General features: G+C 39.0%; 1 protein-coding gene across 1 annotated transcript; it reads right to left on the reverse strand.

Annotated features, from left to right (window-relative positions):
* Positions 1–24,878: 24,878 nt before the first annotated feature.
* MCTP2 (multiple C2 and transmembrane domain containing 2) lies at positions 24,879–214,633 on the reverse strand (the record flags this gene model as incomplete). Its single annotated transcript, XM_082850959.1, is given in 24 exon segments — positions 24,879–25,183; positions 27,360–27,457; positions 33,250–33,359; positions 45,467–45,576; positions 54,648–54,681; positions 54,683–54,726; positions 58,655–58,696; positions 61,650–61,772; positions 104,381–104,500; positions 106,792–106,866; positions 109,018–109,119; positions 124,771–124,873; positions 126,251–126,353; positions 140,074–140,167; positions 142,859–143,045; positions 152,410–152,540; positions 154,816–154,980; positions 165,926–165,961; positions 170,059–170,170; positions 170,661–170,737; positions 171,475–171,617; positions 192,324–192,432; positions 193,605–193,667; positions 214,166–214,633. Coding segments are annotated over 24 exon segments (2,718 nt in total). The 3' UTR covers positions 24,879–25,114.
* Between the last annotated feature and the right edge of the window lie 73,725 nt (positions 214,634–288,358).

Consider the following 288,358-nt stretch of genomic DNA (forward strand, 5'->3'; position numbering starts at 1 on the left):
TTGACAACAGATCTGCCACCTTCAAATGGGAAATGGCACCTGCAGTTCTGCCTGAAGAGATGAGGCTTCTATCAGTTTCAGAAAGTTGCTCTGCCCGTATGGCTGCAGACCTCCTTCTCTGGGTGTGGGGAGATCTGAACTCACAGAAAGAGAGGTGAGAAGCTGGTAAGAGCCTGCTCAGTCATAAAAGGAAAGGGGCCCTTCTCTCCACTGGTTTGCCCTGAACTTGGAGTTCCATGGAGGGTGTCATAATTCCCTTAAAAGAATTTACTAAATGCCAGCTGCAGGTAAGTACTATGAAGTTCTGAATATTATTTTCAGTTTTCCTATTGAAAAGGCGGAACTACATCGTACTTGCTTTTTTGTTCTCATAACACCTAGCTCCAAGACCTGACACGTAGCAGACTCTGCAAAACCTCTGAGTTAGCTGCGAGGAGACATCCAGAAGTGAGTGTAGCCCAATTCAAGAAGAGATGAGACGACCATACGAACTCTTACAATATAACGTGGAGGAACACAACTGCCATCAAGAAGGAACAAAGTGATGTATGAGGTTAAAAGCAGGAAAGCTTATGCATGGTTGTGGGGATGAAAACACTTTTCTTAAAGAAGTGTGATATGGGAAAAATCACGAAAACTGACTTATTGCCCCCTGGGAGAGAGAGAGGAGAAAAGGCTCTTCCAGATCAAGGCAGGTGTATGTATTCAGGTTTAAAAAGTAGTGCAGTTTGAGTGGAATCAACCATATTTCTGGGAGATTGTTATTATGTGGGACTGGAAAGCTAGGTTGAGGCCAGTCACTTCCTATTTACTCCAACATGCTTCAATTACTGGAAAAGAAAGTTGGTCTTGTGTGTTATTATTGCTTGTTTATTCCTCTATTTCCCATACTGGACTGTAAGTTCCTTGAAAGCATGGAGTATATCCGGTTCCTGCCTGGCAGGCATCTCTCTATATGTGTCTCTCCTAGCCCACAGAGTTGCTCGTAATAGGCATGGTCCTTGCCGTGGGCCACTACTCAAGAGACTGCCATGAGGAGAGTGATTTAGAACACGAGTTCTGACCTTCCTCAGTGTCTCTACCAACACCGCCTCCCCAGGGAGCAGGAAGTAGGCCAGCCCGCTCAGACCCATTTCTTCTCTTTTTCTTTGGAATCTCCCTGTCTGCAGTGAATGGGCATTTTGCTCTGCTCCCTCTACACCCTGAGTCTTAGAGGAGCAGGCTATGCCCGTGTCCAGGAGGCCTCTGGTATCCAACATTTTCTGTGTCTGGCTGGATAAGTCTATTTAATTCTGGGGTTCAGTATTAGGAAGCCCACTTGTCCTCATTCTTCAACAGCAGTAATAAGGATCTATTTTTATCTCCATTTGTTTGACTCCTGCATGTATCTCTTGGTGGAATTCAGGTGGAAAAGTAGATATGATAGCCTTTTTTGTTTTTTAAGTCTTTACTGAATTTGTTACAATATTGCTTCTGTTTTATGTTTGGGTTTTTCAGCAGCGAGGCATGTGGGATCTTAGCTCCCCAACCCACATCTCCTGCGTTGGAAGGCGAAGTCTTAACCACTGGACAACCAGGGAAGTCCCTGATAGTCCTCTTAAATGCCGTCAAACCCTAAGTGTGTGTTGATGGAAAGAATGAATTCATGATTTAATTATTGAAGCCTAGTGGATGCAAGAAGCATCAAAGTCCCCATCCCATCGCTCTATTGCTCTGTCAAGGTCCAGCTGTGATCACCACGTGCATTTGATAAGGGAATCTTACCATGAGGTCATTAGGGTCACCATAAATAGATCACTTTCTCTTTGTTGTCTTGGAATATTTGATTATTTCCTTCTTTTCTCCTTTTATGTGAAAGCTGTTTCTCAATTCTTGGAAATATTCCCATCACCTTTTACTCTTTGAATACCATTACCTCCCTTTCCCCACCAACACAACTTCCAACGGCTGTTACCTCATTAATTTCTGGTGTCCATTTCTGAAGCCAGGAATTTTAATAATCCTTGAAGTTAAGAATAAAGGAACTTATTGTTACAGCATCCCCAGCTGCACAGGGACACACCACTTACTTAGAATACTTTTGCGGTTTAGAAACCAAGCCCTTGGGTTCCTAGTTCTTTCACGTATTATTCACCAGGAGGATGTCATACACAGTGGACTGAAGACCAATACGTTTTCTCTTTTAAAAAAATTCACGTTTGATTCGGATTTGTTTATTTTAGAATACACTGATACTTCCCAAAACTGGATATTGCATTTTATCAAGTTCATGCCAACTAAAACAAGAAATTGACCTGCAGTTCAGAGCTTGAGTTGGAGTGTTCAGATAGCCTTCTGAAATTGGATGGTCACCTCTAGTTCCAAAGTTTCTATAAAGATGATGAAACCCTGTGATCACTAAGACCAGACTAAGAATCTGAAAAAGTGGAAGAGATTAATAGCTCAGTTTCTACAGCTGTCTGGACAGAAGTGTCTGAGCATCAGCACAGAATTTTTTTTAAAAAGAGACAGGTAGAGCCCATTGAAAATGGAAAAACAATTACAAATATATTGAAAGTAGAATAAAAAGAGAAATCATTCTTAATTAATTCTGGTGCCCTGCTCAACCCCAGACTCTTTGTAATCCTACTGGGAACATCTTTATTGATCTGGGGGTCCTGCAGCAGGCTTCTGATGCTTATCTCAGCATAAAAACAGGCTCTTGTGATGAGCAGTGATTTAATTACATGACAATCACCGTTAACAATGCATGGCGAATACCAAAAAAGATATGCAGAGCAAAACTGGCAGTGATAAATGCAAAAAGGTGGCACTGACTTTCAGTGAAGTTTCTGGCTAAAATTCCCCTGATACTTCTCTCATAGGAAAGAAAGATATTCAGTGACTTGAAATGTCTAAGAACCGACTTCATTGGTTCTTTTTTAGGTAACAATGAGGAATTTTAAATTTTAAAATATTAATTTGTATTATATTAGTAAAACCTGTTTCTAAAACCTAAGAAATAGACATAGAATTAAAATTTTCCACAAAAATAAGAGGCTTTAAAAGGCAGAGAATTTCTCTTGTCTTAGATCCTCAAGACTTACTCAATGCTTAAGTCCCTAGTCAATATTCAAAAGTTATGGAAGTATCTAGTGGAAATTGAATATATTTTCACAATAACCTCCCATTCAGAATAAAATTTCAAGTGTCTTCAGATGTGTTACCATACCTAGGCTTTTAGGTATGTCAAGGCATGAATTTAAGTCTAGACATATTGAAAACAATAAAATACATTCCCCTCTTTATCACTATACTAAGTTGGATTAATTAAAGCTAATTAGTAGTTTAGAAAGATTATATCATAATGTCAATTGACACAGGTTGCTTTAAGACACTTGAGTAGATAAGTATGAAAGTAAGGGCTGAAACTTGTGTTTAATCTGGTTTCATAAAATCTGGTTAACTGTTTTATGTATAGTACATATAGTGTATGTGTTAATCCCAGACTCCTGATTTATCCCTCCTCCCTCCACCTTTCCCCTTTGGTAACCACAATTTTGTTTTTGAAGTCTGTGAGTCTGTTTCTGTTTTGTAAGTAAGTTCATTTGTATAATATATTTTTTTAGATTCCACATATAAGTGATATCATATGATATTTGTCTTTCTCTGTCAGGAAGGCCCTGCTATATAGCATGGGGAAATCTACTCAATATTTTGTAATAACCTATATGGGAAAAGAATCTGCAAAAGAATGGATATATGTATATGTATAGCTGACTCACTTTGCTATATACCTGTAACTAACACAACACTGTAAATCAACTATACTCCAATATAAAATAAAGATTAAATTTAAAAAGATCTGGTTAACTGAACATGGTAGAATGGCTCATCTGGTGTCATGAGAGGCTAATAAAATGAGAACATAGTACAAATGAGAATAAATCAACAAGAATTAATAGCGTGGAGGAAGAGTCATCTCAGACAAGAGCTATGGAGAAGTTTCTCAATGAATGGAACACAGTAATAACAAGGGGGGACAGGAGTGCCGAACAGGATATGACACCAGTGGGGTCATCCACACCTGTGGAGTGGAGAAGGGAGCTCGGCTGTCTTTGGCAGCCTTCAAATAGCTCAGCTTGGAGTTGACAGGGACTAAAGGTGCATAAATGGGAAAGGGTCTGGGAAGAAGGAGATTCACAGGAAGTTTATACAGAGGCATACACCAGCATGAGCTCAGTTTATAAAACTGGGGGTCCCTTCTTTTGAGAATACATGAGCTTTCTGAAGAGAGTTAAGGTAGAATATGTAACAGTCAAGGTAGAATATGTAACTCTGGAGCCAGACTGGCCAGATATAAAGTTCAGCTCTGTTTCTTACAAGCTGTGTGACCTTGAACAATTTCCTTAACCCTCTGAGCTTTGGTTTCCTAATCTGTACCATGCGGGATAATAATAGTACTACCTCACAGTTGTTTTGAAGAATAAATAATTATTATGTTTAAAATACTTAGAAGAGTGCCTGTTGAGTGTTAGCTATTAGTGATATTAATGTTCATAGTGTCGCGTTGGCAAGCCCAGAAAAAAGTTTTCCTGATCCTGGGATTTGGGAGACTCACAATCTGGAACTGACTCTGCCTACTTGAACTAAAGCACATACTGCCACCGGGCACACTCTTCTGAGATTCACAGCGATCTCCTTCCTAAAACAGGCTAATCAGGAAAGAGACCTACTGACACGTTAGCAAAGGAAACCCACAGCTCTTGCTTAGCACAGTCAATCCAATTCTTCATTCCAAAATAAGAAGAATCAACAATGAATCCACAGACCTGTAAGTAAAGCAAGCAATGGGAAAGAAAAACTGACATGGAAGAAATAGATAACTCAGGAAGACAGACAAAAACTTAAACTTAAAAAAAAGAAAAAGGAAGAAAATATTCTATTATCTTCAGATTTGACAAGATGATAAAAAAAAAGATGGCTAGGGAAAAAATTAACTTAAAAATATGATTGGTCAAATTAAACAGTTAATCAAAAGATTGTAAGAAAAAAGCAAAGAAGTTTCCCAGAGTGTAGAGCAAAAGCAAAATATGAGAGAAAAATAAAAAGAGACAAAAGATTATTCAAAGACATCTTACTTCTGCCTACAGTGGTCTCAGTGAGGAAGAAGAGAAAATGGAAGAACAGAAACTATTGCATACATAATAGATAACAATTTCCCAGGTTTGAGCTGGATAATAAGTTTTAGCTTGAAAGGGTTCACTTCAGCTTGAGTGCTAACTGGAATGAATTGAAAAATGACACAGATCTAGATGAACCTCGTGAAATCTCTAAGCAGAGATAGAGTAAAAATTCTTAAAAAAAAAAAAAAGCTAATGAGAAAGGGAAAAAGGTTGCCAACAAAGCTTGAGTTAGCTTGGCAGCCAACCTCTTATCAGCTACCGGACCCAATACCTTCAGAATTCCAAGGGAGAATTATTGTGAAACCAGCACTGACCTATAACCTTTGAACTCTGGACAGTGTGAATACTAAATAAATACATTTTCCGACAGTAAAGGGCTCAAATACTGCATATTCTTTCTTAGAAAGGCATTTCTCTATGTACTGCAGCATAAGAAAGAGAAAGACATGTAGCCCAGGAACCCGTAGATATGACCCAAGAGAGTAAGGAAGGGATATCTCGGGTATGAGGGAGTGGTGGGTGCAAGGGAGATGCACGGTGCGGGGGGTGGGACAGTGGTGTTCTGATCGTAAATCCAGAGGAGCTGAAACACTGCCTGAAGTTAACAGAACAAGAAATACAGGCATGTGGTCAAAAGGATTAAAGAAAAATGAAAATTCATATATAACCTGGAATTACTTCACAATGTAGAAATCTACATATTAAACATAGATTATCCTAAATTAGCAAAAAAAAAAAAAAGTATCGCTTCCAATAATGATAAAAATACCTTGCACTTTTCCAAATTGTTTAAACAGCTGGCATCTCTCTCTCTCCCCCTCTCCCCACCTCCCACCCCCGTGCTTTATCTGCATGAAATTGCTAGTTTTTATCCGCAAAAAATCCCCACTTGACAAATCAGAAATTCAAGGCACAGTGAGATTACACAGCTAGGAAGTTAACTTTTCTCTTGGTCCAGCATTAAAAAAAATTCTCTACAAAACTAATCCAGGCTAAATTTACATCCTAAAGGATTGTAGGTGGCAAGGTAGATGCCAACAGTGGAACTTCCATTCATCAAGTCCTAAAATGCAAAACTGCCATCCACTGCAGAGACTCACCTTTGTGGCAAATGATGACTCACGAAGTCCTTCGTGTCAACGCGACAAACCTATTAAAACATGATGAATTCCTCAGGTGAATGCTTCTCATTAGCCTGACCTGTTGTCTATTTTCTGAAAAGCATATGTGTATTCCCAAGTGTGCACGCCTAATATCTCTTCAGCAGACTGAGTTCTCTGCAGCTCACTGATATTAATAGAAAACGACTCAGAAAGAAAAGAAATTCTGCGAGTTGCTGTTGCTGTATTTAGGTTTGAGCAAAGATTCAAATCTGCCTCTGCAACTCACAGCTTAATTGGTATTTCTATTAATATACAATTTCTGGCTTTAGTCTCTAGTTCTGACATAATCATTTCCTAGTGTGAGTTAGAAGGAATGCAACTTTACAGTTAAAATTTAAATATACTATTAATAAGATGATCAATTACTTCAATCCAATCATGGCCCAAATCCAGAGAGAAAATTCCCCAAACCAATCAATTTAAAGGACTGGAAATTTTAGTTTTAAGCCTCTATTTTTGACAGCTTGTTCCAAAAGAATTATGTAATTACAATTGCAACTTGTGATTTTCTGAAATGATAGGAGACAAGTATAACATGGATAATTGAAACTGAGAATTGGGGAACTATAAACCCAAACTATATCTAATGATCAGTTTCAACGTTCACTTTATTGAACATTGAGGCAGTATATTGTTACAGAACCAAATGGACTAATCCCATGCCAAGATCTTAAAACAATGCAAACATTTGATGCCCTATGCCAGTGTTTATGTTCTATTCTTAAATATTTCATCCTGTTACTTTAGTGGAGAAACTGAGTTAGGGTGTATTGCAATTTTGCATTCAATATTTCAACAATTAGCATTGGTGACGACGTCAAGAATTCGAGTTCTGGAGTTTGGCCCTTACTCAGCTGAGATGAGTCTCCTATTCAGACTCTACCATATAAAAGCATCTCTTTTCTGCTAAATTGTTAAATCTAGTGTAGGTTTATCCTCCTTCCATCCTTTACCTCTGGAGCTGAGCATTAGTTGGTCCTGAGGTTCCTTAATGGAATTTTAATGATGGAGAATACATTTGAGATATTTAAATAAATGCCCATGACTCTCTATACAGCTTAATTACTACTAATAATAATGTTTTACATTAAAGTTTATTAAAGGGCAGATTCAGGTCAAAAACATGGATTTTCTGATTCCTAGTTTGATGTTCCTTATATCGCTCATGCTGCATTTGAGCCGTTATTAAGGATGTTGTCTCATTATAAATAGGATGTGTTTTTTCACCCAGTATTGTTTCTCAGTGATGCTCTGAATAAATTAGGAATGTGTTTACGTGTGTATGTGTGCATGCACGTGTAAATGTATGAGTATAACCCATACAAGTATAGGAAATCTGCTTTGAAAATAAATATGGATGACAAAATCTCTAAGAAAAAAAAAGAAATGTACTCCTACCCAAACTGGTTAAATTAGATTAGAAAACCTTAGTGGATGTGATAGGCAGATTAATGGCCCACCATGGATGTCCACATCCTCATCTCCAGAGCCTGCAAATATGTTAGGCTACATGGCAAAAGGCATTTAAGATTGCAGATGTCATTAAGTCACTAATCAACTGGCCTGAAATATGGAGATTATCCTGGATTATCCAGTTGGGGCCAAAAAATTCACAAGAGTGAGTCCTTAAGAGTAGAAAAAAGACTTGGAAAAGACAACAAGAAAGATGGCAGAGTGGAAGAAACTCTGCCCAACATTGCTGGCTTCAAAGATGGAGGAAGGGGGGCAGGTGCCAAGGTACATTGGCCTTCAGTAGCTGGAAAAGGCAAGGAAACCATCCTCCCCTAGACGCTCCAGAGGGAATGCAGCCCCGTTGACCTCTTGATTTTCACCCAAGTGAGATCATTTCAAACTACTGACCTCCAGAACTGTAAGATAAATTTGTGTTGTTTTAAGCCACTAAATTTATGGTTATTGGTTACAGCAGCCACAGAAACCAATACAATAGGACTCTCTTTAATGCAATGTATCATTTTTAACCTAAAGAGGAGACACTGCATCAAAATTAAACATCACTGAATATTTCTGCTTATCAATCAGACTTTGATTTTTTAAAAATTCTAGGAGACTTTATACTTTCAGGCATTCTCACTGTACTTTATTATACTTTTAACAAATGGTAAAGGAAAGGAGAAAAATAGTCTGGTGTGTACTGTTTAGTCAATTTTCATCAAAATGTTTATCTGTCTAAATCGTTGTTTTTCTAATTCAGCTAATGTGATAAGAAACTTCAGTAATGTGTATTTTCTGTTACATATGAGATTTAGATATCTACAACATCAGAATACATGATATGAAAGCTGTTGTTTATCATTTCTTGGATATTTTCATCATCTTCCCTCATATTATAACAACTGGCTATTATAAAGAAGATGAAAATGATTCTTTATTTTCTAAGATTCTTATTTTCTTTCATTATAACAAGTATTCAAACTTCCTGCTGTTACATAATTTAACACACAGTGATTAAGTTACTAGATCTTTACATTTTTTTTAAACTGTGAAAACTGGGTAAAGTATTTTGAACAGCCCTCCAATAATTGTAGCCTCATTTATTTATAAATAATATACATATACAAGACTATTAGGGTGTTATGTACTTTATGAAACATGCCAGGAGGGGAATTTTTTAATGAGAAGAAGAAATATAAATAGACTATAGAATAGCAGAAGTAAAACAGTATTAACCTTGTTGGACTTTATAGATGTAGGTTCGAGTCCTGTTCCACTTATTACCACTATCTGGCTTTGACGATGATTCTCTAACGGCTTTGTTCCTGCTCTGTAAGATGAAAATTATAATTATACTGAGAGAAATTCAGGGAATATGATGAAGGCAGATATATAGATGTGTACATGTATCTATATGTATGGAAGATTATATATATTATTTTTATCTATAGATAGATAGATATAAATAATCTTCTCAAAACATTTCATAAAGACACACAGAGAAACTATAATAGAATAACCAAAACTCACATAAAACATAAGTCATCCAAACTAGATTACATGACATCCTCATGAACCCCAAAATATAAATGGGTGAAGACAAACTACTGATAGTTTTAAAACCTACATGGTATCAACAGAGGAAGCATGGGGTATCTGATGGACCTGACATCAAAAGAACACTCAAATTTCCAATTGATACACTGAGACATAGGGCAAGCAATGTGAGAACAGTAGCTGATACTAAGAAGGACTTTTGCACACTCCAGTTTTTAGGTGAGTGCATGATAAGCTCTGAGGGCAGTGGAGCTGTCTGGGTACTATGAACTCTCCAATCTCAAAACCAATAGAAGAGCTCCTTCCAGAATAAAATCTGCTAGTGAGTCAGAAATTTCCATGAATAAAAAACAAAATTGAGTGGGACAGGGACCAATAGGGGGAAAGAAAGAGAAGGTTTAGATACTAGTTGTTGAGAGGAGAAGAGAGGAGGAAGAACTCAAATTGCAAAGCCATGTTTTTTTCAATTACTTTGCAAGGACAATAGCTGTGAAGCTATCCTGACCCATATGCCCACAGAAAAAGTTCAGGGAAAATAATTCTAAGTAAAAATGAATAAAGAGATGTCAATTCATATCAACTTAGAAAAAAATAAGCATGACGAGCCTTATTTCACACAGTACACCAAACTCAATTCTGGATTGAGTGAAGGTAATTCAGTAAAGCTTTTCAGAGGCAACCACGGGAGAAAATCTTCATGACTTTGGAGTAGAAAAGAATTTCTTAAGCAAGATACTAAAAGCACAGATAATTTAAAAAGTAATAAATTATACTGCATTAAAATTTAGAACTTCTTTCCGTTAAAAGATACCATTGACAAGTCATAAACACTGAAAAGGCAAGTCATAAAATGGGGAAGAAATGCTCACAATACATATCTCTGACAAATGATTCATATGCAGATTATGTGTAAAGAAATTTTACAAAATAGTCAAAGAATATCAGGATGATTCATTTTGAAAAAATGGCAAAAGAGTTGAATAGACTCTTGACAGAAAAGAATATCTAAATTATCAGGAAATATATGAAAAATGTGCCTAACTTCTTTAGCTATCACAGAAATGCAGATTAAAACTGCAATGAGATACAACTGCATACATGCTTGAGGTTTAAAATGAAATGGGTGGAAATATCAAGCGTTGAAGAGAATATGGAGCTACCAGAACTCTCTTACAGTGCTGTTTGAAATGCAAATAGGTACAACCACTTTGGGAAACTGGATGTATCTTCTAGAGCTTGATTTGCATACCCTATGACTCAGCAATTTTACTAGGATATCCCCAGCAGAACCTATACATTGACTTGATATTACATTTTGAAATATACTTGGGATAACTGAACTAGAAAAATCAACACGTAGACATTTTTTCTAGTAAATCTACTGGACTTCCAAGGAAAAATAGTAAGTCATTTACACGTAGTAGAGCATCAGACTGATCAGACTTTTAACAGCAGTCACCTTGCCAGTAGAAAACAGATATTTAAAATATAATAGTAAAAATCAATCAAGTATTAAAAAACAAGACAAAAAGCAAATAACAAAAAACATGGGTGAGTTCTTCTATGACATGTGAATGAGGAACACTTCCTTAAAAGTCTGGGAACAATATGGAAAAATATAGATAAAATGATTTTATTAAAAAAATACAAACACTAAAACAATTTTGTTTTGGTGAAAGACATTATAATTAGAGTTTAAAAAATGACAAACTTGGAAAAATATTTGCACCTTGTATCACAGATGAAGGGTTAATATTCCTATATAATTAATTTCTAAAAATATAAAAAACACCAAAATCTCTGTACAAAAATGGGCTAGAGAAATGATCAGAAAATTCATAGAAAAAGAAATGCAAATAGATATTCAACATATGAAAAGCATTTCTCACAATAAGAGAAATGCAAATTAAAACTACATTAAAATATCATTTTTCACTTATCAGATTGGAAAAATTCAAAAGTTTGTCAATCTATTGGGCTGGTGAGCCTGGGGGAAACAAGCATTCTCAAATCTTATTTGGGAGAATGTAAAATTGAAAAGCTCTACAGAAGAGGATTTAGCAGTTACTAGCAAAATTACCTATATATTTACCTTTTGACCAATTCAACATCTAGGAGGAAACACTAGTAAAATTATAAAGAAAGACGTGCAAAACAATTCATTGCAACGTCAATGGTAAAAGCAATAAATGGAAAGAACTAAATAAGTATTACTTGCTACATCCACAGGTGCAAAACAGAATGAGGATCATATTTATATACTGTGATGGAGTGCTTTCCAGAACATGTTGTTAAGTGTATAAAGTAAGTTGGATAAAAGTGTTTTAGTAGGATACTAATTCTCTAAGTAACACATATGCTAACATATGTGTGTGTCTGTGTGTGCTTATGTTAAAAAAAATTTAATACAACTAATGTGATGGAAGGAGAAAAAAAGTTACTTTGGGGGGAAGGTGATAATACTTCATAGATTTGACTTTGGAGGAGAGTAACTATTTTACCAATTATAAAACCAAATTAAATTTTGAAAGCAATCCCTAAAAACAAATAAAACAAATTAACTTACATATGTATGCAATCGGTGGCATAATTCCAGAGAAGAACCATTCTATGTGACTTAAAGACAATCATTTGGAGAACTACAAAAAAACTACATAAATAAATAATTACCTGTAATAATATTATTAGTGGTAGTTCTGGTATTGTTATTCTGAGACTGCTGTGATTGTGTTCTGGGATAAAGAGCATGCTTAATTCTGTAATATTCTAATTTACATTAGGTTTAATTGAAAACTGGAATTCTCCATATAGGCAAATAAGACATAGAAGTAAGATTAAAGAATTTAAGTAAAAACCCTGTAGCTGGAAGTATCAGCATGAATTTATCATGTATTGAAAAGAACTAGAAACAATGAGAAACTCAGTTGTACTCAGCACTTTTAGCACCCTGTGTGATGCTTAATTTTATATGTCATCTGACTGGGCCACAGGGCACCGAGATATTTGATCAAACATTATTTTGGGTGTTTCTGTGAGGATGTTTTGTGATAAGATTAACCTTTAAACTGGTAGACTGTGTAAAGCAGATTGCTCTCCCTAATGTGGGTGGGCCTCATTTAATCTGTTGAAGGCCTGAATGGAAAAAAAAAAAAAAAGCCTCTCCTTCCCTGAGTAAGAAAGGCTTTTCTACTTCAGTGCCTTTGAACTGGGACATGGGTTTTTTTCCTGTCTTCAGACTGGAACTGAAACATAATTCTTTCTGGGATTTAAGCCTGCCAGCCTCTGAACTAGAACTCCATTATTGGTCCTCCAGGTCACCAGCTTGCTGGCTCACCCTGCGGATTTGAGACTTACCAGCCTCCATAATTGTGTGGGCCAATTTGTTATCTTTACACACACACACACACACACACACACACACACACACACACACACACATATCCTATTGGTTCTTTTTCTCTAGAGAATGCTGGTAAGGCACCCAGACTGTGGTCTTGAAATACCATTTCCCACTAAAAAACCCAGTGCTCTTGGGAGAAATGGCTGATTCTAAATCCTCAGTAAGGTAGGTGCACAATGAGTTTCATGCATCTCATCATATCAGATACCAAGAAAACTATCAAAAAGTACTAAGATCATGTCAAAAGGAATCAGAAGCCAACTTAAAGAGACCTCATTGACACTTTGTCTATAAGGATAATAATGGCAATAATTTGAAACATTTAAAAACGTTTAAATCCATTGGTTCATAGAGACAAAAAATCTAATTGATCAACATTAGATGTGAATGGATAATGTGAATAAATCTTTATTTTAAAATCTGGTAAATAAAGGGGAAAAAACTTGAATTTCCTTCTTTGAAGTATAAGCTGATGAATAAGGAGAAACATTAAATGTAAAATATTCCTATATTGCAGTCCTAATGAAGTAATGGATCTAGACTTCATTCATTGTTAACATTATATGCCTCTTGATGGCAGAGTACAGCAGCACTATGAAATAGCATCAAAAATTATCAAACCTTATTTTGTTTCTGTCTCAGCCTATCAATAGTAATGCTATCAGCTAGGAATATCTGGGAGCATTCAACTTGGCCCATCGTGAGTCCCCATAGACATTTTGAATGCAGTGGCTGGACCAGCCCTTGTGATTCTTATTCTGATTGCAAGATCCTGCAGACACCTCAGCAGCAGCCATCAGGGAACTTTGAAATGAACAAGATTTATTACTCACAGGTCCTGGAGGGTACACAGCATTCCTGGGGCCATACAACAAGGTCATGGGGGGAGAGAGAGAGAGAGAGAGAGAGCATGGACCTTGAAGTTGTGCCTTTACTGGGGTCAAGGGTGGGGTGCCTAGGGTTTTGTGGGTTCATTATTTATTGGTTAATTTAAACCATAAGAGTGGGAATTACAGTAGAAGAAAGGAAAAGCAGGGTCACCAAAAAGGTCAGTTATCTAGGACAGCCAGGACTTTCTGGAAGGAGAACTTCATGGGTGGGGTGGCCTGGCTCCTTACATAATGGCTGGTTGACAATGTGTTCATTCAAGATGAATGTCTTTGAAATGGATGCCTTTAATGTCAGGCACTTACATTACAATCCAAAAAGCTAATTGTCAGGGCCTTATACTTCAAATTGTAACTGAGAACGCCTCTTTCCAATTACTATTTACAGAGAACAGGAGGACAGAGAACATATTAAATGACACCATGGGGATGCAATCATTTAAATTCAGATGATCAGAAGATTTACAGGACAAAAAAATCAGTTTCTTTAACTAATAAATTGAGACAAAAAATACAGATTAGAAACATATAAGCTTAAAAGTGATTTCAGAGATATATTAACAATGAAATATGTGAACTTATTTGGAATCTGATTCAAATTATAAACAAGAATGTTTATTACAAAACAATTAATACTAATATTAATCTTCATCTTGAACTCCCCAGCTTTCTTGTAGTACAAATCAAGGAAATAACTTTTCTTATTTTCAGCTGTACTACTCCACTAAAATATACAGGTTAATTAATATGTTAATGTTGTCTGTTGCAAATTACTTCAGATCTCTTTTTGGGAAAGGCCAGATGTAAATGATTAAGTAAATACTCAAACTGGGGTAGTCATAGGGTACACATATGTACAGCTTAATAAATCCCTATAAATACTGCCAACAGTTTCCCAGAGTGGATGAACTAATTTACACTTCTACTAGCAAAAATTGGTAGGAGCTAGGGAGAAATGGGAAAAGAAGACATTTGGAGCCCCAGGCCCCAGGAGGATGTGGATTTCAGAACTCCTAGGCAGCGTACATACTTGGTAGTAGTTGGTACTCAGAAGTTTCTCTCAACTGCATGAGTCCCCACAGAGGAGGGAAGACAGAGGAGAACAAGTGACAGCTCACACAGGAGGCGCACCTCAGGACTTAGTTCCTAGTGGTATAAAGAATAGTATATAGCAGAGGTTCTCACCTGGGGGACATTTTGCCTCACCCCAACCCACCCCCCCAAAATTTGACAATATCTAGAGACACTTTTCTTTTTTTTTTTTTGCGGTACGCGGGCCTCTCACTGTTGTGGCCTCTCCCGTTGTGGAGCACAGGCTCTGGACGCACAGGCTCAGCGGCCATGGCTCACGGGCCCAGCCGCTCCGCAGCATGTGGGATCTTCCCGAACCGGGGCACGAACCCGTGTCCCCTGCATCGGAAGGCGGACTCTCAACCACTGCGCCACCAGGGAAGCCCTAGAGACACTTTTGATTGTCATATTTTGGCAAGATTGGGAGGTACCACAGGCATCTAATTGTCAGAAGCCAGGGACGCTGCTAAACATCACGCTGCCACTGCTCTGCATCAAAGAAGTATCCGGCTCCAAATACCAATAGTGCCAAGTTTGAGAAAACGTGCATGTACCCTTGAGGGGTAGAATGAAAAGAGGCACAGGAGAGGCTTCTGGGGCGCTGGTAATGTCAAGTTCCTTGACCTGGGTGCTGGTTTCATAATGATATTCAATTAGTAAAGATTCATCAGACTGCACACTTGATATATGCACTTTTCTGCATATATATATATATATACACACACACACACATATATATATATATCTTAATTTAATAAAAGCAGAGAGTGTGTGCCTGACACTGTCGAGTATTTATATTCTTTATTCAAAATCTGATAATTTGGGTGCTATTATTTCTAATCTAGAAATGAAGAAATTGGGGCTCCAGGAAGATTAGTGTGTTGCCCAGACATACAGTAAATTACCACCATAGTACCCAATCTTGGACTTGAACCTCTCTCTTTCTAGCTCCAGGTCATTGAGGTCACCCAAGCCAATAACAATCAAATGTTAATGAAAGGCAGTTGGAGGAAGGGAACTGGTTTTCATTTCGATATAGTCCAAATCTGGGCTCAACCAGCACTCTGAGTTTTTAAATCCTCCCTTTTAAATTGCCTGTTTCAGGACGTGTAAAATGTTTGCCATCTTTGAGTTAGAGAATTGACAGCTATAAAAGAGAGAAAGTGAGTGAAACACGGATTAAATAAGGTAACAATTGTATAGTTTATCAGTTTACGCTTCACAAATTTGCATGCCATCCTTTCACAGGGGCTGTGCTAATCTCTGTATCATTCCAATTTTAGTACATCAGTCTTTTAGTTTTTTAATGTTTTATTTTTTTAACATCTTTGTTGGAGTATAATTGCTTTACAATGTTGTGTTAGTTTTTGCTGTTTAACAAAGTGAATAAGCTATACGTACACATATATTCTCATATCTCCTCCCTCTTGCATCTCCCTCCCACCTTCCCTAGCCCAACCGTCTAGGTGGTCACAAAGCACTGAGCTGATCTCCCTGTGTTATGAGGCTGCTTCCCACTAGCTATCTATTTTACATTTAGTAGTGTATATATATCCATGCCACTCTCTCACTTCAACCCAGCTTATCTTTCCCCCTCCCCGTGTCCTGAAGTCCATTCTCTACGTCTGTGTCTTTATTCCTGTCTTGCCCCTTGGTTCTTCAGAACCATTTTTTTTTTTTTAGATTCCATATATATGTGCTAGCATATGGTATTTGTTTTTCTCTTTCTGACTTACTTCACTCTGTATGACAGACCCCAGGTCCATCCACCTCACTACAAATAACTCAATTTTGTTGCTTTTTATGGCTGAGTAATATTCCATTGTATATATGTGTCACATCTTCTTTATCCATTCAACTGTCGATGGACACTTAGGTTGTTTCCATGTCCTGGCTATTGTAAATAGTGCTGCAATGAACATTGTGGTACATGTCTCTTTTTGAATTATGGTTTTCTCAGGGTATATGCCCAGTAGTGCGATTGCTGGGTCATATGGTAGTTCCAGTTTTTGTTTTTTAAGAAACCTCCATACTGTTCTCCATAGTGGCTGTATCAATTTACATTCCCACCAACAGGACAAGAGGGTTCCCTTTCTCCACACCCTCTCCAGCATTTATTGTTTGTAGATTATTTTTTAATTTTTTAATTTATTTTTTTATTTTTGGCTGCGTTGGGTCTTCCTTGCTGTGCAAGGGTTTTCTCTAGTTGCGGCGAGTGGGGGCTACTCTTCATTGCGATGAGCTGGCTTCTCATTGTGGTGGCTTATCTTGTTGTGGACCATGGGCTCTAGGCGTGCAGGCTTCAGTAGCTATGGTGCACAGGCTTAGTTGCTCCGCAGCATGTGGGATCTTCCCGGACCAGAGCTCGAACCCGTGTCCCCTGCATCGGCAGGTGGATTCCTAAACACTGCACCACCATGGAAGTCCCTGTTTGTAGATTTTTTGATGATGGCCATTCTGACCGGTGCAAGAATATACAATGGAGAAAAGACAACCTCTTCAATAAGTGGTGCTGGGAAAACTGGACAGCTACATGTAAAAGAATGAAATTAGAACACTCCCTAACACCACAGACAAAAATAAACTCAAAATGGATTAAAGACCTAAATGTAAGGCCAGACACTATAAAACTCTTAGAGGAAAACATAGGTGGAACACTCTATGACATAAATCACAGCAAGATCCCTTTTGACCCACCTCCCAGAGAAATGGAAATAAAAATAAAAATAAACAAATGGGATCTAATGAAACTTAAAAGCTTTTGCACAGCAAAGGAAACCATAAACAAGATGAAAAGACAACCCTCAGAACGGGAGAAAATATTTGCAAACCAAGCAACTGACAAAGGATTCATCTCCAAAACACACAAGTAGCTCATGCAGTTCAATATCAAAAAAACAAACAACCCACTCCAAAAATGGGCAGAAGACCTAAATAGACATTTCTCCAAAGAAGATATACAGATTGCCAACAAACACATGAAAGGATGTTCAACATCACTAATCATTAGAAAAATGCAAATCAAAGCCTCCCACTTCTTATACCAGATTCGCGTCCAGCAACCTCCAGTTTCTGCCTGGGTGCAGCCCAACATAGAGTCTACGTAACATACAGGTGATTCATGCCTCGACTAAATAAAACCAATCTGCAGTCTCTCTTCACTGTGCCAGGAATGTTCCACTTGTCCCTGTTAACTTTGCTTGGCTGGACCACTGCTCTGGGTTGTGCAGACCTTTTGGGGATAAAAATGCCCAAACAAAAACAAACTCACAGCAAGCATTTATTGGGTAGATGCATACTGAGTCAGTTAGGGCAGCTATTTATTATGCAGTTAAACAAATGATTTCATGTGTTTTCACTTTTCCAACCAGTTGTTTTGATCTGATAATGAAAATACATGGAGGGTAGAAGCTTGTATGTATTATTGTAATGAATTAAGGAAATGGAAAACCAACTGAAATTTTAGGATTTTTCAGCCTATAAAGACTAGCTTAATAAAACATTTCCCAGAGAAAAGCTGGATCAGAAATAAATGAGTCGGATTCTAGCAATGAGCATGCTACTGACATTGGACTCCTAGAAAAACACACCCTGCACCCTGATGTTTCAAATGCAGCAAGAGACAAACTTCTAATAGTTTACCTGAAAACACAGTTCTTGGGTTCTTAATTGGAGTCTTTGGATCAATTTTTGGAGATATGTGAAATTTCACAAAAACGTATGACTATACATGTGTATGTATATACATATTGAAGGAGTACAGAATATACCATTGTGACATAAAAATTATTTGGAGCTGAAGACATTTGAGAATCAACAGATGATTTCTTTTTTTTTTACGAACTCCTTTATCTGACTGAAAGCAGAGCTTCCTAAAAGAACTCAGTTGTTTTAAATCCCCTGCCAAAGAGCAAACTAGGAAGGTTGACTCTTATCACCAGGGACAATGAAAAGACACCACACCTAGACAGACATTGCCACAAAACTATTCTATCTCCCATCCGTCTATTCTCCTAAGGGCCCATCTAATTTTCCTAAAAGTCATCTGTTTTCCCATGTGCTATTCCTCCCTTCTCCCCTCTAACAAGTCATTTGTCTTCCCATTTTACGTGCACTTCTCCTCCTTCCCTTCGCCTCTTAAGATGGTGTTTAAGTCCCAAATTCAACCGCCCTCTTTGAGTCACATTTCTTTGTGAACTCCCTTACATGGTTAAAATCTGTTCTTTCTCTTGTTTATCTGTTAGTTGAGTTTAATTTGTAGGCCTCCAACTACTGAGCCTAAGAAGGTAAAGTTTTCACTTCAGCAATATATATATATAGAGTCACAATTTACTGATCAACCAGTGATTGATGGGTATCTATCTATATCTATCTATCTATCTATCTATCTATATCTATATCTATCTATCATTCTATATACTGTTTCCAGTTTGGAATTATACAAGTAGCGCTGCTACAAATATTCTCGGGCATGCCTTTTATTGACTTGCACATATCTATTGGTTATAAACCTAAGAGTAGATCTGGGGGAAGGGTCATAGGGTATTCATATAGCCAGCTTTAATAGATACTGCCAACCAGTTTTCCAAAGTGGTTGTACCAATTCATGTTCCCACCCACCAGCAAGTATGAGAATTTTTTCCCCATATTCTTGAGAATGTTTAATATTGACTTTCCTACTTTAGTTATTCTGGCTTTGTGCAATTGTATCATTTTGTGATTTCAGTTTCCATTTGCCTGATGACTAATGCTGTTAAGCACCTTTTTATATATTTTCTGGCCATTTGGATAGGCTCATTTGTACAGTGCCTGTTCAAGTCTTTTGCCCATTTTTCTACTGGGTTATCGGCCTTTTCATTGTAGAAATTCTTTACGTATTCCGGATAAGAATCCTTTGTCAGTTTACATATAGAGATTGCATATCTTCTCCCACTTTGTGGCTTATTTTTACACTCAGTCATATTTTTTGAGGAAAAGATTAATTGTAATGATCAACAACTTACCAATATTTTCCCTTTATGATTAGCATCTTGTCTCCAGTTTAAGAAATCTTTTTATCATATAGATGTGAAAATATTTTCCTATGTCTTTTTCTGAAATCTTTATTTTGCCATCCACTTTTGGACCTGCGAACTCATATGGAATTGATTCTTGTAAATTATATATGGAAGAGGTCGATTCATTTTATCCACATGGATACTAAAATAACCCAGCATCATTTTCCAAAAAGGTCTTTTCCCTACGCATTGCAAATATGTTACCTTTGACATAAATTAGGTCACAGGTTACCAAATATGTGTGGGTCTGCTTCTGGTCTTTTCTACTTCTTTGATCTATTTGTCCACGCTTGTGCCAATACCACATTGTCTTAGTTACAATAGCTTTGTAATACATCTGGACATCTGCTAGTTACTACCTGTAAGATTGCTTTGACTATTCTTGAACTCTTGTATTTCCATATACATTTTAGAGTCAGCTGATTAATTTCTGCAAAAAAAAAAAAAAACACCTCTAATTTTTACCAGGCTTACATTCAATCTACTGACATCTTAATATATTGAACTTCTAATCCATGAACCCCATCATTTGTATATCTTCTTCCTTTCATTAATATTCTTCAGTTAGAGGCTTATATATCTTTCATAATTTTACATTTATATTCATAAGGGATTTTGGTAAGTAATTTTCCATTCTTGTATCATCTTGTTGGGTTTGGGGATGAAGATTATCCTGGCCTCACAAAATGTGTAGAAGAGTGTAATCTTTTTTGCTGTTTTCTAGGAGAGTTTGTATAAGATCGGTGTTTTTTGTTTTTTTTTAAATAAGTATTTAGAGGGACTATCATAGTTGCTTTTCAAAAAATTATTAAATGTGTTATTACATATAAAGCACCTAGAAAGTATCTGGCATTTGATAAGTGCTATAAAATGTTAACCGTTCTGATGTGCTTGACTATCGATTTTCCTGTGTAAATTATTACATTAAAATGCCGGAACAGAATGGCAGGTTTTATACAAAGAGACCTATATAAAGAGGTAATGTGCTTTAAGCCATTCTTGAGAAGTCACCCTTCAACTTTTATTCAATTTTCAATTGACTACTCATTATATTTTCAGAGAATATTCTATTTTGATTTTTCAACCATTCTGTTGCCATAAAAGTTAGATTAAGACTACATAAATGAGAGATGGGTTTTGACAGAACATAATTTTAAATAATGAATATAGTTAACTCCATCTCATACTCATGAAGAATTTTTTGTAGCTGATGGGTATACACTGAGTTCATGACACATCTAATTTTTTCTCTTACTACAATCATCCTGTAGCCCTTCTTTCATTCCCAATCTCTGCCCTCTCTCCCCAGTCTCCCTCCAGTGGAAATTTGCAAAGTTACCTCCATTCAGTCTCCACATTCTGACATCCACTCACGTCTCAACCCCGATCTTTTCTACTCCTACTGCTCCCCTGAAATGACTCGTTGCCAAGGTCCTCCCAAACTGCCATGTCATTACGGTCATCATTCTGTCCTCAATCTATGTGATCACAGTGGCATTTAGCACTACCGACCACATCTTTCTGGAAACATGCTCTATCCTTGAATTCTATGACAGCACATGCTTACTGCTTTCCTATTTAATTCAATTTCTATTTACAGTCTTAGCTGACTAATCTTTATATATATATATATATATATGTATATATACATATATGTGTGTGTGTTTGTGTGTGTGTGTGTGTGTGTTGAGTTCAATCTCTTAAAGCATGTAGCTTCATTCATCTTCTATGACTGTTGGCCCTTAAATGTATCTCTCTCAAGTACAGTGTATTTCTTTTAGCTCCATTTCAGTCACCTCATAGACATCCCCGTTTGGAGGTTTCTCAAGCATCCCAAATTCAACGCCATCTAAAATTGGGCCCCTGCTTACAATCCTCTCTCTTGGTAAAAGGCAAGATGATCTTTCCAGACCCAGAGACAAGAGGACTGAGTGCCATCCTTGATCTACTCTCTCCCTCACCCCATAGTCAAGCAACTGTGAAGTCCTGCTCACTTTAATCTCTTAACCATTCTCTGATTTCACTTACATGTGTTTCTTTTTCCAGTGCCCTTATTTGAAAGTCCAGGCAAACATTAACTTATCAGGAGCTCTACAACAGGCTCTTCTCTGGTCATTCGTAATTGCTTGTGTACCCACTGCAGTCAGAATGATCTCTTTAAAAGCTGAATCTGAGAATGTCATGCCATTGCTTGAAAATATCTGTTTAATGTCTGGCTCTACCAAGGGAATGTACTCTGTTTTGTTCAAGTATATCATCAACATTCAATATATGTTTGTTCAGTGATAAATAATAAGAAAAAGAATCAAAAATTGTTTTACAACCTACAAATAAACGTTATATTTTCCTTTGACATGTAGGTAAGGACTTCTCCAAATATGACACTGTTTAGTTTAAAAGTTTATAATCAACATGGCCAGAGCTTATAAGTAATATCACATAGTATGAGGTGTGCACTTAATGCAAGAAATTATTTCCTGGGATTGAGCACACTAATTTATCCAGCTCAGGCCTCTGTTCTGAGAATCACACATGAAAGGGCAGAGAAAGAAATGTTTTCTATGACCTGGTCAGTTAATCATATATTTTCTGAGTGACTATTAGATGCCAGATAGGATGGGCTATCCAGTGGAGGGAAGTGGGAGTCAAGGCCTCTGGTAATTATGAGCGATGGCAGAATACGGAAGATGCCAGAAAGATATGTAAGATGTCGGGGTGCAAAAGAGAAAGGTGGACTCTAATCCAGTCAAGGTACTAAGAAAACCAGTGTGGGTAGGAGACTTCTGAAAGCTCTGAAGGAGGTTAGAATTAATTTGGATAGAAACTGGGGAGAAAGTATTTACAGGGAAAAGAATAATCCGAATGAATATTGACCTGGCATAATGTAATTGGCACCATTACCTTGACTTGTGAGAGGTTACAGAGGCCTCAGCTTGGGCGGTGGCTTGGGTGGTCGCGAATGGAAATGTACAAAACATAAACGGACAAGATAATGTGTCAACACTGATCTACCAGATTTTATGGGTTGGGAGATGATGATAAAAGCACGAGGAATGAAAAAAGGGATGCCAAGGGCCTCCCAGCACATAAGATGCCTGTGCCAATAAGGAATAACAAAGCTAGAAGGAGACTGTGGGGTTAGGGGTCCTGCACGCATGGAGGGAAAGATAATGCTGAATTTCCGAACTGCTGAGGAAGAGATGCCTGTAAGACACCAAGCAGGACTGGAAGAACCAGGAGAGCTTGGCGAGACTTCAACATTCCTACTAAATTATCTTTAATCATCACACTGTGAAACCATAATCCATAAATTTTATCTAAAGCATCCCCAAATCTTTCATACGAGTTTGACTACTTGTATGAATCTTAACATTTCACTTGCAGATAGCATTCATTTTTAACATCCCATGCCTACTTAATTAACAACTGTTTTCCATACAGTTTGTTAAAGGTTCATTCTGTCCTTGCTCTTGCATCCCAGCTACTGTTTGTGTCCTAAACTTAACGCTGAAAATTCCAGTCGGACTACAGAAGAGATAAGTCTAACTAATGATGCCTTCTTTTCAGGCGAATTATTTCATTTTGAAATTCTATTGCAAGAGAATAATAATAAAGTATTGGTTCCACTTTTAAATAAATAAGGGGTTATTTTGCTGCTGAAAGTTTTCATTCAAATGACTGATCAGATCTCACGTGTCTGTTTAAAACTGTCTGACTTAGGTCCTTACAAAAAGACAGACTATGATAAACTAGATGGTAGTTGGGAGTGAGACAATGAGGCATTGTTTACACAGAAGATTAACTGGTTTAACAAAAGAGGTTCTTGGGTATCTATTGTATGTACAACTCAGAGATTTACTGGAGCTTTTATAATTTCTGTAAGGTTCTTTTTCAGCCAGCTTCATTAACTTGAAGTAAATCAAATCATGCAGAAATCTGGCTCAGCCAGAAAGCAACCCAGGAAGATAGAATATGAAGAAAAACAGACACAGGATGATAAGGTTTAGAATCTTTGGCATTTTTCATAAACATTTTGTTTGAAGATTATTAAATTACAACCCAGAGAGAGAGAGAGGAAAAAAAAAAACAGTAAAACTCACTATTAGATCTTTTTACCTCAACTTTTCTTTACAATACATATATATATATTATATATATATAAATCTGCACACACAAAGTACGTGTCAACAAAATACAGTCTTTACAACTTAAACATTATTTGAACAGAAAGGTATTTGTATACATTTTATATATGCATAAAAATTGGGATTTTTACTTGGAGGGGGTTACAGTGAAACGATGAAGGCTGATATACTCAAAAAGACTTTGGGGTGGTACTTTTCTGGGAATGGGGTTCTGAGATATATTTTTATTATGTGTAGCCTATTTTGCTCAGGAACAAAAGATCCATTTGGATTGCTACAGCATTTTCACTTTCTTAAAAACGCAGGCAAATGAAGGGAGTATGACAATCAGATAAGCAGCCTCGTACATTGGTCCCTTGCTGCTCAGCCTTTATCTTTCAAAACACTTCTCAGAATTCATTCATTCATTCCCCTCCCCCTCTTTCTCAAGCTATAATATTGAGATTTTACTTGGGAGATAAGCAAAAAGTCAAGTCAGAAGAAATGGCTATTTGAGGCAACCACATACTTTCAGGAAACCTTCAGGTTTGGGGTGAATGATCCCTTGGGGCCTTCCTGGGACATCCATTGCCAGCAACGGACCATGATGCAGGCTGGCATCCAGCACCAAGCAGCTTACTGAAATTTTACATATAGGTCTTTGGTAATTAAAGCTGAAAGATCCCTAAAGAATTGGGCTAATCCTGGTAATTATTTAAAAAAATCTATTTATAATATATATTATTTGGGTGGACGGTGACTATCTATCAAGGGCTTGTTAACTCAGAGAAGAAAACGGACTCATGAACAATCATCTGAAAGGAGTGTAGGGGTGGGGAGTGAAAATAACTGGATCTTAATGAGAATCTGTTGGATGTGTGAAAACGAGTTCAAAGTCATGCTCGAATCCAAGTGGCCTCCTGGCTGTTCTCAAGGAGGGTGCTCAGACCCATGGAAGCCTTGCTTTATCTCCTACTTGAGAAGGGATGTTAGTCTTTTACTATCTCTGGGTTGTTCCCTTTTGCTGGGCTGACTCAAGACGCAACCAGGACACCCCTGCACATGGATGCACACACGTGTGCGTGCATCTGTGCCACAAAGAAGGGGGAGGATACAGACAGGGCTCCACACAGCACGCATTTCAGACTGACACCACGGATACCACTGAACGAGAGAGGATATTGGTCTAGTCAGCCCAACACGGAATCGGGTGCTGGCGTCCAAGGTCGGTGTGTGTCCTAGAGTGCGCTGCGCTTCTTCCGAAGGGGGCTCTGGCTGCTGCCGGGCTTCAACTCTGCATACTGCACCTGTGAAAACAGACAGACGTGACACTGGCAGTTAGGTAACCCTAGCTCACCACAGTGTGCTAATGGCTCCCCGAGGACACACCAAGGCAAAGGAAGGAAGGTTCAAAGGTAATGAATCATTTTCTAAACACAGGAACATGGAGGGATTAATTGCAGGAAGGATTTGAAGAGTCATGCATCATTTCTTGAAACCAAAATATTAAAAGCAGATTTTTCTAATGAGATGCATGGGTTTCTGGGTTTCTACCTGCTCTCGGCACTGCTAGATGGTTTTAGTTCTGTGTATGCCCGTGTTCAACCAGAAAAGAGCTTAATAACAGCCTCTTGGGAATGTTTATCTTAGTATATGATACAGCAACTTACTAAGAATTATTCATTTAGAAATATCTAAAATCTTGGGGAAAAAAATCTCTGCCAATTACATACAATTCTTTTGCCAGAGCGGGGAGAGATGTTGAAATTAACGCTGGCCCCAGACTAATAAAGATTTCTCTTATAAATGAATTTCATTTACAGTGTAATGGCTAAAACATCTGTGACAAATATAAGCACGTGGGGAGTCCCCAGTGGCAAACTGTCTACTGTGTTATTAGCAAGTGCTCTTGGAGATACACGGAGATCTTGCTAGCTTACTGTACATCTTCCTCAAATGCTGTTGTGTTGTATCCCTCTGTATTCACGCCAACTCCAACTGGATGACCTCGCTCAGGGCTGGTGCCCAAACTGTGCACAGATAATCCTTAGTGGGGGCTTGATGGGAATTTCCATTCTTCAAGGATGCAGGCACAAACTCACATTGTGACTCAAGTGATGGTATGTTGCAGTCGTATTGCTTTGGTGTGTGGGCTTTGATAGGCTGATGGTGGAATGGCTTTATTTAAAGTATTGTATTACAGACCACATGTGCTCACTATTTTGAGTATTTGTGCCAAACTCCCCAAGGACATCCTACCCCATCACATAAACTGAGCTACACTTGGTGGAAAGCAGATACGTGAAAAAAGCATGCTTTCTTTAGAGTGTCTTGTGAAGGTCCCCTAGGGGATGACACGCCTGCCAATCTTCAAGGCCAAACAAACAGGGGCCAAGTTACTATTTTACAATCATGCAATGCAATGTTAACAAGGAAATTCATATTTATAGAATGCATTTTAATAGATAATTATATCATTAAATGAAAGTTAAAAGATAAAGCATCACAAGGTCTATTTTAATCTCTAGAAGTTGGAATGAAGAGGAAAGAAACTCTCCGGGGCCTTTCAGCCTTACGTCTCTGCAATCCACCCGGAGCTGCTGGGAAATGAATTATGGTACAGTGGCCTAGAAATTGATACTTGATTTGGGATTCTCTCAGACAATAAAAGATTGTGTCGTTGATCGTCATGATGGCATTTCATGCCACGGTCTCCCCATCTACCTATTCTATGATTTCTCTTCTCCATTAGAGAGGTCTTTGCCTGCCCTCCCGCCTCTGGATTTATAGCAGCCTGATCTGCAGGGGCCTGAATTAGGCTGGTCTATGGACTTTCCGGTATTGTTGCCTTGGTTAACCTCTGTGTATCCAAAGAAAAGGGACACTGCTGGACTAAGTGACCATTACCTGTGAATAGTATTTCTGACTGATCTCAAATTATTGCATGCTGTCTCTGCCTCTATGTGTATTAGAGTAAGTGGGGGCTTTGCCCTCAGCATCTTTAAGTCTTCAAAGGGAAAGGGATAGGAGGGTGGCCTAGGAGATAATCGGGGCAAAGAAGAATCAAAAGAGTAATCCTCTTGCCCCCTACTTCCCGTAGAATGCCTGCCATCCGGAAGAGGAGGAAAATAAGCAGGCCTCCCCCAGCTCTGGATCTCACGCTCTCCTACTCACTGAGCCCATCTTATCCTCTTTGGGAAGGCAAACGATCAGAAAAGGGACAAACCTCACTGCACTACAGCCTCACAGTGTGAGTTCCAGATCATTCTTAAGTAGCTCTTTTTCAGGATAATTTTCCCCAATCATCTCATGCTTCTGGACAAAGGTTTTCTTGCCACCTCTTTGCAAGGCAGGCCTCTTTAAGGATTTTCTGATTCGTTATCTCAATGACTCACACGAGCACAGCCCTGTGCTCCTCTGGCTCTGAGGCAGGCCAGACTTCGGGGTCGGGGCCCCTGTTGGGGGTGAGCGTTCATTACATACCTTTTGAACATCAGACGGTACTCTGGAGAGGAAGTCTAGTAGCTCATTATTGTCGATGGCGTAGGGATTTCGAAACTTCTTAGTAAATTTATTTATGCCTGAAATACAGAAATATCGGGAGATCTCTGTCTGTCTGCTGATGTCTCTCTATCCATCTATCTATCTTTAAAAACTCACCTGACTGGGAGAGGGGAAGCAATCACAAGTAAAAATTAGTGTGAAAACAATTACTGGACCTCAAGTCATGCACACGTTGCTGTCATGTGGAATCATTCACAAATGTCTTTTCTTGGAGGAAGGAAAGGGGGATCATTGGAGAGGGGCTTTGCCTTCTTCAGTTGTGAAAATCCCATTACAATTCCATCAGCAGGGTGGCAGAAACACACACTAAAACTGTGGAGCTCACTGGTTTTTTGGACGACACTGATTAACAGCCTCCTTTGCTAGGAAAATGAATGTCCCAGATGGGAAAAGGCCTTCACTAGCCCAAACAAGTCTCTGCTTGGGAGCTCTGGACCAAACCTAGCAGCGGGAGGTGGAGGGTGGGAGTTGTTTTTCTGTTGTTAAAAAGAACCCACAAGAAATCTATCTCCCGCCCCCCGTCCAACTCATTTTCACAGGTTTCTCTTCTCTCACTGCAGAACAGAACTTGACATGTTGATTTTACTTTGATGCTGCAGGAAACTGTGAAAAGTTATTATTGGAAAATTATCTTACTGTGGTTGCTAGCTTAATTTATGGACCGTGGCACTGGTGCGAGGGTTTGGCTAGGCCATGAAGTTGGTGCTGATTTAGGACAACGGTAATTAGAAGGGGGTGTGACGTTTAACTTGTCCTTGGTGGCAGCACCTTGGGCACGTGGGCACGTCCAGGACAAGCTCTGCCCACAGTTCCCTCTTCAGAGGGAGGCGCCCCTCCACCAGCTTTTGTCTCCTACTCTGCTCCTAGGAGCTTCTTAGAGGTGTGTGTGCCTTTAGCCAGAGTTTATAAACGTGGTCTTTTCACTAAATGTCAACCCTTTGTGCCGAGTCTTAGAAGCAGAAGGTGGCCTTCTGAAGTTTGCCCACAGAGTGCTTGCTTATTAAGGACCATATCTGAAGTCCTTGTCAATCTCCGTGATGCTGAATGTTCACGTTGGTGGTACCCTGACTGGCTCTTACTCTGAAGGCAAGGTAACATTTACCTGTTCAATAGTCTACAACACAGTAGAGGTTTGATGTTTTTCTTCTCTCATTAAATATTATTTTGCCTTCATCTAAGAACTGGACTTTCAGCATGCCATTACACCTGACACAATGCCAAACTCCTGGTAGTTTCTTTAGAGAGGGTTGGGTTCACATCTGCTTGGCAAATGGGACCTGGCCATGTTCATAAGTCAAGGGTGCTTGTTGACTGGGCTGGGGAAGACTTCCTGCAAATAGCCCACATTTTCTCAAGTCAAAGCCACTCTATGCCTTTCTTCCCTCTACCTCCACAGGCAGCTTCATGTTTCTAGCTAAAATTTCCCCCAGTGTTCCTTTAAAATACTCTCCACTGTGTTATTCTAAAGACATTTAATTGTAGCATGGGCTTTCTGGCAAAAGAAAACAGACAAGGCAAAATGATGAAGGGAGACAAAGACGTATTGAGGAAAGATATATCTTCTATTGTTAATTATATATAGTGTGCGCATCTGGAGTCTTTACAATGAACAGCCAGGCAGGGATAATATCACAGCCGATCAAAACACTGCATTCTTAGTCACTGAGTAGATTATAAACCTGCCCAGTAGCTCAAATGCACCAATAAGGGCAGAAGAAGTCCACAAAGCACTCCGACAGTCTATGTTTGAAAAACTTTGTTAGAATAAAAATTATAAGGAACTCAGATTGTGTGCTTCAAAAGCACATCTTGTTTTTTTTAAGATGTCACAGGCTCAAATGTCAGTAATTCCACCATATTATCTACAGTGTAAAACCAAGTGTCAAGAGGGGATCATAGAGCCTGTGGTCATCTTTAAAGGGAAACTGGGCAAGGAACAAGGGTTTGGGAACAAGAATAGCTGGGTTCCAGTTCTGGCCTCACCATGTACTATTAGCTGTAGTCTCAGACAAATTACTTAACCTCCCTGAACCTTAGATTTCTTATATTAAAATTTGAATAATAAAGACCTATATTATATAGTTCCTTGGGTTGAAGGGAGAATCACATTGGACAACAAAGGCAAGAGGATTCTACAATCTGAAATTCCACCACAATGAAGGGGGCTACCATCATTACTGTAGATGTCAATAACCCAAGAAAACAAAGCAGGCGGTGATGGAAGAGTCTTTATACTGGCAGGTATGTGACTACATACCAAATTTGGAAGTTGTGGGTTTCTCCAGTAGCATGCTAGATGTACCTTTAGATTTTTTCACCTAAACGATACAGATAGAGCATATCTGCCGTAAATTTTTATGTTTTTTTTTTTAGCCAAAGAAAGAAAGTGGGATTTCAATACCAAGGGATTAACATTTGGGAAAGACACTATAATTTAATGATGATAGATTGAATAGATCAGTGGATTGGAATGAGCCCTCTGGTTAAAAAAAATAAATCACTCGGAGAAAGAGAGAGGAAAAATCGCATGGCTGCTTTGCACATATGGTCACTAGGGAATAGACACTTGAAACTGAATTAGAACACTTTATGAGTGACTGGCATGTAGCCCTAACTGCAAAATACTGGTGGGTCTGGGCGAGATGGGGCAGAGGGTCCCTGCTTGCTCCTGTATCAAACACTAAGTGTCTTCCATGTGATATATATTACACTATCAAATGGAGGTACAAAGTTAAATAGTCACAGTTTCTTTCAAGCAGCTCAAAATCTGGCTTGGAGAGTTTGTAATCTACCTGGGAAATCAGAAGTGGCTAAGATCAGAACTGAAGAAGTATAATTAGAGCATCTATGATGAAGAACAGAATGGAAGGAATATGGAAACCTCTCAAAAGGTACAGAAAACCTCCATGGGATCTAATCCTCAAAGGTGCCTTGCCTTCTAGAAACACATACAACAAACAAATGACCAAAATTCAGTAGATACAGTTTTCTAGAGAAAATTCCAGACATCCCTCCTAAACCACTTCTAACTTAATTTTCATAATTACACTCCCAAATAAAGAGGGGTGGTGAGCTCAAAAAATGCCATCTATGTAGATCACAGGTATTAAACTTGCAGACTCATCCACTCATAAAATATTTGCCAAGTACCCACTAAAGATCTATTACCTATATGTAGCTGCACTAGGAATTATCTGGTTAAAGAGGAAAGAAAGTATCTCACCATTTAAAACCTTACAATAAAGTTGGTGAGTCAAGGAATATTCCCCACAGCCATCATGAAATTAGGCTGCTTTCATAGACTTATGTTAAATAATTATGCTACTTAATAAATACTTATACAAAAATGTTATTTGGATGTAAAGAATAGGGAAATACAGAACACAGAGTTAAAAAATTTTGCTCCAAAAGGTTAAAAAACGTCACACACAAAAATTTAAGGATCTTATCCACCACTTCAGGACTCAATGAAAATGAGTAACTTAGGATAAGAAATAGTCTTTTGATGCTTAATATGGTTAAAAGGAAAATTAGAAATTTAAGACGTATAAAGTTGTCTTCTTCTACATGATAAATTCTCTTCCAAGAATACGATCATGTAAGAGATGTGCAAAGGAAAGTCCTGGATCTGTGCTAGCTAATAACTAACTTGTCTTGGAAAAGAATAAATCCTAACAGAATGGCAGAATATATTCCATGATGGTACGGCAGGTTTTACATGATGAGAAGAGGCAACAGATCATGTGATAAGTCAAGGCTTATCTATGGTAAGCTCATCAATAAACTATAAACCTCTGTCTAAAACTAAAGAATGAGACACAGAACATAAAGATCAAAGGGTTATTTTCATCCAGGAGAGCATCTTAAACTCCATGCTATTTCATAATTTCATCCATAAGTTGAACAATAAATAGAACAATGTCTCATTAAGTAGATGCAAAAAGTTGGTGTTGAAAAGCTGTCAAGAACTTGGAGGATAAGATGAGAAGTCAAAGGGATGTGGGGTAAATTGAAAGATGGAATGGAATCCCAATACTGACAATCTAAGGAAGAAACACAGTATAGTCTTCTTTCTGGAGGGAGAGATGCAGAAAAGCAAATCAAGTATATAGCAGAAGGATGAAGAAATCATGTGCAACAGTGTTTAACAAGCTGACCGTCAACTCACACCAACTTTTTAAAAAGAGCAAAATACTGGCCAAATGCTTATAATTCTGGATCAAGTTCTTGTTAGGGTACGACAACAGTTTTAAGACCTGTGTTTTAAATGTGATCAGCAAATGGATTGAGAAACTAACACTTAACGAAAAACAAGAAAGAATGAGATGATTCAATCTATACAGATAACATTCAGTATATGAGTATTCAGGGAAATGCTTTTATAAAATACGTATTCCTTCTTAATCAATGGGCCCCTGAAAAGCTCCATGCTCTCCTTCCTAAAGGTCAAATATGGGCCAATGTGCTGAAACTGAAAAACACAACAGAAAAACAAACAAAAACTAAGCATGGATATGAGACGACTTTCTCCAAGAGTAAGAGTCATGAAGTATTCAAATGGACCCCTGAAGAGGGAGTTAGAATATCTTTTCCTTTTCTAGGGCTTGTTACAAAGGAGACAGACTTTATGTAATAGGATTTTCACCTCCTGGATAAAATACAGAATGGATTATGAATGGACTATGCTCTCTCAAAATCGTTCTATTTCTGAAATGTTATGAGTTATTCCATTTTTCCCATGACTTTTCCCATTTCTGAATGTCTAGGTTTGGCCTTTCTCATCAGCAGGATTCTGCCTGGGTTCTCTTTGGAAATGGTCTACATTTAATGGTTTTAGAAATATTATAGCTCCCCCTCACCCCGGCATTTGCAGGCTTTCAGCTTTTGCTTACAGATGAATGCATCTCAACACAGTCACCTACATTTGGAACTTCTCTGAACCTCTCTTAACATCTGAAGATCCCTAGAAGTAACTATGGTTAAGAACTGAGCAGTGGTCACAGGAGCTGAGCAATGGAAAACGAGAACTGATAGATTCTTCCAGAAAAGTGTTGATTGCTTCTCCAATTAACTAACTGCAATGCACTCTCCTTATATCAACCCAACGCCCACCCAGCAACAGACACAAATATTCACAAAGTTGCTTGTAATTCTTCCAATTGCTATCTTGAGTAGGAAATCAAGTCCTGAAATTTATTTCCAGTTTGCTGTTTTTGTTTCTACTTTTTTTAAAAGCAGCTAAACTTTATATAGGCTCACCATTTCCCCTGGTAAATAATAGCTTTTTCTTTCCTTTCAGGCACTGGTTAGGTAGTCACTGAGGGTCCCTCCCTTTCACCTCACTGCTTCTGGATTTAAGTATTGGGTTAGGTTATTTTTTTTCCTTCCAGGGGAGATAAAGTGTCAGGAGCAGGCTAGCAGTGGCTAGATCTACTTTTATATAATATAAAGGGCAAGATGCAGGTGTTTGCTCACTCTGAATAACAGTGTTTCCTGAAAGTTACTGGGGCACAGCAGTATATTATTCAAGAGTATTTATGACTCTGAAAGCCCAAAGGGAAATAGCATGCACAATCACATTTTTATTTGATTGCAATTATGCAAGAGGTCTATAAATATCTATGCTAATCGTTCATGTAACTGGCCTTTTCAGGGAGGTCCTGGAAGTTTTTGTTCCCCCAATACTTTTCTTAATCTCATGTTTAATTGCCAACAAGAGCACATTTAAAGTTTATAGCCACACTTTAAAAATGAGTTATTGGTTCTTACCTGGAATTGATTGCTAGCAAAAGGACCGTGCCAAACTTACCCCAGATTAAAATGATGTACCGCAGTGGAATGAAATACAAAGTGATGGTGGCGACTGCCAGTATCAAACAGGCCAGGAAGGAAAGGAATGGGACCGTCCAGTTAAACGTGCTGTAGACAAACCACATACATGTCATTTTCTCTGATGCTCAAGAACAGCTGTAGATTCATTTTGCCATGTTTACTTCTTAGTTTATACACATGAGAAAGGTCTATTGGAAAGGTTTCTTCTCAAAACTTGGAGATAAAAGTCTGCCAAACTGATTGGGTAGTAGAAAAACATTCTTGAGGAGAAAGTCACAAGACCAACTGCCATTCGGCTTGTCAGAATCTTGGTGACTTTGCCTTCCTGGAACCGACAGTACTGAAGAGACTTTGGCTCTCCAAAGTAATTAAACACTGCAATACTGTTATGTGGCTCTGTGCATGCAGAGCTTCAAAACGAAAGGTGAGTTAGGTCACTTCAAAGTCAATATTTCTCTCTCAATTAACACACGGTTGCCAGTAAATATTGAGAAAAGGGAGGATATTAGTACAGTGCTTTTGCATTTTTCTAATAACTTATATTTAGAATTTCCAGACTCACTGACTCCAGAAGGTTCATAATGCCCTGAAATGGGCTGGGGAGCATCTGGCTATAAACCATTACACCACCAACCCATAGACAATGTAGGGAATGTTGCCATACATTATTTTCACAAGGCCCTTGGCTCCTTTTGTTCTATCTATTGCCTGCTTTGACTTGAGATCTAGAATATGGGATGTAGAACTGAATGTACTATGGAAATCCTTGCACAATCCTAGAAAGTGATCATTAAATCCAGTGCCCTGATGAGAGCTCATGAGTGTCTGGGGCATTTCTTCTTCTGGGCCTTCATCTTTACTGAGATGAAAGACTTATTTCTGTTGTCTGTTTTTTTGGTGGGGTGGGTGTTAGGGGATTTGGGAAGAGCAGCTTATAATAGTTATTGGGCATTTAATATGTGCCACTGTCCTAAATTTTTTTTATATATTTAGATTGTAATGCTCACAAGTAAGGATTATCCCCCTTTTACAGATGAGCAAATCAAGCCTGAAATTAGGAGTTTGGTGTTAACATATACACACTACTATATATAAAATAGTTCAACAACAAGGACCTACTCTATAACACAGGGAACTACACTCAGTATCTTATAATAACCTATAATGGAAAAGAATCTGAAAAAGAATATATATATATATATATATATATGTATATATATACACACACATATACATACACAACACTGTAAATTAACTATACTTCAATAACAAATTTAAAAATATAAGAGCAATCCAGTTATACCTCACTCTCTTGTTAAAAATTGTTATTAATATTTTAAATCTTTGCCTATGGAGAGATACAATATTATGTACACGTGTGTGTATTTAACGTCTCACTTCTTTAAATTATAAGCAAAGGTGAATGCATTTTAATATGACTGTTGGTCATTTTAATGTGTTACTTAGTGATATCCAGCTTATTTCCTTGCCAGAGGCAACTATTTAGGGAAGTGCTTAAGAAAATTGATTTTATAAGCAAACTGACATGGGTTTGAGTTCAAGCTCTACCTCTAAAAGTTGAGTGACTAGAGGAAAGTGTTTCCATCAGTCTGAACAATAATTTATTCTCTAAAGAATGGGAATAATAATAATACCTATAGCATAGAGTTTTGCTAGAATTTAACAGGTACTTGCATTTACAATAGCTCTGGTAACACGTGAAAGATGGTTAGCTTAGTTTTTATATTAAATTTTTATCTTAAGTTTTGTTTCCAAACAAAAAAAAGTTAGCTCTGCTTCTAGCACACTTGTAAAAACTCAAAAAAAAAAAAAAAAGGAAAGAAGTTACTATTTGCCTATCCCCACCCCCCTTGATGTTTTCTTCAAATAAAATCTCTTTGGATACTAAAGAAATCAGTCCTTTGTCATATTTGTTGCAAACATTTTCCCAGTTTGTTGCTTTCTTGTCTTTAAAAAAATCTTGTTTATAATTTTTTAAAGATAAAAATTATGTATTTTACATGACTAAATTCATCAATTTTTTTCCCTGTTGATTTTTAGATTTGGTATTTCTTGTAAAAGACTTCCCCTAGTCAAGTGACTTGACATCAAGAATTTGAATAATCAATATTTCCCCCATTTCTTTATTATATTGCTTTCTATGTTATTTTAAATGTCTACATATTTGTAGGTCCATTCCTGACTATTCTCTTCCATAGAAGAATTTGTAGTAGAACTTTTTAGTAGGCAACCTCACAATATTTGAGAAAATGTTATGGATGCCACAATTGCTCCTGTTATGCCAGGGCAAGAAATTTAACCTGCAAATATCTTTGCACAAGGACACAGGGATAGTACATGAATGTGTGATGCAGTATGGTTTGCAGTAGTTAAAAAAGAAAATAGCTTCAGTATCATCAATAAGATAATATCTAAATAAAATAAATATCTAAACTTATCTAAATAAAGAGGAAAAACTAAATAGATTTACAATCTGCAATACAATACAGCTTCAAAAAACAATGAGAATATGAAAAGAACACCCACACAAACACCTTTGCCCTCAACACAGAGGCAAAGCTAGATACAGTGAAAAACTAAGTTTCAGAAATATGTAAGTATGTATATATATTCACACACACACACACACATACTGAGAAAACCTCTGGAGGATATACTCCAAACTGTGAATGATAGCTCAATATGATGGGGGGAGAGGGAAAGAAAGAGGGAAGATGGAGCTACAGAGAATAATGGGAAGCTTTCTGTTTGATTACTTTTATAATGGATGTATATCACATAATCAAAATAAATAAAAATATAAAATCAATAAATTAAAACTGAAATAAACAAGTAAAAACAAATACCAATCTGTGTGCCCTATTTCTGTTTTCGTTGTTGTTGTTGTTGCTTTTTAAAGCAGCGACATAGTAAGTGTCAGATCCTGGATGCCAATCCACAGGTAGGTAGCAATGAACCCATCTCTTTTCCATTAGGTGAGCCTAAGCAATGTACTCTACTTCTCTGTGCTTTAATTTTCCCATCTGTAAAGTGGGAATAATGACTTTCTACTTTATAGAGATGCTGAGGGGATTCAATGAATTAATAAATGTAAACCCCTTAAAAACAATATCTGGCACATAGTAATTATTCAGTAAGTGTTACTTAGCCTCATTTTTCTTGTTGTTATTGCACAAAAGTGACATAAATATGAAAAAAGCTAATTATATCAGGTAGCATTTTGAAGATAATAAAAACTATGGAAAATGCATGGAACTACATTTTATAAAGAAATATACATTATGGCTCCTTTTCTAAAAATAGCAAACCTGCCTTTAAAAAAAGTTAAATAATAGCTAAATAATTTTTAATACCTTGAAAAAAAAGAGAAGGCCACCATTAGGCTGACATAAAAATAAGAAAACATCAGAGTATAAAATATATTGGAAGAATTCTGGAGATTACCAACCTCCAAAGTCAATTTCACTCTAATAATTTCTGCCAAATATTGAAATTTTGAACTCCTGCATCTGTTACCTGCATGGGGGGCAGAAGATAAAGCCTAGGGCCTCCACAAAGGAAGATTCAAGTAGAAGAACACTGCATAAAATTTACATTTTCAGGGTAAGGATGAATTGAGAGAGACAGACAGAAAGACAGAGACAAAAAAGGAAGAAAGGAAGGGAGGGACAAATCTACCATATATAAGTGGATGCAAAGAACTCTCTTGTGTGTCACGATGCTAGTGCCAGGATTTATCATCTGAGTTTATGCTACCAGTATACTCTGAGAAGCCTCAGCAAAAAATTTAATTAAAAAAAGAGATCCCAGACTGAGTCACCCCAAAGTGACTCGAGCAATAATCCTCTCTAAGGAAATGCACTATCAACTCAGATATCTGAGTATGCCTCACACACACACAAACCCAAGGAATATGAGTTCATAATTAAAACTGCAAAATATAAAAGGACACACAGCATCATGAGTAAGAGCCAGCAGAAGTAACAGCAAAATCCCAAACAAAAGTCTTCAAATACGGAAAGCAAACACAATGTGTTAAATAATAATGTTTAATAATTTAAAAGTCAAAAAACAGAGGCTTAAAAATATAGTCAAGGAAGAGATGATGAAAATGACCAAGAAGATTTGAAAACAAAGCAAGGAGAACTTTAAAAAGATATGCAGTGATTAAAGTTAAGACTCCCAGGGTTTCCCTGGTGGCACAGTGGTTGAGAGTCCACCTGCCAATGCAGCAGACACCGGTTCGTGCCCTGGTCCGGGAAGATCCCACATGCCACGGAGCGGCTGGGCCTGTGAGCCATGGCCACTGAGCCTGCGCGTCCGGAGCCTGTGCTCTGCAGCGGGAGAGGCCACAGCAGTGAGAGGCCCGCGAACCGCAAACAAACAAACAAACAAATAAACAAAAAGTTAAGACCCCCATGCATGGATTAAACTGGATTTTAAATATCAGAGAAAATAAGGTTATGCAAGATAGTCCAAAGAAAGTACTTAGAAGGCATCACAAAGAGCAAAAAGATAGAAGATGTCAAAGAGGAGAGACATGGAACATAGATTAATTGACTGAATTGACTGGGAAGATGATAATAGTAACAATTAATATTAGACTGTGGTAATAAGCCATGCTGTAAACTCTAGGGTAACAACAACAACAGCAACAAAATGGCAAAAGGGTGCTTATATATAGAGGAAAATAGAAGAAAATTACAGAAAATAATGAAAAAAACCCAAATAACAGAGCAAGGGTAAAAAAGACACAATAAAAACCACAGATTTAAATCTAAGTATATCAGTAACCACATTAAATTTGCATGCACTACATGCTGCAAGTAAAAAACAGTGACTCTCAGAAACAAGAGAGATATCTAAAACATAAACAGGTTGAAAGAAAGTGATAGAAAACTTGTATTATGAAGAAAGCACCAAAAGGAAGATGGTATAGCCACATCATTAGTTAAACAAGACATTAAGGCCAATTTTTAAAATCGGTCACTTTCTATTGATTAATGATCCAATTAAACAGGAAAATACAACAATTTTAACATGTACAAACCAAATAACATAACTTCAGAATATAGAAAGCAAAACCTGATCAAACTACAAAGAGTAGACAAATCCATGACCCCAATGGAAGGTTTTAACACACATCTTTAATTAATACAAGAAGAACCAAAAATAAAGACCAGTATGAGTATAAAAGATTTGAACACCATCAACAAATTAATCAATAAATGTATATAAAATAATACACTCAATAACCTTCTTTTCAAAAATTTATAAAAGTTGGCCATTTGTTAGAAATTAAGCAATATACTTCTTGGCAAGGAAGAAATAAAAACAGAAATTAGAAAAAAGTTTTTACTAAATGTGAATTGATAATGAGTATCAGTGCCTAAATGTCTGGCATGGAGTTAAGCATTTAGGAAACTGTAGTGCTTTAAATGCTTACGTTAGGAAAACAGAAAGATTGAAAATAAATGATCTAGTTATCCATCTTAAAGAGTTAGAATAAGAATAATAAATTAATCTGAAAGAAAGTAGAAGGAAGAAAGTAATAAAAATAAACGTAGTAATTAATGGAAAAGAAAACAGGCAACAGGGAAGATTAACAAAGGCAAATGATGGTTCTTGCTAAAGACTAACGATTGATAAGTGACTGTCAAGAAGAAAGAAGGGAAAACACAATTTTGAGCATAAAAAAGTGAACAATGCTACAGATTCTACTGTCATCAAAGATAGTAAGAGGATTTTATAAACAACTTCATGTCAAAAAGTAGAAAATTTAAATGAAATGGAAAAACTCTTAGAAAATGACAACTTACAGAAACAGATATGAGAAGAAATAGAATAGCTGAACAGATCTCTATATATACTACAGAAACTGAATATTTAATTAAAATCTTCCCTGAAAGAAAACTCCAGGCCCAGATACTTCACTAGAAAATTATATAAAATCTTAAAGGAAGTAATTACAACAGGCTTACACAGACTCTTCCAGATAATGGTAAAGAGAGAACACTGCCCACCTATTGTATGAGTCTAGAATAACCTTCACACCATAAAGAATTTTCAAGAACAGAAAACTATATATCAAATCTCACTGATGGTCACAGCTGCAAAAATCCTAGGCAAAAAAATTGTAAATAAAATCCCAGCATATATAAAGAGATTGGATAGCATGATGAAGCTGAGTTTATTCCAGAAATGTAAGATTGGTTTAATATTTGAAAATCAATCATAATAATATACCACATTAACAAAAATAGGAGAAAACAAAAACAACCATAAGGTTATCTCAATGAATGCAGAAAAATGTTTGACAAAACTCAACCTACATTCACGATAAAAACTCTCAGCAAACTAGGAATAAAAGGGAAATTCCTTAAGCTAATAAAGCACCTTTACAAAAACCTACAGAAAACAACATTCTTAAGGGTAAAATGTTGAAAGCTTTCTCTCTGAGATCGTGTATGAGAAAGGAATGTTCACCAACACCAATTCTGTTCAACACTGTACTGGAGCTACTAGCCAGTACAATAAAGCAAGAAAACAAAGTAAAATGTATAAGGACTGAAAAATAAGAAAGAAAAAAAAATATTCCTAGATGATATGTTTATGTAATACAACAACCAGAATAATAATTTTCATATAAAAATTAAGATAATTAAGTTTATCAAGGTTGATAGATTCAAAGTCAATGTAGGAATATTAATTTCACTTTTATATCCCAGTAACAAACAGGTAGAGATGAAATCTGAAAAAAAAGATACCCTTTAAAATAGCATGAAACCGGGCTTCCCTGGTGGCGCAGTGGTTGAGAGTTCGCCTGCCGATGCAGGGGACACGGGTTCGTGCCCCGGTCCAGGAAGATCCCACATGCCGCAGAGCGGCTGGGCCCGTAAGCCATGGCCGCTGAGCCTGTACGTCCGGAGCCTGCGCTCCGCAACGGGAGAGGCCACAACAGTGAGAGGCCCGCGGAACGCAAAAACAAACAAACAAACAAACAAAAATAGCATGAAACCAATCAAATACTTCAGACTATATCTCACAAAAATGTGTCAAATTTTTATACATAAAACTCTCAAATACTGAGGTAAATTAACGATGATCTAAGTAGATGAAGGAATATATTACATTCATATGTTAGAAAACATAAATTTTAACAAGATGTCATTTTTTTCCCAATTAATGCAATCCTTATAAAGATCTCAATGATCGTCTGCTTGTGTGCATGGTGTGTCACATGTGTTTATGTGTTGGATGCTAAAAGTGGAGATATGTACCAGACACATTCGTACACACACTGTCAGATTAGCCCTCCCAACAGCCAAGTCAGTTAAGTCATGTAGTTTTCTCTTGGTAACCCACAGTTTTAGTGGTAAAATGTTTAAATGTTTCACAGTTTTTTAAAAATTTAAGACACAGAGGAAGAAGGTCAAAGCAATTTACCCAAAATAATACTCATAATAGTTAATATTTTTATGTGATTACTAAAGGCCATCCACTGGTTTAAACTCTTTATAGGCACTAATTGATCCAGGAATGTTATGAAGTAGGAATTATTATTATGCCCATTCTACAGATGAGAACTTGAGTCAGAAAAGGTAATAATTGGCCCCAATCACTAACTCCAGTATAAGTGGCAGAACTGGGATCTGAATCCAGAGAGTTGGCTCAAGAGCCTACACTCACTGTCTGTATAGTAGACATTTCAGAAAATGTACGATGGCACATTTTACTCATTTAATCCACTGAATATTCCTGCTTGTAAGACTGAGGACTTAGTTCAAAGATACTGGCACTAACACTCAAAAACTTACTAGACCATCACTCCAGTTACCATGGAGTATCTTGTCTTTCATAGAATGCCCAAGATTGAAGAACTCTGATAAATCAAAGCTTTCCATCTCAAAATTAAACAATTTGTTAAATATTTTCATAGAAATCCCCAGACTTCCTGACTTGGCAGCTCCCTGAATTCTAAATAGGGAATCCCCCTAAATTCTAAATAGGGAATCCCTGACTCAAACCATTCAATGAATGAAAAAATCCAAGGAATCCCCATTCATTCTTTCAACTCTTCAGGTTTACTAACACATCCTAAGAATGTCTTTGACAAAATTTCAAAACAAAACCCAGAAATTACTGTGATCACATCCAGTAAGGTGGGTAAAACTCCATCCTAGAGTTTCTCTCCCAACTGGGTGCCCCACTAGTTGACCTTTGTGTCAATGAAGTCATTATTTTCCTCATTTCCTAGGCATGGAAAAATGAAGTCCTCTGACTCTTCTACCCATGGAAACAGAAACGAGGGTCATACAATCCTGTAGACCATTCTTTCGTGATTTACCCACATGATGCTTTCCTTCATACATGCATGTTATTCACCACAGTTTGTGAACTCTCTCCTCACAACTGGCCTCCTGTCCTCACCTTGGTCTTTCTGCCTTCATTCTCTGTCCCTTAAACATGTAACTTTAGATAAAATATAAGATCCATCAATCTATCATTCCCCACGTGCTCACCATCATTCAAACTTCACTTATCCTGCTTTCTCATCTTCGTTGCTTAATATTTCATAATATTACTTCAAAGAAGTTCTTCTTCCTAGGAGTGTGCCTTCTAAGCCTTACTCTGGAACATTTGCAGGGATGACTCCCCTGTCCTAGGTCTACCTTAATTTCATTACCTCCTCTGTGGAGATTTCCCTCACCACTCAAGGACACAAGTGTTGGAGCCACCACTCTATCATAACAGGACATACAAGATACCTCAGTATTCTGACCGACCCTGTCTGCTGCCTGGGATAATATAAACGTCACATGTTAAGCAAATGTTAGCCTGATGCATGCATACATTTGAAACCTGTATACAATGAAAGAAGGTAATTAGAGAATGTAGAGAAAAGAAAATACCGTTCACTCCATGTAAATGCAAAATCATCAGGGTCTTTGCTGTCAGGAGCAGGGAAGCCTTGCTCTGAGAGATTTATGTAAGTCTATCTATTTGTTAGCTGCCAAAAGTTGGGGTAAAAGTTTTTCCTGGTCCTTATGCGCTGAATTACAATGGAATTCCAACAGAGTTACATATGACGTTGTACTTGAATGCCCACTGGGAACTTTAAGGTCACTGTAGTAATGAATGGCCAAAGAATTAATAGGAGTTGAGCCTCATGTGCCTTCCTGTGTTGCAGCTGGGTAGAATAGTGCTCTGTTCATGGCTGAAAATACGTCTCAGACGTGGCCACCACAGCTGTGTTGGGCACAGCCGCCGTCAAAAGCACTGTAGAGCTGGGGGCCTGTTTAAATCGCTCTGACCTCTTCTCATCAGACACAGTTCCTTGACCATTATCAACTGCACAACAGCTACATTTGTCTATTAACAGACATTCAAACATGGAGATACTTTTACCAAAGGACATGGCCTTCTTGCCTCAGTCTTGCTCCCACTCCACATCCTCTTATCTTCTTTGCTGCTAGTACCTCCCTCACTCAATTTTTTTCATTTGCATTTCCATCCACTCAAGGCCCTGCATGACCAGCCGCATCTCCAGGCTCTGCCACGTCCATCCCCAGTGGCGCAGACCTACTGACACCCCTCCATCTCCCTGTATCTAGCACAGTCTTGGGCTTTGAGCCTCTGCACAAAGGTGCCCACCTACTGAAGCCCCCATTCATCAACTCTGTGCCCAGCTAGCTCTTCTCATTCTCAGAGATGCTGATAAGTTGTTGCTTCTTCAGAACTTTCCTTTGTTTCTCTCTCTCTCCTACAACCTTCCTGGGATGTAGGACCTCCCCCCGCATCCTACCTAACCTCTACCTAGTATCAATGCTATTCTAATTGTCTTATTAGTGTTCTTCTCCCTCGTTGGAAAATAGATTCCTAGAGAGAGGGAAGTGGGGAGTGGCAAGATGGGGGTGGGGGTTTAAAAGGTACAAGCTACTCTGTATAAAATAAATAAGCTACAGGAATATATTGTACAACACAGGGAGTATACCCAATATTTTATAATAACTTTAAATGGAATATAATCTATAAAAATTTACTATCTTGCACACCTGAAACTAATATACTATTGTAATCAACTATACCACAACAAAAAAATGAATTAAAAATAAAGTAATATTTATTTTAAAAAACAAACAAAGAAAGAGAATAGATCCCCAGAGGATAATGACATTATAGTGTAAAGTGAGGAGGGGAAGTTCAAACCGAAGATCCATGGCTTACTCGTTATGTGATCTGGGCTTCATATTTAATCATTCTGTACTTCAGTTTCTTCATCTGTAAAATGGGGATACTAACAATCCTTACTCTGTAGGGTTGTTGGAATCATTTAATCCAATTCCTTTAAGTAACTCCTTAAAGAAGTTGCTATGTAAAGGGCTTAGAACAGTATCTGGCTGGCACATGACATTAGTTGATGTTTCTATACCGCGGGCCTCTCACTGTTGTGGCCTCTCCCGTTGCGGAGTACAGGCTCCGGATGCGCAGGCTCAGCGGCCATGGCTCACGGGCCCAGCCACTCCACGGCATGTGGGATCTTCCCGGACTGGGGCACGAACCCATGTCCCCTGCATCATCAGGTGGACTCTCAACCACTGCGCCACCAGGGAAGCCCACATTTCTCATTCTTAAACAAAGCCAGTGCCTGAAACTCAAACACTGATAGTTGAATGTGTGAATGAAGAATTATAAATGCTCTCTTCATCATTTCACTATTTTCTACTGTCACTTATGTTTTTGCTAAGCAATTTTGAGGGTACATTCAGGAATCATGTTTCAATTTATATGAAACCTAGAGAAATAAAGCAGATAAATATCAATGTACATGACCAAAGCCCCTACTGCTCTTTAATTTTTCTTGACATTGTTCGTGGAAATAACAATGTGTAAGTTCAGTAAAAACTCACTACATTTGAAGATGACTTTGAACCTGTTTTTTTTAAGCAAAAGAAACATGTTTGCTATGCCAACAATAAATGGACACTCAAGGGCAATTTCATGTAATAAGGGATGGAGGAATAGCATCAGTAACCACAGAAAGTTCCATATTAGCTGTTTATATTTCCTGATGTTAATCACCACTTATTGATTTTCCTGCATCTTGATAGACAAAATTTCACTTGGCTTTTAGCACTAATTTTAGTCTCTTCTTTATCCATGTAATTTCTAAATATTATGTTCTTTACTTAAAGAAACTAGAATGGCCAATAAAATAAGAAACAGTATTAATTAATCTTTAGAAAGAACAACATGGCTGACACAACTCTGGATTTAAAGGGGGAACAACCATCTACAATTCAAAAGAAAGAAAAAAACCTGCTCTGTTCATTGGTATCATATGAAGACCAAGTTACGCAGAGCTCACAATGTATAAAACAAAATAAATAAAAAAATAAAAACATGAATCACAGAGAGTTTTTCTCAATTGAGACTCCATTAGAGAATTTAGCCTTTATGCCCTAATGTAGGTGGATGGCAAGCTATGGGTTGGAGCTGAGTCAAATCTAGCCTGACATCTGTTTTTATAAATAAAGGTTTATTGGAATACATATCACATCCATTCATTTACACATTAACTATCTGCTTTTACACTTAAACAAGGGAGCTGAGTAGCTGTGACACAAACCATATAGTCCAAAGCTGAAAACATTTACTCTTGGTTCCTTTATGGAGAAAGTTTGTTGACCCCTGTCCTAAGCTGTCCATGTATGTGATGAATTAACTTTATATCTTTGCATCTGCAATGTTACTAGTTAGGTACCATTCTTTGGAGAACAGAGAAAAAAATTTCACTCAAGGCACTTACTGTATTCTGTGATTCAGATGAAAAAGCCTCCTTTAAAGCATATTTGCTTCCTTTTTTATTTCTGTATAGGACAATCTATTTTTTAATCTATAGCTTATCACTTAAACCAGAATATTTTTGAGAATGAATAGAGACACTATGAATAATTATGCTGGGACAACTGGTGTAAATTGGGCCATACAGCCACCCTGTGAAATTGACAAGCCCAAAGAACACAACAACCAAAGTTAAAAGGCCCAGACTGTTGCTTTTGTTTTTTCTTTGTTTTTGCATTTTCTGATCCTATCCTTCCTAAGACTCCCCACCCTCGTTTGCCCTAGTGGATGGCAGTTTCACTTCACAACAACACAAATGTAGAACTTACTTTTTAATTCTTTCTCCAAAAGAAGCTATCTCCTCCAAGATGTTCTGAACAGTTGAGACAATATCCTGTACCATATAGATTCTTTCAATTAAGCCCTTTTTCTCAGATTCCTAAGAAACATAAAAGATTTAACTCAGTTACTTCATTTTTATTGGTCTGCTATAGAAATTAGTATGCCATATTATCATAGCATGGTTATTATCAACAGAGTGACTTCAGAAGATAAATTTACGTTTTTCACAACTTATTTATTGACTCCCCCAGATCCCTGCCTACTCGTGAGATGTGACCACTTGTAGTGCGCAAGCATGTCGCTACCTCAATATCATGAGCTGATAAAGGGGAGCCCCGCAGACAAAAGAACTTCATTTCCCTGTGGAGTTGCTGCTTCTCTCAGAGAATTCTGCAATCCTTTCCATTGGCTGACCCTGATTTCTTCTGTCTTCACAAGGTTAGCTTACTTACCCTTCTCTCATTAGTCCTTCAGAAAGGTTTCCAGCAGGTAACAATAAGGCATGTTGGATATCCAGATTTTGGAATATATGGAATTCAGCTTTCTAAGAATATTACCCTTACTTCGCTTATAGAAAACCTAAAATGTGTTTTACCATGTTAGGTAGCTAATGTTTATAAAAATAATTTAGAAATTACTCCCATATTGGAGAAAAGAGGATTCCCTGAAGAGTGGCATTTTCATGCTATTTCTTATATTCTGATACCATATCCTAGCTCCCTCATGAACTCTACTGTAACTGGGATTTAGTTAGTGTCTTCTTAGCTCAGGCCTAGCTGGGTCACTGTAGCTGTCACATCTAACATATAGTACCTAAAACCTCAAATAAATCTAACAAAACTTATTTCTTTTCTACCTAAAATTTTACTTGGGTTAGAATTGTACTAAATTTTTGAGCAAATATCTTCTAAATTTAAGAGACCATTTCTATAATAATCTTCTTTGCAGCAAAAGAAAAAAAAATCATTCTCATCTTGTATTCTCTGTCCCATCAAACTGGACCCATGGATGGAAGAAGGAAAACACACCACCCCATACTGATTGCAGTGACTGGTAAAAGCACCAGTATGGCTGAAATGTCAGAGCACAAATTTCCCTTCTTGCATCTGCCCTTGTTTATGGAGCTACTGGCAGAAACAGAGCAAAGAGAGGGGCTGAGATTAGAATATACCATTGCTACCCCCTTTTGAGTAAGGTTGCTGGGCTGGTTTGAATAACTTCTTACCATCTGTTCTGTACCCATTTATGCCACCATTCTGTACAGAAGGAGAGGTCATACTCATTGCTTCCTCTTGCAAAGTCAAACTCATAAGACATTTTTACTTTTTCACTCTAATTTTAAATTTCTTCATTCCCTTATTCTCTTACTGACTCTAATTCTTCATTTGCATCAAAAATTGGATAGACTGTCAGAGCGACTTAATTCATCTTCAGCAATCCACCAACATCTATTAATGGGCACAATGGTGAAAACCCATCTCTGTCTGCCACAGAAGCATTCATGTTTATAAAGGAGGATTTGAAAGCACCAGGGAATTTGACCCAAAGGGCAAACGTGGCTTCCTCTTCTCAACAGTGTAGAGTTTAGGTCAAAACAATTTCTTGGAAAATGACTCAAATTTCCATGTGGCTCAATTTCATAAAAATTTCCTATTTTAGTTGACTGATTTTTTTTTTTTCCCCTATGGAACAGCCAAATGTGGAGGTTCTGGTTGTGAAGAAAAGCCTGAGTTAGTACACGAAAATAATAAATGATTCTCACAATGTTCTTTTACTTTTTAATGAATTTGATGTTTTAGTTTGAATATTCAACATTTAAAGACTAGGCCAAAGAATTCCACTGTATCTAGGGTACCAACATAATTTATGAATGTATCTGTACACTTTTAAGAGTGAAAGTAATCAGAATTATAAATTTTTGAAATATTTATCAGCTGACAACTTGGTTTATTAGTAGATCTATAAAGTTATTTCATTAAATTTTCATAATATTGTTTCAAAATAAAAAAAATATATTTTACATGCATTAGAACAAAAGAGATGTGCTTATATTATCTGAAGTTTAAAATGATACATGAAGAATGATTATTCATGCTACATATTCATATAATTTGTTTCCTAGTTATATCTGTTCATAGTCCCATGTTAAGATTACTTTTCCAAAAAATGTACTTTTTTAATGTCATCTTTTCACTTATAATATTTCATAAAATTGTTCTTACTTATCTTCAGAATTGCACTTAATGGTCATTAAATTGACACCTTTAATTGACTCTACTGTAGGCCATAATTTTAATTACAAAAATACTCTCTCTCCAGGCACCGAGGTACCTTGAAAACTCACAACAAAAATGTGATACATGAAGAATATTCTCAATTCTATATTTTAAATATTGAAATCTGTATATATTTCTGCCCAAATAATTTCAAAGTCATGATATCTTGTATCCATTCATATGAACTTTCTCTGTCAATCTTTTTTCAAGATAAAACTTTAAATAAGTTGTCTCTATGATTCTCCACAAAATTTATGCTGAAAAATTAATGGCTTCTCAATTTCCTTCCATTCCTGGGTAGAATTTATATTTATCCTATTAAAAATCAAAAGTTTTTTTTATCCCACAAATTGAGATAATCCAAAGTGTAACTTCAGAACTTAAACACTGAATCGTGCACAAATAGGTCAACTATTTGACCTCACAGTTTGCTTTGTGCTGAATATCCCTTTCTTTCGTAAAGAAAAAAAAAAATCAATATCTTTTATGCCAGTTCTCGTAAAATTCACTTCCATTTACTAAAGGCTTCCAAAGATGAAGTTACTTAGCATTTTCAGTCATCAAAATTTTTGATTAGGTCTTCCCTGGTGGCGCAGTGGTTGAGAGTTCGCCTGCCGATGCAGGCGACACGGGTTCGTGCCCCAGTCTGGGAAGATCCCACATGCTGCGGAGCGGCTGGGACCGTGAGCCATGGCTGCTGAGCCTGCGCGTCCGGAGCCTGCGCTCCGCAATGGGAGAGGCCACAACAGCGAGAGGCCCGCGTACCGCAAAAAAAAAAAAAAAATCCAACTGATACGACCAAAATGCAACAAACATTTAAAAGATTTCTTTTTTTCACAAGAGTTCAATAGCTTTGGGGAATGTTTAAGTTGACTGAGAGTTCTTCAAAGGTTTCACAACATTCTTAAAATCAGATTGATGGATGGACTGGCAGCAAAAACAAAGTGCACACTGCCATGCTGAAAGTATATTTTTATATCTGAACATATCTCTGCCATGAAAACTGCTGTTGCTATCCCAACTCTGTATACATAAAATATCTATAAATGTGGACACTACAGCTTCTAATTCAATTGGTGGTGCATTATCACTTGTCTGTATGCGATCATGGATAATCAGGGCACCATGATCTATCAATTGTACATTTCTGCTTCAACGATCCCTTCAATTTATATGAATATATTATTAGCCATGATGCTGTGCTTCATCAAAATCTGCATTCACATTATCACTACAAAATTAAATAACCCTCAATGCTAAATGTTTAAACTAAATTTACAATAGCATTCCTGATGTCAGAGATTTCATTGTTTGTAAAATTAACTTGCAAAAGCTTTATTTTGGTTCCGTATAGTGGATGAAAAAAAATCATAATTTCAAGTCATCATGGCAGCGTATTGGAAAAGTTTTCAATTAGCAATAATCATGCCTCATTGATTGAGGCATTGTATGAGTACAACAATTTCAGAATTAACTTATTTGATATTCTGTTTGAATCATTTGACGGCATGCTAATAAGACTGGTATCATTTGACTCTTCACAAGGTTTTTAATATATTGATGCAATTGAAGTCAACACATTAATACCTTCCTTGCCCTTTTTCATACATGCATAATTAAACCTTGGAATGGAAGATGAGATAAATGTGGAAGAACAGTCATTTGATCTAAAAGAAAAGTCATGCTGCACAGAGAGATTTTTAAACACATCTTTCGGGCTGTGTAAATTAACATCATGTTTCCAGAAATAGTCTCCTAAAAGTAACTATTGACAGCTGAAGGCTCTTCAGCAGGTTTGTAACTTAAGTTTACATGTTTCAGTGATGTGATCATGGTCCCAGTGGTAGACAGTAAATGTGAACAGACATTCATCAGTTAGTCTGTCAACAATTATCTTGAGAAATGGATTGTCAGTACTTGATTATTCATTAAACATGTACTCTTTATTATTATTATTTACTCACTGAAAAAGCATTATCAAACAGTAAGAAGTAAGAAGTAAGATTCCAGGCTCCCAACTCCAGCAGAATGACCTAAAGGTCCAACTTATACTCCTGGCCTTCGTGAAATCTTTCCTAGGGATGTCAGTCCACACCAACTACAGTCTTGTTCTTTCAATTTGCATCACACCTCTACTCTTTTCATCATTCTAGTAGCAAATGTTCTTTTCACTCTCTACACTGCAAACTTTATCTTTTAAAACATGTACTATTGATTTCATGGGTCTTTAATTATATCTGCCAGTATACCAATGGACATGTTATATGTCTTTGATATTAGCATTTCCATTAATAGGAAACCAAGGGACAAAGAGGTTAAGTGATGTGTCTATGTCCACATTTGTCTATGTTCACATATATGTGGCAGAGAATTCCAGTCCAGGACTATTAAGTCCAAAGGAAGAGTGGACATTTTCTAGTGGACATTTCACAAGGTACACATTCAGCTCACACTTGTTCTTTTTGTCATTTGCTTCTTTAGTGTCTATGGATCTCTGTTCTCTAGACTCACTATACAATACATGATTTGTAGACATTTCATTCAGTTACATATTTCTATCTACTGTTCATTTCCAGTATTATTTGCCCAGTTTTCATGAGAATGTATGTTAAATTACACTTTTTGAAAATATTTGGGGGAAAACATTTCTTTCCATTCTTACTTATTTTTTAACTTTTCTTGCTAAACATTTTAGCAAACTTTATGTATAATTTGCATAAAATACATACCATAATTTACATTATAACAAAATGCATTCGTTCTTACCTAGGAGCTGGAGTAGCCAGGGTTTACAACAGATGCAAAGTTAGGGGGAAAAAAACGAAAAAAAACTTAAGATGTACCAACTCCACAGGCCTGCATATTTTATTAATCACAGGCTATGGAGTCAGAGGGAAGTAAGTTCAACATGGGTCTTGTCATCTACGAGCTTTGTGATCATGTCAAGTTCCTACTGGGTTCTGAGTCACAATTCTGCTATCTGGAAAAGGGAGATCATAATCCTGACCCTGACTGGAGTATCTGGAGAATTAAATATTGTATCATATGCAAATCATTTGGTACACTCCAGGTGCTTCATAAACATAAGTCCTTGCCCTTCAAGAATGTGAAGAGACAAAAGAACAAATAACCTTTTGTCTAGTTTAAAGAATCCTGGGGTTCATTTAAGTTTCAAAAGCAACGATCTTCCAGGACAAGTCTACTCATGTTGCCCTGCGTTGTACGGAAGATCATCTGGCAGTTCTATCTGCATCATGCTGGCTTTATTTACACATTTCAGATTGAACCAGGGAATGTGGTGATAACACAGTTTAGCAAACACAGCATTACATCTGCGGCTGCTACCAAATTGCCTAGGAAGAGTAACAGTGATTCATTCAGAAAAAGGAAACTGTTATCACATGTGCTTATATTTTTCCTTAACATATAAGGCTTCTAATTTATAGAGGGAAATGTGTAATAAAAATAGTGATGGCCACTGGTGTGATTAAACCAATGAACAAGATAATTGTGGCTGAACACCTATTTTTAGATTCCTACATTTCAGAAAGAATGGATTTTACTTCTCATTACTTGAAAAAAACACCAAGGCATAAGTAAAATTTGCATGATTTAGGGCCTACTTTATGAGCAAATAGGTAATAACATATAACAGAAGAGATGAAAGCATGGAAATTTTCAGATCCAGAATTCAAATTTCAAAAGGTTCCTTTGCTTTGTTATATACTACAGAGAATGACTGTAAGAATAATAATGTAATTGCAATAATAATTGTAAGAAAAATAATGACCAACTCAAATCTGTAACCTAAAAATGCATATTATTACATAAAATGTATGTAAGATCATCATTTTTTCATTGTCCTTTTGTTTATAAAATGTCAAAAAAAAAAAAAAGAAAAACAACACTGAGTCTTTAGTGGCTAAGTTTTAGAGACAGTTGTCTGAAGAACAAATAATGTGCCTGTGTTGTAACATGGTTGCTCTTTAAGAACAAAGCCAATAAATAAATAAATAAATGAATCAGTCAGGCAGTGGATTTTTTCTTCTTCAAGGCTTTGTTGGCTTCCCCAACGTCTCCAAAGAGCATAGCACTGTAGGTGCAATAAACTAGCTTCGAGCCTCTGGGAGAGAATTAACACCATCAAAATGAATTTACAGCTAAGAATTCATTATATAATCAGTATGCTACTTTAAATCTTTCCCACATGTTCTGGTTCAAGAAAAAAAATTCTCATTTCTCTATTAATTACCTAAGCAAAACCAAAGAGCTAGTTCTGAAAATTGACCACGTCAGGAAAGATCCTTGGGACATGCTTAAAAACTGAGTAGTATTTGTCACAGGATGCCCAGGATTCCCACAAGGGATTGATGCAAAATTTCTATCTCAGGATCGTCCCAGTAATGCCAACCACCCAGGGCAAAGATAACGCAAAAATACGACTTTAGACTTTAAATGGGAATCTGTTTGGTCTGTTTCATCCCACTGAATATTAAAAGCCTGCAATTTGAAAACTTGAAGAATTATAAACATCAGAAATAGACTGAGTGGCATTTAGCAGGGGAAAAAAAAAACCTCTCAGCATCTGTCATAACAAAGAATAAAAAGTAATATTTCTGATACACGAGATTAAAAATTGTTCTTTGGGAATCTGGCTTAATGCACTGGGAACTGTCTTTAAGGTTTCTTCCCATGAGCTATGTCCTGTGTGCATGGACAAACACACACACACACACACACACACACACCCCTTTATGGTATGCTATTAAAATGGGGGGAAAAGTCTGCAGTCTTTCAGGAGAATACTTCCTTCTCAAAGTAGCAAAGCTTTGGGAAATGAATGTGAAACAGACTGGATTTTGAACCAGTATCATTTCTAAGTAGTTATAAACTGCTCTAACTATCTGTTCATTACATAGAGCCCTTCCTTCTACACTGACTGGTATTTACCAACATGTTTCTTTGGCCTGCAACAGGATTCTCATCAGGGATCAAATGAGAGGGCTGAAAAAGTAAAAGGAATAAACATCATCATGAGGAAGATGTTGAAAAAACACTTTTGAAAAATTGGGAACAATTTGGGAAAAAAAAATATTTGGAATTAGACCCTGGGAAGATTGATTTCCTTAAAAGTTTCTCTGAGCCAATTGACAGATGCCACGCCATTACAAGGCAAACAGGGCTAATGGTTTTCTATAACTGTCACTACCATAGGTAAACACACAATTAGCTGCAGTTGCTGATTTAGCTGTGTGCGTCCTTTATCTTTCTTTGAGGTGGGGGAATGAGGAGGGTAGAAGATAAAATATTTATCACCTAAGACTCAGCTCAAACATCACCTTTAGCAGTCCTGACTCACCCAGGCACTGCATCGCTAATACCCAACGTAGTATACAAATTTTGATGAAAGTAGCAATCACAGATACAGAGAAAACACTCCATAAATGTTGTCAATAATAATGCGGAAAAATGGACCGATAAATTAATGACATGTTTCCTTCATAACAATGTAACATAGTCCAAAATAAACAGGATTTAGATCAGAAGGGCTGGATTTGAGTCTCGCTACTATCCTGGCTGGGAAATCTCTGATGCATTATTATATTTCTCTTCACCTGGGTTAGTTCATTCGCATATGGGGAAAATAATATCAAATTTAGTGGTTTACTCTGAGTACTGAATGAGCTAAAGCCTATAAAAACAGCCTGCAAATTGTAAACACTCTACAAATAAGAATAATCTTATAAATCTAATCATTTAAATAATTCTTACTCAAAATGGTCTCATTTTAAATTATTATTTTTGTGTCATTTATTACTTACTTTAAATTACTATATTCCCTTGAGGAAAAAGTGATGTTCCCACCTTTCTATCAATTATTTTGCAAATTATCTATCAATTACCTTGTAAACTCATTGGATAATTGGGACTTAAGGCAAACCACACTGAAACAGAGTGGATTTCAATAGGAAATTCCTCTTGTAGGAATGGCTACTATCCTCAGAAAAATAATGACTTGTGGATAATTGAGATACAATGTCCAATGTATTCTATATTAGCATAATGTAAAAATTTTAGACCACGGCAAGATAAATATCCAGATGTAGTATAGTCTATAACGTCAGAGCACCAGTTAGTGCATATTAGCTAATAAAAGGATGGCTAATCCACCTAATTTATAGGCTGGCACATCATATTTCACAATATTTGGGAGTAACCTTCCAAGTATAATCCTTACAGTAGAAATCACAAAGAAAATCCATAAGCACTGGGGCTATTAGTGAACCTGGTAGCAGAATAATGCTTCAAATGTCAGATCAATAACATTTCTGGATTATTTCTGAAGGTAATGAAGCCAAACGTTTTTAAGAATGGAAGTTTGAGTTTTTAAAAGGGATGTGAGCAAATCAATGGTTCAGAGAAAAGACGGCAGGAAATAGGGAAGCCGATCCCTTTTCATGCAAAACATGCATAAACTGATCATTAAGAATTGGCTGGAATCCATTTTAAGATTAAAGTCTTGGAAGTAAGATGGTACAGTTGAAATGTTAGCAATTAAATCACTTCATCACTGAATATAATATTAATTCAAATTAAAAGGAGTTACATCGGAACAACCATTTACTTTATCCCCCCGAAAATTATCCATAAGTAGGTCCTCTACAACATGCCCTGTATATAGACTGTATAGGCCTTGAAAATATGTGTGTGTATTCAACTATTGTTAACCTTTCAAAGATACTACCTGACTTTTCATTTTCTTAAAAATATTACACCATCTTAAAGTAACATGGCTTAGTCAATAGTTACAAAAAAAAAATCACTGATCAAACTAATTTGCTTTGTTTCTGACATTCTTAAGAAGGTACAAAGGAATCATAAACAAAACTACTCTCACTATTAAATTGTAAGAAGACTTCTTCCAAGAACGAGTCTTCCCTGGTTGAGATACTATAGATCATCTTCTCTTTCTGGAACAAGAAAACACAGGGCATGAGCTATGCTGGCCCTGAACAACTCAACCAAAGGACTATGAGGTTAATTTACAACAAGAACTCCTAAATATTGATACATAATAAATATTGATATATACGCCACATCCTTCTCTCTCTAAGAAGGCTCTGCCTGGGTAATGATGAGTGAACTAATCTATTTGTAGGATGAAAATCATTTTTACAACTAAGATTGATGGTTTAAAATGTACTTAAATTTTAATAATATCATCCTAATTTGTGAAAAGAGAATAGAGATATAATATTCATTTGCATCCTTTCATTATAAAATGTTCCACCACGTTCCACCATCAATCAACAAAAATGTATCAGATATTTCTTATTTTCTTAAAGGAAAACATCCATATCTGTTTTTCACCCATAACTGACATGAAAGGATGATCCCCACCCCCCCAAACACTGTAAAGCAATTGTGAACTCATTGATAATCTTAAAAGAACAGATGATTCAAGTCCTATTTCTGACAGCTGAGTTAAAAACAAACCAACCCACAATGCAGGCATCACAATGCGGTCTCTTTATGATAGCAATAGGCAGGTTTTTTTTTTTTTTTTTTTTATTACATGCCCTTATGATTCTTTCTTCCTGATGTTACTAGTAAATGCTGAAATATTCTACCTAAGTGATTGTTGGGCTGGAAAAAAGAAAAGAAACTCTAATGCAAGTATTTATACCTTCTGCAATGAAAACAAGATATTATTGCCCTGCATGACCTTTCCTAAATATGAGATACAGCATTTTACACAATAGTTTCTTGGTTCACGCTTCAATTACTGACCTTTACTGTGTAGAAAATTAATGCAATTTTCATTGTAAGCCATCTGTACAAATAAGGTCCACATAGAAGAATTCCACATATGGAATCTAATACAAATAGGAAATGTCAGCTGATTGCTGTTGGCTGAACTTAGCCGTTATCTGTTTGTTCTGGGGTCCCCAGCAAACTCTACTTGTAACAAGCAATTTCTTGTGTGGAGCCATCAGGTATAAGAAGGAAAAATCTCCTCTCCTCAAAGTTTAGTTTGTACATTTAGTTTCCTAAAAGCCAAAAAACTAGTGACCTGAAAGTTCTACATTGTAACTGAAAGTCCACAAAAAGAAAGGAAGGCGAAACTGTGGAGCCTAATTTGGTTTCTAAAAATGCAGGTCATTTTCCATGGACTTTCAACAATGAGAAGAAGCAAGAGGCTATAGTGATGTCATTTTACAACCATCCCTGTTCCAGACAATAAAAAGATGACAGACCCCAGACCACGTCCTGGCCTGTGCATCAGAGACAGGCAGAATATGGGAATGCGTCCATCTCCCAAGGAAGCTGTGCCAAGGGGCCCCAGCATGCTTTCATCTTCCGCAGTCGTCCATGATGGTATTTGGTGGGAAGGGGTGCTGGCAATTAAGGAGTGTCACTTTCAAGATGGATTGTTTGGGTAGAAAGGAGTTCCTCTCCTCTTCTGGTTTGGAAGGAGACGGCTGTGTGTTTATAATCTGTAAACAGTTCATCTCTCACTGGGTGTGTTACAGTTCCCAGAAGCCCGTCTGTCATGTCGAACACACAACAGAAGCCAGAAGGGCGCTGTGGGGAAGCCCTTGGAGTCAGCACACTGTGGAGGGCAGTGGCCCAGGGCCTGTGTGCTGGAGGGACCCATCCCAGGCATGGAGGCTGCTCTACATGGAGAAGAAATGATGAAGTGTAATAATATATAGGTGGATGTATGCTCCCGGAGTCTTAAAAGTTGAAAACTGCTCTAGTTTACCCATCTCTTAGAGAAGTGAGAGTGAAGAGATGTGCAAAAAGACTGCAAAGTTTGCCAAAATCCCCTCACAATAGAAGGCTTGTGTTCAGCAGAAGAGGCACAAACAGAAGTCAACATTTCATTTCAGACTTATTCCTCTAGAAGTTTCCACAGAAATATGAAATTGAGGAAGCAAAACAAACATGGCCATGTGGAGCTATTAAAGGCCCTACAAACATACTACAATCAAAGTATCTCAAGAATGGAACGGCCCTGGAGGAGACATGAAGAACCCCAGAGCCAACGTCCTCAGTGTGGGATGGGCTGCCGCATCTGTTGCGTGGAGGGCTGTGCTTGGATGAACGCAAGAGCTCCCAGGCTCATGCATGTAGATGTTGTAGTTCCAACTCAGTTATCCTTGCCCAGAAAAGCTTGATGCACAGCCCAAATGGCTCTACCTCCACACCCCCAGGCCCCCAGACAGCCCTTGTAGGACCACAATGGAAGGTTAGATGGTGAAAAACGCTGGTCTAGACTTTCATGGCTCAATCTGTTGCCTGACAGTTCATCGACACCACTTTTTCATCCATTGCCTTCTTGTTAGATGTCTCCTTTATCAGATGGAACAAAGCCCCATGGTCACAATTATCTCTCAAGGGTGGATGGCATCCTCCTTCCATGGGGTGGCTCGTTTACACAGACTTGGTCCAAGAGAAAGAAATCTTCTTCACTTCCAAACTTTGGTTAATAAAATTGATAATTATGCCTAATGTAGGTTTAAAATAATTTCATTAATACCTGTGTTTCCTTTGGTTAAACACCCCCTCATGCACATTAGCTTAGCTATGACTATTTTAATGTTCAAGGAGTTATATCACTCAGAAGCCACTCACGTCAATTCATCAAGAAGAAAGTTGCAGGCCTTCCCTGGTGGTGTAGTGGTTAAGAATCCGCCTGCCAGTGCAGGGGATACGGGTTCAATCCCTGGTCCAGGAAGATCCCACATGCCATGGAGCAATGAAGCCGGTGCACCACAACTACAGAGCCTGTGCTCTAGAGCCCGCGAGCCACAACTATTGAAGCCCGCGAGCCTAGAGCCCGTGCTCTGCAACAAAGAGTAGCCCCTGCTCGCTGCAACTAGAGAAAGCCCGCGTGCAGCAATGAAGACCAAAAGCAGCCAAAAAATTAATTAATTAATTAATTAAAAAAAAAAAAAGAAGAAGAAAGTTGCATCTTGGGACCTTCATTCTAAAAAGCGTCAATTCCCTTTAAAAAAAATGTACTTTATTACTTTGCTATTAATGATCATTTTAGCACAACAAATAAGATTTACTTTGTAATCCGCCCAGCATCCTTCAAATGGGCAAAACCATCTGGCTCGCTCAATTAATTTTAAGGCTGTCTGTGTCATGGAGCTAGTGTTTTTAAATTCGTTTCTGTTTTCTGGACATTTTATATTGGATACTTAACTCTTAAGTTTCCCCCGTTCACCCCTTTCCTCTCCCGTCAGCCTTCTACACACTATCACCTTAGCCCCGTAGACCCATAGGTTCTAGGGGACTGGATGGCCGTGAAGCTAGTAGCATCTCATTTGGCATTTCACTTTTTTTTTTTTTTTTTTATTCCAGAAGGTTTGTCTGAAAGCGTAATGACAACAAAAAGTAGCAGATTTGAGAGAATCTCCCAGGAGGAGAGAAAGGACAGATGTACACAGACGTGGAGCTGAAAACGTTGCCAGCAACAGCTGGGCAAGTGACAGGTTCTGAAGCGGGTGACCACCCTGCAGAGTGCAGACATGAGCCTAAAGGAATAGCGATTGCACTTGATTTACTTTTGACTTCCTGGGCTACCTTTCATCTACCTTTCATCCACCAAGGGGAAGGCTAATCTTTGCCTCAAATGACAGGCCTCCTAGAGGGATGCTTCTATAACATTTCAGTTATTCCTTATATTTCGTCCCTTTTCATCCTCATTTTAAGAATCTTAAAAAGGATACCCTTTATACATTATGAGAATATCGCTATACTGGTCACCCTATAGTAGTAAAAATATATATATATATATATATATATATATATATAGTTTGACTCAACCGGCTAGAACACTGGAAGCAGTCATGTTCCCCCTTTGTGTCCTTTCTCGAGCACACCCACCTTGTCATCTTCATACTTCTCCTCATCTACGTCCGTGCTCTCCTGTAAGGAAAATCCATAATTTGTAATAAAACGTCAACCGAAATTACCGACTACGAATGAAATGCATACCCATGCTTAAAGTTTTCCTATATCATTGCAACACTAGTCTTTTTAAAAGACACTGTAGGGCTTCCCTGGTGGCGCAGTCGTTGGGGGTCCGCCTGCCGGTGCAGGGGGCATGGGTTTGTGCCCCGGTCCGGGAAGATCCCACATGCTGCGGAGCGGCTGGGCCCGTGAGCCATGGCCGCTGAGCCTGCGCGTCCGGAGCCTGTGCTCCGCAACGGGAGAGGCCACAACAGTGAGAGGCCCGCGTACCACACACACACACACACACACACACAAATACACTGTAACTTCTTTAAAAAAGGACACTTTTAAAATTAAGGGATGCCTTGCCAAGGTTGTAAACAATATGTATAATCTACATAAAACTGTTAAGTATAAATAAAGCTATTAGGGGAGTGCCTTTCGAAGGCAGCCAGCTTTAAAAATGCATTGCGGAGTTGTACTATCTGTAAACAGTTTTGTTCTGAGTCTGACAAATGAAGCAGCTGCTGTGTTAAGGCTGAGAAGACCACACTCCGTCTGTGCTTGGCTCATTGTTAGAATGACTGCACTTTTCCTCTGGGTCCATTACCGAAACATTAGACAGTATTAAATGCATTAGTCTGAATGTAATCAATCTCAAGAATAAGCTACAGGTTTCTATACGGCATTCTTGTTTTCCTTGGGCTTCAGGGTTGGTGGGGCGCAGGTGACGGAAGGAAACTCAAGGCTCAGATATGGACTAAAGGGGGGACTGCCTTTAGTTCAGGGGCCCCAGCACCAGCTGTGCTGCACAGAGGCTTGTTCAGATTCATTTAGAGATCTTGGCTAGTTAACAGGTACACTTGAATCATATCACTGCTACATTTAAAAGCTAACACATGTTGGTACACAATCCAACGATTTGGTAGCTTCAAAAGAATGCTGGGTGTCAGAAAACCAAGGACTATTTTCAATTTGAACACTTACCTTTCTGCTTAACCTTCCAAAGGTCAGCCATGCTAATTAGATGCCATTGTTCCAATAGAAAAAAGAATGGTCAATATAATGCTTGTATAAGGGAGTAACTCTGAAGTATCCAGACAGTACTCTGCTATCCTCCATAAACCACTGAGCAATTTCTTCAGGGCTGGTACTGTATTACCTCCCAGAATTCCTAGGAGCTCCACCTAGCAGTCTGTGGGATACTTAACTGATGCTGGAGAACTAACCTATTCAATGATGACAACAAGCATGTTTCATAAAAGCACATGGATAAAAATGAATACAATGAAACATGGTATGGGAGGAAAAAACTCTGTAATGTAATTAGGAGTCAGAAGTCTTCATCTTGAGACAAAGTCTTCAGCTGGAGACATTGTTCCAGCACTGTTTTGCTGTGTGACTTTGAGCAAAATCACTTTGCCACTCTGAACGTTAGCTTTATGAAGCATGAAATGAAAACAGTAGTTCTTGACTCTTCATGGTTATGTTACCAAGATTAAATTGGGTAATAAATTAGAAAATGTTTAGTAAATTTAAAAGGTTTCATATACGCACATACACATTTATATGCATACATACACAAGTACACTTATGTACCCATATTTACATACACACACATATACATATATATACCTGCCTACAAATACACATGTACACATACACATATATATACACACGCTATAAACATATACATATATATACCTGGGAAAATAAAATCTGATTAAAACTGTAAAAATGTTAGTTGACAGCACTTTTACAACAGATGCTTCTCTGTAAAAATTTCCCTCATCTGTACCTCTGTGAAACTTAGTCCTTACATAAACCTGTACTTTAAAGCTATTTATTTGTTACTTGGTTCTAGCATCTTCAGGCCCCTCATTTATTGATATATGCACATGCTTACTGTACTACACAATCAAAAACCAAACAGAACAGAATTTGGAATTTGTCTGAGGTTTTACTCCCGGCCATAACACTCATTTCCCCCATCCCAAATGAAACCAGAAACATTCCTTAAATATCCATTCTTTCAGAGATGATTTTTTAAAATAATCAGAACATTTATAAGGAAAAATAGGTGAAGATGGTCAGCTTTTGAGTCTTAGAAAACCTAATGTGCAGGTGATTTTTCTAAAGGATGTTACCAAGTCTCAAGACCTTTGATTTTTGTTTTAAAAACTTGGTTCTTGAATCTGGAATGCCAAGATTATATCATAAAGCAAGTCTATAAATACAAGTTCCTTCTAACCCAGAGCAGAAAAAGATTCTATGGGCTGGGATAAGAGGGGTAGGGGAGGGAGAGTTGGAGAAAAATTAAGAAAAGTAAATGCTGGGCGATGTCTTTGAGAAGAGGCCTTGCCTGTGCTTCCTTTAACACCACGGCGAGTTTGAGAATTGCAAGAAAAACTTGGGCACTCAAGAACAGAGGGGCCCATGCCCACACACTCTCTGATTTCCCTGGGAGTTGGCAAGCCTCAGAGCATCCCCTGAGGCTTCAGCCTAGAGGAGAATATTGCACAGGATAATTACATGGAGAGGCCTGAGGCAGCCTCCCAGTTGTGTGTGCCCTGAAGGGGCTCAAGGAGCCACCAAAGGCTTTTCTCTAGTGATTGAGAATCTCATTCCCAGGAACCTTATGGAGAAACAGATGGGCACGCAGACATGTGCTGCCCGCATGGAAATGCTGACCAAGAACCAGATGGCTCACTCAGGCTAAGAAGGCAGGCCAAGACTCAGGAACACGAGATGCTCTAGGAAGAAGACTCCAGATTACGCATGATAAATATCTTCCCTGTAACATGAATACATGTGCAGTGTTGCTCCTCAAATGCAGGGGACTCAGGTCGTGATTTGGTGGTGGTGGTTTACTGCTAACACATTTTTTCTTTAGTCAAATGTCAGAATTATTGGAATGTTTGCTCACCTGGCTGTCCTGGATGCTGCCAACCTTCCCCATTGTAGGTCCGATGAAATTGTAGACACAGAGGAGCGATAATGCCAGCGGGATCATGTACAGTTCAAAATTCCAGACAGTGACTAAAAACACCTGATTGGAAGACACAGACAAAATGACTGCTTGAAAAAACAGTATGGGAGCAATCTTCAATTCCTACTCATTGACTTAAGGAGATTAAACCCAGGACTCTCTATATAGTTCCAAATAGGTTAAAACACACACACACACACATACACACACACACACACACACACACACACAAAGATACACACATGATGACTAACACAGTTTTAGAACTGGTAGCAGAATAAGGAAGACAGAGAAATGAGTTGGCCTGTCACGCTCTGGAATAGAGTTCCCATATTACCCTATCAACCTTATTCAGAGTTTTTTGCTGCTGGATTCAATGTACCAGAATTTAGGAAAAGTAGTGTGGAAAATCCAAAAGTCACGAAGAGGTTGGCCACAGGCCAAATTTTGACAACAGTGAAGTGTATATGAACTAGAAAGAATGATTACTTTTCAAAGAGGCTGCCAATGCTGAAAAATTCAAATATCTTGGATAAAATCTTCAGTTTTCTGAAGTCTCTTTAAAATAATTTCTTTTAATTTTATTGAAGTGTAGTTGATTTACAATGTTGTATTAAGTTCTGCTGTACAGCAAAGTGACTCAGTTTTATATATATATATATGTATATATTCTTTTTCATATTCTTTTCCATTATGGTTTGTCACAGAATGCTGAATATAGTTCCCTGTGCTATACAGTAGGACCTTGTTGTTTATCCATAAAAATCTTAAAATCTCCCCATTTTGAGGCTACATGGCCACAAGAAGATGATGATCAGTGTGAATCTTTGACACTTGAGGAGACATAAGGTTTATATTAGAAATAACATAAACAGTATCAAAATGTTGAGATCATTCTGGAATGTTTTTGTTCAATACTATGTTTTATAGATCTATTGGTGGTGTTATGTATAAATCAAGTATATTCATTTTACCTGATCTATGGTACCCCATTCCAATGAATGTTCTGCAATTTTTCCATTATACTCTCTTATCAATGAAAACTTAGGTTGGAACAGTGTCTTGTTTTTTAATATAGTCAAACATATTAATCTTTGACTTTAGCATTTCTGCCATTTAATATTCAATGTTCTACTTAAGAAATCATATGCTACCCTGAGGTGATAAAGCAATTTCCTTGTGTTTTCTTCCAAAAGATAATTGTGTGTGGGGGGGTGTATGTGTGCGTGTGTGTGTTCCTTGTTTTGTCGCAAATGCTTTTTGGTTTATCGTTGGAAACAAGCATCCGATTTGAACTCCATCCTCACATATAGCCAACTTTTATTTTTATTTCATTTTTTTAAATTGAACTATAGTTGATTTACAACGTTGTATTAGTTTCAGGTGTACAGCAAAGTGATTCAGTTATACACACATATATATCTTTTTTTTTCAGATTCTTTTCCCTTATTGGTTATTACAAAATATTGAGTACAGTCAACTTTCAGAATTAGATTACTGAAGGGATCCATACTTTGCTCACTGATCTACATGCCCACCTCTGTCACACATCAGCTTCCCACATGACTGTGTTGGTTGTTTACGGACCCTCTCATCCCTTCCACTGAATTATATTATTGTTCTTTCACCAAGACCATGTTGTTAAACAGCAGTTTAGTAACCAGATGATATCTGAATGGGTAAGTCCCAATTACTTCACTATCAAAATTATCTCGGATCGTTCTTTGCCCTTTATCCTTCCACATGTATTTAAAAATCAATTTGCAACATTCTATAAAATTACTGGTGAAATTTTTATTCAGATAGCCTTTAATGTATATGTCAATTCAGAGAGAACTGAAATCCTGACACTGACCTTCTAAATTATAAGGACTGTTTATTTCTCCATATACTCAGGACTTCTTTTATGTTATCTCAAAATATCTTTTTTACTTTCACCATAATGATTTTGCATATGTTTTGTTATTTTTTGTAAGTAACTTAACACTTTTGATACTATTACAAATGGGGTCATTTTCAAATATGTATACTTTAGTTGGTTACTTCTAGGTACAGGAACATTGATTTATATGTTGTTCCCATTATTTCTGAGCCCTCTTATTGCTTGTTATGAGATTGCAAATGTATCATTTTGGAGATGTGGTGTGGAAAATCATATAAACTGCAAATCATGACATTTTTCTTTAGCCTCCCAGTCTATACATTATATTTTGTTTTAGTGCTAAACCTCTATGTATTTTTTAATAAGTACAGAATTTTTGAAATACTTTTTGATTCAATGCAAATTATTACACTGTTGATGTCTTCCAGTCTATTAATTTGGTGTGCTTTACCAACTTTCTTTTATTTATTATTTCATAATATATATATTTTCCTATAATTTCCTAGCTTTATAAAGCTTTCTTTTTCTTTTACTTTTTTGTCTTGTTTTGTTTTATTATGAACAACATAGAGAAAAGTAGAGAAAACAGTACAGCAACTTCTCTACTATGTAAAACTAGTGATTTTCCTTATTGTTACCTATTTCCCTTTCCCTGTTCTTAAAGTTCTTTTAGGATTAGAGGTTTTAACTGTGTTCTAAAGGATTACTATTTCTTAATGTGTATCTACTGGATAAGTGGGGTTTTACTGTTCTTTTAAATTTCTAAATATAATTTCAAGTAAAAAGAGGCTGACCTAAAACTATTGAGAAAAAATAGGAAACAACATATTTTTGATTTATTTTCATCATCAACTATTTATAAAATGTCTTCAAAAAAATTACTTGTGCATCAACCAATACTAGAGGGACAGCTGTGTTAGACAAACATCTCATTTGCCATAATATTTGCCTCCACCAGGTATAGGTAAGTAAGCCCAGAGTGTTTTACAAAAAAAAAAAAAAAGAGCCACATTTAAATATCACATTCAAAGGGCTTGAAACTCTTTTAGAGTGAGAGACAAGTACCTTCAGAAACATTTTAAAAATCAATGCCTAATTCTTACTTCTGTAATAAAGGATTAATTTCCTAGCAATAGCTTCTAGCAAAAACAAATAGAAACCCTTTGCAGGGAGGGGAGACCAATTATCTGAGAGTCTGAAACAAAGTTATTTAATTTTGCAGCGGAGTTGAAACCTTGGGAAAAGAACTCAGATCTGAATGGAGTCACTTTAACGTTTCTTGCACCTTTTGACTCAAGAGTAGCTGCAGACACAGAGATGATACCAGTTGGTACTCAACAGAAAAATTTGCCATCTTTCTGAATGAAGGATATAGGCAAAGGAGTCAGTGACAATTAGGGCCACCAGAGAGTGTACAAACACACTGGAAGGAGAGAGTAAGCAAAAGAAAATCCCAAATTCTGTATGTGAACTCTGCTATGGTCTGTACCACACACATGGGGCAGACTCAAAGCAGTGTCTGAATTGGGATCAAAGCTGCCACCCACAGCAGGTGCGACCAAATGTGCAATTTGAGTCTAACAGGATTAATCCCTAGAGCAATCACTAAAGAACAAGCAGAGAAGAATAGATAAAAAGTCAACAGATGAATTAAAATGGAATTCTAAAAGGTAAGAAAAGGGAAATAGGAATAAGAAACATAGTAGACAAATACAAAACTAATAAAATGGTAACCTAAATTCAACATATCAATAATTACATTGAACGTTAACAGAATAAACATTGCAAGCATAAAAGGTAGAGATGAGAATAAAACGAATAACTCTGTGGCAAAAACTTTGACCACTTAAACAAAGGAAAAATTTATTGAAAAATGCAACTTAACAAAATTGAACAAATGTCCCCACCAAGATAAATTCAGGTTCAAATGCTTTTACTGTTGAATTCTCTCAAACATTCAAAGAAGAAAGAACATTATGTTGGAGGGAACACTTCACAACCGATTTTATGAAGCCAGTGTTACCCTGATACCAAAACCTGACAAAGCCATTACAACAAAATAAACTACAGGCAAATATTCAACAGGAACAAAGATGCAAAAATCCTTAAGAAAATAATAGTGAACCAAATCAAGAAATATATGAAAAATATATACTACAGTGTGACTAAGTAGAATATGTTCCAAGAATGTAAGATTAGTTTCACATTAAAAAACAATGTAATTCACCACATTGACAGAAAGGAGGAAAAAACACGTGATTATTTCAATAGATGTGGAAAAAAATATTGACAAAAAATTCAACACTATTAATAAACAATGAATAGAAGGAATTTCCTCAGTCTGATAAAGGACACTTACAAAAATCTTACAGTTATCGTATTTGATCATATTTGGCTATAGTTTGTAATATGTAAATTATGCTTTGAGAAGTTGCTTTTAAAAAAATCAACACTTGCTAGGAAGGAAATTTCTTAGGCATGCAACCACATGAATAAATCTCTAAAACACACTGAGAGAAAGAAGCCTTATACAAAAAAGAGCAATACTGTATGCCATTTAGATGAAGTTCTAGAACAGACAAAATGATTCTATGATGGAGAAAACTGCATGATTTCCTTCTAAAATTAGAAACAAGGTAGGGATGTCTGCTCTCACTACTCCTATTCAGTATTGGACTGAATGTCCTAGTCATTGCAATGAAGGAAAATAAATGAAATAAAAGGCATAAGTATCAGAAAGGAGGAAAGCAATACTGTCTCTTTTCATTGATGACCTGACTTTTTACATAGAAAATCCTAAGGAATCTACAAAGCAAATCCTAGAAATAACAAATCCAGCAGTGACAGGGTATAAAATTACTTTTTAAAACTCAATTATATTTTTAAAACTAGCAGCAAAAATCTGGAAAATAAAATTTAAGATTTTCCATTTACAGTAGAACCAAAGCCCATAAAATACATGGGAATAAAATTCACAAAACGTGAGCAAGATCTCTTCCCTGGAAATTATAAAATATTACTGAGGAACGTTACAGAATACAGAAAGAAGTGGACAGAAATGCCACTAGTTCATGGATTATAAGACTCAATATTGTTAAGATGGCAGTTCTTCACAAATTGATCCCCAGATGCAAGCAATCCCAATTTTGTAGAAATTGACAAGCTGATTCTGAATATTATACTGAAATGTAAATAACAGAATAATCAAAGCAATTTTAAAAAATAAAGCTTATACTACGTAATTTAGTTTACTATAAAGCTATAGTAATGGAACAGAAAATAGAATCCACATATATGTAATTCACTGATCTCTAAGAAAGTTGCCAAGGTAATTCAATGGGAGAAAAGAGTGTCTTTTCAACAAATGGCCCTGGAACAACTGGATATATGTGTGGGGAAAAAAAAATCACTAACCCTTACCACTTACCATATTTAGAAATTAAATAAATCATAATATCTAAAAGTAAATGCTAAAATTTCAAAACTTCTAGAATACACATATGAGAAAACCTCTGGCATAGAGGAGGGTAGGCCAAAGATTTCTTAGGACAAAAAAGCACAATAAAATAATGTAAATAAAATAAAAAGGAAACTTCATTGAAATTATTCTTCATTTGCTCTTTGGAAGACACAATTAAGAAATGAAAAAAAAAGTCACAAAATGGGAGAAAGTATTTTCTACACGTATACTGAAAGAGAACATGTATCCGGAATATATAAAGAATTCTTACAACTTAGTAAGAAGACAACTCAATAAAGATTGGTGAAATATTTGATCAGACTCTTCACATACACACAAATCTATATGAATGTCTAAAAGCACATGGAAAGACATCCAACTTGATTAACCATCAGGAAAATGCAAATAACTCCTATGAAATAGCACATATTAGAAAGGCTAAAATTAAAAAAGAAAACTGACAAGATATAAAGTGTTGACAATGTGTAACAACTGGAGGTCTTATACACTCCTGGTAGGAATACAAAATGATACCTGATTTGGGAAACCACATGGCAGTTTTTCAAAAAGTTGTGCATACACCTCTGTAATTCAAGCTCTCCTACTCCTAGATATTTAACATATGACCCAGAGACTTGCGCACAAATGTTCAGAACATGGCAGCTTCATTCCAAATAACAACAACAACAAGACTGTCAACAGCCCAAATGTCCACCAACAAGTGAATATAATATATCCATTCAAGGGAACAACTACTCGGAATTAAAACAGAACCACCCATAAAATGTCAGAATCAGTGAAGCCTGATTTCTCTGACACCAAGGAAGCTTCTCACCCCACCACGCAGGTTTCCCTATGTTCCATGATGCAGATGCTATGGTGATCCCATCTGAACCTTCCCCAAAAACGTAACTTTAAGAAATTACCTCAAATCTTCAGCTTACAAATATTTCTTCACTTTCTACCCCAAAATGTGTTTACCATAATTTTTATGAAATTAGATATGAAGAATATAAGCATATCTATAGGTATGAAGAATATAAGCATGCCAAATCATGAGGAAAAATGATTCATAAAGACACTTGCATTTTCCTGGGGGAAAACCTAAAAACAGAAATACTATCTTAGGGAGTCAGTGGTTCCAAGGTAGCTGTGATTGAGGAACTTAGCAATGCCATAGATGAACATATCTCTTGAACAAATCCTCTAGGTATTGTTTCTTTAGGTAGGGCTGAGAAATATATTATCTTATGTCACAAAGAGTTTTAAAGAACAAATCAGGCTACATTTTTCTCAGGTTTCATTATGAAGTGGTCAATAAAATTGACCAACCAACCAATTATTAAATATCTTCTATACATCCAAGAGGATGCCTCACTATAAGGTAGTTAACTTGGAATACCAAATACAATAGCATGGCTATTTTCCCAAATACTTCAGGATTTACTCATTTAAGATTATCTTAAAATTTTGTCCTTCTGTCCCTTGAGAGTAGATTTAAGACTAGGAAATAGCTCAATTAAATGAAATCAAGTTTCTCAATAACCAGAAACATTGCATTTGTTAAAACAAATGAAACAAACATACAAAGTGTGATTATATAAATTAGCATTTTCCATTTGTGACCTACACATTGTTCATAATGTTTAAAAGAAATTGAACAATGGAATCAAGATCCTCATTTAAATATATATATATATATATATACATATATTTGTTTATTTATATACACACACACACATATATATATTATGGTAGGGGTGCTCATACAAAATCATGGATTATTTTATGTTTGTTCTCATAAATAGCTAAGGATGCCACAGAAATTTGGGGAGCTGCTCAATACGATCATTATTCAGAGTATAACTTTGACCCAACATTGGTCAGATTAACTAGGTGATCTCAAATTGCTACTCTACTTTGTAGTAGAATGACATAACTTAAGATAGCATATAAACACTAAGCATGTAATAACAAAATTAAATGTTCACTTGTGGTAGAAAATCTTTGAGAAACTTCTATATCAAGTTTCAGCTAATGGAAAATCTACTCTCTGTTTTAAGTTACCCATTCCTATATCCCTAAGTAAACACTGAATTTTAAGGAATAGAATAAAGAAGTCAAGATTCACCTCATAAAGTCAATTAAGGCTTCAGAGAAAACTATTATAAAAGTGGAACTGATTATTTTAGAAGAAAAACAGACAAAAATTAACCAAACATCTACCTTCCTGACTAGACTCCTGGGTTAAAAATTGTATGGAGAAACAGCATCTCAAGAAGCACAAAGGAAGGGCTAGTTGATTTAGTTTGGTTAAGGCGCTGCTGCTTTAAAGCCCAATGACTTTGAATGAATATTCAAGGGGTTGGAAGATGTTTTGTTTGAAAAGTACTGAAGAGGGGTCTAACTTTCTGTGAAAACCACTGGTGTGGCCCCTATGACAAAGAAAATGAGAAAGAGAAGCACACACACACCTTTCAGAATATTGTGAAAATCAGTTCTTCTGTTACACTAAAGATTAAATCTAGATATTTGAAAACAGTGTCTCTTGAAATAATCAGTCTTTATGAACATCCATCCTGTATGTGTCTGGCCCAGATTGGGGGGGAGATTCACACACAGATGATTATTTTAGAATAAAGGTATTGAGTACTGTGAAACAAACTATGCTAGTTCTGATCCAAGAAACTCAAGGGTTAAAACAAAGAGAAAACAACGCAACAATTTGTTCTTAATTTGACCACATGCAAGTTCATTTCTATGACAACAAATCAGTGAGTGGCCCCCTCTCAATAAAGTATACCTGGATTTATTGTCATTAAAAGAGAAAAACAGGAGCTTCCCTGGTGGCGCAGTTGTTGAGAGTCTGCCTGCCGATGCAGGGGACACGGGTTCGTGCCCTGGTCCGGGAAGATCCCACATGCCGCAGAGCGGCTGGGACCGTGAGCCATGGCTGCTGAGCCTGCGCATCCGGAGCCTGTGCTCCACAACAGGAGAGGCCACGGCAGTGAGAGGCCCGCGTACCGCAAAAAAAAAAAAAAAGAGAAAAACAAAATGCCTTATGTACCACCATAATAAAGCAAAACAATAGAAAACCAAAAAAAAAAAACACCTACAGGTCATGTCATGCCCTTTCATCTGAATATTTTCTATTGCTTCCTGGCCTACCTTATGACATTTAGACCTCATAGTTTAACATCTAAGACCTTCCTCAAACTGACCGATACTTGACTATTTCATAAGCCAACACCCACCACACATCCTAGATTCCTAGTCATGTTGCACTATTTACAGACCCCAAGAGATGAAATGGTGTCCAGGATTCTGCTTCTGAACACATCCTTCTCTCATTTAGGAAGCTACTGCTTGAACATTTCCTCACTCTTAAGTGTGATCCCCTCACCCCAACCCTGAGCACTAACGCACTAACCCCATCTTTTTGTCACTGCTTTACTTCATGCGTAAAATGATTGTCCCAGCATTTATTGAACACCTACCATGAACCACACTGATTTAGACACAACAGTGAACAAAACCAAGCAACCAACCAACAAACAAAACAGACTTCATAGAGCTTACATTGTATTTGGGGATTAGGGATGAGATTGATACATAAGTAAACTATTCTACATCATCAGATGGTAGGAACGGCTATGAGGAGGGTGACAAAAAACAAAACAGGAATGTAAGAAAGGGAATACCAGGCGATGGAGCTGGGACTGCAATTATAAGTAGAGTGGTTAGAGACAGCCTTGCTGAGAAGGGCAATATGTGGGCAAAGCCCTTGGAGAAGTGTGCAAATCTAGGTGAATAGTGTTTCTGGTCAGAAGAACAGCAAATCCAAAGGTCCGGAAATGGGAGTATGCCTAGTACGTTCAAGGAGTAGTAAGAACCCCCTTGGCTGATACAGAGTGAGCAAGAGGATTAGAAAGGCAAGAAGTGAGAAAGGAACAGGAGCCAGTTGTGGGGCTTGAAAAACTGGAAGACTGGATTGGTTCATTAATGGAGACAATAGTCTGTAGAAAGAACAGGTTTGGAGAAGGAGAGTCTGAGGCACCTATTAGACATCCCTGCAGAGACACAGAGTAGGCAATGGATAGAAGGTTTGGAGTTCAGAAAAGAGGCTAGGGCTAGAGGCACAGATTTGCATATTATCAGCATCCAGATGGTATTTAAAGGTATCAGACTGGATAATTTTAACAAGGAAATAACAGTAGAGAAATGGCCTACAAGTGTAGTGATCCCTAGAAAAGTGCAAATTTATGGGTTGGAGAAGATTAAAAGGAACCAGAAAAGGAGACTGAGGAGCAGTCAGAGCAAAAGAGATACACTGGGAGATTGTGCTGTCCTAGAAAACAAGATAAACAAAGAGGAGGGCAACAATACATTTCTAAATAAGATGGTCACTGAAAATTGGTCATTGGTGATTTGAAATGAGCAGCTGACTGGAGTGATAAGACAAAAATCAGATAACAGTGAGTTTAAGAGAGAACAGCAAAACTACAGACAGTGAGTAGAGATAACTCTATGAAACAGTTTGATATAAAAAAGAGCAGAGAAACAGGGTGGAAGCTGGAAGGGGATGTAGCAACAATACAGGAGAGAGAGGGAGAAAAAAATGATGATGTAGGAGACAGAAGAAAGAAGAGTTGGAACAATATTTTTGAAACAGTGGGTAGGAGTAGGAGCCAGTGCACAGATGGAGGGTTGGTCTTCAGAAGCAACAATTCAGTGATTCACAGTTAGAGGAGGAAAAGCAGAGGATACGGACATAGATGTTGGTAGGGGGATAGGTAGGTATGGTGAGGGCAAGATAGCAGTAGATGGGTACTTGTGTCAACCATGGTCATGATCTGAGTGAGGACAGGGAGAAGGTATTAGAGTTTGAGGACAGAAGAGAAGTTATAAAATAGTCTAGAAGAGAGGAAAAGAGAATGGCTCATAGAAATGTAATATAACTGTCAGGAGGCACTGTATGTTTTTCTCTAGCCATGCTTACTTGAGGTTGCTAATCAAGTATAATGAAGGTAGAAAAGGAAAGAAAATTATTTTTAAAATGGACCATGGAATCTGAGCTGGATTACTGGTGAGGAACAATATAAAGTAGAGAGGATAAAATTTAAATGCAATGGCTATGTTGATTAACAGATTATAAACAGCTGATAAGAAAATTAGTGAACTGAGAAATAATTCCAAAGAAGTTCTTCAGAATGGAGATGAGAGAAACAAAGATACAGATATGTAAGAGGTTAAAAGACATGGAAGATAGAAACAAGAAGGTCTGACATACGTCTGATGGGTGTTGAGGGGGCAAAGGGTTAATGAGAGAATGGGGAAGCAATATATGAAGATACAATGCTTGAGGATTTTCCAGAACTGTTGAAACATACCATATAGGAAGATCCAAAAAACCCATATTAGGATAAATAAAGAAGAATTTAGGCCTAAAAATGTCATGGTAGAACAGAAGAATACTTGGGGAAAAAGTAGAAACATTCACAAGCAGCTAGAGAGAAAAGACAATTCAACTTCAAAGAAAAAGCAATTTGAGTGACTTTATATCTCAATGCAACAAGGGAAGCAAGGACAGAGTAGAATAACTTAAATACATATGCTTTCAGTCTTTCAATTTGGAAACTTGTACCTAGCAAATTGTCTTACAAGTAAAACTGAGACTTTTCCAGAAAAGCATGAGCCAGCAGTGCTTATCAACCAAAGACCCTCATGAAAGTACATATAATAGATTTATTTCAAAGAGAAGGAAAATCGTCCCTGGTATAAAAAGGCTGAACATGAGAATGTATGTGTTCAAAAGCAATGGTAAATGTGTATACCAGTCTAAATAAACATGGACGTATTAAAAAAAAAAGGTTTAATTTGTGTGTAATGAGACAATCTAGTAGTAAAACAGGGGACAGAAAAAGCCCATAAACTGGGAGAGGTATGGGTTGATTTGAAAAATTCTTAGACACCCTTGTTGTTAAGCCTGTATGTTAAGTAGACGTGTAAATTTCAGCTTTTCAGTATGAAGCTGAAGCTTTCTCTCATTCTTTCTGCATAAAACAAAATAACCCACAAAAAACAAACAGAAACCCCCCAAACAGCTGTGAAAACTGAATAATCTATACAAACTCTGTATGAAGACATTTAGAGAGAATCAAGGCATCCAGGACCTGAGGGGACAAGATCAAGGATAAGAGACAAATGCAGCGAGGTACATCTTAGTTTGCTATTGCTTTAACTCCTTCAGAGTTTTTTGTTATATTTTGTTTTATTTTTGCCAATTCACTGTGTAAGACAAGTGGCTGAGCACACAGGAGCAGTTTAGAGCTTGCTTCAATCTTAATTATCTAGGGAGGTAAAAATTGGAGTGCAGGGGAACTATGGCAGCCAGGACTTGAAGGACGAAAGGAATCGCAGAGATGCAAGCCTGACATTCTGCATGCATGTTCCCTTGAGAAATTTACTGTTTCCTAAAGCATGTGAGGCTAGGATGAAAAGTTGAGGCCAAGCAGAAAGTGGGAACTAAAAGTTTTTGGCAATCACACTGAGTTGGGAAATAAAAACTGGAGGTTAAGGACTCTTAGAAGATAAGGGCTCTAGTAAACACTACAGAATTTTATTAAGACTCCTGAAGCACTAAGCATAGGGGTAAAACCAGAAATAGATCAATCCTCAAAATGCTTGAAATCCTTCCTACCTTGGATCATTTCAATCCCTAACTGGATCATTCTGACTTGCTAGACCCTCACTGCCTCCTCTACATCCTCTCTTGTGGAAAATAACATATTCCATATCCTCTAAAACATTTTAATAAATCTTATCCAGTATTTGATAAAAAAATAACCAGGTATGGTCAGGATTAAAAAACAATGACCAAAAATCAAGAGAAAAACAGACAATGAGAACAAAAAGTTTATTTAGATGTAAGAGTTACCAGTTATAAATTTTAAAATATCCATGATTAGGGCTTCTCTGGTGGCGCAGTGGTTGAGAGTCTGCCTGCCGATGCAGGGGACATGGGTTCGTGCCCCTGTCTGGGAAGATCCCACATGCCGCGGAGCGGCTAGGCCCATGAGCCATGGCCACTGAGCCTGCGCGTCCGGAGCCCGTGCACCGCAACGGGAGAGGCCAAAACAGTGAGAGGCCCGCATACCGCAAAAAGTAAAATAAAATAAAATAAAATAAAATTTAAAAAAATATATATCCATGATTAATATATAATATATATGTGTATATTAATATATACATGAAAATGGATTAAAATAACATGGAGAATATCAGCAGAGAACTGGGGTCTATGAAGTAGAATCCAATGGAAATGGAAAATTTTTTTTAAAAAGATAAGTGAAATGAAGAGCTCACTAAATGAATTTAATAGCAGAGCAGAAAAGAGAGCATTTGTGATTTGGAGTATTAGTAGAAAATATCTATACTTAGAGCAGATATAAACATGATGACAAAATACACCAAAAAAAAAAAAGCAGCTACATGGCACATTTAGAAAGTTTTAATTTAGATGTAAAAACTTGGAGTCCAGAAAAAGAGAGTAAGAGAGAAATGGGGAAAAGCTATAAATGATATTGAATGAGAATTTCCAAAAACCTAATATAAAAGCTGTGAAGTTACAGATTTAAAGAACCTCAAATAGGATGAAGGGGAAAAAAATCACAGGCAGGCATCTCATAGTAAAACTGCATATAATTCATGACGAAAAGAAAGGGGAAAAGTAGATATAGTGAAGTTTAAAGAAAAATCACATTTCCTCCACAATGAATAACAATCAAACTGACAACTGACTTTTTTTTTTTTTTTTTTTTTTTTTTTGCTGTACGTGGGCCTCTCACTGCTGTGGCCTCTCCCGTGGCAGAGCACAGGCTCCGGACGCACAGCCTCAGCAGTCATGGCTCACGGGCCCAGCCACTCCGTGGCATGTGGGATCTTCCCGGCTTGGGGCATGAACCCATGTCCTCTGCATCGGCAGGCAGACTCTCAACCACTGTGCCACCAGGGAAGCCCGACAACTGACTTTTCAATGGAAAAGATAACAGCCAGAAGGCAATTAAAAAGAATCTGTATAATATAGGATTTATCTGCTCCTTGAATGTTTGGTAAAAACGTGTCTCTAAAGTTGCCTGGGCCTATGATTTGTTTTCTGGTAAGACATTAAACCACTGATCCAATTATTTAGTAGGTGTAGGACCATTCAAGTTCTCATTCTTTTTCAGTCATTTGGATACACTGTGGTACAAGTTTCATCTCTTTCATATATCTTTCAACATTTTAAGCATAAAACTTCATAATATCCTCATATGTTTAATCTCTGCCCATCTGAATTATCTCCCCATTCAATGCCTGCTGTTATTTATTTGTGTCTTTACTCTCTGTACATTGAAAACTCTCAGGAAAGAATAAACCATTTTGTTAGTTTTTCAAAGAGACAGCTTTTAACTGTTATTCCTTTTTATTTTACACACATATTCTACTTCACCAATTTTTCTCTTATTTTTATTTCTAATTTGGCTTCATTCTGCTGTTCTTTATCAATGGCATGATTCTGACAGTTAACTCAATAATTTTGATTCTGACTTATTTTCCATATTGGCTTTGTCTTGTTCTGTATTTTGTGAAACACATGTCAGTTCTAACTATTACGTGGAAGAGCAAAATGCCAAGAAGAGCCCAGGCATTCTTGAAGATGAAAAACAAATTGGGAAGGACAATGCTAAATTCTAATGATGTTTGTGTAACATTGGTACTGGTGTAGACAAGAGACCAATGAATGGACAAGCCCACCTATATAAGGAAACCTGATTTACAATATGACCTGGTGGAAACTGCAGATCTCTGAGGAAAAGTAGAATATTCAAGAAATGGTACTGGATCAGTTGGTATCCAAAATACAAAAATGAAATCAATTCACAAGCAGATTTTAAAATTTAATATAAAAAGTAAAACCATAAAAAAATTAAAGAGCATCTTTATGACTTTGAGACTGGGAACGATCCCTCCACAGTGACACAAAATGCACAAACCACAGCAAAAATAAGTAATAAATTTGACATTAAGTATCAGAATTTTGTTCATCAAAATATATAATGAAAAAAAAATAAGCCACAAACTTGGAGAAGATATTTCTATTACAAAGAAGTTCTATCTAGATTACATAAAACACCTCTACAAATCAATAAAAAGGTAGAGGGGGAAAGAAAATTAGGCAAAAGGAGAAAAAAGGAGTGGAAAGGTCCCCAAACCTATATATATTATTAGTAGTGAGGAAAATGGAAATTAAAACCACAACAAAGTATGACAACTCAAGAGATTGGCACAACTTAGAAGTCATATAATGAGAAGAGTTTTCTAAGATGTAGAACACTGATAACTTTTATTTGATGCTGACGGTTCAGTAACTTGGGAAATGGTTACATTAACTATTAAGCAGAATGTGTATATCAGATAATCATTTTTACTCCTAGGTATAAACTTGGGAGCAGTGGGTTTCAAACTTTAGCATGCATGGGAAATGCCAGAGGACTGGTGTAGACAAGATCTCTGGGCCCCACCTACAGTTCCTGGTTCAGCAGGATTGGGGAGGGGCCCGAGAAATTCATTTCAGCAAAGTTTCTAGGTGATGCTGATGCTACTCTCCAGGCACTACATATTGAGAGCCATTGCTCTAAAGTCTTGCACATGTCCGCCAGATGAAATGTACAACGTTGACAAGACCACTTTTCATAATAGCTGAAAAACAAGCAAACCAACCAACAAACAAAAAACTCCAATCAAGCCTGCAATCAATTCAAATACCTTTCTAGAGTAGAATGGATAAATAACTTATACATAAAGTTATATATCATACAGAATGAAGATATCTGACGGTCACATTTTGACCACATGGACGAAGGTCAAAAACAATACTGAGTGAATTAATTTGTAAGTCACAGAGTAAGACCTAAAAATATTACACAATTCCTTTATAAAATCTTAAAAAAGCAGACAAAATTGAATTACACTGTTCAAGATAGATACAAAGGTGGTAAAACCACAATGAGTAAATGACAGACATTCAGTGTTACCACTGCTTCTGGGGATGAGGGAAGAAGGATTCAGTAATAAAGAGGCAGAGGAAGAACTCTAAAATAACGGGAGGGTGGGACCTGCAAGATGATGGAGAAGTAAGACATGGCGATCACCTTCCTCCCCACAGATACATCAAAAATGCATCTACATGTGGAACAACTCCTACAGAACACATACTGAATGCTGGCAGAAGGCCTCAGACTTCCCAAAAGGCAAAAAAGTCCCCACATACCTGGGTAGGGCAAAAGAAAGAAAGAAAAAAAAAAAGAGACAAAAGAATAGGGACAGGACCTGCACCTCTGGGAGGGAGCTGTGAAGAAGGAAAGGTTTCCACACACTAGGAAGCCCCTTCGCGGGTGAAGATTGCAGGTGGCGGAGGTGGGGAGCTTCGGGGTCGCGGAGGAGAGTGCAGCCACAGGGGTGAGGAGGGCAAAGTGGACAGATTCCCACACAGAGGATCGGTGCCGACTGGCACTCACCAGCCCGAGAGGCTTGTCTGCTCACCCGCCGGGGCGGAAGGGGCGGGGAGCTGAGGATTAGGCTTCGGTCGGAGCGCAGGGAGAGGACTGGGGTTGGCGGCGTGAACACAGCCGGCAGGGGGTTAGTGCGCCACAGATGGCCGGGAGGGAGTCCGGGGAAAAGTGTGGAGCTGCAGAAGAGGCAAGAGACTTTTTCTTGCCTTTGTTTCCTGGTGTGCGAGGAGAGGGGATTAAAAACGCCGCTTAAAGGAGCTCCAGAGACGGGCGCGAGCCGCGGCTATCAGCACGGACCCCAGAGACGGGCATGAGACGCTAAGGCTGCTGCTGCCGCCACCAAGAAGCCTGTGTGCAAGCACAGGTCACTCTCCACACCGCCCCTTCTGGGGAGCCTGTGCAGCCCGCCACTGCCAGGGTCCTGTGATCCAGGGACAAATTCCCCGGGAGAATGCATGGCGCACCGCAGGCTAGTGCAACGTCACGCTGGCCTCTGCCGCCGCAGGCTCGCCTCGCACTCCGTGCCCCTCACTCCGTGCCCCGCACTCCGCCCCTCCCTCCCCCCCGGCCTAAGTGAGCCAGAGCCCGGAGTCAGCTGCTCCTTTAACCCCGTCCTGCCTGAGCAAAGAACAGACGCCCTCAGGCGACCTACACGCAGAGGCGGGGCCAAATCCAAAGCTGAGCGCCTAGGAGCTGTGAGAACAAAGAAGAGGAAGGGAAATTTCTCCCAGCAGCCTCAGGAGCAGCGGATTAAATCTCCACAATCAACTTGATGTACCCTGCATCTGTGGAATACCTGAATAGACAACGAATCATCCCAAATTGAGAAGGTGAACTTTGGGAGCAAGATAGACTATTTTTTTCCCCTTTTCCTCTTTTTGTGAGTGTGTATGTGTATGCTTCTGTGTGAGATTTTGTCTCTATAGCTTTGCTTTCACCATTTGTCCTAGGGTTCTGTCCGTCGTTTTTTTTTTTTTAACTGTAAAACTTTTTAAAAATAATTTTGATTTTTTATTTTAATAAATTTATTTTACTTTATCTTACTTTATTTTATCCTCTCTTCCTTCCTTCCTTCCTTCCTCCCTCCCTCCCTCCCTCTCTCTCTCTCTCTCCCTCCCTCCCTCTCTCTCTCTCTCTCTCTTTCTTTCTTTCTTTCTCCCTTTTATTCTGAGCCGTGTAGAGGACAGTCTATTGGTGCTCCAGCCAGGCGTCAGGGCTGTGCCTCTGAGGTGGGAGAGCCAAGTTCAGGACATTGGTCCACAAGAGACCTTCCAGCTCCACGTAATATAAAATGGCGAAAACCTTCCAGAGATCTCCACCTCAACAACAACACCCAGCTTCACGCAATGACCAGCAAGCTACAGTGCTGGACAACCTATGCCAAACAATTAGTAAGACAGGAACACAGCCACATCCATTAGCAGAGAGGCTGCCTAAAATCATAATAAGGCCACAGACACCCCAAAACACACCACCACACGTGGACCTGCCCACCAGAAAGACAAGATCCAGCCTCATCCACCAGAACACAGGAACTAGTCCCCTCCACCAGGAAACCTACACAACCCACTGAACCAACCTTAGCCACTGGGGACAGACACCAAAAACAACGGGAACTATGAACCTGCAGCCTGTGAAAAGGAGACCCCAAACACAGTAAATTAAGCAAAATGAGAAGACAGAAAAACACACAGCAGATGAAGGAGCAAGGTAAAAACCCACCAGACCTAACAAATGAAGAGGAAATAGGCAGACTACCTGAAAAAGAATTCAGAATAATGATAGTAAAGATGATCCAAAATCTTGGAAATAGAATAGAGAAGATGCAAGAAACATTTAACAAGGACTTAAAAGAACTAAAGAGGAAACAAGCAATGATGCACAACACAATAAATGAAATTAAAAATACTCTAGATGGGATCAATAGCAGAATAACTGAGGCAGAAGAACGGATAAGTGACCTGGAAGATAAAATGGTGGAAATAATTACTGCAGAGTAAAATAAAGAAAAAATAATGAAAAGAACTGAGGACAGTCTCAGAGACCTCTGGGACAACATTAAACACACCAACATTTGAATTATAGGGGTCCCAGAAGAAGAAGAGAAAAAGAAAGGGACTGAGAAAATAATTCAAGAGATTATAGCTGAAAACTTCCCTAATAGGGGAAAGGAAATAGTTAATCAAGTCTAGGAAGCACAGAGAGTCCCACACAGGATAAATCCAAGGAGAAACATGCCAAGACACATATTAATCAAACTATCAAAAATTAAATACAAAGAAAACATATCAAAAGCAGCAAGGGAAAAACAACAAATAACACACAAGGGAATCTCCATAAGGTTAACAGCTGATCTTTCAGCAGAAACTCTGAAAGCCAGAAGGGAGTGGCAGGACATATTTAAAGTGATGAAGGAGAAAAACCTACAACCAAGATTACTCTACCCAGCAGGATCTCATTCAGATTTGATGGAGAAATTAAAACCTTTAGAGACAAGCAAAAGCTGAGAGAGTTCACCACCAAACCAGCTTTACAACAAATGCCAATGAAACTTCTCTAGGCAAGAAACACAAGAGAAGGAAAAGACCTACAATAACAAACCCAAAACAATTAAGAAATTGGGAATAGGAACATACATATCGATAATTACCTTAAATGTAAATGGATTATATGCTCCCAACAAAAGACACAGACTGGCAGAATGGATACAAAAACAAGACCCGTATATATGCTATCTACAAGAGACCCACTTCAGACCTAGGGACACATACAGACTGAAAGTGAGGGGATAGAAAAAGATATTCCATGCAAATGGAAATCAGAAGAAACCTGGAATAACAATTCTCATAACAGACAAAATAGACTTTAAGAAAAAGACTATTACAAGAGACAAAGAAGGACACTACATAATGATCAAGGGATCAATCCAAGAAGAAGATATAACAATTGTAAATATTTATGTACCCAACATAGGAGCACCTCAATACATAAGGCAAATACTAAGAGCCATAAAAGGGGAAATCGACAGTAACACAATCATAATAGGGGACTTTAACATCCCACTTTCACCAATGAACAGATCATCCAAAATGAAAATAAATAAGGAAGCACAAGCTTTAAATGATACATTAAACAAGATGGACTTAATTAATATGTATAGGACATTCCATCCAAAAACAACAGAATACACTTTCATTTCAAGTGTGCATGGAACATTCTCCAAGATAGATCATATCTTGGGTCACAAATCTAGCCGTGGTAAATTTAAGAAAATTGAAATTGTATCAAGTATCTTTTCCGACCAGAACTCTATGAGGCTAGATATCAATTACAGGAAAAGATCTGTAAAAAATACAAACACGTGGAGGCTAAACAATACACTACTTAATAACCAAGTGATCACTGAAGAATTCAAAGAGGAAATCAAAAAATACCTAGAAACAAATGACAATGGAGACATGATGACCCAAAACCTATGGGATGCAGCAAAAGCAGTTGTAAGAGGGAAGTTTATAGCAATACAATCCTAAAGAAACAGGAAACATCTCAAATAAACAACCTAACCTTGCACCTAAAGCAATTAGAGAAAGAAAGAACAAAAAAAACCCAAAGTTAGCAGAAGGAAATAAATCATAAAGATCAGATCAGAAATAAATGAAAAAGAAATGAAGGAAACAACAGCAAAGATCAATAAAACTAAAAGCTGGTTCTTTGAGAAGATAAACAAAATTGATAAACCATTAGCCAGACTTATCAAGAAAGATAGGGATAAGACCCAAATCAGTAGAATTAGAAATGAAAAAGGAGAAGTAACAACTGACACTGCAGAAATACAAATGAACATGAGAGATTACTATAAGCAACTCTATCCAATAAAATGGACAATCTGGAAGAAATAGACAAATTCTTAGAAATGCACAACCTGCCGAGACTGAACCAGGAAATAATAGAAAATATGAACAGACCCATCACAAGCACTGAAATTGAAACTGTGATTAAAAATCTTCCAACAAACAAAAGCCCAGGACCAGATGGCTTCACAGGCGAATTCTATCAAACATTTAGAGAAGAGCTAACACCTATCCTTCTCAAACTCTTCCAAAATATAGCAGAGGGAGGAACACTCCCAAACTCATTCTACGAGGCCACCATCACCCTGATACCAAAACCAGACAAAGATGTCACAAAGAAAGAAAACTACAGGCCAATAGCACTGATGAACATAGATGCAAAAATCCTTAACAAAATACTAGCAAACAGAATCCAACAGCACATTAAAAGGATCATACACCATGATCAAGTGGGGTTTATTCCAGGAATGCAAGGATTCTTCAATATCAATCAACGTGATACACCATATTAACAAATTGAAGGAGAAAAACCATATGATCATCTCAATAGATGCAGAGAAAGCTTTCAACAAAATTCAACACCCATTTATGATAAAAACTCTGCAGAAAGTAGGCCTAGAGGGAACTTTCTTCAACATAATAAAGGCCATATATGACAAACCCACAGCCAACATCGTCCTCAATGGTGAAAAACTGAAAACATTCCCACTAAGATCAGGAACAAGACAAGGTTGCCCACTCTCACCACTCTTATTCAACATAGTTTTGGAAGTTTTAGCCACAGCAATCAGAGAAGAAAAAGAAATAAAAGGAATCCAAATCGGAAAAGAAGAAGTAAAGCTGTCAGTGTTTGCAGATGACATGATACTATACATAGAGAATCCTAAAGATGCTACCAGAAAACTACTAGAGCTAATCAATGAATTTGGTAAAGTAGCAGGATACAAAATTAATGCTCTTAAATCTCTTGCATTCCTATGCACTATCAACAAAAAATCTCAAAGAGAAATTAATGTAACACTCCCATTTACCACTGCAACAAAAAGAATAAAGTACCTAGGGAGAAACCTACATAAGGAGACAAAAGACCTGTATGCAGAAAACTATAAGACAGTGATGATAGAAATTAAAGACGATACAGACAGATGGAGAGATATACCATGTTCTTGGATTAGAAGAATCAACACTGTAAAAATGACTCTACTACCCAAAGCAATCTACAGATTCAATGCAATCCCTATCAAACTACCACTGGCATTTTCCACAGAACTGGAACAAAAAATTTCACAATTTGTATGGAAACACAATAGACCTTGAATAGCCAAAGCAATCTTGACAATGAAAAATGGAGCTGGAGGAATCAGGTTCCTGGACTTCAGACTATACTACAAAGCTACAGTAATCAAGACAGTATGGTACTGGCACAAAAACAGAAATATAGATCAATGGAACAGGATAGAAAGCCCAGAGATAAACCCACGCACATATGGTTATCTTATCTTTGATAAAGAAGGCAAAAATATACAATGGAGAAAAGACAACCTCTTCAATAGGTGGTGCTGGGAAAACTGGACAGCTACATGTAAAGGAATGAAACTAGAACACTTCCTAACACCACACACAGAAATAAACTCAATGCATTAAAGACCTAAATGTAAGGCAAGACATTATAAAATTCTTAGAGGAAAACAGAGGAAGAACACTCTATGACATAAATGACAGCAGGATCCTTTTTGACCCACGATATACAGAAATGGAAATAAAAGCAAAAATAAACAAATGGGACATAATGAAACTTAAAAGCTTTTGCACAGCAAAGGAAACCATAGACAAGACAAAAAGAGAACCCTCAGAATGGGAGAAAATATTTGCAAACGAAGCAAATGACAGAGGATTAATCTCCAAAATATACAAGCAGCTCATGCAGCTCAATATCAAAAAAACAAACAACCCAATCCAAAAATGGGCAGAAGACCTAAATAGACATTTCTCCAAAGAAGATACACAGATTGCCAACAAACACATGAAAGAATGCTCAATATCACTAATCATTACAGAAATACACATCAAAACTACAATGAGGTATCACCTCACACCAGTCAGAATGGCCATCATAAAAAATCTACAAACAATAAATGCTGGGGAGGGTGTTGACAAAAGGGAACCCTCTTGCACTGTTGGTGGGAATATAAATTGATACTCTCACTATGGAGAACAGTATGGAGGTTCCTTTAAAAACTAAAAATAGAACCACCATATCACGCAGCAATCTCACTACGGGGCATATACCCTGAGAAAACCACAGTTCAAAAAGAGACATGGACCACAATGTTCTTTGCAGCACTATTTACAACAGTCAGGACATGAAACCAACCTAAATGTCCATTGACAGATGAATGGATAAAGAAGATGCAGCACATATATGCAATGGAATATTTTTCAGCCGTAAAAAGAAATGAAATGAGCTATTTGTAGTGAGGTGGATGGACCTAGAATCTGTCATACAGAGTGAAGTAAGTCAGAAAGAGGAAAACAAATACCATATGCTAACACATATTTATGGAATATAAACAAAACAAGTGGTTCTGAGGAACCCACGGGCAAGACAGGAATAAAGACTCAGACATAGAGAATGGACTTGAGGACATGGGGAGGGGGAAGGGTAAGCTGGGACAAAGTGAGAGAGTGGCATGGACATATATACACTACCAAATGTAAAACAGATAGCTAGTCAGAAGCAGCTGCACAGCACAGGGAGGTCAGCTCAGTGCTTTATGACCACCTAGAGGGGTGGGATAGGGAGGGTGGGAGGGAGGGAGACGCAAGAGGGAGGGGATATGGGGATATATGTATACATATAGATGATTCACTTTGTTATACAGCAGAAACCAAAACAATATTGTAAAGCAACTACACTCCAATAAATATGTTTAAAAATAAACAAATAAAAATAAAATAGTGGGAATTTTCATTGTTTAAGCTGAGTGGAAGTAAACAAGTGATTCTTATTCTTTAAAATGTACACGTATGTGCATGGTTTTATCAACTCCCTTGCATATACAATATATTTTATAATAAAATTTTTATGGCAGGTAACACACCAGAGGAAATAATGGCTATGATTTTGCACTGACCTAGGAATGCCTTCCAAAGGCTTGGAATTAAGCGCTCCCAAACAGCCACTTCTACTGTTTTACAGCCGCTATGAAGGACAAAGAGCTGATTTTGAAAGTGAGGAAGGCCAGGATGGGTGATAAAGAAGAAAAGGAGGAAAGACACCAACCGAACAACACACACACACTCACACATCAAAACTATGATGGGTACAAAAATGGGGGGTGATGCCAAGGTCCTGAGCAGCAGCTGCCAGTGTGCTTTTCTCACTTTCTCTATTATCGGCCTTGGGAATAAACGAGTAGCAGCATTCTTCCTAAAAGTCCCACCCCCATGACCCCTGACACCTCTCCCCCACACCTGTACAAATTCCTTTGTAGTCAACAGTGTTTAAAAAAAAAAAAATCTGTGGTCTAATACATTTGTAGACACTGCATAAACATAATAGGACATGCAGATTTTTTTTTAACTCTGTCAAAACTTACTACTTGATACTTTTGTTTCCCCATCTTATCTGAGAAGGGGGATACAATTTGTTTTCCCATATCAGATATATTAATGTGTGAAACACTGCTTATTTTACATCAGTTTCAGAAATGGTAGCTACTGTCAGGGGTTACAGATCCAGATGCCCACAGGGGTCAGGGTAAAATATAAAGTACAGGAAGCCCGGGTGTAAGACCTTAGGGAGCGTTGGGGACCAGGGTGTGCTCAGATTGTAAACCTTCTCCAAGGGGTCCACCCCCTACTCAACTTTAGCTGACCATCATCATGTGAGATTAGGTCTGATGTTACCCAGTATTCTGATTTTTCAAAAATTCATGACAGCAGTGAACTATTGATGCACGCAACTCGGATGGACCTGAAAGCCAGTACGCTGAGTGAAAAAAAAAAAGTGCATTTCAAAAGGTTACATAATATAAGATTCCTTCTATATGACATTCGTGAAGTGACAAAATGATGGTGATGAAGACAGATAAGTGGTTGCTAGGACTAGAGTTGGGGGTGTGTGAACATTAAGGGGCAATAAGAATGAGCTTGTTTGTGATGATAGAACTTTCCTAGAGACACAAGGAATAAGGCGTTGAGAAGGAAAACAATAGACCAGTTCGTGGAAAGACCTGTAGGTCATGGTAGTAAGTTGAAGATGTGATCGTAAACTAAATGAGAGGTCTTTAATGGAATTTTTAAGAGAATAAAAATAACAGGATCAGATATTTAACTAGATAATTCTAATAGCAAATTACCCTTAATTATGGGAATGGGGTAAGGAAATGAGAAACTGAGAAAAATTTTAGAAAGAAACAGCAATAGCCCAGGAAAAAGGGCAAAATCACTTTTCTCTGGGATGCTGAGGGGGGTTTTACAGAGAATATAGGCTTTTGTTGGTTCTTTAAACATGGCTTGTATTTTGGTTAACCACAGGGAATCAAGTGGGGAAATGCCATGGATCTTATGCCCAGTAACATTCAGCCACTTACCAGGAACTACATCTGAGTCCTGGACAAACTTTCAAGTCACTCCTCGTCCCTTTACCCCTTTTGGTTGCCCTCTAGAACTAGCCCATCCATTCCTCTCCCCGTTGGGGTTCTGATACTCAAGATCTGCTGTGTGGAGAGGAACATAGCTTCCTCCTAGATGTCTGACCTTCCAGCCATACACTATGAGCACAGGGAAGCAGATAGAGCAAGCCAAATACCAACAGTCTCTCAAGTTACTACTAACATGTGACTTCTGTATATTTGTAATTACAGCCCTCTCAGCCATTCTCAGGTTTAAATGTCCATAATATATAAACTCTTCCCCCCTCCCCCCAAATGTATGCTAAATTAATTTCTATGCAAGGAACCAGCTCTTGCTTCAGAAATCCTTATCCATCAGAAAGCAACATAAATAGAAGATAGGCATGGTTGTGGTAGGCAGAATAATAGTACCCCAAAGATATCCACGTCCTATTCCCCGGACCTTGTGAATATGTTACACTGCCTAGAGAAATTAAGACTACTGATGGAGTTAAGGTTGCTGATCATCTAACTTTAACAAAGGAAGATCATCATGGATTATCTGGTTGAGTCTAATGTAATCAAAGGGTCTTTAAAAGTGGAAGATGGGGGCAGAAAAAGAAATTCTGGAAAAGATGTGAGGGCAGAGCAAGGTCAGAGTGATGCCATGTGAGGATTGAACCTTGTGCCCTTGCAGGAAGGGGCCATGAGCCAAGGAATGTGGGCAGCCTCTAGAAGCTGGAAAAGGAAAGGGAACATATTCTCCCCAGAATGGAACACAGCCTTTCCAACACCTTGATTTTAGTGCAGTGAGACCTGTGGTAGACTCCTGACCTCCAGAACAGGAAGATAATACATTTGTGTTGTCTTAAGCCACTCACGTGTATGGTAACTTGTTACAATAGCAATAGAAAACTAATAAAGTAGTATAATGTAAAAAAGGTGAACACATCTAGGGAAATTATGAAAGGTTATCTAGACTGACCAGAAAACCAATTTTACACCTTTGGAAGGAACCACTGAGTCTAGGCAAGAAATTGTTTTTCCCAGTCCTTCCCAGTCCAGCCTCCACCTAGAAGGAGGTAAGCAGAAAACAGCACCAATCAAGGAAGAATGACTTTGGCAAACCTCAACTCAGATTGGGTCCAGAACTGTAAAGTCCTTTCCTGCTCTGACCCTCACTTTTCTCCCATCCTCTAACAAAACCTTTGTGCCTCGACATCATGCTCGAGTAACGTACATAGAAAGTTTACCAAATCAACATTGATTAACCGCCTATTTCCTTGGGTGTCAGAATATACCACTTTTGGTGTTTATTTGGCATTGTCTTTGACTATTTCTACAAGACATGGAATGATCTGGTCACTTCATTGCGAGTTAAATCAAACTAGGTGTCTTGCCTTCCCTTAGAGTTAGTTCATCAATTAGTTCTAGTTTTGTGTGAGAATGATCACAACTGGTAGTTTATTCCCAATACTTTTGCAGAAAGATACCTGGATTACGTGTTCCCTACTTTTATTATCCTCTGTAACTGTTTGTAATTTTCAAACTGCCAATGTCACAATAACACTAAACTGAACACTTCTAGAAGAATGTAGCTTATTCCATTCTGATTTTAGAGGAAGTCTATACATAAAAAGTCCATAAAATACTAATATTAAATATAAATTGGAGACTTTTAGACTGTATTTTTCTAGACAGAGAGTTTTTGTTGACATTTATTTTCCCCTTTTGACTGTATAATGGGATTTTTTTAAAAACAGGAAAAAAATGATTCTAACTTGTATTTATGCATGCATTCCTTTCTAAATACATCATCATCTTTTCCCTCTTTTAAATATAAAGTATTTATTAAAATCCCATCATGTTAAGGTTTGTATCATGCTACCGGCCACTCTGCACTTTACATTTCTTGATGATTCTAAATAAATGGGAACAAGTCAATCACCTGTAGCCCAATAAAAATCCTCATACCACTCATAAAGGCAGAACAGCTACTTTAAAAAGTAGAAAAGCACTAAACTAAATGAGACAAAGAAAACATGTAATGTGCTGCAACTATTGGCTTTTTCACCCAGAATGATCATCATTCCAGGTCTAGAACCAGACAGTAAATTTCTCATTATGCGTTTTTGCCGAAGCTAGCAATTGAGCAGTGGAAAGTCTGATTTTGGTAAATACACCTTTCAAAGCCATCAGCAAATTATCTGCTCTGATTAAAGGATGTTCATGTGACTTTGGTCACATGAACATCAGGCTGCAATTCTGACTAAAAACTTCAACTGAACACTTAAGACTTATTCCTTCATATTCACAGAAAGATTGGATCAGAATGAATACAGGAAAAACGCTCTGGGTAATAAAGCAAGTGTATCTAATTAGCATTAGCACAGTGATGGAATAAAGCAGTTCACTGTATTAAGTTCCTCCACTTACTGCTTTATTTCTGGCACTCAAAGAAGCAGGGTTGCAATATGTTCACATTAAGCCTGCAGTAGCTCTTTACATGTTCAGTGTGCTTAAAATAGACTAAGGTGCCTTAATTCGAGAACTCTCCCACAGGGGTTAGTGAGCAATGCTCTTTATAGCAAAGAACAATTCCCTTAGGAATTGGATCAAGAATGTCTTGGATGGTCTCCCATTACTCGGATAGACTACCTATTTGCTTAATCAAAAAGAAAATTGTGCTTGTATCAGAGCCACACATCCTTGCCACTAAAAACAAAACTGATGCCAAGTTTGGATCTTCCTTTCCTTTAAAAATGCTCTTAGGAGTCCTGAGTTTATTTTGATGAGGAATCCAAGCAGCTTTCCGACAAAGCTGAGACATCACTATAAACCGGGAAGGAACACAAAATATGGTCTTTAAGCACGTATGTGCACACATACATACACACATACACTCACACACACACACACACACACACACACACACACACACACCACTGACATTCAAACAATCTTCTGCTCACCAAAATAATAGTTCAAATCAAAACCCAGCGAGTACGAATTCAATTTTTGGCCTGTTATGTTTAAAATCTGTTGCATCATGTAAGTAAATGTTCCCAAAACAACCACCAAAATTCCTGAAACAACAATGATCCTATTTAAAGATGCTGTGTGAATTTTAATGTTTTTCCTTTCAAACAAAAAATAATAAGTTTGATGACACGAATAGAAAATAAAGTCTTCCTCAGCTTTTTTAGGATCAGATTCATTTAAGCACAGAATGAAAATATTTTAAAAGGCCCTTTAAAATCCAAGAGGCAGATGTTCAGGTAAAAGCAAAGCCAGGGGGCTGTTTATTTTAATAAAGCTATTATATGTGCTGCTCCGAATTAGGAGTGGCACTGAGACTAGGGCATGTCTAAACCATCACCACCTGTTTGCCCTGAAAAATCAATTAAAGTCACACTTTCATAGCACGGCCTTTCTAACCAATAAAACTTAGACAGCTTCATCGTGAGACTTGAGTTGCTCGGAGGGAATGTACTTGAAACCCAAACCCTTAGTCTCACATTCCTGCCCTGCTTGCATTCATATAAACGAACCACAGTAAAACTAGCCTTCAGGGGCAGTGGTAGAAATCAGAGGGAGAAAGAGACGAAAACAGGAGAGAAAAAGAGAGAGATTCTGACTTCTATTGGTTTCATACTGAGAATCATACCTCCTTTTGGTGAATTCCTTCTTCAAAGGCTCTTTTTTCCCCCCTTTTCTTTTTTTATCCTTCAGAACAGAATCCTGTGCTACATTTTCTGTGCAGTAGAAGAGATCCAACTTTGCCAGTTGAAAGCAAGGGCAGGAAAGCCATCCCAAGTGTTTTAGTAATTAAACGAATATGCATAATGAACCATATGCCCAAAGGGCCTGTTCTTCATGTGGGCCAGATTTTTGTTTGAATTTTTAATTTTTATATACAGATGAAACATTCAGTGTAATCTACCAACAGTGCAAGGGAACATACAATAAGACGAAGTGCGAGGGACAGTCTACATAGGAGCAGGAACGAGAGACACTGGAGAAATTCTCTCCTGAAGATGTTGATTCCAATGTGTTTTTCCCCCTCTAGCAATAGTTCTCGTCGTCTGCTCAGTCTTCAGGAGACACACATAACGCATACACTGACAGCTTTACACAATATGAGTAAAATACAGTGCCGTCAGCTGAAAAGTGTGAAAATCCCGTGGGACAAACAAGGATTTCTTAAAAAAAAAAAAAAAAAATCCATCTACACCCATCATTCAGACTACCATCTTGAATTACAGGGAATCCTCCCAAGTCTCTTTTGGAAGCTACATAAATATATTGCAGGCTCTAGGCCACATATATTAGCAATTTGAACCGATCTAAGAGGAATTCTTACCTCTCAATGATGCAACTGCACATGGTGGGCGGAATACGCTCAGGGTGAAATGCAAGCTTGCCCTCCCCACTCCTACAGAAAGGCAGACTATGAATTTAAGGAATGCAATATCGTATCTGCAACATACAGATTCCCGGGATTTCCTAAACTCCCATCATGGAAGAATTGGTAAAAGCTTCCTTCAAGCTTTTCGGTGTCATTTAGAAAATACTAAGTTAAAATCAAAGCAATGTAAGAGATACAGAGTCTGATAAAATTATATCTCAGCTTCCAGACACCACAGAGGAATGAGTAAGCATTCTTTAACGCAGAGAGGAGAGGTTTTTAAAAATGTGTTTGCACAACGTATGAAATTTATAATGATGGTCTGGACAAAGTTATCAGGTCCTACGTGTGGGTCAGTCTTGTACGTGCCTACTTTAGGATAAACATTTCAGAATGGAGTGTGTGTGTGTGTGTGTGTGTGTGTGTGTGTGTGTGTGTGTGTGTATTGGTGGGGGAAGCAGCACAGAGGAAATGCTGAAGTCCACTATTCTTTACTTCTTTAACAGAAATAACTTCAATGCAAAATGCCACACTGGCCCTTATGTCATTGAGAAAAGATTATGAAAACAAACCTAATCAAAAGTCAAAGTGAAGCCTTGGATTTCTTTCAGCCCCCCTTTTTGAACGTGGATACGCTGTTGTTTTCACAATGTAAACACCAGAGATGGAATGCAAAGCATTTAAAGAGCAAGTCATAATGGAGCTGTAAATAACATCTCTCCTTGCTTTCACTATTAATTCAGAGTTTATGCCTTTGACACTGGCGAGGCTACTTGATCTAGTGGTCTCAGTGGAAAGACAGATAAACTTCAACTGCTGGCAGAAGACAAAAATTGACAAGGAGCATCACCTTTCCTGACTGTTTAAATCCTTTAAGGAAGTGTCGGAGCAATTAGAGAGGGAGTGTAATCTTTGCAGAGTGCATTAACACTCATCTGACCTCCCAGACAATAGATCAGACCTCAGACACATAATGCTTCCCTAAGGCTTTTTAGCCAGTGTATTTGATCTCTTAGTCACTGCGTGTGTGTGACTATAGGTATCGTCCATGTAGAAGGCGTTATTCATTAGCACTACTGTCCACTGGCTCCAACACTGGACGGCAATCAAGCAAAAAGCAGGAAAATCACCATAATCCACGGTATTCGGTATTTCCTGTATCCAGTATTTCATGTATCTTTAAGATGGGGGGTGAGGGTGAATCCAGACTTCTGGAAAATCATCTTTCACCATTCTCTTATTATTTTTTAAAGCTACAGACTTCGCTCTGTAAACGTGAATTAGTTACATTCATCTGAATAGGTCACTGATGAGCATCCAGTGTGTGTGGCAGGGGTGGGGCGTGGAGGGGGGAGGTGACCTCCAAAACACTGGATGCTTTTTGTCTATAAAATGAACTTTGGAATAAATTTGTTGAGAAAAAGCACCATGGGTGATAAACAACACTGTGATATGCAAAAGAAGGCAAAGGGGGGAAATCAAATAAACTCCTTGCACTGCAAGCTTTTAAATCTTCATCTATCCTGCAGGTTACGCAGCAGGACACACTGGTAAGGCAATAACCTATTTCCTGATGAACACATCCTGTTCCAACTGCTAATCTCACAGTGGAAGCTTGGCTTTTACCATTCATTATAAACATTTTCAAGAACTGCTTACCACGATATATTTTTTAATGGATTAGATTTTGGTCAGTTGCTAACAGAGCACAGAATTGAATATCCTTTATGTGAAGGCAGCAAAACAGGTTTTCCGAGGGTCTGACTTGCTTTCCACTCTTCCCCCTCATGAGTAATTGGAATAGCAATTGAAACAGAATATTAGAAGGCTAGAAGGTTTCTTTTCTTTTCTCTTTTTCCCCCTCTTCTAAGAAATTCTGTATTCGACGGTACAGTATACAAGAACTTATTGGTTTTGAACTTCACCATAAGACTTAGTGAAATGTTCAGGAGACAAAGACTGAATTTCACGTAATTTGCTCAAGACCATCACAGTTGTCTGTTGATGACACTCAACATCTAAAGCCTAAAGCATTTAAACCAAAATAATTACATTTTCTAGAATCAAGGCAGTTCCCCTTGAAAATGTGCACTGCAAAGGTTTTTTAAAAGAGGCTACATGAAAAGACGAGAGCTGAAAATTAGCTTTATGTTTAAGCAAATCACTTTAGAGTTTGCATCTTTGAACACAAACTTAAGAAAAAATGGCAAGTGAAAACATACATTCACAATAAGCAATTTAAGAACTTTTGAACCTCAACTAGCAGGAAAGAAAGATCTACTGAATGTTTTAACTTTGCTTGAAGAAAGCCTAATATCTAAAATAAAATAATTGAAAAAGTGTTATCATATCCACTATGTAATTTCTAGTGTTTTCAAACAAACTGTTTATGTCGCCTTTTTATTGTTGGGTAAAATAAATAGCTTTCAAATAATTTGTGATTCCTCTCAGATTAAAACTAACCTTCAACAATTAGCTAAGGAAGGAAATGTCCTCTGGAAGCAACTGATGTGATACTCTGATACGCAAGCAAACACTGACACACATACACCCACACAGCACTACCCTTATACAACTTAATACTCAATAGCAAAAGATTTTATGAACCTAACTAATGGCACAGGCATCAAATTTTAGCTATATGTTAAAAAAAGTAAATAAAAATTAAAAAAACAGGCTTAAAATGGTTATTTGTCATATCAAATCTGGACCAGCTCGGCAATAACCTAGATCTCATCTCTTGTGCATAAAGATGAAAACACCATAAAATATCTGAGAAAATTTTTATAAAAACAGAGATTACACAACATGGAAATCTGAATTTTTTCTAATGTAATGATTTCGGCTTGTAGATGACTGTATCAAATTAAAAATAAATTACTGAAATTAAAATCCCCAAGAAACAGTGCACAGAAATTTACTTTGGGATTTTTATCATTTATGAGATTCTATCGCCACCTGCAGGACTGTCTTTAAGTAAACTCCAGCAATGGAAAGGCTATTTGCTATCCCTTCTCTTTTTTTTTTTGCGGTACGCGGGCCTCTCACTGCTGGGGCCTCTGCCGTTGCGGAGCACAGGCTCCGGATGCGCAGGCTCAGCAGCCATGGCTCACGGGCCCAGCCGCTCCGCGGCACGAACCTGTGTCCCCTGCATCGGCAGGCGGACTCTCAACCACTGCGCCACCAGGGAAGCCCTATCCCTTCTCTTTTCCCTTTTCCTTTCTCTCCTCTTCCTCCTCCTCTGCCCCCCTCCCCCTTGTATATGTTCGTGCGTGTGTGTATGCACATGCACAGAATTTCCTGGAAATCAATTATTTTTCTCTTGGAATGTGTACATTACTAAAAGTCTAAAAATCATGAAATGCAAAATAAAATGTATGGAAAGAGGTATAGGCGACTGAGGCCACAGGTGGCTAATTTTTTAACAGCTAAACACACATCACATTTTCCTATTTTGCAAAGTAGAATCTGGAGCACAAATTAGCCTATAGAAATTTCCTTACCAGAAATGTGAGGACTTCAACGGTTTCCAAGGAAAGTCACTTTTGCTATAGAATAATTGACAATAAAGTTTATAATTGCATGTACCTGGCTTATACCAGAGCAGAAGAAATGTTGCTATTGGCAAATTCATGCTTAGTATTCTGTTGCTCTTTAAACAAAAGATAAAATTTGAGACAGTATTTCACTAAAAGTGTTATTGTAGCCCAATAAAGTAAGAACAAGTTGAACAGCAGAAGTCAAAACTTAAACACCCAGAACATGCAAGCAGATTATCATCATCATCCTCACGTCATCATCTTTAGCGGCAGCAGCACTACCCCTCAAGTCTTCATGAGGAAGATTCATCTGCTGTAAGAAAAGCCCACATGAAGTAACAGATATTACAGATATTTGTTCCTCCAGGGCATATTACCCCTCTGAGTAGCAGCTCTCCAGACTTATAAAATATTTTCCAAATGTAAGACTTGCAGAAAAGTATGTTTTAAAAAATTTTTTTAATAACCCAATCTGTGGACACTGTTTAGATACAGCTCATACTCATGAACGAAAACCATAATTGCAAAATTTATGACCACAAAAGCCACACACTGTAAAAATGGTATAAGGACTGAAAATCCTCTGTTCTAACCGGCCAGGAGAAAAATCACTTTCCCGAAGCCTTCAGTTTCTTCCCCCATGAATGAACGTAAAGACCCTCTGACTTAACATTCTATAGCTCCATGCTTTTCCAGACTTAAAATCGTAGCCATGGAGGTCTCAACACCAATTGAGCTAATAAGTATATTTCTTTCTTTTTATTTTTCCCTGACAAAGTGAAGTATCCCTGGCAACGAGTGGAAACAAAAAAAAATTTAAAGCTAGGCCAGATATAGAAAAGTCATTTTAAAGGGCTAAAAAACATGGATTTGGGTTATAAGAAAATCCCGGGGAGACTAAAACAGTCTGTAAACACTGTACAGGAACATCGTTTAAATGACGACATAATGAACTGGCTGTTTGATTTAATTGTCTTCCTATCTTTTTTAATAAAATTGGGAGCTACAGTATCAGTCCAATGAAAACTACCCCCTCCAAATTAGCGCTGTTATTTCAAAAACCAATGATACAACTCCAAGCTCGGCGGAGAGGTAGCAAAACACAACTTCCTGAATTATAAATCAAATGGCAAAAGTAAGACACAGTATAGTAAACCCTAACCAGACCACAAAGAAGGTTTCTCTCCATAAACATCAGATCAGGCAGCTAGAATGATTACCAGGCTCTCTTGTAACTGTCATCTGTGGTGGGTCTAATTACAGGCTGTCCGGCAAGCATGCCCACATCACACAGCAATAAAAGGGCCAGCGGCTTGCCAAGCCCAGTCAGACAACGGAGAGCACGCGCCACCTGATGGGGAGCCCCAAAGATCAGCCAGAGAGACTAATAAAGATGACAGCTTCCAAACAAATGACAAAGCTCGGACCACCAAAAAGGCAATATCAAATTAGCCCGAAATGTAAGTGCTGAGCATGGTTCTTCAACAGATCAAAACTGAAGCAGGAAATGGGTCCTGACTGTTTTCAGACACACCAGCACTCTATTCCTCCCTTCCAACCCTCTCTCTTTTATTTCTAAATCTTCTTTTCCATTTTTGCATCAGACAAAATGTTTGCACATCCAGGTGTCATATATAGCAACAGATGGAGTGGGGGGGAAAGCACTCAGCTCTGTAAGAATCAAAAATAAATCCCTCCAGATTCAAGGGCTGTTGATCTGGGTTAGAGATTTGCCAACCCCTCTCCTCCAAGACTGCTTACTGTTGACTGTCTTTTGGACATTTTGCTGCCAATTAGCACCATCACCACCCCACCCCACCCCCGCCACCATGGGCAGGGTCGAGAAAAAGGTGGGAAAATGCACATCAGAAAAGATTATGATTAAGTTGTTCAGCTGTCTTTGAATTTTATCCTCTGGTGGGGTCATAGATTGCTATGGTCAGAGGAGTAGTTGGAATACAAACAAACAGTATCTGGTAATAGATGGTCTGCATGAGTTCCAGTATTCTTCTAAGAAGCATTGATTAGATATCTGCAATGTACTCAGCACCATCATAAGCGGTAAGGACGTACACACAGATAAAAGACTGGTCTCTGTCATTCAATCTGTAGCTCACAGTGTCTTAACATAATCCTTCAATCATACGGCTACGTTACACTGAATGATTTTTTTAGCATATGACATTAACCTGAAATATTAAAATAAAATCCCTCCTATTTTGATATAAAGAACTTAATTTATTAGGTCAAACATGAAAAGTACTATCACAGCCTTAAAGGCAGAATCACATAATTTGGAATTTGGTGGTTCCATGCACATTAATCAGCCCTAGAGATAGTTGACCCTTGTACATTAATTACATGACACAGAATACAATTGTCTGCATTTCTACCCCATTCTCGAACAGGTCCTCCACATCCTTTGCAATGAAACAGCAACTCTGTGTGTGTGTGTCTGTGTGGGTACCTGTACCCACTTCAGTGAAGCTTTCAGCAACTGTGTGTGTGTGTTTGTGTGTGTACCTGTACCCACTTCGGCGAAGCTTTTCTCTGAGTTAGGAGAGCAACACCCTAACCTCCCAATAGTTATATCAGCTAATAATTCCTACCCACATTTGTAGCTCACTTTATATGTTTAAAATAGTTCCATGCTTATTATTTAATTTGCTCTCCAAAGGGCAAACTTAATTTTTCTTATGGTGTGCTTTATTAAGTAAAAGTGTACTGCTTTGGTTTCAAATATAAGAGGAGGACAGTGGAGGGAAGCTGGGGGAGAGAAAGAAAGGGTGCAGCAAAGGAGGTGGAGAGGGATACTGGGGAGAGGCTGGGAGGCTGGCGGATGGGGTGAGAAGGGAGAGAGAGGGAGAGATGAAGGGGGGAAGAGAAGAAAAGAGGGGAGGACGACAGATGGTCGGATGACTTACTATGATCATTTCATCTCTGTATCTCAATATCTAGCAGTGTATGAGACACTGGACAAACAATGATTGTGGAAAGGGAGGGACGGAGGGAGGAAGAGGGGCAAGCTTGAAGGAGGCAGTGAAGCACTGGTTTGGTCAAGGAGGAACATGATCACTGAAGTCTTTTCTTCATCTAAGATTTAAGCTCCTAAATTCAGGATCAAGTTCAAATTAACAGTAGGGTATCTCTGGACAGCAGAGAGAACTAGACTGAGTTCTCTGGAATCTGTAAAGGACAATGGCTCCTAACCAGAAAATTCACAGAAGGCGAAAAATGTGTACTTGCAAGTACATCTCAATAGAAAGCTTAGGAAAGGCAGCAGGTAGAGACAGAGAGTCTCCATACAGGGCCTGGACCTATCAGAACCATTCACTTATTACCCAGCAGGGCCGTGTGAAGACTGACAACATATGCTATTCTGGGATTTTAAAACATGAAGATCTAATGCTTACTATTCAAAATTGGCATGCTCCAAAATACCAGCTGATTTCATTCAGTATAGCTAGGATTCTGCCTGGAAATGCAATTCAATTATAGAGTTGAAAATATAAACATGAAATATACTAAAATAGCTAAGAGTGTCCTTTTAAATTTTCAATAGATAATCTTTTAATGCAATTACTGTAATTTTATTAAATGGCATAATTAGTTAATGCCTGAGAAGTTGTCAATAGAAGGTGCAATTATGTTGTAAAAAATTATAATCACAATGTGCAATAATGGATTGTTCTTATGGAAAAAAATACTGAAAAAGAACTTTAAGGTATTTTTAAAAGTATGTTAGGTAGTCCACTGCGAAAAGGAAGATTTTGGAAATCATTGTACAAATGTTAAATAAAACAAATAATAAACTGGCAAATATTTTAAGCATTTAATGTAATATATTTATACATTTTTGCATGTAAGTATATATACGTAACATTTAAGATGCCTAAAAAATTTTCTCCAGACAAAATGGTGACTGTAACTGTGGATTTTTTTTCAGTTTAACTGTTAATCTTTAAGCAGCAACCGCACAAACACCCACCAAACAGGCAGTGATGCCTGCTGTGCACATCCACTTGTGACTTCTGGTGGATGTGGAAACAGCCACCAAAAGTTGAATCAAATGCAGTGCATCTAGTTGTGAATAAACTGGTGATAGAATTTTTTTTTAAAAAAAGAAAAATTTTTTAGACCCAGTTAACACATAAATATCTAAAGCATCAAAAAGACAACTGACCAGCACTATTTAAATCGTCCAATCTGAAAACAAAACGTCCAGTGTAATTGTCATCTGTACCAAAGTAAGTTCAATCTGAATGTCCTGTGGGCCACAGAAGGGATTATAAACAGGGACACTCCGCAAGGTCTCATGAAATTTTTATCAAATCTTTCTTAGAAAACTTTCAGCAGCGAAACTTTTTGCTTCCCAAATGCCCTCTGCTTCTCAGTGTTTTGTGCGTGTGTGTACGCACATATGTGTGTGATGGAAGGGTTCGTTCTGTTACAGTTGTTATTGTTTTTAAGTTCAATGTGAAATCATTTCACACTTCTCAAAATTCTAGGATCCCTAAAAGCTAAAAATTCTATATATGTTAAATACGGGCTATCACTAAGAAAGTGGAGAATTGTATTTTAACCTTATTGGGGAGCGGGACAGTTGATTGACGCTTTAAATTATGTATCATATTGCAGGCCCTGTCAACTCTGAAGAATTAATTCTTCATTTTCTTACAATCCAAAAATGCACGAAAAAAGTCACAGATGTTAAAAGCATAGCTTTATGAAAATACCCATTGATATATGGTAGACTTAGATTGCTTTTTAACATCAAAGGTCCCAGTAAAATTTTAATAAATAAGGAATCCATCAATGCCCCCATAGACTCCTCTCCCTCAACGCAAGAGGCGAGGGCCTTAAAGAGTGGTGGAAAACCAAACTACATAAATGCAATCCTTTTTGGCAGCATTGGGAGACCTTTGCTATTAAAATAATTTTCTGATGATGCCAACTGTCAAGTAAATGTTTCCTGCCATATGAAAAAATTTATGCCATAATATAACCTTAGGTCTTCTTATAGACAACATTTGGGGCTTGTATATAAAGTACAATTACCCAAGAGAAAAACAAATCAAAAAGACTCATACAGATGATTGCTTCTACAATACAAATACCACAATGCAAAATTATCTTTTGAAAACAAACTCAATTCCTCTTAACTATCATCAAATAACGTATTTGCACTAGACATGGGAATATATCGTATAATAGAGCACCCTTCCCACAGTAGAAATATGAGCCAATTTCTCTGAAAGCCACTGTTTTAAGATATTCTGTAGTAATTTACTAATGTAGATAGTTACTCATCTCCACTACTAGCCCTTATTCTGAACAACCTGGAACTCTTGAAGATCTGAAAACTACAGATTCCTTCCATGGCTCCTTCCTTTAGTTGTTTTCACTCTTCACTCTCCCCTTGAAAGCCCTTCAACATCATCTAAGAGCTTCCTCCAAAAGCAGGAAAAGATAACTCAGACCTCAATTTGGGGCTTAGCCTAGAACCAAGCACTGAGGTTTTCCAGACCATCAAGCTGAATTCCACGGATGTCATAAGCATGAGATTCCCACGGTCTGGGCTGTTCCCCAAAGATGCCAGAGACATTTCTACCTTTCACTTCTTTAATTTTACTCCATCTCTTGTGAATATAATGACTATGTCTGAGAATTATTCTTACCCATATAATAAGGATTTCTTTCTCCCAAAGCATCTTGGAATAGGCTTAACTTCCATTTATAACATCTAGATATTATACATATCTGAAATGACTCATATGGTTGTCCCTAGAGCCATGATATCTATCTAAATACAAGGATTGTGATCACTGAATCCTGGGCGTCAATGACAGGCAGTGTAGCCCAATGTTTACATGCATGGACTCTAAATCCTGATGGTCTGGGTTTAAATCTCAGCTCTGTCTCTTAAAAGCATATGAGCTCTGACACTTTAACCTTTATTTAACTTCTATGGGCTTATTTTTCTTATCTGTAAAAAGAAGGAAATACTGATCCCGGCATCTACATCAGCAGCTTGTTATGAGAATTAAGTGAATTAACACTTATAACATGCTTTAGGACAGTACCTGACACATAGTAATCACTGAAACAACAAAAGCCATTAATTATCCCTAGAGTTCAAAGCCTGTGACTGGGAATGACCACGGGCATGTATACAAAATACCACGTATATTTACAAATCCATTCATAGGGAAATATACAGATGTGCTTCTTCTAGGCATGATGTTTCAGTTATAGGCCTCTGTCCATAAGTTGATATCTTATATTCATTTATCTTTCAATTGGAAAAACTGAGAATGTGAACTTTTGAGTGAAAAACAATTATCTTTAGCTTAAAGCAAGTAAAGCTCAGAAAACACATTAAAAACAAATCTAGAAAACTTAGAGGAAGGAGAAAGACTCAAAAGAGGTAATGACACGGGGAGGGGGAAGGGTAAGCTGGGATGAAGTGAGAGAGTGGCATGGACATATATACACTACCAAATGTAAAATAGATAGCTCGTGGGAAGCAGCCGCATAGCACAGGGAGATCAGCTGGGTGCTTTGTGACCACCTAGAGGGGTGGGATGGGGAGGGTGGGAGGGAGACACAAGAGGGAGGAGATATGGGGACATATGTATATGTATAGCTGATTCCCTTTGTTATAAAGCAGAAACTAACTAACACACCATGTAAAGCAATTATACTCCAATAAAGATGTTAAAAAAAATTAAGCCTATAGAAGTATGATTTGGAATCTGACTACTCTAAACAAGTTCACATTCAGTGACCTACTGTATAGCACAGGGAACTATAATCAATACCTTGTAATAACCTATAATAGAAAAGAATCTGAAAAAGAATAGACATATATATATATATGTATAACTGAATCACTTGGTTGTACACCTGAAACTAACACAACATTGTAAATCAACTATACTTCAATAATAGTCCACTTTTAATTTCTTACAATAACAATGAATTAAACAGTATATAGTAACAGTCACGTGGCAGGTGTCAGGAAATGGAAGATAACTTTCTTCTCTTAGTATTGGGAGAACAACCACCCATGTTAAGTGGAGAGGGGATTAATCCTCTGGTGGGGGAGGTTAATGCTTAGACAGTCTAGCAAGATAAATTTTCTCATGTTTGTTCATCCACTTCTGACCGGACACCACAGGACCTAGATCTTAACAGGATGCTTTCCTTTAACTCCTGCTTTCAACAAGATACGATATATTCATACATACATCCACAGGATCCCTTAGAAAATGTATGGCTTGCTTTCATAAAGTCTTAAGATTAACAACCAGAATATACTAAACATGATCCTATAACATTCCTGCTTTGTATCAACTGAAAATAGAAACATGAACATGATGTTAGTAAAGCAATTTCATGTTACCTGACAAAACAGAAGTGAAAAATTCCTATGTTTCTGCCCTTAGCTTGTGGTGCTGTACCTCTAGGGGAAAGAAAAGCCCCAATGGAGACGGGTTTAGCCAAAACGGTTCTTTTCACACCTGTGCAGTGAACCCTCAAAGAGCACTGATCCTAATTTCTAATAGAGAAAGGCCTTCACATGCAGTCCTATTGTTTAATAAATTCTTGGCTTAAGACCTTGCTTCAGACCAGCACGAAATTGCTCTGCCCCTGAAATGCCAAGGCAAGTGGACGAAGCATGAACAAAGTACCACATGGATGGATAAAGACCCGGAGCAGCATTCTGTCCTCAGTAGATCATAGGAGAACATCAGTGTGTACTGTACCACCAAGACAAACACAGTGTTCTCAGTAGTGGAGTGAGGGAGCGAAGCCAGGCTTCAGCACCACAGTCTCCCCATTCCTCCCTCTCTGGCCCAGGTCACCCGAGGATCCAACATTCTTCAGAAAGACAACCCTGAACAGAGTCCTACAGAGTCAGGGGCACAGCCAGTGGCAGCCCACAGGCCTGGAATCACCCATCAGCACTCCACAAGCAGCTAGCGTTAAGTCTGTAAGCAAGAGCCATGAAAGCAAAAATGTTTTCTGAAAAATATGAAGGCTTGGCTACCCCTGATCTTATTAAAGAAAATAAGGGAGGCTACAATGCATTTTTTATTTTATCCTAGAATGTATTTTTCTTTATATGTTCTCGCTTTAAGAGCAGAAATAGTTTTGGAGTGACCATCATGATGGTAGCAACAAAAACATTCTCTAATGAAATTACACATCATCAGCTTAGGGAGGGGAGATACCTACGTCTCTACATCTGCAGTATCTCTGAGATCCACCACGGCTGGTCAAAGTAAATGTGAGATAAACATTCAAAAGTAGAGTTTCAAATGAAAACAGAAAACTAAGTGTATCTGAATGAAGCTGTCTTTATTTCAGTACCTTCAGGACAACCTAGAGAGAGAAAGAACGGATGCACAGGTGTCCCCCATCCACACCTGCAGTGGGGCCTCCCACTGTCTCATAAACTCAGGTACCCTTGCAAAATTACATTTTGGCAAACCAGCAAGAAGAGCACTCCTCTATCTTTCGTTCCTTGGGCCTCAGGGATTTTAAAGGAGGATGTGCTAGCCTGCCTCTGGCAGCCAGCCTGGCAGAGGGCTGTGCGGTGCGGTGTCAGCAAGGAGGGTCCACTCAGGTCCCAGGCCATGCAGAAGTGGCCCCAATGCCAAGGCTCCCTTCCCGTTTAGAAGCCCCCTCTATGAAATAACTTATTTCTATTCATTGTTGTAATCTTTCTTCAGATCAGGCTGACAGCCCATTAATCATTTCTGTCATCCCCCTACATAATCCAGTGCAACAGATCTCTGTTTTTCTAAAAATCTCAGTGCCAGAAACTAAGCTCGAGAAAGAGGAATTCCTTCTTCCTCCAAGGGACTGGCCGGGGTGCTGACTGGAAGAAGCCACCAATCATGTTGACTTGCCTCGTTTGCCCAGAATCACACAGAACATTCCCTGGAAAGTTTGTAGAGAGGATTCAGGTGGGAAACAGAGGCAGGGAGGCTGAAGAGGAACCCAGCACGCGAAGCCCCCAGCTGAGGAGAATGTGAGAAAGGGAAGTGGATAAATCAGTGCCAAGTCAAAGGCAGATAGGGATTAATAAAATCCTTCTTAATTTTGTTATCAAGCCCAATTGTTCTAGCAACTTTAAAACAAAGAAAAAGTATATTAAACGCCAAGGCTGCAGCCATCACAGGGCTTCTACCTCCTGAACCAATGAAAAACTAACATTAACTAAAGATAAAACAAAGTGCTAAAATGGCTAAGAAAAAGCCTCTTATGGAGCCAGTATACAGCTTGCATAATAAAGGTGGGAGTGACCTCCAACCCACTGATCTCTGGGACTGATTTTTTTTTTTTTTTATGTGGATAAGCCTGGTGGGTAAGAGAGAGCATGGATGATAGAAACCAGAAGACAAAAGAGCCGTGATCATGACTCAACCACTCACACATCGTATTAGGTCCTACTGTGATCTTTGCACAGTGCAGAAGTTAATGGCATAATACAAAAGGCACAAGATTAGCAGTCGAGCAAATTGGTTTCTCCTCCCATGCCTGACGCTACCAATCTGATCAATGACAAGTGCCTTTACAGAGGAGGGAGGATGCCCAGAGATATAAAGTGAGGACATTATGCTAACTTTCAAGTCCTTACAAGATTCTTGGACTCTCTGGTTGACCTAGGTGGTTTTAAGATCTCATGCAGTTCTGAGATTCCGTGATTTTATTATGCTCATAAGGAAAGGCCAACTCTTATTATAAGAATGTATTTCACAGACAGTGGTTCTCCTTTGTGGTGTTGAGTCAACTTGTAATGTGTAGTAATCAGTTAGGTCTCAAGAGGTTTGATCTGAATAAATGTTTTTTTTATACCAAAGTTTGCCAATGATTTACTTAAAACATAAATTAGAGCAATTTAGTCTTCATTTAGTTATGTGATTTTTCAACTGCCATTTTTCAGAAAATACTGGCCCTCATGAGTACAGAAGGAGACAAACACATTGTGGGTACTATACGAATGGTTTATAATAATCACCACAAAAACATTTAAAAATGCATAGAACACTGGCTCTCTTTACCTTATCAAGAGATAGTATATAAGTATGATTTGGGTAATTTAAGGGATTTCCAAGGGTAAATCTGACAAGTATGGTCTTGGAAAGACACCTCCTACATAATCTCCTATGTCATAATATATTTTAGAAAGATGAATGACTATCCTTTTTTTTAAAGTTTCCTTACCAGTGTAAACTTCAGCTATGTTGAATGTGCCTCATTCTGCTTCACGTAAGTAAAATAAAACCCATCTGCATTTGGACTTGGGGCTCAGAAGCAAATAAGTTGAAGATAAAAAAGGAAGCTTACCACGAATGCTACTGTACTTCTCAATGTGGATTCCCACCGGAAGCAGCTTGTAAGGAACTGTACTATATTCCAGACTGTCATGGTGAGTCTTTTCACTCGGTCTACATCTCTTGATAAGATCTGATTAAAAAAATGGAAAACAGAGAACTAGGTTTAAACATTCCAAATATTCTCTTTAGATCAGACAGCTTGGTCATTTAAATTATATTCTGTATAACTGCCAATGAACAAAACAGTAAAAATGAAGAGTCCTAATACTTTCTCTAAAGTTCATTTTTAAACTATGACCATCCTGGGAGGAAAAGAAAATCCAATGCATTTTATAGCTCCTTTGAAGGAGAATAGGCTGTTTCAATAATGTTCAGCACAAAACTGAGCTGGTAAAAAATACAGCAATCAGGGGACTTCCCTGATGGCGCAGTGGTTAAGAATCCACCTGTCAATGCAGGGAACACGGGTTCGATCCATGGTCTGGGAAGATCCCCCATGCCGTGGAACAACTAAGCCCATGCACCACAACTACTGAGCCTGTGCTCTAGAGTCTGCGAGCCACAACTACTGAGCCCACGCGCCACAACTACAAAAGCCTGAGCATCCTAGAGTCCACGTACCACATCTACTGAGCCTGCGTGCTGCAACTACTGAAGCCCGCGCACCTAGAGCCCGTGCTCCGCAACAAGAGAAGCCACCAGTGAGAAGCCCGCCCACCGCAACAAAGAGTAGCCCCCACTCGCCTCAACTAGAGAAAGCCCACACACAGCAACAAAGACCCAACGCAGCCAAAAAAAACAAAAAACAAAAAAACCCAGCAGTCAGGCATGTGAAATGTGTGTGTGTGTTTGAGAGAGACAGAATGGAATGAGGTACTATGTTGCTTAGTTTGGAAGGAAATGGGTAGATTTACAGTAGAAATGTACATGTACTCTAGCTCATCTAATCCAGAAGAAAAAGTCTATTCTATAGGAAAGTAAAGCTCTGGAAAGGAAATCCAGCTCTCCTACCTCTTTGCTGTGTGACCTTGGGCCAGTTTCTTAACCTCTCTCTTATTCAATGGGGTTGATAGGAGTGCTAACCTTGTAGGTTGTGAAGAGAATTAAAAGGCTTAGAAGAGAGCCTGGCACATACTAAGTGATTTTAAGTATTTGTGTCATGAGCACAAGTTTCAACTTTATAAAAATCTGGGGACACTTAGTGCTGAGAGGAACTTGGGGAGAAACCTAACATACCCCAGGGTCTCAGCCCCAAAACTCCCGGTGCTCTCAGAGCCCAAAGCCACCCAACGCGAAGGTCCTGTTTGGCAAAGGAAATGTCTTTTCTCCCAGTTGTAGGTAGATTCATTTCAATTTGTTTGCAAAGCAGCTGTGCCACCTACCTCAACTCAGGTTTTAACTTTCAAGTAAACAGAGCAAAAGGCAATAATAACAACAATAATAAAGCCATTTACTCAGATTACACAAAATAAATATTACACTCAATGTTAGGCAGACCAAAACATTTGGACGTCCCCTTCAGAAGAGGTTTAAGGCCTTTCCCGAGTGTGTCCAGAAGTTCATGGGAAACCAAAGGATGATAAGATGCCTTTATATTTAACTTGCTTTCTGTAATCCACAGCTGCTCACCCCACAGGAAGTGGTGGAAGTAATAAACACTTTAAAAAGGGGACACTTTGTTCTTTGCTACACAACTGAAGAGGGACAGTAAGTACAGAGTGAAATCCTGAACTGTGTCTGAATAGGACAGGGAGGGGCTCTGAAAAGAACTGTAAAGGTCATGTTAAAAAAAAAATAAAATGTGAAACTTCCTCTACTTGGCCCTGATCTTCACTTTTTGTTGAACTGATGAGAGAGGAGTTAAGGGCAACAGGCAGAGGGAGTGAGAGTTAATAGGAGGTAAAATGCCAACACAATCCAAATTTAGGCAAAAAAAAGTGGTAGGGGCAGGTATCAGTGAATCTGAGGCTGGACAGCTCGAAAGATCAACTGGGTTAATTCCATGATGAACTCCACTGGCAGAATGCCTCCCTGAAATGTTGAAAGATGGAGACTAAAATGGCTGTGATTAAAGGAGGGTAGGTGGGTCAAGTAAGTTCAAGAGAAGGTTTATGGCTTGATGCTCAGAATTTTTGTTTAAAAAATGGTTCAGGGGATGAATGGAGGGCTGACACCCTCTGCAGCATCCAATAGATATGTTCTGAGTCTTTCCCTTCTTACTGAGCCCAACTGAAGTCCTTGTCTAGGGAGAGAAGGAGAGATAGAGGAAGGAGTGGAGAGATGGGGAGACAAGCGGGGAGAGGGAGGAGGGAGAGAGGAAAACAGAGAAGGAGGGTGAGATGCAACCAAGTCATGACCAGTAAGTACTCCGGGTGCTGGGTGCCGACTGTACCAACAAGCCAGTTTACTGCACTGACCTACCTTTTTGGACAGCTTGCGGCTATCTTCAACAAAGCGCTTTTCTCTGGGAGTAAAGGTCCGAATACTTGCTTTGATCTAGAAAGACACCAGTGTTAAAAGGGGCAGCATTGAGATGGACTTCACTCTCTTCTTTTTCTAATGACTGAGAAGTTCTGGAAACCAATACCTTCTGACCCTAAGGGCGTGGGGTTAGGGGTTTGGGGGGTGGCAGAGACATGGTGGGTACCCGGAGCTCTGCATGGGTCTCCGGAGTCTCATTTCATGAGCATCACTCGGGTAGGTCAGACTGGAGATTCCAGAGTGTTGTTTCCACGTTGCAAATCAAAGAGATATTTTAAACCATTGCAGAGATGGGGCTCATGAAGTCCTCAAACCAAAGTCTCTAAAAAAGTAAAACTTCCTTTCACATCAAAGTTTTGAACTACTCTACTCTTTGCCAGTAAAAATGCATGTGAAAATCAGTTTCCGGCTTATAAAAACATCTTTTCCAAAGAGAATCTCATTTCCTCTCAATGATCCAGAAAAATAAGTAAATGAGTCATTTTAGCCCAGCTTTTAGGGAATAAACTGAGGGTCAGAGAGATTTCATGGTTTATCCAAATCACTAAACTGAGGAAAACCTGAAAGAACAAAATTCAAGTCCTTCTCCTCTACATCAGATGGACAACTAGAACATCACTTAACAGTTTTTAATTTAAGGCTGTTTTCCCCCCTAAAACTCAAGTTTTACCTGTGTGCATGGTCTATATACAAGTACCTGCCAGAAGAAAAGAGGAGATGAAGGGTGATCTGTGTGCAACACACACATATGATCTCCTGAAGGGAAAGGTTAAGAAATGGGGAAAAAGAGGAAGTAACAACAGACCCCATACTGGAGGCTGTGCCCAGAGTTCTAACATTCCCAGGAATAAAATATAAAACTTCCCTGCCATTGATTTTATGACTAATCTCTGAAAGATAGTAAACAATCAGCAATGCAGCATCGGGATAATTGAGAAGTCAGAAAGATCTGGATCTGGATCCCGACTCACTCATTTATCAGCAAATCAGCTCCCCTGTTTAATTCCATTTGCTCATCATAAGATGGCATTCATGATAGCTAGGGACCAGGCTTATTGCGGGGATGAAATGAAATAGTATCAGAGCCTGGCCCATCGTACATGGCCAATAAATGGCAACCGTTCTTCTAATTATTGTAAAAGCGCCATTATGCTACATTCATTTACCCCACTAACTGGATTAACTGTGCTCTCCCTTCCCTTTCTAGAACTTACTGCTGATACTATGACAAGGAATGCTCACAGCTAAGTAAGCCATGTCTGCGCACGCCTAGGGATTTCTGCTCCTAGCACTTGAATAGTATGCCCATCTAGAACCAACTGTGCTAATTCGCAAACCTGTTTATGCCCATTTTACCCGTTACTATAATTCTATATTAATTATATAAATTATTGAAATACAGATCAAAAGACTTGAAATCGATGTTGCTCTAGAAAGCCTTGAGAAAGGTCAGTGACTAAAAAGATACTGCTATTGAGGTGAGGATTTTATGGAAAAATAATCAGGAGGAATTCCACATTCAGATTGTTCTGTGAGTGTTTTTTAAAAAATATCTCTACTTTCAAGAAACTGAAATTAGAAATCATAGATGTTACGGGTGTATTTATGCAAGGAATATGCTGTAGAACTAAAAAAAAAATGTCCATGCTATTTAAAAAAAGGTTTTAGGCCCACACCTAAAAATTGGCAAGTGAATGTATATTTATGTATTTTATTTATATTAAACTAAAAGTTTAAGATACATTAAAAAAAATCCTCCTTTAACTGTAGTTTTCAATTGAGTAACTACCTGTCTTGATAGTGTTGGATAGCAGGACATCTACTATAATAACTAACTAACATGTCAGAGGCTTGAAGATATCTCTGTCCAACAGCCAACTGTTGCCTTGGAAGAAGATTAAAGGTAATATAGCTAAGAACCTAATTTTCCTCTTATTTTTTTTTCCCTTGACATTTATTGAGAATTACACACCATCAATCCTAATGGTCCAACAGGATTAATACCAGACTGTCCAGCACTGATTTTTCTTGGCTCTGTTTTAAAACACTATTTTCTTTGTAGCTGCAAAAATTCTGAAACATTTTACATTGATTTGAATCTCTCCAGGCTGGTCACCTTTTACTTTCCATAGAGAGAAGCTGGGACATATGTCCAGTTAGACCTACCGGATTATATATGAGGTCCATCTCCAAGTAAATAACTCCTTTAAAAGCTTGTTCTAAATCTTTATTCTTCAACACGTAACAGTTTGTCTGTCCGTCTCGAATCTGTCATAAACAATAGATAAAATACAGACTTTCTATGGGATTTAAACTGAACGAGCTGACAAAATTGAAAATGCAGAACGTATACACAGATGAAGCCAATATTAAGCAAATATTAAAACTATGTAAATATTAAATCATAAATCAACTTTTAATTCTAGAGTGCTGCTATAACTGATAAGAAGATAAAGTAACCATCACCAGGCTGAAACTGATATACGAGAGGAAAATTAGTGGTACAAATGATTACTAAGCCTACCAGGGTTTTCATTCAAAAATCCCAGAGGTTAAACATTTTTATTTGTTAAAAAATGATGAATATTCTACAAAATTTCTGGCAAGTACTACTCAAGATTGCCAAGGTCATGGGAAAAAGGAAAAACTTGGAAACTGCCACAGTCAGAAGACTAAGATTAGATGATAAAATGCAATGTGGTACCCTGGGTTGGATCCTGGAACAGAAAAAGGACATTAGTGGAAAAACTGGTGAAATCCAAATAAAGACCAGAGTTTAGTTAATAGTAATGTACAATGTCAGCTTTTTTTTTTAGTTTTGATAAATGCATCATGGCAATGTAAGATGTTAACATTAGAGGAAACTAGGTGAGGATAGATGGAAACTCTATCACTTTGCAAATTTTCTGTAAACCTAGAATTATTCCAAGATAAAAAGGTTATAAAATAAGATGTTTTATTTATTTATAATATGGTATTTTATTTTATAAAAATATTATAAAATATTTTATAAAATATTGCCTTGTAAAATATTGCCTTATAAAATATTATTTTATACAAATACTATGAAGTATTTTAAAGAAATGAATAAAGGAACGAGTTTTCTAAAAATGACCAGTGATTCACAGCCAAGGTGCAATGCAAATTAAATAAATCAGCACAGCTAAAGTTGAGGTCAAAATACAAAAACATTTCAAAAGAACAATGTGCTGATAAACCTACAAAATAAACAACTTCTTCTGATAGCATCTCTCAGCCAAGCATGTCACATCAGTGTCACATACCAATCTACCTGTGGACCCCAGCGTGTGAGGCATCTAAGAAAAAAATCCCCTGTATCATTTTGGAAATGACTTGGCTCCCATTATGGCATCTTCTTTTCAGATGTGATAGCAGCAATGCTTATATTATACAGAGTGGTAGTATATGCATTTTTAAACTTCTGGCTTATTCGAAGCATATCTGTTAACTCCAACAGGGCAGAGCAAAACTTGAGCTGACCAAAAGCTCCATTTGGGATTGTAATGATCAAACATCTGAAATAACATAGGAAATTTGAGGGCATGAAATCTGAGCCATATTTTAAATGACTATTGCTGTCACTACAAGAATCCAGCACAAGTGTTCTTATAAACAGTGGTGGAGATGAGTTGAATAAGTCACGGGGGGGAAACAGAGCCATTCCACTTTACAAGGGAGAGGTCACCTTCCTTCCCAAAGTCACCCCACCTCTCTCAAATTGAATAGGTTTTAAACAGAAAGATGGTTTTTCTGGCCAGTGGCTAAGAGGAAGGGGGTACCCCATAAAGACCTGGCTTCCTTCCTAAACGGTATCCAAACAGGATTCTGAGCTTCCTCTTTTATCCACTGTCTCACTTAATAAATTGTGGGTGTTAAAGTTGAAAGAAATAAATACAAAAACAGCATATGACAATTTGCCAAGCTGACTTTGGTCCAGTTTAGTTTTGCCTCAACCCATAATCATTGTACTGTTATCTTAAAATTTCCATGATTTCTTAAGGGTTAGGAAGGGCAACAGAAGAACAAGAGGTATCAGTATAAAAAGAAATATTTTATAGTCAAAGAAGTTTTTTTGTTTTTTTGGGTAAATGATCGTTTCCTCTTGCTCAATGTCCTTGAATTGTGTCAGCAAAGCCCAGAATCCACCTAGGACATTAAAGAAGTTTTTAAAGCTAGAGATATAATTAAGGCTACTCATGTTTGGCACTTTCATATATTATTTTAAAATATATAAATTGTAAGTTTAAAAATTGTAAAAAGATTGAAAAATTATAGGAAATAAAAAAGTCCCTTTGAATGTCCATAAATAACCACAATTCTTTCCCTGAGAAGGAAATTAGATAGGGATTTGGCACGTACCCTTTCTAAATTTTTATTGAGAATTTATATTCATAAATATTTCCTTGAAGAAAGTATTTTACATTTTTTTGTGTTTCAAACTGTATATATTTTGTAATTTCATTCTGTATGTATCAATAGTATTTGGTAATGTGTCTGTATTAGTATATAGATCAGCCTCATTTCTTTAAACTGCTATGTAAAATTCAAAATCTGAATAAACCACAATTTATGAACCCTTCTATTTATGAATATTTGGTTGATTCCACTTTTCAGTCTGTCCTCTATAAGGAATATCTTTTGGGAAAAGATAAACTGAGAGAGGAAATACACTACTTTGTATTTGGGATATGCTTGGGTTAAGAACAGATCAATGCATTTGAATATTTAGTGTTATAATTAAACACTGAGATAGTAACCAAAGAAACTATTTGTTAAATATTTTCATTTTCCATGGTGTTTATATAATTGAACTTCAAACACATGAATACAGGATAAAAAGTTCGGTAACACCCCAACTTGCCAAACTCCTACATGACAGTATTTATATAATAAATGAAAGCTAAACATATATTTTTTCCAGTCAAGAACTATATTTATTTATACTTAACTCTGAAAATTATTTCTAGCATTTTATAATGTTAAAACCTCTATGAAATAGGACAACTAAAGCACAGCTAAAAGAAAACTTAGAGCAAAGAATCTATATATACTTTTGTCTTTAGGTATGAGATAGTCACTTCAATTAAGACTTAAGTTTAATTCTGAGAACTCTATCACCCAAGGCAAATTGTGACAAATGGAAATCTCGAAGTTCAACTGGAGAGTCTTCCTGGGCTGACATCGGGGAGGATTTCATTTCACTCAGATAGAAGGAGGAAATAATAGATAATGTCCTTAAGTTTAGTGTTACAAGAAAACTCTTCAAATTGACTTATCACACACCTTTACATACTTGCCTTTCCATAGGTGAGGAGTACAGATATCAGGCAATAATTTGGGGAAGGCATCTCTGCAGGACAGTTATAAAGATTTAACCTAATTAGCAATTAAACTTCCATAATTAGGGAAATGGGCATTTCCATGTTCCTTTACATTATTTTCAGAAACAAAATGATATATCAGAAAGCTAACCATGCTAACCGTGAATTCTTGGTTACATCAGACAGCGAACGAAAGAGCACAGGAAGTCTGTTTCTGAGTAATGATTCAGGATTTCAGAGCCAGAGAACAAGTTACAGAGAAGGTAGTCTGGTTTAGATTTTAATCTGACCTGAAGTTATCTTTAACCTATGCAATTTTTCTCTATCTAAAAGAATTTTAAATCTGCTTACACAAGATTTAAGCATGGTAAATATGAAGAACTTTTAAAAAGTTTGGTGATAAAACTAATTTTTGAGCCAAAGAGATACTACATTCATTATATTAGAAAACAAAACTTTTTAAATTGGCATATAACAAAGGTTAGTATGTGGGACAGAGAAAAAATATTTTTCTCAGCTGGAACTCTTTTTAAAGAATTCTCATTATTAAAAAAAAAAACAAGAAAAAAAAGAGAATTCTCATTATTATGCTTTACTGTAAAGTTTTGATGTGACAAGATATCAACTGATTCAACAGCAAAGTTAATCAGAATCGATATGAAGGAATAAAACCATCAGTTGCTTTAAGGAGAAAAGATACACATTTAACATCAAAATCCAAACTGAAGAGTCATATTGATCCTCCCCAGCCCCCAATTCGACCTTCATGTGAATAAATGGAGAACATTTGGGTGTAAACAAGTGTTATTCTATCAGAAGCTTTTCATTGCATGCAAAAGGGAAAATAATGTGACATAACAATACAGCAGGTGATCCCCACTAATGCACATGCAAGGTGACTCCAACAAAATGTGATGTGAACAGACACATATTCACATGTGATATGTGGCTAGGAGAGAAGAAAAGTAAATATCCTTTACTTGGTAGTGATTCTATTCACATCCCCACTTGGAAACACGCCTGTTTACCACCGCAGGAGTTACAAACAGCACGAGAGATTGAAAAGCCCATAAGGTCACTGTTTGCCCTGACACAGTCAACCACCAGCCAGTAGAGGCAGCACTGAACTCATCACCCCAGCCCTCCACATACAACTCACCTTTCTCTGTGCAAGGCAATCCAACCCACCCATTGCCTGAATCCAAAACCCAGCACTGAACTTTGGTAAAGGCAGAAAACCCTGCTGTACCCAAAATGTATTATCAACTCCTCTCCCTGAAATAGAAGCTGTCTTTACAAAGTAATATTTACTAATTGTAAGAATGGTGTACAATTTACAAAAATAGCTTAAAAAAAGGAAAAAAAATGTAACTTTTACAATATTCCATTTTTTAACAAACAGATCTCTAATTTTTAATGTACTTTTATAAATATTTATCTTATGAAAATAGGATCATAGTATATTGGATGAAGTTTGGGACTCCTTAGAGGCAGATGAAGTGAGTTTAAATTCTGGCTCTGCCTCAGAGTGGCTGGGTAACTTTGGATAAGTTACATAACTCCTCTCTTCTTCAGTTTCCTAATCTGTAAAGTGTGAATTAAAAAAAAAAAAAAGGATACATATCTCAGCAGTTGTTGTGAAATAATCAGCAAAAAGCAGTAAGAACAGTGACAAGTACACAGAAATTGCTTATTAAATAACATGATTTTTTCTGTCTGACTTTCATTTATGTACTTTTTAATCACTCATGTTTTAAACTTAAAAAAAGTATGGGAAACATTCTCCAATGTAAAAAATCGATTCTCCATAATTTAGAATGGTTCTTCATCTTAAGAATATTCTATAATTAGCTTAACCAATCTTCCATTGTAACTAAGATTGTTTCCAATTTTTAACAACTGTAAACACCATAGATATCTTTGTGCTTCCATGATGCATTCCTAAAAATAAAGTCTTAGAGGTGGAATTATTGAGTCATATGGTACACCTATTTTTATCGTTTCGGCAAGTATTGCCAATTTGCTCTCCTAAAACGTTGTATTAATTTATACTCCTAGCTCAGTGAATGAGCCTGTCCGTTTCCTTCCAATGTTGCCAACCATAGGCATTTTTATTTAATATACAGCAATTTCATAGGAATAAAATGGCCTCAGGTTGTTTTAATATGTGCTTTTTTTATATAACTAATGAAACTGAACATTTTCTGTCGGATGTTTATTAACAGTGGGCCATGGTAGGACCGTGAAACCAGACAGACTTCACTTTAATTCCCATTTCTGGCGTTTAGCATCTGTGTGACCATGGGTAATTACTGTATCTCTCCAAGCCCCAGCTGCCTCTCTAAAATAGATATCTAGAATATAAATGCTCAGAGATATGTGTCTATTAAATTTTAATCCAAGGTGCCTTATAGGAGGCTGGTAGCTGGTCATGCTCCCTCCAAAAGCATCTGAGAGAGTCCTTTGACTACACTTAATCATCACTGCTCATGAAAAATCTTGACTATATTTCTTAATCTGACTGCTTAAAGTAATTTGGTAATTTAAGCTACTAAAACGAGGATGATGAAGATAAGAGCTTACACTTTAAGTGCTTACTCTGTGCTACTGTACTCTTTCTACATTTACCAAACCATTTAAATCCTCACCACAGACCTCCAACACAGGTACTGTGATAATTTTCATTTCATAGAGGAGGAAACAGAAACAGAAATGTCAAGTAAGGTGTCAAAAGTCACATAGCCAGTTAATGCAGAAGACTGGGGGCTAACCCAGGTGATCTGGCTCCCTCTTCTGCACTTTAAAAAAATAAATAAATTTATTTATTTGGCTGCATTGGGTCTTCATTGCAGCTCGCGGGCTTTCTCTAGTTGCGGCGAGTGGGGGCTACTCTTCAATGTGGTGTCCGGGCTCTAGGCACACAGAATGTAGCATGCAGGCTCAGCAGTTGTGGCGCACGGGCTTAGTTGCTCTGCGGCATGTGGGATCTTCCCGGACCAGGGCTCGAACCCATGTCCCCTGCATTGGCAGGCAGATTCTTAAGCACTGCACCACCAGGGAAGCCCCCTCTTCTGCATTTTTAACAACCATGATGGTGGTTGAATAAAGCATGAGCCATTCATATGCTTATTAGCTATACAGATTTCTGCCTCCTTGATTTAAATTTTCTGTTAGGTTGAATTGTCTTTTCCATATTGATCAAAAAAAACACTTTTTTTTTTTTTTTTTTACATCTTTATTGGAGTATAATTGCTTTACAATGGTATGTTAGTTTCAGCTTCACAACAAAATGAATCAGTTATATATATACATATATTCCCATATCTCTTCCCGCTTGCGTCTCCCTCCCTCCCACCCTCCCTATCCCACCCCTCCAGGCGGTCACAAAGCACCGAGCTGATCTCCCTGTGCTATGCGGCTGCTTCCCACTAGCTAACTACCTTACTTTTGGTAGTGTATATATGTCCATGCCTCTTTATCGCTTTGTCACCGAAAAAAAACACTTTTATATTAGTGCTGGCATCTATTTGTTTTATGCTGCAAGTATTTTTTACCAACCTATCCTTTGTCTTTTAATCTTCTATGGAAATTTTTGTTTTCACCATGACATCTTAAATCTTTCTTCCTTTATCATTCCTGTTTTTCAGTTTGTTTATGTAGCACTTCCCATTATTTTAATAGTTTTATTTATGGAACTATAAATAAATAAATATTTATTTATTTTGTTTCAAGCATTTGACTTTTAATTCACCTTGAAATAGTTACTGTGTTTGGTGTAACATGCCGATGCATTTTTCCCTGATGGATAAGCAACCAACTTACCTCAGAATCACTTATATAGTGATCACTTAGTTTATCCTCTCAATGACTTCATGTTTCAAGTTTATCATATATTAAATTTCTCAATTAGCCTTTTTTTCATGTCCTTCAGTACAGTTCAGAAATTCCTCATATAGTTAAGCATTATAGCATTTTTTTGTTTCCTGTTATACTCTTTAATTTTTTTTTTAGGTTTTTCAGATTTTTTTTTTTTAGGTTTTTCTTTAGGTTTTTAAGATTTCTATTGGGTATGGGCACTGGTTTTCATTTTCTTAATTTTGATATTGTTTATACATAACTGACCTTTTTTTATTCTAATACAGTGTCTATTAATTTTCTTTATATTTACAGATATTATCAGCTAGTACTTGCAAATAATGTGTTTCCTTCATTCAAATATCATTTATTTCTCTTACATTTTTGCATTGGCTGGATCTGACCTAAAAGGTTTAATTTTAATAGTTAATTCATAAGTATATAAGCTCATTAAATTCTTGCAACAATCCTAGTAGTAGAAACTACTGTTATTTTCATTTTAAAAATGAGGAACTAGAGCAGCTTCCCTGGTGGTCCAGTGATTAAGACTCCAGGCTTCCACTGCAGAGGGTGTGGGCTCCACCCCTGGTCGGGGAAGTTCAACATGCCACGAGGTGTGGCCAAAAAAAAAAAAAAAAAAAAAATGAGACACTAGAATAACTATCTCTAGTGTTTCAGCAATAAGTCTTAATGTTTGTGATACTTCTGATAGATATCATTCATCATGTTAAGGCACTGCTCATCATTTACTAATTTATTAGACTATTTTTTCATAATCAAGAATGGATGTTAAATTTTATCAAGTACACCTTCTACATCTATTGAGATTGTCAAGGTGTTTTTTTTTTCTTAACTCAATAATATAAATTACACAATTAGATTTCCTAATGTGTTCAATCTTACTGATGTTCCATGAAAGGTATATAATTTGCTTTTTCTTTAAATATGTTTTTTTAATATCAGAATTATTTTAGTCTCAGGGAATGATTTCACACATTTTCCATTTTCTTTTATGTTCTCAATAAACTTCAATAACATTTAAGAATTGCCTGTGCAGTTAAGGTTTCAAAACTCATGTTCATTAAATGATTGAAATGTGTTATTTTCTTATTCGGGGGAGGGGAGTATGCAGGGAGAAAAGGGTGGAGTTATTTGATAACTGTTTCTGATATTTCCATCATTAATGATTTTCACTAAACAGTGCATTTAATACCTGATATTCAAGTTCCTCTAGTTATATTTTTAAAGATAATTTCCTTGATATTTTTATACATTAATTTCTTCAAATGGGGTACTGTATTATCTTTTTAGTTAACTTGGGGAGATTTTTATACCTTTAAAATACCTAAGTCTTCCCAAGGTATGTCTCTATATTTATTAATGTTTTCTCTCATACTTAGTAAAATTTAGTTATGTTCTTCATAGCAATCCCCATATTTCTTGTTGTTCACTCATTCTTAATAGCACATGTTTTCCCTTTCTTTCATTAGCCTTGTAAATGGCTTGCCTGTATCACTGGTTTTGGGGGGAACTAATACTTGGATTGATCAAATACACTGTTTAAATACTTTCTATGTAATTGCTCATTTATTAATCTTCATAAATTTCTTTATAATTTTCTCAGTTTTCTTTATTTTAGTTCATTTTGTTGAGATGTTTAATTGATTTTCAACCTTGTTGTTCAATTATAAAACCATTCACGTAACTTCCCTGGTGGTCCAGTGGTTAAGACACTGTGCTTCCACTGCAGGGGGCACAAGTTCGATCCCTGGTCAGGAAACTAAGATCCTACATGCCCTGTGGTGCAGCCAAAAAAAATTTCCTCTGAATAATACTTTTGGCCCTTACCCATAGTTTTTATATATTGTATTTCATTGTTAGTTTCTAAGAAGTTTATAGTTGCAGTTTTGGTATCTACATTAGCTACCTGAGATTTTTTTTCTACCAAGGGTTTTGATACTTGTTTCATTTTTGTTATTTATTTCTCTGTGCTGTGATCACAGTACAGGTTCTGCCTTTTTGAAATCTATTGAAGCGTTTTGGACCCACAACATAATCAACAATTAAACAAGTTAAGTGGGTATGTGAACAGAATATTTTATGTATTTATGTGTGTGTCTACCCATACATATGTTGGACAAAGCTTACGGCTGATTCTCTAGTCTAAGAACCACCATTTTAGTTTGTTTAAAATTCACCTGAGAACCTTGCTAAAAAAATAAAAACAAAAGAGATTCCAGGGTTTCATCATCAGAAATTTAGTAGCTGTGGAATCATGTGCAAGGACTTTCGCTATTAGCATACACTTCATGGAACTTGGAATTTCAAAGACTTGGCACTTTAAAACATCACTTCAAAGCTTTGTTTTTTGTTTGATTTTTAAAAGCTAGATAGATAATATATGTTATTTTTCTGCGACTCCAATTTTGTAATTTTTCTGGTGTTTCAAATATTATATATATATGTGTGTATATACATATGCACACACACATTTCCATGGGAAGTCATTCACGTAAAAGTTCCTGTCTTTATAACTTTATTGATAATTAAATTATTTTGTAACTCATAAAATAGCCTCCTCTGTACGTTTCTCACTTACCTTTTATTTACATTTATGTGTTACACTTTTGTTCATCCATTTTAGTATTGCCATGTTTGAGGTGTCTCATCTAGAAGAAGCACTTAGATTTTACTCTTTCACTCATTATGAGAGGTTTTTCCATTTAATAGAAAAGTTTAACCCATTCAACGTTTACCATCATGCAGGATATGCTCAGATTTATACTTTCTATCTTCCCGTTATAGGACAGTAGAGGAATCCCACTAGTCATTCTTCTTTCTCCCTTGGCCTGTCGTAACCAAATATCATCCACCTTCTACACCAGTTATGGTTCATGATAATTCCAGCAGATTCATGGCACCCTTTGCTGGTTTCCAAGGCCAACAGAAAAATGTGCCTTATCTTCCTTTACTTCAATGAACATGTTGGACCAGGATTAGATGAGGAAGAGAGTTGAATGTTTGTGTCCGAAAATCACCATTTTGCCCTGTTAAATTTTGTATTTGGTTATACATCCATAAACATTTATGTAAAGTAAAATAAATACTATATATTTCAATGGCCAAAATTTCAGCATTAACTTAAAAAAATATGATTAAGAATGTCCAGTACAATGTGCAAAATCCATCATAGGTGAGAGTTGGGCAAATACTTAATTGGAAATGCAAATGAAGATGTGCATGGACATTTATTTGGTACAGCAATTATAGAAAATTTATCCCATAAAGCTAATTAAGTGAGGCTGTTATTGGTACACCTAGTTACCGTGCACTGGCTTCACAGAGAAAGCTAAGGGCTGCATGAAGGCCTGTGCTTCTGATATAAATTCACATATGCATGTTGGCATAGCTTACACAAGAGGACTCAAATTTGTTTCAAAATGTAGGACCTGGGCTTCCCTGGTGGCGCAGTGGTTGAGAGTCCGCCTGCCGATGCAGGGGACATGGGTTCGTGCCCCGGTCCAGGAAGAGCCCACATGCCGCGGAGCGGCTAGGCCCATGAGCCATGGCCACTGAGCCTGCGCGTCCGGAGCCTGTGCTCCGCAACGGGAGAGGCCACAACAGTGAGAGGCCCGAGTACCGCAAAAAAAAAAGTAGGACCTCATCAAATTGAGATGACTTCTCCATAGATAGTAGGAAATAACAACAAACAGATGCTTTTCCTATTTTACAGAAAGCTGATTTTCAAAGTCTTCCAAAATTGACCCATTAGATAATTAATTCTAGGAGGGTAAACACGTTTAAATAAGAAGGATGAGAAGAACTTAGCCAGATTTTCACCACAAAATCAAGATCACTTAATTGAGAATAGCAATGAAAAATAAATCTACTGAACTGGATAATTATTAGGAGACAATGTCTATGTTGGGAATGTTTTAAAACTAAAACATTCCTACTGTTTTCCAATGTATATTTACTATATTAGTGATTAGAAGATTTTTGGCAGAATGTGGAAATGTACAAATATTAGAAGTTTTCAGGACTTCCCTGGTGGTACAGTGGTTAAGACGCCACACTTCCACCGCAGGGGGCACAGGTTAGATCCCTGGTGGGGGAAGTTCCCTGTGGTGCGGCCAAAGAAATTTTTTTTTTTCAGATTATAATTCAATCCAACTGCAATTTTCTACTGCTTTTAATCATGAGTAAAAAGTTTTGCATATCTATATAATCATTTTAAAAAACTGTTTTTTAAAAAGTTGAACAGAAATGAAATCTATGGAAGGATGGCTCACTGTCCTGTATTTTTTCAATTCTGATGTATATCTGAGCACATGTATACGCTTTGAACAATTCACCACCATTAATAAATATACTGATTTTAGAATATGAATTTTAAGGGAGCCAAGAGTCATCCAATATATTCACCCTGATTAAAAGATATAGTGAATTCAGAACAGGCTCTTTATTTAACAGGCTGAAATGCACTTAGCACATTACCATTTCGAGAGAGTAAAAGTTGAAGTACTTTCAATACTTTACACTTAGACGTTTTAAAATGTAGTTTGCATTTTCTCTGAAAGTGTAAATCAAGTTTTAGTTTATGACTTGATTAAAGAAAACATGTTCTCACAAAAATTACGCACACTCTAAGAAATACAATTTTTGTTTTTAAATACGAAACAAGGTATTATAGGACACTGTTCCGTATCCTATAGAGGTAATAGTGAAGCACCAACGAATCCATTTTTATGACTAAAAATATTAAAAAAGCAGGGAAATAAATCCTTTTCCTAAGAGGCATAGAACACAGAATTGAAGGGTTTTCTCTCTGATGCTTTTTTTCTGGAGTTGCAACCAATTCCTCCAGGAAGTCTTCCTCCCCTATAATTGCTTCACACAGGAGCCAAACTTTCTTCCTAGTTAACTGCTCTGTTATATCCATGCCAAAGCCTGCAGATAATCCCCCCTCACAGAACAGGCCCCAAACTCTCTCCACCCCTCCTGAGCTGCACTCTCCAGCCTCCCTGTTCACACTGAGAGCTAGGCACCAAGGCTGCTCTTTGCTTCCAGAATGTGGCCTCTCCTTTACCCTGCTGTTTCTCTGCTCATGCTTTCCCCTCTGCTTGGAATGGCCTTCATTCTTCACCTCACCCAGCAGTCCCTATCAACACCATACTCCTTCCTGGCCAGCTCAGACTCCCCACTTTCTAAAGTCTTCCCAAAGTTAAATTCAGCCCTCCCACCTTGCATTTTCCTGTTCCTTTTATAGGGCACCTAATATTTTCGGTCATCTCACAGGCATCTCCCATGAAATGCAAGTCTTTAGTTAACTCTGTATCCCACCTGCCCCCCTGCCCCCCACCTCCACTGCACTGAGCCCAGTGCCTGCACAAAACAGATCTTGGTTATGGCTTTTGGCACAATATTTACTTAACAGCTACTCACTATGGCAGCACAGCATCCTCTTAGGATGGCTCTGATATGAGACTGCCTAATTCAAACCCAGCCTCCCCTACTTACCAGCTACAGGTCTTCCTTTGCCTCAGTTTCCTCATTTGTAGATGGTCATAATAATAAAGCATGCCTCATTAGGCTGTCATAGAATTAATGATGGTAAGTGCACAGCACAGGGCTCTAGGTAAGTATTGCTCAATAGACATTAAATAAAGAAAAAACCTAGATCTAAATACATTTTAAAATATAGCCTCTAAATCACAAGTTAGAATTATTTTAAAATAATTATAAATATAAACAAAATCTATAAATATAAATACTATAGATATAAGTAATATAATTTTTTTAAAAAAATCAAATGATCAATGAAATAACAAACAAAATTTGCCTGTTACAGATACTGGGGGTTATGGCCTTTTTTTCTATCACATTTATATCTACACTTTAGGTAGGGAATCATTTCATTTGGAGAAGGTATGTTGCGGGTGTATCGGGAAGAGCCCACACAGATCTTACGTAAGATCTGATCACTTTCCCAATCTACTGGTCAAAGCATCAGAAATAAATATGAACTGAAACAGCCATGCTGAACAACAACTACTGAAATGTCTTATTCAGCTCAACATCCCTGGGCCCCCAAAGTCCCTAAGGGGAAACATGGCTCAGGCCACACTGCCTTTACACAGTGGAGACCTTTCAGATCTGGGCTTATTTCTCCACGTGCTACATTTATATTAGAAACAAGCAGTATAAACCAAATCAAACACTCCCCGGCTGGAAACCTCCCTGTGGTTTCCCATCACCACTAAGAAAGAGCCAAAGTCCTTCTAACTTTCTGGTTGTCAGCGTCCTACAAGGTCCTCTTCCACGCCACCCTATCCCCTATTCTTTCCTACCTCACATTTGCTATTCTCTACTCACTCTATTCCAACCACATTGCTCTGCTATTTTTGGAATTTGACAGTCAAGGCCTGGCCTTGGAACCTTTGAACTTGAAGATTTCCTGCCTGGAAGAGTTTCCCCAGATATCCTCCTGGTTTTCTCCCTTCCCTTACTTACTTAAGTTCTCAGTCAAATGTTCCCTTTCCAGTGAGGTAATCGCTGCCTGAACCACGGAAAATTGCCTCCCTTCCCCACACACATCCTCTTGGAGGCCCCTCCCCCTGCTTCATTTTCTACATAGCACTTTTCACCATCTAACCTACTGTGCATTGCTTTTTTTTTTTTTTTTTTTTTTTTTCTGGTTTGTATATTGCCTCCTGCAATCAAAAGATAAGTTCCAGGAGAGGACATAGCTTCACTGCGATCATTGTTAGAACATTACCACCTAAAACAATTCTTGGCACACACTGAACACTTGATAAATATTTATCAAATGAATGCTTAGATTGTGGGGCAGCTTATCAGCAACCTGAAAAATTAAGGGGGCTAATGGGCTTGCTTGCATTGAAACAAAGTCTTTCACAAATCACTCTGTCTTGTATTTTGAAGGATATAGTTTGAAAGCTCTATTAATTTAGGTCATTGGTTCTCCACTCCACCAGGAGTGACTCTGCCCCCTTCAGAGCACTGGGCGATGTTGCAAGACATCTTTGGTTATCACAACAGTGATGGGTGGATAGGTGCTACTGGCATCTAGTGGGTAGAGGTCAGGGATGCTGCTAAACTTCATACAGTGCATAGGACAGTCCCCGCAGCAGAGAACGATCCGTCCAACAATGTCAGGAGTGCTGAGGTTGAGAAAACCTAAACCTGATTTAGCCAGAGGTCATTTCTTAGATCTAACTTCACAGCGTATAGCGATTGTACATTCCTTGGGAGGGAGGAAAGAAAGTCAGTCAACTTGTTGGTATTCTAGGAAGACCAAACACACAAAATGTTTACATGCGAAACAGAGGGAGGTTAATAAAGATACGAAGTAGCGTTCACCCAGCAAGGAATCAAATATGCTACTAAGGATTTATCTATAAAACAAGAGGAGAAATGTCCAAAAAAAAAAAAATGTTAGAGAGAAAGGACACTAAATTCTAATGGAGAGCTTTGGTTCCTTGTCCCTTTAGACCTCTTTAAAATTGTGCGCCATGTTCTTGTTACATGTATGCTTTTAGGAATAACTGACAAAGTTGTAATAAAAAAAAAAAAAGGAGGGAAATCCCACATCACAATCTCCTCTCTGAGAGCCGGCGTGGCTTGCTGCTGGTGGCTCAGAACATTCGGCAGCAGCCAGCTCTGCAAGGGAGCAGCTGCTCCACCATGCTCTTCAAGTAACATCAGGGATATGAGAACTTGGGGACAAATTAACCAAGCAATCAAAAAGATAAGAGATATTGAGAGGTGCAGCGTTTCCCCCTCTGTAAACACCATGTGAGCTAGTCTAATCTCATGGATAAATTACAGACTGCTCCAGCCACAAAAATGCACTAAGAGCTTTGGGAAAATAAGTCTTTGGGAAGAAAGAAATAAAGCCTTCCTCACTGATAAACGCCGTTACAACTCTACCACACATTGTATGAATGGTTGGATGAAAAACTGAAATTTTCTCCTCTAGAAGAGTACATTTGACATAAACATAAATGCCCAATTAATAGGTGAATTCAGATCCCAGCTTTCTACCTTTGCCCATGTAAAGACATTATATGATGCTCTGAATTTTATAGGGTATTTTACTTTCATTCAGCTCTTAGCTCACTCTGACACGTTACCTTTTAAGGGGACTACCAAAACAGCACTCTTTTTCCAAGAGAGGCTCTCTGCTTTCTCCCACAAAGCACTTTTGGAGACTGAAAACAAACGGGACTACTAAAAAGACAAACAGAATTTTTGAGAAAATGGTCTTTAGTGGAATTGAGAACAACTATGCAGTTACCAGCAAGTAATCTTTGAAGAAATGGGCAGTAAGGAAGCAATGAAGAAAAACATGGATGTTTTTCATTCACCAATGGAAAATCGGTCATAGATATGTATTCCCTGAAACAAAAGAGAAACTCCTATCTTAAGATGGAAAGACTGAGTGTGGATTGAAAGACCGGTCAAAATGTTTTGGTTGGTTAAATCGATACGCAATTGACACACAGAGAAAATTATGTGACTTTACATCTGAAACTACTGAAAGTACTGGAGAAGGATAAGGAATAAAACAGCTGTTTCCTGCTATAGCTGGGAGGATTCCCCCCACCCCCAGATTGACAAAGATAAAGCAACTCTAGACCATAGAAACTTGTCAACTGTAAAATGACTCACACACTGTATATTAACGAAGGTAACTTACAGACAGCAAGGGAATGGCAACTTTCCCAAGAAAATCAGGGGGTTTATCTCCATCTTCATCAAACACAGTCACTTCCAAAACATCATGAATATCTTTAACGGGACTGAAACAAGAAACACACCATGCGTTAGATACAAAAACACAAAAGTGAAGTCTGTTCCATGAAGATCTGAAAACACGGTTTCACTAATTAAATCTGTATGTCCTCAGAGTATAAAAGTACCATTTAATTAAATTCCAAAAATTAAATCAAACTGACTATTCCCAAACCTTCCATCAGAGAAGATTCAGACATCCATATGGAAAAAAAAGTCAACTTTTTTACTATGACATTTTCCATGTATATGTGTACTCAAGGGCAGAACTGTTAAAGAAACAGGATAAAGAAAGAGAACAGGGGACAGAATAAGGAGGACAGTGATTTCAAAGTAGCTTCCAAATGAGAAGAACAAAAATCAGATTTACTTTACTTTAAACTAATGAAGAATTCCCTAAAAAAAAAAAAAAAGTCAAAATCACTATTTGCCGAGATCCCTAGAAAGCATCCTATTGTTGAAACACAGAGTACTAAAAGTCTCATGCATATTTACATACTTATAAACAGTTTTTACGTTGACCGGAAGCCAGACATTGGCTACAATGAAACACGGAGCCATGGTCATTGGCAGGGTGTTGACCAAACCAGAGACTTGCATATGGCAATTTGCAAACCTGCTTAGCACAGTTAATCCTCTTCTCATAGATCCTTGGGAAGTTTCTGCTTGGGAACCACCAATTCCATTCAATACAAACTATATTCTTTCAGTTATAAGCACAGACAGAGCATTTCTTCAGTGTTGTGAGGCCAGGGTACCACCATTTCACCCAAATTCAAAAAGGGGCCTCCCCCTTGATGGCCAGATGCCTTGGAATCTAAAGCAAACTAGGAATATACCCAGCCTCCTAAATGCCTGAGTCTGAAAAGTGAACATCACTACGGAGCAGGTCATTCAGAGAATCTGGAATATAAGGGGACTTTGGGAGTCCTTGAGGAATTGCAGATAATCTATATGTTCCAAAAGACTCTGGCAGAATACAAGCCTTCAGATATTAAAATAATGTTGTACCATATAAGCTCCTTGAATTAAAGACAGGTCTACATTTGTAATTTCCTTTAACCCAGGAATGAAGTAGTCTGGATTTATGGAAGCTTCCTTCTACTCACAGATTAATTTAGTCACTAAAAGACCTACTTTACAAATGCCTCTCCTATAACACTCCCTTGCAGTTCCAAATGGTCTCTTCTATTATTAACACTATACTCTATAAAATGAAAGCATAAAAGGTTTTCAGAAAAAGAAAAACAATAAACTTCACTCTTTGCCCATAAAAATGGACAGAAAGTTCCACTCAAGAGCCCCAGACTGCCCCAAACATATCAGGGATAATTGGTCTCTGAGTTAAAGCTGCTCTTTGATATTCCAGGGGCTAAAGTACTTACAATGTAAAAACTTTGTTCCACTCAGGGTTGAGGTTTTTGTAAATGGTATGTGTCTGAAGTCGGTCATTTCCCAACTCCAACAAGCAAAAGGGATCGCTCTTCCCTGCAAAGAGAACACAGACGTGGGTCAGAGACAAAGGAATCTCCTTGGTCAGAGGCAAGTGAATCTCAAAAGTGACAGAGGCAAAGTGAACAAAAGTCATGCACATTTTTTCCAATTATTATTATTATTTTTTTTTATTTTATATTGCAGTATAGTTGATTTACAATGCTGTGTTAGTTTCAGGTGTACAGCAAAGTGATTCAGTTATACATATATCTATATCTATTCTTTTTCCGATTCTTTTCCCATTTAGGTTATGACAGAATACTGAGTAGAGTTCCCTGTACTATACAGTAGGTCCTTGTTGATTGTATATTTTATGTATAGTACTGTGTATATGTTAATCCCAAACTCCTAATTTATCCCTCACCCCACCTTTCCCCTTTGGTAACTGTAAATTTGTTTTCTAAATCTATGAGTCTGTTTCTGTTTTGTAAATAAGTTCATTTGTATCATTTTTTAGATTCCACATATTGTAACAATAAAACTGGGCTTGCTGATAGAGAACAGACTTGTGGTTGCCAAGGGGGAGGGGATGTGAGGGAGGGATGGATTGGGAGTTTGGGGTTAGCAGATGCAAACTATTAGATATAGAATGGATAAACAACAAAGTCCTACTGTATATTCAATACCCTGTGATAAACCATAATGAAAAAGAATATGAAAAAGAATGTGTATATATATATATGTATAACCATCACTTTGCTGTACAGCAGAAATTAACACAGCACTGTAAATCAACTACACTTCAATTAAAAAAAAATTGTGCTTGCTAAAAGATTGAACGTGAGCCTCTCTTTTTAGCAAGCTGTGTAAGCCCTGTGTGGGAATTGGGGAGGTGGACAGACATATAGGTGTCAGCACACTTATTAGACTGGGACTGACACACAACCCAGATGCAGCCTTGAGAGCAATGGCAACACTGGTTTCACAAGAGCAGGTGTCAATGTGGCATGTTAGAGAGTCCAAGTTTGTGTTTTGTTTCAAAACAGAAGCACATCTCTGTTTCCTTCCTAAATTCTCTTTGAGCCAATATAATTTTTTTTTCTTGTTTTGGCCACATTGTGTCTTAGCTGCAGCACGCGGGGTCTTCGTTGAGGCATGCGGGATCTTCTGTTGCGGCACGCAGGCTCTTCGCTGTGGCACGCGGGCTTCTCTCTAGTGGCGGTGTGCGGTTTTTCTCCCTCTAGTCGTGGCACTCAGGCTCCAGAGAGCACGGGCTCTATAGTTTGCAGCACACGGGCTCTCTCGTTTAGCCACACGAGCTCAGTAGTTGTGGTGCGTGGGCTTAGTTGCCTCGCGGCATGTGGGATCCTAGTTCCCCGACCAGGGATCGAACCCGCATCCCCTGCATTGGAAGGCGGCTTCTTTACCACTGTACCACCAGGGAAGGCCCTGAATGGATATAATTACTTGTCTACAACTGGAAGTCTATGATAACTTACATGCTTCTACGAGGTGATAAGAGAAATGAGAAAAAGTGTAACCATGGCTGTTTAGGAGTTAAAACTCTGCTCTGGAGTGAGTGGCCACACACACATATGATCTTATATATTTAGTAAATGGTGAGAATACACATGGGACATTTTTGGTGCTCAGACACATGTAGAAGTCTAATTTCATAAGGTTAAGTTCAAAGTTTTTATCTTAAAAAATAATGAAGCTTAACCTTTACTTCTCCCATCTCACCTCCTCTTCTTCCACCCTACCTCACACAGCCTCCAAAAGAAAAAAATAAAAAGATTAAAAAATCCTGAATCCAAAGGGGCACACAGAAAGCTACCGCATAAGAAGTCTCTCCCCTTCTGTTGGGATTGGCAGAGGGATCCACAGTTGAAACCGTCAGGGTCTTTAACGTTCGCAGGACATGAACACACGGCCTACCTCTGTGCACACTGGCACTTTACAAAGTGGTGTGTACTAAATTAATTGGGAGCAAAAGGACAGACATGCCTCCAACAAATGGCCAAGGAATCCCAGACCAGGGCCTAACTCAGACAGTGCTCAGGCCACTTGACCTACTGGCCTACCATTCAGGTCACTGAACCTACATCTAATTCACTTAATAACCGGGAGCTCTGAAGTACTGCAAGTCATTAGAGAGACACATGTGCAGGAGCCAGCATGAAGATGATATTTCAAAAGAGGAAGAAAAGAAGAGCAGCTGCATGGCTAAGAGTCAGTGTTAAACAGGAGATTCCATTCAGCTGACTAGTGGCCTGGACACTTAGATGCCTGGCCAAAGCTTTTAAGTCAAGGCTATTATCTCAGTGGCCAGCAGACAGTGATCGAGCCATGGACACAGATGAATGCGTTGGGGTCGTCACTTACAAATAATGGAAATGATCCCTGTCTAAATTTAGCAGAAAAGGAATTTATTAAAATAATAGCAAGCAGCTCTCAGGATCAGACCACAGATTGGAGAATCAGGCTGGAAAAATCACTGGAAACCAAAGAATGCTGAGGCACAGAATCTCAGTCAATCTCTCACCCCAGGAAAGGTCTGGCATGGCCTCTGCTTCCCAGGAAAACTGGCCCCACCGACACTTCCGACCCCAGCCCCTAAATGTAGCTGCTTCTAATATGAATTCTCCACTCCCGCTTCTTTGCCTCACTTGATGTAGATGTAAAGGGATTGCCCCTGCCTAGCAAATCCTCATGCCCTAACTTCCAGGGCTCAGAAAGGGAGTACATATTGGCTTTCCACCACATGAAAGTGGCTCTGAGCCCTTCCCCAAAACATTCGATGAGAAGCACCCCAAACCTAGAAGGGGTTTCAGATGTTGGGCAGCCCAAATCAAACACACACACAAATCCATCTGCATCTGTAAAGAGTCTTGCTTCTTTCAGACATTTTACTCAGCCATCAAAAAGTGAAAAAATGCCATTTGCAGCAACATGGATGGACCTAGAGATTATCACACTAAGTGAACTGAGTCAGACAGAGAAAGACAAATATCACATGATATCACTTACTTACGGAATCTAAAAAAAAAAAGGATACATTTTGTAATTTTGTTTCTAGTTGTGGCCTCTTCTTTTCTGCCTAGATAAATTCCTTTAGCATTTGTTGTAAAGCTGGTTCAAAAGAATTTGATACAAATGAACTTATTTGCCACATATAAATAGACTCACCGACATAGAAAACTTCGGTTACTTACACGGTTACCAAAGGGGATGGAGGTGGGGAGATAAATTCGGAATTTGGGATTAACACACTACTATATAAAACAGATAAACAACAGGGACCTACTGGATAGCACAGGAACTATATTCCATATCTCATAATAACCTATAATGGAAAAGAATCTGATTCATGTGTGTATAACTGAATCACTCCGCTGTGCACTTGAAACTAACTCAACACTGTGTATTCACTACGCTTCAATTTTTTTAAAAAGGCAGTGTACGTCTGGGACTGTGTTTCACGGGGCACAGGGTAGGGGTTGGGTGACAGTGCAAAAGGTCATGACATCTCTCGAGTAACATGAAAAGAACATGAACATGAAAGAACACACATGTTCTCATCCTCAACCCAAGCTGAAACCACTACTTAACCGTTTGTCAGACTGTTGGGAGGTGTCAGGGCTGCTCCTCCAGAGACACTGACATGCCATCCCACCAGCACTTGCTCGGGGGGAACCGTCTGACGCTTGTAATGAAAGCCCGGGGGCTCCTCCACAGGGACGTGGAGAGGGTCCGGGCCTGTGCCTGCACAGGTGGGCTGAGCCCTGCCTACCCCACCCCTCTCCAGCACACTCTTCCGCTATCCCAGCTAATAAGGAACAGCCTTCCTTCCAGGAACTGGGAACTTCAGTTGTGTGTCTCCAAGGAACACACTGCGCCGACTCTCTGAAGATAATTCCGTCAAAGCTCATTAAAATGCTGCATTTATTAATATTACAGTATAAACAGGCAGAGAGGAGGGAGAAGAAGCGAAGACATTAACACATTTATAGAGTAATGTATATACACTTTAGGATTGATTTCTTGCCCTTCAAAGATTCCAGATAGACAGGGACTTTCAAAAAAATTTTAAATAATGAGTATTTTTATTCAATCATGATAAAACGATCTCCCATCACAAATGTTTCCCAAGAGTACCAAGCAAACAGTACCAGACAAAGTGACATATATACACTTGGGTCTGCACTTTTGCTCTTTGCTCCACCTGTTTTCACAGGTAAAACATCTAGATGACCTCTTCTACATCCAGATGCCGCGTCACCTTGACACGGCTACACCACTGGTGATTCCGATTCACAGTGGGGTGGTGTTTCAGCGCCTTGCTCTCAATAGCCTTTGCTATTTTTGAACAGCACGTTAAAATTCATTTGTATTCCTTGAATGGCAAGTGGAGGTTCCTCGCTTAAATAATTTTACCTTTATATTAGTTACAGAAGTTGAATGACAAGCAATAAAAGTATTTTAGAGGTCAAATCATTCATCCAACAAATATTTATTAAGCGCCCATTCTGCTCTTGGCACTGAACCAGGCCGGCCCCAATGTACACAGACCACCAAGTCATTACCTTCAAGGAACTCTCATAATAATTATGCTTTTCAGCAAATGTCACCTTTCCAGTGAAAACTTCGCTCACACCCTCTGCCAGAGGACTAAGCTGTTCCCCTCTGTGATCTCCAACTGTATATTTTCCTTGCCCCTTTTCCACTGCACGCCTGTACATCTCTGTTCTGTATTTAGCCCTGTATCTCATTGAAGGGGCCCATTGCAGGCACAACCAAGGTATGCGTGCCCCTCTCATGCCCTGTGAAGAGTGTCCTGGCTCAGTGACAGAAGGCAGCAGGGGACTTTGGGCTCTGCTGATGGGTGTTGGCTGGAGGGAGCCAGGCTCCTCCCACTCTGTGCAAAAAACAATGCTTCATGCAGGTTCTCCTTTAATCTTCACGTCCATTCTATGAGGTAAGGTATGTCTGTGCCATTTTGCAGATGAGGAAACCAAAGTTCAGAGAAATTTAAGTTGGTTGGTTAAAGTCCAGAAAGATTTCACAGTGGAGGTGAATTCTAAGCAAGGTTTAGGAGGAGACTGACTCGGTTAAAAGAAATGGGTAGGTCCTTGCTGAGGAGATAGGGACAGATCGGAGCCTAACATTCATTAAGTAGATGGATAGATAGATAATAGACAGATACAGATATAGATACATATATATGCATATATACAGCTAAAGAGTGGTGATCAGGAAATATAAGATATGGGTGGATAAAGGAAGAGACTGGCTGGAAGCCTGGAAGGCCATGACTGGTGCCGTTTTTAAAAATTTTATTTCTTTTTACTTATCAAGCAGCCAGGAGCCACCAAAGACTGTCAACACAAGGGGCAAGACTTTCTAGAGGAAGGTAATTCCTGAAGCTAACTGTGGAGCATTATAGCTCAGGCTAGGGGCGGATGTGGGAGTGGGGACAACAGCCACTCCAGACTTCATTTCCAAAATCTCTCCCTTCAATTCTTGCCCCCAACCGTCTGTTGATAAACCTTACTTTTGCATATTGGAGCCAATTCTAGTGTTCATCCTGAAAATCTGTGTTCTCTGACAACTTATCCCACACCATCCATCCTGATCTATCTCCTATTTCCTAACCTTTATCAAGTTGGTGTGTCTGTGCCCCACCCCTGACCAGCACACAGAGGTACGGGGCTCAGTCATGCTTCCTAACTCTGCGTGTGGAATGGCTTCTCCCTGCAATGCTCTTTCAAGCCCCGCTCCTCTCCAAAAAAACAAAAAAACAAAAAAAAAACAGGACCAACTAACCTCCGAGGCCTAGTTCAAGATGCATCATCTGCATGGAACTTTCTCTGCCACCTTAAACTCCAGGGAGCTCCCCACTCAGTCTCCTATGATCATTAGTTTGGGCATCATAATGCCACACCGTATGATGTACCTGCTCCTCCCTTCAACAAATAATTTATGGTTTCCTAAAATGTGGAAAGTACTGTGCTGGGCTGTGAGACGGATTTTAAAGAAAGAGAAAACACTGATCTCTATTCCTTCTGGACCTAACTTTCAAGTATCTCCTGCCTTCCCGAGTGGGTTGCAAGCATCTTTAATCCAAACAATGGCCTCGGAGGCATCCTGCAGATGAGGACGGATCGCTTCACCGCGGCAGACATCCAGAGGTGGGGACAGACAGGTCTCACTTAGGACTGTGAGGTCTGCAAAGGAAGAGGACACTATTGCTGAAATGTTTTTTAACTACATTTCTGATGTTGTAATATTCTAGCACAAACAAGAACTGATGACATGAGAATTTTTCCTTCTTCTAATTCCATTCCCCTGTCACCGCTCAAGCTCCATAAAGCACCATCATCCGCTGAATCTGCCTAACATCTCCCCATTTTCAGTCTTGCACCCCCAAAATCCCTGCTCTTTGCAGCCACCAGAATAAACTTGTATTTAAGTTCATATCGGATCATATCAGTTCCCTACTTAAAAATGTCTCTAATTTCTTCACCTGGACCCCATGTTCCTATATAATCCGGTCCCGCCTAATAACAATAGCCTCCTTGCCCCTAAGGGTCTCCTTGCTCTGTTCTCCAGTTTCACTTGCTTTTCTGCATGTCTTGGGAAAGCCCTGCAGGCTTTGGAACATGCTGTTCCCTCATTTGAAAACTTCTTTTCCTTCAGCTCTACTGTGCTAATCCCTCCTTATCCCTGACACCTCAGCTAAAACATCACTTCCTGCAGGAACACCAGTCAGGTGTCCCTTTAATGAACCTGGACACCTGTTCTTGACCTTGACAGTATCACTGTCATTAGATGCCACTGGGTTAGCAGTCATTCCATGTGAAGGCAGGGACCAATTCCTCTCCCCCACCATGTCACCAGGACCCACCACAGGCTCACACACAGAGGAGGTATACTGGCAGAGTAAATGAAGAGCGTACTAAGAAGCCAGCCAGTAAGATCAGTTGTTAATCAATGAACTGAACTCATTCACTCACAAGGTACCAGGTAAGCTCCAAACTGCTAAATCTTCGATAAACTCCCAAACTTTACATCAACTAGAGTTCATGTTCCTTGGCAGACCGCTAAAGCAGATGGCCTGCCGGGGCAGATTTGTATCGTTTTTTACGTGGTTTTTAAAAAGTTGTTCTTGACTTGGGCTCATCTAGCCATGAGGTTCTCATGAAAATTAAGAGCACTGAATCACTATGGTTGAGCTTCCTAGAAATTCAATTACAGTCAACCCTTTGAAAAGGGGGCATCTTTAAGAGGAGACATATTGCTATGAATATAGCTTCAAACAGCAGACACTGAAAACAAACTAGAAAATGGACATGTGACTTAAAATTCCCAATGAACAACAACCATAGGACTATTTTATTTCTCTTTTGATACAAGCAGTCTTATGTTTCAATAAAACCCAAAACAACAGAAAACAAAGCTAGTGTTATAATTTACAGAAACTGCTCAAACGTCAGTATTACAGCATATGGCTGGAATATCTCTACACTATAATATGGTATCTAACTGCAGTATTTTGGTCAACAGTTTCTCAAAACAGCACTTTTATACACAACAAAAAATTGAGCTCATAAAAGCATTTTATATCGATAAAACTATTATCCATATTATCAAAATGTGAATACAAGCACTAAACTGGTTTAAGTAAGAGAATTTTCCTACCATGAAGCATGTTTTTTCTTCACTTTCATCAGGCAACAGAAACAGAAACAAAAAGAAACAAACATCACAGAGTGGTAACTATAGATTTCTAAAAGTGGTTGAAAAGCTAAAAGTGATTAGCAATGCTGATATTTCCAACATTATTTAAAATTAGAGAAATCATGAACAAAATACCAAGAAGACAATAACCTGTGAAATTCCCCAGGTCAACTCTACTCTAAAAAAATAAATTTAATAAAGAATGGGAATAGCATTTATTGAGCATGTAATATGTGTCAGGTATGCTCATTTAGGTTTTAATTTAACTCTCAAAATACCCATGAGAAGCTGGAGGCTTAAGTGGACCCAAGGCTGGTATGTGGTAGAACCAAGATTTACACATCTGTTTCTATACATCTTCTATGCCATAATACATGGGGATTAAAATGAAAGGCAGCTACCATAAAAATAAAGAGCAAATAAAATGGGGAATAATTTTCATTTTCAGTGAATAAATTATTGAGCTGAAGATTAATTTACCCAAAGCATGAGTTTCAGTCTCTTGGAAAGGGATCGTGTACTTAATGAATGAATGGAGAACTTTACCAGTCATGGGAGAGCAACCCTGCGTGTGGAACAGAGAGCTCCTCCTAATGGCATTGCCAAGGAACCACTCAACTAAAAATGCCACCCAATTTTGAGCAAGGTCCTCATCCACATCAATGATACTCACTGCCCCCTAGAGAAGGAAGAGTGAAGTGATCACAAGCTCCCTACAGGTAGGTGTGTCAGATCTGTAGTAGATGCCCAATGAACATTTCTTGTAGATCACTAGATCTACCCACCAAGGTGACTTTTCTTAAATTAAGACACACTCAAAAAGCATTTGGAAAACTACACTGGGCTCCCTGAAAAGAAGTATGGAGTTCTTGAATTAAATGTCTTTGTTCTCCTGGATCAGGCACTGTTATGGCTCCTGACATGCTTATTTATCACATAAGACTACTTCCCCATAACCCATATTTTTTGTTTAAAAACATAGTCTTTTCCATTCCTCTGATAAAGATTCTCTAATTACAAGATTCTGTTAACTTGGTAGTTGTCTTACTCACATTGGAAACAGAGAAAGGGTCCAAGTGACAATCTTACAGCCAAGAAGTCAAAAAAATCCAGATATATTTGGAAAATTTTTGTGTTTTATGGGTGGGTTTTGTATGGCAAAAAGTAACAAAAAATCGCAATGATAAAAAAGACCCCTGGAGAACAGTAACTCCAAATTGTGAGGAAAGATGGTTATTTCCAGTTTTGTTCCTTCGTTGCCTCCTGATAATTCCCCAGCTTCTCATCATGACATACAGCGTATTATGACAGGAACATGAAAAATTAAGATGGGATTGTGCTATACCAAAAGAAGGGCTGTTGAGACCCACACCCTATTATGCTATGTTGTTAGAACACTTACTATCATCCTATATGGAGGTGGGCTTGCAATGCTGTTCTCCTTGCTCTTTTGCCACTGCTGGCATGACGAGGTAAAGAAAACTCTCCTAAGCTTCTATCGCCCCTATTTTATGTCAGAATACTTAATGGCTAGGGTCATCTTGGTGGTGTTAACACGGTGGAGGAATAAATCGGAGGAAGACTAAAGAATAACCCATCCTGCCACTGGAAGATTCGTTAAGGAGAAGGGTGTTAATATATAAGAACTCTTTTAGAACAAAATTAATATACAGAAAGCTTAATTAGTAGGGAGCAAGATGTGTGAAACCCACATTTTGATTCTAAGAATATAAGAGAAGGATCACTGACTAAGTGCTGAATTTTGGCAGGTGCGTTATGCAAATAGAGGCCGTGATGGTTTCAGTACTGATACACGGAAGGAGCCCCTCCGTCGTACAATTCTGGAAGCTTCCCCACAATATTCTATCAATTATAACAAGGTTATCCAGAACATTTCTCCCTGCATGCGCTGAACACAGTAAATACTTTCCTACTCTTCACTGGTGGATCTCCCAATAGGTAAGATAAGCATTGCCATTTGTACTGAAATACAATTGTGATCAGAAAATATTTCAGTTCCCTATTTTTCTGTTTACCTATTATCTACTTGATTACCTTTTTATAGCCTATGAAACAAACTCTGCATTGTTTTTGTTTGGTTTTTATTGCTTTCTTCTCAAAACAGCTGAGTTCTAAGACTAGCGGCAGCTGAGTGAAGTATGTTGGGCTCATTAAACATTACAAACAGCTGTGCTCACCTTGAGTTTCAAAGTACAATTTATCATCTGTTTTGTGAATCAAGGCTATGGCCTTGTTTACTACAGAAGAACTGACATCAGGCAGGATAACCTATTACTTAAAAATTTTAGGTTACATTGGACACAAGGTGTTTGTGAGACAAATGCTTTAATAAAAATATCTGACAGGCTTTTCTATTAGAATAACTGTATGGCTATCCATATCTCATATTGGCTGTAGAGAACATTAAAATATCTTTCACCAATTTTAGACTGCAAGAGAAGTTAATTACCTCCGATTCTTTAAAATAAAAAGTCTTCCCACTTATATACAAATAAATGTCAGATACACACACAAAAATGCCAAGCTATATATAAATTTAAATTTATTAATTCTAGGGTAGGTTCAATCACACAATAAAATAGCATATTTAGAAAAGAATGAATTAGTTTCAAAAATAATAAATTATCTTTTCTACACACTAGAACACTGAAGCCTTTATCTTTTATAAATATCTTAATATTGGTAACATATCTAGATTTAGGTTATTAGTATCTTATAACATTTGGAAAGCTACACTAATTGTTTTCTTTATATAAAAAAGTTAAGGGCTTCCCTGGTGGCACAGTGGTTGGGAGTCCGCCTGCCGATGCAGGGGACGTGGGTTCATGCCCCGGTCCAGGAGGATCCCACATGCCCCGGAGCAGCTGGGCCCGTGGGCCATGGCCGCTGAGCCTGCGCGTCCGGAGCCTCTGCTCCGCAACGGGAGAGGCCACGGCGGTGAGAGGCCCGTGTACCACAAAAAAAAAAAAAAAAAAAAGTTAAATTTTTAATTACAAAGAAGTTCACCTTAGTGCGTGTATATATATAATCTATATATATGATATATATTATTCCAATATTCTAAAGTACTAGCAAAGTAATGAGGATTCAATGTCCCCCAAGTTTAATTTATTTTTACGGCTACATAATCATAACATCAATAACCACTCATGAGGAATATCCACCTAACTTTGATCCGATTAGCATAAGTGACTGATATTTTCTTTTTCTAATTGCTACTTGCAAATATATAGATAACTTTAAAATTGGCAAACCACTGATCGCAGGGCTGCCAAGTGCTTTCATTTCTCCTCCAGGACAAAAGGTCCCTGCACTCTGCAAACCGTAACCTTCACCTCCATATGGACCACTGCCAAGATCTGCTCCCGTGGACTTTTGTTTTATCAGAGTCCCTGAATCTAACTTGAAGCATCAGTTATTATGGTTATTTGGTATTGTTTTCAAGAAACAAACAATTACAGAAAAAAAAAAAAACACAAAACTATCATGAAAAAAAGTAGGAATGTTCCCTTTTGCACTGTCTAAAACGACCACCATTCTTTGAGAATGTGCCTGGTTATTCAGAGTAAATGCAGTTCTTTTTAATTTGCAGGAGTGAATACTTTGTTCCCTGAGCAAGTGCAATGAAACACTCAGTTATAAGGCAAGGCTGACTGGAAAATGCTGGGTATAAATAGTTATTCTTTAAATGTTTCCGGCACTGGCAATGATGAGTACCTCTTCTGATCCATGATCAAGTGAAGCTGGCATTTTTTTTTCTGCATATCAAGTGAATTGGTAACAATAATAACAGTAATAATGTATGAGTCGCCACTATATGATATGATCGCTAACATCTCGGAGGCATTAAGTACATCTCTAGTGCTACCTCACAGCAACCTGAATCCACTTCTTTTTTCACATAGAAAAGTTACTTTACAACTCTCTGGACTAGGTCCACTCTGTTGCCCTAAAGCAACACCTTGGTTTGGAAGAGACTGGATGAGGCTACCAACCTATAAAGAACATTAGACTGTGAAATTTGATTCTAAGAATAAAGATCGATATGGTCTAAAGACATGCTTAGCTAATGACAAGGATCTTTTGTTTCAATTCAGAAGAGTGATGATTTTCTCATAAATAATACAGATACAGTAAAACACCAGGGCATTTAGCTAAATCGCTTAGCATTATTTGGCTTCTAACCACTGCTTTTTGTTAATGGAATCCTCAGGTACTCACCACCTTCATCCACTCCAAAACTATCTACTGAATATCTTGAATATAAAGAAAATGACAAAATGGTAGCATTTTGCCCCAAAATTATTCTTCTGACAAGTGGGTTTTGCCTTATCATCTGATCTTTATAAAAACTTCCATTTTCCAGGTTTCTCTCCTATACACTTTAATAGTCAAAGTACTCTTTGGAGAATTCACACTGGCCTGAAACAACCTCCATCAATACTAGTTTTGGGGGTGCTTTATGGAAGTCACCTGATAGGAAGCATAAAATAAGGTAAGTTTTTAAAAAGTATTTCCACATATGGATGTAGTTGTACACAAGCCTTTTAAAAAAACGTTTAATGCATTTCAATCAGTTCCTGGAGAACACAAAATACACAACTACAGAAAGAATATTTGAAAATACTGCTTGAAAGCATAAATGAGTTCTTGGCGCCTGAGACAACGTTTACTGAGACATCAACAATCACAGATTCAAACAGTGTTGTATCTAAACACTGAGATGGAAGTAAAACACAATTTGCTCTGGAAAACTGGTCGATAACTCTACCTGTGTTTTAGTGATGAAAAAACTACTGTCAAAGGCACAGGAAACGTCTGAATTAAGCATTTTCATAAACTGTAAGTTTCAGAAGGAAAATTTCTAAATCAATCTAAGACTATATAAACATTTGCAAGTAAACTGATGAATATTACAAGTCATTACTGAAGTATTTCATCCACAACCCTGAGAATTTATATATTCATATTGGCTGAAAAAGCATTTTTGGATATTCTCACTAGGCATTTCCTTAAAATTGAGATCACCTTATTTGGGGGGCTTATAGAGTAGTGATTTCCATTGGTTCATTTTTTGAAGGAGGTTGAGGAGAACTCTATTTTTTTAAACTAAGTTCATATATCCCATCATTTTTGTAATATAAAGTGCTTCTAATTAACATTCTCTTTTCCAGAGTTTGAGCTACCTCAAACTCAGAAGTTCAGAGGTTACACAAATATAGAGTAGACCACATTCTAAAATTATGATATAACAACAACAACAAAAATGCACCACTGCATTAATAGATAGATCCATGTTGTGTAATAGTCTTCATATTCATCAATTTACTTGGTAAATAGCATCTGTCATATAGGTGCTTAAATTGTTAGTCAGTACAAGGGGGTAATTCGGCAATGAGTGGAGAGGCGTCCTCTGATCAGACACTGGAACGTTTGGATTACCCTCCTCCATAGTCAAGCATAATTCAGCACAAAGCATGTCAGTCCCAGCCTCTGTCTATAAGTTCCAGGTAGTGAAGCACCGAGAGGAATTTTGTATATAACAATGGCAATGGCCAAGTGGTTCCATGGCCAAGACCTTGGCTACTGTTACAGAAAAGTGCCAGCCAGCCAGATTTAGGACCCATGTACTGTACCCTGTGAAGAATAAAACACTGTCTGCACACAGCGCTGCAAGAAGTCAAATCTGCCTTCTGAGGTCCTATAGAAAAGCTTGACCAAACATTCAACAAATAAAGAAGTCACGACGTGAATCATCCACAAATATCTCTGAAAGCTGAATGGACGAGCACATTATCTAATCGTAGGAAAATTACTTGAAAAAGATAATTTTGCGAAAAATGTGAAGTGAGAGAACTTGTTGTCTGCACCTTTTTTTCTTCTGTGACTCTGACTGAAAGAGTATGATTGCTCTGTACATGCTTCTACTTAGTAAAACATTTCACTCTGCCACCGGATCACTTCAAAGCAGGAAATAAATAAAAATGAATAAAAAGATGAAAATTTTCTATACCTGAGAAATCTGCTGCTAAGAGATCTACCGCCTTTAAAACCTTCACTTGTAAAATGCCGACGTCCTTCATATTTTTCAGGGAGTTCCGTAAGCTCTGGGGGGGGGGGGAGAAAAGTAGATCACAAATGAACATAGCTTTCTAATATACTGTTTAATGCCAAAAAGTCCCTATAGGAAGTACCTTCTAGATTTATCATCATCTTTCTCATGCAACGCTAAGAAAAGTTCCAATGTGTATTGCATCAGTCAACAGGAAACTTAGGCATTTGCAACAACCAGATTAAAAGTGACTGAGAATTAATTAACTCCCCTTTCAAAATAAACTAATTACAAAGCACATGCAATCTACTTTTAACATCACCCCCTGGCGATAGTACAGACATCCCACTGGGAAAATGGGTGTAGAACTACATTCATTCTCTTTTCCCCCTTTCTCTTTAATGAAACTTTTAAATCATCCGAAAAGGCAACATTATTCTGACCTAGTTAGAACAAACTTTATGGATATCAGAGGACTAAACTTGGACCCTCCGTAGATACTTATTACTACCAGAAAGAGAGTAGGGATGGAAATGGAATGAATTTTCTAGTCCATGTTACAGCCAGCTCATTAGAGACTGAGCATCTAGTACTGCTCTGTAATCACATTTACTTTCATTTTTAGTTTGCATGTGCCAAAGCTCTAATATATCTACTGATAATTCTTAAGCATGTATAGAAATATTTAGATGTCTATGCACATTGCCTTCTTTAGAAATTGTGCATGAGATAAGAGATAAGCAAATAAATGCTCCTTGCATGCCTCCAAAACATGTTTGCTGAAAAAGATGCTGCTTTCAAACCTTTGGATACAGTATTTCCGTCATCATTAGATAACTAAAAACCTGTGATAAGTGGACCCCAGGGATTTATGGAAGGGTAGTAAAATCCTTGTTATTTAGGCATTTCAGGAGAGAATAACAAAAGCTTAATAATAGCTAAGGTTTGCCTAACGTAAACCTTAGGAAGCACCATTCCTAAGAACTTTTGGAAGTTGTTTCTTCAAACAGTATTTTCAATCTTAAAAAAAACAAACAGAAAAAAAACTAGTGTTTAAGCTAAAATGGAAACATCTGAGATAAAGTACTTTCATAATTTAGAGGCAAAATGCCTTTGAAGATTATCTATTCTTAAAACCTAAAAAACAAATCCAGGGGTCCGGAACTTGTGTCTTGTAACACAGTATCTTTCCCTCTAGCATGCTGGTCAGCTCCTTAGCTAAAAAAAAAAAAAAAAAAAAAAAAAAATTGATATTTTTATTTTGATTACTGGCTTTTCAAATCTCTTTTCAATGAGTATCCCTCGAATCCTGAGACATTATTCAAAGCAGTCATTATGATCTTACCTAATGTCACCTTATAAATGCATGACACTCCTCATGAATTTGGTAAATTGTGCAATTTATCCATGGGAAAGTTTGGGGAAGTGTTTTATTTTCACTTGCTTAACTAAAGTCATCAAAGAGAATATTAAAAGTGGATTTTGTCAAAACTTCTTTAGAGTACATCTACCTTGCATGCAGAATCTTGTGTTGTCATTAAGATGTGTGGCTAGGCTTTGTACTCCTGAAGATAAAGGTTTATTCAATTAATCAATACGCCTGCACAGTGAAGGAGTCTGGAGGCACTAAAGTTTATGCTGAGAATAATATTCCCATTAAATAGGTATTCATCTTTGCTTCACTTCCATGCCACTTTCCTAAAACATGCCTTTCGTGTGTGTGGCAATAAAATAAATGTATTGACTCACAAAGAAGATGGAATAAAACGAGAATGCAAATAAAGGCACCTAGAAAGCCAGAGCACAAAAAATAATGACAAGGACAAAGCCATTTGATTTAAAAATGCTGAGTGGTCTTTTAAGCAAATTGCAACTACTTAGGCAAAAATCACAAACTGCTCTTATCCAGGGTAGTATGGAATAAGTCTTTCATGCCTGTCTACGGCTTGGCTTTGCTTTATGAGACACAAGCGCTTTCTCACTTGATCTTAAGAGGTTCTAGAAAAGTATCTACAACATGGCAGACATTAATATTTGTTTTTTTAAAAAGCAGCTTTTGTGAACTTATATTAAAATTCCTAAAAATGATAAAAATGAACTTACTTACAAAATAGAAACAGACTCACAGACTTGGAAAACAAACTTATGGTTACCAAAGGGAAAACGTGGTGGGGAGAAATAAATTAGGAGTTTGGGATTAACATATACACACTGCTATATATAAAACAGAAAATCAACAAGGACCTACTATATAGCACAGGGAACTATACTCAATATTCTGTAGTAACCTATATGGGAAAAGAATCTGAAAAAGAATGGATATATGTGTACGTATAACTGAATCACTTAGCTGTACACCTAAAACTAACACAACATTGCAAATCAACTATATTCCAAAATAAAAATTAAAAAAATAAAATAAAATTCTTATTTACATATATAGACATGCTAAACAACCTTTTGCCCCCTTGAGGATTTCAAATTTCTCCAAAGAGATCCAGGATACTAAAAACTCAAATACCTTTTTTTTGGCTTTTAAAATAGGAAGGCAAACTCTATAATCTACTGTCACCTTCTCACTAATGCATTAACCTCTAGGGCTGATGTCTTGTTTTAGGAGACATACCATTAAACTTTGGACAAAGCTCTCTTTGGAGGCAGTTTTTCAATTCATAGACTTTGTTTCAACTTAGAAGTGGGGGTGGTGTGGGGGTCGGGAGCGGGTGTAGCAAGGCAAAGCACTCACGAATCGTTGGGCGATCTGCTTTCTCTCGCTGGGATCTGCCAAGGGGCACACGCACAGATCTGAGACGGAGACTCCCGCGCAGGGCGTGAGGGTGACCAGCATCAAGAGTGTCCCCAGGCAGCTCTCCAGAGGCAGCTCCAGGCAGTTGGCTTGCTTCAGTGGGAGGGCTGAGATATCCACCTTACACCTGGAGAAGTTGCAGGAATCAGAGACAGAAAAGAGATTAACGCGTGGCAGCTGCTGAACCTCCAAAGCACCTGATTTTCTTTTCATCCTCCCCATGAAACCTCACGCTGTCTGGGCATGGGCGATTCCAGTTACTAGAATCCAGCGATTCCAGTTACTAGAAGAGGTGGCAATTAGAGCTTTTGCATGTAATAAATTCAAGTATTTCTACTGGAAACACATTTATATATGGGCTGGTTGAGTAGTGAAGGTTGCAAGGGCTCCCCTGGCTGGTAACACTCCATCCCAGCCTAACACACCCTGAATGAAGGAGAGAACGTGATCAAGGAAAAACAAAGAAAAGGCAGCGTGGAGAAAGTGGCAAATGAACCTGAGAAGCAGCAGATCTTTGACAAATAAGGGCTGCAGAGAAACGATGAGATCAAGAACGAGGAAGAAAACAGTTTCAAAGTTTCAACACTATGGATGCCGGCTCTAGAAGGCTGCTCTGGGCTGCTCTTGGCTGGTCTTCTACCGGCAAAGAGAATAAGAGACATTGGTTCAAAAAAAAAAAGAAGAAAAGATAGGAGCTTTGCAAGCTGGAGAGGGTTAACGGAGAAACCACTTTCTTCTAGATTAATGCCGACTGGCCAGTTTTTATTTAAAGAAATGTGTTAAGGTGTTTTCCTAATAGGCATAGTTCCACAGGATTTCCCCAGGTGGGTTTCTGTTAGACAAATGGAGCGTGAAGTGCTGCTGATGGATCCCATTTTGGCGGCACTGCCAGAAAAGGCTGCACCCATCTGCTATAAATTGCATGTTTTCCGCCTCTTAACAGTCAATGTTCTGGCAATGTTGAAAACCTCAAACACATTTAAATACAGAAGCAAACACCCATAAGGGGGGCGCTGAGGTGCTAAGCCATTTATTTGCTTTGACACGAAAAGTCTGGGATTGCCTGGACCACACTTGCTTTGTTTATGTGCAGGTAGGTGAGGTAGGCAGGGCTGAGCGGAGTGAGGGAGGGTAGTGTGTGTTTTTCATTCTCATTTGCCATCTCTAGTTTTTGAATAAGATGACTATTCAAGACGTTATTTAAAAATGGAAGCACGGCCTCAGAATGTCTGACAGGAATGGATTCTTACCCTTAATCATCAATGGACTTTGTAAGTTTGCAGATAATAGGAAATAGGTAAACTTACTTTATATATAAAGCAAAGACAATTTTGAGCCACATGGATATGGAAAATGTTCCAGTTTAATAAATTTAAAAGAAAGCTTGCAATCCCTTCCCCAAAAAACATCAATATTAAAGGTCTATACCAGCTTTTACCACAGAAAATATTTTAATAGTGATATGTACCTATAAAATTAAATATATGTGGGTATTTACTTCCTAATTACCAAAAGCGATTCCAGTTACCAGAAGAGGTGGCAATTAGAGCTTTTGCATGTAATAAATTCATCAAGTATTTCTACTGGAAACACATTTATATATATATATATATATATATTTTAATAACCCTCTATGATTTGAATCAAAACAATTTTTTTTCTGTGCAATATGGGATATTTCAAAGTTAAAGTTCACTACTGTGAAAAGAGGGGTTAGTAAATATTTCATAAGTATGTAAATGGGGAATTAATTTTGCTTGGAAAGAAAGAAATGTCAAGTGCTTTAACTGTGCCATTTCTACAAAACTAAGTACCCGCAAATTCTGAACAAGTATAGCAGTAGTTCATCTGCTTAGGAATACTTTGCTAAGCATTATTTTCCAATGTTATATACACTTTCATTTAATAAACCTCTTTCTTACGGAAAGACGAATGATCCGAATTTGTAAGACTTTTCTCTGGTGGTCACCTCCATTAGTCCAAAGTAGCAATAACCTATTTATGACACATTCATTTTAATATCATTAATACTGGCAGTTTTGTCCTTTGAAGTTTACCTTTTTGTTGTGGTGGTGGTTTTATTTATCTTCTGAACAAAGGAAAAGTTACAGGATCTCTGAGAGCAAATAATGTTTGGGAGTCAAAAATGATGTATAATGAGGAAATAATAATTTTTTTCTTGGATAATTCAAAATGGACCTGACAGTAATTCTAAAAAAGTCATCTAAAAAGACTGTAAGCAACATTAGCATATTTACAGTAACTTTGCCTTTGCACACTCTCCTCCTGACTGTCTAAAGGCACAGCTTACTTGAACAGAGCAGTTTATTAACTTAAACAAGTGTGAATCACATCTCAGATGAAATGCAAACTAAATATTGAATTTTGTCTCAGAAATTACACATTTTCACAAACTTTCAGTCATTTCTGCCCACTGTGAAACTTTTCCACCTATCCCAGTTTTAAAGATTATTTCGATAACGAAGAAAGAAACCCTGCACAAAACATAGCCTTGCCTATTTTAGATAAAAGAGCCCCATAAACACCAGATGGGGGATTTCAGGACAAACTTAATGGATTCTACATTCCCAGTTAACTCATGAGTGAATTCAATCAAATACTTACTTTTACTTTCTTAGTGACTTGAAAGAGCAAATTAAATTGATACATAGGCATCAGGCCAATCAAAATTAAACCTTGATCCTTCTGCACATAGATTATGACCCAGTTTCTTAGGGTCCCTGCCCCATCACATGAATTAATTGATTCTTAAAACACTGATGTCTTTAGTCTTATGAATTAATGTAAAGCTACCTTCTCCCTAGCGTTAACCGCCCACTCTAAGGATGACTTTCTAGAACTGAACTGCTCTATCCACCTGGCTTCCCCATTCATTTTCACATTCTGGAAGACAGAAGGAAAGATGGGAGTAAGAAGAAATGAATCTCATACAAAACCCTTTCCTCCAGGCCTCCCATTTTGTTCTGTTTCAACCTCAGTCCCCATGGCTTCAGCTCATCCTCACATCTGAAGGAGAACCAGAATGTTCGGGAGGTTAGCCAGAGGCTGAAGAAATATTTACATTAACACCAAGCTAGGAACTAGCTTGTATGATCAGCAAAAGCAGTAGAAGAAAAAAAAAAAATTAAGGACTTTTCTTCCAGAATTTCAGAATACTTTTACCACAATACTCATTGAATCTTCTAAAGAAAGGTTAAGTATCATATGAACTAAATGGCTTTCTTTAGTTTCAAGTAAAGATAAATACTCTAAAATCTTTAAGATATAATCATTCTGAAATATATTCATCAAAGACATGTTTAATATAAAAAATCTTGAAAGGAGACTCTGGGCTGCTTCCTTAATTTACTATAGGGTACCAGATTCTACCCTGAGAAAGTACGAAATAATTTGGTCAGTCTCTTCATTTTTTCTCGTTGCTACTGAAGCACTACAGAATCTGCTGTTCTTTCCCAAGGCTTTCTGTTAACTGTTTAGTTACCAGTTCTGGGAAAAGTGCAGGGTTGGCCCCTAAGAATGCCTAGGAGAAGAGATCCAGACCAGCTTCCTGGGCAAATCAAAACACCTCCCCCTCCCTTCCTTCTCATTCTTATAAACAATACTTGCTCACTCATTGATTCCAGAATTTTACAGGTGTTGTTATGTATTCTCTTTCTCTTCCATTTTGTATCCCCTAAGTTTCTTCCCAAGCTCTACCCAAATGGCAGCCTTGTATGAGCATTGATGAAAACTGAGCTGACTACTATGGATGCAAATTTTGCTTGAAAAATAACCTCAGTTTTCAGATATGTGGTTTAAAGGGCTCTCATAATGAGTGTTCCAATGATCATTAAAAACCACACCAACATTAATAAGTGATAGGAATTAAGACCATTTTTTCTGTGAAGGGCAAGACAGTAAATATGTTTTTAGTTTGTTGGCCACCTGGTCTCTTGCAACTACTCAACTCTCTTCTTGTAGCATGAAAGCAGTAATAGACAATGTACACAAATGAACAAGGCTGTTTTCCAATAAAACTTTACTCAAAAACAAGCAGCCATCTGCATTTGGCCCATGGGCCCTAGTTTGCTGGCCCCTAACCTGGAGAAATGCCAGTCATTCAGCTGTGGTGAATTATAGCAATGGAAGTATTTAAAATTTTTTTTTCCCAGGTTGGTAGCTGACAGTACAAACGCATTGATAAAGGTATCAAGAAATACTGACCTAAGAATAATTTAAAAGAAAAAATAAATTTTAACTCACCATGGCCCACGAGACTCCAGCCAACATATCTAAAGACACATTTGTTAACAAAAACCGATAAAGCAATAAAACTTATAAAACTATTCTTCTATCTGAGGAAACAATGTGGAAAACACATGCTCAGGGCATCCACGTAAAACACATGAGTAATGAGCACTAGCAAATTAGGTCTATTCCCGTGGCATCATGTGTGACTCCACAGGCAAGGGGGGTGACCGTGTTTGGACCATCGTTCAGCAGGTGCTACACGCTGGCCCTTAGGTGACCAGGAAATCCTCATTCCGAAGTCAGAACTTAGACCATTCAGTCCGAAAGAGCTCCACTACGATAACAAGCTTTGCATTAGGAACATAAAGTAGCAGAGCACTAATGCATCTGTGTCTAGCCAGGAGCTGCTGCTGTTCATCTGCAGGTCATGGAATCTGATGGTTTTGTGACCTCACTCCTGCCTTCCTCTCTAGTTTGATCGCATGACATCACCCACCCTTCTCGTTCCTTTCCAGTTTCTCAGAATGTGTTCTCCCTCCTCTCTAAGCCTTTGTCCATGTGGTCCCATCTTCCTGGAAAGTTCTTCCTCCTTGTCAGGCTAACCACCACTCACGTTACAGGTCTCAGCTTAGACTCTCTTCTTCCAGGAAGCTGCCCTTCCACCCCCAAGACGCTGCCCACAACCTAGTGCCTGAGGACAGGATCCACCTCTGAACCCCCAGCACTTGGCAGGATGTCTGATACACGACGTGCTCTACATTTGTTGAATAAAATGAACGAACGGACAAATGCATCCCAGTGGCAAAATAAAATTCCAAGTCAAAAACTCCAAATTATAAAGTCAGTGTTTTTTTTTTTTTTGTTAACCAACTAAATATTCTGTAGTGTCTATTTCCTCCCCTATCTAAAAAAAGAAGGGGAAATAAATATATGTACTAGGTGCCTCGCAGATTGAAAAGTCTGCGGTTCTATTCACCTGGAGGAAACAAGGACTAAATTACTTTTTTTTTTCCTCTGCAAGCTTTTTTTTTTTCTCTGCATATATTAAAGCCAGCCCCTCTGGCCCACAGGCAGTTAATGTGCTGATTTAACGTTGTTTCTGACCTCCTGTTCCTGTCTTTCTCCATTAATCCCACCGCATTTTAATGTTTTAATTCAACACATAATTTTACCATATCAGTCAGCCAAACCTGCTTAAGTTCCACTTGCCATGATAGCTTTTAACCTCTTATTCATTACCATAATTCTATGCTTTATATTATAGACTGGTCAGCTTTTCACTTAAATGCAAGGGGAAGAAAAGGGTGCTAGAGTTTTAAAAGCTGTACATCTCAGAGGCTAAGGAAGGCGGTGAACAGGAAGAAAATGGTGGCTGCGTCATGCCTGGCTGTAAGAGCAGATCAGCGACATGGGGTGCAGACTGTCCAAAGAAATCCTCTAGCCCTGATTCCCCTCTGCACCACAGTCACCAGTAAACTGGTAGCACGTCAGAGCCACTTTCTGAAGCACCGCGTGGGGCTGAGGATTGGCTCTGAGGCAGCCCAGTTAAAATGAACTTGTGCATTCTCATTCTTAAGTTTCCAAACTAAATTAAGTCTAGAATATTCTGTGACAAATTAATCTCTGGAATCACAGGGAGATGTAAAATATACTTTAAGAAAATGATACGATCATGTTGAAATGGCACAGGTTGACAAGGGGGCTAATCTGTATTTCTACTCTTGCCATTTTGTTTAAAAGTTGGGGCAGGTTATATTTAGCTTTATTTCTTACTCCTCCCTAAAAATTCTGTCTCTAGACCACTGATGGACTCAAAAGACTGGATTATTTTGGTCCATGAATAAACAGCTGAATTAGTAGGCACCCTGGTCTGGGAGGGCTGTTGGATTTGCCCAAGCACCTTCATCTTACCAGCCCTGACCTCCTCAGGAGTTACCTGTGGCTCAGTGGAAGGGATTTCAGAAAGTTCCCCGTGACTCAGGAGAGCCTGGAGGAGGCTGGCTACCAGGCGGGGGTGGGCCATGCCTGAACCATCACCAAGCCAGCAACCCACCAATGCCAACGTGATTTCTCTTCACGTAACTGACCACTACTCCAGCTCTCTGTCCACAGCTACAAAACCCAGTATTGTTCAGGCTAATTGACACTGCTCAGATCTCCAGTCAACGAATGTGCTTCCCACCATGTCCTGGAAGACAGTCACTGCTCACTTCTACCAAAAAATATAAAAAATGTCTCTCCTGGTTTGAAGAAACAAAAATATGCTGAATTTTAACTAGTGTTTCAGTTACTTAAATGACACAATTTTAGTTGCAAATGTTGTGGGGATCTATAGTTACCATCCAGAAAAAAAATCTCAAAATTAATAGGAATAATAATAGCTACCAACAAGAGACATTGTTGCCAATTGCCATGATGACCTGCAAATTGGTGGAAAACGCCATTACACAAACAGAAAACCACAAAGTCACTGCCCAAGGTCACGCAGCTAGCAAACACCGTGGTTACCAGCCAGCCCAAGGAAGTACAACTCAAAGGCTATTGTTCCTTCCCTCATCTCAAACTGCCCGGCAGAGGACTTTCTTAGGCCGTGCAGAACTTTAAATTACTAGCATCAAGGTGTTATCCAAACACAAAATATGAGACAGGTCTGAGGACAGTTATGACTCATTCAACATTGTCAAAGACGCTTCTCATGCAAAAAGTTATTTCCCAACAGTTGGGAGATAAAATAACTGAGGCTTAGAATTACAACAAAGAACAGGAAAACAATAAGTGAACATTTTCAAATAAGAAGGAACAGTAAGTAACAGGTCTGTGATACGCATATGCCAGCACAATCTCTCTTTTAACCCTGACAAGAAGTGTGTATTTTAGGGTAGGTCTCACCCCACCTGGAAGTTCACTCAGGGTAATGCTGTGTAGCCAACTCCCAAGAGATACTTTTGTTATCTTTTGTACCTTAGGAGAGGAAAAAGGAAAAGGATACCAAAAAAAAAAAAAAAATCCTTTAAAATCCATGAAAAGGAAGGACAGAATGACCACTGGGGCAGGTATACATCTAAGTTACAAACAGGAAATAGCTCAAATAATAAATGACATAAAAAAGAGGGACATAAGAGGGACATCTCCAATTATTCTTTGTGTCTGTAAAGAAACTTAACACTCATTTGGAAAAGCGTTTCCTATTATGTGAAAGAAACATAACAGCACAATGACATGCAGAATGAAAGGCCATTATTTTCTGCACCTACTAAAATAACACGCTGGCCATCCATCACTGGGGGCCCAAATTCCCACCATTCAGATAACGCTTTGGGACACAGAGTTCTCTGCATTTGTGCATTTACGTGACTTATTCCTGCTCTGCTGGCTAGCACAAAGTTTCTGACCCTCCTACCATGGGTGTTGGCAGGGCACTGGGGTGTCACGGTGGTGACCAGGGTGGGAGACACTGGCAAGACTCTGAGGTGTCTCAGTTACCCCATGGGGGAGAGGGTTGTGGGGAGACTAGTAAGGCATCTGACAGGCAAAATCTGTCAAATTCTTGACCACAGGAAGACCTCTCTCCTGGGTTGGAGAGTGTGACATGAACTAGTTTGGTACCCCAAAACACAAACCTGGCCCTGGAGATCTCCAAGGAAGCATGGCTACTACCTGCTAGAGCAGCACAGAGCTGGGGACGAGAGGGCTGTGCAAAGCAATGTAACCAGGGCCACGACACGTGGAGGGAAAAGCACCCATGTCTCAGTCAGCAGTGCTGCTCTCCTAGCAGGTGTTTGGACATGTGTGGATGAGCTGTCAGTGTATGTGTGTGGGTGTCTTCCACAGGATAACTTGGGAATGTAGCTGGCATCAGGTGGGTGAGGGCCAGGTTTATTAGGCACCTGGAACATGCCCGGCCGTCCCATGAGACAAGGTGCCTCTGCTGAGAAGCATGGGAGGAAGGTTCCATGGCCTCCAAACTCCCACCTGTCTATCTCAGGAGGAGCCACTGAGGTGGGACAGGGTAACGGCAGCAAAAGGAGCTGACGTTCCGTGCACCAGGCTCTGCTAAGTGTTTTACACAGAAAAAGCACTGCATCAGGTATCGGGTTAGCTGGGGCTCATCCCATTTCTGCCCCTAAATTCCTTGCTGACGGAAAAACATGACTTCTCTGGGCCTCTGGACTTCTTCATCTATAAAATGAAGGGGTTCTACTGGATGAGTGTTTTCGATCTTTCATTTTCAGCAGGAAACTCTTCCCTCGAATGGAGCTCTACCAATGTAGAGCACAGGTAAAAGTGGAGATGCTCTGGTTTGAGGAGACCCCTGTTCTCCAAGGTGACCCCAAGGCATCTCCCTGAACCCAGGGTTCCAGAGAACTTGGTTTGAAAAAGCCCACAAACAGCCGTTGAGAGTCCTTTAAATGCTTATACTTAGGACTGGTGGACAAATTGTATGCATATGGGCTGAACAAAAGGCAGTGGTTTGGTGGGAAAAACTTGGTCTTTGAAAACACAGAATCCTGACTCTCGCACTCGCTGCTCTGAAGCCTACAGCGAAGATGTATGCAAACCTTTTGCACTCCATTTCCTCATCTATAAAACAAAAATAATACCATGAACTTGCAGGGCTATCAGAAAGATCAGAGATGTACGCTTCCACCAGCATCTCCTTCATGCTCAAACTGGAGCAGTCACAGTGCAGGCACAATTGCATTTGACTATATTCTTACTACAATCCTATAAGGAAGCAATAGTACTTACACTATTTTTTATTATGTACGAGTGAGCCCCTCAATTAAGTTGGGAAGGTCCAAAGTAAAGAAATAAAACAAATCTGGCCTCAATAGATTTCATTATGATTTGCCGCCAAGTTCATCAAGGACACTGAAAAGTTTCCATCAATTTGGGACACCTAGCTTCACAGTGTTATTAAATTATACGGTATTTCACTAAATAGCAAAACCCAAATCATAGGGTGCATTGGACACTTATACCAACATTTCCCAAAGAGTCTGAGATGGTACATTATCTTTCTTTAGAGACTTCCTGGCACATACAATTTTCTTCTGTTGTAATCAATACTAAATTAAAAAAATGAAAAAACTTTCCCCAGGTTAGGGCCCAGCTAACTTATGGCTCCTTGGGGTGGGGATATGAGGTTTTATTCTAAGCTCAAACAGATAAAGATATTCCCTCAGACCAGCCTCAATGCAGACACATCTCCCACCGTTTAAAAAGCAGAGCAGACTCACGTGCCCAGACGTTCCTCGTGCTTTTTGCTGTCCTTTCCCCACACTTCAATGTCCAAAATGCCCATCCTGTCAGAGAAGTAGTGAAAGTCAAACTGTTCCTGCCACTGCGGATTTGCACTCTTACACAGTGTCTAGAAAACATGCAGTTATATTATTTATTTTCTTAAAATGGCATTCATTGCTACAGCAACTACACATTCATTTCATTTCTAGACAGCAGGAGATCATAATTATGGTTAGGATTGCTCTTATAAAGTTAAACTTTTCTTTTTGGAAACGAAAGGGACTTCAAGGTTTCGGGAATTGGCAAAACATCATACTCTTTTAGCTGACTCCCCAGACTCACTAATTTATCCACCAAATTTGGAGAAACACTGTTATCCCAAAAGAAACCATAAATTTTATATATATATAAAACACATACTTTTGATATATATATATATTTATTATATAATATTTTTACACACATACAATAATGACTATTGAGATATGCTCTCTATATAATATATCTCAATAGACATTTTACAGTTGTTCTCTCTTATGAAAGATACTAATTGGTTAACCAAATGGAAGTAACATTTTTATTGGCACACCCATTCAGTGCTGGCTTAAGAACTATATGAATTAACAGTCTGGGGTCTTAATTAACATCTGTCAGATGCATTACATGAGAAACCCGTAACCTGTAGGCCGCTGCCTATTTTTAAATCCAAGTTTACTGAATCCCGTCACTAGAATGAGAGGAAGACTATGAAATTCCACTGCAGCCAAACCTAAAAATTAACAAGCATGGTCTGAAAACTGCACAAGTGTTCCTGTGTTCTCCGAAAGTGATTTCAAATTGCTTGTGTGTTTGATTCATTGGCAGGACTTTCATTTTTGTTTCAATTACACAGAGATTCAATTTGTGAATAAAAAGTGAGCAAAAACGCAGGCCACTAAGTATCAGGACCTCGGGGCCAACTATTAAATCCTGGGGCCAAATATCCCCGTGTGAGAAAACAGGGACTGCTCAGACCTCAGCTACAGCCAACATCACGTAACATCATTTACGCTGTTTTTCATCATCCTTGGGCTTAAATATATCAGATCACGGCATTTTGAAACCATGAAGAAAAAAAAAAAAACTATTAGACCACAAATTAAGTGCAATATTCCCCAAGGGGGAACGTAGCAGATACTGGACTAATTCTACACTTTCCCTTAGTCTAAAAGGGTACGTGTGCTTAGTGATGAATAATTTTTCTATAAATCCTTACCCTGACCCTGGATCATTAAAGGAATCTTAGTGGAGAGCTGTGGTCATCCTGGATATACTCACTGTGAGGTACAGCCTAAAACTGTCTGGTTAAAATAATTATCTGTATATTTCTGCTGTAACTTGTCTTCAATTTTTTGCATTTCTTATAATAAACGATTCTTCAATAAGAGCTTCAATTCTCTACTCCTTGTGGAGTAAATGACATTTCATATTTGATTCTGCACTGAAAATTGTGCAGCAGAGAAAAACTCTTGCCCCCCTAAATCATTTTCTAACTAGTCTGCTTCAGTTAAGTCCTCTACACTCGAAAGCCCAAACTGCAAATATCCTCAGGCCTATTTTCAAAATCTTCCACCGATGTTTTTCTTCCTATGTGGCTTTTGGCAAATGACTTAACTTTCAAGTACCCTAGTTCCCTCAATCCATAAAACATAGGAAATATTTCTGTCTGACAGTTATGTAAAACTAATTAATTACCATGGTTTGGAGACTAGTGTTTTTGAAATAAAAACCACACCAAATTACTGAGATTAAAAATTAAATGGAAGTTGGATCAGCAGAATAAGATGATTGATTTTTAAAGACGGCTAAAAAAAGCCATTACCTTTGGTCAAAACAAATCACTTTTAATACTTTTTAGATAGTTTAAAAAAATCACAGCAAAAAAACCCCCAGCAGCACTAGATGTCTATTTTTAGTGTTCATACCAACAAGTTAGAGAAAGCCCGGAGTACATAATTTTGAAAACATGTTTAGTTAACTCAAATATTTTAATCCAACTATAACATATTATACCATTTTATTTTTATACGATGTTGAAAGCATTTAGTAATCCTTTTCCCTCATTCTCTGAAACATAGTTTGCTTATTTTCAAAACAGAAATAAGCCATGCATTCAGATCTATTATTTAATAAGCTTTCTCTAGCTTTAGTTTAGTATATTAAAATAGATTATACTAAGCGATCAAATATCCATATTAATAGACTGCACCTATACAATTATCTTGTTTTCTGGGTTGCTCCTAATACAGTTAGGAGGGTTAAAAATAAATTCTGTTCTTGCGAAGTTTAGAGTGGGAAAATATTTTTTTCCATTGTTTTCATCTTAAAGATATTGTTCTCCTTAAGGAACTGACAGAACTTACCTTACTTTTATACCTCTGATCTCCTAGTTTTAACTGGACAAACATCTCTGTCATGCTTCCTCCTGAGACATTCTTTCCTTCCAACAAAGTTATACTTATAATCCCATTCCAGAGTTGGTTCTTTTTCAAGAACTCTGAGAGCCGGAGGTTGCGTATCAAAGAGGACTAAAGCAAAAAATAAAGATAACATATAAACTTGCTGATAATTCTTGAGTGTGACTTTGGTGATCAGAGGAATTCTAGCTTTCAATATTTGATTAGAAATAGCACTCCCTGCCTGGTAAAAGTGTTAATATTCTTCACTGGCTTTGCAAACCTGCAATCACAGTTATGTGACTTCCTTCTCAAGCACTGGACTTGAAACATATAGCAGAGCATGAATTCGAACAACACTTGCATTTGGCACTGGCCTGTACTCCCACCTAGATGTGCTCTTTGGTAGGAATCCTTCAGCTGGGCCTTTGGCTATTTTAATAGTAGGAAGGGAAGAAAGGCATTCTGGGAAATAGAGATATAAGAACCAGGCATTGCTTTTCAGGGAAACAAAATACCTCTGGGCATTTAGAAATTATGGTTTTGAATTTATCCTTCACACTTGAATCTGTCCCCACTTCCCTTTATTCCTTGGGCTACGACTAAAAAGCCTAACACCACTGTGAGATTCACAACTCCAGATATAGCCTGTAATCGGCTAGCCAGCCAAATGAGCTTTGCAGAGGGAAGGCTGCGTAAAGAACACAGCCCCATGGCTGGGACCCAGTAGGGGTTCAGTAACTTGTTACCCTATTTTTGTCTCCTTTTCTACATCGTATTACTCACACACACCTTAAACAGAATATAGAAAAAGGCAAATATCCCCTATTATTAAATTATAAAGAGGCCAAGCACACTTTATTTTTAACTTCCATTATGTAAATTTTCGAACACACACAAAGATAGAACAACAAACCTCCATGTGCTTATTTATCAGATTCGACATTTTGTCAACCTTATTTCACCTATCCCTTCCCTATTTTTTTTTCTGCCTGAAATATTTGAAAGCAAAATCCTTGTTTGTTTTTACATAAGAACCATGCTATGATCACACTCAACACAAGTAACCATCATTCCTTTAATACTGTTAAATGCCCTGAAGGTCTCAACAGTGTCTTTTTATGGTTAGTTAGTTTGTTTGAGTGAGGATCCCCGATACGATCTGCAGGCTGCATGCCGTTCAGGCTGCGGAGTTCATTCACGTTCTCCGTTCAATAAGTGAAATGGCACAGAGTGTGGACGGCTTGATTTGAGGGAGAAATAAATGGGCTGAAGAAGGTAGACGGTGTCGAGTCTCATAGTAAAGCAATGAATTTCTCACACTATATATTCATTCCTGTCATCTGCTCACTCTATCTTCGAGATCATTTAGGCATCAATTTGCTCGGCTTGATGACCAGTTAGTCACAATTTATCACAACACACAGTGTGTCAGTGCCATGTTAATTACATGCCAGCTTACCTCATCCAACACACGTCACTCCACCACCCTTAATAAATGACGCAATAATGCCAAGTGTTTGGCTCATTTTATGATTTCCTTAAACAAAATACTTTTAAGGAAATCTGTACTCCCAACTTCATATCTGTGTTGCTTTTCTCTTGAAATTGGAATTCACACAAATGCACACACACACACACACACACACACACACAAATGCACACATACACACAGGGGTTTGGAGGTGCTGAAACAGAGCAGGAAAGGGAGATGGGAAAATAAGTAATTTTTTAAAAAAAGAAAAAAAACCCTCTCCTCTGGAAAACATGAACACTTCTTTCTCTAACTTCTATTTGCAGTTGGGCTGTGGACAGAATATATTCAATAATGCAGGTGTATGAAATAAAGTTAAGTAATTTTATATTTGCTAAAAACAATGCACGCCATCACAATATATAGACAGATACATATATAAATATGTATATAATCTATATGTGTGCATACAGATGTAGCTACACTTAATACATTCTCTAGCTTAGTAAGCACACGGGCTGAACATTTCTATCTTTAAAAAGAAAATGAGATTTTGATTCATATATCCTGCTGCACTTTCCCTTTTTATGTTTTTTTCTTCTTAAAGTTCGACTTGCCAACCAACAAGCTGAAGCATGACCTGTCCCATGGCTATGCTTCAAAGTTCCGACAGATATATTCCTCCCTAAACACTGCAACTATTTCAAAATCCTTTTTATAAAGAAGGGAGTAATGTCCACAAGGGATCAAAGGGCATCCTACAGTCTGGCAATTGCCTAAGAAAAATGGCAGTGCTTCCATGAAATATGCCCTAAAATAATTTTGCGGCTTGGTATGTCCTAATTTCAAATTGGATGTTTATCTTGGAAAGGCTTCTAACTTGTCCATAAAACAGTCCCACTTAGCTCTATGAGCTCTGTGAAAATGGAATCCAAAGCTGGTTATTAAGGGGGCCCAGAGATAGGTTCCATATGGCGGAACAGCATGGGAGGGCAAGGCAAAGGCCTACATCAGGCCCGGCTTGGCTGGAGCTCCTGATCTATCCACGGACACTCGTTGCGTTACACTCTAACATCTGGATTATTGCTTGCAATGTCCCTGGGAAATATCCACTTTCCATCAAAGCTTTTATCTATCTCAGTCGGACTTTGAACATTTTAGTATTTAACACAGTCATGTTTGATGTGATGGACTTGCTCTTTGCTGTCCAAGATTTTTTTTTTTTCCTTACTAAAAGCGGGGTAGGAAAAGAGAAGTATTTATTGCACAGTTCACAGATAGAAAAGGACACAGGACCATTAGTCTACTTATTTCACCCTAAGTATTTCTGCAAAGCCCACTATAAGGTTATGTCCAAAACAAGTTTCACTTGCGAGCGATGCAGTCTAGGATATGAGTATGAGCTTTAAAGACGTTTCTTAACTACTTTCGCATTTCTCTTCCACCCTTGAGACTTGTGATGAGGCTTAAGAGCAGGGTCTGTGGTTGTGGGCGGCATCCGGGCCATCCCATGTGTGCTCTGATGCAGATCTGGGCTATCCAAATCTTTTGTGCTTGTCAAAAGCTCCCTTTCTCCCCACCATAAATCGACTCCTCCGCACTCACTCTGTTAGCTCAATAGCTCAGGTTTTCATGACCGTGCCCGAGCCCTATATGTGAAATTTGTCATCTTAATGCAGCTTGGAATGTGAAAGCAGAGAAGGAAATGACCCATCAAAAGGAGAAACCCACCCCACCTGAGCTGAAACAAACACCAGGAGATAGAGCAAAGCTTCTGGGTCCCGACCCTAATTTCTCAGCAGACATAATGGATAAAATATAGTACATCAGGGTTTTGTTATTTTTCTCCTTCCTCCCAGAAGATCAGAACCTTTTACTATTTCTACGTGGATTCATTCATAGGCTCTCTTCCTTGGCCCTCACCCCACCAAATCCACACCCAGAAAAAGTGACTTTCTTTTGAAACATGCAACTTAGTTATGACTAGTGAAAACAAGGTGTGATATTTAACTTTAAAACATACTAGCTTTTGTAAAAATGAAACAGATTCCAAAACATTAATATGCTTCCAGGTCACGAAAATTTCACAGGAAGGAAGGGAAGAAAGGGAGAAAGACTGAAAGTATAGGCTGTGGAGCATCTGCTCACTTCCAACAGGTGCAGAATTCTCAGGAGTTTTTGATCTAGGAATAGACTCTCAAAACAGTGAATAGATTTTCCTTCCTGGGACATAAAAAACAGATTGCAGCTTGGCAACATGCATTATTTGAGGATTTTGGCCAAGTGGCATGCTGTGAAGACAGCAATGTGGACTCCAGTACCCTGATTCCCGGTGCGGCTACAAAGGAAACCCTGGGATAGTGGACCTGTCAGCTCAATGCCTCCTGTCCGTCCCAAGCCAGGGAGAATAGCAGAGAGGTCAGAAGTAAAGAAGGATCCTGATAGGAGGGCACAGAGTCCAGAAGCTGGGGCCATAGCCTGCAGTTATCAAAAGCAATGTTATATTCAGTGATGCCACAGTCCATAACTAACTATGCTGACCAATACCACGGGGTAACAATTCAAAGCACTCCCTTGGGTGACAAAAAAACACCAAAACATTAAAAAAATTAAAATTAAAAATAGGGGTGGGACTTCCCTGGAGGTCCAATGGTTGAGGCTCCGTGCTCCCAATGCAGGGGCCCCGGGTTTGATCCCTGGGCAGGGAACTAGATCCCACATGCATGCCACAACTGAGAGTCTGCATGCTGCAACTAAGACCTGGTGCAGCAAAATAAATTAATAAATAAATATTAAAAAAAAAATAGGAGCATTGAGAAAATGTTTTTACAAGGTTTTTGTACTAGGCCTACCTTACTGCTGCCAATTACTGTATGGGTACCTTTTAGATCATCTCAGTGATGGAGATTTAAAAGTATGTGTTCTGATGTTGCCAATCCATCTTATTTTGACTCTCATTAATTATTTTTCCTGAGTCATTGTGAGAAAGTAGGGAGTCAAGGAGACAAATGCATGAAAAAAAAGAAAGGAACTAACTTTGTAAGCAAAATGAGGAGTAAAGCAAGATTCCAACTATGTTGGCAATGCTCAGAAAACCTAAGGAAGAACATTCAGTCTATAAAAGGTTTCCCTGAAATATTCCTTCCAAGCTTTTTCAATATGTAAAACTACTTCTCATTGTCAACAGCTTTTACAGCATGACATGAGAAGATCCATACGTTCATGCAACAGGCTTCCAGAAAGCTGCTACTCGACAGCTCCTTATATCATCTGAAGAGAACCCTGTAGGCATAAATTCTCCTAGAACTACACAAACATTTTTGCATAGGATATAAAGGAAGCCTTTTAAATTTCCCACAGGGGAATGGACATGAAAGATGAGATTTATATTTATAGATGAAAACTATTTCACAGTCCCAAGGATATGAATAATCTGTGTGCACAAAGACATTAGCTCGAAAAGGATTATATTAATTTTTTTTAATTAAAAGGGAATATCCTCACTCCATGTTTGAACTTAAAAATAAAAATTAGACTAAGAGAAGATTTCTAAAAATTGATAAAGTCCATAAATACCCAATGATTCTCAGGGTTCTGGACTGAGGGGGGGAAAAAGATGAAGGCCATGTGATTCAACAAGGTTTTCCTTTTTGTCCTGACCTCTAGCAAGCTCAATATTAAATGCTGGGCTCATATACGATAATATTCATCAACTAGTATTTCTTGATTCACATGGGTCATCCTGCGGGCCTTCATGTCTGTGTTCCGTATTTCTATGTCTTTCCTTCACTTAAAATAGGTTAAGGGCACCCCTATACGAGACTGGGACTAGGGTGAGGCAAGTGAGGCATTCGGGGTGAAACATTTAAGGAGGTGCTCACTTCTCAGTCTTCTGCAAGGGCAGGGCTGGCCCCTGAGCCCGAGTGCCTTCTCATGTTTTACACCCCAGGCACCTCACCTGCCTCACCCTAATCCCAGCCAAACCTAAGATTTAGCAGTGCTCCCCACTGCTCTACAAGGCCTGCCCTTCTAACATCCCTGGCTTTGCCTCCTACTTTCCCTAGCATCCCACGCCATACCCTAACCCTCACCAGTGGCTCTCAAACATCACTATGCTTCCGAATCACCTGGAAGCCTTGCTAAAAGATGGCTGGGCCCCGTTTCCAGAGTTTCTGATCTCAGAGGCCTGAAGTGGAGGCCCAACATCCACATTTCAGAAAATGTCCAGGTGACGCTGATGGTGTTGGCCCAGGGGCTCTCCTTTGGAACTGATAACAAAGAATTCAGAGCACTTGCCATGCACCACATTATTTTATAAATGTCCTGTCTCAATTCACTTCCTCCTCCTTCTCATCTGGTGAGATTCACTCCAGCTTTCTCGGTCCCCAGCCTTCAATCCACCCCACCCACCTGTAAAGCCAAGATAAGGGCCTAGTCTCTGAATATCCCCACCTCCTCACTCTCACCTCTCCTAATCCCTCATCAGTTATGATGGCCAACTCTTGTCTCCGAATTCTCAGGACAGTGTTCCTGACAATATAGTATGTGCTCAGTAGTGAGAGGCTTTTTTTTTTTTTTTTTTGGCCAAAACTGAACCTAATGTCACTGAGAGGAGAGATCTGATGCAAAGTTTAGGAAGGAAGTGGCTCTGTTCTTCTGGGCTGGAGACACACAAGGTTTGAGAGTTCTAACAGATCCAAGGTCTCACCTGAGCATGACTGAAGCCCACAGAAATGAGGAAAGCCTCTAGAAACCATTCTGCTCAGGGTAATGCTGACCTAGACTTCAAAACAAGGCAGTAGAAGCATCGGGGTTAAGATATTTAGACGTGTGCCCGTGCAGTGTCACCTCTAGATAGATAGGCAGGCATGTAGGTAGGTAGAAAGCGAGATAGGCATACAGACAGACAGACAAATAAATTAGGTAGATATATAGATGAGATAGATAGGTATACGGATGTATATGGCTGTTTGGGGTATACCATTCTCCAATCCTTCAAATTTAACCAAGAAAACAAAAAAGTAAAAGGTATTACTAAGGGTGGGCCTTTGAGTTAGGAATGTCTCAAAATGAAAAGGAACCAACCAAACAAAAAGCATTCTATTAATTGGGAAAGTGGTCCAGGCACAATACTTTCAGTTTAGTTCTACAAATGGACCACACTTCTTGCAAGGGGTTTTGCTTGTGCTACTTCCTGGGCTTATAGCGAAAGAAGGGACATGGGTCCACCTAGAGAAAGGTACAGTGACAGAGGGCATTTACCAGTAAGGTGGGAGGAGTGGCATCTCTTCCAGTTTGAGCAGCTTCTTCTCAACCCAAAACTATAGGACAGACAAAACAATCATCCAAACTTCCTCCTGGTTCTTACCTGGGCTCTGGTCACAAAGCACGTCATGATATGTAGCTGGATAGATAGGTAGATGATAGATAGATAGACAGACAGGTAGATAGATAGATAGGCAGACAGACAGACAGAAAGAGCTTCCCTCCAAGTTCTCTGACTGTCCTCTTTCAATTTAAGTTCCTCCACATTAAACTAGCTCCTACAGGAGCTAAATATGCTAAAACCACACTTCTAAAGCCACCGGAGTCCCAGCCCTGAAAAGTGCTTCAACCTGCAATGAGGTCTTCAGTGAACTTGGCCCACGTGTTAGAAGCAATATTGACAAGGTCAACCTGTATAACTGAATCAAAGGCAAAAGCAAAACCACAATAATTTGCTGAGACTTCCCAGACTTCACTCATTTGGCCAGACAGCTAACCCACAGACACAGCCACCCCCGGGGCAGCAGCCTATGGGAGGGGTCACAACTGACAAGGATGCCACGTCACCCCCTGGCAAGACAGCGTATAGTCACAAGACCCAACCAGCATCCCATCACAGGGGGCTGCTGGGTGATGAGGCTGAGAATGGCACACTTCAAAAAGCCCAAGTGGACAAACCAGCAGAGAAAGGAGGCGCTGGCCCATGCACCAGACAGCTCTCCGGGTTCAAGACCAACCTCAGCAAAACCCTGCTACTACTATCTCCACCTTTCTGAGACTGCCTACCTGTTCTGAGTCCTAGATGTCAGAGAGCTAGAAACAGAGGCACAGACAGAGCCCAAGGGAAAAAGAGAAAGTGGAAAAGGGGAAAGAAGACACGGGAGGACATAACCTAAATTCAGGCCGAACCCTCACCATGTAATTCATGACTCTTACCAAGTCATGACACTGAAATAAAGTATCCCAAAAAGCTGAAAGCAAGAGCGTAGCCCCTATATTTTGTCAGGGAATACAACAGGAAAAGAGAACCATTCCAGGTACTACGAACAGAGGGAATATAATGCGGAGAACAGGTGATGGAAAAGCTGAGACGCCAAATAGAGTATATGGAGAAAAGTTAAGGTCAGTGACAGGAGGAAGCAGCCAGCACTCTTAGGCTGGAGTGAGGGCGGGGCGGGCAGACTTTCTGTAAAGTTCCAGGTAGTAAGAATTAGGGTCTGCCCCAAGTACTCAACTCTGCCACGTCAGCCAGAGGCAGTGCATACACAAATGAGTGCAGCTGCGTTCCGATCAAACTTTATTTGCAGAAGCAGACACAGGGCTGAATTTTGCACTCAGGCTGAAGTTCAATGACCCCTGGACTAGAGAGAGAAAAAGAGTAAATGCTAGGATCAGGGTACAGAAAAGAAATGTTGCACTAGGTACAGGGATGTCTTCTACCTTAAACGGCTGACACATAATTGCATAAAACAATGGGTCAGAAGAGGGCCATGTGAGAATAAATACTTATCTCAGTGCAAATTACCTAAAATGAAGAAAATCCATAACTAAAAGGGCACTGTAGTCACTCATAATACAGTCCCAAATGAAAGGGCAAGGGTGTGGTCTGTATATACGCAGATTTTCTGAATACAATCAGTGACCCATCAATTCCGTATTTTATCATCGTGTTTTTATCCCATTAGACTATTTGATGTAAGAGAAGTAACTGCTGTTAATTTTCTGTCTCTGTAACTATTATATACATTAGAAAGTGAGAAGTAAGGTTTGGAAACAGATCTATTCACAGAAAAGATTGTGCATAGTAAATATCTAAAAAGAAGTAGTTATCTGATTCAGGTCCTTTTAAGTAAGATTTTCAGTTCTCTCTTTAAAAGACTCATTAGAAGGAAAACAAAGGCTTTTGTATGAAACCTAAAGCTATTTTTTAAAGGCAATCTCTATGTATTTACTGTATTAAAATCAAGGTCGGTATCAAAATCAAGGAAACGGGGAATTCTCTGGCAGTCCAGTGGTTAGGACTCTGTGCTTTCACTGCAGAGGGTGCAGGTTCAATCCCTGGTTGGGGAACTAAGCCCATGAGAGACCAAAAAAAAAAAAAAGAAAAATTCAGGAAATGCTTTAGAAGACAGTCCACAAAGACTCTGCCATTCTGGGTCCCTCTAGATGATGCAAAATTATAAACTTATGGGTCTAAGAGCAATTATTTAAATAAAGTTAAGTTATTATAAGAATAAGATTGAGGTGAAAGAGTCAATGACATTTTATAGGTAATACATCACTTAGGGCTAGTGAAATTTTAGATACTCATAGTAAGTAATCTTCCTTATATTAAACTTCTGTTACCTAATTTTTAAATATAATATGGAAATCCTAAAAGAGAAGCTTATAGTTTAAAAATACCAAGATAGGTTGATCAGGGTATTTTAACTACTTACACAGGTTAATCACAGAGTCTATAGATTTTCCACATGACTCATTTTCATAAGCTAAATTAGAAGCTATCTCATGTTTTCCTCCCAAACTGCAAACTCTAAGCAGCAAAATGTCAACCTAACAATTGAAACTCTTCACCAATATATAAATGGCATTTCTCATATAAGATAGCAAGTAGCTTTCAATGACCTATATTCATCTAAGGTTTTACTAAACATTGTATTAGGTTTGGGCATTTAGTCTCTGAGCCCAGTGCACTGAAGTCAAAATTCTAGAAACTACAATGACAGGGAAAAAAGAAGATGACAGTTCCAGGATCCTCTGTTCCTTTCATATTTTTGATAACATTTTTCCTCCCCCTCTTCATTCCTTTGACTGTTCTTCCTAACCTCTCCTGTCATCCCCTAGACTCCCATATTCCCCAAGTTCACAATTTTTCTTTCTAGCCTTTATGTTCTTCCGCAAACTGCCAGTGCTCTTCCACAGGCCGGATGTCCCTAACTAAAGATGGTTATTGATGTACAGTACCAGTGTTTTAGTGCTGCAGCAGAATCAATAAATGAGAAAATACTGCTTTGTCAGATTTCGCCAGAGCATGCTGGGAAACTTTACCGCTGCGAATGGTTACAGCAACTCTTAATACATGAGAGGGAGAGCCGGGCGCCCTTCTGTGCAGAGAAATGATGTTCTTCTACCCTCTAGTGACTATAAAGGAATAAGACAAAAGCTGGAGGAATTTTTTGAGACCACTTCACATGATTATTTATTGCCTCTGAAGTTTATTTCTAAAAAGAACCAGAGTCTTGGAAACCAAGTGAACAGGTAGGATTAAAAAAAAAAACAAAACACCTTAGCCTGGTTATTTTTAAAGTGCTCAAAAATGCAAAGGATATACATTTTAGGAAGAGTCAGAACTTTGATTCCTCTGGATTTGAAAAAAGCAAGGTTTAGTAAGTTTACCTTCTTTCCTAGGAACTAGTCAGGTTACAAATCTCTCCTTCTCTCTCTTTCACATACACACACTCTTACAAACACACGGAATCTTTGTTTCAATCTCCTTATTTTATAGAGAAGTAAACAACTGCAGTGTGGTGAGGTTAGAAATGAGAGATGGCATATAACTGTGTACACATGTGTGTGTATAAATAAATGCATATACAGAGATTGCCCACACACCCTCCCCTCATACACGGACACATCACGGCCACCTCCATCTTGGTTATTCCTCTTTTAAAAGCAGCAGACCTGCTAAAGTAAGTTATACATAATATTTTTGGTTTTGTTTACATTTACATTAATTTTGACATTTAGTCACTTACGTTACAATGTGTTACCTTAATAACCTAATAATAACACATCCCTACCTTGGTACACCTATACTTTTTATAAATTGCACAGAAGTATATAATTGTTTAAAAAGATACTAACAATGTAAAAAAGTCACCGGTATTTCACGGAGAAATCTTTAAAGAAACGCTCACAAAAAAAAAAAAAGGTAAAATAAAAAGTAATATAAAAAAGATTGATAAAATATACCATGTATTCTTCTCAATCTTTTCACTGCCCTTATAACAGTTTCCACCTAATGGTAAATAGCTTTCTAAAGGACTAAATCTAACTGCACTACAACTCCAAATAATTCAAGCTTAATGAAGTGTAACATTCTAACACGGCTGGTACATATAAAATGTCAACACTAAAACAAGTGTAAGTTCAAACATCTGGCTATGCCCTTATTAAATGAAATTTTAAAAGGGAGTTTGTTTCCTTTTTACTCATAACAGCAGTAAGAGGAAAAGAAAGCCTTTCCATGTAAAGGTTGGATAATAATCTTGTCTACATTGGTCTTTGCTACAAAGGTGAACCACATGATGTAAAGAAAAAAAAAACAGCTATATTTACCTTGCTGGCGCTTAACTGCTTCCGATCTGACCAACGCTAAGGATTATGTCCATTGAATCGTGAAAAATGGCAAAATAAAAGAAAGAAATAGAGCCGTTAACAACACGATGATGTTACCATGCTAGTTAGATGGTGCAGACTACATGCAAACAACTGACACCCACATTCTGAGGTTTCAGAGAAAACACATTTGAGCAAGAAAATAGTCAGAAACCTAGAAAAATCACATTTCTGTGGTGTGTTACATCATTTTCTCACAGTATTCAAAAATGAAAAAACAAGGACATAGAATACTGGTCAGTCCTTACAAGTACATTTACGTTTTTATTTGCCTGAAAACACTCTAATTTTACCTCGAAAAGCAATGTGGAAAGGCAGGTTTTTCCTACCTGAAATACCCAGATAGCATTATAAAAATGTTTAAGAAATTCATGGACAAAGTTAGTTCATGTTTAGGTTTCTGTAGTTTTAGATACTAGAAAAAATAATTCCATTGCCCTCTGCTGAGAAAATCTCAATATTCGAAGTAATAGGAAAAAACAATCTGAGTCATTTCTTCACAATGAAGAAAAATAGGCTAATGTACCAGTGAGGGAGGGAAGAAAAAAATGTTCTGAACAGCCAGTAACTTCACCACTGTTCTCTTTTGATCTCTCATTTGTCGAGCTAAGACTGCTGAATTTCGTCTACAAGTAAAGTTCTCTCCTAACAAAATCCTCTCATTACTCCTGTCACCGTCCAGTACTGCAAAGCTCTACTCTGGCTGGTTAACCAGCTAACTGAATGTTAAAACTTGGAAAAATTTGGCAGATTACAACTCAATTATGAATCTAATTGAGCAGCCCATAGTAACTATTATGATTAAGGAAAAAAATGCCTTTAGGCAAATGACCTATCCACATTGCCAGTAAGTCTCCCCAGGAAATTAGAAACCAGAAAACAAACTGTCTTTGGGGAAAATTCACTTATATTCCAGGGACCAGCAAGTAGAAACGCTGGTACAAAAATGTCTTGAAAATATTCTTCAGGAAAAACACTTTCCCTGGTGAAACTGGAAGCTCAACCACTCAGCATGTGACCCAGAGTTACAGATACTACAATCTGGGTATTAAAATCAGTTCTTTTTGTATTTTCCCAACAACATATGAACAAATATTTTCACCCAGAACAACCACTAAAATTAATCACCATCTTGTAGGTACACATGGCTATTCCTAAATAGCCTTTTGAAATACAATTCATTTGATTTTTATATCACCAAAGATTAAAAAATAGATATGGAAATGACTGGAAAATGAGTATCACTGTCTGCTTACTACAGTACTAAGAGCTACCATATATCGGGTGTCTACTCCGTGCTAAGCACTATATTTGATCATGCTGGTCTTCACAAACCTATAAAACAGATAATCTTTCTTTGAAATCCGCATTTCACAAATTGTAGCTGAGAATTAAGTAATTCTGTGAATTTGATCTGATCAGTTAACTTCTCAAAACTAAAAATAGTGGAGTCGGGATTCAAACCCAGGCAGTCTGATGACAGAGCTCATAATTATAACTAAAATCCTATTTTTGCTGAGAAAAAGAGACAGAGGGCAGGTTTATCAGCCCTCCACCTAGTGCCCTACCTCCTAACTATACCATGCCCGTATGCACTTAAATCCCTGGCCCTGAGGGTCAATTCACAGACATTTTGCACATGTTAAGATTTTTATTGGCTTGGCTCTAAAGCAACAAAGACTGCCTCAATGACAACGAGAAGAAATATGGGTACAAAACCAAGAATTCAAACTGAAATCTCTCTATCAGGCTTTAAATTAAAATGGAAATTTATAAACAAATTATTCCCAAATAATCTCAGTCCCCCGTGTTAGTTACCCCATTTAAAAACCCAATAGAAGAATATCTTTAAATACTAACTTAAACTCAATGAAAAGATCAACAGCTTTCTGATACTTACTCTATCCAAAGGGCCCCTGATATGCACTGTTAAGTTGAATAGCCACACATGGCCAAGGATAAATTATTCCTTGCTCAGGAATACTTTGAACAAGTATATAAACAGAAAAATAACACTACCAGTCAGAACAAATAGACCAGGCATTACCATTATTATTATTTCTATAATACCCCACTTTATTATATATGTACATCTATATACACACACATACATATACATGGCTATGTATATATATGTATGTACACTCGTATATATAGTAAATAGATTGTACACTAGACCCTGCCAGACAAGCAAAGAACGAAGAAAATGAGAAATCGTACCAGCAAGTAGATAATGCGTACCATCTGACAAACTCTCAAAAACAGGGCGTGGAGGAGTCAAGGAAAGAAGGGCCAAACTAAATAGGATGACAAGTGTGTCTCCTTTTAGGGCTCTGAAAAGATAGGCTTTGAGATGTTTTCCAAAAACAAACTCAAGCTGCATTGAGTATTAATTGCTCTGCAATTTGAAATAAATTTTGACTGAAATGGCTCTACTTAAAAACTCCAAATTTTGGCAATATTTCAACATATTTTAAGTGCCAGTAGTACTGCTAAATATGATCCAATACACTACAGAAAAATCCACATGTGGAATAAATACACAGCTATTATGCAGCTGAAATATGCAGCTATCTTCATGAGGTCATTATCCAAGTTTACAAACCCCACTTAAATATGTAAGAAATTTTCAGAACGTATCAGCTGGCAATTATGCAACCACGTGGCAAATAATATGCTCATTTCCATGGCATGTCATCGTAACCTGGCATCCAGCTCAAGGAACCGGTCACCTACTGGATGCCCTGCCACTGAATCCGATGGCAATGCCATCAAAACTAAGAGAAGTTAAAGGAAGTCCCTCGCCACTATGTTGGGTAGAAAAAAAAAATATTTTTGACATCAATTTAAGACATTTTAGCATCAAAATATCAATGTTATTGAGGCCTCAGGTTTTAACATTGCCACTTCTTAATTAATAAATGGAGATCTCCCCCCCGCCAAAGTTATCATCAAGTAAATGCTCATAAGTAAAGAATTCAGATTAAAAATAGCAACTGTTTAGTTGACCCTCTGGCAATTGAAAAATCACTGTGCAGGTTTTTTTTTGTTTGTTTTACTCCTTTAAACTATCTTCAGTGAGTTTACTAGTAAATCACTCATGATTTTCATCATGAAAATAAATTACAACTAACTGCAAAGGTAATGTCAAAATGAAGAATATTCTCCACACTGACCCCACTGACTCAATTCAAGAGGTATTATTGGAGGCCTACTTTATAAACAGGCTTCAGATTTTCATACCAGATTCTAAACATGCTGAAATTTTAACACATCTTGGTCCTTTTTCAAGTAGCTGTTTTTAATTGGCTTTTTAAATGCCTTTCAAATAAATGACAATCCAAGATGCTTTCATTCTCATTTTCATTCTTGGAATTTTAAGGTATAATACCAGAATACAAAATAAGATTATGGTTTGTATTCACATACTTGCTCCTAAAAACAGAGTCCCCATCATACTGTCACAAAATCCAATGCTTTTTGATGTTACAGACATCTTTAATAGGTAATGCATTAACTAGAAATTACCGTGTAACAGACTAGAGAATATTAAATGTGTGTCTTCCCAGAAGAACTCTCAATAGAAAAGTTGGTAGCTAAAAGAAAAAGGAAGATGAAACGGAAATGCTGCAAATGTATACTTGATTACCTTAGTAATGTACAACACAATGACTAAATCCTGGGAACAGCTTTTCATAACTAAATAATGCCTAAGTCATCTAGTACCTAAGAAAACAGTAAATGGAAACCTTAACATTTAGAAAAAGCATATTTTGTATGATCTGTGACAAGCAAGCCATAAGCAGCAAAAACACTTAATAACAGCAATAGTATTATTGCTACAATATTAGTAATGTTTACATCCCTAGCCAAAATAGAGATCATTCCTTACTGGATTTCTTTCCAGGTTTCCAAAAGAAAGGGTGTACATTATCACAGATAGGTACTTTAAGTCTCTATACAGTTTTTCCCCCTACCCAAATAAATACAAAAATGTCAGCCATCTGGCAACCCAATTATCAAAGAAAAGTTGCAATGGAGAATTTTAAAAAGAACAAAAGGGTCACACTCACGTGTCTCTTGAAATCACACTGTTTTACTACTAGGCTCAAATTTAATACAATCACTCCCATGTCATCTTCTAAACTGTTTGGATCTTCCAATTTTAAAATATGTTCAGTCGTCCTATAAGCAAAAGGCAACAAATGATGGTAGCACTTATTGGTAGCACTTTATAGCCTTAGAATACATCAGGAGCTTATGATAAAAAATCTCCTACCCCTGAACAGGGGTGAGACACAAGTTAAAAAAAGCACCAGATTCAGTGAAAATAAACCAACCATCTTCAGGGGTAGAGAAACTGTTTGGCATTGCCTAATTCAACAGTTGGTCAACTGATTCTTCTCCCCTACTGCCCAAAGAAAATGTAAATACTTGTTTTAATTTTAAGGTAAGTAGGTTAATGAACACGAAAGTACAAAATTCAATACACCTTTTAGGTTATGTTATAGAAGATGTAATATCTGACCAATATATATTTGGGAGCTAAAAAGCGAAAATTATAGAAAAACTCACATTTTAAAGCACTCTTTCATTTATTCTGATTTTGTCATTTGATTATCTTGAGTTCCCTCTAAAATTCACTAATAACAACTAGATGGTAAAATTACAATACCTGTTAAGCTCAAGATCACTCAGAACGACAAATGCAGAACCCATGAAATCAGATGTAGTTAAATCTCGATCATACACCTACAAAGAAGAAGGGGGCCAGTAACACACATTAATATGGCAAACCAACTGAGTATATCAAAGTATGGATAAATGCAATAGGCTGGGAATTTTGAATTCAGTCTTCTAGATCTAAAAATAATTTGCACAGTATAAAGAAGAATTTAACCAAGCTGATGGGGAGAACAAAATTATTCAAACCTGTGCATTTTGCTTACTATGGCCAAAATAACAGAAAATACTTTTAAGGCAGTATTCATATGCATTAAGATATTATGCACAATGGACCACTCTCTGCAGTTTAAATGGTCTCTCATTAAAATTTAGTATTTTCCGCAGTGAGCAAATCTGCCAATTAAATAGAAATTTGCTAAATATTCTATAGCAATCCCATCCTGCACTCAACTCATGCAGTTTTAACCCAGATGTTAGAGCAATTGATGCTTACAACCGGTAGCTTAAAGCTCTCTGAGAAAGGCTTTAGTACTTGTCACCACTGCACTGGCAGTAATATTTCTTCCACATTCAGTAAGTTTAAATACAATCAATGGAGATATTATTTTCACTCTGCTAGATCTGAGAGTAACATACAGTTTGACCAAGGGTATAAAGAATCCCTTCCATACTTATATTTTTAAGCCAGTGCTTAGGAATGATACAAGAATGAATTTGGGGAAGTTGACTTTTAAGAGGGCGAAGATGGCTGAGAAATAAATGTTTTTAATAAAAGAGCAGATTTGACAGTCATCTGGGATTACCTTCACACGCAGCTTTTGATCAAGGCTTTGTATTGGCAATAAGACTACTTCGTCCCAAACTGGGTTCAAGTTCTTATATATGACTTTACTTTTGTACAGAGTCTTCCCATTCAGCTTAAATTTCACATAGGGATCACTCGTGCCTTTAAATGAAAAAGAGAGCAAGACAGGTTTTTAAAATATACGTAAAAAGCCTAGGATCTCCATTAAATAAAGATTCTTTCCACGCTCTCCAGGCTCAAAGCACTTCACTGAGCACACCCAGAACAAATGTCTCCCTGCACAGAGACTGAAGGCCCCCGAGGTGGAGAGGGGAGAGAAGTGAAACAATCTGGGGTAAATGACTGATTCTTCTCTGCCTTTCCTGGTAGAATATAAATGGGCTCCTTGAGCTTTTTCTGTTTGGTTTCATCGTGGGTATGTCATCACTCTCCTACCCACAAAAAATTCAAGAAATAAAATCCACCAGCACCAGCCAAGCATCTCAGGAGTCCTGGGGAGAAGCCCACTCCTCCTAAGAATGGCAGTGAGTCAGTGAAAATGGAAAGAAACCATTTTCAAACATTTGGCCAGATGGCTGACTCAACAGAACCCTGTACTTTATAATATAATCATAATAAATCAATCAATCCCTGGAACCACCGACTCAGAAGCCCGGGGACTCGGACCCCAGAACCAGGGGTGTAGAGATTAAACTGACAAAGTTGCCATTCTTCGCCCCACCCTCCGCACCTGCGGTAAAGCAGAGAACATTGTCTCCCCCTGGAGAGCTGAACGCCCCTCAACAAGGCCCTCCGACCCGCTGGCCTCGGGCCAACACCCTTGACCTGCTGCCTCTTCCCGGGAAGCTTTGAAAAGGAAAGAATAATGTCCCGCTATAGCCACTATGTCCAAAGCAGAAAGAAGGGCCGATGATGGACCCTTCCCCACATTTTTCAGATCAGTTGAGGAAAAAAACATGCCCACAAACATAATACCAGGCTTAATGTGTTGTGCAAGTGTTCCATCATACTCGGGACACAGAACAGAGACTGGGACATGCTTGCACATTACTACCTCGTGAAGGATGAATAAAGGAGGCACAAATAAATGAATAATCCACGAGGGCATGAATGAAGGCTAGCCGAAAACGCTACAAAGAAAGGAAAACAATCTAATTGGGGGAGGTATGCTGGTAGAATTCATCGTGAACCAGACTCCGAATAAGTGCTCAAAGACCAACAGTCTGTTTTGTTCACTGACACATTCCAGGTGCCTTGGACAATGCCCAACAGAGGCCTCCACAGATTTACTGACATGAGTTCTTGATATTAAAGTCAAGCCAATGTAGTCTAAGAATATTACATCAAAAATTAATTAGGCTACTCTGTCACAAACATTTCCAACTCGTTAATACCCACCATGAATTATTTCAATTATTTTTTTTCCAGCTCTTTCTGAGGTTTCTGCAGGACGGAAAACTCCTGAACATGAATGCAATTCTTATACTAACTATTCTAACTGAGAGTCACATCCCTTGGGGGCAAGATAATACACATTGGCTAAAAGTCTTAACAGAATAACCAAGGTATCATTTGGATAATTCAGCCATTCCAGCATGGCAAGGCTGCTAACTTTAAAACAAAGAAATCAAGTTACAAATATACACATATACATATTCGACACTCACATTTTAAGTTTGGCAACAAAGGGGCAGAAACCCAGCAGTCTTTACTTTAAACCTGGACACACACGTACTCGCACACGCTTAAGCAGCAATTCTGAGCAGGATAGTAAAAATGAAGGCATTCCCAGCCATTCAGTGGAATAGTCACTAGTGAGTCAGTAATCTGTCCACACCCCCTCTTTGAGAGTACAAGAGAACACCTGCAGCAAGTCAGATTTTAACAGTCATTCTGATATATATAGATTAAAAAAAAAAAAAAAAGTGGGAAAACTCTAACAAAAAAAGGCCTTTAATTAAATGAAATTGCCACTCTGGGATCAGGCCTTCATGCTTGTCAGCGTGCTCTCAAAATAAACATCTCAAAACCGGGCCTCGGTGGTGTCACTTTCTCACAGGCAAAGCATACTGGGTAATCCCCAGGCATCTTGACAGCTACATAATGTTCAAACTGTTTCACGGGTGAATGGCAGCAGTTGCGTGAAAGAAAATATTAATGTCTGGAATTAATAGAAAAAGGGACCAGGGTTTACAAAGCCAAACAAGGAACCAGGGTGTCAAGTGAGTACAGCGTTAATTGTTAGGGAAAATTTGAGAAGGGGGGGCAGGGGGCACGTAGTGATTTTTTCTCTCTGAGCCTAAGTGCCTCACTGTCAGGCAAGTGACATCTTAACTAGGCAGGTTCTGAAAAGGGGTCGCGGCTCAGGAATGCAACGCCCAGATTATACAAATGATGAGATGACACCTGAATGGGTGGACTTTAACCTTTTTTTCACAGGGCGCTTCATAAACAATGAGGATCCTTGGAATAAAGAGGTAGTGTGGGGCTTCCCTGGTGGCGCAGTGGTTGAGAGTCCGCCTGCCGATGCAGGGGACACGGGTTCGTGCCCCGGTCCGGGAAGATCCCACATGCCGCGGAGCGGCTGGGCCCGTGAGCCATGGCCGCTGAGCCTGCGCGTCCAGAGCCTGTGCTCCGCAAGGGAGAGGCCACAACAGTGAGAGGTCCGCGTACCACAAAAAAAAAAAAAAAAAAAAAGAGGTAGTGTGGAACTTTGGGAGGAGAATGAAACTAGGAGGCCGGACACGGTGCCTCTCTCCTGGGGTCGCCACCCGTCCTGCCATGTGGACTCAACAGAGTCACGGAGCCTCAAATTTAGAATATGTAGCCATCACACATCCAGAGCCGGAGCTTCCTGCTCCCGTGCAAAAGGTACTGTGGTTCTGTGTGTGCTGAGACAGACTGACAGCCACACACTGGTCCTCCAGAAATGCTGTGCCAGTTCACACTCCCGACAACGTGGGACAGTCCTTATTTCTGCATATGATGCTATGGATGGTCACGCCTCCCTTGACCCTGTACCTGTCAGACCTGCTAACATCACTCACATGCCACAAACACAGGTTGCCTCAGAGCATGGCTCAGTGTTACTGAGTACTAAGGGGGATGGCAAAGGAAGATCCACCCCAGAGCCTTTTCTTCTGTACCTGGCGGGCAGCAGGCAGATGGTATATATAACCCAAGGTCCAAGAGGTAAGTGTCAAAATAGAATAGAACTTGGGGGGTATGCTAGCTCACAGGCGGGAAAGGTTAGCTCCAGCTGGGGTATCCGTGGAGGCTGAAATAAAGGAGATGGGAATTGAAACATGGGCGGATCTGGCCAAGCGGAAAAGGACTGAGGCCATGTGGGCTGGAGGAACCGGCACTGAAAGGGGAAAGAGGCCAAAATGACTAGATCTGTGCGGTGCCAAGCAAGCATTTCAATTCATCCAGAAATTAAGGGGATAAAATGTATAATGAGAAAGTTAAAAACCCCGGTTTTGAGTCAGACTGAAGTGCCTTAAAACTCACAAAATAAGGAGTTAAGTTTTTGTTCTGTAAGAAATATAGGGTAGTTTTGGTTTTCCTGTTCTCTTTTTTAAAATATTTTAACAAGTGTAATACATGCTCATGATTCTGAAAGGTATGAAATGAAAACTCTCCACCCTCTTAATCTTTCCTCATTCCCATTCCTCATATGCACCAGTTTCTTGAGTGTCTTACAGGAAAAAATACAAGAATTGTTCTTAACTCGAATGTAATCATAATAAATGCACTGGACTCTGTGCTTTCACAACTAAAGTACCTTGAAGCTCTGTTCACATCAGCAATACAGATTCACCAGTTTTTTTTTCTTTTATCAACTGCATACATTTTCATTGTGTTCTTGTATCTTAATTTATGTAACTAGTTACCAAATAATAAACATTTACATCACTTCCAATTTTTTTTTTTTTTTTACTAGCACAAACAATACTACAACAAGCATCCTTGTATGACTATCTCTGAGTTCATATGTGATTATATTCAAAAAGAATAGCAGGGCTTCCCTGGTGGCGCAGTGGTTGGGGGTCCACCTGCCAGTGCGGGGGACGTGAGTTCAGGCGCTGGTCAGGGGAGATTCCACATGCCGCGGAGTGGCTGGACCCGTGTGCCATGGCTGCTGAGACTGCTCTCTAGAGCCCGCGAGCCACAGCTACTGAGCCCGCGAGCCCAGCTGCTGAAGCCCATGCACCTGGAGCCTGTGCTCCGCAGCGAGAGAGGCCACCGCGATGAGAGGCCCGCGTACCATGGTGGGGGTTGGCCCCCTCTCGCCGTGGCTGGAGAGGGCCCACACAGGGGCGGAGACCCAATACAGCCAAAAATGAATAAATAAAATAAATAAATTTATTTAAAAAAGAAAACTGCAAGGGCAAATGAATGTGTCTTTTCTGGTTCTGACAGCCATTGTCAAATTGTTCTTCCAAAGTCTGTCAAAATTTACACTTCCACCAAGAATATACGTTTTGTATTTTTTTCTTTACATGCTCACCAATATTTGATGTCATAAACCTTTACTTTGAAAAAACGGCAGGTTAAAAAAAATAGTATCTCCATTTTTCTCTATCATTAACATTTAGAGTAAAGCTTAGGATTTTTCGTATTTTAGTGACCTACATTTGTCTTTCTTTGTCAGGGAAATTCTCACTGATATAATTCACCCATTTTTCTATGGGCTCAAGGTTTTGTCTTTTGCTTATGGATTTGAATGAGCCCTTAATTATGGAAAGCAGTCATTGGCTGTAAATCTTGTCATACTTTGTTTAGACTTACCTTACTTCTTGCAATAAGTTATTTCCATTTTTATTTAGGCAAATTTACCAGTTTTATTTATGGCACTGTCGTTTAACATTCTGCTTAGAAGAATTTCTCTCACTAAAGGATTTTCAGTTAGTTCAGCCATGTTTCTTTCCACTGATTTTGCAGCTTTTCGTTTTTTACACTTAACTCTTTGGTCCATCTGGAATTATTTTAGTGTGAGAGGGAAGGAAATTCAGGTTTACTTATGAGTAGGAGAGTAAAATGATCAGAGCCACGCTTCAGAAATATAAATCTGGCAGCAGCTTATAATTTAGAAGGAAGAAGAAAAAGGCTAAAGCGAAGAAACCTGGTAGTTGAGATAACACAGCACCGGGGAGTTGAGGAGATAGCTATACCCAAATTATAAGAAGCACCGATCCAGGGTTTCACAAAGCATGATCCATGGAACACTCATACCTCGAGGTGCTCCATGGACTGAAAGGGTTATGTCATCAAAACCACTGGGAAAAGCTGTTTACTCTTTCCTTACTTGGAACTTCCCTATGTAGAGTAAAATATTAAACACTGCTAAGAACTGTATTAATGACAAACAAGCAATAATAAAAAGAGCCTAAAACTTTTCTACTCTGTATTTCATAAAATTATTTAAATATAGAAAACATTTTACTTGGGGCACCTATGAACGTAATATTAAACTCCTCCAAATCAAAGCTCTGGAAGGTGAGATGCCTGCCCAGAGTTGCCTGATATGCATGGTAGGTGAATTATATGAAGATATGATAAATGAATAAACTTTGAAGTAAGATGGGCATGGTGGATTAAACTCCCAGACCTTCCTTTCAGTAACTGTATAACCTTAGGCATCGTAATTTCCTCAAGCCTTACCATCTTCACCTGTAGATGGAAAAATGCCAGCTTTGTAGAATTATCTTGAGAACTGAATGAACCACTATACTTCGGTAACAAGAGGCTCCAAACATTTACATAGTATGTGCTTCTATTTATAGTATTACCACTCAATTAATTTAAAAGGGGAGAGTGTGTAACAATGTATGCAGTACTAATTAAATATTCATTTACTTTATTTTAGCTGTCCAAGTAACATGCACTGATAATTTGTCTCTATATGTCCCTTCTAAAGGTGTGATGTTTATAACCCCTTCTGTCTTCAAAAGTCGAACAGAAAATTCCTTATGTTATATACTTCTCACAGGGATCCCATGTGGTTTGGGAAAATTTCATGAAACAATCTGAGCTGTCTTGGAAGGAATGGGCCGTTTAAAATCTGAAAGTCACTAAGTATTCATGAGTACTAGCTACTGCCCCACCTACAGTCCTAAGGGGATTCATTAAGATTTCAGAGAACTTTGCAGGTATAATCTTATGAAAATAACAGGCAGCTCAATAAGAAGGACACATAACTCAAAGTTTATCATCAGGAGAGAGTCATCAAGAACCATCATATTTGAAGATTCTGTTCTCTTGGCATTCGATTTATCAACCCAAGGGGCCATTACCGGATTGAGTGTGTTATGGAAAAGATGGGCAGTATTAACAGGTGAAGTGGTTGAATAGAACAGATAAAATCACATGGACTGGCTCAAGAACTAACCCAATATGCAAATAAGATACATCTGTAATGAAACTCCAATTACCAACACCTTCTCTTTGCTTTTTCTAGTATAACAGCTCATGGCCATGGTAGTAGAAAAAGCAGAAAGTCAAGATTAATTAAAAAAAAAAGAAAGAAAGAAAGAAAGAAAGAAAGAAAATTACCACCATCTAGAAAAACTTACTATCTTGGTACGCACTGAGACTTTACACACACACACTTTCCACAAAAAGGAATCAGACTCCATATTGTATTCTTTTACCTGCCTTCTTCAGTCAATAACACATCTGTCCCCTTCCATGCCCGTAAGTATATTTCTATAAATCAGTTTAATGGCCATTTATGTATCTATTTGTGTGTGTGTGTGTGTATATATATATATATATATATATATATACACACACACACATATGCACTATATCATATAGTTTATGTACTATATCATATAGGTTTTTAAAACTAGCATTCCTAATTTAAACTAAAAATCCAATGCATTGAATGCGAAAGCTGTATTTGTAGACAAAACCTAGTTATTTGTCACCAGCAAAGCTCGTTCGCCAAGTTAAAACCTTCAGCCATATAGTGTCTCCAAAAGAAACGTGGTCTTAAGCTAGAAAAGTTTCCTAATTAAATGCATTTCTCGGAGTTGTTGTTTGTTTATGAAAGGAAATGATCTCCATAATTTTACACAAAGTTCACATTTTGTAATACCTGAGAACTTTTCTCAGGGGATATTAAGAGTTCAGTTTCAAGTCAATAATTATTTACTAAGTCTTTAGGGAAACTGAGATACACATAGATGAATTCATTCTGCATAAGAAGTATTTGAACACATATGAAAAGCATAAATTTGACTTTTTTCCTATCCTCTGGCTTAAGAGTAATAAGATTCATTATATTTATACACATATCTTTAGACTCTTTGCAATATATATACCTATTTGGAATGTTTCTTCTTGCCAGAAAAAGAAGTAAATCTGAGTTGTTTTCATATGGGATCCATAAGTTCTGACTTTCTCCAAGGGTGGCTAAATAAGAGCCAGACGTGATTTCAGAAAATAAGCGAGTGATGATTTTTCAACAGCTGCTGCTGCCCTCTAGCAGTTACACTGAGATTTCCAGAGCAAGCCATGTCCAATTGCAGCTTTCTTAACAGACCCCTTCAGAAACCATAATGGGCCTTATGGAAACTCAAGGGCATTTTTCCTCAGTCCCATGGGACAGGAGAAACAACTTTCCCTTTATAGAGCACAGTCTACTTTACTTAAGAGAGCAGGAGATTCAAGTCTAGCAGAATTCCAAGCCAGGCTTTATCCACTACAATTAAATGAAGGGAACATGCACATTCCCCTTCTTCTGCACATGGTGGCTACATGCTTCTGTTTTTTTGGTACCAGCCTCAGAAGAACAGTTTCCTCCCAGACCATCTAAAGGCCTTGCTGGCCACCTTCTGTCACTTCGCACATCCTGGTTGAACCACTCTTGAACTTTTCTTCCAGTGAGATTGACTCCCCTCCTCTTGGGGAGCCCACCATGGACAACAGTTCAGCGGCACCTTGGACAAGGCTTGCCCATGGCTGGACCCTGTGATGTAGTGTACAAAATTCACCGAAATCCTTTTTTTTTTTTTTTTTTTTTTTTTTTGCGGTACGCGGGCCTCTCACTGTTGTGGCCTCTCCCATTGTGGAACACAGGCTCCGGACGCGCAGGCTTAGCGGCCATGGCTCATAGGCCCAGCTGCTCCACGGCATGTGGGATCCTCCCGGACCGGGGCACGAACCCGTGTCCCCTGCATCGGCAGGCGGACTCTCAACCACTGTGCCACAAGGGAAGCCCGAAATCCATTTTTTTGAAAGATCATCCAGTGGCCAACTTACAGTGAGACTGAGGATCTGAATTTACCAATTTTACCAAAACTTGCTTATTTTTAACTATTTATAAAGTTTTACCAAAACTGTTTATTTTGACTATTTTTAAAGTTTGTATAGAATAAACAAGGGGAATTAAGAGAGCTGTGGAGAGTGAGGTCCTCATGGGGCCTTCAGATTCTCCCCCTGTACCATGCTCCCCCCAAAACTTCCTTCACCCCACCCACCCCACCCCAAGACTTCCCTAACTGCCCTACTCTCTGCCTGCTCACCACCTCTGTTCCCCCTAATATTCTTTTTCTGTCTTTAGTCGTCCCCTTTGTGGGATCTTCAGCTTAGGCCAGGCCATGTCCATTCCTTTTTATCATTTTCTTTGGCCTGAGACAAATTAAATATTATTAAGATGCTGTTCTGGCTTTGTCTTCAGGGCCGATTAATTAATATGACCCAGAGACCTTCCAAAGTTGTTTGTTTGTTTGTTTGTTTGTTTTGTTTGTTTGGGGGGTACACGGGCCTCGCACTGTTGTGGCCTCTCCCGTTGCGGAGCACAGGCTCCGGACGCGCAGGCTCAGCGGCCATGGCTCACGGGCCCAGCTGCTCCGCGGCATGTGGGATCCTCCCGGACCGGGGCACGAACCCGCGTCCCCTGCATGGGCAGGCGGACTCTCAACCACTGCGCCACCAGGGATAGCCCCAAAGTTGTTTTTAAAAGTTCTCATCCAATAATGTTATACACTTAATTTTCTAAATAGATGAATGAAAAACACTGTCAATATACTGATGGATTCAGTAAATGGGCCATTTGGTGAGTAATTGAACAAACTGGCTTTTGTTGAAGTGGTCACTAAGAAGAGATGCCTGCACCCCTATTCTTGATGAGGTGATCAGAAGTACACAGGGGTGTAAACTCGGCTCCCCATCCCTGTTGCGGGACCTTGGCAGGCTACCAAAACCCACCAAGTGGAGGAAATCCAACTGCTACCTGGGTTTCAGGATGGGTGTTTGCATCTTTAAAGTTTCAAGTTTGCTAATGAATGAGCATCTTTCTGAATAAGCTGACCAGATGTGTCTTCGTTGCTCCCACACAAGCACACCAATGATCGAGCGCCATCTGGTGCTCAGAGTAGGTACTCCAATGTGAAGCAAAGCCCCAATTTTTGCAAAATAAACAGTATTGACTGTGACCCTTCAGTACAGTACAACTGTGATGTGGTGCTGGCACTGGAACAAAACAACACATCCATAGGAATCAAAGAGAAATCCAAAACGCAGACCCTCATATGGACTGCATTTTAATACCCAATTAAAAAGTGGCCATCAAATCATTAGGGAAAGGAAAATGTAGTCCTAGTTAATTAAATACCCATTTGGCAAAAAGTAAAACTAAGTTCCGACTCTGGGCCAAGAAATCAAAATAAACTTGATACAGATCAAAGAGATTAATGAAAAAAATGTAAAACCAGACAGAAAAGAATATAGGTTAATGCATCTCTCTCAAGAGAGAAAAGGCCTTTCAAGGTACAAAAGCATAGGATGCAAGGAAGAAAGGAAACTCTCCACAATAAAATTGTAAGACTGGAAAAGAGGTTTGCAACAAAAACTTTATAAACAAAATTAAAAGGCAAATGACAACGTAGAAAAATATACATGAACATATCCAGGAACCAGGAGAATAAGCCACAGAGATGGATGGAGTTGGCTGTGTACAAAAGAGAAGCAAATATCTCTTAACCAAATATATCTCAGGGTCCAAATTTATCTGCATAAATTAAAACAAAACCAAGACGATACTTCTTGTTTATCAAAATTGACATAGATAATCTACACACAGTGGAGTTGAGAAACGGGAAGTGGAACACTCAAATGCTCCTGGTGGGTGAGCAAACTAGAGATGTTTCTCAAGAGTGAACTGGCAATTCTGTTAAGTAGAATCTTGAGATGTCAGATCATGTGACAGAAAACATCCAATTCACTGCAATAAATGACTTGCAAAGAAATAAAGTTTGACACACAGATGTAGGTACAAGAATGTTTTCTGTAGCATTATTACTAGTAATTAAAATCTGGAATGATAACCTAAAGTGGCACATTAATTAAACAAAGAAAGGTGTACTACTGCTTTTAATTTCTTCTCAAAATAGAACTTTTATAATACAGAAAAAATATATATGTGAAGCAAAATTAGCAAATCATCAAGTAATTTGAAGTCAGATCCTATTTTACTTTAGAACTCAGTATTTTTTAAAAATCAGATCAGTGTAGTACATTCAGTAAAAAATTCCAATAAGTAATGACCTACTGGGATGACTTCATCCACACCAAGCTTTCCCATGTTGGTCGCTATGAAACTTGAGGGGCATCTTCTGAGACAAATTTAAGATGAAGAAAATAAAACCATCAATTCACAATGGGGTTCTTATTCAAATAATGCACCCTTAAAAACTAGTGTCTCTTTCATTTCTGCTGTTGCACTGACAAGAAAGCAGGAACTGGTCTCAGAAAACAACCTTAACCAACCCTTTGCCCTGCTGGCAGTGGGCAGGGGGTGAGGAGTACAAAATCTAAAGAGAGGGCTTCCCTGGTGGCGCAGTGGTTGAGAGTCCGCCTGCCGATGCAGGGGACACGGGTCCGTGCCCCGGTCCGGGAAGATCCCACATGCCGCGGAGCGGCTGCGCCCATTAGCCATGGCTGCTGAGCCTGCGCGTCCGGAGCCTGTGCTCCGCAACGGGAGAAGCCACAACAGTGAGAGGCCCACGTACAGCAAAAAAAAAAAGAAAAAATCTAAAGAGAAAAACAAGAGGTATGCAAACGGTGGGACAAATTATCAAGAAACTGGGAAGAAGGGCCCTAATAAAATTGGCGGAAATGCCACAAGTCATGGCCTTTCCCAGAGGGAAAACACAGAAATAAAACCGAAAGGAGAATAACTAGAACCAGACACAGCAATAATAATAGCTCGTGGCCACTGTACATGGCTATGTCACCCCTCCCACACACACATCCCCATAAGCACACGCACCAGGTTAAACCCCATAATCACTGCTGGATGATGTCTGAGCTGGTATTCAAACTCAGATGATCTGTGCCCCGAGTCTGTGACTCTGACCCACTCCAGTGCCCCCAACACTTCCCATCCTAGCACAAACAAGGTCATCTGTGTTGGGCAGCACAGAGTATACCGAAGAGACTGCTGAGGGGCTGGCCCAAGCCCACAGAGCTGCCCGGAGGCAGAGGGGTGAACCCTCAGTGCATCCCATTCACAGCACGCCTGCTGGGAAGCTACACGGCTGATCCTCAGCATATAACACAGAGTTCTAGAAACATCCAGCCTGTCCCCCAATCACAGCTGCAATGAGGAGAATGTTCCTCTCTAGGTCTAATACAAGAGCATCCTTTCCTTTTTAAAGAAGAAATATATAATCATAGAAATGGTACAATCTTTAAAATCAGCCTACTAAATCGCAAGAGGCAAACAGGACCCAAATCAGAGGTGCCTGACATTTTGGTAGCAGTTTCGTAATTTATTAAACCCCTATTGCATGGCCAACTTTTCACACTAGTGGGAGATCTTTAAAAATTTTTGTCTAAACCATTCCTTTCAAATAGGAAAATGACTTATCCAATGCATTCTTCCTATAATCTGCAAAAGTACCTGTCCCTGCTCTACAAACAGCTGTCCCAGTCTACCTGGGCTGGGATTAGAGAACCGTTTGCTGGATGAATGGGTCACAAATTGTCACTGCCTAAAACTCACATCAAGAAGACGACCATGAACCCTCAGCCCTCAGGCCTACAGCTGAAGTGATGTGTATGCCCTAGTGATGTTGCAGTGAACTCCTGCAATGGACTTTTCTTTCCCTTTTGCAGTATTGAAATGTGGCCACCAGAGGGCATCAGCAACCTAGTATGCTAGTGCACAGCAGGACACTATGGAACCACCCTTCACATCAACGGAAAACACAGGGTTTCAATGAAAGGGCTGCTGTTTTCCAGGAATTAATGCTCCGGGATTTAAGCTTTGAGTGGTGCATTTTTTCCAAGACAAGAGGCCTGCCCATGTCACATGGTGCTCATGCCAGGCCTAGAAAACAGGGCTGCTGGCATTAGCAATACCAGTTCGAGGACACCAAAATATTTTCTTGGCCGCATTACCTTTCATGGGACACTAAGCCAGGGTTCAACACTCTCTATATGTCAACCAAACTGTGAAGCAGTTAGACTTAAAATGAATTGGTCCTTTTTTTGTTATTGAGCTGTATGAGCTGCTTGTAAATTTTGGAGATTAATCCTTTGTCAGTTGCTTCATTTGCAAATATTTTCTCCCATTTAATTCAAAAAGAGTCATGTACCAAAATGTTCATTGCAGCTCTATTTACAATAACCAGGAGATGGAAGCAATCTAAGTGTCCATCATCGGATGAATGGATAAAGAAGATGTAGCTCATATATACAATGGAATATTACTCAGCCATAAAAAGAAACGAAATTGAGTTATTTGTAGTGAGGTGGATGGACCTAGAGTCTGTCATACAGAGTGAAGTAAGTCAGAAAGAGAAAGACAAATACCGTATGCTAACACATATATATGGAATCTAAGAAAAAAAAAATGTCATGAAGAACCTACAGGTAAGATGGGAATAAAGACATAGACCTACTAGAGAATGGACTTGAGGACATGGGGAGGGGGAAGGGTAAGATGTGACAAAGTGAGAGAGTGGCATGGACATATATACACTACCAAACGTAAAATAGATAGCTAGTGGGAAGCAGCCACATGGCACAGGGAGATCAGCTCCATGCTTTGTGACCACCTAGAGGGGTGGGATAGGAAGGGTGGGAGGGAGGGAGACGCAAGAGGGAAGAGATATGGGAACATATGTATATGTATAACTGATTCACTTTGTTATAAAGCAGAAACTAACACACCATTGTAAAGCAATTATACTCCAATAAAGATGTAAATAAATTAATTAAATTAAATGAATTGGTCCTACCACATTCCTTCTGCTTTACCAATCTCGAAATTATGGACCCCCAAGAGTTAACCAGACAACGGCTCAGACGGAGAACTTATTAATACAGGTGTCTGGTTTGGTCAAAAACAATACAGTCTGTAGAACCTCCCAGAAAAAAAGTGGGAAGGAAATGGGAAATATAAAGGAGTAAAAGGAAGAAGCTGGGATGAGGGAGAGAAGTGGAAAGATAGAGCAAAGGAAAATTAGGTGACAGAAAAGGAGGGAATGTGTGACCAGCAGACAGGCAACAGGGAATAACCGGGACAGAGCAGAGAGACAGGGAGGGCTCGGGTTTTCTCCTAGAGATGGCTTGGGAAGATGGGCTTCAGGAAATGCCTGGGCATTTTACAGCATCCAAGTAAGGCTCATTCCTAGAAAGACCACTGTAGCAACCCAAGTGGCCCAGCAAAGAAAAAAAAAAAAAAGAGGCTGTTTAGCACAGAACTCTCCAACAGTGGGTCAAGTCTAGTCAAAGCTGAAGGACTACACACCAGGGAATTGAAGAGAAATTCCTGAGGAACTGGAAAGTGACCTGTAAGAGGCAATCTTCTCAACGTGGCCACACTTCCAGAGGGACCTCATCAAAACCTCTCAGTGCTCCATGATACTGGTCTTACATCCACAGTGACTCATATAGATGGACAGGCATGTTCATGACAGCGAGGTGAGTTACTGCTTAGTCACTCACTAACTCCAGTTCTTTTTCATGAGCTGTGGGTTTTGCTGGGTTTACTCAGTGTACACACACACACACACACACACACACACACACACACACACACACACACGCCCCTATCTATCTATTCTGTACAAGGAATAGAGGAGTTGACAGCTAAAGACCCTGGGATGCTCTGGGTGGCGACTACATAACAGTACGTTCCTGACACCATGGCTAGACCTGTACATTGTTTAGACTTAGCAACTTCCTAGTATAACAAACTTTACCAAATCGCCCAGAAAATCTCAAAATCACAACTTGATAGTCTACTTAACAAACCAGCCCTGTGTCTGAGCCAGAGAAGTGAGAGATTTAGATAAAATGTTCACAGCACTCTTTACACCAGGGAAAGCCATCGTCCAGCCCCTAGCTGATGGATTCATAACCCTGTGAGAAGTTGGGGGGATCCCTGTTTCTGAGAGGCTCTCCTCCTTCTTTCTGGATGGGCCGAGTGACAAAGTTTCCAGTCCTCAATCACAAACCCTATAAGGGCCTTTGAACATCCTTTTTAGGTATGTCAGAAACATCTTTTCCTGAGAGAGATATGACGACTTTTCACTTTACTGCCCAGTGAAAATATAGGGGGAAAAAAATGACTTTTTACTACCGAACATCTCTAGATTTTTCTGCATTATCTTATGTCACATTACTGAGATGTTTTCCAGATACTTCATTTGAAAACATGAGCTTCACAACTTGATCACTTCCTCATTAGCTTATACCTCCTTATTTTAAATAAAGATATACTTGGCTACTCTAAAAAGCAGCTTCTCCAAGAGAAAATCCAAAATCAGATCATGATATTCTAGACTGAGGTCAGCAAATTTTGGACATGGGTAAAATCCAGCCTCGTGCCTGTTTTTAGAAATAAAGTTGTACTGGAGCATGGTCATGTCCACTGGTTTACATATTATCTATGGCTGTTTGGTCACTAGACCAGCAGAGTAGCTGTCACTAAGTTTATGGACCTATGCCCCATAATCTCTAAAATATTCATTTCTGTCCCTGTACAGAAAAGGTTTGCCAACCCATGTTCTAGAGGGAATGTTACCTATGCAGCAATGATTATGTAATAATCCAAAGAAAATGTTGACCTCTTCCCTCAGCAGGGAATGATTCATGAAAAAAAAATTTTTCTCCCTAAAAATTCACAAAGAGTGATGGCACAATTGGGTTAAATATCCTGGAGCAGGTCCTCTGTAGTCAATGGTGCAACACATTTCAACAACACTTTGAAGGCATCCCTGTCATAAGTGAAATCAATATTTGATCAAATTGATTATATTTTAGACAAATATAAAATACATGATTGAATATATGTAAAATAAACCAACTCCTATGCTGAAGATGGGGCATAAAGAGAGAGCACAAGGGTACTGACAAATTAACCCAAACTAAGAGCCAAGTGTCCAAGGTCACTGATGGGAAAGCTGACACAGATCACAGGAACCAGCTCTGCAGTGGGAGTCAGGATCATGGGCCAAGTTCATTATCATTATTCATTAATTACCATAACACGCACACTATCATTTGTTGACTATTTTCTCTATGTACGGCACTATGTTATATACACTTTCTTTTTTTCAGTTCTTACAACTACATTATAAGGCAAGCTACATCATGCCCATTTTGCAGATGGGTAAATTCCACTTGAGAGTGAGTGAGTCGCCATCGGAAATCACAAGCCAAGAAGTAGATTGTAATGTCTCATTCCTCCTCTTGTCCCCCAGAACCACCCATTCTGGTGAGTCCTGCCTCAGCCACTGCCTCCCTGCAAGTCCCTGTACTTGTCTCTGTACTTCAATCACCTGAATTAGGACTTCTGTTAAATGGGTTGCTTGTATGTAAGTCTTTTTTTTTCTGGACTCTATCACTAGGTCCCAGTCGAGTACCAGTGTGATGCTCCTCTCACTGAAGGGACTGAATAAACGCTTGCTGAGTCAAGGTGTGAGTGAAGGAACTCTGTTCCCCCCTGGGAAGATGTTTTCCCTTTCACGATAGTCTTTAATACTCCTTGCCTTTAAGTCCGGCACTTAAGTTGGATTTCCCTAATGAAGAACTAAAATGTATTAAGAGCATTCTATGTATAAACCTCCAGTATGGCACGGTAGGGCATACGAAGATGAATAAAACGGTTACCCAGCTAATATAGCACTAATAGTAACAGGGATGACCAGGCATTTATCCAATTGAGGGTAAAGGTGTATGGTTTATAGAGGTAAAATTTTCACAGGACCGAGATGACAGGGAGCTTATGTCCGTGAAAAACATAAAAGACTAGATAGAAATGCCATGTGAATAGATCTTGAAGGATATTTAGTACTGAAACTATCGGCTATCGATCCCATATCCAGAGAATCGGAGAACATGTGATACAGCGTAGTGTAAATTCATAGATAATTCACAAGTCCTTTTATATTTGGTACTTTGGCATATCACACCGTTCTCTGTACCTAATTATGTTAATGAGGTGAATACCACGTTAAATTATGTTCAGAGAATACAACTGGAGTAAGAGTGCAAATGCACAATGAGGTCCGGCCCCAAGAAAAGAAAACGCTGTGTCTAATCGGGAATTGAAACTCTCCCTACCAGGAGAAGCACGTGTTTCTGCTCAAGTGCTCCCACCCAGTGTCTAGAGCAGTGGTCCTCACAAGGTGGTTCCTGGACCAGCTGCATCGTGATCACTTGGGAACTTGTCAGAAATGTAAGTTCTCGGGCCACACCCCAGACCTACTGAATCAGAACCTCTGGGGGTGGGCAATGTGTATTTTCATAAGCCCTCTAGGTTGTTCTGATACTCACTCAAATTTGAGAACTACTGGCTGAAAGGACTGTGCTGGATAAAATTCTGAGGGTGGGCTGGGCTCCATAGAAAGTATTGGCATAGCGATAAACCATGTCAGTCCGGGGCAAAGGAGGCAAGCACAGGCGCCAGTGACTATGATCCCTGCACAGATCAACAGTGGGCACCAAACATGCCCTGATCACTACCTTAATACTTGTGAAAATCGAGCAGTCATGAACACAGTCACAGTAAGGAAGGCACGCCACACTGCAAAGTCTAGAAGAAGCACTTGCTGAGAGGGGGATGTTTTCTTAATAGATAATGATTAATCTTCCCAGTAAATAAAAGAGACAGGAACAATGTTACTGGTTGTAAAAGATATAGGTGCTGAAACAGGTTATGATCTAGATGGCTTACTAGGTATTTATCCTTGGATTATATTAAGTTGACACAAGATAAAGCCAAATGTCATATGATGCTTAACTTGGATGAAACTACAAAGAGAGAGATGGTATTGACGGGATTAGAGCACAGATTACAGTCTCTCCTTTGGCCCTGAAGCAGCGAGGTGTGGAGTAGCACACAAAAACCCTATTGTTTCGGTCATTTTCTGATGTAGGCAATGGCTCCCCCGTCATCTGCCAAGTTTACTGACTGTCTCCTGAGTATCTGTTGTAAGGGTACTGGTGTGATATATCAAGGGTGGTGTGGCCAGATCACTCACATCAATTAGGGATAGATAATCAGAACAGATGGCAAAACTGGAAAAGGGGCAGCTGGTCCTGGAAGAGGTCCAAGGCCTAGGCACAGCCCCGAAGTTACACACTATATTGGAGCTTTCCAAAAATTTACAACAGGACGTGTATTTTAAAGGTTTAGAGCACTTTCTTTCCAGTAGAGTTAAATGTGCTCTCTGTGGAACACAGTTCCAATCTCCAGATAAACTGTTCCAAATCGAGCTCCGTAATGATCATCATCTGACAGAAGTATCCACTGGACACTGCAGGTTCTGAGCAAGAGTCAGGATATTTGTGGGCAGGCACCTCACTCTAGTTTATGATCGTGTCCCTCAGATGTGATTTCAGGTACAAAATTGCTATCTGCCCCAAATCGTTCAAAATAACCTTAAGAGAGCCATCTATTAAGATGCAGACATTTATAATAACAGTACACAATGACAGTACACAAGAAGTTGCACAACTGATGGATAAGAAATTATAACTTTGACAGAAAACACTATTTACCAACAAGTAGAAAGTGAAATTTGTTCACCATTTTGAAAGCCTGAGAAATTACGAAAAGACAGAGAGAGAGAGAGAAAGAGACAGAAAAGAGAAAGATAGTAATTTTGTTTTTACAAAGTGGGTATATGCAGATCTAAAAGATGGAAGTCGGTGAGATCAGATTGATGGAAGAACCCACAGTCCAAAACAGAGCAGTAGAAAGTCACAGCAGAAAAAGTTTCAGGGGCAGAGGTGGGCCAAGAGGATAGGATGGCAGGTGAACCAGGGATGCTCCAGCTTGGAGGCAGTGGATACAGGAAGCAGAAGATGGCCTGAGCAAGTACCACGGTGACTGCTTGGCACAGCACACATAGAGCAGCTGGATGGCCCAGCACTGCCCTGTCCCTTTGGTGCCGAGCAGTGACCAGCAAAGGCACTTGCAAGCAGGAAACGTGAGCGTGGGCAGGAAGCCATTGAGGAAGGTTTTCCATGACGGGGCATCACCAGGAGCCGGCCTGAACGACTGGCTCTCCCTGTCTGGCTGCATGTCCCAACCCTGCTCATGCTCAGTGAAGTCAGGACACAGTAAGCAAAAACAGCATCCACAGATGGCAACAGGGACACACAAATAAAAAGAGGAGCGGAAAACACAACCCAAGGATATCCGAGGGAGAAAGCACCACACAGGAGACTTTCAACGTATACTTAATGCTCTCAAAGCTGACGGCAACCTCTCATGCATGAAATAGCCTGTTCTAAAAATGAAAAAAAAAAAATGCCAACTCAAAAGATGAACAGAATATCACAATGGTCATAACAACTGACGAGAAAACAGTGAGCTGGAAGGCCCGGCTGAGGAATTCTTCCTGAAAAAAAAAAGTAATGGCAAGAATGAGGAAGAAGAAGTAAGAGACACAGAAGACAAATGGAAGGGAGACCCATCCTCCGTTTCACAGTTTTTCCAAAACAAAGTAGAGAGGAACTAGCAGGACAGACTGGCAAAGACCTGGAGAAAGACACAAAATTCTTTAGAATAAAAAGGTCCCACCTACTAAAAGAAATAAATGAAAAGAGACAACAAAGGAAAAACCGACATATTTACCTGTAATGAGATGTAAAACCTCTGAAGGACAAAAGAGGCCATAAAAATGAGGGGTAAACAGCAGACTGGCGAAGAAAAATTGCAACACCCAACAAACAAATGAATGCTGAAAATTTTAAAGACTCACAAAAATTTAGAAGGAGGGCTTCTCTGGTGGCGCAGTGGTTGAGAGTCCGCCTGCTGATGCAGGGGACATGGGTTCGTGCCCCGGTCCGGGAAGATCCCACATGCCGCGGAGCGGCTGGGCCCGTGAGCCATGGCCGCTGAGCCTGCGCGTCCGGAGCCTGTGCTCCACAACGGGAGAGGCCACAGCAGTGAGAGGCCCGCGTACCGCAGAAAAAAAGAAAAATAATTTAGAAGGAAAAGCTCAATGGAAAACTGGGCAAAGGATACAGAGAGCCATTCACAGGAGAGGAACTACAAAAGGCCATGTTCATCACCATCATAATCCACGAAGCACGACTTAAAACAAGTGGACACTTGACCTAGAAGATTGCCAAAAACTAAGCAGAGTGATAAAAGGAAATATTCAATGGTGACAAGGTAGGGAACACATAACCATAGTGTAGGAGAGGACATACTCTGTACCTTTTAGGGGGCCACGTACCAGTATCTCTTACATTGGAAAATGTGCATTTTCAGGATCCTGTAATTGCTTTTCCAGGTTCTGCCCTGAGCTGCTCACAATAGTTAACTTTTATTAAGTGCTAGAAGCCCAACAAAGTTTTAAGTACTACCTTCAATCCTCCTAAAAGCCTATAAGGTAGGTCATTACTAATGTTCTTGTTTTACAGATGGGGAACCTCAGTCACAGGGGGATCCAGGAGCATTTCTTAAATCAAATAGCAATAAATGGAAAAAACGGAGCCCAGGCAGTCTGGCTCCACTGTCTGCTCTTAAACATACACTATTTTTAATCTAAGATATATTCTCATCTGTGTATGGAGCCATACACAGTATGTTTATTACAGCATCATTTATATGGCTGATAAAGTAAGAAAAAACAACTATCATCAGCAGAGAAACAGATACTTCACACAGCATACTATGGAATACTATTAGTATTTAAAAGAAGGGAGATATAGTTATGTGGAAAAGCATGGAAAATCTTTAATTCATATCGTAAAGTTTAAAAAAAACTTAGTGCAGAATATGGAATATGCAGAATAATACTGCAGAATAACGATATTAAAATATCACTTTAATTAAAAAATATACATGTGTGTAAATGCACAGAAAGAGGCAGCAAAGGTGAACAGATCAATCACATATGTTATAACATCATAACAGATGTTACCCAGAGGGAGGGGAGTCCAGTGGGATTTCAGGGCAGGAAGGAGGGCAGTTCAAAGGGCATTTCCATCTATGCGTATGTTTGCTAACTTAGATCAAGAATGTATTTACATATTTCTCATGGATAATTAAACTAGGATCAAGGAAACATTTTCTTTAGCAGTTGTTATATACCAGCCATAAAGCACTTATAGCGATCTTATTTCATTCTACAATAACTTTATGTGATCATCAATATTTGATTATTATTAATCATAAAAAAAGGACAGTAAGATTCCATGTGTTTCAATAACTCAATGCAAATACCTTGATACCTGGAGAAGCTCAGATTTGAGCTCCAGTCTAGCACCAGCCATGCTGAGATGGAAAAAGGTGACTAGCAAGGTTGACAGGAGAGTTGAGAGGAAGAGGTCTGCAGGCTACCAAGGGCGCCCAGAGCCAGGCCTTACCACAGCGATCCCGGACCACCAGGTTCCGGCCTTCTTTCAGGTGGATGGTGAGGAGGTAGGCGAAAGGGTTGGGCAGGTTACTCAAGCCGTCGCCGGCTTCCCCGAGAGTCTGCACAGATGGAGAAGCCATTGAAGTCAGTTGTCTTAGGCCCAAGAAACAGAATGTCAGAAACACTTCTTCATTTAAGGAAAAAAGATGATCACTGTAATGGCGAATCTGTGAGCGTCATCCTCCACTCCCACCCACCCATGTCGATGACATGGTTACACTGTTCTTTATCCTTCTCCCCAGTGGGATTCTATGAGAATTCATGACAATAGCTTCACAGTATTAACTTCCCAAGAAGAAGCAGGTAAGTTGCATGCCGACATCTGACATCCCCCTAAACTCACCCATGCCCTGCAGGATCCTTATCCTACAGCTCCCAGTGGAGGACCCAGAGAGGATATACAATGCAGAAGTCCAGCTATGGGGCGGGGTCCCACGACCCTGGTCCACACCTCTCAGCTCGGATGTGCGATGTCTCCCTCCTCTTCTCCCCTCAGCCCACCAACCCCCATCAGTTCAGGTACACCTCCTGCACATGTAACAAAAACACTCCCATTCACAGCTACTCAGCTGATCACCTACTAATCCATGTCCAGCCAACATGGGCCCCACACCTGGGTCCATATGGGAGACACTTCCTCTCTGCTCTCCTGCCTGTGGCATATTTTTCTTTCACTCCCTGGTCCCCATTATAGTGTTTCCTACACTTACCCACACAGTCTCACCTCCCACCAAGTTCACTTTTCCTCTCCAGGAATGCATCAACTCCTACAAGCCACAACATCAAATTCGGTTTCTGAATATTTCTTAAACGAATCCAATCAAGTTTTGAAAAGAGCAAATTTGTGTCTTTTGGGAGAAAAAGTACAAATAAAATGATTTATTGTTCATTTATTTGAATTTCAATGAATCGATCTGTGGCTAAGTCACTCTCCACAGCGTTCTTTTGAAAGTTCCTCGTCCACATTTCAAAGCACATCAAAATGGCTTTGTCTCCTGTACCATCTCACTCAATTTCATGGCTCTGTATTTTTAGAAGAATCTATCCCACTCTGACAAATCAATAGACACTGAATTCATCTTTTCCAGAAACAATTTGCAAGGCCTGTCTTTGTGGGTGGTAACAGTTCGGGATCCTTTAGAAATAAAAGAGGCAAAGATCCAAACATTTGATAAGAAATATTTATAGCATTTACTTTAGTGTTTGTTCGTTTTTAAGGAATGTCACTTACAGATAGCTCTTTGAAACGTTGGGATGTCAGAGAAGCATTCAGATCACCACTTCCACAGAGCTTCTGTAAACAAGAAGAAAAAATAATAATAACCCTGCTTTTAAAAAACCAAAAGAATATCAACCTACAAGGATATCCTTTATCGGGTGTTTCCCTTTGAAGCTGCCATTTGCATAGTCAAATGCAGGCTGCCTTCCGGAGTGTGTGGCAAGTCTCGGCAGTAAAAGGTTGACTCACTGGAGTCCATCTGGCTGCAGCCTCTGCCCTCTTAGTCATTGATCAGCATGTGGATAAGGCCGATTCTGCTCTCCTGAAGGGCCGCTGAGGCATCCGTAGTTCATCCAAGTCATTAGCATGCCAGCAACTTTGTCCCAGGGGAGGCAGTGTGAGCAGCAGGGCCATCCTGCCAGGTCCCTCCATCGAGGACCTGCCTGGTCCCCCAGCCATCAAAGAGAAAAGGGCTATCAGGTACCAGAGACCAGAGTTTATCAGTCTAGTAGGACACATTTCAAATGTGACCACAAAGACCTTCCTCCAACCATAACCTCATGGGTCTAGCAACTGTACAAGAGCCAATCAAAGAGTAAGGAAATGCAACTTCTCAACAAATGATCTCAGACTGGGGGGTGTCCATGTTTCCTACTTAAATATGCCTCTGACAACCTAGGAAATGATGCCACCAGGCACTGAAGTGAGCACGGTTCGGCAGTTAGTATGGGACGCAGTAAACATTTGCATTCTATCAGGTTTTATATGTACCAATGTGTGGTCCAGAGGAGCTCTGGGATTTTATGAAGGTTCTGGGTTAGATGTGAGGATAGCTACCTGCATGGAAAGGCAGAGTGGAAGGGAAGGGATTAAAAGGTCTCCCAGCATTTTAGGGATGTTCCCGTTTGTCGGACACATTAGCCAGGGCTGCTTTCCTGTGGGAAAACATGAGATTTCTCCCTCCAAACAAGGCTGAGTAACTCTGAAGTTATGAAATTTAGATACACGCAGCAGGCCTGCAGAGATTGCTTAGATGACCATGAAGCTTTGAGGGGGCGAAGATGGGAACCAGATGCACTGTGGTCATTGGTCCTTCCCACCCACAGCAAAGATCAGGGAGATTCTGGCGCAATTCAGAGATCCTGCTTGGATGGAAGGCAGGTTGCCTTCCAAGACATTCTCTGTCTCTGTCTCTCTCTCCCTGTCTCTCTAACAAGTGGAGTTCAGGCAGCAACAGAACCTGGATTCTACAACAATAGGGCATTTCTTCAGGCCCTAAGAGGGCTGACAAAGGGCTGCAAACAAGCAGGGCTCTTTGGTCTACCCCCTCTGCATGCAGTGACACCAAGAAATGCTGCAGCGAGGCAGAAACGAGCCCTGATCACAAGTCGGCATGGAGCCTCCCAAGCCCTCACCGGGGAGCAGAGAAGCCCTATGGCTGTTTGTATCTGTGCTTCTCCCATCACATCTGCCCCTTTCTCCCAGTCCCAGCTCGAATGTCCCTTTACTATGAATACATTTCATTCAATTCAAATTCACACAGGGCCCAGGGTGATTTCAGACACTTGGACCTTTCTCTAAGGACCCCAGCACTTCAGTCACTGGTGCCCCTGGCTCTGGAAGGATCACCACTGCCCAGCTGGGCAAAGAGCCCTCACTCTCAATGTGGGCTCGACCTGACAGCAGACAAGGAAGGAGGCAGCTGGGCCTCTGTTGGTCACCTTCCCGTCCATTTCCCGGTCGGTACCTCCTACTTGTGTTATGTGCAAAATGACACCCGGGGGAGTGGGACAGGATGGCCTGAAGACCGCTCTATGACGACAATCAAATCTTACTCAACTCTCCCAATTTCAAAAGATTTCTCCTCATGCCTTTTACACTATTACTCTCCTCATGATTATCTCCTGGAAGCTCAGCGATTCCTCTTCTGCCTGATCTGCAAAACCCAAAATACCCCGATCAGGTCTTCATGTGCAGAACCAACAAGTAACATCAGCTGTCTGATCTTCTGCAGCCTGATCACCCCGTTAGTGTCTCCAGTTTTATGAAACGAATCAACGTTCCACTTAACCAATCCTGTTTGAAGGCAGTTCTGTAAAACTGCCAGTGTTGGGATCAGAATTCCTGTTTAAAGTGCATGGTCCCGTATCTTCTACTGTCACCTTCTGCTGTCAAACAGAAGAGTGAATGTTTCTTAAAAACCATCACTCCTCAGACCAACACACCATACACACTCTCCCAAGGGAGCCTCCCTGTACTTAATGATCACGTTCATTCAGTGACAAAATAAGCCCACATCACCACCATCATTTACACACTATCAAAAATGAACACGTTGCTTTTATTCAAATACTCAATAAGTCTTCCACTTAGAACAACGTGGAAATTAAATGTGAAGAATGACATTAATTCAACATTATGGCTCGTTTTACTCACAGAAGTCACAGAACTTAAAGTTATGATTCCCACAGCCACCGTAACTGTCACACGCCGTGTATACACACCGAGGAAGGAAAGTGATCACCATAAAGAAGCCAGGAAAGGCTACAGCAGTACAGGAGTACCAGGTTACAGCTGCTGGGGGACACATAACTTTGAGTATTCCTGACACTCTGCATGGAACTGAAGGTATTATTCACTGAGTAGAAGTTGCATTATTTTCAGCTTCTTTGTAAACCTAGTAACTACATCACTGAATTTTTCATTAAAAAAGTACAATTAGTATTTTTCTTACAGGAATCCCTGGTATCTGTCATCATGAGATTTTTTTTTTTTGATGTTCTCAACAAGCAAAATCAAGCACTCTAATTTATCTTTTTAAATTTTACTTTAAAAAATTAATACACAGTGAAATTGACTTTTTACATGTGTGTACAATGTGATGACTTTTTTACACATGTATATATTTGTGTAACTACCACCACTATTGGGGCATAAAACAGTTCCCCCAAAAAACTCCTGCATGCAATCCTACTGTTATCATATTGTTCCCTCACCCTTAATCCATGGCAGTCATTGACCTGTCCTCATCCTATAGCTTCATCTTTTTCCATAATGTCATATAAATGGAATACATGCAAACTTGACACTGGCTGACATCTTTCACTTGGCCCAATGCCTTTGAAATCCATTCAAGTTGGCAACTGTATAAATAGTTCTTTTTTAAAAATTACTGAATAGTATTCCATCATTATGAGTGTACCATAGTTTGTTTATCCATTAAGCACTGGTTTTAACCATTTTAAACAAATGTTTCCAAGGACGTACTCAGGAAAAGACAAATAACCTTGAATATCATCAATGCTGAGAAGTTTTAATATGACAAAACTCTCTAATTATACACAAACATTCAGAAACTCAGCATTAACATGTTGGCATGAGGCTAGTCATCTCTCACACAACTCTCACTGTTACCTTTTAGATAAGTGGGATTTGTGTGTGTGTCTGTGTGTCTGTGTGTGTGTGTATGTGTGTGTGTGTGTGTGTGTGTGTGTGTGTATTTAATGACAGCAAATTTATATTGCTATTTCCATTTTATCTTGCTAAGGTGAAATTCATGGGAAGATATGTAAATACATACAAGGTAATACATACAAGACTGCAAATGTATTAACATGAGGAGATACCAGAATGGATGGGTCAATTATTTAAAACAAAAAGAAAATATCCTCTAGCCACCAAGGATCTTAAGAACAAGACACTGATGAGAAAAAACATTTTCTTTCGTGTATACTAAATGTGATCATGTACAAATATCACCTCCCACGTGGCCGTCTGAAGGATCTTAGCACGAAGAATTCACAGGAAGTTAAATAATAAGTGATGTAAACAATCACTGGCTGTTTAAACTTTACTGGAAGAAGACATAAACCCACATGCAGGAAAGCTAAATAAGAGTAACACATTGGCTGAGAAGATCACTTAAGATTTTCTTTGGGAAATACTCTATTCAAGTACATGAGTATAGCAAATGATATATATTGATGATACATATTTAGTTAATTACTTAACCCACATCTATTTCTAAGAATGTGAATACTCAGGAAGAGCATACTCACAGACACAAATACCTACAGGGGAAAGGAAGCAGCAAAAGGAGCAAAGGGGATCAGATGGCTAGACAGACCATTAAGCGATGCTTGGATACAGTGATAGAAGTAAAATAACTCACATGACAATCAGAGGTCAAAATTAGAACGCCCGTTCAGAAAAATTCAGGTCTACCAAATGGCTGAGTTTACTCAAAATCAAATTTTTTTTAATACATCTTTATTGGAGTATAATTGTTTCACAATGCTGTGTTAGTTTCTGTTATACAACAATGTGAATAAGGCATATGTATACATATATCCCCATATCCCCTCCCTCTTTTTTTTTTTTTTTTTTGTGGTACGTGGGCCTCTCACTGTTGTGGTCTTTCCCGCTGCGGAGCACAGGCTCCAGACGCGCAGGCCCAGCGGCCATGGCTCACAGGCCCAGTCGCTCCGCGGCATGTGGGATCTTCCCAGACCGGGGCACGAACCCGTGTCCCCTGCATCAGCAGGTGAACTCTCAACCACTGTGCCACCAAGGAAGCCCTATCCCCTCCCTCTTGAGCCTCACAGCTTACCCTTCCCCCTCCCCATATCTTCAAGTCCATTCTCTAGTAGGTCTGTGTCTTTATTCCCGTCTTGCCCCTAGGTTCTTCATGACATTTTTTTTTTCTTTCTTAGATTCCATATATATGTGTTAGCATACAGTATTTCTTTTTCTCTTTCTGACTTATTTCACTCTGTATGACAGACTCTAGGTCCATCCACCTCACTACAAATAACTCAATTTTGTTTCTTTTTATGGCTGAGTAATATTCCATTGTATATATGTGCCACATCTTCTTTACCCATTCATCTGTCAATAGACACTTAGTTTGCTTCCATGTCCTGGCTATTGTAAATAGTGCTGCAATGAACATTGTGACACATGTCTCTTTTTGAATTATGGCATTCGTAGGGTATATGCCCAGTAATGAGATTGCTGGGTCATATGGTAGTTCTATTTTTAGTTTCTTAAGGAACCTCCATACTGTTCTCCATAGTGGCTGTATCAATTTACATTCCCACAACAGTGCATGAGGGTTCCCTTTTCACCACACCCTTTCCAGCATTTATTGTTGCTAGATTTTCTGATAATGGTCATTCTGACCAGTGTGAGGTGATACCTCATAGTTTTGATTTGTATTTCTCTAATAATTAGTGATGTTGAGCATCTTCTCATGTGCCTCTTCACAACCTGTATGTCTCCTTTGGTGAAATGTCTATTTAGGTCTTCTGACCATTTTTTAATTGGGTTGTTTGTTTTTTTGATATTGAGATCCATGAGCTGTTTGTATATTTTGGAGATTAATCCTTTGTCAGTTGTTTCATTTGCAAATATTCTCTCCCATTCTGAGGATGGTCCTTTTGTCTTGTTTATGGTTTCCTTGGCTGTGCAAAAGCTTTTAAGTTCAATTAGGTCACATTTGTTTATTTTTGTTCTTATTTTCATTACTCTAGGAGGTGGGTCAAAACAAAAATTTTGCTGTGGTTTATGTCAAAGAGTGTTTTTCCTGTTTTCCTCTAAGAGTTTTATTGTGTCTGGACTTACATTTAGGTCTTTAATCCATTTTGAGTTTATTTTTGTGTATGGTGTTAGGGAGTGTTCTAATTTCATTCTTTTACATGTAGCTATCCAGTTTTCCCAGCACCACTTATTGCAGATGCTGTCTTTTCTCCATTGTATATTCTTGCCTCCTTTGTTGTAAATTAGGTGTCCATACGTGTGTGGGTTTATCTCTGGGCATTCTATCCTATCTCATTTATCTATATTTCTGTTTTTGTGCCAGTACCATACTGTATTGATTACTGAATCTTTGTAGTATAGTTTGAAGTCGGGGAGCCTGATTCCTCTAGCTCCATTTCTCTTTCTCAAGATTGCTTTGGCTATTCGGGATCTTTTTTTAAATTTTTTATTTTTTTTCATCTTTATTGGAGTATAATTGCTTTACAATGGTGTGTTAGTTTCTGCTTTATAACAAAGTGAATCAGTTATACATATACATATGTTCCCATATCTCTTCCCTCTTGCGTCTCCCTCCCTCCCACCCTCCCTATCCCACCCCTCTAGGTGGTCACAAAGCACCGAGCTGATCTCCCTGTGCTATGTGGCTGCTTCCCACTAGCTATCTATTTTACGTTTGGTAGTGTGTACATGTTCATGTCACCCTCTCGCTTTGTCCCAGCTTACCCTTCCCCCTCCCCATATCCTCAAGTCCATTCTCTAGTAGGTCTGTGTCTTCATTCCTGTCAGGGTCTTTTTTGTTTCCATACGAATTGTAAAATTTTTTGTTCTAATACTGTGAAGAATGCCATTGGTAGTTTGATAGGGATTGCACTGAATCCGTAGATTGCTTTGGGTAGTATAGTCATTTTCACAATATTGATTCTTCCAATCCAACAGCATGGTATATTTCTCCATCTGTTTGTCATCTTTGATTTATTTCATCAGTGTTTTACAGTTTTCTGAGTACAAGTCTTTTGCCTCCTTAGGTAGGTTTATTCCTAGATATTTTACTCCTTTTGTTGCAATGGTAAATGGGATTGTTTCCATAGTTTCTCTTTCTGATTTTTTGTTGTTAGTGTATAGGAATGCAAGAGATTTCTGTGCATTAATTTTGTAACCTGCAACTTTACCAAACTCATTGATTAGTTCTAGCAGTTTTCTGATGGCATCTTTAGGATTTTCTATGTATGGTAACATGTCATCTGCAAACACTGACAGTTTTACATCTTCTTTTCTGATTTGTATTCCTTTTATTTCTTTTTCTTCTCTGACTGCCTTGCCTAGGACTTCCAAAACTATGTTGAATAAGAGTGGTGAGAGTGGACATCCTTGTCTTGTTCCTGATATTAGCGGAAATGCTTTCAGTTTTTCACCATTGAGTACAATGTTTGCTGTGGGTTTGCCATATATGGCCTTTATTATGTCGAAGTAGGTTCCCTCTATGCCCATTTTCTGGAGAGTTTTTATCATAAATGGGTGTTGAATTTTGTCAAAAGCTATTTCTGCACGTATTGAGATGATCATATTTTTTTTTACTTAATTTGTTTATATGGTGTATCACATGGATTGCTTTGCATATACTGAAGAATCCTTGCACCCCTGGGATAAATCCCACTAGATTATTGTGTATGATCCTTTTAATATGTTGTTGGATTCTGTTTGCTAGTATTTTGTTGAGGATTTCTACATCTATGCTCATCAGTGATATTGGTTTATAATTTTCTTTTTTTGTGACATCTTTTCCTGGTTTTAGTATCAGGGTGATGGTGGCTTCATATAATGAATCTGGGAATGCTTTTCCCTCTGAATTTTTTTGGAAGAGTTTGAGAAGGATTGGTGTTAGCTCTTCTCTAAATATTTGATAGAATTCACCTGTGAAGCCATCTGGTCCTGGACTTTTCTTTGCTGGAAGGTTTTTAATTACAGTTTCAATTTCATTACTTGTGATTGGTCTGTTTATATTTTCTAATTCTTCCTGGTTCCACCTTGGAAAATTGTAACTTTCTAAGAATTTGTCCATTTCTTCGTGGTTGTCCATTTTATTGGCATATAGTTGTTTGTAGTAGTCTCTTATAATCCTTTGTATTTCTGTGTGCCAGTTGTGTTTTCTCCTTTTCCATTTCTAATTTTATTGATTTGCGTCCTCTCTCTTTTTTTCCTTGATGGGTCTGGCTAAGGGTATATCAATTTTGTTTATCTTCTCAAAGAACCAGCTTTTAGTTTTATTGATCTTTGCTATTGTTTCCTACATTTCTTTTTCATTTATTTCTGATCTGGTCTTTATGATTTCTTTCCTTCTACTGACTTGGAGGTTTTTTTTGTTCTTCTTTCTCTAGTTGCTTTAGGTGTAGTGTTAGATTGTTTATTTGAGATTTTTCTTGTTTCTTGACGTGAGATTGAATTCCTATAAACTTCCCTTTTAGAACTGCTTTTGCTGCATTCCATAGGTTTTGGGTTGTCATGTTTTCATTGTCATTTGTTTCTATTTATTTTTTAATTTCTTCTTTGATTTCTTCAGTGATCTCTTGGTTATTTAGTAGCATACTCTTTAGCCTCCATGTATTTCTTTTTTACAGTTTTTTTTTTCCCTGTAATTGATTTCCACTATGGTCCAAAAAGATGCTTGATATGATTTCAATTTTCTTAAATTTTCCGAGACTTGAGGTGTGACCAAAGATGTGACCTATCCTAGAGAATGTTCCATGTGCACTTGAGGAGAAAGTGTATTCTGCCCCTTTCGGGTGGAATGTTCTATAAATTATCAATTAAATCTATTAGGTCTATTGTGTCATTTAAAGCTTGTGTTTTCTCATTTATTTTCTGCTTGCATGATCTGTCCATTTGTGTAAGTGGAGTGTTAAAGTCCCCTACTATTATTGTGTTACTGTCGTTTTCCCCTTTCTTGGTTGTTAGCATTTGCCTTATGTGTTGAGGTGCTCCTATGTTGGGTGCATAAACATATATAATTGTTATATCTTCTTCCTGGATTGATCCCTTGATCATTATGTAGTGTCCTTCCTTATCTCTTGTAACAGTCTTTATTTTAAAGTCTATTTTATCTGAAACAAGTATTGCTACTCCAGATTTCTTTTGATCTTCATTCGCATGGTATATCTTTCCCCATCCCTTCACTTTCAGTCTGTATGTGTCACTAGGTCTGAAGTGGGTCTCTTGTAGATCGCATATATATGGGGCTTGTTGTTGTAACCATTCAGCCAATCTGTGTCTTTTGGTTGGGGCCTTTAATACATTTACATTCAAGGTTATTATTGATATGTATGTTCCTATTACCATTTTCTTAATTGTTTGGGGTTTGTTTTTGTGGGTCGTTTTCTTCTCTTGTGTTTCCTGCCTAGAGAAGTTTCTTTAGCATTTGTTGTAAAGCTGGTTTGGTGGTGCTGAATTGTCTTAGCTTTTGCTTACCTGAAAAGCTTTTGATTTCTCCATCGAATCTGAATGAGATCCTTGCTGGGTAGAGTAATCTTGGTTGTAGGTTTTTCTCTTTCCTCAGTTGAAGTATATCCTGCCACTCCTTCTGACCTGCAGAGTTTCTGCTGAAAACTCAGCTGATAACCTTATGGGGATAACTTTGTATGTTATTTTTTGTTTTTCTCCTGCTGCTTTTAATATTTTTTTCTTTGAATTTAATTTTTGTTAGTTTGATTAATACGTGTCTTGGTGTATTTCTCCTAGGGTTTATCCTGTACGGGACTCTCTGCACTTCCTGGACTTGGGTGACAATTTCCTTTCCCATATTAGGGAAGTTTTACACTATAATCTCTTTAAATATTTTCTCAGAACCTTTCTTTTTCTCTTCTTCCTCTGGCACCCCTGTAATTTGAATGTTGGTGCGTTTAGTGTTGTCCCAGAGGTCTCTGAGATTGTCTTCAATTCTTTTCCTTCTTTTTTCTTTATTCTGCTCCTTGGCAGTTATTTCCACCATTTTGTCTTCCAGGTCACTTATTCGTTCTTCTGCCTCAGTTATTCTCTTATTGATTCCTTCTAGTGTATTTTTCATTTCAGTTATGTGTTGTTCATCTCTGTTTGTTCTCCAGTTCTTCTAGATCTTTATTAAACATTTCTTGTATTTTCTCAATCGTTGCCTCCATTCTATTTCTAAGATTCTGGATCATCTTTACTGTCATTACTCTGAATTATTTTTCAGGTAGATTGCCTATTTCCTCTTCATTTATTTGGTCATGTAGGTTTTTACCTTGCTCCTTCATTTGTGACATATTTTTTTGCTGTCTTATTTTTTTGTCTTTTGATGGGTGGGACTGTGTTCCTGTCTTACTGGGTGTTTGGCCTAAGGCTTCCAACACTGGAGCTTATAGGTTGTTGGGTAGAGCTGGTTCTTGGTGCCAAGATGATGACCTCTGGGAGACATCACTCTGATGAATATTCCCTGAGGTCTGAGGTTCTCTGTTAGACCAGTGGTTCAGATTTGGAGCTCCCACCACACAAGCTTCGGCCCAACCCCTGCCTCGTGAACCAAGATTCTGTAAGCTGTGCAGGGTGGCAAAAAAAAAAAAAAAAAAAAGAGAGAGAGAGAAAAAAGAGAACAATAACAAAGAGTAAACACTAAAATCAGACTAGGAAACTAACAGGTATGTTAGAAAGAGTATAAAAATAAAAATATAGATGAACCAACAACTGGAAGGGAAAACAGAACCACAATAGTAAAATAGAGGAGAAGAAAAAAAAAGGGGGAAAAAAGGCGGAAGAGGCCTTGGCTGTGGAGGGTAGGGCCTAGGCAGAGGCAGGGTTTGGGCAGCCAGCAGGGCCTGTGCTTAGGACCCACAGAGCTGGAAAAGGCTGTGGGGGGTGTGGGGGCTGGGGCTTAGGCTCAACGGAACAGAAGCGGCCCCGGCCTATGGTCTCATAGGGTGGGGGACCCCGCCTGGGAGCCCAGCAGGCTTCCAGGGCCTGAGTGGGTAGGGCAAACACTCTCCACTCCTCTCCCGCTCCTCTGGTCCTGGAAGGCCCCTCCTGCCTGTCTCTCCTGTTCTCCCCTGGCCTCCCTCCTGTGCCCCCAGGACCAACACGGCCTGGAGGGGGCCTCTGAGGGCACAGGACTTGGCCCAAGAGCCAGGTAGACTTTCCGAGCCTATTAGGCAAAAGAAATGCTCAGTGCACTCCCCCCCTGATCTGAGCCCCCAAGGGTCCATCCAAGCATGGTAACCCCTCCCCCCCCTCAGCCACCCCTCAAGGGTGCCAGAACTCTTCATCCTCCACTTCTCCTCCCCCCTCAGTCCCCCCATGTCCAACCAGTTCCCTTGGGGATTCCTCCCATCTCCATGGGCATCAAGGTCCCCCACCAGCATCCGGCAGGCACCCTAGTTGTGGGGAGACGTGAACTCCGTGTCTTCCCACGCTGTCATGTTGACTCCACCCTCCATATTCAATTTTTATACAACTTTTTAGGAGGTTATTGATCATAAAATCAAGGTATACACATTTCTTTTTCCCCACCCGCAAGATTGTTCACTTAAACTGATTACCCTGGAATATTATCTAATATACAAAATATAAGTCAGGTGTGTGTATGTGCATGTGTGTGTATACACATATTCACTACCTATCCACCAGCAAAGTAAAGCCCAACACTTGTTTTTATAAAGTTTGAACTTTCAAACCCAGCCCCACCTATTCATTTATACATTGCCTATGTACATATCTATATATATTTCTACGGCTAATTTCATGCTACAACACCAGAGTTGAGTAGTTACCACAGAGAGAGATCTATGGCTCACAAAGCTGGACCTATTCATTACCGGGTTCTTTACAGAAAATGTTTGCAACCTTGGTGTAATGAACTTTTCTTACCATATTCAGTAATATTTCCTTACTGACCTTCCATAATTGTTTTCATTACCATTAGCAGTAGATACTTTAAAAGATTAACAGTACCCCCTTTACTTTGCTTAGTAGTTCATAACTGACAAACACACACTCCTATTAACTTCTTATAAGGAGTCTATGGGCTGTCATTAGTAATTTACAATGTACAAATTGGGAGCCAGAGCTAAGAGGCTAGATGGTTGCCAAAGAGAAGCAAGAGAGTTAGCCCTTCATCTGAGTCCTGGGTATCCACTCTTCACTGAACCACAACTGTGCCCAAAACCAGAAGAATGCAAAAGCAGGACACCTCATCTGACATACAGGCAGGCAGCTCTGCCCAATAGTAGACAAAACTCTGGAGTCACAGAGACCTGGATTTGACTTCCACTTCTGCTACTTCTTGGCTCTGTGTCCTTGAAAAGTTTACTTACTTAAAGTCCACGACCATGGGAACATCTCTAAAAGGGGCATAAAAAAATCCTTATAAGTTATTAGGAGAAAAATTCATTCATTCAAAGCTATCTACTGCGTACCTTCTTTGGGTCGGACACTGCACAAGGCTCTTTGTATAAAGAGTGAGCCCAATAGATGTGGTCCAATGAGATGACATTTACATTGCACTCTGCAGAGTTTCTTACACATAACCTCTCAGAGTGCTACTGGATTGGTGTTGCCACTATTATTTTTATTATTATGAGGACAGTGGATGTGTTTGGGAAGACTGGAGAAAATAACGCAATGAAGGTGGTCAGCAACCCAAGTCCCTCCCTTCATTCTGACCATCCCTTCCTCACTGACACTGTTATGAGGACAGATAGACAATCAAGGTATAACATATCTCGGGACAGTGCTGTCTTCCCCTCTCCACACAGCTTATCAACCTGTGTCCACTTCCTCCACAGTTCCGATCTGAGGCAAACCCACTTATTGCTATTCCCGGTGTTCACAGCAGGTACAGCAAGCACCGCTACATGCTATTGATTCTTCCCGCCCTGCCTGTGAGCAACACGGCACCAAGCCCATAGGGTTCCTTTGAAACTGCTCATCCAGCACCCTGGGTAGTTGTTATGGTAGCAGAGTTGCCTGGCAGGATGGGAAAGCCCATGTGATACATCCTCAGAAGTAACTGACACCTCCTACTATCCTCTCCAGTCACACTGCTTTCCTGCTCTTCCTGACAAATACCAGGCACACTCCTGCCTTCCTGGAACCTGCACACTGGCTGTTCTCTCCTTTAGAAATGCTTTGTCTCCAGATACGCACATGACTTGCTTCCTTGCCTCCTCTAGGACTTGGTGTAAATGTTATCTTCTCAGAAGAGATATTTCCTGACCACTGTGTTCAAAATGGTCACACCTCCACCTGAGCACTCCTCTGCTTTCTTTTTCGCCATTACATCTATCACTTTCCGAATATATCTGTAGCCCGCTGCCATCTAGAACAGGATCTCCATGAGGAAATATCCTGTTGTCTCTTTTGTTGACTGCTGTGTTCCCAGTGCCTCAGGACAGGATCAGCACGTAGTAGGTATGGGAAGGAGGGGTGGAAAAAGAAAAAAGGGGTCAATCCCATGAAGCACCCTGGGACATGGTTTACATATTTGTCTCACTGACCCCATTTATGTTGAGCAATGATTTCTGAGACAAAATAAAAATAGTAAAGAACACGTAATTGAAGTGTAGAGAAATTGACGCACTTGTTTAATTCTGAAAGCCGTAGGTTGTTTCCTCTCCTCTCTGGTTTGTCATTTTGCTTCTCTGTGGTCACTAAACTGAAGCTCTGTGGTTGCCAAGCAGTTTCTGGAACTATCCCAACAGGGTACTTCTCTAAACCACTCAACTCATCCACTTAAACTTGCACCAAAGCGAGTTGTTTAAAACTCCAACTGTCAAATAAAGTGTTAGGGAAGGATGTACCCCATTGTGGGATTACATGGATGGTGGGGCGGGGATGGTAATAATCCTTCCATTCAGGATTACTGGCTATAGACCATGATAATAAGCCATTCCACCACCATAATTATCCCTGCATTTAAAAGGGCACAGTGGACAAAGAAAAACATACATCTTCCCTTGATGATCAACATTTTTTAGATTACCAGCTCTGAGTTCTCCCAACATGCAGATGTGCATTTCTCTAAAGCCCTAATGTACACAGTTTTATGCACAGGCTTTGGATTCAAACAGTACTGGATTTAGATCCTGGCTCTGACACTTACTAGCTGGATAATATTAGGCAAGTCATTCAACCTCCTTGGCCCTCAATTTCATGCTGAAAAGCTAACGATAAAAATAATAACAGTAATAAATACAACCATAATCATAGCAGTGAGTCCTTGTTAGGCACTTGTGACTGCCATGTACTGGGCTAAGAGCATTCTATTTTGCTAGCATCATGAACAGCAACCGTAACTACTCGGATTTACTCCCCAACCACTTGGGTCTTAACCTCAAAACACATCCTCTTCAGGCCTTTCCGACCACATACTCAGAGCAACCACTCCCCTCTCACCTCAACTGGTTGGTTATCTAGCACTCTCTAGAGACTGCCTCGTAGTGTTGGTCACTGTTTCCAGTACTTCATCTAATCTCAATTCCATCATCAACACTGGAGATGAGAACCAGAGGGGACTCTCTGTATTCTCTAAACACTTAACTGATTTTCCAAGGCATGAGAAAGTATCTTGCAAAATAACTACTGGCGGGGAGAATGCTGACACGAGAAGGAAGTAAGAAAAAAATAGCAAGATAAGAAGAAAAGAAGGAAAAATAAGCTACTCTCCCTCTGAGTCTCCTTAATTTTAGTTTCTTCATATTGAATCTGACATTGGAGAACTCCTTCAGAACTCATCTACCCACTCAGGGCCTCCATGTATCACCACCTTCCCCAACCAAACTGAATTTCTTATGGCCCCACAGCACCTAGCAGTCAACTTCAGACACAAAGTGAATCAAAATATTTTACATAAGCAAGGTTTACAGAAAGGCTGGGAGAAGAAAAAGACAGCTTCCAATCTGACAAGAGAGGCTGACTTCTACACAACTAACCAAATACAAGGTGGCGGTGGTGTTTGGCAGTAGGGTGAGATGCCCTAACTGCCTCCTAAGCCCCAAGTCTTGGTGATGAGACCAATGGAAATGAAACGGTAAGACTACCTTTTGCCCATCAGAAGTGGGACATACACAGCCACCTACTGGAGACAATCTGGTTGTCAGGCAACCATGATAGGCTATCAGCCTGAGTAAAAGTGACAACATACAACTATGGTAATAGTTGTTAATAAAATGACGTGTCAACCACAAAAAGGGAGAGGTCCTGCAAGGAAGCCTAGGTAAAAGTTTGGACCTGCCCATTTGAACCCTATGGAGGGAAGAGGAAGCCTATCCCACAGGACTTTAGGAATCTCGGCTTCATTGGCAAAGCAGGTTGGCATGTGGAGATGGATGCAGTGGGTCCTAGCAAACAAACTGTGTGTCAAGTTCTCATCTACAGCTCAATCCCTCCTGTGAAATGGACAGCACACCAGTGTAGAACCTACCCGTTGTCCGTTCAGTGATTCATAGAGCAATGTCCTGACTCTATGTGACTTCTCATGTAAGCTGACTTCAGGGAGTTAATACACCTAACATGGATTTTTCAAGTACTTCCAGGCCCTGAAATAATTCTTTTTCCCAGCAAGTTAATGAAGTAGGTGTTGATTATGATCTGGCTTCCAAAGTAACTTGACAGCATTGAAACAATGAGCTATTAATGTCAAAATGAGCATAAGAGTTTATATAGTACTTAATTCTCACTAAAAATTAGTTGTGATTGTCATTTGCAGCTTAGTCCCATGATCATTTGTTTATCATGAGTCGGTCCTCAGAGCCAGGGGGCCACTGGACAGTTAATACAGGTCTTGGAACTTGCGACCTTCTTAGGGTCTTATCCAATGACACTCTTGCCCAGCACCAATATGCCTTCACATCTCAACCTTCTCTACCTGTTCTAATCCCTTTCTCTCTACAGACTTCTACAGAAAGCAGGATGAGGTCAGCGCTCAGCAACAGTAAAAGTAGCGATGCTTGCAAATGAAGGCAGGAGGGTCATATTGACTGTAGAGTTGGGAAAAGCACCACAGAGAAGGAAGATTTCAGCTGGGCCTTGAAAGATGAGAGGAAGGAAGAAAAACAGGGAGGAGAAGATGTAAGATGTAACATGGATAAATGAAAATTTCATAGAACATTAGAAGTAAAGGAAGTAAAACAGTCCAGCATGACTCAAGGTTTTTTTTTTCCTCTTGAGCAAATAGGTGAATAATGGCGATGTTGCCAAGAAACGATGGTCTGTATTTGGGGGGAACTCCAGGTAGACAGAGAATTCTGTCATGAGACAAGGATTCTGTGGGGTATCAAGTGCAATATGAATCCAAGGCTCAAGAAAGAGTCTGGAGACATGGAAGCAACCTAAATGTCCATCGACAGATGAATGGATAAAGAAGATTTGGTACATATATACAATGGAATATTACTCAGCCATAAAAAGGAATGAAATTGGATCATTTGTAAAGACGTGGATGGACGTAGAGAGTGTCATACAGAATGAAGTAAGCCAGAAAGAGGAAAACAAATATCGTATATTAACTCATATATGTGGGATCTATAAAAATGGTATAGATAACCTTACTTGCAAAGCAGAGATAGAGACACAGACACAGAGATCAAATGTATGGATACCAAGCGGGGAGTGGTGGTGGGATAAATTGGGAGATTGGGACTGACATATACACACTACTATGTATAAAATAGACAACTAATGAGAACCTGCTGTATAGCACAGGGAACTCTACTTAATGCTCTGTGGTGACCTAAATGGGAAGGAAATCCAAAAAAGAGGTGCTATGTGTATACATACAGCTGATTCATTTTGCTATACAGTAGAAACTAACGTAACATTGTTAAGCAACTATACTCCAATAAAAATTAATTTAAAAAAAAAAAGAGAGAGAGAGCCTAGAGAACCCCTTCTACCGGTGTGTCGTTTATTCTAAACCTACCTCCTCCCGTTTTGGTTTTATGGATGGTTGGAGCACCTGCACTGACTATTCCAGTCTCCACCTGGTCTCTACATTCTCACATCCATTATTCCTCTTCCCTCACACTTAAACTTCTTTGCCTCAAATTCTTTGCCCCATAACTGTCAGCCAACACTTCATTTCCTTTGCTGACACTGGCAGGACTAGAAAGTGACTGCAGGACATTCAGGCAATACTGCTGAAGCTCAACCTGGCACCAAGGCATCGGGCACTAAAACGTGAGACAAACCCCCATGGGTGCCTGAGACCACAGATGTTCCATCTCTCACCCCCCTCTGGAAAGCTCCATATGAAATAAGTTACACCAAGGATACTGGCAAACATCCTATTAAACTCATTGTCCCCTGGGCTTGTCACATGCCAATCCCTACCTTCTTCCTCATTTCCTCCCCCATTTCATGAAAGCCGTAGAACTCTGTTTGCTCTTCATTAGGAAGAAACAGATAAACCAGATCTGAGACAAGGACTAACCAACTCCAGAACTCACAGATGACAGGAATTCAGCAGGACTTCCATTCATTTTATTTTTTTAAATAATTTTTATTGGAGTATAGTTGCTTTACAATGTTGTGTTAGTTTCTCCTATACCACAAAGTAAATCAGCTATATGTGTGTATATATATATATATATATCCCTCTTTTTTTGGATTTCCTTCTCATTTAGGTCACCACAGAGCATTGAATAGAGTTCCCTGTGTATATTTTATACATAGTAGTGTATATATGTCAGTCCCAATCTCCCAGTTCATCCCACCCCCTTCCCCCCTTGGTATCCATATGTTTGTTCTCTACATCTATGTCTCTATTTCTGCTTTGCAAATAAGTTCATCTGTACCATTTTTCTAGATTCCACATATGTGATATTATACGATATTTGTTTTTCACTTTCTGACTTACTTCACTCTGTATGACAATCTCTAGGTCCATCCATGTCTCTGCAAATGGCACAAAAACTACCATGTGACCCAGCAATCCCACTCCTGGGTATATGCCCAGAGAAAACCAAAATTCAAAAAGATACATGCACCCCAATGTTCACTGCTGCACTATTTACAATAGCCAGGTCATGGAAGCAACCTAAATGTCCATAAACAGAGGAATGGATAAAGAAGATGTGGTACATATGTACAATGGAATATGACTCAGCCATAAAAAGGAATGAAATTGTGCCATTTGCAGAGACATGGAAGGATTTCCATTCATTTTAAAAATACATAAAGAACAGACTTGTGGTTGCCAAGGGGGAGGGGTTTGGGGGAGGGAAGAGGTGGGAGGTTGGGGTTAGCAGATGTAAGCTTTTATATAGAGAATGGATAAAAAACAAGGTCCTACTGTATAGTATAGAGAACTATATTCAATATCCTATGACAAACTACAATTGAAAAGAATATTTTAAAAAAGAATGTGTATATATGTACATATATATGTATAACAATCACTTTGCTGCACAGCAGAAATTAACACAACACTGCAAATTAACTATACTTCAATAAAAAATGTTTTAATTCATAGATAATAAATTCAGATTTTAAATGAGTATTCAACTTGGGCTCTACACCTGTCTAAATCTCTCTATATCTTCAGTCAATACTATATAAAAAGAGTTCCTTGATGGTATGATGAGTTTTTTCCAACAGCACAAAAAAATGCTGACTTTAAATCATAAACTGAAGAGAAGTCAAAGAGAAGACACTAAGAAAAGCCCTATGAATGCACACACTGCCATCATTGATTTCTCTATTAAAAAAACATTGATGGAGCACATACCATGGGCCAGGCACGGAGCTGGGCCCCGAGCAAAGACAAGTTAGACAAGACTTCCCCAGTCACACCACCCGAAAATTAACATAGCCTAGTGCAAAAGAGAAGCAAGAGAGGGGCTAACTTCTGTGCCAAGTGATGAACTGGATTCTCAGGTAGTGGGAGCAGCCCACCCAATACAGGGGGAGGGAGAGGAACGGGGGAGGAGCAGTGGGTAGGTGAGATAGTGCACCTGACCACAAGTGATCCTACAGGCCTGATGAGCTACAGCCCTGTCTCTCCATCCTCTGCAAACAGCTCACCAAGCAGATAACTGGCAATGAGGGGCCACGGAAGGCAGACTCAGTCTGTCTATGTCAATTATTTTTAGGGCGGGAGAAGAGAAGCAGATTCTTTTTCAGGAAAGAAGTTTTTAGTTGTTGTTGTTTGTTTGTTTGTTTAATGGCTGAGTTAAATCATACTACCCAGAATAACCTAAAGGACTGCACATTCCAAGCTCTTCTGCATTCAGCTGGAGAAGAGAAAATAACCACTACCACCCATCTGCAAACCATCCATCCTCCACCATCACATCACTGACAGCCCTCAGCACAGCCCACAGTCACTGCAGATACACGTCATGTCAGAAAGCCCTCCAGCCTTCATTCAAGGAAGAGCAGAATGCTCACCACCCTTGACCACCACCCATCCACACTTCAGGCCTGTGTTTGTCATATTTCCTCACCTATCAAATCCTACTTATCCTCTGTGCCAACTTGAACACTGTCTCACACATGACAAGCCCTTGGATCCCCACACATGATCTCCTCCAACCTCTGAGCTGCCAGGAGAAAGGCTTGAATGTTTTGTACAGACAACCAGCCCCAATATCTCTTTGCCTCTTATGCTACAATTAATGCTATGTCCTAATAGATCACAACTTGAAGGCAGGGTCACATTCTTATCCATCTCTTATTTCCAATAGAATCTTTATGATGCCCGAGTTAGAGCAGGCATTAAATATTTATAGTCAGCGAAATAGTTTAACAGCACTAACTTTTAAAACAACTTACTCCAACTTGAGTTTGTTAGCCTATCAAGGCCAAGAAGGCCTCCTATTTTTTTTCTGGTCAGTTAATAAGTAACAAGAAGATAAAGATTAACATTAGTATACAATTTAACATCTTACCTCCTTCATACTAAACTATGAATTAGGAACTACGTTTAAAAATTCACTTAATTTATATTTTGATTAGTGGAAAAAGATATTTCAAATTTACAAATAACAGTAAACATCATAAAAAAAGTTACAAAAACAATTTCATAAATGTTAATGGTTATGAAACTAATAGTTAAGTCATTTAATGGTTAATGGTATCTTAACATAATAATGCTTCCGAAAGAATATGGTCTTCAAATATCCACAGTCCCACTCCCCAGTGAAATCTAATTGTATGGCATAATTTAGAGGCTTTGGTTCTAAAAATAAAATCAAAATTCCTAGTGGAATAACCAGTTTTGTCCATAATTATAACACTAACCTAGAATATAAAAAAATTAAGCCATTGCCTCAACACTGAAACCTACTTCCAGTGCCATAAATGTAAGATTTTTTTTAAAAACTGATTAAACCGATTATCCTTATAGTTGGTCATCTGATGATTACGTTTAAATTAAATTCATCCTAGAAATATAATATTTGCCGCATAATTATATTTGGTTATTTTTACCTTATAGAAATACTAAAGCTTTACAAAAATCACTGAACTGATAAGAATTTGTTTCCTTTAATATTTGGCTTTCTTTTCATTTTTAGAGGAGGCAAGTGAAGTTGCCCACAGGTAAGTGTGCACAGGAGCAGACACTCACGCAGGTACGTACTTGGGAAGGAGAAGAGAGTTCCAACTCTCTGGCAGTCAAAAGGAGACACATATTCTTACATTTCTTAGGAATGTGAATATGCATTTTTGTCTGTGGGTAGTGGAGACAGAGAGATAGAAACAGACACACATTTCAGCAAAAAGTTAAAGTTATGCTCTTGATTTCTTTGCCAGGAGATGGAAAAAGGAAAACTCATCCAACAGGGCTTTTAATGCCTTGAAGTATTCTAGGAAGGTTATTGGTAATACTTTCAAAAGACATAGAGGTCAACCCCCAAACAAATGGGAACACTTGGTGCAATCAATATTACCTTCGTTTAAATTCTTATAAATGACATCCTCTCCATGCAAGCTAACCACAAAAATAAATCCTAACCAAATTTTTCAAGGGCACTGAATACACTTTTAAAAAAAGAAAAAAGACAGACAAACAGGAAAATGCCCAGCCCTGGTCTCACCTCTGGCCCTTCTGGCGCATCCTCTCCAAGGGGAGTTTTCTGGAGCACATCAAAGATGCCATTGCTGGAAGCCCTCCTGTCCTCGGCAGGAGAGGCATAGGTCTCCTGGGAGTCTGTTTCCACTACATGGAAGTGGCCTGCTTCTTCCTGGCTCCATTCCAATTCTTCTTCAGACTGTTTCAAAGAGCTACTGCTACTTTTGGGAACGATCCCTGCCGTCGACAGGCTGCTAGGCACCGAGGTGTAGGACGACTGGGGCCGGGAGTAAGGCCGCCCCTCGGGGGCCAAGGCCTCAGCCTCCAGGAGGTCAGGGACTGAGAGACTGAGGCGACGGTCCAGACAATGCCTGGCCCGTAAGTCCAGGGGTTTGTCTGAGTTCTTTTTCACCTTCCTCTTGCTCAGGTTGATTAACAAAGGCCTGGTCCGCTGTTTTAACGAGTCCCAGACAGAAGGTTTATCCAGATCCATGGCTGCATGAAGACCCAGGAAGTCACTCTGGGAAAGAGTGCCTCTCTACAGGCCCTTCCTAGGAAACAGAAGACAAAAAGAAAGAACATGAAGGTGCTGTCAGGGCACATCAAAGTGGAAAACATGACTCAAGAATCTTACCCTTCCATTAAGTGATCAAGATCGAAACATTTGATTGGTAACATCTACAAATATCAGGAAAAGCATTCTTATGGAACTGAATTTTTAAGATCTTTTTAATCAGAGTAGTTACAGAAAAGTTAAAGCAATGAACGCATGAAACTATAAGGTTGACACAAAAAATGTGACATTAAAAGACTGTTTTCTGAGTTTGGCTTATTTCACTCATTGCACTCCAGGTTCATCTTTGTTGCTGCAAATGACAGAATTTCCTTCTTTTTATGACTAACTAATATCCCACTGTATATACCACATTTTCTTTATCTATTCATGCTTCAATGGCCATCTAGGTTTTTTTCCAAATTTTGGCTACTGTGAATAATGCTGCAGTGAAAAGGGATGCAGATATCTCTTGGAGATACCTATTTCATTTCCTTTGAATATATACCCAGAAATGGGATAGCTGGTTTAATTCTAGTTTTTCGTTGTTTAAGGAACTTCCATATTGTTTTCCATAATAACTAGACCAATGTATATTTCCACCAACAGTGTGTAAATGTTCCCTATTCGCCACACCCTGGCCAATACTCATCTCTTTTTCTTTTTTATTTTTATAATCACCATGTATTTTTGAAATTTGCTAAGAGGGTAGATCTTAGGTGTTCTCAGCACACACACACACACATAAAAATGGTAAGTATATGAGGTGATGGAGATATTAATTAACTTGATTGTGGTACTCATTTTGTAATGTATATTAAATTGACCACTGTATACCTTAAATATATGCAATTTTTATTTGTCAATTATACCTTATTAAACCTTGAAAAAAAAACAGGAATAAAAATAAAAAGTAAATAAGAAGGCTTCTTTCTTATCTCCTCTCAAGAGAAAGCAGAGCAAAAGACATTTACTAGAAAAATAACAGCATCTTTTAACCAGTATGTTCAAGGGAGTCCCTTTCTATGTCTCTAAACCCAGAGTCAGCAAACAATTTCAGTACAAGGCCAATTAGTAAATATTGTAGACTTTGAGGGTGAGATGGTGGTCAAACTACTCAACTCTGTTGTTGTGACACCAAAGGAAACATAGATAATACCAAAATGAAAGAGTGTACCTGTGTTCCAATAAAACTTTATTTATAAAAACAGGCAGCAGACTGTAGTTTGTCAATCCTGCTTTAAGCTTATCATCTTCCCTTCGAGAATTAAGTGTGCACTTTGAAGGACAAACAACTGCTCATATCAACTAGGATTCCATCTAGTATCTTTAAAATTTATATTAAAATAAGAGTGAGAGGTCTGCCCTTATTCCAGTGTACCAGATCAGAAGAACTGGCAAAACTTCTATAATGGAAATCTTAAGAAAAGCCACCTTCAGAGCTGCAACTTGAGAATGAAAGATTTAGAGAAAATGTTTCCCACGAACAGTTGGGTGTGAGTGATAGGAATGCTTCACAGACAAATATGATACATTATGGTGAATGCCATGCAAGAAAGGAAGTAATTTAAGATATAACAAGGCGGACGCATTAGGAACCAGATTAAAATCAAATTTGGAGCAATAACCCTTATTCTCTGTGTCAAGTGCCTCAGAATAAATCTTTCCAATATGAAAAAGTACAGTGTGGTCAAGTCACTCTAATTTGTCCTGTACTCACATTGCCACATTTGGCTGAGGACAAACAAGACCAAGAACCATGGCAAAAAGCATTTTCAAAAATCAAGGACTTCATGCATTTGTACCCAGCCCAGGATATTTAGTCATTGGGAAGTCACTGCCTTCTGAAGATCAGGACAATATGACTCTACAGCTCTTGCCTGTTGACCATTAGCATCCCAGGATGAACTTGTTATCTTCAGTAGGCAATGCGGAGATGAATGGATTCTAGAGACAGACTCCACAGGTTGGAATTTTACTTTTTTATGTTCTACTTAGGTGTACTATCACACTAAGTCTCAATTTTTTCACCTATCCACTGGGGATTGTATCACCTCGTTTATAGACAAAATGAGATAAAGTGTTAAGTCCCAGTGTCTGAGTATCTGATACAGAGAAAGTGTTCAGTCAGGAAAAGCTACTTTTTATTACTACTGATAATACTATCATAATGTCATATTTTGATATCTTAACTAAAGTTACTTAAGAGCTGTCTCATTATAATTTCCATTTTTATACATAAGTTTAAATATAACTACCTCATAGGGATCTTGTGAGGACTGAATGAGTTAGTCCATAAAAAGTACTTAGAATAATGCTTCACACAGAGTAAATATTTAATATTACAATGTTACCCAGCTTTTAAATTCATTTCATCCTGGGTCATTCCTGCTTTAAAATTTTTAAGTATTTTACAACTCTATGCTGCTTTTAAAACTGCTACTCTAAAGATAAATTTGTATTTCACATTAGCAAGACACAAGTACATTAATTAATTCACATCTTATAGTTTAACTTGCAAATATGCTCAAAACAGTTGTTTCTCTGTTCATCTAAAAATATTTTTACTCAATCTGCATTTAATGGAGTGTTACATAGATATCCATTAGATCTAGTTGGTTGACAGTTTAGTTCTTTTATACTCTACTACTTGTTATTATTGAACAGGTGTTCGTATTTTAGCTATAACTGTGAATTTGTCTACTTCTCCTTTCAGTTATGTCAGTCTTTGCTTCTGTATTTTGAAGGTCTGTTGTTTTTCTTTTATTTTTATTCATGGAAAGGCATTTTATTTTAAATATGGCAGTATGTACATGTTAATCCCAAACTCCCAATCTATCCCTCTCCACAACCCTTCCCCCCACCCCCCACCTCCGGTAACCATAAGTTCATAAGTTCGTGTGTCTAAGTCTGTGAGTCTGTTTCTGTTTTGTAAATAAGTTCATTTGTATCATATTTTTTAGATTCTGCATATAAGCAATATCGTATGCTATTTGTCTTTCTCTGTCTGACCTACTTCACTTAGTATGATAATCTCCAGGTCCATCCATGTGGCTGCAAATGGCATTATTTCATTCTTTTTAATGGCTGAGTAATATTCCATTGTATATATGTATCACATCTTCTTTATCCATTCATCTGTCGATGGACATTTAGGTTGCTTCCACGTCTTGGCTATTGTAAAGAGTGCTGCACTGAACACTGCGGTGCATGTCTCCTTTCAAACCATGTTTTTCTCCGGATATATATGCAAAAGTGGGATTGCTGAATCATATGGTAGCTCTATTTTTAGTTTTTTAAGGAACCTCCATACTGTTCTCCATAGTGGCTGTACCAATTTACATTGCCACCAACAGAGTAAGAGGGTTCCCTTTTCTCCACACCCTCTCCAGCATTTATTGTTTGCAGATTTTTTGATGATGGCCATTCTGACTGGTGTGAGGTGATATCTCACTGTAGTTTTGATTTGCATTTCTCTAATAATTAGTGATGTTGAGCATCTTTTCATGTGCCTCTTGGCCATCTGTATGTCTTATTTGGAGAAATGTCTCTTTAGGTTTTCCGCCCATTTTTTGATTGGGTTGTTTGTTGTTTTGATATTGAGCTGCATGAGCTGTTTGTAAATTTTGGAGACTAATTCCTTGTCAGTTGCATTGTTTGCAAATATTTTCTCCCATTCTGTGGATTGTCTTTTTGTTTTCTTTATGATTTCCTTTGCTGTGCAAAAGCTTTTGAGTTTAATTAGGTCTCATTTCTTTTTTGTTTTTTTTCCATTACTCTGGGAGACAGAAAAAGATATTGCTGCGATTTATGTCAAAGAGTGTTCTACCTATGTTTTCCTCTTAGAATTTTATAGTATCTGGTCTTACATCTAGGTCTTTAGTCCATTTTGAGTGTATTTTTGTGTATGGTGTTAAAGAATGTTCTAATTTCATTTTTTACGTGTAGCTGTCCCTTTTACCCAGCACCATTTATTGAAAGACTGTCTTTCCTCCATTTTACAGTCTTCCCATCTTTGTCATAAATTAATTGGCCATAGGTGCATGGGTTTATTTCTGGGCTTTCTATCCTGTTCCATTGATATTTATTTCTGTTTTAGTGCCAGTACCGAACTATTGTTTTTTGTATACGTCACAGTTAAAACAGTTCTCTTCTTGCTGTTTAAATCCATTCTGACAATCTCTACTTTGTAGTTGGTTTGTTTAGACCATTTACATTTAATGTAATAATTGATATGTTTGTACTTAGGTCTAGGATTTTATTGTTTCCTGTTTGTTTCCTCTGCTACTTGTTCTGTTTCCTCTTTCCCGCACTGTTTAGATTTAAACATTTTCTTAGTGTGACATTTTAATTTATCAATTGTGATTTTTGACTATATCTCCTCATGTAAATTTTTGGTGGTTGATCTAGGGGTTACAACATGCAGAGTTAACCTTTTATCCTTTACTTGGAATCAATAATTCAGCACTCCAATTGGATTAGAAAAATCAAACCACAAGCATTTGTTTGTTATTGCTGCTATAATTTTTTTAAAAACCCACAAACTTAGTGGTTTATTGACATAAATTTATTACTTTTCAATTCTGGATGTCAGAAGTCCAATACACATTTCATCAAGCTAAAATCAAGGTGTTGACAAAGCTGCATAATTTCCTGGAAGCTCTGGAGAAAAATCTGTGTCTTGGTCATTCCACACAAAAAAGTCCTCATTTTCTTGCTGGCTATCAGCTGAAGGCCTATTGCAACTTCTAAAGGCTGTCTAAGTGCCTTGGCTCTCTTCTTCACCTTTAAAGACAGAAACTGCCATGAAAGTCCTTCTTAACACTGCAGCTCTCTGATGCAGTCTTCTGCCTTCCTCTTCCATTTTTTTTTTTTTTTCTTTTTTGCGGTACGCGGGCCTCTCACTGCTGTGGCCTCTCCCGTTGCAGAGCACAGGCTCCGGACGCACAGGCCCAGCGGCCGTGGCTCACGGGCCCAGCCGCTATGCGGCACGAGGGATCTTCCCGGACCGGGGCACGAACCCGTGTCCCCTGCATCGGCAGGCGGACTCTCAACCACTGCGCCACCAGGGAAGCCCTTCCTCTTCCATTTTTAAGGACTCATGAGACATGACTGGGTGAACCAGGATAGTATATTCTTCCCATCACAAGATTTGCAGCCATAAAAAAAAAAAAAAAGAACTTTGTAGAGTCGTTTAACATCTTTATTGGAGTATAATTGCGTTACAATGGTGTGTTAGTTTCTGCTTTATAACAAAGTGAATCAGGTGTACATATACATATATCCCCATATCTCCTACCTCTTTCGTCTCCCTCCCACCATCCGTATCCCACCCCTCTACGTGGACACAAAGCACCGAGCTGATCTCCCTGTGCTATGCGGCTGCTTCTCACTAGCTATCTGTTTTACATTTGGTAGTGTATAAATGTCCCTGCAACTCTCTAACTTCATCCCAGCTTATCCTTCCCCCTTCCCGTGTTCTCAAGTCCATACTCTATGTCTGCGACTTTATTACTGTCCTGCCCCTACGTTCTTCATAACAATTGTTTTTTTTTTTTAGATTCCATATATATGTGTTAGCACACAATATTTGTTTTTCTCTTTCTGACTTACTTCACTCTGCATGATAGTCTCTAGGTCCATCCACCTCACTGCAAATCACCCAATTTAGTTTCTTTTTATGGCTGAGTAATATTCCATTGTATATATGTGCCAAATCTTCTTTATCCATTCATCTGTCAATGGACACTTAGGTTGCTTCCATGTCCTGGCTATAGTAAATAGAGCTGCAATCAACATTGTGGTATATGACCCTTTATAAATTATGGTTTTCTTAGGGTATATGTTGAGTAGTAGGATTGCTGGGTCATATGGTAGTTCTATTTTTATTTTAAGGAACCTCCATAGTATTCTCCATAGTGGCTTTTTCAATTTACATTCCCACCAACAGTGCAAGAAAGTTCCCTTTTCTATACACCCTCTCCAGCATTTACTGTTTGTAGATTTTTTGATGATCACAATTCTGACAGGTGTGAGGTGATACCTCATTGTACTTCTGATTTGCATTTCTCTAACGATTAGAGATGTTGAGCATCCTTTCATGTGTTTGTTGTCAATCTGTATATCTTCTATGGAGAAATGTCTATTTAGGTCTTCTGCCCATTTTTGGATTCGGTTGTTTGTTTTTCTGATATTGAGCTGCTTGTAAATTTTTGGAATTGATCCTTTGTCAGTTGCTTCATTTGCAAATATCTTCTCCCATTTTGATGGTTGTCTTTTCATCTTATTTAAACTTTCCTTTGCTTTGCAAAAACTTTTAAGTTTCATTAGGTCCCATTTGTTTATTTTTGTTTTTATTTCCATTTCTCTAGGAGGTGGGTCAAAAAGGATCTTGCTGTGATTTATGTCACAGAGTGTTCTGCCTATGTTTTCCTCTAAGAGTTTTATAGTATATGGCCTTACATTTAGGTCTTTAATCCATTTTAAGTTTATTTTTGTGTATGGCATTAGGAAGTGTTCTAATTTCATTCTTTTACATGTAGCTGTGCAGTTTTCCCAGCACCACTTACTGAAGTGGCTGTCCTTTCTCCATTGTATGTTCTTGTCTCCTTTATCAAAGATAAGGTGACCATATGTGCGTGGGTTTATCTCTGGGCTTTCTATCCTGTTCCATTGACCTATATTTCTGGTTTTGTGCCAGCACCAAACTGTATTGATTACAGTAGCTTTGTAGTATAGTCTGAAGTCTGGGAGCCTGATTCCTCCAACTCCATTTTCCTTTCTCAAGATTATTTTGGCTATTCGGGGTCTTTTGTGTTTCCACACAAATTATGAAATTTTTTGTTGTAGTTTGTAAAAAATGCCATTGGTAGTTTGATAGGGATTGCACTGAATCTGTAGATTGCTTTGGGTAGTATAGTCATTTTCACAATGTTGATTCTTCCACTCCAAGAGCAGAGTATATCTCCCCATCTGCTCGTATCATTTTTAATTTCTTTCATGAGTTTCTTATAGTTTTCTGCATATAGGTCTTTTGTCTCCTTAGGTAGGTTTATTCCTATGTATTTTATTATTTTTCTTGCAAATGTAAATGGGACAGTTTCCTTAATATCTTTTTCAGATTTTTCATCACTAGTGTATAGGAATGCAAGAGACTTCTGTGCATTAATTTTTTATCCTGCTACTTTACCAAATTCATTGATTAGCTCTAGTAGTTGTCTGGTAGCATCTTTAGCATTCCCTGTGTAGAGTAGCATGTCATCTGCAAACATTGACAGCTTTACGTCTTCTTTTCTGATTTGGACTCCTTTTAATTCTATTTCCTCTCTGATTGCTGTGGCTAAAACTTCCAAAACTATGTTGAATAATAGTGGTGAGAGTGGGCAACCTTGTCTTCTTCCTGATTGTAGAGGAAATGGTTTCAGTTTTTCACCATTGAGAATGATGCTGGCTGTGGGTTTGTCATATATGGCCTTCATTAAGTTGAGGTAAGTTGCCTCTATGCCTACTTTGTGGAGGGTTTTTTTTTTCATAAGTGGATGTTGAATTTTGTCAAACACTTTTCTGCATCTATTGAGATGATCATATGGTTTTTCTTCAATTTGTTAATGTAGTGTATCACATTGATTGATTTGTGTATATTGAAGAATCCTTGCATTCTTGGGATAAACCTCACTTGATCATGGTGTATGATCCTTTTAATGTCCAGTTGGATTCTGTTTGCTAGTATTTTGTTAAGGATTTTTGCATCTATGTTCATCAGTGATATTGGCCTGTAGTTTTCTTTTTTTGTGACATCTTTGTCTGGTTTTGGTATCAGGGTGATGGTGGCCTCATAGAATGAGTTTGGGTGTTTTCCTCCCTCTGCTATATTTTGTAGGAGTTTAAAAAGGATAGTTGTTAGCTCTTTTATAAATGTTTGACAGAATTCACCTGTGAAGCCATCTGGTCCTGGGCTTTTGTTTGTTGGAAGATTTTTAATCACAGTTTCAATCTCAGTTATTGTGACTGGTCTGTTTATATTTTCTATTTCTTCCTAGTTCAGTCTTGGAAGGCTGTGGTTTTCTAAGAATTTGTGCATTTCTTCCAGTTTGTGCATTTTATTGGCATATAGTTGCCTGTATTAATCTCTCATAATCTTTTGTATTTCTACAGTGTCAGTTGTTACTTCTCCTTTTTCTTTTCTAATTCTATTGATTTGAGTATTTTCCCTTTTTTTCTTGATAGGTCTGGCTAATGCATTATCAGTTTTGTTTATCTTCTCAAAGAACCAGCTTTTAGTTTTATTGATCTTTGCTATCGTTTCCTTCATTTCTTTTTCATTTATTACTGATCTGACCTTTATAATTTCTTTCATTCTACAAACTTTGGGTTTTTTTTAATCTTCTTTTTCTAATTGTTTTAGGTGTAAGGTTAGGTTGTTTATTTGAGATGGTTCTTTTTATAGGTCTAGTTTTTGTATCCATTCAGACAGTCTATGTCTTTTGGTTGGAGCATTTAATCCATTTACATTTAAGGTAATTATCGACATTTATTTCCCTATTACCATTTTCTTACTTGATTTTGGTTTGTTACTGTAGGCCTTTTCCTTCTCTTGTGTTTGCTGCCTAGAGAAATTCCTTTAGCATTTTTTGTAAAGCTGGTTTGGTGGTGCTGAATTTTCTTAGCTTTTGGTTGGCTGTAAAGGTTTTAATTTCTCCGTTGAATCTGAATGACATATGTGCTGGGTAGAGTAATCTTGGATGTAGGTTCTTCCCTTTCATCACTTTAAATATGTCCTACCACTCTGTTCTGGCTTGCAGAGTTTCTGCTGAAAGATCAGCTGTTAACCTTATGGGGAATCCCTTGTATGTTATTTGTTGCTTTTCCCTTCTGCTTTTAATATTATTTCTTTGTATTTTATTTTTGATTGTTTGATTAATATGTGTCTTGGCATGTTTCTCCTTGGATTTATCCTGTATGGGACTCTCTGTGCTTCCTAGACTTGATTAACTATTTCCTTTCCCATATTAGGGACGTTTTCCACTATAATCTCTTCAAATATTTTCTCAGTCCCTTTCTTTTTCTCTTCTTCTTCTGGGACCCCTAAAATTCAAATTATGGTGCATTTAATGTTGTCCCAGAGGTCTCTGAGACTGTCTTCAATTCTTATCATTGTTTTTTCTTTATTCTGCTCTGTGGTAGTTATTTCCACTATTTTATCTTCCAGGTCACTTATCCATTCCTCTGCCTCAGTTATTCTGCCACTGATTCCTTCTAGAGAATTTTTACTTTCATTTATTATGTTGTTCACTATTCTTTTTTTGCTCTTTAGTTCTTCTAGGTCCTTGTTAAACATTTCTTGTATTTTCTCCATTCTATTTCCAAGATTTTGGATCATCTTTACTATCATTACTCTGAATTCTTTTTCAGGTAGATTGCCTATTTCCTCTTCAGTTGTTTGGTCTGGTGGGTTTTTACCTTGCTCCTTCATCTGCTGTGTGTTTCTCTGTCTTCTCATTTTGCTTATCTTACTGTGTTTGGGGTCTCCTATTTGCAGCCTGCAGGTTCATAGTTCACACTGTTTTTGGTGTCTGCCCCCAGTGGCTAAGGTTGGTTCAGTGGGTTGTGTGTGCTTCCTGTTGGAAGGCACTAGTGCCTGCGTTCTGGGGGATGAGACTGGATCTTGTCTTTCTGGTGGGCAGGACCACGTCTGGTGGTGTGTTTTGGGGTGTCTGTGACCTTATTATGATTTTAGGCAGCCTCTCTGCTAATGGGTGGGGTTGTGTTCCTGTTTTGCTCGTTGTTTGGCATAGGGTGTCCAGCACTGTAGCTTCCTGGTCTTTGAATGGAGCTGGGTCTTAGCTTTGAGATGGAGATCTCTGGGAGAGCATTTGCTATTTGGTATTACGTGAGGCCGGGAGGTCTCTGGTGGACCAATGACCTGAACTCAGCTCTCCCACCTAAGAGGCTTAGGCCTGACACTTGGCCGGAGCACCAAGACCCTGTCAGCCACATGGCTCAGAAGATAAGGGAGAAAAAAAAGAGAATGAAAGAAAGAAAATAAATAAAGTTATTAAAATAAAAAATTTAAAAACACATTATTAAAAATTTTAAAAAAGAAGGAACAAAGAGAGCAACCAAACCAATAAACAAATCCACCAATGATAACAAGTGCTAAAAACTATAGAAAACAAAAACAAAAAACAGACAGACAGAACCCTAGGACAAATGGTAAAAGCAAAGCTATACAGACAAAATCACACAAAGAAGCATACACATACACATACACACTCACAAAAAAAAAAGGAAAAAATATACTTATCTATACATATAAAAAAAAAGGAAGCGAGCAACCAAATCTACCAATGATAATAAGCTCTATATACTAAACTAAGATAAACAAAAACCAGAAACAACAAATTAGATGCAGAAAGCAAACCCCAAGCCTACAGGTGCTCCCAAAGTCCACCTCCTCAATTTTGGGATGATTCGTTGTCTATTCAGGTATTCCACAGATGCAGCGTACATCAAGTTGATTGTGGAGATTTAATCTACTGCTCGTGAGGCTGCTGGGAGAGATTTCCCTTTCTCTTCTTTGTTCGCGCAGCTCCTGGGGTTTAACTTTGGATTTGGCCCTGCCTCTGTGTGTAGGTCGCCTGAGGGCGTCTGTTCCAGCCCAGACAGGACAGGGTTAAAGGAGCAGCTGATTTGGGGGCTCTGGCTCACTCAGGCAGGGCGGAGGGAGGGGTACAGAATGCAGGGCAAGCCTGTGGCAGCAGAAGCCAGCATGACATTGCACCAGCCTGAGGCACACTGTGTGTTCTCCTGGGGAAGTTGTCGCTGGATCATGGGACCGTGGCAGTAGCGGGCTGCACAGGTTCCCAGTAGTGGAAGTGTGGATAGTGACCTGTGCTTGCACAGAGGATTCTTGGTGGCTGCAGTAGCAGCCTTAGTGTTTCATGCCCAACTCTGGTGTCCGCGCTGATAGCCTCGGCTTGTGCCTGTCTCTAGCGCTCGTTTAGGCGGTGCTCTGAATTCCCTCTCCTCGCGCACCCCGAAACAATGGTCTCTTGCCTCTTAGGCAGGTGCAGACTTTCTCCCGGACTCCCTCCGGGCTAGCTGTGGCGCACTAGCTCTGTTCAGGCTGTGTTCACCCAGCCAACCCCAGTCCTCTCCCTAGGGTCTGACCTCTGAAGCCCGAGCCTCAGCTTCCAGCCCCCACCCACCCCAGCGGTTGAGCAGACAAGCCTCTCAGGCTGGTGAGTGCTGGTCGGCACCGATCCTCTGTGCGGGAATCTCTCCACTTTGCCCTCTGTACCCCTGTTGCTTGCGCTTTCCTCTGTGGCTCCGATGCATCTTCCCTGTCCACCCTGTCTCCGCCAGTGAAGGGGCTTCCTAGCATGTGGAAACTTTTCCTCCTTCACAGCTCCCACCTAAAGATGCAGGTCCCATCCCTATTCTTTTGTCTCTGTTTTTTCTTTTTCTTTTGCCCTACCCAGGTATGTGGGGAGTTTCTTGTCTTTTGGGAGCTCTGCGGTCTTCTGCCAGCGTTCAGTAGCTGTTCTGTAGGAGTTGTCCCACATGCAGATGTATTTCTGGTGTATTTGTAGGGAGGAAGGTGATCTCCACATCTTACTCCTCCGCCATCTTGAAGGTCTCCCCCCACATCGTTCTTTTTGCCATTTATTGTAACATATTCATTCACAGGACTTGGGGATTAGAATGTAAATACTGGACGTGGGGTGGGGACAGGGGGAGATTATTCTGCCTTCCATACCACCATACAGGTTTCCTCGTCATCTCCCTTTTATAAAGTTCTTACATATTACATCTAAATACATTGAAAATTCCCATCAGACAATATTTTACTTTGATTAAAACGATGAACCACTTTTTTAATAATTCAAGAAGAGAAGATTTTGTTATATTTACCATTTCCTGAGTGTATATTTCTTTGGATTTATCTTGTCTGGGATTAGCTTAGCTTCTGGAATTTATAGGTTCATCTCTTGCCAACCTTGGAAAGTTTTCAGCTATTATTATTTCTTGGAATGTTTTTTAGCAACACACTCTTCTTTCCTTCTGAGCCTCTAATCATACAAATATTATGCCTTTTTGTTATTCTCCAACAGTTCAAGGGTCTCTTCAATATTTTTCCTCTCCTTTATTAACAACGGATAATTTCTACTGACTTATTTTCAAGTTTGCTGATTCTTTCCTCTGTCACCTCCATTCTGTTACTGAATCCATACAGCGAGGGTTTTTTTCATTTTTGGTGTGGGGGGTGCAGGGTAGAGAGGCTACTGTATTTTTTAATTCTAAAATTTCCATTTGGTTTACTTCATATTTCCTATTTCTTTACTGATTACTTCCTATTTTAACTTTTATTTCAGGATTTAAGATTATTCATTTGAGCACTTTTACAATAGTTGCTTTAAAGTTATCTTTTCTTTGTCATCTGTTGTCTTTTCCCACGTGATCTGAGATTTTTGTAGTACTTCATACGCCCATATGGAACATGCCTTGTTTAAATCTATGGTGAATGTTGATATTTTTTTATCAGGCACTTGATTTGGTTAGCTTCTGGCCACTAATTCCAACCCACCTCTGTGGGCTGTAGTTGCAATATCAGTTCCATTTTCAAAAGCTATGTAGGGCCATTCAGATTTACACTGGGTGTGCACCATGTAGAGATCAGTCTGGGACTCGGGTGACATTCTATTCATTAATTCCATCCTCAAAGCCCTTGGTATGCTAACAAGGATGAGATCCAAGCATTTGCAGATTACAGTGAGTCTAGGAGTTCACAGGTTCATGGGTTTATTTCCAAAGCCCCTCCTTCTCACCTGTCTTCCCTGATACTTTCTGGTACCCTGGAACATCCCTTGTCACTCCTCCAATCAGCAACAACCCACTTCTATGACTGCACCAGAGTAGCAGGAGGATCGAGAGGGGGTGGGGGGAAACAAGCAATGGTTTAGCCCTGCCTTTCATAACTATAGCTTTACCAGATAGACAGGATGTTCCCTTAACTCACTGGCTCCTGCAGTTTCCCACTGCCAGCTGTTTCTGCTGCTACTGCCTCTTGCCACAAGATTGCCAGGGAACTGGGGCATGACAAAACCAAGAAACAAGAGACAAAAAGGATGGGAGTATTCTCCCTTCTCTCAGAGCTTTAGGGCTTCCCTTTTCTACTCCTTGAGCCAGAACTAGAAGTGTCTCCTGGATTTCCATCTGTGTTCCAATACTGACTTCAGGATTTTGGACTGCACTGAATTCAAGCTGTGGGATTAGCAGAGAAAAATACTGTAAGCCCATCTCTAGTTCAGTGGTATTTCATTCTAGTATTCTTCCTTATTGCTGATATTTACTTTTCAAAGAACTCAACTAGCTTCAACTGGCATTTTATCCAGTTTCATGTTTGTATTCATTGGGGAAAAAAGGTTGGAGTGGTTTTATTCAATTTTACCTGGAACCAGAATTCTTTTAGTAAGTTTTGCAAAAGCATTTTAACCAATTTCCCCAAGTGTGCAATGCCAAGTGTACTGAACTACAAACATATAAACACAAAAGACATGGGCCCAGGAAAAAAAACGTAATCTTAAGGGTGTACATAAAGCTAATACACTGTTAGATTGTGGTCTCTTTGATGCTTGAAAACGTCATCCCTCCAATTCACAATGCATTCTTCAGAATAAAGGAAACTTACAAATCTAAGGTTTGAAGAAAATGACAGTGAGGTAAATCCAACTAAGTATTAAAATATACTGAGTTTTCTTCCTCTCAAAGGATACTTAAAAACAAACAAACATATCTGTTCCATTTTCTACAATGACAAAAGTTCATAGGTTATTGTCATAAACACCCAAAGGGCCACAAGTTAAAATATAACCCACGCTCTGCAAACCATCAGCACTAGAAGCAGAACCTCTTCGTAAAACAACATACCTATGCTACCTTACCGGTTAAATTTCAGCTTTCATTTATTGAACAAAAATAAGTATTCAGTTTCTTCAAACTACTAAAGGCAGGACAAGGTCTTTACAGGAAACAGCCCCAAGCCAAGGAGACTAATGGAAGCTTCATTTATTACGGTTTTAACCCAGACATCCTCCCCAGCTGGCTGGTAGCAACTGGCCAAATGGAAAAAGAACAAACCTTTTAAATTTCAGCTCAGAAGTTTCTGATTGAACCTGGACCACAACCCCTATCTGAATGAGAAACTCAAGAAAGGAAAGAGGTTCTGAGAATGACAACAGCATAAGTTATCATTACGTGTATCAGAGCTATTCAGTAACATTAACTCAAATTGTGCTTCTCAAAGCTCTCCTTTAGTGTAAATGTGATGAAAAGGGTTTGTTTTCACAATCTAAATATCAATTCCAATGACAAAGCAGCAGGTAGTTATTATGAGTCAGAATGTGTCATTACTGAGACATCTTTTTAGTTAACCACAATATCTTTTTTCTTACCAGTAGAAAGAAAATTTCCTACCACATTCTCTTAAAATAGGGGGGGAAATATCTAAACTAAATTCAATGAAAGTGAAAATCTGATGGTGTAAGCTTATCTGATGGGAAAAGGCAAATAAAATTCTAAAGAAGGATTATTCAGTATTCTGATAGAACAGAGTAAGAGTCTGTACACCTGGGTATATTTAATTGTGCTTGTAGCAGAAATAATCCCCCTCACCCTTATCTAAAGGAGACTATCATTAGGGAAAGGTCTCTGGAGATCAGTTCCATATAAAGGACAGATAATTCTCTGCTTTTATAGTCAATTTGTTTTTTTTCTTCTAAAATACAGCCTCCCAATCTATCATCCAACTTGTTACTAAATTTGTGAGCCAACTGAGAGAAGGGAGATCATTCCATATACCAGACATCTATTAAAAAAATATATCATGGAGACAGAAATCCCTCCAAAATTAGGATCAACAAAAAGGACTACATGCATTTTTCAGTCCCACTACATATGTTCTTGGAAAGAAACAAAATGTATTAATAGAGAAATAGGTTCTGTCTCCTCTGGTTAATGCCATACCTGGCCACACTACTGGTCTCTTAAAAAATCTCATCTACAGAAAAAAAGAAACCTCAGAATTTCTTACCTCTTTATCAATCACTCCTAATTCATAGGCTGTGCTTGGAGAGGATTAGAGGAAAGGAGAGGAAGGGGCTAGGGTTTCTGAAGCATCAAATACATTGTACTTTCACTTTAATTCCATCTCTGACAGCATATCCACAGTTACCATCTTTACCAGAATGAGTTTAATAAAAGGTATACATGATTCTTGAATGAGCCCTGAGTTAACATTCCATTCCAAAAGAATAAAGAAACTGCACAGAAAAGCATAAGTAGCTAGCTTTTAAAAGGCCTGTGTGCAAGGTTATTCCTTGGTTGGCATCTGGAAGGAACTTGGAGTTGGAAGGTTTCCCCCACCAAACTAAGTGACAAGAGCAGCTCACTGTTCCTAAACCATGTATGAAAACAATTTGTCTTATGCCAAACACCCACTTCCTTTCTAAGAGTCTGGAAATGAAATACACACTAGGCAGAGGGGGCCTATGTGACCAGTTCCCAGCACAAATCTACTTCAAAAATCTCTCTAATGAGCTTCCCTGGTAGACAACATTTCACAGGTGCTGTCACACCTCCCCACTAGAGGAATCAAGCCTGTCCTAAGTGACTCCACTGGGAGAGGACTGTTGGAAGCTTACATCTGGTTTCCTCCAGACCCTCCTATGCACTTTTCTCTTCATTGATTTTGCTGTGTATCTTTCCTACAGGAAATCATAGCTAAGAGTATGACAAAATGCTGAGTCCTTCTAGAGAACCACCTGAACTGAGGGCAGTCTTAGGAATCCTTGACACAGAAATGTTAATAAAGAACTCAATGCTTTAACATAAGTTGCCAAAATGGACAGATTCGGAAGAAACAAAATATTCTAAATGATTCTGATTCATTCCTTAGTAAGAGTAACTGAAAGAAAACAAACCAAATCTTTAAAAAAAAAAAAAAAAGACTAAGAAGAAAGAATAAGTGAAATCTCATTATAGCATTAAAATTTTTTTAATATAAGCATGAACAGACAGGCAGCTCAACTTAACAATAAACAGATGGGTCTGCAAGGAGGGTAGGAAGGACATGAGATGAGAAATGGTCAATTAAATCAGTGGTATTCTATGGGCCAGGCTTAACTGTGAGTGGTGTCTGCCCATCCAGAAACATTCAAGTGGAACCAGAAACACCACAGCTAAGAAGGAATAACTCAACTTCAGGGGGCAGGTGGTGCTCTGGCAGAAAAAGCTGGGCCAGTTTGGTGTTGAACATCCTGAAGGACAACTCAGTGTTAACAGGGAACACAGAGACCATGCAGGCCTTGGTCCTTCCAAGGGTTTCTACCATCTGTCTTTAATCAAAGTATCTCTGTCTAGAGTTCTGGCAGGGATGGATGGCCTAAGTAACATTCTGTAATTTGGGGATTTACCTTTATCCTATGAGAAGTGGGAGAGAGAGGGGAGAGAAGGATACAATGATTACTAGGTACTCATCATTTCTGGAAGCTACAGAATTCTCTATAGTCAGTGTGAACACTGACTCTCAGACTTCATAAATGTAAATTTCTTCAGCACTCTTTTTCACTTTAATTGCACTTAGAGAAGTTAAGTCAATTTAATAAGCTAAGAAGTAGCTCACCACCATGTCAAGTACCAGTCCCTCCTCATTTGATGTCTCTTGTTTTATTGTCATATTCTTTGTTAGGATCCAGTGAGATCATATCCATCAAACTGCTCTGCAAATGTTAAACAAACACTAAATAAGTGGGTTTTAACATTATAACTGCTACACTGAGGTCTTCTCTAATCTTTCCTGACTTTTCTTGATCTAAAGAGTTTATTTCATTGATTGGTCTGTTTATTTACTGTTTTATTGATTTCACCCTGACATTGCTTATATACCTTAGTTCATAATCATTGTTAGATCTCTGGACCTAGTAACTCCACTCAAACTTTCTCAGCCTTGGTTATGTATTCCTACTTCCACTCTTGTTATTTTATTACACTTAGTTTTCTTTGGTTACTTTCTTAAAAAAATTAGCCCTATGAATATATATAGAAAATTTTATAACACACAGGTACTGGTATAATAAAAACTTAACGGCAATTACATTTCCTGTGTGCTTCTTTCTGACTTTCCCATCATGCCCTGACAGAAGTAACCACTATTCTAAAATTGTATTTATCACATGCAGTTATTTTGTAAGATGTCATTCAGGGATATATAATACCGTACTATTTTTCATAATTATAAACTTTATTTATTGTGAGATGTATATAAGTGATATATTACCCCATGCTCTTATTTTTTTTTACAGTAATGCATAATTATTTTATCATGTCAACTCAGAGGTACCTGAGGGAAACAATAATCTTCCTCTATCCTTCTTTTAAATTTTTAAAATATTTCATACAATTTTTGAAGGTTACTTTCATTTACAGTTATTACAAAATATTGGCTATATTCTCCATGTTGTATAATACATCCTTGAGCTATGCTTTTATTACTTTTTTATAAATTTATTTATTTATTTATTTATTGGCTGCATTGGGCCTTCACTGCTGCAAGCGGGCTTTCTCTAGTTGTGGTGAGCAGGGGCTACTCTTCGTTGCAGCGTGCAGGCTTCTCATTGTGGTGGCTTCTCTTTGTTGCAGAGCACAGGCTCTAGGTGCGTGGGCTTCAGTAGCTGCAGCACACGGGCTCAGCAGTTGTGGCTCACGGGCTCTAGAATGCAGGCTTAGTAGTTGTGCCGCACGGGCTTAGTTACTCTGCGGCATGTGGGATTTTCCTGGACCAGGGCTCGAACCTGTGTCCCCTACATTGGTAGGCAGATTCTTAACCACTGTGCCACCAGGGAAGTCCAAGCTTTTAAATCAACATCTCCTTCAAGAATTTTATCCACAATGATAAATGTAGCTTTATTAACCTCATTTTAACAGTCATATCCTATTTCCATTGTCAGAAGATGCTACATTGTACTTAATTTCCCTGCAGATGGATACTTAAGATGCTTACTATATTTTACAACTACAGAGTTACACAAAGCTCTAAAGAAGATTCTCAGATGTGTCTTCTGATGCATAAGTCAATTTCTCCCAGAGTTTTCAATCAGCCATGGACTGCCCCACTAGAAGTGATTAGAAATGTTTGAAGAATATTTGGATGTTTGAATGACCATGATATAGGGGGCATGACTCACACACAGTGGGATATGAATGATACCCCAGACGAGAGGCTTACTCTGCCCAAATTACCAGTAAGGTCCCAATAAGAAATACCGTATCTCAGAGTTGAATTGTTGGTTTGCAGGTTGTATGAATCTAAAGTTGACTCATGAGGTATTGCCAAATTGCTCTTCAAAGTAGGTATATTAATTAATACACCCAATGTCAGCCAGTAATTTCCTACTGTGCAACATCTTTGCCTGCACCTAGTATTGCAAGATTTTTTACCATTTGCCAATCTGAAATTGTGAAAGGGGATCCATTATTCTCTTAGGATGATATCTTTGGAGTTTTTCTTATTTATTTGAAATGGTACTTTAAACATTCTAATAATAATGCTTTCTTAGTATCTTTTGTTACAAAACTTTTCACCCAATATCTAGCCTTTTTAAAAGAAAAAAAAAACTTTATTATTACAGTACCAAGATTCACATGTATAAAAAAACTTGGTGAGCTGAATTTATAAATATTTTTCTTTGCAGGTTGTGTTTTTGTGTGTGGCATATATCTACAGGGTATGGTTTTAAAACCCTCAAGGTCACACATACATTCTCATATAACTTCTTGGAAAAGCTCTAAAGTTTTGCTTTTGACAATCTTTATCCTGAATTGTTTGCTTATGGTTTAAGGTGGGGATGATATTTTATTTTTTATCCATAGGATAATCAAACTTCAAAGCATCTTTTATTGAAAAGACCTATCCTAACTCCCAGTGACCTACAAGTCCATCTCTATCAGGTATATAATTTCCATAAATAAGGTCTCTACCTGTTTATCTATATCTGTGCCAATATCTCATAATAATTAATTCCTATAGGTTTGTAGTAAGTCTTGATATCTATTTGGGTAAGCCCCCCACCTTGCTGTAGTCCTTCAGATCAATTTCTTTTCTTCTTTGTTCTTCCATGTACATTTTAGAATCCATTTGTCTAATATCCCCACCCCCAAATAAAAGCAGTGGAGATTTTGATTGGCAATTTTTTTTTTACAAATTAATCTAAGAACAGCTTCATGATATCATTCTCTTCCTAGCCATGAATATGGTTACTTTCTATATATCTTTTTTTTTGTAATAGACTTTAATCTTTAGAGCAATTTTAGTATACAGAGTAACTGCAAAAGTACAGAGTTCCCTCCTATCTCCTCTTCCTCCCTATACACAGTATCCCCAATTGTTAAGATCTACTATTAATGTGGTTACAATGGACAAATCATTATTGACACATTATTATTAACTAAAGTCCATAATTTACCTTAGCATTCACTTTTGTGTTGTACAGTTCTATGAGCTTGGACAAATGTATAATGTCATGTGCCTGCCATCACACTATCATACAGAATTGTCTCAACTGTTCTAAAAATCCCCTGTGTTCTACCTACCCATTCTTCCCTCCCCTCTCCTCCCCAACCCTGGCAATCATTGATCTTTTCATTATCCCTAGTTTTGTCTTTTCCAGAATGTCATATAGTTGGAAACACACTTTACATAGCCTTCTCAGACTGGCTTCCTTTTTTTTTTCAGTGTGATTTGTTTTTTTTTATTTTTATTTATTTTTTTAACATCTTTATTGGAGTATAATTGCTTTACAATGGTGTGTTAGTTTTTGCTTTATAAAAAAGTGAATCAGTTACACATATACATGTATCCTCATGTCTCTTCCCTCTTGCGTCTCCCTCCCTCCCACCCTCCCTATCCCACCCCTCTAGGTGGTCACAAAGCACCAAGCTAGCTCCCTGTGCTATGCGGCTGCTTCCCACTAGCTATCTATTTTACATTTGGTAGTGTATATATGTCCATGCCACTCTCTCACTTTGTCCCAGCTTACCCTTCCCCTTCCCAATAGCCTCAAGTCCATTCTCTAGTAGGTCTGTGTCTTTATTCCCATCTTGCCCCTAGGTTCTTCATGACCATTTCTTTTTCCTTAGATTCCATATATATGTGTTAGCATATGATATTTGTTTTTCTCTTTCTGAATTACTTCACTCTGTATGACAGATGCAAGGTCCATCCACCTCACTACAAATAACTCAATTTCATTTCTTTTTATGGCTGAGTAAATATTCCATTGTATATATGTGCCACATCTTCTTTATCCATTCATCTGTTGGTAGACACTTAGGTTGCTTCCATGTCCTGGCTATTGTAAACAGAGCTGCAGTGAACATTGTGGTACATGACTCTTTTTGAATTATGGTTTTCTCAGGGTATATGTCCAGTAGTGGGATTGCTGGGTCGTATGGTAGTTCTATTTTTAATTTTTTAAGGAACCTCCATACTATTCTCCATAGTGGCTGTATCAATTTACATTCCCACCAACAGTGCAAGAGGGTTCCCTTTTCTCCACACCCTCTCCTGCATTTATCGTTTGTAGATTTTTTGATGATGGCCATTCTAACTGGTGTGAGATGGTATCTCATTGTAGTTTTGATTTGCATTTCTCTAATAATTAGTGATGTTGAGCAGTTTTCATGTGCTTCTTGGCCATCTCTATATCTTCTTTGGAGAAATGTCTATTTAGGTCTTCTGCCCATTTTTGGACTGGGTTGTTTGTTTTTTTGATATTGAGCTGCATGAGCTGCTTATATTTTGGAGATTAATCCTTTGTCCGTTGCTTCATTTGCAATGATTTTCTCCCATTCTGAGGGCTGTCTTTTCGTCTTGTTTATGGTTTCCTTTGCTGTGCAAAAGATTTTAAGTTTCATTAGGTCCCATTTGTTTATTTTTGTTTTTATTTCCATTTCTCTAGGAGGTGGGTCAAAAAGGATCTTGCTGTGGTTTATTTCAAAGAGTGTTCTTCTTATGTTTTCCTCTAAGAGTTTTATAGTGTCTGGCCTTACATTTAGGTCTTTAATCCATTTTGAGTTTATTTTTGTGTATGGTGTTAGGGAGTGTTCTAATTTCATTCTTTTACATGTAGCTGTACAGTTTTCCCAACACCACTATTGAAGAGGCTGTTTTTTCTCCACTGTATATTCTTGCCTCCTTTATCAAAGATAAGGTGACCATATGTGTGTGGGTTTATCTCTGGGCTTTCTATCCTGTTCCATTGATCTATATTTCTGTTTCTGTGCCAGTACCATACTGTCAGCCTGGCTTCTTGCACTTCTGCATTTAATTTTCCTCCATGCCTTTTGTGGCTTGATAGACAGCTCATTTACTTTTATTGCTGAATAATATTCCATTGTGTGGATATACCACAGTTTGTTTATCCACTCAACTACTGAAGAACATCTTGGTTGCTTCCAATTTTGGGCAATTATGGCTATAAACATCTCTGTGAGGTTTTTGCACAGGCATAAGTATTCAACTCATTTAGGTAAATACTAAGATCACTGAATCATGTGGTATCTATACAACTCTAAACAGTCTTTAGTAATCATCAGTTACATTGTTTAAACTTTCTTAATAAGCATCTTGCCCATATTTTGCTAAATCAATTGCTAGGTAACTTGTAGTTTTGAAGTTATTGATATTTTTATTATATTTTCATTATGAGCTGCTGTATACAGAAAATTAAGTCAATTGTTTTTATATTGTTTTATATTGTTATAAATGTATTCTAATTCCAACCACCTTGTTGAGGTCATTTATTAACTCTAATAATGTGTCTGTAAACTATAATTAATTCTGGTTTTCAGTTTAAGCCACTAAATTAGTTTCAAATGATGAAAATTTTGATTCATCTTTTCTAAAATAACTATTTTTCCTTCCTGCACTGACCAGGGTTTCCAATTCAATATGTAATAGTCTACTGGTAATATGCTTTATCTCTTATTTTCTTGATCAGTCTTACAAGGGGCTTATTAGTTTTTTAATCTTTCTAAAACTAACTTTTCCTTTATTGATTTATTGATTTCTGTTCTTAATTTTACTCTTTCCTTCTTCCTATACCCTCTGAGTTTAAGTTTCTTTTCTTCATTTAAATTCTTGGTATGGAAAATGAGATACTGATTTTCAGACTGTACTCTTATTTAAGCATTTGTTATAAAGTTACCTTTAAGCACTGAGTTAGCTGCATCCCATGAGTATTATATCAAATTATCATTACCATTTAATGCAAAATACTTCCTAATTTCTATATTAAGTTCTTCTATGATACATAGGTTTTTCTAGAGGTACAGTGCTTAATTTCTTTAAAAAATGAGATTGTCTAGTTATCTTTATGTTATTGATTTCTAAGCTTAATTCCTAATGATTAAGTCAGAAAGAAAATCCTGATGTTTTCATTCCTCTACAATTGCAGGCTTTCTTTATGGCCCAGCTTACAGTCAGTTCTGCAGTTCCGGGTTCTATATATGTCAATCAGTTGAAGCTGTTTGTGTTGTCTAGAGCTGTCTTCTCACTTTTTTGTCTTCTTGTTCTATTAATAGAGAAAAGCGGGCAGGTATTGAGAAACCATAATGATGTTGAGTTGACAGGACTCAATAAAGGGGATAAGAAAGAGGAGATGTCGGGATTGAGTCCAGCCCAATTAAAGTGCACTAGAGCCATTCACTCGAAAGTCCAGATTTTGAAGGGAAATCCGGAGCTCAGTCTTGGCTTCTTTGTGTTTGAGAAGTTCAGCTGGAGAAGCCAAGTTGTCATCTGGGCACAGGATTGTGGAGCTAAGAGAGAGGTCAGGTCTAGAGACAGACTTTGCAGATTGACATTCTGATGACAATTGGGAGCATAGCAGTGGATAAGATTGACAAGAAGAGTACAAAATGGAAAAATGGGATGAGCTTTAAGCAACTCCAGCACTTAATCTGTTAGAGCAGGATAAGCTTGCAAAGGAGAATAAAATGACATAGCCAGAGAGGAAACAAATAGTGTGGCGTTACCTTATGACAAATAGAACCCGCAACAGAGAAGACAAAGGAAGAATGTGTTATAGAGGAAGTGGTTAAGAGCATCAAGTGCTGCTTGCAGGCAAGTTAACATCAGTCCTAAAAGCATCCATGTGGTGCAAGAGATTACTGGTAATCTTCGAATGACATGTGTTGGTGGCAGGAGGGGGAAGGTTCAGAAGGAAGTGGGAAAGGAAGAAAAGGAGGCAACAGATTAACTGATTTTCAAAAAATTGGGCTGAAGGAGAAGAGGGGTATAGGTCAAGTTGAGAGACTTGATCATACCTAGAGGTATATCAATGTAACACTCATGCTAAAGGTACATGTTTCTCTGGCTACGGCACTCAATGAATATTTACTTGCTGACTGAATTGCTCCCCACCACTTGCCAACACACACACACACACACACACACACACACACACACTCACTCTTCCTTGATTCCCTTATCAGAATATTTATTATCTGTCATGCAGCTATAGAGCCCAGTTTTGAAAATCAAGCACTATCCAACAAATAATTTCATGAGTTTTAACAATACACACTGGGTATAAAAGAAGGTAATTCATATTTTCACAAAACCTATCAGAGGAATATTTGGACCTATCAATGGCAAGAAGGAAATTTTACATGCAAATACCTATCTTTTAAATAAGCATCTTGCACAGTTTATCATTCCCCTAATCCCAAAACATAAAGCCAGTGTTTTTTTTTTAATAACGTAACCCTTAAAAGCATTTCCCAAGTCCATGTCTATATCAACAGAAGCAGCAAATATCTATCATCTAGCCAGAGAACAATTATAACTCCTCCAAGCAGATAAGAAAACTCAATCATTCTAATATGCTATGGATAATATTATTGATGACCTCTAGAAATTTTGCAACCAATTTCAAAACACGTACTCCAAGATAATCACATCATTATTCCCTTAAAGCAGTCTCTTATAAAAATAAAAGGATCATGCTTTCCTCAATTAAAAGTGAAGGAAGAATCACAGAGTTGAGTGAGTAGAGAGTAGAGAAATTCGATTCTTAGACAACCTGGTGTCTGTTATCTTTTTCAATGTTTCTCAAAATTGTTTAGATGGAGAGATTCCCATAAATGATTAATTCCATCATCTGGATTAGAAACTATTTACTAGAAAGTATAACTTTATTACACACACACACACATACACACACAGTCACTCTCTCACACACACAGCATATGTACACAAGCCAATCATAACTTCTTCTCTTTTGTTATTTTTAATAAGTCATTCATTCAATAATCATTTATTGGCATCTATGTACTAGGGGATATTAAATTGGGGATTCATCAGTGAACAAAACAAGAGTCCTTGCTTTCATGAAATGTATGCCCTAGGGACTTCCCTGGTGGTCCAGTGGTTAAGACTTCACCTTCCAATGCAGGAGGTGCGGGTTCGATCCCTGGTCAGGGAGCTAAGATCCCACATGACTCGCAGCCAAAAAAACAAAACATAAAACAGAAGCAATATTGTAACAAATTCAGTAAAGCCTTTATAAAAAATGGTCCACATCAAGAAAATCTTGAAAAAAAAATGTTCTACTTGAAAGAGATAGACAATGAGCCAAAAAATATTTGGTATGTTGGGTGATGGTAAGGGAAAGAACAAGAGCTGAAGGGAAGGGGTGGCTGCTGAGAGCCAGGCTGCCATTTTTTATATCTTATATCAGGAAAGCCTCCTTCAGATAAAGTGAGCAGAGAACAAAAGGAAGGAAGTGAGGGAGGAGTGCCAAGTGGATGCATGTAGAGGAAGAGCCTTCCACACAGAAGAAAGAACAAGTGCAGAAGGTCCAGAGACAGGCTGATCTCTCGGGGAGATGGAGAAACAGACAGAAGGCCAGAGTGTGACTGGAGCAGAGGCAGGAAGGAGAACTGCAGGAGATGAGTTCAGAGGGGAGTAGGTCAGATCAGGCCAAGTCCTTGTGGGTCACTGCCAGGATCCTGGGTTTTACACTGAGTAGGCTGGAAAGCCACTCGTGCTAATGATGCCCTGCTACTTCCTACTATGTATCTGGTCCCGTGTTCACTGCTTTACTTCCATCATCAGCGATGTTCACAATGATCTTATACAATATGCACTTTTACTCCAACTTTACAGGTGAGGAAAATGCAACTTGTTCAGGTCCACAGTGCTGGGAACTGAGACACAGGCTCATCTAGGTCAGCACTGCTCAGTGGCAGGGGGCATATTACTAGCATTTGGAGCAGGACAATTCTTCATTGTATGGGACTGTTCTACACATTGTAGGATAGCAGTTATTAATGCCATACCTCACCTTCAAATGCCAGCAATGTCCCCTCATCCTTCTGACAATCAGAAACATCATACATATTTTCAGAAGCCCTCAACAGGCACACTGCCCCCACTAGCTGGAACCACTAGTACAGTCCCTGCCCACCCTCCCTTGTTCTACCCTGCTAGCAGAAAGCTGGTGATTGGAACAAAATTTGTAAGAAAAAGGGATGCATGAGTAAAACACTTTAAAGTTGAACCATCTTCTCTGTTGAAACCATTTGTTTTGGGCATTCTCCCCCCTTATTTAAAACTCTGAAACAGCACTGTTAAATATCAGAGTTGGAATACAAATGTCTGGGACAGAGAATAACATAATATTCTTCAGAATATTGAGAGCTGAGCCTTCAAGTCCTTGGAATAATAAAAATGTGTCTGTGTGCTTGGGAGTAAAATGGGCTCTTTGGAAAACACTCAGGTGAGATTTTCTTTGGAACTATATATATGAAAAGGTGCTTAGAGAAATAACTAACACGAAATACTAGGAAACTGTCCGCAGCAATGCATGATCATACACATGTGAGCGTGATAAATTCAATCCTTATCAAAGTTGCTATATCCACTTGAGAGTACTTATATAAGAAACACCAAAAATTAATACTGAGACATCAGTTTTCAATAACTCTTTATAAAGCAGTCACTGAAAAGATTTGACCCAAGACACTCAAAGTTATAGGGATAAATCTGTATTATTATCTGTCTGAGATATTAATTATGCTTCCATTGGAATTTGATGAGAGCTTGAAAATTGGCAGAACTTGAAACCAAGCCCAAATCTTTATAATGCGATCACTGAAATGATATGACCCAAGATAGCCAAAGTCGTAGGGATAAGTCTATATTATTATCTGTCTAAAACATTAATTATGCTTACAACTGAATTTGAAGAGAGTTTGAAAATTGGCAGAATTTGAAACCAAGCCCAACCAAGCCTAACTGCTTCTACAGGAGGCATTTCAGTGGGCACTTCAGAAGTGACGAACTAAAAGAAGAAAGCATAGTGATGTAACTAATTTAATAAGCAATTAAAAAGTCCTTATACTAATAGCTTAAACAATAATATCAATAACAGGGTTCTGCCAATTGATCCCCAATTCAGAACTGAAAAGCTGGCAAATATGCTTTTCTTAAGTCCTAAAAAAACTACCCAGAACACCTTACATACCAAAAGATTATAAATTAGAGTCTTTTTAAAATAATAATTTTTTCAAGACTGACTCTACTCTTTCTTATCCCCTACAACTCAATCAACATAGAATGTTACCTGAGTGTCTGCTGGTTCTTATCCGAGTGGCAAGAAACCTGCCCACAAGAAGTTCATGATGTAACAGTAAGAGTTCAGCAGGGAGCAAAGTAGTGTGTAATGCATACTACGAGTATGCAGAAATAGAACTGGGACAGTATTTAATGAGGTGTTAATCCTACAGTCTATACAAACGAAGGCAGTGAAGGGGAAAAGCAAGGTGGAAGACTTCCTCAAGAAAAAGAGAAGTGATAACAACAAATTAAAGAATTAAAAAGAGAAAAATGAACGTAAGACCATGCCCATACCATCACACTCAAAACTAAACCATCTAGCTTCTAGAACAACCCAAAACAAACAAACAAACAAGCAAATGCAAAAAATGGACAACACAAAGTGCTGGCGAGGATGCTGAGCAACTGGAGCTTTCCTGTGTTGCTGATAGGAATGCAAACTGGTACAAACACTTAGGAAAACAGTTTGATAGTTTCCTATACAATTAAACATACACTTACCACATGGCCCAACAATCCCACTTATAGGTATTCACTCAACAGAAATTGAAACAGATGTCCATACAATGACCTGTACATTAGTTTATGGAAATTGTTTTCAGAATTACCAAAAACTTAACACAATCCAACTCTCCATAAACTAGTGAATGGATTTTAAAGATATGGTACATCCATACAATGGAACACTACTCGGCAATAAAAAGGAAGGACCTTTTTTTTTTTTTTTTTGGTGGTACGTGGGCCTCTAACTGTTGTGGCCTCTCCTGTTGCGGAGCACAGGCTCCGGACGCGCAGGCACAGCAGCCATGGCTCACAGGCCCCGCCGCTCCGCGGCATGTGGGATCTTCCCGGACCGGGGCACAAACCCGTGTCCCCTGCATCGGCAGGCAGACTCTCAACCACTGCGTCACTAGGGAAGCCCAGGAAGGAACTTTTAATGTACAAAACAACACAGATATCAACATAAAAGCATTATGTTAAGTGAAAGAAGCCAAACACAAAAGGCTATATACTGTATGATACCATCTTTTATGACCTTCTGGAAAAGGGAAACATATGTGGACAGAAACAAGATCAGTGGTGGCTGGGGAAAAGGAGGGGATTAACTACAAGAGGACAAGGGAACTTTAGGGGTGATAAGAAACAGTCTATACCATGTTTGTGGTGGTGGTTGCACAACTGTTTCTCTCAAACTCAGACAACTATTTACCTCCAAAGGGCAAATTTTAGTCTACGTATATTACACCTCAATAAAACTAATCATTAAAAAAAAAAAAAAACTGAACCAACTGGATTTTAACCACACTACAAGGCAGTTCTTTAAAACAAACCGAAATGATGCAATTCACCCGAGTACTTTCTGGTCCTTGCCAGTCCCGCCACTGTGGAGAGTCGTATGTCACAATGTCACTCTTCCAATCTTACAAATCCCTCAAACACCACCAGCAGCCCCTTTTGCAGTGTACTTCAAGAATGCCTTACATTGTTCTAAATGAGGAATTGCATTTACCTATTTCATTTTCTGATTTAGCTCATTTACTCCTTCCCTTTATAAGTTAATACTGGTAAGGTGGGTCTGACCCAAATGCCAGATGTCAGAAAAGAGTCTGATCTCTCAATACAGGATATTTCTTACTGGCCTCGTGCCTGTGCTGCTTCCCTCCCTACCTCTCACCTCCTCTTCTGCTCCTCACATTACACACACCCACAGGCAGTGGTCTCCAAAGTTGAGTGTACGTATCTCAGCGTGGGCAGGAATTAAGTAACAGAACTTCTATGTATAGTTATCTTTATTTTTAAACTGAGAAGAATTAACCATTGCTAAACTTTAATATACGGGTTGATTCACTCATTTGACAACATTTACTGAGCCATGAATTTGTGCCAAGAATGGATCAAAGTGCTGGCAACACTACAATGAACAAAACAAAGTCCCTGAACTCAGGAAGTGTGCATCCTGAAGGAGGAGACAGATAAGAAATTATAATAATAAAAATACAAACAAACCAAAAAGTATACACATGCAATTCCCTTAGTGAAAGGTGCTAATAAAGTCAGGAAAAGGAAGAGAATGTGGTCCCCACACCTAATCCATATATCAGCCAATCACAAGCGATTTTGAGCTGCTCTGAGGGGAAAATGGAAATTTCACAGTACAGAGATCACAGGCCACAGGTTCTCAGGATCCCTGTGCTGCAAACTGAGAAACTCGTGTGTGTGTGTGTGTGTGTGTGTGTGTGTGTGTAAGTGCGCCCTCCCCCGCACATGCGCGCACACCCACACAACTGGCTGAAGACATTTAAAGATGTTATCAAGTTTTACTGAAAAAGATCCTTGCAAAGAAACTATGGGCTAAAGAGAATGCTGATAATTAAGCACAGGTGAAAGTAACAGAGTGGTACTTAGACTCCTAAAACGAGCTTTTCAATAAAACAAGTGATTAAAAATGTTAAGGATTCTGTTTAATCACATTGCTCTTAGTAACAATAGTATTTAGTTCTCAATACATCGGATGAGAATAAAAGACGTTTTTATATTTATGTTTTAAGATGTTTATATACTGCTAATCCCATCTCTACCTCATCCCTCCTTTTTTAAACTTCTTTATGAAAGCATAATTTACATAACAGAAAAGTCACCCATTTTAAGTGTGTAATTGAATGAATAATATTTAGTGAATTTTCTGAGTTATGCAATTATCTCTACAATCTACTTTGAGAACAGTCGTCCTTCTTTTTCAACCTCTTCTTAATGCACATTATAATGTATAAATTACATGAGCTTTCAACTTCATATATGCGATCTACAGGTAAACAAATGCATACACAAGGGTATGTGTTTTTAAATATTTAATAATCAAGGGGCATGAACCAAAAGCATGGAGGCTTTAGGGCCCCAGCCACTGTGTCCTCCAAGTCCATGTGGCCCCATACACAAGCCACCCTAGACTCAGCCCCTTTATCTGCCTCTTATGCCTTCAGTATCTATACAGAACACCCAATGCCTTTTTCTGCACTAGATCTGCATGTCTGTGATCCACGATAAAATCAGGGGAAGAGCAAACACAGGGCTCTTGTAGAGACAGGTGTTTTGGCAATCACATCATCAGAAGCAGGGATTCCACAGGAGGGTTAGCATCTCGGCGCTAGACCTGGAGATCTGAAATCAATGACATAACACCCAGCCTCCAAGATTCCAAGGTGAGAGAGAGACACAGGTACACACACGTATTACACGTATTACACGTGTAATACGTGTACACACGTATTACAAGTCACCGTAACTGGCATCTGAATACCAAGGGGTCCTATGAAGAACCAAGAAAGAAATGACTCAATTCCGGAAATAGCTGTGCACTTCCTGAACAATTGCTTTTATGTAAAAGATAATGAGAATCAGGCCTTTCTTTTTGGGAACTGGTCAACTCAGGGCCAAATTGAGAGTTTCTCTCTCCCTAACCCAACAGTTTGTTGTAGCATCACCTCAGCTTCACCTTTTCACACTTTGGAACTTTTCACCTTAATTCTTTTCCTTAAATTTTTTTGGGGGGTGCTGTTTTTGTTGGTGGTGCATCATCAAATCCTTAAGAAAAGTGAAAAGGCGAGTTGAGTATGGATAACTGAGTGGATTGATAGTTTACGTGTGAGGGCTTACGCACCAACTCCTGTCTTAAATATCTGATATATATTAGATATCATATAATACATTATTATAACCATTTTATAGAGAAGAAAACAATGTGCAAAAAAGCTGAGGAGCCCCGCCCGAGGGCAGGCAGGTAGTAAGTGATAGAGCCAAAATTTGAACCCAGGACATGGGAATGCACAGCCTACTTTCTTCATCACCACACTCTTAATGTCTCCCAACTCAGAGACTAGGACAGGATGGGGAAGCTAACTGCAAGGTCATAGCAGGCCAAAGGCAATTCACTTGTGCAAGTGGAGGCAGGGACTGTGACCCAGAAGAGGTGAGGAACATCTAACAGGTCTCAAGTGTTAGCATCAGGTAAAGAATCCAGCCCTTCCCAGTAGGAAACCTTAGCTCTACTCACTTCTACCAGATCCAGCTCTTGGGAAAGAACAGTTTACCTACTCAACTTGTCATTCAAGGCATACATGTGGCCTCAATATTACTTTATTCTAACTACAGTTGAGCCTCATTATTCATGAATTTTGTATCTGTGAATTTGCCTACTCAATAAAATGTATTTGTAACCCCAGCAGCACTTTCCAGGTCCATTCATGGACCTGCCACAGGGTGACAAAAAATTGGAGTTGCCCAATGCACGCATGCCCAGTTGCGGTCAAACAAGGTGAGGTTCTCGCTTCCTGTCTCAGATCTCATACCGTAAACAAATAACCATTTTGTGGTGCAGTGAGTGCCACTTTTTCGCATTTTTTGCTTTTTCATGGCCATCCTGCTGTTTATAATGACCCCAGGCACAGTGTTGCAGTGCAGTCTAATGTCCCTAAGCCCAAGTAGGCTATGCTGTGCCTTGTGGAGAAAATAGCTGTGGGAGATAAGCTTTGTTCAGGCATGAGTTACAGAGCTGTTGGCTGTGAGTTCAATGTTAATGAGTCAATAATATATATTAAATAAGGTGTCTTTAAACAGAAACACATACAAAACAAGGTTATGTATTAATAGGTCGACAAAATGTGACCAGAAGCTTACAGGAACCTATTCCTGTATTTCCCTTATGAGTAATGACCCATTATTCACTAATTGAGTGATCATGGTGACTTTCTAAAAGATAACTATAGTGAATAATGAGAATCAACTCTATGTCTCTTTGGATAGACATTTTGTCCAGTCAGTTATTCAGCCAAAAACCCAAGTGCATAATGTGTCCTGTCCTGCTTAGAAAACAGGTTTATGGTCACAAAGATTTAAGTCAAGAGTCTGTTTTGTACTATAAAGAAGAAGAATAATCTGTTTTTCCACAGAGGACTTATATGCCCAATTTATTTTGCAACTAAAGTAATCGAACACAAATCTTTTAAAATACACTTTGAGAAGCAATAAATATGTTAACTGCATATTAAATGGAACCTATAAACACTGCAGCTATGACTTACATAAATCTTGTAGCCATTGTTGAATTTGTTTTCACAATTAAAGTTAAAATTAAGAGCGAGTTTATAGACCATTGATCTTGACAAATGATGCTAGGCCAATATGTTTCCAGCAATGTCCTAGTCATCTCCCAAAAGAAACAGTTCATATTATAAGTTGCTATAAAACAGACTATGGAATACAACAACTAAAACACACACACACTGCACAAATTAAAGCCACAATCCTCAAATAATTCTTTGCAAAGGAAGCCCAGCTAGCAAACACTACATATATTAAAGGGTACCATGAAATAACGTAATGGTAACTGCATAAGAAGAATACTGTAAAGTTTCAATACTGGTACTTAATAACACTAAAATAGTTTATGTGACTTTAACCAAAAATTCTTTAAGCATAATTTATTTTTTATCTTTTAAAATAAGCTAAATTACTCTGAATAAAAGACTATAGATTATATTGCTTGAATAAAAGGTATAATGACAGTAATTAGAGGGGAAGAATATAAATCATTAACTTATTAATTTCCCAAAAGTAATGAAGTATCTGTCTAATCAGATTGACATATACAAGAAATTATGAAATAAATATTGTTTCCTATTCAACAAAGTTTTATAACCTCATATAGATGACAGTCTTAATGGGATGTTCCATCCAAAGTTATGCATAATGGGAAACACATTTATCACTAGTTTTAAACTATGGCATGAAATCATTCCAAAAAGACTTAAATACCAGTCAAGCAGGAACTTTATTTAATAGCCTAGTATATAGTTAGAAAAATTATTCCTTTCATTAACATAACCTAACTAATACTATCTATGTCCACTAATAGAGACACTATTTGGAATATCAAAATAATCAACTTCATATGCCGGGATTTCACAAGGTCGGACCTCAGTGCAAGTATCTCATGGTGGGGTGGAGGGGAGTAACAACAGTTACTGAGAATGTACTGTGTTCCTGGTACTCAGAACATGTCACAAACTTAATTTATAGAATACTCATAAAAATCCTGCAGAGATTATGAATAATCATTCAAATCTCTACTTTACAGATGAACTTGCCCTGAGTCAACAGTGTTGCTTTTGGTGGCAGAGTTGTCACTAAAACCCACAGCTGCCTAGCTCAGGATCCATGTGCTTTGTACTCTGCCAGGCCGTTTTACCAGTCAAGTAATAAAGTAGTCAACTAAATTAACTGTTTGAAATTGGAATGAAATACAGGCTTTTCTCTGAGCCTCGGCCTCTCTTCCCAAGCCTCTCTCCTCTGCAAACCCCCTTCTACACCCCCAGAGCAATGGTCTTACCAAAGTAGAGATAGAATCCCCTGTAATGGCTCCTGCACTGCCTGTGGGAAAAAGTTGACAGTCCTTCATGTGGCATTTGAAACCCCACTGCATTTCTGGCTACAACCTGTATGCCCAGCCATTCCACCTGTGCTGAGGGGTGAGAGAAGATGAGGGCCCAGTAAGAAAAGAAGGACTGGAATGGTCAGTCTAAAAGCATGCCAGCCTGTCAAGGGGGGCTCCACCCTATGATCAAGAGATGAGGAGATCGGGCTTCCCTGGTGGCGCAGTGGTTGAGAGTCCGCCTACCGATGCAGGGGACACGGGTTCGTGCCCCAGTCCAGGAAGATCCCACATGCCGTGGAGCGGCTGGGCCCGTGAGCCATGGCCGCTGAGCCTGCGCGTCCGGAGCCTGTGCTCCGCAACAGGAGAGGTCACAACAGTGAGAGGCCCGCGTACCGCAAAAAAAAAGACGAGGAGATGATGCCAACAGCTGAAGAGCAGGAACGCTGGGTGGACCTTGTCTCAGTGGGCAGCCTGCAGCCTCAGGAAGGAATGACAAAGAGATGCTGGAGCATTCTCAAATTGAATACACATGCTGGAGGAGCCCCATTGGATTCTGAGTTGAGAGGAATTTTGCTTAGCCTTTTTATCTCCACTGAGATGCTCAGTGACCAGAATCCCCAGGAAAGGTCCAGCAAGGTTCTGAGGGTAGCGGAAACAGAGATAATGAGGGTAGAAGCAGGGCTGACATAAGTAGGACAGTCTTAGAGGCAGGGGTAGAGTCTTTTCATATATTCCTGAGATAAGGCAAATGATCCAGCTGGTAACTAGCAAAAGGGGGACAGGAGGTTGAGAAAGATAAAGGACAATGAGGTGAAAGGCTCCTCAGCAAATGTATGGGATCTGGAAAGGGCAATTATCTGGCAGTGAGGAGGGTATTACAGGTTAGACTGGAGTCATCTACTGTTCAATCCTATCATCATAAGGCAGAAATGACCATATTGGCACAAGTGAGCAAATCAGCACAGGTACACTCTTTTCCACGGCAGAGATTTGAGTAAAGCCTTTTTAAGTAATCAAGACCCTCAGAATGCAGGTATCCTTTAAAAGAATGGTCTTACAGCAAGAACCTGAACAACAGGGCGATTTAGGCTTCAAAGAAGCAAGAGCGGCACATTCCCACATTCCTTATATGAAACTCTTGGGCCAGGTTTGTCTCGGAATATAGAACTTAAAATTTTAGAAAGTGTTGTGTATTGTATAACAACCTAAATGGTATTTGAGTCAGCATCCCATAATCAAACATAAGATTCACACTAAATGACACAGAGACCAAATAGCCTCCTAAGAGTTCAGGTCAGAATTTGGAACCAAAAAGAATTTTTTAAAAACTTTCCATTTCCAAAAAATCTTTCCATTTTCAAGAGGCATAAAGCAGCAGTAACAGCTGCAGGAATAGAACAAAAACAGAAACAGATGTGGAACATGAACTTCTGCATTCTGATCACCACCCAACACCAGGCACCCTATGCACTCTAACATGTTATGAAGAAAGAAGAATGCAGTGAGTTTAGCAGATGACTTTCAGGACCATTGGCAGATTACTCTCTCTCCAGCCTCCCTGTGCAGAGTCTGAGCACCTTTTCATGGTGCATTTTCACGGAGATCCTGCAAACCCATGAGGCTCAGGGGAGGCAGTCCCCAGGATGCACTGAGCCTGCCCCATGGAGGGACCAGAACAGCCATGGGATGTGCACAGAAAACACTGGGACTTCCATTCAGACTGATCTAATGTGTCCTTTTAATTTCTATTTTTGTGAATGTTTAATAATACATGTACTATCAATACCACAGCACATGTACATAATTTGTAAGTAAACATTGGGTGTGCCTGCTCAAAAAGTATCCACTAATAGGATGTCTGATCAAAAGAGCATGCAGAGAACATTTCTAGAGCACCTGGACAGTGAGATCCTTTAATCTGCTGGAAAAAAAAAAAAAAAAAAAAAAAGCCTGTAATACTAAGAAAAGAATTTGTTTTTCCCCTTTAGGCAATGACTATTTTCAGAACTGTGTCTCTTCTCTCAGAAAAATGTATCAGGTAACAATGTAATACAAACCAGACAAGCTTAAATAGTCAAGGTGCTTGTTTTGAAAGAAAACATCCAAGTGTGATTTAAACAGGGTTTTCAGTAAACACTGCTGCCACCTCTGCTAAAGGGTGTTTCTCTTGGGGAATTTTAATTTCAACAAATGATCTCATTTGTCTCAAGTTTACCCTAACATTTACAAACTACACTATACACTGCTTCCTGTTGCTTCCTCCGGCCCCTTCATATAATTTGCATTTTCAAAAGTAGACACAGATGCCCTTCTCTGGACCCAGGTGATGAGGCAGAGGTAGGGAAAAAAAAAAAAAAAAGATTTGCATCTCCTTTGAGAAAGGAGTCGCTCATTATTAGAGCAGAAATTCAAGCTTACAACATTAAAATAAACCCATTTAACATAAAGTGGGGTTACAAAAATCTGGTTCACTGAAGCCTTGATTTAGCAGTGAATAAGAGACAGGAGTTAGAAACCCTCATGAGATTGAAGCGCAATGAAAGGTCAATGTGCCGAATGGACCATAAATATTCTTTAAATGGTGACATTTCCAAAACAAAACAAGTTTTCTCTGTAATTCTTTCAGTTCATTGTAGTGAACACGCAGCACTGTTGCAGATGCAAAATGTACAGGAGATAAGGTTGAATTCGGTCTGATCTATCATAAACTCTGAAAGTTCTTTTCAATGGACTCCCAGGAACAGCTTCCCAAGCCTGACTTGACCTCTTGTATATTCAACAATTCAGTGGCCAAATCAATCAGAGGGATCTGCTCTCTTGAAGTGGGAATATATATGCATGGAGGGGGCGATGGAGCCATTTCACAGAGGAAGAAGGAACATAGGAGCAGACATCTAAGTGACAAGGAGGAAGAGAAACACTGGCTCTTTGGGGAAGAGGATTCCAGAGGGGAGAGTGGATGCAAAGCCCAAATCCAGAAGCATGCTCCCTGTATCCTACGAAGAGCAAAGAAGTCAACACAGCTAGACCTACAGGACCCAGTGGGCAGTAGGAAGAGATGACATCGGAGAAGAGGTTGGCCCGACAAAGACTTTAGACTTTATTTTAAGTAAGCTGGGAATCAATGCAGCAGGGAGGGAGAGAGGAGGGGAGGGGGAGGTCGGTAAGAGGATGGATCTTATTCGGTGTATATTTTAAGGATCATACTGGGTGCTGTGGAGACTCCGTCTCACACAAGAGTCAGAGGAGTGAGACCAGCTTAAAGGATCAAAGGTTCTTTGGTTTACTATTCACTTTTTCGTTTTGAGCTTTCTGATTATTCAGATTTCAATAAAGCGTATCCATAAATCCTACACCGCATCTTACATTATCCACAGCCTATTCCATCCACGGAGGAAATGAGAACATGAGAGATTACACTTCCTCTCAAAAAGGTCTATGCAGGAAACAAGAACCTGAGAAAGTTACACTTCCTCTCAAAAAGGTCCTTTACTTCACTGAGAATCACGCTCACAGAAAAGAGACCAATCCCTAAGCCAGCTGCCTTCCTGATATTCACTAGGGACATTATAATGGCCTGTCAATCTAAATAATGCCATGCAAATTTTTGCAAGTATTTACTGGGACTTTCCTTTTTGTCTGAAAGGAGCCCCATATTTTGTAGGCGAACAGCTTAAGGACAAAGTAAAGTATATCATCAATAAAAGTTGTTATTCCTTCAACAGACATGGGAGGAGGGGATGGGTGCTTGTATTTTATTCTTATCATACGTCAAGAATTGTTCTGGAAACTAGAATGTGGCTGTGAAGAAAAGACAAAACTCTTCATGGGACACTTAAGAAAAATCATCCCTGCTAAAATTCACACTGTGACATACTTACAGAGAGAGAAGTTCAGCAGCAAAGGCGATAGAACACATGTTCCCCAAGATCACGCCATAGCTGTCAAACATTGTATTAACCCCCTACTGTCGTGAGTGATTATTTCTTTCATACCAGCTCCCCCAACTTTACTTTATTCTTCCCGTCTCCTGAGCAAAGATTACTGGAATAGTCAATTGTTAAAATGCCCTGGTTTCAGGACAGCACACAGCATGGAGGTGGTCCCAGCCTCCCTGGTTCTTCCTTAAAACCATCCAGCATAAACCCAGAGAGACCTCCTCCAATCCCTTCTACTAAAACACCCCAGGATTCCTCACGGTGTACACTCTCGCTGCTTGGAGGTCTTTATCTAAACGGAATTTATCACTACTCAGGGAAAACAGGTACAAATAAAATAAATATTTATTAAAATATTATTATGTTAGATGGTGATAAGTGCTATGACAAAAACAAAACTGCTAAAAAAAAAAAATTAACAGTCAGCTTTCTAGCCATTTACATCCAAATGATTGCTAATACCAAAGATCTCAGTCCCACAGAAGAAAATCTCTCTACTTGAAACAGTAACAAATCTAAAAAGATCTTCTAATCCTGTTTCTCTCTTAGGTCTCCAAAGTGTCTGGCTGACCAAACTTGAAACTTAGCAGTCTTCTGTAAAGATATATTAGAAATCATTTCAGTCAACAGTCCTGACTAGACTGATCATTTCACCAGGAAATTCAGTGTGTAGCTATAAGCTCAAAATGTTAGGGACTATTTTTAAAGTATTAATCAATGCTATTTATTGAAAGTTGTCTTTAGAAAGGGGAGATTTCCCAATGGGCGATTCAGAAAAGTTGTGTTTCCATCAACCCCAGCTTTGCCATCATATTACTGACCCTTCCCAAGCATAATACATCTTTTACAAAAATGCTAGATTAAACCTATCTGAAAACTTTAAGCTTTAGAAAATGATACAGTGACATTGTTGAAATTACAAGCAATGCAACAGAGTTTGAAAATTCTCTCTGGTAAAGTCATTAGTTTCTAAATAAAGAGTCATCAGTTTCTAAATAGAATCATCAATCATCTAAGGTTGTGCTCAACGATAAAGTAATGTTTACTCTCATAAGGACAAGAATGACAGTTTAAATTCATTCATTTATCCAACAAATATGTCTACAACTTAGTATTTATCAGAACATAAAATCTGTGTTTTCTTAACATTTGTATAGCTGAGTTTCGTTGATCTCAACTTCATCCACATATGAAATAACTGCTTCAAGAAAACATACGTTGGACACATTTGTCAAATTTCCAAATCAAGTAGGTAGTTAGTTCAAGAATAATAAATAGTGACCCTTTATTTTGTGATAACTATAGGCAAGCCCTCTACTGAATACTTTTTCTCTAAGAGTTTGCTGAATCCTCACAACCATAATAGAGGTACACAAAATTACTCTGATTAAACATGAGAGTAAATCAAGGATTAGAAATATTAAGCAAATCATCAGCTAGTAAGTGGCAGTACCAGGATTTAAACCAGCTTCTCTCTTACCACAAAATCTGTGCTTATACCTTAAGCTACACTGCCATCACTAACTAGGGATCACCAAATCTCTCTTCTGTGTAAATCAGTCAAAATTATAAAATAAGAATTTAAAAAAAAACAAAGAGACATGGTGGATGACATAATTATTGATGCATTAGAGTGAAAAAGAATACAGAAAATTACAAAGGCTAATTAAATAGTGATGGTATTTAAATACCCTATGAAATAAGCAGCAATAATAAACAGAAGTGGAAAGTAACTATTAAAATATCCAAATGCTATGAAGAAATCATCTGTGTCACCAATCCACCATCGAAGTATTTAAAGATTTCTATCATGTCACCCACCATTGCCCTGTCATTTCAGTGCACACATGTGCAACCCTGATTTATACAGTTTGAAATCTGAGTCATTGAAGGTGAAAGTAAACAGTGTGCTCTAGAGCATAAAAAGCCACGTTAAAAGCAGATGTTGGTTTCAACCCACCAATGAGCTAAAACAATACCAGATTTTTTTTTTAACTAATGAGAAAACTTTCTTTTTCCATCTTTGGATTTTAAGGGTTACAACTCCATGAATACTGAAACAGAATTAGATCTTTGACATGAAAAGGAACTATCACACTGTTCATGTTTTAATGAGTTTTTTTTAAAAAACTGGGGTGCAGTGGTAATGAGGGTATGATTTTTCTTCCCTGGGTATTAGCTCAAGGAGTAAAATATACACTTGTCATTCTTCTGAGGCACTCAATTCAGTAGGAGAGAGAACAAAACAATTTCAATACAGTGTGATCTATGAGGTATTAAGAATAAGATGCTAATAGAGCACTTCAGATGGATCAACCCATCATGGTAAGGGCACAGACCAAGGAGATGGTAATTAGAATAGAGATGAGGGGACTAGTTGAGAAGCTGAAATATGTTGTCTATTTGCTTACATGTGTTGGGCGGGTAGGAGTAAGGCAAAGGCAGATGTCAAAGGTTTCTAGACAGGCAGCAGGGAATCCATGGAAACTACCAATGAACACAGGAAAGTAAAAGCAAGAGTCATTTACAGAAAACAAGATGAATTCCACGTTGAATATCTTCAGTCGGAAGGACTGATAAGTTATCAAATTGGAGATAGACTACATAGCCCAACTGGCTGTCCAAGTTTACAGTTTAAAAACAAGGTTTGGACAGAAATGAAGAGGATAGGAACCCTCCCCCTTTCCCAAGCCAGTGTGTAAAGTAAAAAGAAAACGAGATTAGGGACAGAACCATAGGGATCACATGCTTTTAGTGGCAGCACAGAGAAAAGACAACTTGGAATAAAAATTGAGCACTCTCCAGAGAGGCACAGGAGAGCTAGGGAGGAAAAGGGAGCCATCAAGGAAGCTGAGACAGGAAAGAGTTTCAAAGAGGGAGAGACCAGCCATTTCAAATATCTCAGAGAAGTCGGCTGAAGAAAACTAAAGTGCATCCATTGTTTTTGGCTATTGGGAGGGAAGTAGAGCCCTGGGGAACACAGAAGCCAGAATGCAGAGCACTGAGAAGGCAGGAAAGGAAGATATGACAAGAGACGCCCTCTCGAGAAGCTTTGCTGTGAAGAGGAGAGAAATTCTCCGTAGTCTTATGCCAGCGACAATGTAATAAATAGTATTATCTGATTAAAATAGGTTAAATTTTCAAAATCAAACTCATAACTTAAGACTAAGTGAAAGTTGTAAATATACAAAATTCAGATTTTAATCGTAGACGCCTCAAAAATCTCACCATTTCCTTTTCCCCTCAACGTTAACGTTTTCATGTTGTATTTTGATGGTAGGCAATCCTACCTAGTCTGAAGAGACCCTGGATTACACTTACATCCTTAGGTCACAGGTTAAAAACTTCAGAATTAGAAAAGATTTCAGCCGTTTTACTTTCAGAGACAAGAAAACTATAAACCAGAGACATGAATGAAAAAATTGTGATTTATTTTTCTCCTCCCTGTGGCACCCAGTGCAGCCATCAGCGCTTGGCAGAGGTCTAATTCACATCTGTTAAATGGAACTGAAGGTCAGATGGCTAATTAGGATAGAGACTTGGCTAAAATCCACATCTTTTGCCTCTCCAGGTAATTTTTTTTCAATGACAATTCAAAAGGTCGTGTTTTGCACCTATAGTAAACTTTTAAAACATCATCAATCATTAGGGAAATGCAAATCAAAATTACAATGAAATACCACCTCACACCCATTAGGATGGCCACTATTAAAAAAATAACAGGGGCTTCCCTGGTGGCTCAGTGGTTGAGAGTCTGCCTGCCGATGCAGGGGACACGGGTTCGTGCCCCGGTCCGGGAAGGTCCCACATGCCGCGGAGTGGCTGAGCCCGTCAGCGAGCCATGGCCGCTTGAGCCTGCACGTCCGGAGCCTGTGCTCCGCAATGGGAGAGGCCCGCGTACCGCAAAAAAAAAAAAAAAGAAAGAAAGAAAGAAATGGGTAGGGTGGTAAATTTTATGTTATGTTGATTTTCTGACAATTCAAAAATTTTAAATAAGTTATAAAATTGATTTTTAAGCCTAGTTGGAGTGAATATATGGATCTATAAAGTGATACCATTTAAGAGGATGTATTAGGTAAAATAATAAGACAAGTATGTCTGTAGCAGGGTCCAAATCTCAGGTGATCATGGGTGCCACAGAAGAAAAACAGGAACACAGGCAGATGAGTTGTGGTGGAGGATGAGGCAAGCCAGAGAGCACACAGGACTCCCTGGAGCAAAGGTTCTCCTCACTGTGGCCAAGGGCTGTCCCAACACTCTGGTTTTTCAAGAGATGCTCCCAGTCCAAATATCTGTGTGAAATTTCCACATTTCCATACACTGTCAATCAAACAAAAGTCACCCAAGAGCCACAATTTTCAAATCAATTTCTACAGTCGTGTTTCTTATGTCAGTATATAAATATCTACATATTGCTTCTAATTTGGATAGGATACTTGCTAAAACTTGACTAGGTGGACATTTTCTATGGCTTCTCTCTCTATAAATACTCAGCACTGATTCACATTTAATAACACAATGAAAAGAGCTTTTTGCCCCAGAAAGGATCATTTTTGTACTAAAATTGTTGGGCTATGCTGTCGATTTTGCTCTCTTAGTCCCTTCGTGCTGGATTCTATAAATAAGCATACAACTCAAATGTATAGTTTCAGGCCACATGTCTTCATTTTATGATTGTGCTCTGAGTGATCTCACCTCGCAGAGCTCATGGCATTTAATACAGCTGAGATACAAAGACCCTCTCTGAGCTACTAAAAGGAAAAATACACAACTCTCAGTCCCCATCGTGAGGTATACATTCACTTAGATAAATTTGTTTTCAAGGCTATTCCACTGTGTTAGTTCTTTAGAGAGCCCAGTGATTTGCCTTAACGTGTTTTTATATTTAGAGTATATTAAAGAAAATCCATACAAAATCACATGGTTCATAGCCTTCTCTACTAACTCCCTATACATGCTCACCACGTGAAAATTTAAATTACCCCTTGATCACAGGTGAAGAACAGAATGCATCGCACAGTTTGCACAAGGGGACAATCAGGTTAATATAAAATATAAATGTACTATAAGCCTAGGAAACTTAGCACAGAATGCATATTATTTCAGTGATGTATTTGTAGAGATACACACACCCGTGAACAGAAATGTGAACCACTAATCTTCATTAGTGCCGCCATGAAAAATTAGTTCTCTGATGCTGTGTAGCCACCTGGAACATGATTTCTGATATAATTTTAAAAGGAAAACACACAAACTGAAATTGTACCTAATCTATGTTTGCAGCTCTAGAAAATGATGTGTAAGTATGGACTAGGCTAGAAGGAAACACAGAAAAACTGTTAATGGCTAGTTTTTTCAACACAGAGAATACCTGCTTTCTTTCTGAATTTTTAGTTTGTATTCTCTTTAGTATTGACATCATGCTGTTTGCATAATAAATACACATAAAAATAAAAGCAATGTGTACAACGGTATTTTGTGGATGTGTGTGTCTGTGTGTGCTTTCCCCCAACATAAAGGAAAAGTTCAACCCCAGATTATCTTGGATGACAGCTAGGTTTCTGATGACCAGCTCAGATCAACTGATGGCAGCTGCCTGAAGAGCTGTTATGGCAAAGGATTCTGAGGCTCAGTGGAAAACATGATGTCATCAACATGAATATCTGCCATGGGCTTCAGAAGGGGAACAAATGCTCTATGCCAGCTATTTGCCATCTCTGTCTCGGCACTAATATCAGAAACGTGGATCCTGTGGAAGGACCAAGGGTATTCTACGGCTTTCCTTAGAACAATCAACTCAAGAGGCCTTAGCAACTCAAAACATGACATAGCTAATTAGTTCTTATCTAACAGCCAATGTAGAAGAGTCCATGTATACAGTTTTAGAATTTAATATTCTAAAAATAAATTCTTAAAAATGAACGCAGTCACTTCATTGACATGGTACAGACACGTGCTAGGGAATCAGGACAGACATCTACTTAATCTGTCTTATTATTAGGTTGCTGTAATTCCTACTTATCTGCAATAAAATGTTTTCATGTTATTGCCTCTGTGCAGAACAGAAGTCTCCAAAGAGAGAAGAGCCTGAATAAGCATTTATCTACAAAACCCAGGGTGTGAGTAGCATCTAAGTTTGGGGTTAATATTTTATTTAATAAATGTCTGCTTCCCTATAAGGTTGTAATTCTGATAACCATTCTCTTCTACGGTAAAGGAGAAAACAGCATTGTTCTGTACTTAGAGTTAATCAACAAGAAATACAGAGTACCAGCTCAAGCCACCGTGGCAGCGTTGACACCGCTGGGCGAGTTCCCTGACCATAAAGGGTTCTCGATTCAGACACTTGAAGCTTTGCAAAGCCTCATCGGCTGCTTTCATTCGTTTTCTATAAATACACAAAACAATTCAAACTTCAGAAAAGATAGAAAAAGCCTAAAAATAATCCATAGTTGAAAAGAGTCAGAATGAAAAAAGAGGAAGCTCTAATTTCCAGCAGGTGTATTGACACCAGTGGGCAGAATCTTGACCATGTGCGAATACGGCAGGCTGGTGTGTCATTTACAGAAAGCTAAAGGCATCAAGTGAAATCACACGTGTATTAGGCATGAGCGGAAAGTTAAAGTAAGCTCTGGGCTCACCTAACCAGCCAGGATAATTGGGAAGTAAACACAGAAGAGCTCTTATTAGGGGTAAAGTTCAGTTGACATGGGTTGTATGTATGCCAGGAGGAAGGCTCACCAACCCAGAGTGAACACCTGGCCTGGGAGAAGCCATCACTTCCAGAATGTTCAGTTTTACCAGGTCTAATGTTCATGCCTGAATGCAGGAGACTGCTGCAGCCCCAGAGCAAGGAGAAAAATGGGTGTAGCAAATATTTAGGATGAAGGTCTAGGGAGTTTTGGTTTGAGGCTGTTATATAATCTGTTCTCCCCACAGATCAAACACTGGCTCTTTCAGATCTCAGATCAAGCATCGCTTCCTTAGCAAGCCTGACCCTAACCCTAACCCAGAACCTGACCCTCTAGTATGAAGCTGCATTTCTGCACCATAATCTCTTGTCACACCTGACATTCAGCGTGGCCTTGATGATCAAAATTATCTCATCAGTTTGTTTACTTGGTCTCCCCAATCCACCTCCCACCCCCCACAATAATTAAGTCCTCTGAGGAGATGGGGCTGTATTTGCCTGGTCCACATCTGCGACTTCAGCACAATACCTGGCCTTAGCAGCGGAAGGAAGGGAGGGAGGAAGGGAGGGAGGAAGGGAGGGAGGAAGGAACAAACGAACTCAGACGGCAATTCCTCTACTACTATCATGACTAAATATTTCCCAGAACTCCAAGCCTGCCTAGAGACCAGTATATTCCATCAACCTGAATAGTCTCACAATGTGTAAGCTCTTTAATACATGTTTAATCATTCATTAAATAACACTGGGCAATATATTTATTGCTCTGTGATAGGATGTGTGAGCAGTTTCATGTATCTTATACAGAGCATTAAATCAGTCCTGACACAGCCTCATTAGAGACCTGGGTGTCACCATGCTGAGGGTGGAGCATGTTTTACCTGCCTGCCCTTCCCCTCTGGTTTTCCCCATTCATTTCATAATGGAATGATTCACTCCTCTTATCAACTTTATAAAATCACAGTCTGCAGGTTGACGATGAAACCCACCTAATTCATCTCTGAAACCCTCAACCAAGAACTGAAAGATTCTAGAACTGGGCATGACCGCAAAAGCCTACAAACCCAGGCCCTTTCCTCTCTTCCCATCAATGTTTGGATTTCAGTCATCTAAGATGCTCCTCAATCCTGAGACTCCTGGAGATAGCCAGGGTCCCCTAGCAGGTCAGGACCAAGTAAAGACAACAGGTGAGGCTTCCAAGATGCATTCATGAGGAACTAATTTATGTGCACCTGATCACCTCTGAACTGATCCAAATGTCTGAATCAAATAAGGAAAACTGCTATAAATGGATTAAAATTCATCAGTCACATATACACACACACATGCATACACCAAGCACCAAACCTTTCCTTGCCTGAGAAAGGTTTTTAAGGAGGGATAAATTAGGAGTTTGGGATTAACATTTTCACACTACTATATATAAAACAAATAACCAACAAGGACCTACTGTATAACACAGAGAACTGTACTCAATATTTTGTAATAACCTATTAAGGAAAAGAATTGATACATGTATATGTATAACTGAATCACTTTGCTGTACACCTGAAACTAACACAACATTGTAAATCAACTATATTTCAATTTATAAAATAAAATTTAGTTCAAAACAGAACTGTTAATTTTTTTTTAAAGTTTAAAGAGAGGTTTTTAAAATATAGATTACTGGCTATTTCCTTCACTCATGTGAAATATGCTTTATTTGAAGAATATATTTCTAAAACTCTCAGTGGTGCATTAAAGTGACATTTGCCCAGATCACAGAACTTTTTGTCTCAAAATACCCAAAGGGATTACTCACTCTCAGAATGTAGTCAGCACACATTAGTGTTTATAAAGCATTCCATTATAGCAGCATCTCTCAAATGAAAAGGTAGAGAACACTATTATCAATATTAAAACCATCTAATCTCTTAAAAAGGTTACATCGATTCTTCCCCCACCACTCTGATTCCATCAATGCCAGTGTCAGATCCATGAAGTGGCCGCTATCATGTAACAGCTTAAATTCATAATTCCCAAATGAACTTTCCTAATTTTCTACACTCTCTCAACCCATGCACTTTGCAACTCATTTACTAGAACATCAGCTAGGAAAAGGCTTGGAGTGATCAGACGTATCCAAACAAATCTTCCCACTGAGCTAAAATACTGCAAATGAGTTTTTAAATACGAAGCAATAGTGAGGTTCTATTAAGATGGGCAAACAGGACATCTTCTAGGTCATTTCAGCCAAAATAAGCCTCCCCATCATCAATGTTAATAAAAACAACAGCAACAGCAGCAGCTACTGTAACTACTCCATACATGAGGCATTAGGGGTAACAGACATCACGCACCAGCCACTTTAAGTGCATTTGTCGTTTAATCCTCATAACCCTATAAGGTAGGTACTACTAGAAGCCTCATTCACTGACGGGTAAACTAAGGCACAGAAAGTTTAAGTAACTTGCCCAGCAGCACACAGTCAATATGTAGCAGAGCCAAGATTCAGGCCCAACAGCCCAACTCCACGCTCTCGATCTTTATGCAACCTTGTCCCCCAGTCTCTGTCACTTCATCTCCTGCTTCACGGTATCTAGTCCTAAAACATGCAGCATCGCAAAGGGTCCTTCAGCAAAGTTCCAGGAGGCCACACGCTATGAAAGGAACAGAGATAAACAGTGCAGATCTCTCCTGGCGACCTCTACAAGCCTTTGAGGGTTACTTCCTCTCCATCCTTCCAGACTCAGATCGCATTTTCCCTCGCATCAGCCTAAAACAGACCCCACCTGCCTTTAAAAAAAAATCCTCTCTGTTCCCAAGAGGGTGCCACTAATAATCTTTTCACAAAGATGGATCTTGACTCTCCAAGGAGATAAGCTTTCTGAAAGTAGGAACCACTTCTATTTTCTCTATTGCCCCGTATAAACAGGAAATCACAGCTAATCGTTCCTTTTTTCTTTCTTTCTTTCTTTTTTTTGCTATCAGAAATGTAGGCATGTGAACCCAAGAAAGACACTGATCAGCTGTCACCTTCCAAAGACAGCCTTCCAAGGTATTCTTTCATCCATATATATTTAGGCAACATTGTCAGGTTTCCCCCAGGAGTGGCTGGGCTTTCATCAAATTATACTGTAATCACCAAGAAAGTGCTAAATCCAGCACAATCAATAGAACGTGTACATGACCAATATCCACTTTCTGCTCTCAAGACTTACTTAAAAATGCAAAAGTGAAAAACACCTTAAAAGTGAAAGTAAAAATCTAAAATTTAAAAAAAAAAAAGGAAGGATGATGTCTCATCTCTAAAAAGAACGACCTCAAGGTGGGTAAAAAGGACTGAATTTGATAAATTTTATTGCTCCCTAAAATGTGTCTCCAGTTAGTTTTTGAAATACTGTCATTTAGTACCAGCTCCTACTCATGCTTCCTGCCCTACTCCTTCTTACTCTTATTCTGGTTGGAAGAAAATACAGAACAAAGCATCAGCAGTGCCGAGGGGCCTGATCTCTGGGGAAAAACTCCCATAACACTGTGGGCACTCACTTCCCCAAACCTCTGCAGGCTTACTCATTACCAAGTAGCCAGACTCCCTCTTTTCCTTGAATAACAGGAATGTATAAAGTACTTATTACATACAAGGCACTCCGCAGGGATTATTATTAATCGTCACAGCACCTCAAGGTAAGGATTTTCATCTCCATTTTACAAATAATGAACCCAAGCTTTGGAGATGATGAAGTCCTACAAATGGCAGAGTTGACATTTGAGCCCAGGTTGGTCTGAATTCCAGACCCTGGCTCTTCCCAGTAACTGGGTCATGGTGAGTTAAGTGAACCACAGAGTGGGGTCCCATAGCCAGCCTACCGGGGTGGAGGTTTCTGAAGTGGTCCCACCCCATGCCTACCTCATCTGAGGTGGCCTCCAGGAAGGCTCATTGAGTAGATAGAATCTTGGAAACTTTTCTCTCCTTAATCATATCAACTAGCAGGCACTGTTAGTGCCACTGTAGTATTTCCAGACCTCTGACAGAGAAGATGTTTGGCTGGTAAAATCTGACAATAAATACCGGAGACTTTTTAAAAGCTTTAAAATGTTAAAGAAATTCAAAGTAGTTTTGATATTCTCATGTCCAAGGATGACTTCTTTTTAAATGACATCTTAAATACAACAAAAAAAGGCCTGTTATCTCACCATCCAATTAACCCTGGCAATATTTTTTCAAGGTATGCCTTTAGGAAATTGTAATTGTGCAGAGAAGCTCACAATGAAAAGTGACTCAGCCTAGACTAGACCATTTCCAAAAAGTAACCACTGGTAAGTTTCTAATGCTCATTTCCAGAACAACAACAACAACAACAAAATATATACACACACACACACACACACACACACACACACACACTCTCATATACTAGCGCATAGTAACAGTATAAATACGTGTGTATGTAAAGGGGTTTTGCTCTATACTATTTCATACCATGCTTTATCACATAATGTTAAAAGCAACAATAAAACCAATGTTTTATAAATTCTAAGTCAGTTAGCTCTGACTCATAGCCACTACCAAAAAAAACAATATTTCAAGGCAGGGGCTGGTTTTCCAACTGGCTAGATTCGGAATGTTATTACAAACCAAAAAAACTACCAAAATCACACTGACAAGACATCCAGAACTGGTCAGCAAAATTTGCATTAAAAAAATAGTTTAACCAGGCTTCCCTGGTGGCGCAGTGGTTGAGAGTCCGCCTGCCGATGCAGGGAACACAGGTTCGTGCCCCGGTCCAGGAAGATCCCACATGCCGCGGAGCGGCTGGGCCCGTGAGCCATGGCCGCTGAGCCTGCGCGTCCAGAGCCTGTGCTCCGCAACGGGAGAGGCCCCAACAGTGAGAGGCCCGCGTACCACAAAAAAAAAAAAAAAAATAGTTTAACCAAAGCACCAACTTATCTTTCATTATATATGAATGTCTGTAATGTTTCTTATTGGAATGAATGCAGATGACACTAATAATCATTCTGTTCAAAAGCACAGGACATCAATTTGCAGGGTGCTAGGGAGCCTACCTTAAACCCTCTCCATTCCCACTTCCACCACATCAGCTTCAGCATCTGCTGTCACATCCTACGAGGCCACAGGCTCTACGTCCACTAAAGGAGGGTTCTTAGGAGGTATGGCATAAGCAGAATGTCCAGCACAAGTAACTCCAGTTTCTCCAAGACCACATCAAACAGAACACCAACCTCATCCGTCTACTGTGGACCCTTAAAAGATCTCATTTGATAAATGGGTCTAATGCTCAGAAAAAAATGAGTAACAAAGAAGCACCTACATTTGATCAATTCCACCACAGGAATTTTACTTGGATTTTGAAATGTCAACATCTGCATGTACTTAAAAGCTTACATCAATTTAAAAACACAAAAACACTGTGACGTAGCTCTCCTGTGAACACTAGGGAATTACGCATGGTGTTTAGATGGAAGGGACCACCTGCTTTGCTCCGCAAATCTATTACAACAATTACGTGTTTTATGCCTCACTTGGGTCAGATAAAGGAGAGAGACCTTTCCAGAATATCCAGCTTCATGTATTCACAATCTTTGGGCATGAAACTGCTCTAAAGCAATATATTTATCAAGACCATGCCAAATCCATGTCCAGAAGAGGGTCTAGCAGGATTCCAGGGCTTCGCCGATATGAAAGGTGAAAGGTTTCAACTATGCCTTCACTCTGGGAAGGCGCAGAGCAGCTGCTTCCAACCCCAGGCTGCAGGGAAATTCCTGGAATCTTATTTGGAACAGGTCTTGTAGATTCTCTGGTCTTGTGGTTAAACAGCTTCACTGGGAAGCAAGGCAGAGTGGAATGGTTGAAATAGCACTGGCTGGAATGGAAGAGTAGGAAAAAAACTAAAATTCCATCCAATTGTGTAACCCTGAACAAGTTATCGGGCTTCTCTGAGTCTCACTGTTTTCTTCTATTTAAAGGGGATGACTCCTACCTAGGAGGGTCCCTGACAGGATTAGAGTAAATAAGATAATGCTCCCACCTAACAGAAGCTCAGCGAGGGCAGGCAGCTAGCACACTAAACGAAGTAAATCGCAGCTGAGCCTGTACGACCTGTGAACTAGGAAAAGCCAAAAACTCCTTCCTTCCATTAAAGGAAAAAAACACTATCAATGAAATGGCACATATTGGCGATTGAACCCCAAAACTAAGCAATAAATGAGTGATTTAGGATCTTGAGCACATGGTGACAAAGCTAGAAATGACACCAAGACTGGAAGTTGGAAAGAAAGTAGTTAATAAAGCAACTGAATATTAATCTGTTATTATGACCAGGGCCACGCCTCTGTGTGTGTGTGTTTTTAAAACATGTAAAACATTTAAGAACAATTCCTCATGTACCTCTTCAGCTCTGCTATGTCTTCTTTTTCAAATATTAACACAGGAAACTTCCTGAAAGCCGCCTTTCTCATTCTTGGCTAAAGCTAAGTATCTCTGTGCCAGCTCACCTGAGATTAAAGAGAGTGAAAGAAATGTCAGAGAAATTCTACCTGTTTCGACAGGCCTAAAATGCTGAAGGCAACTTGTGCCAAGGATTCCTAACAAGATCCAAAACACTAAACGATGTAGAAAGTGCATGACAAATAGAAGAGGAGATAAGGAAAATGGGGGTAAAGTGTCTGAGAAGATGGAGATAGTGAATTACGGAGCCTGGTCCAGCAACAGACAAGAAACTATAGGACAAAAAGTAACAGATACAGGGCTTCCCTGGTGGCGCAGTGGTTGAGAGTCCGCCTGCCGATGCAAGGGACACGGGTTCATGCCCCGGTCCGGGAAGATCCCACATGCTGCGGAGCGGCTGGGCCCGTGAGCCATGGCCGCTGAGCCTCTGCGTCCGGAGCCCGTGCTCCGCAACGGGAGAGGCCCCAACAGTGAGAGGCCCGCGTACCACAAAAAATAATAATAAAAAATAAATAAAAAGTAACAGATACATTTTACCTGACAGATTGGACAGATTTTGTTACCAACATATGAGGGTAAAGAAGCTTCCAGCATCTCTGGGCCCCAGGTGGTTCATGAAGGGCCATCAGGAGGTGAAAGGGCTGACCCTAAAGGCATTTCCAAACTACAAACCTAGAAAGCTAAGCTAATTTTATATATTTATATATAATCTTTCACATTAGGCAAGACTATCATAGCAATAATGTTAGCTATTGTTCAGGTAATGCAATGTTCTTTTCTGACATACTACCTAAGTTCTCAGACTAACCCTCAACATCTTTCATAATGCTAAAAATCGTCCTCCTCACAACCAAAAAGTATTACATAATCATTATATTTGTTTGTTTCTAGTTTGGTTTGGGTTTTGCAGGGGAGGAGTGGTTGTTTTGTTTGTTTTTTGTGGGTTTTTTGGGTTTTGCTTCTTGGATCTGAACATGGTCACAGTCACACAGATAAAAGTTGATATGGAATTTAAGGGAAAAAAAAAAAAGTTCATGAAGAACCGAGGGGTAAGATGGGAATAAAGACACAGACCTACTAGAGAATGGACTTGAGGATATGGGGAGGGGGAAGGGTAAGCTGTGACAAAGCGAGAGAGTGGCATGGACACATATACACTACCAAACGTAAAATAGATTGCTAGTGGGAAGCAGCCGCATAGCACAGGGAGGTCAGCTCGGTGCTTTGTGACCGCCTGGAAGGGTGGGATAGGGAGGGTGGGAGGGAGGGAGACGCAAGAGGGAAGAGATATGGGATCATATGTATATGTATAACTGATTCACTTTGTTATAAAGCAGAAACTAACACACCATTGTAAAGCAATTATACTCCAATAAAGATGTAAAAAAAAAAAAAGTTGAATACTTTCTTTTGGGTTTTCCTGATCAATTCACAGCTCTCATGAACATTCTCTTTTATTAGTTGACTTTTAATGGACAAAACAGGCTATTCTAAACTTTCAGTTCCTCAAAAGCATCCATCCGTTTCTCAAAACAACCTCTCTGATCCTTCCAAATCTTCTTCCTGGCTGAGGTGCCTGCCCATCCTTCCTGCTAAGCACTGGCAGCCCTGCCCCTGGAGGCGTCCTTCACTACCTAACTCCTACCACCCACTGTGCCTTTATCCTTAACTAACAGCACACTTCATTGTACTCACCTGTCAAGCTGTCTGACTTCCCCTCTAGGCTCTAAGGAGACAGAGCTCTCTGCTTTATTCACAAGGAAAACTCTAGCACACAGCATGCATAATACACAATTAATAGCTTTTGGATAAAAGAACAAATATTTATGTATTTCAGGTACTTTCTAACACATGTCTTAAACAAGCCATCAGCTTAACTCTGAGCACCTAAGAAAACCTGTATCTTCTATACAAATGAATCTTGTAACATCTGTATCGGTAGCAGCTACAAAACAGCCCTGGCCAATCTACATGGTATGTACTATCTACCTATATGTATGCATATGTGTATGCACGCATGTATGTGTATATGTGTGTGTATCTGTGTGTATGTATGTGTATGTACACATATGGCCAATCTACAGGATATGATTCATTTACCATAAACATGATACACAAATGATAAATGAGTGTTCTTAATAATACAACATAACAAATTAAGAGGAAAGATGGTAAGGCATTTTAACTTGTGACAATAAGATGGGCTCAAAATCTGAAGACCAGCTTTCCGCAAGCCCCTTGTCACTCTCCTGCCTGGCCTGCTTTCCACACTGAGGGCCTCCTCCCATGGGCCAGAGCTCAGGCTGTCAAACTCGCAAAGGCCAGAGTGGAGGATTCATCTCCACCCTCTGAAGAAAGTGTAGAAGTAAACCTTTTTCATCTTTTCACGTCAAGGGAATTGGAGTGCGTTGCCATCCTGCCTACTCAGGAGAAATGCCCACATTTCCTCCGCGACCTGCTTCTCACTTACCACACTGCTTGGGAGACAGCATTTTTCAACTGCTGATAGTACTCCCCCACTGAATTACTCAGTTCTCCAATCAGCTGCATTATTCTATCAGTCTACCCAAATCTCTACCTTGGAGTCATCCACACATTTCAAACTCACAACATCCACGAAACTCACGATTATTCTCTAGAAAACCGTCCTCTCTAGTCCTGACTTGTGTTACCGGCACCAACCTGGGGGCCCAAGACACAAACCTCAGCCCCAAGCAATCTCTCTCTCGCCACCCACATCCACCTGGTCACCTCTGTGACCTCCCAGATCTCTCTCAGATCCTTCCACACCTCTGCTTCCCTACTGCCTTACACTAAGCCCTATAACCTCAGTCCTGAACTATGGTAACATCTTAACTCCTCTCTTGACAACTCACTGCCAGAATTAGGGCATCTAACTCTGTTCACCTGTAACATCGCAGAGCAAGTGTTCCGTTCCTAGTCCGTAGGGATCACATCTGGCTGATCACCACTGCATTTCCTTCGAGTGCCTAACATGAGAGCTTAGCACAACCAAGCAAGCAAAAATGACCACATGAATGAATGAACGCACGAGTGAGACAGAGAGTACTCTCAGAATTGCATTCTACTGCTTGCCATAACTCAGATTAATGTTTGTCTAAGTATTTGTCTCTGGAGAAGAAGTAAATGAGGTAGGAGACAGATGGGCCCCTGGGCCAGACAGCTGATGTTTGTTAAGTGGAGTAAAACTGAAGCTTTGTTCTCACCCAGACACTCCAAGGACAAAGCTAGTGGCAGAAGCTGAGCTCTGCTGAAGTAAAAAGATGAGATGACCTGAGGTCAAGGGAAACTTCCCTGTCTACACACGCACAGGAAGCCTCCTTGGGGTTCAAAAACGGAGGAGCACCACCCCATAGTGAGTGTGGACATGCACCCACAGGCCTCTGCAGTGAAATCCATCTTAGCAAAACGATGTGCACATTGGGGCTTCCCTGGTGGCGCAGTGGTTAAGAATCCATCTGCCAATGCAGGGGACACGGGTTCGAGCCCTGGTCCGGGAAGATCCCACATACAGTAAAGCAACTAAGCCCATGGGCCACAACTACTGAGCCTGCACTCTAGAGCCCACGAGTCACAACTACTGAGCCCAAGTGCCACAACTACTGAAGCCCGCACGCCTAGAGCCGGTGCTCCACAACAAGAGAAGCCACCTCAATGAGAAGCCCGTGTACTACAACGAAGAGTAGCCCCCAGTCGCCGCAACTAGAGAAAAGCCCATGCGCAGCAACGAAGACCCAACACAGCCAAAAATAAAATAAATTTATATACTACAAAATAAAAAAAAAGATGCGCACCCATGTTGGGGAGGGTCCTAGAACAAGTCAGATGTGGGAAAGGAAACAAAATAATTGCCCAAAGGTAAACAAAGACCTGAAAGAACTGTCCTATATAAGGGATTTAAATCACCTCTTTACTGCTCTCCTCATTAGAGAGGACGCCCATACCCTTTCTCTCTGGGTGTATATTTCTGCCTTGCTTCTAACTTAAATAAATAAACTGTTTCTCTGTGTGCTCTCCCATACATTATGCTGTGTCTCTAATAATAAACTTTGCACCTGTTTTTACAGTTTATGCCTCCTTGAAACATTCTTGCTTTCAGTGGGGGTAAGAGCCAGGGCCACTTTGCTTCTAGGTGGTCCAGTGGCTAGGATTCCTGGTTTTCATCCAGGCTACCCAGGTCCAGGTCCTGGGCAGGAAACTAAGATCTCTCTTCAGGACAGCTCACTGCTGTCTCTCCGAGATCATAAAGAATTAGTAATCTGAGGCTCACACCCAAAAGCAAACCATCATTCTACACAGACACATGTACTCATATCTACAGCTATATATTTTTTACATGCTGCCTAGCAAGATGGAGCTATTCCATGATAAAATGTACAGAATTGTGGAGAATGATTTTTTTCAGAAAGAAAAGAAAACTAAAAATGCAAAGTACAGTTCTTCTAGATACCTTCCAGGACATGATGAACAAACACACCATCATCTTCAAGTCCTCTGTGGCCTGGGGAGGGGGGTTGGCCTTTAGAAGAGAGGTCCCTGTGCTAATATCCTGATCAAATCCTAGTATTCCGAAACAAGGCCACCTTCCACAATCATCCCCTGGGGAAATCCATGTAAGCCCATCATCATGCTGGGGAAAGAGGTGCTCCATGTTATATAATCATATATACACAATCATATCCATTTACTTATGAAATTCTCAAAATTTGCACTTGGAGTGAATGACAGTAACATTCTTCCTCTCTCATCTGGCAATCTGTCCCTAAAGAAAAACTTGCTAACCCCAAGTGGTCAGCAAATTCCATGGGCCATTCCAAGCAGTTCCAGGCCTGCCTTCCAGACCTCTCCCACAAGGCCAACACAAAACAACAACAGTGATGGAAACTCTCCCAGACCTTCCCAGAGAGGGAAGATGGGCGCTGGAACCACACTGCCTGTGCCTGAATCCTGGCTGAACTGCTTTCCAATCATGTGACCTGGGACAACACCTTTGTCTCTCTGTGCCTTAGTTTTCTCACATTTAAATGGAGTGATGATCTTCATGTCCATCTCAAAAGTGGACAGGACCTCAGGAAAAGGCAACAATTAACAGAAAGGCAGATTAGAAATAGCCCAAGGGGAAAAAAAACAGGTAAACAACAAGGTCCTACTGTATAGCACAGGGAGCTATACTCAATATCCTGTAATAAACCATAATGGAAAAGAATATGTATATATATGTACAACTGAATCACTCTGCTATACATCAGAAACTAACACAGCATTGTAAATCAATAAAAAAAAAGGAAGAGCCTAAGTAAATAAATAAATAAATTATTGGAGTGATAACAGCTCTCTCTCTGGGGTCGTAATGATGATTAAGAGAGTTAATATTTCTTAATCACAATGCCTGGCACCATCTAAGTGCTCCATAAATGTCAGTGATAGTAAGGTAAGTTATACTACAATAATAATACCATAAATGTCAGTGATAGTAAGGTAAGTTATACTACAATAATAATATATTAGCCTTAGTACCAATCTTACTCCTCTCCTTTCATCTTCCCAAGGGATTCTATGCCCTACCAGTTCTCTTAAACACTACAAGCAACGGTTCTCAAACTTTATAGCATACACCGGAATCATCTGGAAGGCTTCTTAAAACACAGATTGCTGTGCCAGAGACACAGAGCTTCTGATTCAGGGGGCCTGGGATGGGGCCTGAGAACACACATTTTTAACAAGTTAATCTCAGGTGCATGGGTGCTGCTTGGTTTGGAAAGACATGTGGAAAAATACTAAGGGGCCTCCCTGCATCAGTGGAGGACAGTGTGTGGGTCCAAACCTCCAAGGCTTTCTATGGCCCTCCACATCCCTAGACTGCCCTTCCCGGACTCTTCCATCTCAGTATCTCCACCCACAATTCCCAACTCAGCTCAAGCATCAAGACCTCTGTGCTGGCACCAACACTGTACTATCATCAATGACATCAGCTCCAAGAGACCAGGTGCTCCCTGGCAATCAGAACCCGGCCTTACCCAGTGCATGGGACATAGAAAACCCTCGATAAACGGTACCATAGAATGAAAGCTGGGACGGCCAACAGTCGAAGGCATCCCTGGAGAACCAACCAAACTGGAAGGTCTTAGACATCATCAGGGGCCTTCCTCTCAGAACTGTTCACTGGACATGAAGTGCCCTGAGACCCCAGTGAGCCCAGGATCTCCTCCGCCCCAGTCGGCAGCTTTTCTGCTCAGTGGACCATTGGTCCTTTGCCTCCAACCACAACTGTCGCTCCCACTCTTTGAAGGTAACAGAGCTTCATTTTCTGGACTCTCACTGGCATGGGCCAACGAGTGCTACAAGCTGCTGGGAAATGCTGAGTGTTCTCAGAGAGAAGGTTACAATCAGGAAGCATTTTTTTTTTCTAGGAAGCATTTTTATGTAAGCGTTTCTGGTAAATGACCCAAAAAGATCTCTGCAGAAAGAGATAGCAATCTCCAGCAAACGGCTACAATTCCTTTTTCCATTCTAAATAGGCATTCACTTTCATAGCTAATTTTGTATTATTTTTCTTCACAAGGATACCCATATTGTTTACCTTTCAGGTCTCCCAAAATCTGTATCTGCCCGTTTCACACCTCATGCATACACTGCTCCTTGGCCCTTCGGCTCTTCTGTGAATTTTTCTAAATCATTACACACCCTGCCCCTTCATTAAAGCATCTTAACCAAGTCAAGCACACTTTTATAAACACCTGCTAGGCAGGATTTCAAATGCCTTTAGAAAGAAGTTCAAGGTGTCTTGTCGATTTCTCTGTCAAATGAAGATAGAGGGAAAAACAAATGTGCCAAGCACGATCCAGGCAGAATATCTACCTGATCCTCCCAACAGAGGCAAAAAGCCTTTCTTCAACAAAAAACACTTTCTTCAACACCTGAAGATAATTTCGATATGAAACCCCTCAATTTTTGTGTGTAATTACCAACAATTATAAGGAAGGTTTTCAGAGAGCAAGTGTTCTCCATGTCAGGAAATATTATTTAAAATTCTAAGTACTATTTTCATTCTCATTCTACACAGTATAATAATTTTAATTTGAAAAATCACTTGTTTGGTTTACATGCACTTAAAGAAACCGTCAGTTGAGCTGTTATGGCTCATTTACTCAAAAGACTAAACTGGAATTTTAGGATTCCTTCCTAAATAAGCACGTTGACATACTTACACTTCTAGAGATAGATTTAACGAAAGCTATATATATCTTTTCAAATAACTATTCATGATTATAGATTTATACACACACACACAGTCTTTTCTAGGTGATAAAGGTGGCCTCTATTCACCTGTAAGCTATAAAAGGAAATTAAGATGAAATATGTGAAAGCACATGAATAAGAAAATTAGCTGATACTTCAGCATATGAATAGTATGAATATTAGTGGATACTTCAATGTGTAATACACAAGGAATACATATAAAGTTTTACTACTTTGCCCAACTTGGCTATATTAGGTCCTTAAAAATATGTTAAGGAAGATACATAATAAATTTTATATTTTTTAAAATAGCTGTCCATCTTCTTGTCCCAGATTGGTTTCAATTTAACAAGGAGAATGAAAACAAACAATGCTCATTTTATTCATGGTGGCTACTTTAACTCTCAGGACGTGGATTGTTTTGTGAACATAAATTTGAAGTATTATTTCCATTAAATCTGCAGATTTACACTATCTGTCTCACAGTAACTTGGAATAGTGAAAAAGCATGGGTTCTGCACTCAGAAATATCCACACTCAACTCCCAGGTCCACCAGTTACTGTGAACAAATTCCTGGATTCTTCCCTGCCTCAGTTTCTCATCTGTACAGAGGAAGTAACACCTACTTTGTATATTTTATGCAAGTTTTTAAGTAAAGTGACCAGCATGGTGCTTGGTACAGAGTTGATTCTTACCAACCTTAGTGTAAGGATGGTTTTGGATAATCCTTGTCACTCTGGATGAGAGACCAGGCTAATGATAAATATTCTCCAAAGATTTTCATTTTCCCTGCATTTAAAATGCTTATTACCAGAGATCAAAGAGGTACCATAAAGACAAAAGCACCACGTGCCACTGCTCTCTTTCTAAACACCCCCCTGTGAGAAACGACTGCCCTAAAATTCCCTTTTGTATCCATACCTGGGCTACCACACAGCACACCAGCCTGGCCCTCACAGAGATCCCCCCCTTAACAGGCATGCAACAAATATCAGTTAAATTGAAATGCTGCTGACCCAAGCAAAAACTGAATGCTAATGGAAATCGCAATCCATAGACCTGTTTGTGATTCGGTGTGTCGATGAAACAGGTTTTCTAGAGTCCCCAGGTTCACCGGGAGGCTGTTTGGTAACTTTAAGTTCCCGATGCCGATGGAACTTCTAGAACAGACTCAGGTAAGCACCTAGACACAGGTGAAACCTTCACACAGCGCGCATAAATTCATTCAGACATTCTAATCCACTTCATGGAAACCCAACCATATTTAAAAGCCATCAACGCACCATTTGCTTAACAAATGGACAGTGCACTGGGGAACTAATTGCGGAAGCAATTGCCTCTCAAGGTCGCCACCACCATCACGATATATATATATACTTTTTAATGTGACAAGACACTCTGGAACCTACACAATTATCAGAAGGCTTTCAACTCTCGTGGGGGGGTGAGCAAATGTCCGCGCAAGGAACCGAAGCGGACTCTCCGGGTCTTCACGAAGGGAGCGCATCCAATCCCACCCAAGTGAGGGACTGACCTCTGCACAAAGAGTCCCGGAGGTGGCAGTGACAAACTCCGCTGCGACCCAAGGAGACCTAATGAAGGTCCTTTAAAATGCAAAGAAATCCTAGAGCAGGCTGCCGTCCCCCGGTGCGCCCTCCAGCACTCCAGTCCTCGACATACCTTTCTGACTGAACCGGCAGCTCCGGAATTAGCAGCTCCACTGAATTCCCTTCCCGGTCGGTCAGGTTCCCCAAGTCCCCGGTTCTGTTGGCAGCGGACACCCCTCCACCCCCCAAAGGAGAGAGCCACCGGCGACCCGGTGCTCCGCCCGCGCTCGCGGCCAGGTGAACCCCGCACCGCCCTCACCAGTCCGAGGCCGCGTCCCAGGGGATGCAGAGAGGCCGGCGCACGCCGCTCACCTGCGCGGGCCCCGTCGCCGCCGCTGCCGTAGCCGCTTGCACGCGCCAGGAGCCGCCGAGACGCGGCGAGAGCGGGCGCATCTCCTGAGGCAGCCAGACTTCCTCGGCCCCGCCTCTTACCGGCCACGCCTCCAGCTACCCCGAGAGCCTGCCCAGCCTCCAGGCGGAGAAGGCGGCCGCGCGTCACCTTGGGGCCCCATCCCACCCCACCCGGCGCTGACGCCGCAGCGGGAAGCTCCGGCGGCTGCTGAGAGAAGGGGCCGCCGCTGGATTCCGGGTAATGGCTGGGTGAAGAGAAAGAGGTTACCCGCAACTCCTTCGTCTGGGTTGAGTCACAGGAAAAGGAAGATGTGTCCAAAAAGTCTGGCAGTGACTAAAAGAGTTGAGTTTCTTCACGATTTAGTTCAGAGTAAGAACAAAGTGTGGATAAGTGTGGTTGGCACTCAAGAGGACAAGTGCGGCTGGCAAAGTTGTAATTGCTTAATTAATCACTTGTCTTCGCTATTGCGCAGAGGCGCGCACCTTGTTCCCTTCGCTCCCTAAAGGATCAATGGGAAGGGAACAGCCTCTGTTTTTACCACCCTGACCCTGGCAAGAGGTACCAGAGGCAGGCAAGCCATGAAACCTGTGCCACGTGCGCGCGATTGTGGGTGAAACCCCGTTTCTGAGCCTAAGTTCCTCATTTCTAAAGATTAGATGACATTCGTGCCCAGCGAGCTGCCGGAACACTCAAAGAGTCCCTTAAAGAGAGACTAAGTGCGATGACTGGCACTAAGGCATTCAGTAAACATTTGCTTTTGTTCCTTTCCCTTGATTTTTTTTTTTTCTTCCTTCCTTTTTCTTCTTTTCCCGCTATAATCTTGCACTTTATTTACTGCTTATCTCTGCCCGGTCACTTTTTTTTCTCATCTATTAATGAGCCTGCATCTACTGGGCACCGAGTCTGTGCCCTGCAAGGCGTTGGGCGCTTTAAAAGGAGATGTTCTGGTAAGATCCCTGCCCTCTGGGAGGTCAGGAACTCACAAGACACCACCCCCACCCCCCGCCACGAAACAGCTTTGAAATTAGATACAAGAGAGTTAAAGAAACCCGCTAATTGAGTGTTGGACAGACCTGCTAGGCCGTTCTGTAGGTAATCGTGTTAAACCAGCTACTTCATTTAATGTCTCTGAATTTCAACTCTCCCCTCCCCCAAAAAACAAAAACAGAAACAAAACAAAAACAAAAAAACCTGGGATTAAAATAATAAGCTGTTGCACAGATTCTGAGAAATAATTAATTTACATAAATTAGTAGAATCAGAGAAACCGGAGGTAAATGGCAAATCTGGGCTTTTTTCCGCTGTGCTCTCCCTGCTGCTACATCCCCTACCTGAGAGAGCAGAGGTAACAGGGAAAATAAAGCAGCAAAAAAAGAGGAGGAGCATTGGGTAGGAGAAATAGCAACCAGACCTTTAAAGCCGACTAAGGATACAACTGAATTAAAATAGTAAATGAACCCACACAAAAAAGCTTTTTGCTTCTAACTCCTGCCGCAGTGGAGTTCCTGTTCTGTGGGTCCTGCAGCCTAACCGCAGGTTGCAAATGACTAACAGCATTTTTCAGTCATTAAATGCTGCAGAAAGTGAAACATCGAAAGATCACAGAAATCTAAGCTCATACCTCCTCTCCTCCCTCTCATGACAATACCTTCTTCTGTCCATCTTCCTTGTTTGTTTGTTTTTTTTAATTGCCCAGACATGTTACCTGTTTCTTTGTAATATGTTCCACCCAGGGAACAATATTGTTGCTTTAACCAGTTTAACTTCACTGTATAACCACAAGCAGCACTTAGAACAGCAGCTAGACTCATATAGGTGGCTGATAAATTTTCAATACACTGTTGTTAAATTTAAAAAGGGTTTGAACCAAGTCTTATGGGCACTGTCAATGACGTCATAATTGTTACTTTATTTAAAAAAAAGAATCTCCTGCATTTATAATAGGTGGTCTTCGCTGTCTCGCCTTCTTAATTCACATGAGTAACGAGATACTTGGCCTCTGAAGAAACAACCCTATTGTCAATATGATAATTGAGCATATGCTTGGTTGCGTGGCAATCTAATAATTTCAATGTTTAAAATTTGAAATGGCAGATGTGTCTTCTAGGGGTCCGATGTGCTTTTCTGCTGTCACAGCTAATGTACCTGTTGTGCCTTCAGAAGCACTGCCATAGAGGTATATTAGCAACTGTGGTGCCTGTTTAAATGAGTCAGAGCAATTAAAACAGGACAAGTTACAATGTTTGTAGTCACCTGAAATCTCTGCTCAGGGGATTAAAGGAGTCTTCTGTAAAAGAGAGAAAACGTGTCTGTAAGTGCAGAGGAGCAAGAACTCCAGCTCCTTTCTGGTCCTAGGAAATCAGGACAGACCTCCTTGTGTCATCCTAGCAGAGCTGGCCAGGCAGTCAGACCAGTCCAGCTCGAATTGAAGGACTCAAGGCTAATCTTGGGAGTACCACTCCCTTGGATATCCAAGAAAAAGGTTTCTGAGTTCTGCTAACGAAGGTATTAAGGGCTTGGCACCTAGCATATCTCATCTTCATTAGTGCTTCTTATCATTTTTGGGCCAATAAAAGCTAAAGTAGAAAATCAATTGAGATATAAACATAAATCTGGAACTATTAGGAGGTGAAACCAATGCCGTGGTTAAGGCAAAATTTAGTTCATGAGTCACGTGGCAAATGTTTAGTGTGTGCTGTAAGGAAGAAGCATGTGTACTTTGTTGCGTGGCATTGAGAAAACGGCATTTCTTTTATTGTCAGTGCAAATAGGCTTTGTCATTATATTTACTTGTTTAGGGATTTTTTTTTCCCCATCTTTTAATTGTCATGGCAGATTATAGAAAGCATATTCCCTTTTTATAGTGGCAGTTGTGGAGAGACCAAATTTAGTGACTCACACCAGACCCCAGCTCTGCCACTTAACTAGATGTGTGTTTTCCTGCAGGTGGCTAGTAGGGTTTCAGTTTCTTGAACAAAGGAGTGGCCCCAACAGAAAACGAGTGTTACTTTCTAATTACTCAGAAAGAAGACTTATTATAAAACCTTTCTTTGGAAACCAAGTATTTAATTGTCTTATTAATAATAATCCTATGTAGCAAATTATTTAAAATACCTAAGCATATATTTAATACAAGCTGATTAGCTAGAAATATGCACAGGTACTAAGTTGCTAAAAATTACACTTTTATGGATATTATGCTTTCTACAAGTGAGAATTTCTATGACCAGGATGAACATATGCTAATAGTTGCTTTTAAAAAGTTAAAATTATTAGAGACATGGAGGGTAAATCTTAAAAGCTTTAATCCCCTGTTCATCTGATGGGTTAAGCAGACCCAAATTTACCGCTTTCAGGTGAAGCTTGACCTGGCTCAAGGGTTCTCGCTTATCACCAACACGTCTGGTGATGTGAATTCCATCCATCTAGCTAAGTGCTTAGACCTTCTTCCAAAGTAAACCAGATCAGGAATGCGTTTCACACTGTACATCATTGCTGTGGCTCCCTGTGGAATCACTTTTCTAGAATGTGTTCTACTGTGTTTCTACTGGTGATAGTGAAGAGCATCTTAGGATCAGCCCTGAGAAGTGGGTTGTTGAATTTACACTGAAAATGTTAGTCAGGGTCATTGTTTTTAAAATTACAGTGATCAAGCTAGAAGTTGTCCATCATCTCAGGAATGCTAATCTAGACTTTCCCACAGCAGTCAGTCTGTTTGCATCCTCTGGGTTCCATAAGTAACTCAAGTGAATTTGTTTTCCTCTCTAATTTGACTGTGAGAATGCCCAGGGTGACCTATCTCTGTCAAATGTTCAGAAATGCTTTTTCATATGTTGTATAATAGAGTTATATTTTTCTAACTTACTGTCCTAAGTCTGAGATGAAACGAAAGGAATTTTCAAGGCCAGGGTATTAAGATAATAATTGATTTTTCCATGCAATAAGATGTACATCCATCGACACATTTGTCTGCATAACATCCACTGAGCAGCGACACCCAGGGCCACACACTAGGATGCTTACAGGGGCCAGGCTGGTGAGATCAATGTGTGACTGTGGCCACATTCAAGAAAATAGAGACTGTCAAAACCTGCAGAGCACATGCCCACCTAAAGGCATTCAAATTCTATTCTTGTTAACTTCTCTGCTGGCCAAAGCATGCAGGTGGCCAAATGCCAGGTAGCCATTTGTGTCCCCTGATCAACAATGTATCCGAGCTCTAAGATAAACACTGTGGATATAAGATAAATAAAATATGATAGCTTCTGCCCTCCAGGGATTCACATTTTGCTGTGGGAAAAGATATGTAAACAAATAAGTAGAACAGATTTTCAGAGGGAAAAGTCTCTGACAGCAGCACCTGCAGGGTCCAGGGAGTAAAGTACAGCGTCAGGTGCAGGAGACCAGGTAGAAAATATATAAGAGAATTAGCAGGAGCGGTGACTCCACGCAGCCCCAAGGGCTGAGAAAGGAGATCCTGATGGGTGAAGCCTAGCTCACAGTACTGGGATGAACCCATACTCAATAGGCAAGAGAAGATCAATTCAGGGAATGAAGCCAGACCTGCTCAGCAGTATTTCCATAATTGTTCACTCAAGTAATCAGAAAATTTAAATATAGATACATAGAGAGAAATAATAACAACACTTTTGGTTGAAGACATTAACAAGTTTTGGACTTGAAGCCTCCAGTCTGTCTTTGTGACCTCCTGGGACATATAATTTGAATTAAGTTTTAATTCAGCCTCCAATTACTGGCTTTTATGATGACCTACAAAGAAAATACAGAATCACTAATGAATGGATTGAAGAGTACTTAGGAAACACATGGGGCTTTATTACGTGCATAATAACACTATTTTCAAGCTGGCTTGGTATACAATTACCTGCTTTACTGATGTTTTAGGTACATCTATAGAATGACTATTGTTGCCACTTCCTGAAAAAATCTGGGCCCAAAATAGAGAATAAAACAGTAAGAAATTTGATCTCAAAACTAATTTCTTAGTTTCCAGTATACAGGTGTTAACTCTTTTTTTTTATTATTGGAAAATACCTAACTATACTAAAAAATTATACATTCTATAAAGGACTTCTTTTGAAAAATAGCTTTGCTTAGTTTGAACTACTATTATGTTGATTTTTAAATGAAGAATGGGAAGGATAAAACCCTATCTGGTTCAACACAAAATATATTTTAGATCATTTAAAAGGAAGAGAGTTTGGGGCTTCCCTGGTGGGGCAGTGGTTGAGAGTCCGCCTGCCGATGCAGGGGACATGGGTTCGTGCCCCGGTCCGGGAAGATCCCACATGCCGCGGAGCGGCTGGGCCCGTGAGCCATGGCCGCTGAGCCTGCGCGTCCGGAGCCTGTGCTCCGCAGCGGGAGAGGCCACAACAGTGAGAAGCCCGCGTACCGCAAAAAAAAAAAAAAAAAAAAAAAGAGTTCTTTGCAAGAATTAATGTTTTTTGTTAACATGCAGTATCTTTATAACATGAGCCCAAGATGGAAGTTACAATTATCTGTGTACAATAAAGCATCTTTCCATCAATAAAGCATTGTTCCATCAATGTCTTTTTCTCATTTGCTCACACAACATTCTGCTCATGGTTTCCTATACAGACCCCTTGATTCCCCATCTCTCCTACTACCTGAATGGTTCTTTCCCTCTGAGTCTTAGACTCCTTGTGGCCAAATTCTATCCCCCTCAAAGCTCACATAAAATATTATCTCCTCTGTAAAGAATCCACTCATTTCTCAACCCAAAGCAATCCCTCTCTCCCGAGAGCTCGCATAGCAATATCCTTATCAATCTTGTAATGCTTCAATCAGGAACAATGCCTCGGGGCTTCACTGGTGGCGCAGTGGTTAAGAATCCGCCTGCTCATGCAGGGGACACAGGTTTGAGACCTGATCCGCGAAGATCCCACGTGCCGCGGAGCAACTAAGCCCGTGCGCCACGACTACTGAAGCCCACACACCTAGAGCCCGTGTTCCGCAACAAGAGAAGCACTGCAATGAGAAGCCCGCACACCGCAACGAGTAGCCCCTGCTCTCCACAACTAGAGAAAGCCCACACACAGCAACAAAGACCCAACAGCCAAAAATAAATAAAATAAATTTATATTTAAAAAAAAGAAAAACAACAATTGCCTCTATCTTTATAAAATAGTTATTTTGGGTACCTGTCTTATCTTTCAAACATTCATTTGTTTCACAGATATTTCTGGAATATCTACTTTGTGTGAGGATAATCTATAGAATATAAGATTTTATTTCCAATTCGTATATATACCCAATGTATTAGTTATCTATCGATGTGTAACGAATTACCCCAAAACTCAGTGGCTGAAAGCAAGACATTTATTGTTGCAGAGTTTCTATAGGACAGGAATCCTGATGTGGCTTAGATAGGTGTTTCTGGTTCAGGATCTCTCATGAGGCTGCAGTCAGGCTGTCTGCCAGGGATGCAGTCCCCTCAAGGCTGAAATGGGGCTGGAGAATTTCCTTCAACACTCACTCACATGGTTGCGGGCAGACCATAATCCCTCGCCATATGAGCTACTCCCTGGTAGCTGTGTGTACCCCTGTCATGGCAACTGGTAATCAAACAGAGAAAGAAACAGATCAAGATGGAAACCATCATCGTTTTATAACCTAGTCTTGGAAATGACATCTCATCACCTCTGCCACGCTCTCTACATTAGATACAAAAGTTCATCACATATACAGGGGGAGGAGATTACACAAGGGCATGAACACCAGGAAGCCAAGTTTATAAATTCAGAGGCCGCCTATCGCGCCTAATTAGCACCACAAATATACAGTAAGTGTCCGATGAATAATCTCTCTAGGGGTTGTTGAGATTCTTCAGCTTGAAAGTTATAGTTGTCATCAAATTTGGATATGATGAAAATTTTTCAGTCATTATTTCTTAAAACATTTTTATGACCCTATTTCTTTTTTTTTTTTGGAATACCCATTCCATTCATATGAGGCCACTTAATATTCTCCCACAGCTCACAAATGATCTGTTCATTTCTTTCTTCTTTAGGCTTCTATTCTCTGTATGTTTCATTTTGGATAGTTTCCATTTCTATATGGTCAGGCTCATTAATTTTTTTCCCTGCAATTGTCTTATCTGCTGTAAATTCTATCCAATGTATTTTTCATCACAGACATTTTATATTTCATCTTGAGAATTTGTATTTTCATCTTTTGTATGCCCTTTATGTTTATTATCATGCTTTCTGCTACTTTGTTGAATGTAGAGTGTATATTAATAATACTGTTTTATCCTACTTCTAATCCTTATCTTCTGTTTCATTTCTGGTTTTTTTCCTGTTGATTAATTTTCCTATCTATTGTGGGGTTTTTTCCCTGGCTTCTCTGCATGCCTAATAAATCTTGATTCAATGTCATGCAGTATGAATTTTATGTTGTTGAGTGCTGAATTTTTAAAATATTATTCCTTTGAATATCTGGGGACTTTTTTCTGAAATGAAGATGAGTTACTTAGAAATACGTTTATTCCCTTGAGGGTTTTTTTTCAAGCTTTGTTGGATGGATCCAGAACAGTCTCTAGTCTAGAGTTATCCTCTCTGAGGATTCTAGCCCATGTGTTAGGACAACTTTCCTTACTGTCTTAGGGGAACTTGACTATTCCTGGCCCTGTATTAGCTGCAAGGGTTGCTCCACCTACGCCTTCTGGTGGTTCTTTCCTGTTCTTGGCAGTTTCCTTATGCACATGAGCTAATCAGTGTTTGCCAAATGCTCGAAGGGAATCCTTTGTAGATCCCTGTGTCTCTCCTGTCTTTCTCTTTCTCTCTTTCCCTATAGATCTTTCCTCTGTAAATTCCCCCCATAAATGATGGCCACCTTGGCCTTCCTAATCTCTCCTTAAATCAGAGAAGCTCCAGGGCTCTGCTTGATCTCCCGTCCCTGGGCTGTGACCTGGAAACTCTCCAGACAGTAAGCGGGGACAATAATAGGGCTTACCTCATTTATATCCTTTTCCTCAGGGATCATGGTACTGTGCTGTTCATTGTCCAATGCCTGAAAAACGTTGTTTCATATATTTTGGTTGTTCTTTTTTTTCCAGGTATAGGAGAGCAAATCTAGTTTCCTTTACTCCATCATGGCCAGAAGCTGAAGTACAGTCCTATAGAAACTTGATTTGATCTCAAACATATAACCTCTCAGTGACCTGTATGATATTTATTCTATACAAGAGAAGAAACTTGACTAAACATTTTTTATGGAAAATTTTATTCAAGACAAATTGAGGATTATAACCTGAGAACAGCCTCCAAGAAAGCTCTGAGAATAATTCCAGAAACTGGACTAAAATTTTAAAAATCTGACACTAGAAGTCAGAATATCTGAGTTGATAACTCTTCACCAAATTATAGTGTCATTTTTTTGATCAGTCAAATGCTTGAAGAAATTGGACCAGATCAAAGTTCTTAGTACTTTCACCCCAAAGTTTACTGTGTTACTATTATTATTTTCAATTTGGTTACAATGAATATCTTACTGATTGCTCTGATAAGCGGGTCCAGCCCTCTTGTAAATGTCTGATGAACAATCTGTGTAGGGTTTGTTGAGCTTCTTAAACCTGAGAGTCCATCAGCACCCAGTCAGAGAACAGATAGCCATGACATCAGTGTTGATTCACTGAGTTGATCCAATTTCAGCCAAAAGCAAGGAAGCAACATCTTAGCCTATACAGTCTCATTATGGGAAATAGTCTCTCTTTAAATGTAAGCCTTTATGAGTCTAGGGCTCAAATCTTATCAATCTTTGCCTCAGTTACTAAATAGTATCTTTACTTTTAACTAGGGTTCTTTTTTTTTTTTTTTTTTTCAGACTTCACTCAAGGCTTGCCACTCTGAATACTGGCCAATCTTTTCAATGTCAATCGGGCACATTTCCAGGTCCCAGTGACACCTAGCAAAACTTCTAGTCAGGACCCTGCTTCTTATCCTCTTTGAAATATACCAAGAACATGCTGACTTTTTTCTCAAGACACTTGGACAAGATCTCATTGCATTCTAGATTAATGTAACCTAAAGTAATTTGACCACCAAGTGTGAAGTCACTGAGCGACTTTGCCTTTCAAGGTAACTGGCAGATAATCAAAGATATGACTCACGATCCAAAGCACTCACGCATCTTTCATTTGTAAGCCAAACAAAGGTGGGAATATATCATCAAAAGTTTTCTATAGAAGTGGCACGTTCTCTATTACTGTACTCAAATGAGTAATTCCAGTACAGTCAAGCTGTCTTTGGCTAACAGTGTTCCTTTCCTTCCCAAATCCAGTCCAGTGGCTCCTGTTACACAATTGGACTTCACCACTTCTAAAGCCATTTGCAACTTAATATCAGTCATGCACATTTTCATTTCAAATTAGCTCTTTGTCCTGATTTATCCGTATATTTCCATGGAATTATTACTCAAGTTGATCATTCCTTTTTCTGTTTACCCAATGTTTCCTATAATCTGAATGACAAAATTTCAAATTTGAGTCTCTAGAACCTTGTACTCTTAGTTGTTTTTTTGACCCACTGTGGTCATAAACAATAGATTTATGCAATATACATAAGCAACAGAGAACAAAAACAACAAATAACAAATAGAAAATACTGGTATAAACTATAAGCTCAAGTTCAGCTACTTATCAGCTAGTGACTTTGAGCAAATTAATTTCCCTTATGTGTGTTGGAATTACTATCTACATCAGACTAGTGTAAAGGTAATAAATATTTTGAATATATCAAAGCCAAAGCAGATTCTCAATAAATTGAATATTTGGATATTATCATGATGATAATGATGATGAAGATGATAAAGCTCATTCTGTGTAATTCTTTTTTTCCTCAAATTCATTGTTTTTTTTCAATATTTTATTATGAAAAATTTCAAACATACAACATACCTGTAAGACTTACCATGAAAACCTGTGTATCTACCACCTAGATTCCACTACACATTTTGTTACACATCTAAACAACTGTATCTCTCTGCCCATAGACCATTAATTTTGGACACATTTCAAAATAAATTGCAGACATCCTTACACATTCCCCGCCATGTGTACTTTTAACTAGAGTTCTTTTTACTTTGACTAGAATTTTTTCTTTTGATATAAATCTTATATACATTCAAGTGTATAAGTATTAAGAGTACATTTCCTGAGTTTTTTTTTTTTTTTTTTTTTTTTTTTGCGGTACGTGGGCCTCTCACTGTTGTGGCCTCTCCCGCTGCGGAGCACAGGCTCCGGACGCACAGGCTCAGCGGCCATGGCTCACGGGCCCAGCCGCTCCGCGGCATGTGGGATCCTCCCAGACCGGGGCACGAACCCGTGTCCCCTGCATTGGCAGGAGGACTCTCAACCACTGCGCCACCAGGGAAGCCCATTTCCTGAGTTTTGATTAATAAGTACATCTCTCCTTCACCCTCCAAAATTACTTCATGTCCCTCCCCAGTCAGTACTTCCCTCTCCACACACACACATGCATACACAAACACATAGGCTTACACACACACACACACACACACACACACACACACAAACACGCACAGACAGGCTGCCTTGGCTCTACCGTTTTGTTCATCACCAATTCGTTTTGCCTATTGTCTAGGTACAGCGGTCCCCAACCTTGTTGGCACCAGGGACTGGTTTCGTGGAAGACAATTTTTCCACCGACGGGGGTGAGGGGGGATGGCGGTATTGCGGTAATGCGAACGATAGGGAGTGATGGTGAGCAGCAGATGAAGCTTCGCTCACTCGCCCGCAGCTCATCTCCTGCTGTGCGGCTTGGTTCCTAACAGGCTGCGGACCAGTACCAGTCAGCGGCCCGAGGGTTGGGGACCCCAGGTCTACAACATCATATAAATGGGATGATACATTTGTACTCGTTTGTGTAAAGGTCTTTTTTCACTCATAGTTTATGAGATTTCATCCACTCTGCCATGTGTTTCAGTAGTTAATCCTTTTGTTGCTGAGTAATATATATTCTATTGCACAAATACGTCACACATGTTTATCCATTCTATCAGTGGATATCTGACTGTCTCCAGATTGAGGCTTTTCTGAGAAAAGTTTCCATGAACTTGTTTGAATAAGCCTTTCTGTGGACATATGTTTCTTTATTAGGTTCTTAGTTCATAGGGATTAGATGTTGTTCCTTTCTGTTTTATTCCCCAAATACCTACAGTAATGCTGAACGAGAAGCGTGCACACACACAAACACACACACACACACACACACACACACACACACACACACACACCCTTAATTGCAAGACTAAAAGAAGAAAAGAAAAGGTGACTAGTTCTTTTGCTCCTCTATCCAAGGAAGGTCTTTTGTGAGCTAACAAGTATATAAATGTCAGATTTTTAATTTCTATAATTTTGTGAAAAATTACAGTCTTAATCCTGTAATGAACGGGTAAGCATACTCCCCCATTTTATTGAACATGATGATCCAGTATCATTGCTTAGTTAATAAATTTTATAAAAAAAAACAGTTGACCTAATTGACAAGGATCCAAGAAGTCAATTAGCTGAAGCCATTAAAGTCAGAGACCTTGTGCAAAATTTTAGGAACCTCAGGTTCAGAATGCTGGTCTCAGGTGCACTGCTGATGACACCCAGTTCCTCCTAAACTCAAAGTTGCATCATGCTTTTTTATATTTTTCTTTAAAGTGCTCTGCTGGGCTGTTTGAAGCAGAAAGCTGCCCTGATGCCATCCAGCTGGGACATGGAGTTGGTGCAGGATTTCAGAAAGAGTTCTGAGTCTGGAGGGTGGGAGTCTAAGTTCTAAAAGCAAGTCTGATATGCTTTTAACATGCCACTTTGGAAAAGCCCCTCAGCAACTCCTAGCAGCTTCAGTTTTCCAGTAGTAAATGAGGGCAGGGGGCTGAATGATCATTAAACTATGATGGTGATTAATGAAGGCAATTTTAGAATGTTATCACAAATGAACTAACTATACTCCATCCCGTCTTCTCTTTTGAATTGCCTTGGGATTTTTGATTACAACTTTATCTCAGTTCTCCAGTAATTGTAATGTAAGAGTTACTTTTATTGAGTGATACTGTGTGCTTGACCCAGGTTGCCATGCAAATTGCTCTCCCGGTCCCATGATCATGTAGGCAATACATGCAGGAGTTTGAACCTAGTCCAGTCTGAACCTAAAATCTTTGGTCTTAAGCATTACCTTTGGGTAATGCTTCACATAGGCCTTTGGGGACAGCATGAGCTCCTTGACTGTTTGGATAGTTAGCAGGTATGCATTAAGGATTACTGTTGCTAACGGTAAACTACCTCCGCTACAGCCTTCTCAGCATCCTTTAAATGGCAATGATTGCTTCTGGCTCTGTAGCCGCAAAGTAGCTACATTTCCTCCTAAGCAACGACTGGCTGGGTTCTGGTTCTTAATGGATAAGGCCACAGCTGCCTCCCACAGGAAAATACTGCTGACCTTACATTGGAACTTTCATCCTTCTTTACAGCTCTATGAAGACCTTCAGTAGGCAGCCCAATGTCTTTGTTGAATTTCATCTCAGTTTGCAAGATTTCTTCCTTGCATTTTTGAAATGCAGTGTCAATTCATTTGATGAACATTTACTACATATCTTAAATCAGGATAGGCATTGGGAATGCAAAGATGAGTAAAATAATATGCACATCCTTATTAAAGGATAATTTTCCCCAAATGGTAAAATTGTGACTCCTATACAGATGTCAAGTGAACATGTGTTCAGAGATTTTATTTAAACCCTTATTAATGAGAGGAACCTGCTAAAATGCTACAGCTAAATGTTCAAAGAGGAAAACAAAACAAAATAATTTATATGGGTGTTGGTTTGCAAACTGGACCCCATACACGGAGGGCAGGGAGCGATGGAAGAATGAGGCAGACTACACCAGATCGCTAGCAGTTTTAATAAGCAAGAGAAGTTACACCGGAGGCTTGTCTTGGGAGGCTATAGAACCAGTATAGTATCTCCTTACCTGCCTGCCAGAATTTTAAGTTTATATAGAGACCTTAATGGGACTCAGATGGTCTCAACAACACCTTATGCTCTCAAGGCTACATCCTTGAAAATGTTTCCCACTGTGGGAAAGGTGGACAGAGCGTACATTCCAAAAACAGGGAAGGTATGAGGAGCCTCTCTTTGCCCAGGTCCAGCTCGAGGGTCAACTTGAGGTCACATCCACTCAATGACCTCTTCCAACAATGGAGTAAAAGAATCTTGAAATGAATTTGCCAATGGATGCAAAACCACCTTTTCCAAAGGTAGAGAGGAGAGTGGTCCCTCCGCAAGACAGAATTAATTTGCATAACTATACAGAAGGATTATTTTGCATTGCTATGAATTATCTAAAAATAATCAAGTTATAAAGTAGTTCAAGGGCAATGAGAGGCTAAAATCAGATCTTCTGGAAGGATTTGCTCTAGGCAATGCATAATTTTCCATGGAAACACACCTTTTTATCTGCACCTTAATGAAAAAAGATAGTAACATTTATTGAGTACCTGTGAAATGCTCCCAGGAACTTTGGAAGATTAGTTAGTAGTACCTAATTTGATTAAAGCACAGCTTAGAGAAATGTTTAGAGCCCCTGCTAGTAAATTGGAAAGCTGAGATTTATTTATACTATATCTGATGATTCTAAAGACTATTTTTCAATTTATAGACTACTGCCTCACAAGGAAATCAGGGTGTAATGGGTGGGACAGTTGCATAAACAGTAATTATATGCTGTGTGTTACATTGGCTATGTGTTTGCACAAGTGGGGGGGCACACAAAAAAATCCAGCGTTATCTTTTCCCTTGTGTAGCTCTTTATGTCCCATAGATTTGGGAACTTACATTTTTCTAAAGACTTTCTTTTTTTAATTCAAATTACTTGTTAGTTTCACCTGACTTTCCAACTTTTTTTTTTTGGAAGCCAACAATGAAATTTAGAGCAAAAAGGCCAAGATTTAAGAACATCATATGCTTGGATAAGTTTACCTATTTCATTTATTTACCCATCATCCTTGTCAGCTATAAATTTTCTTTTTAAATACTTGTTTCAACAAGGTACAAACATCCTTTTTCAGAATAATTTTTGAGCTTTTCTAATAACCTTTCTGTTTTAGGGTAATTTTAGATTAACAGAAAAGTTGCAAAGATAGTACAGAGTTCCTGAACACCCTTCATCCTGGTTCCCTCATTGGTAATGTCATAAAACACCATGATATATT

This window comes from Leucopleurus acutus (assembly GCF_964270905.1).
Source record: "Leucopleurus acutus genome assembly, chromosome: 1".
NCBI lineage: Eukaryota > Metazoa > Chordata > Mammalia > Artiodactyla > Delphinidae > Leucopleurus > Leucopleurus acutus.